This window comes from Daphnia magna, linkage group LG8 (genome assembly GCF_020631705.1).
Source record: "Daphnia magna isolate NIES linkage group LG8, ASM2063170v1.1, whole genome shotgun sequence".
In the NCBI taxonomy this organism is placed as follows: Eukaryota; Metazoa; Arthropoda; class Branchiopoda; order Diplostraca; family Daphniidae; genus Daphnia; species Daphnia magna.
Window position 1 is genome coordinate 2,938,161 of NC_059189.1, and position 261,701 is coordinate 3,199,861.

At 40.2% G+C, this 261,701-nt stretch overlaps 42 protein-coding genes, 10 long non-coding RNA genes, 2 other non-coding genes and 3 pseudogenes across 99 annotated transcripts in view; 27 read left to right on the plus strand and 30 right to left on the minus strand.

Annotated features, from left to right (window-relative positions):
- Window positions 1-3,230: 3,230 nt before the first annotated feature.
- Window positions 3,231-10,687, minus strand: LOC116928783 (PAN2-PAN3 deadenylation complex catalytic subunit PAN2). 10 transcript variants are annotated; one of them, XM_045177766.1, is made up of 23 exons: window positions 10,338-10,687; window positions 10,104-10,224; window positions 9,978-10,038; window positions 9,790-9,925; window positions 9,058-9,722; window positions 8,822-8,979; window positions 8,462-8,728; window positions 8,083-8,386; window positions 7,830-8,023; window positions 7,490-7,756; window positions 7,236-7,355; window positions 7,036-7,161; window positions 6,840-6,965; window positions 6,625-6,779; window positions 6,271-6,315; window positions 5,929-6,150; window positions 5,725-5,834; window positions 5,532-5,653; window positions 4,866-5,447; window positions 4,677-4,775; window positions 4,423-4,603; window positions 4,310-4,359; window positions 3,231-3,439 (listed from the first exon to the last, which is right to left on the minus strand). In XM_045177766.1, the coding sequence occupies exons 1-19, from the start codon at window positions 10,631-10,633 to the stop codon at window positions 5,388-5,390; spliced, it is 3,555 nt and encodes a 1,184-aa protein (XP_045033701.1). In that variant the 5' UTR covers window positions 10,634-10,687; the 3' UTR covers window positions 3,231-3,439; window positions 4,310-4,359; window positions 4,423-4,603; window positions 4,677-4,775; window positions 4,866-5,387. The 10 variants fall into 10 exon arrangements, with proteins under 10 accessions (XP_045033701.1, XP_045033693.1, XP_045033699.1 ...); XM_045177758.1 differs by having other exon boundaries at window positions 8,822-8,982; window positions 10,338-10,686; XM_045177764.1 differs by lacking the exon at window positions 4,423-4,603 and having other exon boundaries at window positions 8,822-8,982; window positions 10,338-10,686.
- Window positions 10,688-10,766: 79 nt separating this feature from the next.
- LOC116928781 (DNA-directed RNA polymerase III subunit RPC1) lies at window positions 10,767-16,339 on the plus strand. Its single transcript, XM_032935886.2, has 17 exons — window positions 10,767-10,957; window positions 11,027-11,162; window positions 11,221-12,375; window positions 12,470-12,763; window positions 12,841-12,931; window positions 12,986-13,381; window positions 13,448-13,594; window positions 13,663-14,005; window positions 14,081-14,383; window positions 14,443-14,615; window positions 14,675-14,792; window positions 14,862-14,991; window positions 15,049-15,167; window positions 15,255-15,405; window positions 15,470-15,654; window positions 15,719-15,887; window positions 15,957-16,339. Exons 1-17 carry the CDS (start codon window positions 10,914-10,916, stop codon window positions 16,164-16,166), a joined length of 4,164 nt encoding a protein of 1,387 aa, XP_032791777.2. The 5' UTR covers window positions 10,767-10,913; the 3' UTR covers window positions 16,167-16,339.
- A 1,400-nt stretch (window positions 16,340-17,739) lies between these two features.
- On the minus strand, window positions 17,740-18,837 carry LOC116928809 (elongation factor 1-beta'). The gene is made up of 4 exons (XM_032935931.2): window positions 18,667-18,837; window positions 18,319-18,544; window positions 18,069-18,258; window positions 17,740-18,009 (listed from the first exon to the last, which is right to left on the minus strand). Exons 1-4 carry the CDS (start codon window positions 18,744-18,746, stop codon window positions 17,855-17,857), a joined length of 651 nt encoding a protein of 216 aa, XP_032791822.1. The 5' UTR covers window positions 18,747-18,837; the 3' UTR covers window positions 17,740-17,854.
- Window positions 18,838-18,951: 114 nt separating this feature from the next.
- LOC116928824 lies at window positions 18,952-19,637 on the plus strand. The gene is made up of 2 exons (XR_004397386.2): window positions 18,952-19,308; window positions 19,374-19,637. It is a non-coding gene; the product is annotated as an uncharacterized LOC116928824 (long non-coding RNA).
- LOC116928797 (heat shock protein 60A) lies at window positions 19,450-22,127 on the minus strand. The gene is made up of 6 exons (XM_032935914.2): window positions 21,968-22,127; window positions 21,624-21,791; window positions 21,217-21,552; window positions 20,794-21,152; window positions 20,363-20,708; window positions 19,450-20,300 (listed from the first exon to the last, which is right to left on the minus strand). The coding sequence occupies exons 2-6, from the start codon at window positions 21,789-21,791 to the stop codon at window positions 19,779-19,781; spliced, it is 1,731 nt and encodes a 576-aa protein (XP_032791805.1). The 5' UTR covers window positions 21,968-22,127; the 3' UTR covers window positions 19,450-19,778.
- Window positions 22,128-22,434: 307 nt separating this feature from the next.
- On the plus strand, window positions 22,435-23,151 carry LOC116928813 (10 kDa heat shock protein, mitochondrial). The gene is made up of 3 exons (XM_032935937.2): window positions 22,435-22,591; window positions 22,649-22,810; window positions 22,878-23,151. The coding sequence occupies exons 1-3, from the start codon at window positions 22,589-22,591 to the stop codon at window positions 23,016-23,018; spliced, it is 306 nt and encodes a 101-aa protein (XP_032791828.1). The 5' UTR covers window positions 22,435-22,588; the 3' UTR covers window positions 23,019-23,151.
- Window positions 23,147-26,075, minus strand: LOC116928794 (protein scarlet). The gene is made up of 13 exons (XM_032935912.2): window positions 25,940-26,075; window positions 25,736-25,880; window positions 25,591-25,639; window positions 25,470-25,519; window positions 25,092-25,399; window positions 24,944-25,034; window positions 24,725-24,872; window positions 24,427-24,657; window positions 24,242-24,347; window positions 23,940-24,170; window positions 23,721-23,856; window positions 23,535-23,640; window positions 23,147-23,469 (listed from the first exon to the last, which is right to left on the minus strand). The coding sequence occupies exons 1-13, from the start codon at window positions 26,060-26,062 to the stop codon at window positions 23,202-23,204; spliced, it is 1,992 nt and encodes a 663-aa protein (XP_032791803.2). The 5' UTR covers window positions 26,063-26,075; the 3' UTR covers window positions 23,147-23,201.
- Window positions 24,495-27,045, plus strand: LOC116933352. Its single transcript, XR_006650176.1, has 3 exons — window positions 24,495-24,633; window positions 24,697-24,860; window positions 24,934-27,045. It is a non-coding gene; the product is annotated as an uncharacterized LOC116933352 (long non-coding RNA).
- On the minus strand, window positions 26,725-42,199 carry LOC116928779 (GTPase-activating protein CdGAPr). Of its 6 annotated transcripts, none has more exons than XM_032935882.2 (15): window positions 41,995-42,199; window positions 39,835-39,940; window positions 38,697-38,939; window positions 38,268-38,486; window positions 36,940-37,173; window positions 36,118-36,434; window positions 33,279-33,391; window positions 33,104-33,206; window positions 32,519-32,714; window positions 32,236-32,415; window positions 31,212-32,127; window positions 30,769-31,097; window positions 30,457-30,669; window positions 30,226-30,356; window positions 26,725-30,171 (listed from the first exon to the last, which is right to left on the minus strand). In XM_032935882.2, exons 2-15 carry the CDS (start codon window positions 39,925-39,927, stop codon window positions 27,774-27,776), a joined length of 5,685 nt encoding a protein of 1,894 aa, XP_032791773.2. In that variant the 5' UTR covers window positions 39,928-39,940; window positions 41,995-42,199; the 3' UTR covers window positions 26,725-27,773. The 6 variants fall into 6 exon arrangements, with proteins under 6 accessions (XP_032791773.2, XP_032791774.2, XP_032791771.2 ...); XM_032935883.2 differs by lacking the exon at window positions 41,995-42,199 and adding an exon at window positions 40,164-40,951; XM_032935880.2 differs by lacking the exon at window positions 41,995-42,199 and adding an exon at window positions 40,148-40,951.
- Window positions 42,200-42,508: 309 nt separating this feature from the next.
- On the plus strand, window positions 42,509-46,678 carry LOC116928785. Its single transcript, XM_032935891.2, has 11 exons — window positions 42,509-42,773; window positions 42,879-43,343; window positions 43,408-43,670; window positions 43,750-43,857; window positions 43,918-44,177; window positions 44,252-44,452; window positions 44,529-44,691; window positions 44,755-45,067; window positions 45,126-45,924; window positions 45,988-46,107; window positions 46,189-46,678. The coding sequence occupies exons 1-11, from the start codon at window positions 42,665-42,667 to the stop codon at window positions 46,475-46,477; spliced, it is 3,090 nt and encodes a 1,029-aa protein (XP_032791782.2). The 5' UTR covers window positions 42,509-42,664; the 3' UTR covers window positions 46,478-46,678.
- LOC123475265 lies at window positions 44,454-44,908 on the minus strand. The gene is made up of 2 exons (XR_006650177.1): window positions 44,774-44,908; window positions 44,454-44,665 (listed from the first exon to the last, which is right to left on the minus strand). It is a non-coding gene; the product is annotated as an uncharacterized LOC123475265 (long non-coding RNA).
- LOC116928808 (mediator of RNA polymerase II transcription subunit 27) lies at window positions 46,521-47,989 on the minus strand. Its single transcript, XM_032935929.2, has 6 exons — window positions 47,972-47,989; window positions 47,566-47,786; window positions 47,333-47,471; window positions 47,161-47,279; window positions 46,775-47,099; window positions 46,521-46,678 (listed from the first exon to the last, which is right to left on the minus strand). Exons 1-6 carry the CDS (start codon window positions 47,972-47,974, stop codon window positions 46,544-46,546), a joined length of 942 nt encoding a protein of 313 aa, XP_032791820.1. The 5' UTR covers window positions 47,975-47,989; the 3' UTR covers window positions 46,521-46,543.
- Window positions 47,990-48,404: 415 nt separating this feature from the next.
- LOC116928819 lies at window positions 48,405-57,131 on the minus strand. Of its 3 annotated transcripts, XR_006650174.1 has the most exons (8): window positions 56,687-57,131; window positions 56,458-56,619; window positions 54,969-55,081; window positions 53,500-53,687; window positions 52,878-53,077; window positions 52,589-52,783; window positions 49,247-52,506; window positions 48,405-49,173 (listed from the first exon to the last, which is right to left on the minus strand). It is a non-coding gene; the product is annotated as an uncharacterized LOC116928819 (long non-coding RNA). The 3 variants fall into 3 exon arrangements; XR_006650175.1 differs by lacking the exon at window positions 49,247-52,506; XR_006650173.1 differs by having other exon boundaries at window positions 48,405-52,506.
- On the plus strand, window positions 51,121-58,588 carry LOC116928795 (SPARC-related modular calcium-binding protein 2). 4 transcript variants are annotated; one of them, XM_045177776.1, is made up of 14 exons: window positions 51,121-51,255; window positions 54,509-54,779; window positions 54,898-55,070; window positions 55,159-55,258; window positions 55,349-55,399; window positions 55,501-55,602; window positions 55,695-55,946; window positions 56,512-56,598; window positions 56,969-57,052; window positions 57,129-57,254; window positions 57,390-57,563; window positions 57,629-57,734; window positions 57,828-58,069; window positions 58,137-58,588. In XM_045177776.1, the coding sequence occupies exons 1-14, from the start codon at window positions 51,169-51,171 to the stop codon at window positions 58,238-58,240; spliced, it is 1,959 nt and encodes a 652-aa protein (XP_045033711.1). In that variant the 5' UTR covers window positions 51,121-51,168; the 3' UTR covers window positions 58,241-58,588. The 4 variants fall into 4 exon arrangements, with proteins under 4 accessions (XP_045033711.1, XP_045033712.1, XP_032791804.2 ...); XM_045177777.1 differs by having other exon boundaries at window positions 56,545-56,598; XM_032935913.2 differs by having other exon boundaries at window positions 55,501-55,593.
- Window positions 58,589-58,590: 2 nt separating this feature from the next.
- LOC116928805 (glutaminyl-peptide cyclotransferase) lies at window positions 58,591-60,996 on the minus strand. 2 transcript variants are annotated; one of them, XM_032935926.2, is made up of 7 exons: window positions 60,457-60,621; window positions 60,282-60,370; window positions 59,799-60,218; window positions 59,655-59,723; window positions 59,500-59,595; window positions 59,044-59,434; window positions 58,591-58,914 (listed from the first exon to the last, which is right to left on the minus strand). In XM_032935926.2, exons 1-6 carry the CDS (start codon window positions 60,482-60,484, stop codon window positions 59,075-59,077), a joined length of 1,062 nt encoding a protein of 353 aa, XP_032791817.1. In that variant the 5' UTR covers window positions 60,485-60,621; the 3' UTR covers window positions 58,591-58,914; window positions 59,044-59,074. The 2 variants fall into 2 exon arrangements, with proteins under 2 accessions (XP_032791817.1, XP_045033717.1); XM_045177782.1 differs by lacking the exon at window positions 60,457-60,621 and adding an exon at window positions 60,865-60,996 and having other exon boundaries at window positions 58,591-59,434.
- A 38-nt stretch (window positions 60,997-61,034) lies between these two features.
- On the plus strand, window positions 61,035-62,407 carry LOC116928810 (prenylated Rab acceptor protein 1). 2 transcript variants are annotated; one of them, XM_032935933.2, is made up of 6 exons: window positions 61,035-61,177; window positions 61,285-61,327; window positions 61,413-61,578; window positions 61,646-61,864; window positions 61,937-62,136; window positions 62,195-62,407. In XM_032935933.2, the coding sequence occupies exons 3-6, from the start codon at window positions 61,481-61,483 to the stop codon at window positions 62,284-62,286; spliced, it is 609 nt and encodes a 202-aa protein (XP_032791824.2). In that variant the 5' UTR covers window positions 61,035-61,177; window positions 61,285-61,327; window positions 61,413-61,480; the 3' UTR covers window positions 62,287-62,407. The 2 variants fall into 2 exon arrangements, with proteins under 2 accessions (XP_032791824.2, XP_032791825.1); XM_032935934.2 differs by lacking the exons at window positions 61,035-61,177; window positions 61,285-61,327 and having other exon boundaries at window positions 61,437-61,582.
- Window positions 62,408-62,453: 46 nt separating this feature from the next.
- LOC116928801 (proteasomal ubiquitin receptor ADRM1) lies at window positions 62,454-64,316 on the minus strand. Its single transcript, XM_032935921.2, has 7 exons — window positions 63,977-64,316; window positions 63,783-63,899; window positions 63,622-63,727; window positions 63,433-63,550; window positions 63,075-63,370; window positions 62,846-63,009; window positions 62,454-62,778 (listed from the first exon to the last, which is right to left on the minus strand). Exons 1-7 carry the CDS (start codon window positions 64,166-64,168, stop codon window positions 62,590-62,592), a joined length of 1,182 nt encoding a protein of 393 aa, XP_032791812.2. The 5' UTR covers window positions 64,169-64,316; the 3' UTR covers window positions 62,454-62,589.
- Window positions 64,317-64,554: 238 nt separating this feature from the next.
- On the minus strand, window positions 64,555-70,782 carry LOC116928784 (protein masquerade). Its single transcript, XM_032935890.2, has 14 exons — window positions 69,928-70,782; window positions 68,644-68,882; window positions 68,462-68,585; window positions 67,924-68,405; window positions 67,772-67,858; window positions 67,104-67,704; window positions 66,870-67,040; window positions 66,658-66,790; window positions 66,334-66,548; window positions 66,058-66,241; window positions 65,932-65,991; window positions 65,632-65,849; window positions 65,411-65,565; window positions 64,555-65,336 (listed from the first exon to the last, which is right to left on the minus strand). The coding sequence occupies exons 1-14, from the start codon at window positions 70,223-70,225 to the stop codon at window positions 65,169-65,171; spliced, it is 3,135 nt and encodes a 1,044-aa protein (XP_032791781.2). The 5' UTR covers window positions 70,226-70,782; the 3' UTR covers window positions 64,555-65,168.
- Window positions 70,783-72,970: 2,188 nt separating this feature from the next.
- On the minus strand, window positions 72,971-77,152 carry LOC116928798 (chitin deacetylase 1). Of its 2 annotated transcripts, XR_006650172.1 has the most exons (13): window positions 76,997-77,152; window positions 76,730-76,935; window positions 76,487-76,651; window positions 76,295-76,399; window positions 76,046-76,195; window positions 75,859-75,974; window positions 75,700-75,788; window positions 75,512-75,631; window positions 75,096-75,447; window positions 74,837-75,007; window positions 74,634-74,765; window positions 73,945-74,556; window positions 72,971-73,880 (listed from the first exon to the last, which is right to left on the minus strand). XR_006650172.1 is itself a non-coding variant. In XM_032935915.2 (12 exons), the coding sequence occupies exons 2-12, from the start codon at window positions 76,785-76,787 to the stop codon at window positions 74,410-74,412; spliced, it is 1,605 nt and encodes a 534-aa protein (XP_032791806.1). In that variant the 5' UTR covers window positions 76,788-76,935; window positions 76,997-77,152; the 3' UTR covers window positions 72,971-74,409. The 2 variants fall into 2 exon arrangements, 1 of the variants encoding a protein (XP_032791806.1); XM_032935915.2 differs by having other exon boundaries at window positions 72,971-74,556.
- Window positions 77,153-78,680: 1,528 nt separating this feature from the next.
- LOC116928790 (N-alpha-acetyltransferase 35, NatC auxiliary subunit) lies at window positions 78,681-82,538 on the minus strand. Its single transcript, XM_045177772.1, has 12 exons — window positions 82,376-82,538; window positions 82,116-82,310; window positions 81,881-82,058; window positions 81,652-81,826; window positions 81,383-81,578; window positions 81,142-81,326; window positions 80,700-81,050; window positions 80,456-80,634; window positions 79,891-80,146; window positions 79,396-79,548; window positions 79,137-79,268; window positions 78,681-78,986 (listed from the first exon to the last, which is right to left on the minus strand). Exons 1-12 carry the CDS (start codon window positions 82,443-82,445, stop codon window positions 78,846-78,848), a joined length of 2,211 nt encoding a protein of 736 aa, XP_045033707.1. The 5' UTR covers window positions 82,446-82,538; the 3' UTR covers window positions 78,681-78,845.
- Window positions 82,539-82,569: 31 nt separating this feature from the next.
- LOC116928804 (phosphotriesterase-related protein) lies at window positions 82,570-84,174 on the plus strand. The gene is made up of 5 exons (XM_032935924.2): window positions 82,570-82,710; window positions 82,799-83,308; window positions 83,367-83,531; window positions 83,594-83,811; window positions 83,878-84,174. Exons 1-5 carry the CDS (start codon window positions 82,644-82,646, stop codon window positions 84,010-84,012), a joined length of 1,095 nt encoding a protein of 364 aa, XP_032791815.2. The 5' UTR covers window positions 82,570-82,643; the 3' UTR covers window positions 84,013-84,174.
- LOC116928787 (solute carrier family 15 member 1) lies at window positions 84,170-88,586 on the minus strand. The gene is made up of 16 exons (XM_032935897.2): window positions 88,526-88,586; window positions 87,638-87,808; window positions 87,359-87,402; window positions 87,206-87,284; window positions 86,994-87,135; window positions 86,839-86,922; window positions 86,496-86,770; window positions 86,338-86,420; window positions 86,097-86,264; window positions 85,787-86,032; window positions 85,348-85,724; window positions 85,074-85,247; window positions 84,898-85,006; window positions 84,708-84,836; window positions 84,533-84,640; window positions 84,170-84,465 (listed from the first exon to the last, which is right to left on the minus strand). The coding sequence occupies exons 2-16, from the start codon at window positions 87,741-87,743 to the stop codon at window positions 84,235-84,237; spliced, it is 2,355 nt and encodes a 784-aa protein (XP_032791788.2). The 5' UTR covers window positions 87,744-87,808; window positions 88,526-88,586; the 3' UTR covers window positions 84,170-84,234.
- A 722-nt stretch (window positions 88,587-89,308) lies between these two features.
- Window positions 89,309-90,032, minus strand: LOC116928816. The gene is made up of 3 exons (XR_004397378.2): window positions 89,879-90,032; window positions 89,620-89,795; window positions 89,309-89,547 (listed from the first exon to the last, which is right to left on the minus strand). It is a non-coding gene; the product is annotated as an uncharacterized LOC116928816 (long non-coding RNA).
- Window positions 90,033-90,125: 93 nt separating this feature from the next.
- On the plus strand, window positions 90,126-90,893 carry LOC123475266. The gene is made up of 2 exons (XR_006650178.1): window positions 90,126-90,726; window positions 90,790-90,893. It is a non-coding gene; the product is annotated as an uncharacterized LOC123475266 (long non-coding RNA).
- A 705-nt stretch (window positions 90,894-91,598) lies between these two features.
- LOC116928788 (solute carrier family 15 member 1) lies at window positions 91,599-96,024 on the minus strand. Of its 2 annotated transcripts, none has more exons than XM_045177770.1 (15): window positions 96,003-96,024; window positions 94,779-94,822; window positions 94,623-94,701; window positions 94,401-94,542; window positions 94,250-94,333; window positions 93,906-94,180; window positions 93,758-93,840; window positions 93,515-93,682; window positions 93,205-93,450; window positions 92,765-93,141; window positions 92,502-92,675; window positions 92,326-92,434; window positions 92,136-92,264; window positions 91,961-92,068; window positions 91,599-91,893 (listed from the first exon to the last, which is right to left on the minus strand). In XM_045177770.1, the coding sequence occupies exons 1-15, from the start codon at window positions 96,007-96,009 to the stop codon at window positions 91,663-91,665; spliced, it is 2,256 nt and encodes a 751-aa protein (XP_045033705.1). In that variant the 5' UTR covers window positions 96,010-96,024; the 3' UTR covers window positions 91,599-91,662. The 2 variants fall into 2 exon arrangements, with proteins under 2 accessions (XP_045033705.1, XP_032791789.2); XM_032935898.2 differs by lacking the exon at window positions 96,003-96,024 and adding an exon at window positions 95,097-95,267.
- Window positions 96,025-96,094: 70 nt separating this feature from the next.
- On the plus strand, window positions 96,095-96,886 carry LOC116928821. Its single transcript, XR_004397383.2, has 2 exons — window positions 96,095-96,329; window positions 96,605-96,886. It is a non-coding gene; the product is annotated as an uncharacterized LOC116928821 (long non-coding RNA).
- Window positions 96,887-97,985: 1,099 nt separating this feature from the next.
- LOC116928789 (solute carrier family 15 member 2) lies at window positions 97,986-103,144 on the minus strand. 3 transcript variants are annotated; one of them, XM_032935900.2, is made up of 16 exons: window positions 103,002-103,144; window positions 102,805-102,860; window positions 101,557-101,635; window positions 101,347-101,488; window positions 101,196-101,279; window positions 100,861-101,135; window positions 100,352-100,434; window positions 100,067-100,234; window positions 99,748-99,993; window positions 99,430-99,690; window positions 99,255-99,358; window positions 99,035-99,181; window positions 98,829-98,973; window positions 98,635-98,763; window positions 98,466-98,573; window positions 97,986-98,390 (listed from the first exon to the last, which is right to left on the minus strand). In XM_032935900.2, the coding sequence occupies exons 1-16, from the start codon at window positions 103,027-103,029 to the stop codon at window positions 98,145-98,147; spliced, it is 2,301 nt and encodes a 766-aa protein (XP_032791791.2). In that variant the 5' UTR covers window positions 103,030-103,144; the 3' UTR covers window positions 97,986-98,144. The 3 variants fall into 3 exon arrangements, with proteins under 3 accessions (XP_032791791.2, XP_032791790.2, XP_032791793.2); XM_032935899.2 differs by lacking the exon at window positions 100,352-100,434 and adding an exon at window positions 100,676-100,758; XM_032935902.2 differs by lacking the exons at window positions 102,805-102,860; window positions 103,002-103,144 and adding an exon at window positions 102,079-102,272.
- A 252-nt stretch (window positions 103,145-103,396) lies between these two features.
- On the plus strand, window positions 103,397-104,697 carry LOC116928823. Its single transcript, XR_004397385.2, has 2 exons — window positions 103,397-103,528; window positions 104,325-104,697. It is a non-coding gene; the product is annotated as an uncharacterized LOC116928823 (long non-coding RNA).
- LOC116928791 (solute carrier family 15 member 2) lies at window positions 103,536-107,666 on the minus strand. Of its 2 annotated transcripts, XM_045177774.1 has the most exons (18): window positions 107,563-107,666; window positions 107,261-107,380; window positions 106,915-107,185; window positions 106,772-106,850; window positions 106,558-106,699; window positions 106,461-106,480; window positions 106,322-106,385; window positions 105,974-106,248; window positions 105,796-105,878; window positions 105,559-105,726; window positions 105,255-105,500; window positions 104,936-105,196; window positions 104,768-104,871; window positions 104,552-104,707; window positions 104,344-104,485; window positions 104,152-104,280; window positions 103,981-104,088; window positions 103,536-103,921 (listed from the first exon to the last, which is right to left on the minus strand). In XM_045177774.1, exons 3-18 carry the CDS (start codon window positions 106,945-106,947, stop codon window positions 103,745-103,747), a joined length of 2,187 nt encoding a protein of 728 aa, XP_045033709.1. In that variant the 5' UTR covers window positions 106,948-107,185; window positions 107,261-107,380; window positions 107,563-107,666; the 3' UTR covers window positions 103,536-103,744. The 2 variants fall into 2 exon arrangements, with proteins under 2 accessions (XP_045033709.1, XP_045033708.1); XM_045177773.1 differs by having other exon boundaries at window positions 106,915-107,380.
- Window positions 107,667-108,700: 1,034 nt separating this feature from the next.
- LOC116928802 (G2/mitotic-specific cyclin-B) lies at window positions 108,701-110,697 on the plus strand. 2 transcript variants are annotated; one of them, XM_032935922.2, is made up of 8 exons: window positions 108,701-108,909; window positions 109,002-109,115; window positions 109,183-109,428; window positions 109,489-109,617; window positions 109,677-109,829; window positions 109,894-110,058; window positions 110,126-110,344; window positions 110,420-110,697. In XM_032935922.2, exons 2-8 carry the CDS (start codon window positions 109,002-109,004, stop codon window positions 110,561-110,563), a joined length of 1,170 nt encoding a protein of 389 aa, XP_032791813.1. In that variant the 5' UTR covers window positions 108,701-108,909; the 3' UTR covers window positions 110,564-110,697. The 2 variants fall into 2 exon arrangements, with proteins under 2 accessions (XP_032791813.1, XP_032791814.1); XM_032935923.2 differs by having other exon boundaries at window positions 108,701-108,900.
- Window positions 110,698-110,844: 147 nt separating this feature from the next.
- On the plus strand, window positions 110,845-113,292 carry LOC116928799. The gene is made up of 7 exons (XM_032935916.2): window positions 110,845-110,987; window positions 111,056-111,202; window positions 111,266-111,361; window positions 111,960-112,043; window positions 112,130-112,383; window positions 112,447-112,597; window positions 112,666-113,292. The coding sequence occupies exons 1-7, from the start codon at window positions 110,898-110,900 to the stop codon at window positions 113,077-113,079; spliced, it is 1,236 nt and encodes a 411-aa protein (XP_032791807.2). The 5' UTR covers window positions 110,845-110,897; the 3' UTR covers window positions 113,080-113,292.
- On the minus strand, window positions 112,583-113,847 carry LOC116928817. The gene is made up of 2 exons (XR_004397379.2): window positions 113,725-113,847; window positions 112,583-113,649 (listed from the first exon to the last, which is right to left on the minus strand). It is a non-coding gene; the product is annotated as an uncharacterized LOC116928817 (long non-coding RNA).
- LOC116928807 (bone morphogenetic protein 1 homolog) lies at window positions 113,252-115,989 on the plus strand. Of its 2 annotated transcripts, none has more exons than XM_032935928.2 (8): window positions 113,252-113,387; window positions 113,470-113,643; window positions 113,732-113,937; window positions 114,004-114,159; window positions 114,221-114,397; window positions 114,544-114,718; window positions 114,786-114,954; window positions 115,084-115,989. In XM_032935928.2, the coding sequence occupies exons 1-8, from the start codon at window positions 113,288-113,290 to the stop codon at window positions 115,115-115,117; spliced, it is 1,191 nt and encodes a 396-aa protein (XP_032791819.2). In that variant the 5' UTR covers window positions 113,252-113,287; the 3' UTR covers window positions 115,118-115,989. The 2 variants fall into 2 exon arrangements, with proteins under 2 accessions (XP_032791819.2, XP_045033716.1); XM_045177781.1 differs by having other exon boundaries at window positions 115,443-115,989.
- Window positions 115,250-118,273, minus strand: LOC116928792 (protein white). Its single transcript, XM_032935909.2, has 9 exons — window positions 118,092-118,273; window positions 117,728-117,920; window positions 117,253-117,665; window positions 117,104-117,184; window positions 116,553-117,041; window positions 116,353-116,484; window positions 116,053-116,281; window positions 115,606-115,988; window positions 115,250-115,528 (listed from the first exon to the last, which is right to left on the minus strand). Exons 1-9 carry the CDS (start codon window positions 118,170-118,172, stop codon window positions 115,430-115,432), a joined length of 2,100 nt encoding a protein of 699 aa, XP_032791800.2. The 5' UTR covers window positions 118,173-118,273; the 3' UTR covers window positions 115,250-115,429.
- Window positions 118,274-118,852: 579 nt separating this feature from the next.
- LOC116928800 (zinc finger CCCH domain-containing protein 15 homolog) lies at window positions 118,853-120,862 on the plus strand. The gene is made up of 7 exons (XM_032935919.2): window positions 118,853-119,039; window positions 119,240-119,498; window positions 119,572-119,771; window positions 119,841-119,960; window positions 120,029-120,235; window positions 120,311-120,430; window positions 120,492-120,862. Exons 1-7 carry the CDS (start codon window positions 118,968-118,970, stop codon window positions 120,735-120,737), a joined length of 1,224 nt encoding a protein of 407 aa, XP_032791810.1. The 5' UTR covers window positions 118,853-118,967; the 3' UTR covers window positions 120,738-120,862.
- LOC116928786 (breast cancer anti-estrogen resistance protein 1) lies at window positions 120,849-138,926 on the minus strand. Of its 2 annotated transcripts, none has more exons than XM_032935894.2 (8): window positions 138,675-138,926; window positions 126,129-126,272; window positions 124,315-124,644; window positions 123,723-124,006; window positions 122,309-123,470; window positions 121,878-122,108; window positions 121,558-121,815; window positions 120,849-121,470 (listed from the first exon to the last, which is right to left on the minus strand). In XM_032935894.2, exons 1-8 carry the CDS (start codon window positions 138,768-138,770, stop codon window positions 121,309-121,311), a joined length of 2,667 nt encoding a protein of 888 aa, XP_032791785.2. In that variant the 5' UTR covers window positions 138,771-138,926; the 3' UTR covers window positions 120,849-121,308. The 2 variants fall into 2 exon arrangements, with proteins under 2 accessions (XP_032791785.2, XP_032791786.2); XM_032935895.2 differs by lacking the exon at window positions 138,675-138,926 and adding an exon at window positions 131,221-131,888.
- Window positions 134,743-134,815, plus strand: Trnar-ucg. The gene has a single exon. It is a non-coding gene; the product is annotated as a tRNA-Arg (tRNA).
- Trnar-ucg lies at window positions 134,923-134,995 on the plus strand. The gene has a single exon. It is a non-coding gene; the product is annotated as a tRNA-Arg (tRNA).
- Window positions 138,927-139,109: 183 nt separating the features above from the next.
- Window positions 139,110-143,781, plus strand: LOC116928793 (mucosa-associated lymphoid tissue lymphoma translocation protein 1). 2 transcript variants are annotated; one of them, XM_032935910.2, is made up of 10 exons: window positions 139,110-140,950; window positions 141,017-141,173; window positions 141,256-141,407; window positions 141,464-141,641; window positions 141,711-141,969; window positions 142,041-142,200; window positions 142,279-142,471; window positions 142,546-142,852; window positions 142,925-143,132; window positions 143,227-143,781. In XM_032935910.2, the coding sequence occupies exons 2-10, from the start codon at window positions 141,028-141,030 to the stop codon at window positions 143,628-143,630; spliced, it is 2,007 nt and encodes a 668-aa protein (XP_032791801.1). In that variant the 5' UTR covers window positions 139,110-140,950; window positions 141,017-141,027; the 3' UTR covers window positions 143,631-143,781. The 2 variants fall into 2 exon arrangements, with proteins under 2 accessions (XP_032791801.1, XP_032791802.1); XM_032935911.2 differs by lacking the exon at window positions 139,110-140,950 and having other exon boundaries at window positions 141,030-141,171.
- A 630-nt stretch (window positions 143,782-144,411) lies between these two features.
- On the minus strand, window positions 144,412-147,015 carry LOC116928811 (calcium and integrin-binding family member 3). 2 transcript variants are annotated; one of them, XM_045177783.1, is made up of 6 exons: window positions 146,885-147,015; window positions 146,372-146,769; window positions 146,246-146,280; window positions 146,030-146,147; window positions 145,484-145,631; window positions 144,412-145,079 (listed from the first exon to the last, which is right to left on the minus strand). In XM_045177783.1, the coding sequence occupies exons 2-6, from the start codon at window positions 146,420-146,422 to the stop codon at window positions 144,856-144,858; spliced, it is 576 nt and encodes a 191-aa protein (XP_045033718.1). In that variant the 5' UTR covers window positions 146,423-146,769; window positions 146,885-147,015; the 3' UTR covers window positions 144,412-144,855. The 2 variants fall into 2 exon arrangements, with proteins under 2 accessions (XP_045033718.1, XP_032791826.1); XM_032935935.2 differs by having other exon boundaries at window positions 146,372-146,983.
- Window positions 147,016-147,096: 81 nt separating this feature from the next.
- On the plus strand, window positions 147,097-160,128 carry LOC116928814. 2 transcript variants are annotated; one of them, XM_032935938.2, is made up of 3 exons: window positions 147,097-147,272; window positions 147,856-147,957; window positions 152,595-154,113. In XM_032935938.2, exons 1-3 carry the CDS (start codon window positions 147,140-147,142, stop codon window positions 152,642-152,644), a joined length of 285 nt encoding a protein of 94 aa, XP_032791829.1. In that variant the 5' UTR covers window positions 147,097-147,139; the 3' UTR covers window positions 152,645-154,113. The 2 variants fall into 2 exon arrangements, with proteins under 2 accessions (XP_032791829.1, XP_032791830.1); XM_032935939.2 differs by lacking the exon at window positions 152,595-154,113 and adding an exon at window positions 160,049-160,128 and having other exon boundaries at window positions 147,098-147,272.
- Window positions 160,129-165,957: 5,829 nt separating this feature from the next.
- LOC123475329 lies at window positions 165,958-166,913 on the minus strand (annotated as a pseudogene).
- Window positions 166,914-167,180: 267 nt separating this feature from the next.
- Window positions 167,181-173,186, plus strand: LOC116928782 (phosphatase and actin regulator 1). 2 transcript variants are annotated; one of them, XM_045177779.1, is made up of 10 exons: window positions 167,181-167,407; window positions 167,971-168,528; window positions 168,705-168,924; window positions 169,353-169,385; window positions 170,215-170,588; window positions 170,661-170,817; window positions 170,968-171,023; window positions 171,132-171,235; window positions 171,398-171,570; window positions 171,655-173,186. In XM_045177779.1, exons 1-10 carry the CDS (start codon window positions 167,332-167,334, stop codon window positions 171,665-171,667), a joined length of 1,764 nt encoding a protein of 587 aa, XP_045033714.1. In that variant the 5' UTR covers window positions 167,181-167,331; the 3' UTR covers window positions 171,668-173,186. The 2 variants fall into 2 exon arrangements, with proteins under 2 accessions (XP_045033714.1, XP_045033715.1); XM_045177780.1 differs by lacking the exon at window positions 169,353-169,385.
- A 3,428-nt stretch (window positions 173,187-176,614) lies between these two features.
- Window positions 176,615-178,866, minus strand: LOC116928615 (annotated as a pseudogene).
- A 51-nt stretch (window positions 178,867-178,917) lies between these two features.
- LOC116928829 lies at window positions 178,918-179,471 on the minus strand. The gene is made up of 2 exons (XR_004397390.2): window positions 179,294-179,471; window positions 178,918-179,228 (listed from the first exon to the last, which is right to left on the minus strand). It is a non-coding gene; the product is annotated as an uncharacterized LOC116928829 (long non-coding RNA).
- Window positions 179,472-189,098: 9,627 nt separating this feature from the next.
- On the plus strand, window positions 189,099-190,821 carry LOC116928834. Its single transcript, XM_032935958.2, has 6 exons — window positions 189,099-189,233; window positions 189,558-189,685; window positions 189,837-189,988; window positions 190,075-190,229; window positions 190,334-190,470; window positions 190,546-190,821. Exons 1-5 carry the CDS (start codon window positions 189,143-189,145, stop codon window positions 190,441-190,443), a joined length of 636 nt encoding a protein of 211 aa, XP_032791849.2. The 5' UTR covers window positions 189,099-189,142; the 3' UTR covers window positions 190,444-190,470; window positions 190,546-190,821.
- A 344-nt stretch (window positions 190,822-191,165) lies between these two features.
- On the plus strand, window positions 191,166-194,221 carry LOC116928835. The gene is made up of 6 exons (XM_032935959.2): window positions 191,166-192,421; window positions 192,521-192,624; window positions 192,738-192,829; window positions 193,000-193,163; window positions 193,237-193,405; window positions 193,489-194,221. The coding sequence occupies exons 1-6, from the start codon at window positions 192,334-192,336 to the stop codon at window positions 193,733-193,735; spliced, it is 864 nt and encodes a 287-aa protein (XP_032791850.2). The 5' UTR covers window positions 191,166-192,333; the 3' UTR covers window positions 193,736-194,221.
- Window positions 194,222-200,104: 5,883 nt separating this feature from the next.
- Window positions 200,105-244,560, minus strand: LOC116928832 (zwei Ig domain protein zig-8). Of its 7 annotated transcripts, none has more exons than XR_006650774.1 (13): window positions 244,195-244,555; window positions 243,930-244,072; window positions 227,306-227,485; window positions 222,689-222,871; window positions 217,354-217,468; window positions 205,116-205,169; window positions 204,874-204,958; window positions 203,944-204,185; window positions 203,078-203,239; window positions 202,803-202,937; window positions 202,354-202,696; window positions 200,865-201,716; window positions 200,105-200,239 (listed from the first exon to the last, which is right to left on the minus strand). XR_006650774.1 is itself a non-coding variant. In XM_045178353.1 (12 exons), exons 6-12 carry the CDS (start codon window positions 205,122-205,124, stop codon window positions 201,514-201,516), a joined length of 1,110 nt encoding a protein of 369 aa, XP_045034288.1. In that variant the 5' UTR covers window positions 205,125-205,169; window positions 217,354-217,468; window positions 222,689-222,871; window positions 227,306-227,485; window positions 243,930-244,072; window positions 244,195-244,560; the 3' UTR covers window positions 200,105-201,513. The 7 variants fall into 7 exon arrangements, 5 of the variants coding, with proteins under 5 accessions (XP_045034288.1, XP_032791848.1, XP_032791842.1 ...); XR_006650773.1 differs by having other exon boundaries at window positions 200,525-201,716; XM_045178353.1 differs by having other exon boundaries at window positions 200,105-201,647; window positions 244,195-244,560.
- LOC116928831 (ATP-binding cassette sub-family D member 2) lies at window positions 232,058-237,311 on the plus strand. Of its 3 annotated transcripts, XM_045178352.1 has the most exons (14): window positions 232,058-232,210; window positions 233,090-233,134; window positions 233,205-234,018; window positions 234,121-234,261; window positions 234,356-234,528; window positions 234,607-234,775; window positions 234,841-234,956; window positions 235,023-235,197; window positions 235,278-235,375; window positions 235,458-235,603; window positions 235,688-235,918; window positions 235,992-236,117; window positions 236,177-236,327; window positions 236,416-237,311. In XM_045178352.1, exons 3-14 carry the CDS (start codon window positions 233,331-233,333, stop codon window positions 236,488-236,490), a joined length of 2,289 nt encoding a protein of 762 aa, XP_045034287.1. In that variant the 5' UTR covers window positions 232,058-232,210; window positions 233,090-233,134; window positions 233,205-233,330; the 3' UTR covers window positions 236,491-237,311. The 3 variants fall into 3 exon arrangements, with proteins under 3 accessions (XP_045034287.1, XP_032791837.2, XP_032791838.2); XM_032935946.2 differs by lacking the exon at window positions 232,058-232,210 and having other exon boundaries at window positions 232,763-233,134; XM_032935947.2 differs by lacking the exon at window positions 232,058-232,210 and having other exon boundaries at window positions 232,763-233,134; window positions 233,246-234,018.
- Window positions 237,521-243,630, plus strand: LOC116928830 (serine/threonine-protein kinase B-raf). The gene is given in 15 exon segments (XM_032935942.2): window positions 237,521-237,676; window positions 238,110-238,211; window positions 238,526-238,960; window positions 239,033-239,134; window positions 239,216-239,382; window positions 239,726-239,955; window positions 240,314-240,514; window positions 240,951-240,974; window positions 241,101-241,291; window positions 241,363-241,571; window positions 241,638-241,805; window positions 241,885-242,033; window positions 242,113-242,261; window positions 242,327-242,575; window positions 242,577-243,630. Coding segments are annotated over 15 exon segments (2,553 nt in total). The 5' UTR covers window positions 237,521-237,571; the 3' UTR covers window positions 242,649-243,630.
- Window positions 244,561-245,524: 964 nt separating the features above from the next.
- On the minus strand, window positions 245,525-251,473 carry LOC116928864 (annotated as a pseudogene).
- Window positions 251,474-251,612: 139 nt separating this feature from the next.
- On the minus strand, window positions 251,613-253,328 carry LOC116928853 (methionine aminopeptidase 1). Its single transcript, XM_032935994.2, has 7 exons — window positions 253,022-253,328; window positions 252,784-252,959; window positions 252,506-252,728; window positions 252,314-252,445; window positions 252,098-252,241; window positions 251,955-252,020; window positions 251,613-251,865 (listed from the first exon to the last, which is right to left on the minus strand). The coding sequence occupies exons 1-7, from the start codon at window positions 253,230-253,232 to the stop codon at window positions 251,699-251,701; spliced, it is 1,119 nt and encodes a 372-aa protein (XP_032791885.1). The 5' UTR covers window positions 253,233-253,328; the 3' UTR covers window positions 251,613-251,698.
- A 164-nt stretch (window positions 253,329-253,492) lies between these two features.
- LOC116928861 (prefoldin subunit 1) lies at window positions 253,493-254,208 on the plus strand. Its single transcript, XM_032936002.2, has 3 exons — window positions 253,493-253,631; window positions 253,690-253,941; window positions 254,011-254,208. The coding sequence occupies exons 1-3, from the start codon at window positions 253,593-253,595 to the stop codon at window positions 254,110-254,112; spliced, it is 393 nt and encodes a 130-aa protein (XP_032791893.1). The 5' UTR covers window positions 253,493-253,592; the 3' UTR covers window positions 254,113-254,208.
- A 44-nt stretch (window positions 254,209-254,252) lies between these two features.
- On the plus strand, window positions 254,253-260,231 carry LOC116928837 (probable phosphorylase b kinase regulatory subunit beta). 4 transcript variants are annotated; one of them, XM_045178354.1, is made up of 22 exons: window positions 254,285-254,412; window positions 254,630-254,722; window positions 254,928-255,139; window positions 255,199-255,334; window positions 255,393-255,609; window positions 255,683-255,879; window positions 255,942-256,101; window positions 256,159-256,356; window positions 256,420-256,488; window positions 256,573-256,899; window positions 257,222-257,230; window positions 257,527-257,587; window positions 257,653-257,780; window positions 257,840-258,185; window positions 258,244-258,525; window positions 258,604-258,726; window positions 258,792-258,880; window positions 258,936-259,069; window positions 259,152-259,322; window positions 259,379-259,583; window positions 259,651-259,794; window positions 259,856-260,231. In XM_045178354.1, exons 2-22 carry the CDS (start codon window positions 254,700-254,702, stop codon window positions 260,063-260,065), a joined length of 3,441 nt encoding a protein of 1,146 aa, XP_045034289.1. In that variant the 5' UTR covers window positions 254,285-254,412; window positions 254,630-254,699; the 3' UTR covers window positions 260,066-260,231. The 4 variants fall into 4 exon arrangements, with proteins under 4 accessions (XP_032791852.1, XP_045034289.1, XP_045034291.1 ...); XM_045178355.1 differs by having other exon boundaries at window positions 254,286-254,412; window positions 254,640-254,722; XM_032935961.2 differs by lacking the exon at window positions 254,630-254,722 and having other exon boundaries at window positions 254,253-254,412.
- On the minus strand, window positions 260,215-261,031 carry LOC116928859 (peptidyl-prolyl cis-trans isomerase H). Its single transcript, XM_032936000.2, has 4 exons — window positions 260,889-261,031; window positions 260,646-260,822; window positions 260,499-260,591; window positions 260,215-260,444 (listed from the first exon to the last, which is right to left on the minus strand). Exons 1-4 carry the CDS (start codon window positions 260,970-260,972, stop codon window positions 260,247-260,249), a joined length of 552 nt encoding a protein of 183 aa, XP_032791891.1. The 5' UTR covers window positions 260,973-261,031; the 3' UTR covers window positions 260,215-260,246.
- On the plus strand, window positions 260,990-261,534 carry LOC116928862 (U6 snRNA-associated Sm-like protein LSm5). The gene is made up of 3 exons (XM_032936004.2): window positions 260,990-261,128; window positions 261,186-261,383; window positions 261,456-261,534. Exons 1-3 carry the CDS (start codon window positions 261,096-261,098, stop codon window positions 261,492-261,494), a joined length of 270 nt encoding a protein of 89 aa, XP_032791895.1. The 5' UTR covers window positions 260,990-261,095; the 3' UTR covers window positions 261,495-261,534.
- LOC116928855 (serine/threonine-protein kinase mos) overlaps window positions 261,389-261,701 on the minus strand; it is a 1,609-nt gene continuing 1,296 nt past the window's right edge. For both annotated transcript variants that reach the window (XM_032935997.2, XM_032935996.2), the window contains exon 5: window positions 261,389-261,680. In XM_032935997.2, the coding sequence (XP_032791888.2) occupies window positions 261,522-261,680 (159 nt within the window). In that variant the 3' untranslated portion in view covers window positions 261,389-261,521. The remainder of the gene's footprint in view (window positions 261,681-261,701) is intronic.

Here is a 261,701-nt window from a genome sequence, read left to right on the forward strand (position 1 = left end):
TTTGGCTTAAAATACATGATTTAGATTCAGAATTGAATGAAAATCACGGAAATCAGGTTTATTTTTCTATTGGTCTTATAGTTTTTCATTTACATGTTAAAAACCATAAATGAAGTTGGTGCGCTAACATAACTGTTTTCGTTAATTTTTTAAACGGCTAGTCTAAAGAGAAAACCAATGACTAAATCGAAATCAGCGTTCAATTTCGATTATACCGTCTGATTTTTGGAGAATTTCAAGAGATGTCATTTTTGGCCGATTTTGACAAAAGTGGAAAGGCTATACCCTTCCCACTTTTTCATTTTTGACCAAATTTCAAATTTGGCTTAAAATACATGATTTAGATTCAGAATTAAATGAAAATCACGGAAATCAGGTTTATTTTTCTATTGGTCTTATAGTTTTTCATTTACATGTTAAAAACCATAAATGAAGTTGGTGCGCTAACAGAACTGTTTTTGTTAATTTTTTAAACGGCTAGTCTAAAGAGAAAACCAATGACTAAATTGAAATCAGCGTTCAATTTCCATTATGCCGTCTGATTTTTGGAGAATTTCAAGAGATGTCATTTTTGGCCGATTTTGACAAAAGTGGAAAGGCTATACCCTTCCCACTTTTTCATTTTTGACCAAATTTCAAATTTGGCTTAAAATACATGATTTAGATTCAGAATTGAATGAAAATCACGGAAATCAGGTTTATTTTTCTATTGGTCTTATAGTTTTTCATTTATATGTTAAAAACCATAAATAAAGTTGGTGCGCTAACATAACTGTTTTCGTTAATTTTTTAAACGGCTAGTCTAAAGAGAAAACCAATGACTAAATCGAAATCAGCGTTCAATTTCGATTATACCGTCTGATTTTTGGAGAATTTCAAGAGATGTCATTTTTGGCCGATTTTGACAAAAGTGGAAAGGCTATACCCTTCCCACTTTTTCATTTTTGACCAAATTTCAAATTTGGCTTAAAATACATGATTTAGATTCAGAATTGAATGAAAATCACGGAAATCAGGTTTATTTTTCTATTGGTCTTATAGTTTTTCATTTACATGTTAAAAACCATAAATGAAGTTGGTGCGCTAACATAACTGTTTTTGTTAATTTTTTAAACGGCTAGCCTATAGAGAAAACCAATGAATAAATTGAAATCAGCGTTAAATTTTCATTATGCCGTCTGATTTTTGGAGAATTTCAAGAGATGTCATTTTGGCCGATTTTGACAAAAGTGGAAAGGCTATACCCTTCCCACTTTTTCATTTTTGACCAAATTTAAAATTTGGCTTAAAATACATGATTTAGATTCAGAATTGAATGAAAATCACGGAAATCAGGTTTATTTTTCTATTGGTCTTATAGTTTTTCATTTACATGTTAAAAACCATAAATGAAGTTGGTGCGCTAACAGAACTGTTTTTGTTAATTTTTTAAACGGCTAGTCTAAAGAGAAAACCAATGACTAAATTGAAATCAGCGTTCAATTTCCATTATGCCGTCTGATTTTTGGAGAATTTCAAGAGATGTCATTTTTGGCCGATTTTGACAAAAGTGGAAAGGCTATACCCTTCCCACTTTTTCATTTTTGACCAAATTTCAAATTTGGCTTAAAATACATGATTTAGATTCAGAATTGAATGAAAATCACGGAAATCAGGTTTATTTTTCTATTGGTCTTATAGTTTTTCATTTACATGTTAAAAACCATAAATGAAGTTGGTGCGCTAACAGAACTGTTTTCGTTAATTTTTTAAACGGCTAGTCTAAAGAGAAAACCAATGACTAAATTGAAATCAGCGTTCAATTTCCATTATGCCGTCTGATTTTTGGAGAAGTTCAAGAGATGTCATTTTTGGCCGATTTTGACAAAAGTGGAAAGGCTATACCCTTCCCACTTTTTCATTTTTGACCAAATTTCAAATTTGGCTTAAAATACATGATTTAGATTCAGAATTGAATGAAAATCACGGAAATCAGGTTTATTTTTCTATTGGTCTTATAGTTTTTCATTTACATGTTAAAAACCATAAATGAAGTTGGTGCGGTAACAGAACTGTTTTCGTTAATTTTTTAAACGGCTAGTCTAAAGAGAAAACCAATGACTAAATTGAAATCAGCGTTCAATTTCCATTATGCCGTCTGATTTTTGGAGAATTTCAAGAGATGTCATTTTTGGCCGATTTTGACAAAAGTGGAAAGGCTATACCCTTCCCACTTTTTCATTTTTGACCAAATTTCAAATTTGGCTTAAAATACATGATTTAGATTCAGAATTGAATGAAAATCACGGAAATCAGGTTTATTTTTCTATTGGTCTTATAGTTTTTCATTTACATGTTAAAAACTATAAATGAAGTTGGTGCGCTAACAGAACTGTTTTTGTTAATTTTTTAAACGGCTAGTCTAAAGAGAAAACCAATGACTAAATTGAAATCAGCGTTCAATTTCCATTATGCCGTCTGATTTTTGGAGAATTTCAAGAGATGTCATTTTTGGCCGATTTTGAGAAAAGTGGAAAGGCTATACCCTTCCCAATTTTTCATTTTTGGCCAAATTTCATATTTCGCTTAAAATACATGATTTCGATTCAGAATTGAATGAAAATCACGGAAATCAGGTTTATTTTTCTATTGGTCTTATAGTTTTTAATTTACATGTTAAAAACCATAAATGAAGTTGGTGCGCTAACAGAACTGTTTTCGTTAGTTTTTTAAACGGCTAGTCTAAAGAGAAAACCAATGACTAAATCGAAATCAGCGTTCAATTTCGATTATACCGTCTGATTTTTGGAGAATTTCAAGAGATGTCATTTTTGGCCGATTTTGACAAAAGTGGAAAGGCTACCCTTCCCACTTTTTCATTTTTGACCAAATTTCAAATTTGGCTTAAAATACATGATTTAGATTCAGAATTGAATGAAAATCACGGAAATCAGGTTTATTTTTCTATTGGTCTTATAGTTTTTGATTTAAACGTTAAAAAGCCTAAATTAAGTTGTTGCGCTAATAGCACTGTTTTCGTTAATTTTTGAAACGGCTGGTGTAATGAGAAAACCAATCACTAAATCGAAATCAGCGTTTAATTTTGATTATGCCGTGTGATTTTTGGATAATTTCAAGAGATGTCGTTTTTGGCCGATTTTGACAAAAGTGGGAAGGCTTATACCCTTCCCACTTTTTCATTTTCGGCCAAATTTTAAAATACATGAATTCGATTCAGAATTGAATGAAAATCACGAAAATCAGGTTTATTTTTCTATTGGTCTAATAGTTTTTGTTTTAAACGTTAAAAAGCCTAAATTAAGTTGTTGCGCTAATAGCACTGTTTTCGTTAATTTTTGAAACGGCTGGTGTAATCCCTGCCAGGTACCCCACTCCAAGTGGTCATGTGGTGGTCTGGAAAACCAGACCCAGCTGCCCTGACGGATTTCCCTTGAAATACCTGTCAGATATTTGAGATAATAATTTTTTAGAAATTAGCAACATAATATAACTTGAACTATATTATATTTTCACTCTTCTGGGAATCGAACCCTGTACTACCGGCGTACCATGCCGATGCTCAACCACTGAGCTATAATTTCCGTTCTTCAATGCTCTATTTTTTCTTGTAATTTAAAGACAACCCTTTAACACTTAGAAAAATTTTTTGGTTCAAGATATTAATATATTATCACCTTGGATAATGTACACAATAAATTTAACAAATATTTTAATTTAATATATATTTACTTCCATTTCCATTATCTGAAACTTGAACACATGATTTCCAAAATCGTAAGCAGACGCTCTACCTCGTACCTATTAACCTCATACTGTATCAGGATTCTATTGTAAGTTAACCAAAATACCCAAAACAATATTATCGTATCGTGCCTTATCAATACAAGGAAAACTACTATGACTTTGATATAACTCGCGGCTCAATGGTTGAGTATCGGCAATGAATGTTAAAGGTTTCTGGATCGATACCCGAGTGAATAAATGTAAATTTAAATATGAAAAGTAACATCCAAAGAAAAACGCTGACATTCAAGTATTGAATACAAATGGAATTGATTCCTCGCTGTTACACATTTGAACGGTGCCCATCTCAACAGAGATTGGCCGTCGAAGTCCTTCTAAGTCTAATAGTAATAATATTGGCTATGTCGTGATTGTAAAAGTGATAGGTTTAAAGTAATATGTCAGTCATGCTGTCATTTGTAATTAGGCAATCTTTCACTCATCACATTGCATGCATCATGCAATGCTTTTAAAACATATATTTATTTACTATACTGGGAAAGCCAAGCAAAATCACCACACCCACCTGGTATCAACAGGGTGAAAGCAATTCTTGACACTAAAGCCCCATGGAATCTACAAGGCAATAGATTTTACCATAAATATACCAATGCATTTGAGGTTTTAAAAAATTGTTACATTAATGGCTTAATCAAATGTGATTCTTGAATGTAATGGTTCCCATTTAAACTTAATTCTGAGATTGCATGATTTTTAATTTATGGGCTATGCCATTGGTTAGTGATATTCTGGTACAGATAAAATAAGTTGCCTGGTTTAGGTGGAATGGTATTCTTTGTTTTATGTTGTAATTGTCACACTATATTATTTCAAAAAAAGTTATAAAACTAACTCAAAAGGAAGAAATTTCAGTTTACTTGGTGCTTCAATACCTAAGTTGCTAAAGACTTCCAGAATATTGTTAGAAGTAGAATAAATCTTGCAACAATGGTTGTTTTCTTCTAATTTTTCTTTATTCCTATTTTGATTCCCTTAAAGAAATCAAAAATCAACAGATCAGGGCATAGTATAATTGATTTTAAGTGTGTGAAATAAACACAAAGGTGGAATAGGTTGCTTACCATATACATGCAAAGGCAAGGGTTACAGCCGAATTCATTGCTAAGTGAATAATCCATTAGAATATCATCTCACTTCAAGGTTCACCACTTGCCGGAGCAAATGTCAAACGTTTGACGCGTACGATACAAGTGCTGGACAGTCTAAACCATTGTCCATTGACCCAAAAGCGGTGGGGCTGGCATCTGGTGGCAAAAAAGAGAAAAATTTATGTTACCAGAGCAGGGTAAAATTCAATTAAATTAAGCCCAAGAACTGAGGAACTCTGGATGCCAGAGGGACACCCCTCAGAACCCCATAAACAAAAATCAAATCAAACCTTTGCACCAATGGCCGACGCTCTACCAAAGCTAAAGATCAAATATAAATGCCAGCCAGATCAAAATAGCTTCGCGAAAAAACTGTATTGAACACATTACAGTATTTGAAAGAATGTTATAATATTACTATTGGTAGCTCTGTGATAGAGCTACCAATTGAATGAATAGCGACTGAAAAAAGGAATTAAAATGTTGAGCATTTTTCTATTCTTCATCTAAGCCAGGAACCATCCACTGTAACCGGCGCCCCACACTGTACAGTTCCTATTTAGATAATCGCGCAAAATGCCCCCGACATTTTATGATTAGACAATAAATGAATAGGTTTGCACCGTAAAATAAGTTTACCTGGAGAGATTCATTAAAAAGATCGTCACCCTTAGCTTTTAATTCTTGATAGCGGCGATAAAGACGAAGCGCTGTTCGAGCATCTTCCACAGAATCGTGGGTGATGGATTGGATTTTCAAACCTATTTCAATACAAAGCATTGCTTTACCTCAGTCGGAACTTGTACGATCGATTTTAAATAGTAGAACTTACCAAGAAAATGCCATGCCAAAAAACGAAGCGATATCATGCGTTGGTGGGGCAAATGGAATAAATGGACGGTGTCAATCACTTGACTGGAAGGTACTAGTAGGTTTATAACCCTACAGGTAGAGAGAGATTGAGAGGGATAAAAAAGAGAAGAACAAAAAATATATTGCGTTCAACCAAAATAATATTTAAAAAGATGAGTTTTACCTGAAATCATTTTTAAGTCCGTGGCCAACAAACGTTACGCCGTTATCAACCAAGAAGCGGAGTTTCATGTATGTTGACTTCAAGGTAGTTAAATGTTTTGACGATGAAGCGATATCCAGATCACCTGGTTGGATACCGGAAAACTTGGTCAAGTAGTCAACCACTTGGTCCTGTGTAGCGATGTAGTCATCGATGAAAGGTAAACCTTCCATGTTACCTTGACTTTTTACCCATAAAATAAAACGATTAATTTCTATGCCATAGAAAACATGTCCATGGGATGATGGTAAAGTTTCTTTGCAATAAAAAACTCTCTGGTTGTTTCACGAAGTAAAATCTCACCTCGAATATTCAACACTCGTCCAAGATAAACCGTTGCTGCGAAGCCTTGAAAATTGAAGCATAAAGCCAAGTCCGTAAAACAGGAAATCACAAGTATGACGAAGACAGAAATTATTGTTAAGACGATAGCAGAAAAATGGGTTATAAATATCTTGAATAGGATAGGAAACTACGGATCGTGTCGACTAAAGCCAGATTTAACGAAAGACTCAAAGGAAGCAGAAACAAGACTGAAGAGTATGCTTGAGATAGAAGTAAGAATGAAGGTACAGAGACCAATGACCAAAGATCACTAGTGTCACCAGGAACTATTCGGTTGAAGAAGTCTTCAAATATAGTGCAATGGCTTATTACCCTCTGATAACAGTCACGCGGGCAACCGACATCTGACTAGGTCTCACTGTAGTTGATTTTCCGTCACTGCGCAATTCCGCCTCTTCTTGGTTCAGAGTGACAAATTCGGCATCCATTGCCACTAAGTCTCCTTTACCAGGCATTTCATCGGTTGCCTTATATAACAATAATACAATTAATATAATGTTGGATGTTTGATAATCCTTTGATACTACCAGTGGGAGGAAAGAGATTCTTTGTAAGCCTTCCGATTTTTGGGCCAAAGATTTGTCTTCTTTGAACACATCTGCTGTGATTGGATTGCTTGGAGGGTCTTTTAAGTTAAATCCATTCGCCACGTCCTTCATACAATAGTTAATTTAATATTAATATTTAAAATATATGAAACCCAAACAACACACAAATTCTTACCGAATAAAACAGTAAACAAGGAAGCTTCCAATCAGGAAAAAAAGAAATAGCCTCATCTGATGTAATGGGATTTACAGCAAAATCATTAAAGACGAACCAATTGCTGGATTCATGCTCTTCCTTCGGCTAAAAAATTGCATCCATTTTTTTAAAAGTATAACTATTGTTTAAGTGGCCAATCTCACACATGAATCACTTACACTTATAGGAGATAAATAATCAGGAGGGATTTGTATGGTTGAAACCAAATGCCACTTCCCTTGATGTTTTGTTTCCAGTTTTGATTCGTCGATCCAACAGACAGCAGCTACCAAAGAATACTAGATTTCAGAAAGAAATAAAGAAAAGTAAAGGAAAACAAAATTATTTTTTAAAATAAAAACGTATTAAATTTCTTTTAAAGATGTTTGAACATCGGGTACCATGTTTCGACTACCCATAATTGGTAACTAACCGACAAGAATTCATCCGGGTTTTCGTTTGGTTTCATGCAGACCAGCCCTCCTTCTGGCTGAACTTTACAACGCAGTTCAGAAGGAACCAAATGATTCGAAGATATTCCCGTGAAACTTGCACTGTGCTTCATAGGTTGCCCTCCATGTCCAAACTTGCAGTTAGGTCGTGTGCATTCAAGCCCGTACTTACATGGCTTTCCTTGTCCAAGCTGCGACTGGCTTTCCGTCGAATCGCAACCATCTACTACTTCGGGATCTAATAAATACTGATGAAACCATTTCAAACATTAGCTTTCTTAGACCTACTCTGCCTTTTGAAATAAAATAAAATAAGCTCACTTGAAGCTGATCTGACCAAAACCTAAAGCCTTTATAAGTATCGTTTCCGCAAGATAAAGCAAGTACTGGTGGTAGCGCAAGGCATCGTCTCCTTTGTTGGGTGATTTGATATTTTTGACAAATATCGCACCACGCCGGTGTAATGTTCGTCACGTCAAAACTTTTTTCGAGTACATTTTCGAAGCTCTGGACACCTATTCATGAAAAGTAAGATGTGAATAAAGGTATGAAGATGATGCTCGAATGTAACGACCTTCTAAGTCTTGAAGGGTAAGCGAAGAGAGAAGGACGAGAGACGTTTTCGAACTTTCACTTCCGCATTTTGTGCAACGGCTTGTCTGCTCTTGCTCCACTCCGAACAATTTGGAGATGGGAGAAACTGGTGAGAGACCATCTTCGGACGGTGAAGGATCTCTTTCACGTTTAACCGAGTAATCCGTACCCTCTCTATTGGATTCAACTAAACCAGACACTGTTATTGCGGCTGATTCTTTAGCTATTTTGTTTTGGGGCAATGTTTCGCTGCTGAGTTGCTGAAGGATAAACCGTGCCCAGCTCTGTGGAAACATTAAGTTAGAAATTCAATAAGAAGAACTTCAGGGAGAGAAATTAGGTAAATTTTTTAAAGATACCTGAGCAAGACGCGGAAGAGTACTTTTAATTTTGATTTCTGGATGATTCTCTGCCACCAAAAGGCCCATCGCGGAAGCTTCCGGTAAAGTACGAAAAGCTCGAAGAAAATTGGACGGTTGCACTGTAACGGGTGGGCCATTCGGATCTTGATTCCTACCAACATCCAGCATGTGAAAGAGGAATGACAATTCGCAAGCAAGGCAAAACTCCCGGTTGCAGCAATGCTCCAGCAGGATGCGACGCAAGTCAGGAATGAAATATAATACCTAAATAGAATAATCGAATGTTTTCACTTACGGAAAAATTGTGCACACGTACGTTTAGAGTGTTTTGAAATATATGTCTAAACAGTTATGCACCTGCAACAACGAATTTGCATACGAATATGGAAGTGTGTTATCTAAACCACAGAGAGGAGTGGAATTGTAACGAGCCAATTCGTTTTCATCAAGCCCTCCTTTTGTGTATCGCATCTCGATGTGACGGTAACGTTTCCAAACTTGATAGCATTCAGTGTCTTCTGAAAAAATACTTATAGGCTAATAGAAACGTATCGCAAATATTTATTTATTTATTATTCTTTTTTTTTACATACCTTTTGAATGCGTCGAATCACTTCCAGAATGTTTTTGACCACGCTGTGTTCGTTTTTCAGTTGAGTACGACACTTGATTAGGTCTGTGACCAGCTGGACTTGGAGCATACCCAATGGTTCCAACCATTCGCATATTGGCTAGGATGGCGTGATCAATCGGTGGAACCTTGCGGAACTTCCTGCGTGTAAACTGTTCGGGCCAGTCTGATAACAGCGGTTCACTGTGCTTCAAAGGAAAAGGGATTGAAGTGAACGGCGTTGTTATGTCGTCCATGTTTATCGAAACCGGAAGCGATTCCACAGGGTCGGCAAATTCAGTCGGTCGAGAAAAGCTGTTGAATAAAGCAGACGCGTTCGATGCGAAAGTATGTACATATCCACCGGCATCTCCCACAGCTAAGCATTGGCAAGAGGAGGAAACTTCAAGAGCCATGCACATAGCACCTTCATTATTCACTTGGAAAAGTTGCAGAGCTGAAGCAGCAGGGGCAGCAGCATCCACAATTTGTAGCTGTCCCATGGCGGATATAACAGCCAACTGGGACGAGAAGGCTGGCAAAAATCGTAGCAAAAACGGTTCTCCTACAACAGGAACTGGGCTAAGGGCTCGTAGCATTCTCACATCATATATTTTCAGAAACCGATCCGGAACGACTCCTCCAAGCCTGTTCATACGTTTAATTTTGGCTTAGATTGGCTGACAAAAAAATACTTGATTTAACATAAAGGTACCTGGAAGAAAATCCACAGGTCACGACCAAATTATTGTGAACATCAAAATCTGATAGGCTTTCCGTATGTGCTACGAATCTATGTTCTTCTCGTAAAGTCCGAGGATCCCTTAGTGATACAGAGCCACTGGCATCACCTAAATTCATCCTTTTATAGCAAAAATTTTGGAAATAAATAACATATTATACCTGAGCAAATAAACCGTGGATGATGTCGTAGAATTGCACAGCCTTTTTCTCCTACATCAAACTTTTGCCATTAATTAACAAAAATTAAGGATAAGATATGGGGAAAAAGTATGAGATCTTCTTAACCTTTGTTGTTTCCTTTGCTGTGATTAAGTCAAATTCCACTAAAAGTGGTTGGTGACCACCAAGAAGAACTTTGGTTTGTCCCAGCTGTAGCACACACTGTAGATCTTCAAAATTATTTGAACTGTGGAAAGCAAATGAAATTATTTGTTTGTTTTCATGGTGTTCAACTCATCCCATTTTGTGTGACCATTCCCTGTGAGTACTATAAACATCACAAAGGCAATACATTCAAACCTGTAACTGAAGAGTGGAACACCTCTTCTTTGCTGGCATCTCAGAGTATTTGGAGTTACTACCAGTAAACCTGCATCCAACGAAACCATATGTCTGATTTCTTGTGACGCGTGAACTTGGAATGATGTGTATTTGTGCAGAGAGGAGCCATAGTAGCTTGTGACATGCCCTCCTTGATTTCCAACCCAAAGAAGCTCTTCCTGAAGATCCCAGTGAATCGCAGAAACACCAAATCGATCACCACCGTCAATGAGAATTGAAGATTTCTCTGTAAACACACCAGCATTGAAATCCATCTTCAACTTTTCAAGACATTTCGTTTCTAATGTCAGAGCGAGCACTACCTAACGAGAGAATATTTAACTTCAGGATGGAAACAGCCGACAACAGGACCAGTGTACAAAAAGTTAGTTTTGAAACAAAATTCATCACAGTGTGAAAGCCTATCTTGGTCGAATTGGCACCGGTTAACCACGTGTTTTTACCTCGTCATTTTATTAATTTTTTTAATTTTTAGTCTTTTATTTCTTCTTTTAATTTCTTCTTTTAAATATAACACAAAATTAAATAAACAAAATGGTTAAGGAACAATACCGAGAGACGGACGTCATTAGAAAAATGCAAGTATATTTACCTGTATTTAAAGAAGTCCCAATCTAATTCGTAAATATCCAATGATACGCATTTAGTGCCAGAGTAAGCTTTGGAATTGAGAGTCCACAACAAATACAGCAACAAGCCCATATTCAAATAGTAGCTCAGAATTTGTACAACCGTGATGCTTCTCGAACACCTATGCAGTATGGAATGCTGGACAGGAGAATGGTATTTTTCTCAAATAAGTTAAATAAGTATTTTATCATATATTTTGTTTTTGTTTTAGGGAATGAGTGTTAAAGATGCAATATGTGGGACATGTGGAAAAGGCTTGGCAGAATGTGTTGGCCATTTTGGCTACATAGATCTGGAACTCCCTGTTTTCCATGTGGGCTACTTCAAGGCTGTAATAACAATACTTCAAACAATTTGCAAAACATGCTCCCATGTTTTGCTAAATGAGAAAATGAGAAAAGTTTATCGAGCAAAGTTAAGAAACTCAAAGATTCCATATTTGACCAAGAAAGCTTTGAGGAAGCAAATTCAAGAAGTGTGTAAAAAAGTATCGTGTTGTCCCAAGTGCAACAATATCAATGGAATGGTCAAGAAATGTGGTATGCTGAAAATTTCTCATGAGAAGTTTAGAAGTCTTAAAAAGGATAGTGTCATTGTTAAGGAAGAACTAGAAGCTTATGAGAATGCCATTCATTTCAACAAAGAAGTTGAGCCAATGGTATCATCTGGATTGATCAAGATATTAAATCCTCTAGAAGTTCTTCACTTACTTGAAAGAATTCCCGATGAAGATATTCAATTTCTCGTGATGAATCCTGAACATGGACATCCGAAAGACATGATTCTCACTCGTGTACCAGTCCCTCCGGTTTGCATCCGACCTTCTGTAGTATCCGATTTGAAATCAGGAACAAATGAAGATGATTTAACAATGAAACTGACAGAAATTGTTTTCTTGAACGATGTGATAGTTAAGCATCGCCTCTCCGGTGCCAAAAGTCAAATGATTCTGGAAGACTGGGATTTTCTGCAACTACAGTGTGCCCTATACATCAACAGCGAATTATCTGGCATCCCGTTAAACATGCAGCCAAAAAAGCCATCACGGGGCTTAGTTCAACGTCTCAAAGGCAAACAAGGACGATTTCGTGGAAATCTTTCGGGAAAGCGTGTAGATTTCTCCGGCAGAACGGTTATCTCACCTGACCCAAACTTGCGGATTGATCAAGTTGGCGTTCCAGAATTAGTTGCTAAAATCCTAACATTTCCTACTCGCGTCAATGAGGCTAACATCGAGCTTATGCGAAAGTTAGTTAGGAATGGTGCAGACATTCATCCTGGCGCTAATTACCTTCAGGAAAAAGGTTCAGACCTGAAAAAGTTTCTGAAATATGGAAACCGCGAAAGTCTTGCCCGCAATCTGAAGGTAAAACATGATTAAACGTCTAATGAAATGCTTCTTTAATATTTTTCTTTCTTTATCTTCTTAATTATTTTTTATTTTTTTTTTTTTTCATTAGTTCGGTGACTTGATCGAAAGGCATATGATGGATGAAGATATAGTCTTATTCAACCGCCAGCCATCTTTGCACAAGCTATCTATTATGTGCCACCGAGCAAAGATTTTACCGCATCGTACTTTTCGCTTTAACGAGTGCGTCTGTACGCCCTACAATGCAGATTTTGACGGAGATGAGATGAATCTTCACCTTCCTCAAACAGAAGAAGCCCGAGCAGAAGCCTGGATACTCATGGGAAACAAGTATAATTTGGTCACACCGCGCAATGGCGAATTGTTGATAGCAGCTATTCAGGTGAAAACTTCGCAGCTCAGCTCTAAACTATTCGATAATAAAAATGTAACAAAATGTAAAGTAATAATGTTAAACAGGATTTCATTACTGGAGCGTACCTACTGACGTTGAAGGATGCTTTCTTTGATAGAGCCAAGACCTGCCAAATGGTTGCATCAATGCTTGCTGGTATGCCCTTGATTAAGATATCGTTTGACAAATTAATATAAACTTACCCTATAGGTGATGAAGTGAATATGACGATTAAGCTGCCGCCTCCGTGTATACAAAAACCGGTTGCTCTCTGGTCAGGGAAACAGATTTTCAGTTTGATACTCCGTCCGAACCCTGGAGATCGTATTAAAGTTAATCTTAGAACCAAGGGGAAGGAATATTCAAAAAAGAATGAGGAACTATGCGCTAACGATGGATTCCTGTTGGTCCGAAATTCTGAGTTGTTAGCCGGATGCGTAGACAAGTCTACCATTGGCTCTGGTTCTAAAATCAACATTTTTTATGTACTCTTGCGTGACTATGGAGAGGATTACGCCATCCAGGCTATGTGGAAACTCTGTCGTGTAGCTTCGTATTACATGATGAATCGAGGATTCTCAATCGGGATTGGAGATGTCACACCTGGTTATATTTTTTAAATAATAGTTTTCGTTTGGTGTGAAACAATGATTTCATTATCCTTTTTCTCAGGTAAAACTTTGTTAAAGGAGAAGCAGGCGCTTCTGGACAATGGTTACGCCAAGTGCGACGAATACATTCGTCAACTTACCTTAGGTCAACTTCCATGTCTACCCGGTTGTAACGAAGAAGAATCATTGGAGTCGAAGATCTTAAAAGGTTTTTTTTTTCTTCATTTCTTGGTAGATGTTTTAAGTCAAACAATTTTCATTACCTTTTGTATGCAGAGCTTTCTGGAATCCGTGACCAGGCCGGAGAAGTTTGCAAGAAAGAGCTACATCCTAGCAACAGTCCTTTAGTTATGTCTAAAAGTGGATCAAAAGGATCTTACATTAATATTTCTCAAATGATTGCCTGCGTCGGCCAGCAGGCCTTAAATGGCAAAAGAGTTCCGAATGGTTTTGAGGATCGCAGTTTGCCTCACTTCAAACGGCATTCGAAAATCCCGGCTGCAAAAGGTTTTGTCTCAAACAGTTTTTATTCGGGACTGACGCCCACAGAATTTTTTTTCCACACCATGGGTGGACGTGAAGGATTGGTAGATACTGCCGTGAAGACTGCCGAAACTGGGTATACTCGTAGCTTAAAATTTTAGTTGTGATGGTGCTTACAACGGTCCTTATAAATTAAAAAATTGCCCTTAAGGTACATGCAACGGCGACTTGTAAAATCATTGGAAGATCTTTGCTGCCAATATGATTCTACCGTAAGGAACTCCACTGGGGAGATCATTCAGTTTGTTTACGGAGGGGATGGACTTGATCCAACTTACATGGAAGCGAAAGATCGCCCTGTCGATTTTCAACGATCTCTTGACCACATCAAAGCCGCGTCTCCGTATGCCGATGAAGAACCCTTGGATCATGTGGAATTGCAGCAAGCTTTTAACACAATTATGGAGACGGATCCATTCAAATCACTTGGAGTCGACTTCCAACACGAACTGCGGTTAGTTATCTGTTTTCCCTGACGTTTTCAATTTCTTTAATGTTGTATGCGCTTTGCAGAATTTTCGTTGAAAACCAAGTTAAACGAATCAAAAAGGTGCGAGAGCGTTACAACATGGAAGGTCGGTCGCTCCTTACAGTTGAAAAACATCTTGAGCGTATTACCGTAGGTCAACTTGTAGAGTTCTGTGAGTTTTCGAAAGAGAAGTATCAACGGGCTAAGATTGAACCAGGTATCAAATTGTAGACTATTGTCACGCTAGATAACTCAAACCTTCGTTTATTGTCAAAGGTACCGCAGTTGGAGCCCTCTGCGCGCAAAGTATTGGAGAACCGGGCACTCAGATGACGCTGAAAACTTTTCACTTTGCTGGTGTAGCATCGATGAACATCACTCAGGGAGTTCCAAGGTACACCCCACCCCCCTCTCTTTCGTTTAAGAATTGCAGCTCAAAATTTAAGTTTCTTCAATCTTTTAGAATTAAGGAAATCATAAATGCTTCAAAAGCCATCAGTACGCCCGTTATTTCCACCAGTCTCTTAGTAGATAACGACCCTGAATACGCACGCCGTGTAAAAGGAAGAATAGAAAAGACGTTACTCGGAGAGGTAAAAACAAATAGTTTTGCGCTTTATAACTTTATATCTGATCATTACCTTTAAAAGGTGACGGAATATTTCGAAGAAGTTTATCTCCCCGATGACTGTTTCATGCTTATTAGACTGGACATGAATAGAATCCGTTTATTGAAACTTGAGGTGGATGCAAATTCTATCCAGTGGAGGTCTGAAAAAAACAAGCATTAAAAAACAATACTTTAGTCATTACTATTAATAATTTGAATTATTATTACGATTTTTCCCGATTTCAGTCTCTGCACGTGTAAGCTTAAAATTAAACCGTCGTACATTAAAGTGGTTAGTGAAACGATAGTTATTGTCAAACCTGCTCCAACTGCGAAGTCATCAATGTATCACGTGATGCAGAACCTCAAAGAACAACTGCCTAAGATCGTCATTAAGGTTGTTACCATAATTCTATATACAACGTTATGTCTTTTTAATTTATTTTCATTTCTGGATACAGGGCTTACCAACCGTCAGCCGAGCAGTTATTAATGTCGATGATAGAAAAAAGCCACCGAGATATTATCTTTTAGTTGAGGGTGACAACATGCGCGAAGTCATGGCGACTTACGGTGTAAAAGGAACTTCGACTACATCCAATAATATCCTAGAAGTTTTTAGCACTTTGGGAATCGAAGCTGCCAAGTAATTTGAAATGCCCTAAAATTCAAAGTTCAAGTTAATTAAATTTTCCTTTTCAATAATCTAGGGCCACAATTGCTAAGGAAATTCAGTATACCATGGAAAGTCATGGCATGAGTGTAGATCGTCGTCATGTCGCTTTATTGTCCGATCTAATGAGTTGCAGAGGCGAGATATTGGGAATAACAAGACACGGGCTGGCTAAGATGAAAGAGTCCGTTTTAATGTTAGCATCAGTAAGTTCGCCAAATAATTCTTACGTGATTTGAACTATAAAGGTTCTATTTTTTTTTACTCCACGCTAGTTCGAGAGAACATCCGATCATTTATTTGACGCGTCTTACTACGGCCAAGAAGATGAAATCACTGGTGTTAGTGAGTGTATCATCATGGGGATTCCAATGTCCATAGGGACAGGAGCTTTTAAACTGCTGTACAAAACGGGGAAAAAAGATCCACCAAGAACAAGGCAACTCATCTTTGATGTACCGGAGTATCATGTACCAATGGTGTAGCTCCATGCGTAAACGTGTTTGATAGTCGAAACCTAACCGACTACAATTTAATCAAACTAAGTCGAAACATTTATTTTATCTTATACTGAATGCTTATGCATGTTGTGTAAATGCGTTGAACTAAGACTAAGACAACTTTTCTAAATATTGAAAATACATTCAAATTTACGGGATTCGTTGTGCCGCATCTATTCAAAGGGATTTACTAGATGCTTTTTTAGTTGGATGGCAAACTGTATAAAAAAAAAATCAAGGAAAACCCACTCGCTTATTTGATCACTCGGTTTTAGCATAAAATATCGATACCCCGCAAAGTAGTTCGCTAATATTATAGGTCGGAAGGTAAATAAGGAAAACGATGGTATAACTTGCAGGGCAATTCCTAAGATTGGCGATCAGTCCCCAACAAAAATTAAGTTTAAAACATCTACTGCTTAAAAACAAAAATGTTTTTTTTACATTGGTTTTACATCTGCCTTATCCCTGTAACTTCTACAAATTACTTGCTAATATTGTTTTTCATATGTGATTGGTAAGGTCAAATCTCATAGAAACTTGCCAAGGAACATTTCACACACAAAAATAAATAATTCTGAAATAAAAACATAAACAACCAAAAGCTAGAAATCTTTTAGAGACAAAGAACATATAAATGAAACCTGGTTCAATTATATAGTTTGTCTCAGCAGCTGGAGCCACAGGTAGGTAACAGTTTGTCTGAAAAATTGGTTCAAAATCCCATACCTATGCTCTGAAAAGTGATTTTTGTTTAAAATCTGAACAGTACTACGAAAAGGAAACAATGGCTCTTAACACAAACTATCTAGATTAAAGGGAATGACATTGTAACAAATACAGTAACTACAATGATTTTTTCTTCAATAAGAAAGTTTAACTAACAATTTCATGAACCAATTTAAATTTGTTGGCTACGGAAATTGCGTTTCTCGTTTTCAAAAAGATAATGCAACATGAAAACCACAATTTCCCGAAATCTACAAGAAACTTTTTGTTTTGTTCTATACCACGTTATAACCTTACCAATTATGAAAAATGTTACCGTAAGTCCATAGAGAAACCTAATAACGTTCCAGCCAAAAAGAATACCAGCCAATGACGATTCCATCCTGCATTACGTTCATAGGAACACAATGGACACTGATATGAAGAGCTATTGCCTATTAACTTGTTTGCTCTGCTGTTTCAATTTCAAATGGTTTATTTAAGTTACCTTCAAAATTGTTGGTTTTTATACAGTACACCAGCGTTGCCAATTCAAGGAAAATGTATGCATTTTAAGAAAAATTTGGCAATGGTAACATGGCAAATCGGAAATAGAAAATAGGCGATCAAATAATCGAAAACCAGAATAAGAAAAGGACTAAATAAATTATATTTAAATGCCTTCCTGAAATGGGAAGCTGAATTTCCTTGTCGTATAAAAAGGTAGATGATCAGCTACGCTAATAGATAAACTATTATTATAGACTTAGAAACAAATGCGACAGCGCTGTTTACGTGTTCATTATAACTGTTATGTAGATCTTCGAGAAATCTTAAATCAAATAAAAAATTCCGATCCAGCATGTGTATTCCAACCAGCCAGTAATGGTGAAACCAGGCACTTTGCATGATTAGCTTTCAAAATATCTGATAACAGATCCAGCTGAACTCACTCAAAACATGTTTTAAATTTTATTGAAAGCGGCAATATCGATGGATTGAACCAAGTCTTCGAAGTTCTGAATCTCTTCAGTCAGCCAATCTACTGAAACTTTGTCATCTTCAATGACACATCCGATTTGGAGTTTCTTGATACCATAGGCTAATGGTACAAATTTGGCTAAACAGACAATAACATACATTAAATACTGATCAGTCTAAAAGAATATGATAACTTACATTGACCCCAAATAAGTCCTTCACATGTGATGGTTCTGACAGATTTTTCCATTTCTTCCATATTTGTCTCATCATCCCAGGGTTTAACATCTAGGACAATGGATGACTTAGGAATAAGAGCAGGTTTTTTGGATTTTTTTTCACTGTAGGCTTTAATTCTTTCCTGCTTAATCTTCTCAGCAGCCTCATCCTTACCAATAAAAATAATTATAAAGACATAAGAACATCTACAATTATGAAGCAAGACTACCTCTTCATCATCAGAACCAAACAGATCAACATCATCATCATCATCATCAGCTGGCACTGGCTTGCTATCTGCTACTGGAGCAGCAGATGAGGCACTTGGAAATTTGCTGGTTTCAGACCCAAATGAATTGATGTGATTGTACCAACGAAGAGCATGAGGGTGGCTACTGGCAGGAGCCTTTCCCAGAGCTTTGAACGTCGTCACATCAGCCTGAGACGGTTCATATCTAAAAATATGAGATAGAAATGAAAAATATCGTAGCTGTACTAAAATACCATGCGTAAAGACTAGATAAAGAATATAGGTACCCGGTAAGACATATTTTATACTAGCAAACAAAATACGTACCCTTCAATGTAGCTTCTGTCGGCAAGATAATCATTTAATGCCTTAACACCTTTTTCGGTTTTAAGATCGCCGAACGCCATAATTAATCAGGTCTGGAAGGAAAAAACCGACTGAAGTTAAAAGTGCAACACGAGACTCGGCAATGGCAGACACCAAAGGGAACGTGTAACACGTTGCCAGATAAAAGCTGAAATCGTGTCTTGAAAATTGACCTGCGGGCACCGCGGCCCCGGGCAATAGAATGGGCAAATGGCATTGACAATCGACATGGGCGTTTGGGCAATGGGAAGAGAAGTTGGTGACTTGCTCACTTGCAGTACTTGCGGATTTATATTTAATAAAGTTTAATAAATACAGGAACTGACTAAAGAGTTACTGAACATTAACTGCGATAAGAGGCATATCGAATTTCTTAAACTCAACAATGTTCCGTACGCATCCAATGCAGACGCAACCCTGGATTACAGCATGACTATTATATTCCTGTCGGAAGTTTTAAATTTAACGCTATTTTGACTTTAATCACGAAAAACATGTCATTTGAAATAGATATTTGCTATTCCAAGTTTTTAATGTTCCCTGAATCTGCAATGACAAGCATGTTCTTTGTAACCTCAAATTGGCTATAATCAAACATAGCAGGTTATATAACTTTCCTTGTTTTCAACTATACCGAACAATTTGATTAAGATTCTTTTCCATTATAGGCATTTGGTGTAACCTTTTGACAAAATCGACGCCAGATTAATTATCCAAAACTCATCATCGAAATTAATACCAAAATATACAAAACTGTTCATTTATTTTTTTTTCCTTAGAAAGTTAGGACTTTATAATGATTTACTACGAAAAAAAAAAAACGATCATTTGTGTCTCCCATCACGAGCGCTTGTCGAATACTACGCTGTATGCTGAAAATTTTCCTTCCAGATCGAAGAATGACTCAAGATTGAAGAGCAGTAACATGATTGCATAAACTGGGATGTCAAACAGGACGAGGAATGAAAGTATCCAACAATTACCGCTATACAACTTGACAACACCACAACAATCGAGAAGGGGGAAGTAAAATAAGGGGCCGGAAACAAAACAACTGACTCGGATATGAGACTTTACATCATTCCACCCATGCCTCCCATTCCACCCATACCGCCCATGCCTCCCATACCACCCATACCTGCTTCGGCCTTGTCTTCTTTGGGGATTTCGCAAACGACACATTCAGCAGTAGTAAGGAGAGAAGCAACTCCAGCGGCGTCAGTAAGAGATGTGCGAACAACTTTGGTCGGGTCAATAATACCGCGTTCAATCATATTGACGTACTCATTTCGGAGCGCATCATAACCAATAGAGGCTTCCGAATCCATAACCTTGGCGACGACGACTGAAGCATCTACCCCAGCATTTTTTGCAATAGTCATGCAAGGCATCCTTAGTGCTCGACGAATAATGTCAATGCCAACTTTTTGATCCTCATTTGCGAAGTGTAGTTTATCCAAAGCTGGAATACAGCGAAGAAGGGCAGTACCACCACCGGGAACGATGCCTTCCTCAACGGCAGCTCGGGTGGCGCAGAGGGCATCGTTGACACGATCCTTCTTCTCGTTTACTTCTACTTCGCTTGAACCTCCAATCTAGAGACAATTGATTTTAGAAACACCATTTTCTCATGTTTCGATGAAAAATAAATGTATACCTTCAAAACAGCTACTCCAGACGCGAGTTTAGCTAGTCGTTCTTGCAACTTCTCCTTCTCGTACTCAGACGTGGTTTCAGCAATTTGATCCTTAATCATGGTAACCCGTTGGGCAATGTCCTCTTTACGACCTTTGCCTCTTAACAGCAAAGTGTCATCTTTGGTAACAACAACTTCTCCAACCTGGCCAAAGTCATGCAACTGAATATCTTCAAGTTTAACAAGATTTGCCTCATCGCCGAAGACCAAGCCACCAGTAGCATTGGCCATGTCATGAAGAGTGTTTTTGCGGTTGTCCCCGAAACCAGGCGCTTTAACAGCAACAACTTGGAGTCCAATTTTCAACCTGCACAACAATATATATATTTTTTCTATTAATGCTCTTAGAGAACAATAGAAAAAAAAAAAAAAATGCAAGCTGACAAAATCACCTGTTGACAACTAGCGTGCTAAGAGCTTCGCCATCGATGTCTTCCGCAATAATGACTAGAGGTTTGCGGTGTTGGTTTGCTAGTTCCAAAGCAGGAATGATTGACTGGATTGATGAGATTTTCTTCTCACTCAACAGCACTAAAGCATCCTGATATTCGACTTTTGCACCCTTTGCTGTGTTGATGAAGTAGGGCGAAATATATCCTCGATCGAATTTCATGCCTTCTATGACTTCAAGTTCATCAATCAAGGTTTTGCCATCTTTCACAGTGATAACTCCTTCACGTCCCACTTTGTTCATTGCTTGAGAAATCAATTTCCCTACTGATTCATCACCATTAGCTGAGATAGTGGCAACCTTGAATAAAATCAAATGTTGTCTTCAGAAACATGTCTGATACAAAAATTAGAAATTAAGGTACCTGAGCAATTTCTTCTGGAGTAGTAACTTGTTTTGACATAGCACGCAAGTTACCAATTACTGAATCAACAGCAAGCATAACACCTCGGCGAACTTCAACAGGATTAGCACCCTTAGTGATCTTTTCAAAACCTTCTTTTGCGATTGAGCGGGCCAAAACTGTTGCAGCAGTTGTTCCATCACCAGCTGATTCATTTGTGTTATTTGCAACATCTTGAACTAATTTGGCACCAATGTTCTGGAACTTGTCCTTCAGTTCAATGCCCTTTGCTACAGTCACACCATCCTTGGTAATTTTTGGTGATCCCCATGATTGCTCCAGAATAACATTACGTCCCTGTTAATAAACACATAGTTAGTTAAGTTTGAAACAATCTGAGAGCAGAAAAAATACACTTTGATATTTACCTTTGGCCCCATGGTGACTGCGACAGCATCAGCTAGGACATCTACTCCTTGCAACATGGCTGCTCTTACTTCGGCTCCAAAACGCACATCTTTAGCGTAAGCTCTGTACGATTGGGGAGCAATTTGGCGAAGAGCTGCTGTTCTCAGAAGACTTGGTAGCCGATACATCTTTGAAAAGAAGAAAAAAAGTGATACCGGTTAACAAATACCACGCATGGAACAAATCAATCATTAAGGCTAACTATCTCGCCTTTTTGAAACGAAACTGATCCTCATCAATAAGGATATCAATATTTGCAGAATACTGGTAACAGAAAGATAATAAAGAACATAAAAAACCTTACTTTTCAAATGATTGGAAGTGAGTTTGTCTGAGTAGTTCCCACGTGCAACGCTTGTCGACGATAGTACAACTGAATGTGAAACAGAAGACGAGCAGTACCTTCCCTAAAATAAAAAAGGGCCTCTCGCGGAAGCTTCGAGATCACCCTCACCATAATAATGTTAGCAAATACGGTGTTAAAGTTACAAAACACAAAAATGTAACAACTATGAAATAATTGTGTTTATATTTATTTCATTTATAATTTAATCCCCTTGGCGAAAAAAATTTCTGTTTGTCAAAATATAATGTCTTTGGTAGTGGTGGCCTTAAACCGGTGTCCTTTGTTCTAGAAGGATCCTTTAATCGCGAAAAGAAGCATTTGGCTTGCAAATATAGTGTTGAATTCTTATTGAAAAATTTATTTAAGGCTTTTAACTCAAAAGTGGTGGGTAAAAAAGAAATCATTGAAACTTTGAAAATATTTATTTATTCCGGTAAGGCCAGAACGTTCTAGAACCACGTGGCTTACGTAAGTTAAACCAGTCGACCAAGCAGACGCTGTTCTTCCATTCCGCCAGAGCTAGTCTTGCCGGTTTAGAAGAAGCACGCAGTTTTTTTACTCAGTAGTTAATAAACCAAAATGGTGACAATAATCTTTCATTCTATCCATGCAGTTTATTTATAAATTTTTGATTTTCAGGCAAACGCACTCAAACGATTCATCCCCATGTTTGATCGTGTTTTGATCGAAAGGGCTGAGGCTATGACTAAAACTCGAGGTGGAATTGTTATTCCTGAGAAAGCCCAACAAAAAGTGTTGAAAGGCATGGTTGTTGCAGTTGGACCAGGATCCAGAACAGAGGTAAGTTAACCACCATGTTATGCCAAGTTTGTTAAAAAAGCAGCTAATGGTTAATTTAATTTTTCAGAAAGGTGATCTAGTTCCATTGGCGGTGAAGGTTGGTGACCAAGTTTTACTTCCTGAGTATGGTGGCACTAAAGTTGAGATTGAAGAAAAAGAGTACCACTTATTCCGTGAAAGTGACTTGTTGGCCAAGATTGAACAGTAATTCATATAAAGCATTTCCCCCTTGAAAAAGAAACAAAAACAGAGTGAATGGGAAGATTTGAATGTCAGCTTGTATGGTAGTCATTTATATCATGTGCAGTTTAGGAGATGAAATAAATCCACCTTTTGTTACATTTTTTGTTCTTTTTTTTTTGTATTTCAGTAATGATTTCCACAAATGAAGCTAGGACCGTGAACGTCTAACTAGGGCCATAAGACCAAGGAAATGGAAAATGCAGTAGATAAAAAGCATACTGGTAATATCAGCTGAAAAATGACTGAAATCGAAACTGAAATGATTCATAACTTCCTGTCCATTATGTAAGCAAGGAAAATTGAAGTTCTCACAGCGAATGGACGTAACATTTTGCCATTGCACAGCAGAAAGAGCTTCATTTGTGTACAGAAACCACGAAAGATATTTGGTCCACGAGACGTAATCTGGCAACGAGCTGTCAAAATCGTAATCGGTTTAATAGTTTTTAACTTCGTAATTAGCTAGATACTATTGTAATACCTGAGACTGATGAGCACGCCACCCGTGATGAAAAGAATGTAATCGAAAGGAATGAGGAAACTTATAGCCACTGCAATGGATTCGCAAGCAGCTGAAAAGAACGTTCCTAAATGATTCAAGAATCGTAAATACTCGAGAATCAGCAGAAGTAGACATAAATGAAAAACATGAATTCCCAACACTAACCACATGCAGCAGCAGTATTGCAAGTAACCATCAGAATCCAGCAAGAATATAGAAAAGCACCAGCTTCTGGTTTCAGCCCCATTAGCCAGTAGGCAATCGAAACGAAAACGAAAGTTTCAATAACATACCCTGGAATCTGCATCAAATAGAGAAATAAGACACATATTTGCCATTTCTTTTTTAAGCAAAAGAAAGAAAAAAATACGTCAGATGACATACCAAGGCTACTACTTTGGAAAGGTAGTAAGCAGAAGGTGAATAGAGACCGCCGCGTGCATCTCTCAAGAATAATGGCCACTCCATGGGAAAAATTCCTAAGGCACCGTAAAGGGCCGGAAAAGTGTTTTCGGTCGTTAGGATGAATAGAGCGCCCTGGATATTTTGAATAGTCTTTTGATCTCTTGTGCCCAGCACGCCGTGAAAACAAAGTCCCGCGAGAAGAGCGATAGCCTGCAAATTTCAAACGATTTCCAGCTGGATCTCTCAAATGTATGAAAGTCATTTTGTTGAAACTATCGTACGATTTTCTGGATGATACGTAGGGTGTGCACAGCTGGATTGCGATATGAATCAACAAAAGCTCTCCATAGAAGCCAGATGAACTGTACCATCCATCGAGCTTGGTGACTATGGTTAGTTTGGGTACAAAAAAACAAACAAAATAAATTAGTTTGTGTTTTCTGATCGAATCAACGACTTAACTGACAGTTCAGCAGGTTGGTGGCCTTTCTTTGTAGACAGATCCAGCATTTCCTGGCCGAGGCTGGTCTCGAACTGAATGAGAAGATCGATTTGTTTCGCTGTTGACGTCACGATGAACCGATCGCAAATAGCTCGAACTGTTGAGCGACTGGTATCTTCCAATCCAGGGATAACAGCAAGCGTTTGGACGTAGAAATCTGCAGGATTATAGGTAGCAGGACACACATAGCCCATGCTGAAAATCCAATAAAAATCCGTTAAAACTCTTTTTTAGTTTAGATTTTGTCTCAAGTTGTATCAACCTTTCGAAGAAACCAAGGGCGCCAGATGAAGAACCTTGATAAGCAATGCGACCCTCAGCCAACAGAACAAGACGATCAAACATGGCAAATGTTTCCGACGAAGGCTGATGGATAGTACAAACCACCGTTTTACCGCGTTGAGTCAAATCTGTAAAGTACACACCAAATTATGAATACATCCATTAACTGCCCGTTTTCTTTTTTTTTAGTGATGGAAACCTTTCAACATAAAAACAAGTCTCTCGGCAGAGAAAGTGTCAAGACCGGTAGTTGGTTCATCGCAGAAGAGGACAGGGGGATCAGTTAGTACCTGTATAAAAGAAGTCTAAAAAACTTGAGACGTAAAAAGGAAGAAAACAAAATTTACTTGGGAAGCAAAAGAGAGTCGTTTGCGCTCTCCTCCGGACAAGCCTTTAGTCACGCCTGGCACTCCAATCACTACATTTTGACATTTCATTAATCCCAGTTCAGTCAAAAGCTCATTGACACGCAAGTTTTGCTCGTATGGCGTCCAATTGCCATTCATTTTGAGACGGGCAGTGAAAAGGAGGTGTTCCCTGGCTGTCAACGAACCAACAAAGATGTCATCCTGATAAACGTAGCCGCTCATGTCACAAAAAGATCGATCGATCAGCCGGCCATTGACGCGGATTTCGCCATCAACCACCACTCCAGCTACAATTAAAAGTTCAAAGATGTGTTAACCCTAAAACATTAGAAGTTGCAAGAAAGGGATATATCTTACGAGGACATCTGCAAGCCAATGCATTGAGCAAAGTAGATTTCCCTGCTCCACTTTGAAAATTACAATTCACTGGGATTAGTTACTGAACTCGCACGTTCATGCTTTGCTTCATCGTTGTTACCTAGCGCCCATTAAGGCGACGAGTGAACCGGGTTGTAAAGCTCCGCGAACTGCAAAAATTGACAACCGAAACGGGAGGAAAAAAAATCAATTTGTTTTGGTTGTATGAGCAATGGAATCCGTATGATAACGTCTAGCTGCAATACCATTATTCAAGACTCGTTTGAAGGGGACCGCATTGCCTTTGGCTTTAGGTGCCGTCACGTAGACGCTCAAATCACGCCAGGTGAGAGTGGCTCCGATAGGACGATCCGTATGGCTACTAGGTCTCGTCAACGACAAGAATGCTATCTACGAGTACGGCAAGAGGTACTGTATAACGAGAAGATCCATTAATTAGTTTCTAATACCTCTTCAGCCTGTTTTTCGGCTATATTCGGCTGTTGGAATAATCTTCCGATGGGAGTGAAGTCGGAAGAGGAAAACTCAGTCGACGACGTTTCGGACGTCGTAACAGGCGTGGTGGGTTCCATGATTGACGGAACCGTCTACCTGACTGACAGGACGTCCGAACGAGCTGAATTTTTTTGAGAGTGTGCGAAAACTTTCAAGTTCCGCCCTATAAGGTCTCATCGTCTACACCAAATTTCTATGGGCTCTATGGGGCCTCTGTTCAAAGGACCTGCTGCTAAGCTGCTAAAATAAACACACATCAAATATCCGGAATTCTTTACGAAGAAAAAAAAAATCTATCCACCATTAGGCAATGAACTCGTGGTCCTTCACGGGCATTTCAATGCTTTACGCAATAACAAAAAAAACCAAAAAAAAGGTACCAAATGTTTACCAGAAGCTATAAGTGGTAGCAGTGGGGGAGAAAATGAGGGAGTCCCAAATTTCAGCTCGGCGTGTGGTATTTCCGGATGCGACGAAGCCAAGGCAGCCGTTTTCTCCTACTCTTTTCCTATACATCCCCTCGGTTCCACGTGTACGCGCATACGTGTAAACGGGCAACAGGAGAATGGAAACATTCGTTAGAAATTCTTTACTGGAACGACGAACAGACAAACGAAATAAACGACCTAGAAAAAGAAAAAAAAAAGAAAATAAATCTATTGAAACTCGACGACTTGGACTGGGCATAGTCACGGAAACTTAACGGGGATAAAATGAACAACACGTGGGCTCTCTTCCGTCTTGTTTTCCATTCGTCATGGTATTCGCTCGATCATGTTACACAACGTAACGGATACATAGTATGTATATATATAAACTGCATAGTAGCCGACATTGAGGAGGCCAACTCCGAAAGGTTCGTGTAGGCGAAAGAAGCGCATCACAAAGGATTCCTTGCGGACGTAACATGGGCAACGTGAAAGAAGGGATGAAGAAAAGGAAGGATAAACAAGAGAAAGAGAGAGAGAGATGCGGATACACTTTCAAATTCACAGCGGAAGGAAAATGTTGCAACTAAACGACGGGCTTCTGAAATTTCCTTTTTTTTTTTTAACAATTTCTCAATGGTCACAGAAAGGTGAAGAAAAACCGTCCCAACAATTTTCCGTTTTCTCATCGAATCAATTTGACCAAAGACGCCGGTAAACGCAGACAAAATAAATTATAACGGCAACGCGACAAAGGGACAGCGATAGAAAGTAAGAGACATCAAGAATGTAACTACAATATAAATCGCGCTTTTCTTTTCCTCTTTTTTTTTCTTGTTTGTTTGTTGGTATTATTGTTATTATAATTTTTTTTTTTCGTTTTGCTTGTTCGAGAAAAATGGGCGACACCAAAACATTTTGGGTTTCTCTTTTGAGAGAGAAAGAAAGCAGGAAAAAACGCAACTGATTCGAGTGTCGAGGGAGAGATTCTTTAGGAATCACAAAGGCGGAAAAATCACACGCACTCAACAAATTCACTATGTACATGGCGATAAGACATTCAAAGGAAAAGATTACGTCGCATAAACAATTACAGATCATTCAAATCTTTTCAGATTTCTAAAATAAACAAAACCAATGAGAAAAAAGCAAATAAACTGGGATTGAGTTATTGAAATTTGTTTCGTTTTTGGATGTCTACCATTAATGTTATGCTTATTATGAGTGGTTACGATGGCCGCACAAGGATCGTACCTACAATTTCATTAGGGCGTGCCCAATTTTTCTTGCAACGTCAATGGATTGGGGAAAAGTGTTTTCTTTCTAACGCAGAGCAAAGCCTATTGAAATTTACTAATATTCAGGGAGTTTCTTTTTCGAAGAGGGCGGCCATGTCGCGAATGCGCTTATGCTGCGGAGCGATGCTGACCGCTTCGGAACAACTGCGATGAGTGGGCGACACGGTTTTGATCGGTGGCGTTGCAACGGTGGTAACAGCCGCAGCGGCAGCAGTCGTGGTAGCAGCGGCGACGGCCGCTGCGGCAACCAGAGTTGCAGGGAGAGTTTGAGCCCATTGAGCCGCCCTTTCCTTGACGTTGACGTCTTCGTCAATCAGACCCGGATCCGGCGTCCGGAGGGAAGGAGGTGGCGGTGGGGAACTGACCACATTATCCACATCAACCGCCTCTTGTTGATGAGTCGGACTTCCGGCTTTTTGTTTGAGACGCACAATGACGGCGTCTTCTTTCCCGTCATTGCGGAAGCTCTCTGATTTGTACTTTTCGCGCAGGAATGAACGCCTTTCTTCCTTGTAGCGTTCGATCCTTAATCTCGTCCTCGGATCACTCATGTCGATGCCCAACGATTTCTGGCGCAGCATCTCTTTGGCATCTTGTTCCATCGTCGATTCGCCCGTTTTGCACACGTCGCTGTTGCTCTCCACCATGATCATCACGTCACACGAACTCTCCGCCGCATTGTTGTGGCTAGATAATTTCGGCGCTGGCGTCAAATGAACTTCAATGTTCTCCTTGCCTTCGTCTTTCATCTTCTTCGACTCGTCCAGGATGTGCGTAACCAGTTGTTTGTTTGACGGTGACGAAACTGGCGTAACCGGTTTGACAGGTGATGTAGGTGTGTTGACCCGTTGTTGTTGTTGTTGTTGTTGTTGTTGTTGTTGATTTGACCGGTCGCCGTTATGGTCACCACCACCCGTTTGGAACTTGTTGAGCAACTCCTTGACGCTCGTTTTACGAGCACCGGAAGACGTGAAATTTCTGCCCTCTGACGTCGGACTGACCGGCGACAATGGACTTCCGCTCGAGAGGGGCGAAGAAGCTCTTCGTTGGAGCGGAGTCGGTTCGTAATCGAATGACGTCTCCAACGTTGTCGGCCGGACGCATACCTGCTCTGGCTTTTTGACGGGCAACGGCTGGACATTCTTGGGTTCCATTTTCTTGGAATTGATTTTGATTGGCAGGGCAGGTTTGCCCATGTTTGATTTCAATGCCGAAGATTCGGAGGTGGACAGGCGTCGGATTGGAGACGTTTGTTCCGGCGACTGGAGAAGGTTGCTCTCAGAGCGACGGGAATTTTCAATCTCGTTGCGGATTCTGCGCTCGCGAAGCAGGTCGCGTCCGATTTCCGACTCGAAACGACGCTTACTCGATACCGATTCGCTTTCCGGATAGAGATCGTAGAGCGGAGTAGGAGGTAGACTCGTGTTCATACGTGAAGGCGCCGCGGTCTGCTGCTTTTGTGCCGCCATTTTGTTATTCGAATTGAGCAAACTCGGAAGCGAGACGGATAGAGGTAGGTGGTGCTGCTGATCCTTGACATTTCGGCTCTGCTCGTTTGATTCCGCTTTGCCGGAATCGTCTCCGGTCGACATCCTTTTGGGCGATAGCGAAAGACGAATACCTTTGGGTGGCGCTATTTTTGGAGCCTCTTCGACTTTGACATCTTCGATGACATTTCCTAGTTGTTCGGCATCAGGTGAAGAATCTTTGGCCACAGTCGTTTCTGTGCAAAACGTGTCAATAATTTCTTTAATATCTTTCTGCTCGACTGGTGAAACAGGTGTCGACACTGCAGACGTTTCCTTGGCGGGATGGCTGCGGATTTTGACAGGAGATGGCGCTGGGTTGCTCCTTTCCGGATATTCTCCGAGATCAGCGATGGCGGTCTGGAGAGCCGTGGGATCTTCACGCAAAAGCTCGTTTACCTCCTGGATTGATTGACGCAACACCTTCACCTGATAATAGATGACTTCTTCCGTTTCATCCGTCCTAGGAGGGGGAGGGATCACGTCTTCGTAGACATTGACAATATCTAGAGGCCTTGCGTTGCTCGATGGATCCCGAAGGACGACATTCTCGTACGTCTCCCCACCATCAACGTCGATGGATTCATTGCTGCCACTAGCAACAGCTAACCCTTCGTCAATGTTTTCATAGCTGGGCTGATGATCGAGATTCTCGTAATTTGCCTGGCTCATCTCCGTTTCAATGGCCGGCTGGTCAATGTTTTCATATTTCGCTTGCTCCACATTCTCGTAAGAAACTCCGGTTTCTGTCGTTTGATTGACCGGCTCCTGCGGCGGTTCGATCGGTTCGTATTCTTCGTCAATCATCGCTGGATCGATGACGTTCTCGTAGGTGGCATCTTGACTCGAAGAGACTCTCACCATGGCGTAGGCGTCATTGTCCGCAAAGTTCTCGTAGGCTGCCGGTACGGGAGAAGTTGACGTTCGTCGGCAACTGCAACATCAATTTGACATTAAAGTGTTCTTCCCTGGACTAACAAAAACGTACCTTTCAGCATTGGTTCTGTTGTTGGCGACGTCAACATTTTCGTAGACGTCATTAATGCCATGCAAAGTGTAACTTTCACGGTCTTCCGAACCCCCTGGTACTTCTGTCGAGCTGTAATCTTCCGTGGTGACCTGCGCCATTCAAAAGAGTAATGGCCAGCATTAAAAATTTTTAAGTGCTGAATTAAAAAATTATTTTTAAAAAAAGAAAGCGAAATAAATAAATATTTACGTTAACGAGGGAATCATTATCTCCGTCCATGGCCATTTCGCTGGGCATGTCTGGCATTTGGGCGTCGGTATTATCGGGCGAAGGTGAGCGTCCAGCAGCTTCCATTCTGTTGTGATGGTGCACTTCAGCCTGAATGCAAAACAATTCGTAGGCGGGATTGCTGGCGGCCCAATTTCCTTTTCCGTCGATCTGCTCCGCGTTCATGGGCATTCCCTGCACGAAATCAATAGGCAAAGGATCAAGGTTAGTTTTCTTTTTTTCCAGCTGGGCGAGTGGTGGCCTTAATGAATAAGCGACCAAATTCAAACTGACCCTGACCGAGTCGTCAATGACGCTATCATCCACACTTGCCGGGCGCGCCCTCCCAACGCAACTGCCACCGTCGCCACTGTGGTTGCTGTTGCCACTGCTGTCGCTCATCTGACGGCTCGAGTTGTCAGACAGCTTCTTCGATACGGCTAACATCTCCCGACTGTTCATAATACTCAATTCGCTGTCGTCCAGGTGGCTCAGATCGATCAACGACATCTTCGAACTGCCAGAATGAGGCTCTTCCACCGCCGTCAGGTTCATGTTCTTGCCAAATTCGAAACCTACTGATCCCGAAGGCGATACTCGCGTGCGTGTCTCCTCTTTCGAATCTGAAAATGTCGTGTTGTCTTTTTTATTTGATTTTTACATTTGGGGCGGAGGGGGGGGGGATATGAAAATGATCTCTCAACTATAGATGGAGTTGGAAAATTTGTTTTTCTTACGTTTCGTTCCCGATTTTGAGATCTCGGCGTAGATAACGTCGTTGGCTTGTCCTTCTTGGAAACCACTAGCTTCGGGACTTGCGTCACCCTCTTCGTCCAGCGGATCCACTTGCATTCCTGTCCGGCTGGTCATGAGCAAGCGGAAGTACGAATCGTGCGAGGCGGAACGATTATGACAGCGCGATAGCGAACCGTCTTGAATCGATTCATCATCTTCATCGCCTGCCAGTCTGGCCGCAACGTCTTCTCTGTCCTTGAGCGGCGTTGCCACGCAGTCTGACACGTCTCCCAATTTATTGCCGTCAGCCGGACTCGTCAACTGGCTGTCACCGGCCGACGAATTGCGGTTGGAAGCCACTAGAGACTCGGCACTTTTAACGGGCCTCAATCTGGGACGGACGTATGTCACAGAGCGTTGCGGAGTCATGGAAGACGATGACGCAACCTGGGCGGGCATGCTAACAGTGGAACTTGTGCTGGCCGAAGAATTCTTGCGCTGTGCCTTACTGGAAGGTGACCGGACTTTACTGGGTTTGGCGAAAAGCGACTTCCATCCGAGCGGAGATTTCTTGTGCTTGAGGCTGTGGCCACGTTTGCTGCGGCCGTCACCGTTGGGTAGCTCGATGACCGTGTGATACTTTGGCGGAAGAGAGGCCGGCCCGCCTCCCACCTCAATGTATTGCGTGTCATTCTGACTGCTAGCCAATTGAAGCGCTCTGTTGCGCGCTTCTTCCAGCGACAGTAACTTGGTAGGTGTTGAGATGGCCAGCGATTTCGGTCTCGTCCTTTTCAAAGCGCCACCACTGCTGGGCAATTCTTCATTCAACGAAGCGGGTATGGTCGGTACTTTGTCACTGAATATCAAGTCGACGTATCGCACCAGGCATTCCGTCACTACCGCTTGCACGCCCACTCCCTGTTTGTTTGTTTTTTTAGGCAAATGAAGAAGAAGGAAACACGTACGCAATAGTGTTAGATTCCCGTCGTTGCATTTTTTTTTTTTAAAGGCATTTTTGTGAAATACCTGAAGGGCAGCAACGCCACCGAATTCCAGTTCTTTGCAACGAAGTAAATTCGGCGCCCATACAATTGCAACATTCTTTGCCGTCATGCCAGTAGAGGCATTATTTTCTGCAACGCGGGCCAAATGCCGAGTCAGGTACTCGAGCGTGCGAAAATGGGGTGGTGGGAGTTGCTGGACAACCTGAATAATTTTTTTTAAATTAATAAATACAATTAAGATTTTTTTTTTTTTAGATAATAGGAAAAGAACCGATGACCTAATTCGATTTATTTTTTTTTTTTACCTCTCGCATTCGAACCACTCGAAGATTATCAGGTCCCTGGACAGCGTTAACAAACTGGTCATAGAGTTGATAGGTGCACAACGGGTTGGGCAGCTCACGGAAATACATTTTGAGGAGGGATGACACTGCGTGCATGTCTTGTCGAATGGCCTCGTCCTCCACCAGGGCGGGCACCCTGTCCTCGTCAAAAGCATTTCTGGGTGAAACGAATGAAAAAGTCAACAAATTAGTGAGGCAGAAAAATAGAAAGTTGTGTCGTCATTTCCAGTAAGTTGACTGCAAAACGGGAGCTGTCATGACAAAAATGAGAGAAATTGAAGAGAGAATTTTTTTTTTTGGCAGTACGAAAAAGGTATGCCAAGCCATGGGAACACGCTATCAGGTCATCAGCATGTCAGGGGGACGAAAAAAGAAAAACAGGTTTCTGTTTATTGAACTTGCTTTTGTTTTTCTCTCTTGATTTTCATAAACAATCCATCTAGCGACATGCAAAGGGCTTGAACCCCCTACGAAATGATGAAATAATGGGATATTCTAGGCGACCCTAGATTGATCCAGAAATAGCGACCAGAGAGACACATTTACCTGAGCTTTTGAATGTTGGAGGTGATGCCTGATAATCGATAAATACCATCGACGATGCCGTACTCTTCGATGAATTCAGCGCAGCATTTCAACACCATCGGGACTACAAGTTACACGTACATAAATAACCATGGATTAAGCAATATTTATGGGTTTTTTTTTTTTCGAGACTTACTCTCACGTCCAGAATTGAGCAAATGTTCGCCCAGATCGCAGCCAAAAACGCGCTCCTTCAAAATGCCCGATTGCTTCAGTTTACGGCGCGACGGCCTCGATAAGATGAAACTCCTGTTCATGATGAAGACGAACCAGATGAAAATTAAAATCCAAAAAAAATCACACAATTACGTTGGATTTCAAACTGCACAACACACACACAGGCACACACACCTGCCCATATTTTACTCTGTGACCGTCCTTTTACACCATTTCAACAAATTCAGTGTTTTATCACGTTCTGGAATCACTAATCTGTTTTTAGACGCGAAAATCCTTTTTCTTTCTTACGATTTCTTTTCCTTTTTAATGAAAAGAACGTTTTAGGGAACGTGTTGCGCACTTGAGAGAGTGAGAAGAGACACACACACACGCACTGAGAGACACGCGCAGTTTGTTCCAGGCTCGTTCAGCTCAGCCCCGACACTGGTTAGCACCGGGTGTCGACTGCGTGAATGCTAGCCAGACGCGCTTGACCTTATCTTTTACACACACACACACACATATACGCACTGGCATTCATCTTTTTTTTTTTTCTTCTTCTTCTTTTCTCGATTTTTTTTCTTTTTCGAAAGAAAAAAAAAAAGTGGCGCCCAACCCACAAATCGCTCCTTTCAAACAAACATGAAAAATCCAGCAGCGTCGAAAAGAAAAGAACCTTCGGGGTATCGCACGCGACGGGTTCAAAGGTGCTGAAAGACGATGATGAAGGTGCACAAAAAAAAAAGGCAAGAAGTTGGAAGGAAATTAGCAGATTAGAAGGAATTAAAGAAAAAGAGATGACAAAACCGAGCACGAGCAGATTCACTTAACGATGTAGTTAAACAAAACGCCAGACGGGAGAAGACATTAAGCCGCCACGACTGCCGTCAACTTAGTGACTGATTCAGCGTACTTTTTTTGTTTTGTTGGAATCGTCATCATCGCCATGATCATAAAAAAATAAAAATAAAAAAATCGAGTGAGAGACTTTTTACAAAAGGGCGGGGTCTTGATGGAAAGAAGAAAAAACCCACAAGGAAGGCGGTTTGTCAGAGTGCATTTCCCTCCTCTACGTGAACATATATTGTTTTATTTGATTTCCTTTCTATTTTATTTTTCCCTTTCTTTATCTACACCCAGAAAGTAAAAAAAAAAAAAAAAAAAGGGAATTTCACTATTTTCGGGCGTCATGGACCGATGGGTGCCACCTGGTGGGTTGTTTTGTTGCGTCTTTCTTTCTTTTCTTTTTTTTTTTTTGTTTTGCTGTTTGCGTACCAAGTGGCAACCGGATTGCGGTCATCAAAGAATCGTTATCGATTTGACAAGTTCTCTGACTCGAGTCGACTCTCTCTTTCTTTCTTCTCTATGAAACATGTGAACAAATTCGTTCGAAACACGACATGCTCATTCTTGACTACCGGCTACGGCTAAACTAATAGGGTGACGGGCCATGAAAAAAAAAAAAAATTATAAAATAAAAGCATATCAGCGCATCCGGTCAAAAGAAACAAGTGGTACAAGAATTTCGGTTTTTCTTTGTCTTCTTCCTTTTTAAAAAAAAAGCTTTTCTCTTTTTAATAAAGATCAATATTTGTTTTTGTTTTTTTCTCCGTTCGAATGATAAGGAACAAGTAGCTGAGATGAGTTCCGGAAACCCGAGAATCATCCAAGGTAACACGAGAGTAGGCAAAACGATGTCGTCGAAGCAAAAGAAACAGACGCAAGAGCGCAACAACAACAACAGCAGTGCAACGGTTGGTGGAGAGGGAAGCACTCGCTGGATTATAGGTGAAAAGAAATTGGCCTTGGTTTTTTTTCTCCAGAAAACGAAGGCCACTACTACCCCCGCAGACTGACGGACGGGATGGCCGGACGGACGAATAAACGGACTATGTACATGTGCGTTGTTTTCATGATCCTCTCTGTTTTTGGGGGTTTCGCCTCCAGCCCGACCCTACTTCATTAGCATCAAATCATGCGCCGATGCTCGTTTGTTTTTCCCAAGGATATTCTCTCTCTCTCACCACTGGATTCCGCGCATGCATACATACGCACACGTAACGTACACATTTCGTATGATTTTTTTTTTCTGCTTTCAGGGCGCGCATAAATCCTATCGCTTACGACCTCTTCTTCACTTCTTGCCAGCCATCACTTCCTGGACATATCCCAGACTTAAGGAATGAGTCTTCCAGCCCCCCCCCCCCTTCCCCCAATCTTGTTTATGGATTCATAAAATACACAAACATTTTTTTTTTCTTCTTCTTTCTTTCCTTCCTTCCCTTTTCCTCCTCTTCCTACTTTTTTTTTTCTCTCCCTTTCAATCATTTTATTCTTTTTCTTCTTCTTTATATCTTTCTCTCCATTTAGCGTTGTGTCTGTTTCCAGTGGCCATCACGCCACCCCCCCCTTTCCCCTCGTCTTTTACGATCCCGAAAGACCGACGTCGACATCACCCAAAACCATTTTCGCTTAGTTTATCTGACTTTACCGAAAAGCCCAGCTGTGCGAGTCGGGCATCCAGTGTCAACCCCCTATAGACGCACGCGCAGGAGATTAGACACAACACAACTAAAAAAGACCTCAACGAAAAGGACACACAACACCCGAAACGTTGAGGCCACGGCTCTTTCTTCCGCATAAGTCTGACTATCGTAAAAAAATGATCGTCATGACTTTTAAAGAGTTACGAAAAGAAAATCGAGGTCACATTATAGGTACGGACGGCCTGGCGAATGAAAGGAAAAAAGAAGAAGAAGAAGAAGAAGAAGAAAAAAAGAGAGACGAAAAAGGAAATGTTTTGTCATGTTGCCCACCTGAAAAATGAGATGAGTTTGCCGTGTTTGCGTAAAACAGGTTTGGTGGGTAAGTGTTCGGCGCTAGTGCCGCTGCCGCCACTGCATCCGGACTGGTTCAACAGGTGGTGTGTCTTGCTGCCAGCCGGATTCGAGCCACCACCGCCGACCACGACGACCGACGTAGTGTTGGGTAAAGATAAATGAGCCGGGACTTTGTCGCCGATGATTCGGACACACTCGGACGGGAAGAAACCGACATCGAAGCCGCGTTTACCTCGCCACCACATACTCTCTTCCGGCGGAGGCATATCAATCACGGATATCATGTCACCCACCTAAAAGAAGCAAAGCAGCAACAACACCAAGGCAAAACGTAAAGATATTGTCACATTTCATGAGCACAGACACCAAGATGGAAGACCGTCGCCGGCCAATTCTTCTACAAGATTGAGCAGTTGGGCATCTTTTGCTTTTCGCTTCTATGTCTTACACGCTGCACGACGGATTACTTGATTGTTGCTCCTATTTGAGAGACTCTCCACATACACATAAGAAGAGTGAAAGAGAGAGAGAGAGAGCGTCAGCGCATGCCGGCGGCTCTCTACGTCTCGACAAGGAAAGAGAAAAACCAGTCGGAAAAGGGATAATGATATGCAAAAACCGATTAAGGACTTCTAGCTTCATCCTTTTTTTTTTTTTTTTTAAAGAAACAAAACGTAACTAAAATAATAAGAAAAAAAAAAATAGACAAAATAATGGACTGCGGTATCTGTCTGTGTCTATCTAAATGAATGATGGGCAAGCCAGAGCTGACTGAACTAGTGGGTTCAAATAACGTACTTCGAAGCTGATCTCGTCTGATGCGACGGCGGCGTAGCGACGCACGGCGTAGGCAGCAGCCACGGCCGGCGTGTTGATCTCTGCATCTGCATCATCGGATGGCGGAGGCGGGTAAAGTCGCCGTCCTCGATTGTCCACTTCCAGCCAGTTGAGGACGGGAGCGCAGTTGATCAAATTGCCGGCAATGGCGCTTAGCCGATTGACGTAGCTGGACAGCAACGGTCTCAGCGCCACCTATTCGAAAATGAAAAAGAATCAACAACAAGCGACCACAAAATGGGGATGAGATAAAAAAAAAAATATATATATATGGGGAGCCCCGTTGAAAACATATACACACACGGACACACAACACATTCTCGTGTTTTCACACACAACAAACGGACCCAAGAGGTGCTAGTGGTGAAAGTGGAGGAGAGATAGACCCGTCTTAAAAATAAACCTGGCCACCATAAAATAAAGAAAGAAAAAAAAAAAAAAAGGACCATCCATCTTTGACGTCTACTGCGGAAGACCTGAGATGACACGTTTCTTTCTTAATTAACACAACTTTTGCCCTTCCTGGCTGCATCTCTCCCCTAGAGGCTTGTCAGGGCCTCAACGAAGCCTATCATTACGAGTAAATAGAAACAAATCGGCGGGAGAGGGGGACAACTAAATTACCTTTGTAACGAATAACATATGGCTTGATTCATTAGCCCAACGCAGCAGCAACAACAACAACACGAGATAGGGAAATCGTAGGAAAAACTTTGTCTTATCTTCCGATGGGCGGCAAAACGGGCCACCAGCAATAATATTTATGTATATATATATACATACCTGCTCTTTTCTGCCATTGGCACTCGAACACGGCCAACAAGAGTGACGTCTGCGATGATCGTGGAGCTGGATGCGGATTTGGACAACGTAGAGCCGATCGATCCACACACAATTCCGCTGGCCCGTCGTCACTGGAACCACCGGATCGACCGACTGTACGGCCATCATTCGCTATCGCACGCGTTCAACTGAATCTCACGAAAAGAAATTTGTTTCCTTCGACTTCTTCTTCTTCACAGACGAAGGAAGAAGAAGCTCCTAACCATCGGTCCGTCTAACTCCCTTACTATTAATAGTCCAGCTGACTTGACGAGTCTCTCCCCTCCTCCTGCCCTCCCTTCAACATAGGGGCGCGATATGTGTGTATATTTCCGTTTAGGTTGTTGCCTCTCTTTTTCTTTCTTTTCTATTTCACTCTTCGGCACTGCGAGTGTGTCTGTGTGTGTGTGTGTATATGTACGCGTTGCATGTGTGCGTGTCGGGGGCCGTGCATGCTTGTTATTTACCTCGGCTGGCTGGTTGACGTTTTCGGGCAAGAGAGGCAGTTGGCTGAACTTGCGGTCGTAGATGCAACGGTGGAGCTGCTCATCCAGCAGCCGGAAGTGCTCGTAGGAACGGCGGAGTACCCAAGATTTGCCGTAGCTCGTGATTTGCAGTGCCACGAGCGGCACTTCCGATTCGGTTAGGGAAGGAACCACCTTGCCCGTTTCTTCGTGTAGCTGGATCTGCTCCGAAGAACGAACAGAAAAAAACAAACAAAACAAACAACACATTTAAATATGGTAAACAGAAACAAACAAAAAATTTACAACTGGTTTTCTCTATTGGCCCACCAAGGGTGGTCGGATGGGAGGGGAGGGACAGTTGTCGAAGATTGACGACCGGTAAGTCTGTCGTGAATGACGCAGAACACGATATAGTTACATACAACATACCGTTAGTGGTCCGAGATCGACAACATCGTAGTGAAAATGAGCGCACTCGTCCAGTTTTGGGAAACGGGAAGTCTCCACGGCGGCTGCTGCTGACGATGGCGAACAAGAAGCGATTCCTCCGGCTCCGGCAGCACTAGCGACGCTGCCACCGGCCGACATGACGGGATGCTTGGGCGGTCTGTGCTGAATCCGCACGCTACCGCCACGAGGTGTCCCCAGTTCCGACAAGCCGCTGAGTCCACTCTGTTGTTTGTTGATCATTAAAAGAAAATGAGAGGAAAGTCCCCATAAAAAAAAAAAAAGAGGAGAAACAAAAAATGAATTAACCAAAAATGAGAGTGGAACTACGATGATAAAATGGAAAGGCGAGATATAAAAATTAACAAAAAAAAAAAGGGAAACAAGTGAGAAAAAAAAAGAAGATAGGGAGAAAGAGGAGAATTGTATAAGAAAAGGAGCGTCAGATGGTATGTGTGGATGGTGTACACATCATTACGATGGCATTAGGGAAATCGAGCGGGAGCGGCGTCGCGTGACGGAAACGGCGCGGTAACTTTGGTCCGTTCCGCGCCTGTGACGTTGTCGGGGAAAACGTTGGAAACCGTCGATGCGCTATAAGGTGAAAGCTTATAACACACGGGCACCAAAAACACAAGCAGAACGCGTACACAGAGTCGCTCGTTATCGTGTACGCTGATTCTGTTCGGTCACGCCGGTCACACCAGACCCAAAAGAGAATGAGAAGAGGCAGATGAACTCACGTGCTGCCACCGACGTCGAACACGACGTCGGCGATGAAAGATCTTTCGTTCTCTTTCTCTTTCTTTTTCGGGATGCAGACTATCCGCATCGGAATCTACACCGCTGCAGTTGCGGCAGATAATAATCAATAACAGAATAGGGTGGGCGTCATCACGTGGCTCCAAGTTCCATAGCCAGAGGAAGAAACGAACGAGAACGAAGAAGAAAAAATGATCGGGAAATCGGGGAAAAAGGGGTGACCACATTCATTAAACGTAATGACAATAAGCGCCGTGTTCCCACGACACGATTCGCGTCACGCACAAGTCAGAAAGAAAAACGAAATGAACAAAAGAGAGATTAGAATCATTGTACGGAGAGAGAAATTTTTGTTTACGTTAGAGACGAATTTCGGGTCGATATCCGCCAATCCTCTGGAACGTTTGGACGGAGCCGCCAGCAGATCGCTGGCGCTGGTCACGGCAGCCATGACGCACGTGCTCCTGTAGGTAGGTCAACATCACGAGAGAAAAATACAAGGAGAAAGAAAGCTTAAAATTCAACCATCTAAATCACACACAAATATAACAGACGTTAATTATCGTAAATGAGGGGGGCGACTATCAGCACGACAGCAACCAGTTTAAAGAACAATAGCGATTGGTATCACTATAAAAAAAATGGAAAAACACAAAACTTGTCAAGAGAACCTGAAAAAAGCCTGACCGACAGAGCCTAAGATTGCCGAGCGCTTCCGGCCGCGACGGCGGATGAACGAAAGATCAAGACTCCGCGACCGCAACATGACCTCCACTTCCCTTTGGCCTCTTCTTTTTTTTTCTCTCTCTCTCTCTCTGGCGCGACCGAATAAAAAGAGGTCTCTAGACGCAATATCTTTTTCCTTTTTTTGCAGAGAAGAATTATGAAAAATAAAGAGTTGGCAAAGAGCGGTGCACGATAGATATAGGTCTCATCACGTTGTGATGCCAACGACAATGGCCTCGATGAGATAGAAGCGCTCCACTAAATGCGACGTGGCGATGGACTATCAAGACAAACACTGAATCCATCTGACCGTGACCATCTTTTCTTCTTCTCCTTCTTCTTCTTCTCTACTTCCTCTTTTTTTCTTCTCTCCACGATGCCACCGAGGAGCGAGAGCTGCTGTTGTTGTACATGTTTGCCTCTTCTTTCTTCGTCTTCTTCTTGGCGAAGGTTTACGGACGATAAAGTCTGACCGTCGTGAAGGAGAAGCGCCGCAGGCTTGACCGCGGATAACGGTGCCCGGCTCTCATTTAATGGTCATACCGCTTTTGTAAAGTTTCGTAAAACTCGCCTGGAGAACTGTCCGGATGAAAGTGACAGACGCGCACAACCCCCCCTTGCCCACAGCGCACTAAATTAACGCACACGCACAGACGCATACATGCGATGAGTCTTCGGTGAACGTAAATTCTTTAACAGAGTTTCACTAGTAGATTATTTGGACTGCGACTGCACATGGTCGCAGCTGGGAACCGTGTGTGTTTGGAGGGTTATCCATTGTACCAAGAGGGGAAAGAAGCTATTTTTCCGAGGCAATGAATAGAAGGAGCCCTGGATTGGGGAGAGGCACATACCCTTCAGCTAGAAGAAGGACCTTTTCGGGTTCTCCTTTTTTTTTTTTTCGTTTTTCTCTTTCCCATCACCTCCTTCGAGCTGTATACACACAGTACCCTCAATAGGTTTCTATACGTTTCGAGTTACACAAAGTCTATGCGCATTCCTTCTGGCCCTAACTGCTGCTGTTGTTAGAATTCCAAACCGGCGTGAATTCAATTTAAACGTCATGAATAAAGGGAAACAATTGGCGTTGAAAGGCCAGCAGAAAATGTGAAAAAAAAAGCGGTTAACCGGTCAATAACCGCACGACTGCAATCCCTCTAGTTTTTACTGAATGGGGGACCTCATTTCAGTTATTGCACAAAGAGCAAGAGAGGAATCTAACCAGTCTAACCACAATCTTGTTTTGCAACAACCTTTTAATGAAGCCCATCAAGGTGCACACATATGCTACTGTTTGGTTATCGAGCCATGTTAAATGAAGCCTACTAGATATGCCTCTCAAACTGACACATATGTGATGCATTATTCCAGGCACGTTGAGTGCTTGAGCATGACAACACTGTTTAACTTTGCTGTTATTGAAAAGTGAACTACTTTCGCTGGGACCATGACGTCATTTGGATTGGAGGAAATTTTCACTAATGTTTTTCGTCCAGTCTTCAGTCTAATTTCAAATAAAGTGCATCAATCATCAATTAAAAAAGAAAACACAAACTTTGAAATTGTTTCAAGAAAAAACTTAAATAGTGGTAGCTCATTCTATTTTTGAAAACAAAATACTAGGTATTTAGAGGGAGGATACGAAAATCTTCCGTTTCCTGCCTATTTTCTTACGAAGAGGGAAGCTGGAGTCATTGATGCGATACACAGTTTTTTTTTTTTAAGGGATAGGGATGTGGGGGGAGACTATTCTCCACCATTTTTTTTTTTTTCAAAAGAGAAAAAATCTTACTTTATAATTTCCGATTCCAAGAAATGATCATTCTGCAACACGTTATCACGGACCAACCACACATGGTTTTTGTTCTTGATCTTGTGATGAATGAGTTATATCAGAACGGAACAAGTGGACGAGTTAACAAGCAAAATTGCGCCACCAAACTACTGGGATGTTTGACACTAGTCAAACGCGTCCATTAGGCCGATGTTTCCATAGCAGCCGCGAGTGATAATCCACGAAAGGCCAAGCCGGTTTTTAGTCGAAAAGAATTTACTCACTAGAGGCGCTACTGACAAACGCACGAAATTGAATAAACGTTGCTGCCATGTTGCGTTACCATAATTGAACAGAAACTTCGTGATAAGATTTAAACGGTAATATTTTCTGTAGATCAAAAGATTTCTCACATTCTCAGATCTAAGGGTTTTCAAAGAAATCAAAATCAAAGAAACAACTTACAGTTTTATACAGTATGCTTTTTAGCGCCACTGCTTTACAGTATCAATTTCTGTAACTGCAAAGTAACAACAGCTATTGCCTTTTGCCTTGGCTCTAGTAACAACAACTGAAGACGAGTACATAGAAAAACAGAGAGGTGGCCGTGAACGCAAATACCAGCAAACACACGTGTTTCCCGCGTTCCAAATTTCAGTCTGTTTCTATAGGGTAGCAGTGTAGTGAAATGAACACAGAAGATCCAGAGGATTCAGATTTGAACGACATTCATAAAATTGAAATTGCTCTTGCTGGCACGTCTAGCAGAGATAATGACTCTGAATACTATTTACGCTGTAAATATATTTTTACGATTCCAACCAGCCCTTCACGAACAACGATATTTGAAGTATCGTTTGACAGTCTAAAAATCTTATTAACTATTTGCATGACTTTTTCAGGTGATAGTGGTGATGGCTATTCCCCAAGTGAGGCAAGTAGTTATCAGCAGCATTTGACTCCATCCCATCCTGACAACACATTCTCAATATTTGAAGAGCTGACCTCTGAGTGTGTAGAAGAAGACAGAATAATAATATCTGAGTTGGAACCTAGTTATGAAAATGCTTTGTGTCTGAACAGAGCCTACCAATCAATGTTATTTGAGCTTTCTCAGCAATTGGAAGTTTTACGTAACGTGAATGAGCATAAACAAAAAATCTTGCTTACTGAAATAGAGATCCTTAAAGCCAAATTTACAAAGAAACCAGAAAAGAAGACAAAGAAGAAACCAATCTCATTTTCTTATTTTGGAATGCCATACTTCAAAGATGAATCATATAATACTCCACCGATGAATTCAGATGCCAAGTTAGCCTGCAATCTGGGATACAGAAATATTTCTTTGATAATGATGAATAAGCCTTGTAAGTAGAAAATTCCGAATATGCTTATTGGAAATAATGTTAGGTTACTTAATTTTATTTGCAGTATCGAAGTTCGAGATTCGGAAGCTTCGCAAAGAATTAAAAGAACAAGCGATTGTATTGGAATCTACTCGTCTAATCGCTATTAGAGATAAACTGCAAGAGCAACTAGAACAATCTTCTATTTCTAAAGAAGAAAAAAAAGCTATTCAAGATCAAATCAAGCCTTTTCAGCGTCAAATCTATGACGTCCGTTCTTTACCCGATGAAATACTTATGAATGTGTCCCCAACGTCATTCGACTGGATCAAACTATCTATTCAAAGTGTACGACCTTTAGCCTTTCGGCACTTATTTTATTCTTTTACCATTTTCATCATAATTTTTTTCAACCGTCGCATTTCAGTTTTTTCGATCACGTACTCCTGATCAGTTAAGGCTTCATTGGATGCATTATCTTCGCCCAGGGGTCAATAGTCGTCCCTGGAAACATGAAGAAAACAGGATGCTGAAGGTAAGTTTCCCGCGATCTCGCACGTTCACAAATAATAATTTTTTTAATTTTATCTTTCAGGACTTGATTAAGGCAACAGGCAATGGAATAGATTGGGATGAAGTAGCAGAGAATTTAAATAGTGGTCGTACACCCTTTGATTGCTTCCGTCACTATCAAGAAAAATTCAACATTGAACTTAGAAGGTTTGGTTGGACAAAGGAAGATAACGTCTTACTGCTCAGTCTTATCGGCAGTTTCCATGCTGAAAGCATGAGTGATATTTATTGGGAGGAAGTAAGGCGAAACTTTCCTGGGAAATCGAAAGCGCAGATTTACGCGTAAGTTCAGTGTCTCATCAAGGCACGAAATACTTTACAATTTAGTGACAACCATTAATGTCCGTTACTTACAGGCACTTCCGGTATTATATTTACTCGCTCGATCCCAGCCCGTTCGCTGCACATGAAGATATCGCTATTTTGGAAGGCATTAAAATGGGATATGATTTCTCAGACATTTCACTGGTCCTTGGGAAGCGAAGCATTGCTCAAATCCGCAATCGATACAAAATCATTCAAAAGAGAGGGATGGGATTGGAAAAGAATTGGACCGAGTAATTTTGTTTTAAATTTATTAATGATTAATATTACTACTATTACTATTTATTTATTTTTTATTGTTTTGTTTAGGAAAGAGAACAACATGCTTCTTGCCATGCCCGACGCTAGTAAGTTGCGTGCTCATATTATTCGAAGAGACTTTCCTGGTCGCAACTTTCCGCAGCTCTTCAGTAGGTTTCATTATTTACGTATGAAGTCTACATCACCTAAGGAATACATTGAGGATCTTAAGGTACGTCGTTGGCATTCCTTTCTATTTGCGGAACCTGTACAACGTATCTGTTTCTCTCTTAAGAATAAAAGGATGTACTCACAGAAAAGTTGGTTCCCGAAAGAAAACCGGAAGGTCGCTAGCAAGATTGTGAGCATGATGTCTTCCCAAGGTTATAAGCAGCATGTGGTTGGATCCATGTCGAAAACTCTCCCGATGTTGAAAAACAGTTTACTGAATTTTTCTCGAGAACGTAACTTGATTATAAGAGGTAAATTACTCCACCCCAATATTCGAGTTCGACATATCAGATGCAAACGATCAGTCAAGAGGAAAGAGAAAGAACTGAAAGCAATTCTGTGTCCAATGTTGCCTTCGAACGCGAAACGTCCAAGAAGTAAGCACATCTTTCTGTTCTTTCAATGAGAAAAATAATTATTATTTCCGTTTTACAGAATTATGTTTTCCCGGCGATGGAAGAGAACTTGGCATCACTTTCACAAGCATATACCGTTTGTTGCAATGCAATTTCACTCTTGCGCCTGAAATGGCGGAATTCACCGAAGAAAACTGCGAACGATTCGGAATAGCCTACGAGAATTATTTACCTTTCAAAGAACTTTTGAATTTAACCAAAAATCTTCCCGTACCTGAGCTTTCGGTTCGTACTGGACAGTTGCATTGGCTGCCCCCTTCACTGGGCACTTTGACTGGATATCGTGGACTCGATCTCCATCGGGCTTACTTACATGCATGTGCGAGCGCTCCTATTGTAACGGAAAGAAATACTGCTACGATTACGGAAATCCCTGATGAACCGACACCGGGGCCTAGTGGGTACCAATCCGCAGTGGTACCTCGGACGTTGGATGTGGGGAAAAAAGCGAACGCATCTGGAGGAAACGCTCAACAAGAAAACAATCCCGTTTTGGGAGCACCGGTATCTTTGACCGGAAGGTCGGAAATAGAGCAAAGCTTTAGAAATACTGCAAACCCAAGTGGAAAAACTAATCGAATTGTACCTGGAAACGATGAACGAAATTCCATTGGAGCATCCATTCAAGTTGAAAATGAGACGAGTTCGGAAACGGAAACGGATGAAGAAGAAGTTGACGAAGATGAGGTGGAAGTAGAAACTCCACAACCGCCTAATGTGCCTAATGACGTTTATTTTGGAGACCGAATCGCAGATAGTCTGCTGCTCTCACGTTTGACGACACTCTTCTTTTGGTCTGGCATCATGGGCAGCATGTAGTAAGTTGATACGTGTGCCCTTTGTGGTTACTTTTCCCCTTGATTTTCCTTTTGACTTTTCAGTGCTTCGGACGTGTCAAATCAGATCAAGGCACAGGAAAAAGCTATGAATGATCCGTCTCATACTGAGAACGGAGAGACTGCAAAGACAGTTAAGGCGAAGACCGTTAAGAAAAAGATGAGGTGAGCAGACGTTGAAAATTCCTTCGAAACTTTGACCTTCAAAATTATTGTTATTATTTTATTTTGTATTTATTTTACTAGTAAACAAGAAATGATGAGAGTGAGAAAAGAGAACATTCGCCAGGTCGTTTTAAAGCGTTACGGCAAATGTAAGGCATTGGAAAAGTCTGTAACTTCAACGACTGGGGATGGAGAGAACTCAGGAGATGCAATACCGTCAACAAGCACTGAGCCTACTGCAGAAGTAGATGTGGAGGACAACCCGCCGCCTGCGAAGAAACCGAGGAAAAAGCCAGGCCAAATACATGTTGCTAAAAGCGACCGCGTGACTCGTCATTCCAAGAAATTATGCCAAGATACTGGCAACTGATAAGAATTTTTCATGTTCATGTGTTAATCTATTTGCACCAAAGTATGTTCTCTCTTTTCCTTGTATTTAAGGTTTACAGTCTTCATGGTATGGATCCAGATTTCTCAAGTCCCTCCATGTAGGGGGTAAAAGGTTATGCAAATGATGACCACACTTTTTGCAGGGACTTGTAAACAGCGATTGATAACTGTTGAACCATGTCTGTTAAGTTAAAACGTGGCATAAATTAATTGTTCAATAATGTGAAACCATTATCAAGAAATAAATTCCAAAAGCAGTAAAAATGTCATAACTTACTAAAAATGATCTGATAGCTAGGTCCGGATATGCTGGTGAATAGAAATGGAGCATGGCCGCATTGGCGTTTTCGGTAACCTTCTTGAACACCTTGTAGCGGGATTCACCCCACATATCAATTTTCCCATCTTCAGTCATCAAATCTTCTGTAGCGCCTTTAACGACGACCCACTCGACCATCAATCTCTTGAGAACCACAATGCCTTTCATGATCTTGCCTAAGGTTATCTGCAACACTGTACTTGATCCATAAGGTCGGAAAGTTTCAATCTTCATGTTGTCACCCAATGAACGGCAGAGAGAATTAATAACATTGTCGATTTGCCTAGGGAAGAAAAGCATAATTTTGCATGGTTCGATTTCTAGTATTAACCAAATCAACATACTGTGGAGGTACATTCTGGCTACTAGGTTGGATCCTCCTTCTCTTTGCAGGGATAAGTGTAGATCGTTTTAGTGAATTTTGACTGAGAAGGGTTGTGGCATATCCAGAATATTCTGCCAGCTATTATCAATCATTAAAATTAAAACAATTTAAGATAAAACTGGAAATGTTACATTATCCGTCCATCTATATGAGGTGATGAGGGATTCATACAGATTTAGCGCATCAGGAGTGCAATCTTGGTTCAAGTAGCCACTGTTACCCAACTGAACTTGAACGGAATCAACACTTGTTATAGCTTCTTCAAATTCCCTAAAAAAAAAAAAGAATAATAAAGATTTAAATATAAAGGAAAATAAAGAATTAAAAAAAAAATATATATATATATATATGAGCTATGTTTTACTTGACACCCGTCTGCACAATGACCAACTGCTGTTGTAATTCTGCAACGAATTTTGACTCTTTACTGTCCTGCCCGGACTGAAGCCCAATACCTTCGGCGAGGCTGTGAAAGAGTGTGCCGACATTATTTCTCAGTGATCTAAGGGATTTTAAAGCAGCTGTAGCTTGGACAATATCCAGCTTGTTTGAATGGTCAGCCATCTTTTGTTGTTGTTTGAATGCCTACTGTCAAAAATCCAGCATTGCCGATGCGAGAAAACATTCAGATTTACGTCTATTCCATACAGAAGCAAACAAACAATCAATATGTCTATCCGTCAAGATTTCGGATGATGAAGCTGATTTTTAGGCCTCCTATTTCGGAATGTATAAAACCTTATATTCAAATTAGATTACACATGTGTTACCATTCTCCGATCGGTTTTCGTTGCGTGTGGCCCTCAAGCATGCGTAGCTACACAAGAAAGAAAGGAAAAGAATAAAATTAGATGAGAGAAAGAAGCAAGGAGACATTATATTTCTACTTGCCTCAGGAGATTGGAACAGGAGCAATTACAATGCGGGGAAATTTAGATGGTTCATCTACATTCCGGAGGTTCATCAGGCAACCCGCCTGGGTCGAAGTTTCGCGCCTCACAAATTTTCCGAGTCCATTACAATTAACACGCCCACCAGCAACCTTTTTTTTTTTTTTATTCTTTATTCCTCCAATCACCACCTGCTCAATATTCTTTTCGATTTCATTTCATTTTTTCTTTTTCCTTTGTGAACCTATTCCTTTGTTTCACATTCTAAAGATTTCTACAATTGAACCGAAAAAAAGAAAACAAAAACCCAAAAGATTTTTCAATTGTTGCATTTTTCTCTCAAGTCTAAATTAAAAAAAAAAAAGGCTGAAGGGAATAACAAGAATAACATCAAGACACATCAATTCCAACCTTTTCCCAGCTTAAAAAGGAAAAAAAAAAACAAAAAATGAAAATGAAAACAAAAGTCCGCCCAATGACAAACCAGGAGGGGGGTGGTGGTACAAGACAGCGTGTACCAAAAGGATTGTGCCTGGATTTTAGCGCGATAACAAGAACAACCGCTGAGGGATGATTATCGCTCCGCTGCGCAACACAAACAAGCGAAAGGGGAGGGACAAAGTAAAATAAGAAACTCGATGATACCATATAAAACGCACGACATGTTTAACCATTTGTTACGTCGATTGTTGTTTGTGTATACGTCTAGTATAGCATCCTCACATTTACACAACACACGCAAGCGCATAATATGCATCGGAATGGCGGCTGCCTTCATGCGCGCCCCTTTCGTGATCGCCAATCCATTATAGTGGACGTGCACAAGGGCGTTTTCCTCTTCTATCTCAGCTTCCACGCAACTTGATGGTGGCTCGCTATTACGTAGTCGATATGGGCAGTGACGGAGACTGTCGGGTGCTTCCGCCGGGGTGCCGTCAATCAAAACCCAATCGATCCGGATCGAATATCCTTGGCAGATCCCTACTAGGACTTGAGGCGAGGATAAATTTAAGAAGGGCGCTTTGCAAATTCGTCGATAACCGGATCTGGGACACACGCACACTCACGCGCAGTACAGAAACCTGACAACAGATAAACGAGTTAATGACCACCGGCCAAAGGAACGACGGTGAACGCAAGAGCAAAAAAGGATACCACGTATCCCACGAGTTTGTGATTTCCTTTTTGTAAACGACCAGCTGAATAGTGTCTCATTTACATCTCTTCCTCCCTCTTTTTCTGTACTTTTTTTAACTTTTAGAGAGCGAGCCAAAGAGTGAAAAGAGCGAGGGAAGGGCAGACTAATCGATCAGCTGGAAACTCATCCAGATCCACAGAACCGACCGATGTAAATGGAGCGTGCGTTAGAGGTGGAAGCCGGTCCCGTGTGGCAAGAATGGACCCCCAAAAGAAGAGAGACGAAGGGAAACGGAAGAATGTACCATGGAATTAAGAATATCGATACAAATACACAAGACCGTTCGCGACAGAGAGAAAATGGAAATGGGAGGGGCGGAAAAGAACCGAAAAAAAAATAAATAAAAGCTGAGCGAAAAAAAGAAATAAGAGGAGGCGGAACAAACTGATGAAACAAGACATGCAAGTGACTTGGCAAGTCCAACTACCAGTTGAAGAGGACCACTTGAGCTGTGTACAACGGCCGTCTATCGAATCAAAACACACACAGTCCAACAGTTCACAAACACACCATCAAGTGTGGATGACGTGTGTCACACGAAATAAAGTCTCGTCCAAGTAGATTTACTGCTTTTTTTTTTTAGTGTCTCTTCCATGTAAAGCAAATTTACACGCAACATGGCGTCTCCGTGATTTGTCAAAGAAAAAAAAAAAAAACGGGAACCATTAAAAGATTTTCTTGTTGCTCTCCAAAAAGGCAAGATAATAAAACATATTCAGGGCGGAGTTCTTCTGCTGCTTCGTGTCGTTGCTAATAAATAGCGCCATTGGAATTTATGGTTCAAGTTAGTCGTGTGTCCCCACAGTTGTGTCCCTGGCGCGTGATCAGTTTTTTTTTTTTTTTTTTTTGGCTAACTACCTAAATAATAAACTGCGCCTTAGTTTTCCCATCTTTTTGGGTATGTGACACAACAGTTAAAAAGAAGGAAAAAAAAAAAAGGAAAAAAATCTCGGAATTTAGTCCTGCAGACTGTGCGTGTGCCATCCAGTTTTCTTCTTTTTTGTCTCCTTGAATATCTGTTCCTTTTTATAACTTTTTTTTGTTTGGAAAAGAAGAAAAAGTTAACAGAAGGAAAACACACAAAAAAAAAAGAAAGACGAAGGGGAAAAAAGAAAACACATCTGAACGGGGTTATCTTAACCAGTCATCGAGTGAGTCAAGGTGAATGAGTAGTAGACGAAGCAGCACCAACAGAAGAAGAAGACGAGATCCGAGTCGAAGACAACCAGAAAAGAAGAAATAAATCTGCTGTATACGATTCTTTTTTTTTCTTCTTCTTCTTCTTCTTCTTTTGCCTCCTCCTCCTACTCCTCCTCTAGCTGCAACCCACCCCCAATCACCACCCACCTCTTTTTTTCTTTTTTTTTTCTTCTTCTTCTTCATCTATTCTCCCTCCCTCTTTCTCTGCCTGGTTTGTTGGCCACTACTACCCACCACCACTACCACCACTTGGAGCAACAGCACACTTGATCGTTCTGTCAGTGTCTCCGCAGGCTCCAGACCGGCGACACAGGTCCCCGTCGCGCCCAACTCCTAAAGCGGCCACACGAAAACACCAGTACACACAACATACAACACACACGCCGAAGACGACTATTAGATTAACCCTCTCTTTCGTCAACACATTTTTTGTGTGTGTGTGTGGAGAATCTTCCGGCTACTTGACTTTGAAATAACAGACATTTGCAACGTGTGTCATCCCCCGCACCGACTTTCACCATCAATCTAATCATCGACTCTATCGCGTTTAGAGTGCAACAACAAGATCGTGTTTCATCTTTGTGTGTGAGTGTGTGTGATTTTTTCATTCATTCAGAGAAAAAAAGAAATTTCGTTAATAGAAAAAAAAAAGGAACACAGAAATTGCGGAAACGACAAAATGTTGATCCGGAATTTGTGGTTTTTTCTGTTAACCTTCTGCTGGACGTTGAACGTTGTATCATCACACCTTCCACTAGTGCCAAAGGTAAGAGTACATCATTATCCACTTAACCATTTCACACCTACCCGTGCCAACTCTACTGACTTCGCTATCCCATTTAGCTTCGTTCCCTTCCACTTAATCCTCGGCTCATTTACCCCCAAACATTCTTAAGTCATTAATCCCGAATTTATCCCCCCCCCCCACCCCTCCAATCCTTTTAACTGCAAACTATTCGGGAAACAAGCACGATTTAGCCGTATCGTTTTTTATTTTTTAAACCCCGGGAATTCTTTGCTTGTTAGTAGGTGTGAAAATGCGCTTGTTAAAAATATTTTTTTCTTCACTTTTCGTTGGCATGGCTTTATTTTCTTTCTGATCGGGGCAAACGTCTGAGAGGGGAGGGATCAAGGGCATTGATTGTTAAAGAGCGCGGCCTCTGGGTTATATAGCGTGGTGTGTTGCAGGTGTTGCATCTGTGGAATAAATCCTCTCTAAAAAGCAAGAAACCAAAAGCGGTCTTCTTCTACTTTTTTCTTTCTTTTTGTGGGATGTATAGCAATTGCCACCTGAAGATTGAGGAAGAAGGGGAGGGGGGGGGAGTCGAATAATATACAAGTACTATCCATGTGCACATATAAAAGAAGAGGTCGATACCAAACGATCGTCTCCGGAGAGAGTGTGGGGCTCCCTGCCGTCTCAACAACCGAAAAAGAATTTTCTTGTCTTTTATTCTTTTTTTTTTTTATGACTAAGGGTCAAAAGGTCACTTGATTCTCTGTGTAGCAAACCGATGGACACCACCAGCCTAAAAACCCCCCCGTCCAAATGCGTCGTTGAGAGACTTTCTGGTGTGTCTTTTTTTTTTTTTTTACACAAAAGAATTCAAAGGGATTTTCTCGCTTTTGGGATGAAGGAAAAAAAATTAAAAAAGAAAAAGGGGGCCCGACGCCATGCTGTCTGCCGCAGTCAAGTCGTTCCCCTTCTCCGCGACCACTTTTTCCCTGTTGTGTACTATAATATTCCGGTTGATTTTTTCTTTCTTTCTCTCTCTCTCTCTCACTGCTCCGCCTCGTCCTCCTCCTCCTTATAGCCCCCTTATACCATTATAAATACGGCGGCTTGCTTGGTGCTTGGCCCTATCGGTCGCTCCCCTTTTATCTCTCTCTCGCTCTTGTGGTGGTGTGAAATGGTTATTATTACTGCCTTTGCCTATCGACTTCAGATATCTTCACACTTTTTTTCTTCTTTTATCATGGGTCCTTTTTTTTTAGATTGACACCATTTTTTTCTTTTCTTTTGGCATTATAGTTTCCGAATAAGAAAAAAACAAAAATTATATCTACCATCCACACAGAATATAAAAAAAAAATCTTACCTTGTGGCTATTAATGTTATGATTCTCGAAGACGCAATCTATTCTGGAAAAGAAGGGAAACATTCCATTCCGTCATGATATTTATTTTTTTTTTTCCCTTTCTGGAGGGGAGATTGGGTATTCCGGATGTGAAAACGTGACGCGAATGGACAAGTTTCGTCTCGTCTAGATATTCATCTTTTGTTGTTGTTGGACCTACAGTTAAAAGAAAGAACAAAGCAGAAATGTTCATCGCCGCTCAACAACAATAGATACGAATAAAATAAAGCTAATTTTTTTTAATTTTTACGTTTGTGATTTTGGGAGTGCGCGCTCGGATGCAGCGGGGACGCTTCCTTGTTCTCTTCCGCCGCAGCTAAGGGAAAACCTCCACAGGGGGGTTGCAGTTTTGGGATTCTTAATAGACAATCTAATAGCGAAGGTCACCCACCACTAGTTTTGTGATTTCCTCTTTTAGATGAAAGAAGACAAAGTTCCAACCTCGCCCCCCTGTAATAACAAAAGAAGCGAATCATTGTAATAGTATAAATTAAATGTGACAACTTATTGTCGTTTGCACGGCCAACACCCCCTCACAAAAAAAGAAACTTTTGTCCCTTTTTTTCCCTTCAAACTAAAAATATGTCTGAACTATTTCCCTTTTTTTCCCCTTGTTTCCTCCGTTCCCGCAACAGGTCCGAACAGATAGAAACAATCTTCATCTAGTCTTTCTATTCTTCTTCGTCTTCTTATCTTCTTTTCCAGTCTGAATGCCATTTCATGGCGATTGACATTCTTGACCTCTCCTCTTTTTCTTATAGTCCTCTATATATCCTACCATCCTTTATGAGTGGGCCGCCCTTTATTCCACATCTTTCTTTCTTTTCTTTTATTTTTCAGAGAAAAATAAAAATAATTCACTTCATACGTACGTGTGTGTAGTAGTAGATGTTGCCGGTGCCGGGTGCCTTGTGTGAGAAGAAGAAAAAGATTTTTTTTTTCTTCCCCTCTTCTCGAGGAGGAGGGGAAACCCAGGTGTTCTTCCTTCGGTGTTTTTCAGCTCCTATTCAACCTGCCGGACGACCATCCTCCTCTTCTTGTGTTGGATGGGGAAACGCAGCTAAACAGGACGAAAAAAAAAAGAAAAAAGAGATATATAAAGGATAGGGGGTTAGAAAAGAAAGACAAAACAAGAGGGAATTTTTTTTTTTTCCGTTTCCCTCCTCGGCCTCTTTTGGAATGAAATATATCTCGAATGGCACTTGTGGGCAAGTTTCCGTATACATCGAACACAGAATTGTCCACCTGCGCTCATTTTCTTTCTACCTACCCACCTACTCCTTGTGCTGCTCTATGGCCGCTCACGTTTTTATCAACTCGAGAGATTATACACACACACACACATTTTTCTTCGTCTTGACTTGAAAGGTGACTTGGCTTCCTTTTCTTCTTTTGGAGGACTATTATGCCGTCCGCTTTTCTTTTCCCCACTAGTCATGTCAAAATCATTCCACCACCAACACAAACTGTGTCCTTTTCCTTTTCTTCTTTTCTTTTGGAAATGTTGAACACACATTCGCCGGAACAATGCAACGTGGGAGAAGCACACAGTTTGAAGAAGACGCTGAGGTCTCAAGTGGAAAATGTGTTCGTTCGTCAGATGACGGCGAGAGATTTCCGGTAAAATGAAACTGAATTAAACAGAACTGTAAAGCAAAAGTTCAGGATGAAATCAAAAGTTAGAAAAGTCGAAATTCTATCGGTTCTCGAATCTCTCCCTACTTCGCCAAACGGAGGCGAAAGCACGAGAGTAATTCAATAGGCAATATCGGAAATCGTATTCGTAATGTGAAGAAATGGGCGTCTAGATAGGGTCGTCTATTTTGGCAAAGAAAAAAAAACGCGTGTTTCTAAATCACTTCTCGATTTTCTACTTTCTAGCCACCGTCCATGGTTTCGGCCGAATGCCAGACGCTGACGCAACAATGTGGAGAAGAGCTGGGTCTCTTCAGCTCCGGTAGCAACCAAAGCGCTGGACGGTCGCCATCAACGACGACGACGACTACTACGACCACAACGACAACAAGTTCACCGTCCGCTCTAGAACCGGTCTGCGGGTCAGACGGCCGGACTTATAGCTCCCGATGCGAGCTACAGCGTGCCAGGTGCGAAGGCCATCCTGTCCGGGTTCGTTATCGTGGATCTTGTCAAGGTAAATTTGTTTCCCATCACCAAGCGTCTCTTGTAACAACAACAACATATCCATCTTGGCATCTTTTTTTCCTTTTGGAGCTGTTTAATTTTAATTTTTGTGTGTTTCTCTTTATCAGGAGAGGAGAAACGTTGTTGGTCAGAGCGACGCTTGGCTCAGAGAACAGCCCGGCGGTTGAACGAGACTCACCAAGCAGGAACCGGTGCTAGCGGACTGGGCAAAAAGGCGGCACCTACTGGCGAGACGTTCATTCCCGAATGCAATGAGGACGGGCGGTTCGCAGAAATCCAGGTAAGCCAAGCCTGAAATTGAATTTAAAGAAGAAGAAGAAAAAAAATGAAAGCTCAGTGAATAAATTGGAAACTTTTGTCAATTCTAGTGCCATCAAGCGACAGGCTATTGTTGGTGCGTCACGCCTGACGGCAAACCCATTCCGGGTTCTTCTATTCGACATAATAAACCAAACTGCAAGCGACAAAGTAAGTTCTCCTTTCCCTCTGGAAATCAAAGAATAAAAACGTAACACAAAGGACGAATCGATAACCCCATTTTTACATCGATTTTTATAGGCAAATCGAGTCCCAGTCGTCGGTCACCACAAGGCAAGAAACCCCGGAAAGGTAAAATACAAAAAAAATAAAAATAAAAAATGAAAGAGCAAAAGAATCAGTGCATGAACTTAGATTTTTCTTTTTCTCTTTCTCCTCTAACGTATGTGCAGGTTGCACACCTGGCGACAAAGCGGCTTTCAATGGTCATCTGATCCGACTTTTTACGACTGAATTTAACCGCTTGCCCACCACTCCAATCCCAAGTAAGCCAGGTTGTAAGAGCGCAATTCAATGGATGGTGTTGTCTAGAAGGCGTTTCCAACTTTAGCGATTGCGAATGAAACTCATTTCGACTGTTTTGTAGGTACGACAGCACAAATTGATGGCGTGACTGAGACGGCTGAACGTCGAGTGATGGAGTGGAAATTTGATCAGCTGGACAAAAACAACGATGGCCAGCTGATTCGACGCGAATTCAAAGTTCTCCGACGACTCGTCCGCAAAGTGGTCCGACCCAAACGCTGTGCCAAAAACTTCCCTCGACTCTGCGATACGGATCAGGATCGTAAGATTTCGCGCTCAGAGTGGTCCGTCTGCCTCGGCATCGGTATCAATAGTAAGTAGTTCATAAAACACTCTCGTGAATGAATACGATTACTCGCGACCAACAATCTAAATGAACAGGTTGTTACAAACGGCCTGGGGTCATTTCAGATTACAGGTTACACATGTATGTATATAATGTCCAGCCCTCCTAAAAACCATTGTAGAAACTGGTTTCTAGTTTAGGGATGGGTCCTGCTACTACATATGTCAAGATGACCAGTTGCACAATGTGGACTTTCCTTCAGAGTAATAGGTGATCCATCACCAATGTAATTGCCAATTCACAAAAATCTTGTTTTCCATTCTACCAAGACTTCTAAGTTGTGGGCCTAGTTGAATGACCTGTTACCAAGTTGCAAACAGCTCTTTCATCATAAATGACTTGAAGAGACAGATAATGAACTGGATAGGGCAACTGTGTTTGGTCGAACAAAAATAGGGGGTCCACAACTTGAAATCAAAGCCTCACATCTATTGTCACAGACCCAAACCCATGAAAGTTATGAAGGTCAAATGATTACCAGATTGTGTGTATGTTGTGTAGCGACCAAGACTTGCCCGTTGATAATGTGTAGTCTCCTTCCGTTTGTTCCTCTTCCTCAACTCAGGGGACAGCGGTGAGGACTCGGCGGCCATTGAATCCAGACTGCCCATCCGACCAGGTATAGAGTTTTTGCCATCTTCTAGTTGCAAGAACCCATTATTCTTTCTATCTCTGGCTTCTATATGGGGGCTTGTGTTTCACTTTACCGATTTTCCACCTGGGAAATAGAATGATCAATCTTGAACCTTATGACGGGAGCTGATTGATGAAGTGAAGTTCAGTTCCAGGTCGTGTCAGTTTTCGTCTGCTTTGGGCTAACGTGCATCCATATTTCTGCATTGTTACGGGGGTAGCTTTCGGCTATTAAAAAATACCTCCTGTATTTTTAACACGCACAAAATTCTTTAACGTCCATGTTGTTTTCGCTTTTGAGTTATTTTGCTTTAGTCTGTATAATTAACTGGTTTTGTTTCTGTTGAACTATTCAGATATTGACAGTTTGCTGTGGACCAAGGCCAGTAGCATTTCCCTTCAGGAAGCATCGTCTGTCGAAGAGAATGAACCTGTAGAAGGTATGTTAAAACATCAATCTCACTACTAACTGAACAGTTTTCGTCATCTTGTCTATTTTGTTTATCTGAAATGAAGCAAACGACTGTTATTCTGATCGAGAAGCCGCTCAAGAGGAGGTTGACCAAGGCGCCCAAGGAATGTACGTTCCTGAATGTACGCCAGATAACAAATACCAGCGAGTCCAGTGCCACAAATCAGCCGGTAAGATTCTTTTTTTTTTCTTTAAATTTCAACTGTGGCACTTGCCTGATCATGTCTGATCATGCCTACTTCTTCGAACGCATACCTTCATTGTTACCTTTGTATTTTTCGTCCTTGGTCGCGTATTATTTCTAGGCTATTGTTGGTGTGCCAATGACGAAACGGGCAAACCCATTCCTGGAACATCAGTACAGAACAGCAAACCAACAAACTGCGACAACCTACCTGCCCACGTGTTGAATCGGCCCACTCCTCCTCCACCGAAAGAAAACCTCAAACCTGTTTACCGTCCTCTAACAGCAGAGGAAGGTAAGTGAAGATGTCAACGTGATCTCGCGCCATCTTGCGATACTTAATCAAACTATTTTCTGCAGCTTGTACGGGAAAAAGGAAATCACGTTTGCAATCCGACATGGTGGAATTTTTCAAGGAAAATCTGGCTGCTTTCCTTGTAAATAAAACTGCCAATAATCCCAACAGGTATGGAATACGATTTATTGTTAGTGAAAATTTTACTTTTTTTTTTACGCAAAAAAATTCTATGTATTTTACCTCCATATTTTATTTCCACAGTATTGCTGGTCCAGACTATAATTTGCCGCCGCGAGAAAGAGTTGCCAAATGGCAGCTGCAACAACTGGATGCCAATAAAAACAATGTCATCGATAGACAGGAAACGCGTGAATTACGCTTGCTGTTCAAACGCAGCCAAAAACTGAGACGGTGCAGTAAGAAATTGCCTGCTTTTTGTGACATGAACGCAGATAAAAGGATTACAGCTGACGAATGGCTCCAATGTCTCGGAGTTGTCAAAGGTACGTAAATCAATATCTTTGCCATTGATCGAGGCACGGACCTAAACATCCCAATTTTCCTATTTAGCTGAAGTTAGCAATATAGCTTCTCCAATCATTCCTGCCGGGGGTTCATCTAGCGGCAAACGAAGAGGACCAAATCCTTTGAGCACCTACCTCAAGGACCGATGATGTTCGTGGTTTTTTCTATTCTCTCAGAATGAGAACAAAATTTTCAAGCTATGGAAAGAAGATGAATTTAGCATTATACGAGAGAAAGATGAAGCAGTTCCTGAAAGCTTAAGAATAACTAAGAGAATAAGAGATTACGAGCGCTGCAAGTGGATTATTTCGTAAATGATCGACAATTTACTATGTAACAATACGACGAGCTAATATCTTTTTCCTTCCAAATGACATTTTTTTCTTTTCACGGCAATTTTTGTTTTCCAGTTACGAGTGATGAGCTGTGTACATATGTGATGATGGTTTTCCTCTGGATTTTGTATAAATAGTTAAATGAGTGTTCGCACAACCAAACATTCATTTGTCTCTTTTGTGTATTTATATTTATATCCCAGAAGGAAAAAAAAATGCGAAAGAGTATTCTGGATAACAAATTTCTGCATATTGTTGCACTTTGCATTTTCTTTAAGGTATCAAATTGCATAACTTGCTACCAGGAACAGAAAATTTTCACGTGCTCCTAGGTAAACACGAGTTTTAATGTTTTTTGATAAACCAAAAAACTTGAAATGATTCTTTTGGAATGGTTTGGTGGTTGATTAGTAAAAGTCAATTCCCGGAAGACCAAAGGCTAGATAAATAAAGAAGTGCTCGATCGATCAAAGACAGCAAACTGAAACCTTGATCAGCGAAATAGAAGAGGAAAGAGAAATGGAAATAGGGTTAGTGAATGTTACCACAGAGTAAATTCAAAAAAGACAAAGTCAGGATGGGTATAGATATAGACGGATAAGTTTCCTACAACTCACTATTATTGGCCTTTAGATCTTCCCCGAATTGTCAGATATTAACTTGGAGGTACTCGACGACAAACACACGAAGAATCTTGTTAAGATCATCGATAGTATTATAGTCGAGAACTGATTTGTTATCGCCATTCGTGTGCCAAACATCCGGGAAAGGAGTTGTAATCAAATGTAAGATAGGAACGTTTCTTTGCATGAAAGGGATGTGGTCATCTTCTATCCCACCAGGCGCGAAATCACTTAAGAAGATTTGATTGCTTGTTGTCAACAGATTCGCATTTCTCAATCGTGTTTCAATGTTCGCCGCATGTTTGAACCACCGATCACCAGACGTAATATAACTATAAAAATTTGGGTTGCGAGCTCCTAGTAAATCCAGTAGCACCATCAAATCCTATCGCGGGTAAGGTGCAAATCTCAGTCACGTGTACGTCAGTGTAACATAAATTATTCCCATACCATCCTGTGAAGTTCATTCGTTCCATCGCGGTTTTCCTTTGGGTAGGATGTAGCCTCCCATTTTCGGGCAAGATTACGCGCACCGTAGATCGAATCCTAAGCTCGACTTACATTATAAAAGCATTCGATAAATAGTTTATAAAAAATAAACATACCCTGGCATTCCAGTCTCTGAAAGCCTCTTCACCATCAAAAAATATAAACTGCAAAGTAACTGCCTTGCCCTGATAAATATGCAATTGGAGCATTAAATATTTATTCTTCAGTTACTACTGTGATCTTTCTATATCTTCATTTACATTTTGCTTTTGTTGATCCAATTTTGGTGCTAAATCTTTTGCCAAGGTAATCATCATGGCACACGGGGCAGCTGAATCAGTAGCACCAATAAAATTTCCATCCCTAGTATATTTGGAATCATAGTGGCAGGCAAGGACTAGGCGTCTTTGAGCACTAGGATCCAATGTTGCTATTATATTTTCAAATGTCTTTTTTCCATGTGGACGTGGTGCGTCGGCAGTGAATTTATCTGTTACAACATCCCAACCCAGAGACTGCATTTCACCCATAATGTACTGCCTGACTCGGGTATGACTGGGAGTACCAACAACACGTGGAACTAATATTGGGTCTATTGTTACATCAAACCTTTGCATATCTGACAATCCACTAATGTACTTAAGCTGCTCCAAATTTAAGACATTGGCTTGGTGGCTTGACTGAAACATAAATAACAAAAATTAGCACAAAATGTTTTTTCCTACAGATGTGGATGCTACTACCTTGGCATGAAACCATGCCTGAGCTTGACTCTGACTTAACAAACTCAAAATAAAAAATATCCCTTTTAAAGAGATCATTTTGGCGTTACCTGCATAGAAAAGGGAAATTTTCAATTATGTAATAGATTAATTTTAAAAAAGCGAATGGGTAATTTAATGGTTAATTCAGACGGACCTCTAAATAACCACGTTATTTCCCACATTAATGAAACGCAGATAAACTGCTTCAACACTTAAATCAACACAAGAACAACACAAGACGTAACACACGCCATCAATAAACTAGGCGACACCGTCAAACATCAAGGAATCATCACGGTCCCTTGATCATTCAAGAACTTTTCTATCACGTGACGAGTGACGTCGTCTGGCTATTCATTTGGAGTGAAAACATTAGCCGTAACATTGTTTGTGTGGCCTTGCTTTCTGAAGGAGATACATTATTTACAAACAAATTCCTCGTAAGGACAATACAAAACAAAGACTTTAACATTAAATTCAAGGTTTTAGTGCCAGCCACAGTGACAGGTACTAATTCCTTGATGTAAAGAAACTTCCTATATATGGCAAAAGCATAGCTTACCAAGGAAAAGAAATAGGTCCGTGAACGAGGGCGAACTAGTAACAACTAACGCAGTTGGCCAATCTGCTCTCCTTTTCAACCCGGACGCGATATTAAATAAAAACCTTTTTTTTTTCTTTCTAAGGGATATGATGGTGTTGCACCTGTTTTTCCTTCATTAGAGCGACACTGGCACTTTTTTGACCAGCTTATTGTGGTTAGATTTTTTAAGCGAATGACGTACGTCGCATATGTTAGTCTGTTATTGGTTTTCCCTTTAAAGAATCGAAATCTTTTATTTTGCCATAGCAACCATCCAAGTTCGTATAATAAGGTAAAACAACCGTAAGTCGCTGTAAGCATTAAACACTTTTCTTTAAACGCGTGCGCCAATTTTATTCCTCGACTGTTTCTATGTTCCTTGGAAACATTTTATTTCAGCATACTGTGGAAGAAAAACCAGCTCGTAAACAACAACAAAAAAGTCAGTTTTGTCAACGAAGCCTTGCATCTTGTAGTAAAAAAAGAACGTTTCAATTTATTGACATTACGCCATATGTGACTATTAGGGCCACCTAGCGGTGTATTTACCTTTTGTATATGAATCTGAAACCAGACGATCTTCCTCGCGTGTCAAATGGCTGACGTGGACAAGTTGGAACTGTTGGATAGCTATGTAACAGGAAATTTGATGGAATCCGAAGTTTTAGAAAATAAGCCTTCACGGGATTCTATGCAAGTTGCTAATTGGATATTATTTAAACGACATAATGTAATACTACTATTTATTTGAAATGTGTAGGATGTCGCTTCCTGTCAAACTCAATCTGTCCGTCCCAGCTGCACAGGAATGGGTAGGCACAAGAAGAAAACAACTTAAACCGTGGTTTCGATTTGTACAAACCTCAAAGTTTCAAAGTCCATCATCAGTGCCTGCCCTTGGTGCAAGGATTGTGAAGAATATTGATCATTTTCAAAGCAATTATTTATGCATTTTTGTCGTTCTTATTTTGTATTGTTTGTAAGTTAACTCTTCATTTTGTTTTAGTTTTGAATGATTTCCAGTATTTACTATTATTTTTGTTACATGTAGGTTAACATCACCCCTACTTTTGTTTGCTGTGGGCACATCATTAGGAGCTTGCGCTTTGATATCACGCAAAAATGTTGATCAGAAAATTTGTGTATTTGGTCAAGAAATCAGCTTAGCTCAGCAATATGGGCTTATTGCCATGGTGTCTCTTCCACTTTTCTATCTAGCAGGAGCTGGGTCTGTGGTGTTCTGGGTTTTAGGTAAGCTTTGAATTTTCTTTTCTTGAATGTAAATAATAGCATCAAAATTTCTTTGTAGGTGCTTCTATGTTTTTTATTGTTTTGCATGCATCTTTTTACAATAATGAATCCCCTGAAGAGAGTTTTGAACTCCCCATTCAACAGGTTTAGAAGTTTTTTTTCTATCATTATTTCTGTATGCTAATCTGCCTTTATTTAACTGATTATTTTAATAATTTCTATCAATGTTTTCATGTTTTGTTTGCACTAAATACATTGATTTTAGTTACCATTTGTGCTGCTATATCTGTTAATTTCTAAAACATAAACTTGAATGCTCCCCCTCATGAAATTTATTTCCAGAAACAAAAACTGGCAAAAGGGCTAAGCCAAACGCTAAATTGGAAATGGGGGAAGAGACGAGGAAGGGATAACAAAGACGTGATTTAAGACAAAATTGATAAATGGCTACAACTAATCAAGAGCCATTCCATCGTCGCCATCTTCTTTCTTCTTATCCTTATCTTGGCTTTGGAGAGCTGCAATAAAAGCTTCCATATCCCCTTTTTGAGCCGCTTCAACAGCCTCAGAGCCGAGGCCGAACTGTTGAATAAGTGGACCTAACTGGCCGGACTGAAGAGCTGCGCTAAACACGCTCAACGCCTGAAAAAAGATAGATCATGATAAACTATAGTACAGTGTAAAGCAGGATCTCATAACGCTGATATACCTGGGCAAACTGGGGTGACTGAACTGTGTCTCGAACCATGGAAGCTGTATCACCTTCACTAGCCTGGTCCGACGGTGGCAAGAAATCACGTAATTGCCGCATAAAATCAGCGTTATTCAGAATCGGATGCAGAACATCTGTACTCAACCCTTCTGACAGATCTACTACTTTCCATAACCAGAAAACAACAATGATTCAATTTCAAATGTGGTAACACGATATATTGTACCTGACGGTTTTTCCGGCTGGCCCTGAGCAGCGGCGGTACCTGAGAGTCCTAAGGCCGAATCAGGTACTTGAATTCCCGAAAGGATTTGCTGGAGATTCGTCAAATTGCCTAAAGAAGGCACTCCCGTAGACAGTGGAGTTGCTGGCAAGTTACTGCCAGCGTTTGCAGAACTGGGTGTAGTGGCTGCAGCAGTTGCAGTGGCTGGTGGGATTGCTGCAGCCGAGCGAGCTTGAGAAGCCGAGCCAGAAGTGGCACCACTTGAACGGCTTCGGGAGCTAGAACTACTACGCACAGCGCTGTGTAGGGGAAAAAAAATCTTGCTGATTAACACAACTTTTACATTTCAGGTAACAGATACCTGTCCGATGGGACTAGAAGAGAAGAAAGGCCTGACATCCCACCAACATTTCCAAACAACTGCATAAGTTGCTGCTGCGACATGGAGCTCAGCAAGCTTTGCAAATCCCTTTCACTACCTGGAAGTTGAGGACAGCATAACCATTTTAGTTTACTGCTTCCAATTTCAAGTATTAATTATCACACTTACCAAGATTGCTTCCTCCTCTTCCACCTTGTGATCCTGGAGTGGGTGGATTATTCAGATATTCATTTACTTTACGGCAGTAAGTCTCATCCTTATCAGTTTTGGGCTCCTGAATATAGGATTAAAATTTATCAAATTACTTTTCTAGAGTAAAATGTCATTACCTGCATCCAAAAGAAAGTTTTTTTATTGGATGATTTGAACTTCAGAAGAAAGACTCTTCCAGTGGTACATTGAGGTACTCGAACATATTCACAATCATCAGGGAAAATAATCCAATCCTAAATGTAGAAAGACATGGTAAGTATGAAGTAATTTTTTTTTTTTTATGAAAAAATTTTATTAAAAAGTAACTTACATCTTCAACATTCCCAGACTGACGATCTTTCCAACAAAAGTGTATCAAGGAGTCACTCGACTGATGAATATAAACAAGGCCTTTCCTCTTGTCAGGATGCACCATATTGCCCCTCATCGTCATTTTGCCGGCCCGAAATTCCACCAGATTTTTACTCTGGCTACGGGAAGAAGAATTGCTGAAAAGACTCATTTTTTCTTCTCGACTGTTTTACGTTCGTTTTACCCAACGAAGACTACTAAACCTTACTAGTATAACACAGCTGAAGTATACTAAAATACAAGTGTTCCCAAACGAGACGCAGACACAATTTCATCAAAAATGAAACTGCAAATCATGGCAGTATCACCGTATTCCAAGGAAGCCTCCTCTCTATTTGTGCCCAACCTGCCATCTGGTGATGACACAAAAGGCCATCACGTTTAAATTTTATTGAGTTTTTTGGCTAAATGCAGTCTTTCTACACTCTAATAAATAATGACGTAAAAGAAACCACGCATAGAAGAATAAATTATATGAATGATACATATTTAGTTGCTGCTTTCTTGTTGTTGGTCGGTCTTATTACTCGTAATAAATTTCATTCAACTGTTGTATTTAGACATAAACATACTTTGCAAGGAATATTTTCATAAATAAAGTGACACAAAAATTGAAGACAGCACTGGGGGAAAAAGGATAAGAAATGAAATGTGCTTCCTGCTGCAAAACTCTCCAAATTTACTATTAAAACATTATTTCTCTCGAAATCCCTCCCGATAAACAAAACACAACGTCACCGCGGTTACAGCCATCGAAAATTATGTTAAATACACATGTAAATTTAACACACACGTTTCCGAAAAAAAATAAATAGGTAAAATAAAAAAGGGAACGATCAAACGTCCTCGTCAACCAAAATAATGATGTGCATAATAAATAGATGGTGATAGTCCATAACCCATGCAAGAGCGTGATTCCCGGAAGAAAATGAATAACTAGGCGATCAAGGGAGGCGACATCAATCTTTTGATGGCGTGTTCATTCATCTGATGGTTGTGTTCATTCCTTTTCTTATTTTCTGTTTCTTCTTTTAAAAGTTTACATGAATAAACACAACTAGAGTGACGGTGTAGGCGAAAGTGAACGTGCGTTATTGGTTTTCCTTTCGTCTCGTGGAAGGAAGGAATCGTGATCAAACTGAATCTTTTAGCTACACGTTGTTGACACTAATAATTTGATTGATCCAGCTGATGAAGGACGACACCTTGACATAGACGCCGGGTACTTGAGCACGACCGCAGCCGAAACCCCAGCTGACCAGACCACTCAACTCGTAATACCCTTCATCTTCGCAGACCAGAGGACCTCCACCATCGCCCTACAAACGCGCAAAACACAGATTGTAATTATACTAACTAAAACTTCATCTTTTCTTTCAGCGTCTCTCTTTACCTGACAGGCGTCGTTACCAGCCTCTCCACCAGCACAGAAACTCGATGCTGGCATAATGAAGATCTTTTCAGTCACGGCGTTGATTTGTCGAACGCATTCTCCTTCGCTGACGATCGGAACATCAGCCTCTCTTACTCGCAATGGGATCGGTCCAGCTATGCAAAATAGTCAAATTAGTTCAGATATGTGAACAGATGCAGTATGACAAGTTGACTACTTACTTTCTCCCATGTATCCGTAACCAGTAACGGTGCATCGTCGGCCTGTTTCTGGAATGGAGCCTCGTGACGGCAAACAAATGATGCAAACACCCGGTTTGAGTTCAGCCTGGCCTTGCAGTTTCAGTAAAGCGATATCGTTATCCAAGGTTTGACTGTTGTGATTGTGATGGATGTACGTGGTAGCTACACGCAACGTTTGAGCTCCAGGACTTCCATATCTATTATAAAACAACATTGCGAACATAAGTTCATGAATTCTACCATAAATGTCAAAGCGATAAAACTGAGAGTTACACTTACCGGCTTGTAAGATCATGGTCTCCTACACGAACGTAGATGGCATCCCCAGAACGAACGATACTGTTTAACGAAAACACGTTAATTGGAATCGTCAATTATCTCAATGATTTCCGGAATGACACTCACTTTGTGACGCAATGAGCAGCTGTCAATACCCATTGTGTTCCAATCAAGGCACCACCGCACAGGTACTGGTTCAATGAATTGATCAAAGCGACTTGCCAACAGTATTCGCCAGGTAGAGCATCGTTTCCTCCAACAACACGACCTTGGCGGAAACCTCTACTGATTGTGGTCGTGGCATTATCGTCTGTGTCGGGAATAAATTAGAATTAAAATAATTAATCAACCATTATCAATTTAAATGCTTTGAGATATGCAGGCTGTGACGACAATACGTACTGTCAAGATTTCTCTCAATTGTAGACAATTGGCGGAGTTCTCGATGATTACCCTTGACTCCGCAAACAAATTTGCTGTTGGGAAGGGGTCTGGAAACGGAAGGACGAGGCCCAGTTGAGGTAGCAGTAGTTTGTTGTTGTGGCAGCTGTTGAGGAGGTGTTGCAACAGCTGTACCAGGTCGGACCATCGGCGGAGGTTTGAATCCACCTCCCGGTCTGTTTTCAATTTCCACAAAGAAAAAAAAAAAGAAAAAATAATAAGTTCGTTATTGTCAATAATGGCCTTCAAGCAGAATGAATTAAGAGCTGATTGTCTGTTGTATACCGTGAGAATTCTGATTGAGGTACTTCCACGGTTGCGGGTGACGATGGTTTCAATTCGCGAATGGCTGATTTTTGAGCGCAGCAAACTACTTTGGAACTTGGGCAGCGGAACAGGTCAGTAATTTCGGCATTGCCTGCAACCATCACGAAAATACCACGGTAAATTCAGAACGAACTGTTTGCACGTATCGAAAAATCATTGCGGAAACTTACTGAAACAAGAGAAGGACAGAATGGGTGCCATGCAAGTGCCAGGGCAATACGGTCTGGTATCGACCACCTGAGGAGCGCTGGTAGTCGTTGTCGTGGTCGTCGTGGTTGTAGGCGGTGGCCGAGTTCCGATCGACTGGGGTCTTTGCGGTGACACGTCCGACTTATCACCACCTTAAGCAAGAACACATTACAATTCACGTACTCCTTTCTGTAAAAGTTCAATCGTAATTATACTTGATGACGGTCGTTGATTCATGGCAGCACCAGCCAAACTGCTGAGGAGCGGTCCAGCCAATAAGGTGGTCAAAGGATTGCTCAACAAGTCTGACATGGCGGAAGCTGGCGCTTTGGTGGGAGGGCGAGACGGCCTGTTGTTTGTCGATCCGCTCGATCCGGAATTGGATCCTGATCCACCGGATTGAGGACTGTCACGCGTTTTAGAGTCGCAGCAAATGGATCCGCGGTCGCAGAGATTGGGTGGATTATTGACAACGACGGACGGTTTGGAACAGAAGGCAGACATCAATCCTGGCAGGCAAACACCTGGGCAACGTTTTGGTACAGAGGCGGTTGTCGTAGAAGGAGCGGAAGTAGTCGTAGCTTTTGGTTTAGCAGTAGTAGGTCGAGCAGTTGTTGACGTTACTACAGATGGTTTGGAACTGCCGGCCGACGGACGAGATCCCGAAGCCGGTGCAGTTACATTGTTCGTTTTCTGTTCACTTGCTCCTCCGCCTCCTTCACGTCGACTGATGCAGCATTTGCCACCGTTAGCACAAACTGCTTTGGCATCAATAAAATCGCAGAGGTACGAGAAGAATCCCGTCACACAAGTGCCCTACAAAAAAAAAAAAAAACGGAAATTTAACAGCAATTCAAATCAACTGATAAGTCATTTCATATACTTTGCATCTTTTGTCATCGTCAGCTGCTGGAACTGCCGTGGTGGTAGTCTTAGGCCTGGGACGCGTAGTTGTTGTTGTGGTACGAACCTTTTCGAGCAAAACATAATTTGATGCATTAAACTCATATTGGACTTGATCAGATATGTTCTTACGGTTGTGGTTGTTCGTGACGTAGTTGTAGAGGCCTCAGTGGTCGATGCCCCCGTGGAACTAGCCTCATTCAAAATGACCAATTCCGGAGGTGGTTCAGATTCACCGAAGAGGGATTTGGTAACACAACATTTCATGGCCGTCTTACAGAGTCCGTCGACATTAAGAACAGCTTCGCAATAGTCGGAAATGCGGGTTGCCACACACACTCCAGGACAGATACGTAAAGAGCCAACCTCAGAAGCCTTAAGTACTTCATCATCATCGCCACCTTCAGCATCCTCCACTTTAGAATCTACTGTGACAGCTGCTTTTGTTGTTGTTGCAACCGTTGTTGTCGTGCTGCTGGGCTTAACTGTTGTTGTAGTTGTCGTAGGAGCTTTCGTTGTAGTAGTAGGAGCTTTGGTGGTCGTCGTAGTCGGTTTAGTGGTTGTTGTTGTTGTTGTTTTCGTCGTTGTTGTGGTCGGTGCAGTTGTTGTCGTAGCTAAAATTTGGCACAAAGGAGTTAACATTTTGGTTCTACGGGTCAAAATGATTTACCTTTTGCGGTTGTCGTTGACTGGGTGGTCGGTTTTGTTGTAGTGGTGCTAGCAGTTGTGGTTGTTGGAATGGCCGTCGTTGCTTTCGTTGTCGTCGTCGTAGGAGCTGTAGTTGTTACTACCTTCTGTTAAACAAAAAATTTATGTTGAAATGGTTTTGTTATTGCATAGATGAGCGTTCACCTGAGTTGTTGTGGCTTCAGATGAAGAAGAAACCACCGACGATGTGGAAACAGCGGGCGTTTTCGTGGTGACAGAACGTGCTGGAGGTGAAGGTCGATTCTCAACACAACATCTCATGGAACCCTCGGAACACGTCACATTTTCCAGAACCTTCTCGCAGAGGAGGGCTGCCAATACATGAACACATCTGCCTGGGCAATCCTTGCTCTTGGACGTCGATGTAATGGTATCGAACAGGCCTGTAAAAATAACACAGAAAACATAGAGGTCATTGACTTTCGTCTGCATCAAAACAACACAGCCCACATTCCATGTTCAGTAATACTTTTTATGTTTTACCCCTGAAGCCATTAAAGAAAATTTCCGCTCATAGACTATTGTACGATCCAATGTGAAGCTCTTTTCTTCTGGGGCATTGAAGCATGTCTTACGATGCATTTAAACGCTCCGATCACAAGCAAAGCAATAGAACCACATATGTGAGATGCCAAGAAGAATAGCAGACCATCAGGTGGGACATATGTTTGAGGTTGCACGGACTACTGCTAAAGGCAGTCACGCAATACAAACAATTTTCGCTGAAAAGTCAAAGCAGGAAACCGAAAATTGGAACTGCAATTCACTGAAAATTGCCAACTTTCAAAAGATCTTTCTCTTAACGTGTCATTGGTCTGTACTTTTCTTATGAAATCCTGCGTCACACTTTTCGTTCTACGAAGAGCAATCTAACGGGATACACGAAAAGGAGGAGAAGTGAAGACATCCAGGACATCCGGCCCCACAGAAAGAGAAAATTGGGATTAAATTGTTTTCGAAATTCGTTAGAGATGATGACAAAAAAGGATTGACAATGGGCAACAGGACGCGGAAATGTAAACTAGAAAAGAAAATCTTTTTCGTGCGGCTTCCTTCGTGCATCATTCATCAGAAACTGTCAACCCCCTCCCACTTATTTGGGTAAACGTGCGTGTTTTTTCTTTCTTTCTTAGAAGGCTGGATAGCGGGCTTGAAACGTAATTGAATTGGCGACCGTATTCATCCAATCCCAAAAGCGATCCGCATCACATATTTGAATAGCCTTAAAGTGTTTCACGCATCAAAGATCGAGAAATTAAGTTCTCAGTCAACCAGGACGAGGAAACGATCGAACCCGCACGCGCGATTCACTTATTAATAAGCGCAAATAGAATCTCTTTCCACTTAGAGACAGAAATGCCAAATTCCATACACTTAAAATTCCGAAAACAAAAACGGCACAGCACGTCGTAAAGTGCATTGAAATACCTGAGAGTAAACTGCTGGCAAGGCTTCCGGGGGTAGGTGATGGCTGCTGGGCCTTGGCATTGTTGGTTGTTGGCATACCGGTAGTGGTGCTGGTGGTGGGGTTCGCCTTAGCGGTGGCCGTGGTGGAGGAGCCGGCGGTGTTGCTGCTCGTACCACCAACATCGGATGGACTTGGAGAGGTCAATGACTCCGCTCCGGACATAGATGGCTGCTTCTGCTGTGCAGCAGAAACCGTCATCAGCTGAGACCAAGTTAAGGTCAAGGTTATGACCGTCAAAAGCCCAATAGTCCAGCGCATGATGATGATTGTGATGAGGAATAAAATATGATTCTCTTTCTTCTTTGCTTTAAAATTTATCAGCAGCTATTCTCCTTCTTCCCAAAGGCGGAATTTCAGGGCGTCCAACTCAAGGCAACTCAATAAACTCACTGAGAAACCGAAAGGTTCACCAACGTCACGATTCACGACTTACAAAAATACGAAAGACGAAGGAATTTGGAAAATTTTGTTTTCTTGCTAGATGAAAGCAGAGAACTATTTTAGCACATTTTTCGACAAACAGCCAAACAGCAATGATCGAGTTAAGAAACAACAAGAGAACGTCACGATCGGCACGAACGAGGGAAGACGACTGGCGCAACTCGTGTGAAAGTGCGCTCGTCTTCAAGTGAATTTCAAAGTCGACTGGCCGATGGTTAGCGTTGTGTGTTGTGCTAAAAAGAAGAACAAGAAGAAAAAAAAAAAGGTTCTGTGGAACGGCGTTTCGTCGTCAGGAAATCTTTTATCCGAGAAGCCGAAGGAAGAAAAGACAGAAAGAAAACGTACAATAACGATGAAGCAGTCTGCTGAACTGAAACATGCCGGACCCGTTAGTTCACCTCATCGATTTGACTCCGCCCACTGCTGACAATCTTCTCCAGAAAGTGGGCACAAGTGCTAGCCTGATACAACACTCTTTTATTTTTCTCTTTTTCCTACTGTCTTGCACTCGTTTTCGCCTTCCTACCACCAAACACACGTAGACAGGTACACACAGGTGGGTGTTAAGTCGTCAGTATACTAGGCGCCATGACAAATCCATCGCAAATTGGCCAGCCCCCCTCTAGAGAAGAAATTAAATTTTTCGAGAAGAGAACGACATATAGAGAAATGATTCTCTGATGACCAATTAAGAGATATCCCATTCAAAATAAATTGGATTTTACCGTTGGTTTTCTTCTAACTCATCTATTTTCGGTCTAGACCTATCGTCTCTTTTGCTACTATCTCCTCATCAAGAAAACCATTGTACCGTTCTTCATTTTTTCTTTTCTTCTTGTCTTATTTCTGCGTACTTGTTTCAACAAAAAATGGCTTTCTGTTCACACCGGTGTTTTATATAATCTTCGGTTAATCGTGTGTGATATGTTCTACAGTACTTTTGACTGTTTACATCTCTCAGCAGCTGCAGAACAGGTGCGAAAAAGAAGAAGCTATTACAGATGCTTTCCCAGCATTTTTTCTTCCCGAGAAAAACAAATTGTTTGTTCTTCTTTCAAATGATAGAATCGAATCAGGAAGTCACATAGATACAATACCTTCCGGAATCTTCCGGAACTAGGTAGACCTATCTAAAAGCGAAACGAGTAAATTTTCTAATCGGAAACTACGAATAAATTTAGAACGAATGCCAATCAGCCTGATGGCAATTTACAGAAAGATGAAGAAGTGGAGATATTTTAAAATAAGGCAATCTGGTAAAGGCCAGTCAGAGAACTAACGGTGTTATGAACGGTATGATGATGCCAGATATATGCAGCATACCTTCCCACATTTTTCCTCGCCCACCTTCCCCCTCATAAGAAAAACAGAAAAAATACTTACACCATGAATTGCATTCCATCCGAAAAGATCCCTGTCTCCGATTCCTTTCCCCCACTCGCTTTTTTCAGCCATCTCCACCTCCTGCTGTCTTCAAAAAACCGTTAGGTTAAGGTTTTCATACCGATGCATCTAAAAAAGAATAGAAGAGGCTACCACCAAACGAAGAGGAAGGAAAACCCCGCTATCCTACCTCAAAATCCGTCGCACTTTCCATCTGGAATATTATAAGGTTCAAGGTCCTCTCCATCTTCTCTTTCTTCCACTGTAGGTACTTGGCACAATTGTATCACACAGTAAGCCTCTTTTATGGGTTCTTGGGAGAAATCCCATCACCTAATATTTTATATTTTGAAAGATCAGACAAACAGTGTAGAGAAAAGAATGTTACCTTACCGAGTATTGGCAGATCTTTTTCGCTTTACAATGGGAAAGTTTTATTAAAGTTGGCTATTGTGTACACAAGAACTTGCTTCCGGGATTGTTGATCTCGGTTTATGCTTCACGCACGTACCTCGAAGCACACAGACAGCCGACGCACAATAACACAAGATCGCCAGTAAAAAGACTGGCGATTAAAGTCAATCACTGGACAGTATTTTTCGGTTTGAAAGCAATGAAAATTTGCGAGACATCAAAAGTGAGTTCGTTACGAATCGTATTGTTCATTTTCCAGCATGAATACACTTTTATTGGCAAACAAATTTCAGAACACGAACAGCTTGCAAATTGTCAGAACCAAGATAATGAGTCTGATGACCCGGGTACAGGGATGCCGGATCATTACCTTAGAGTCGACACGTACACACATCCATTTTCTACGTAGTTGGAATTTTTAAGTATGTCACGTTTAGTTGTTTCTAATTGGCCTACAAGGTAACAACAAGAATACAACTGTAATTAGCGTCTTGGTTTTTATTTGTGTACTTCAAATTGAGTAATTAATATTGGACAATTCTTTTCGTTTGGGTTACAACGTTCGAGGAAGTTCGTCACGCAGTCACTCGTCGGCTTACGGTAAATTTGATATGCCCGCCGGTAGATTCACTGTAGTTCACCTGCGTCTTGACCTAGATCGCACGTTCAGGTTCAAACAAAGATTCTAGAAATGTCATGTTTTGTTTGTTCAGAAGTCAGTACAACAGTCAAGTCAATTCGTCTTTTTGTTTTGTCAAAGTTCAATTGGGTAAAGAGTATTTTGTATTTTCTGTAAGTCTGTACGAGATGTCACAGTAAATTTCGTCTGTTTTTCATTTGTTTCACAGTTTTTTTTTGTTCATTAGAAGGGCAGTCAGTCGGTTAAAACAAAAGAAGCAGACAAGCGGTGGGAGTTGTTCCGAAGGAGTCGCATCGTCGAGACGTTACAACTGGCTAGTCATCCGGTCATCAAGTAATTTTGTCGTTTTTTTTTTGTCGTTTTTTTTTTTTTTTAATCGTTATGTCGTCTGTCTTGAGTCACGAACGTAGTTCAACATAGTAGTGGTTGTCTTTCGTCAACGTAAAGCGAGAAATGAATAACTAGCAAAAGTCACACAGTTTATCCATCACCAAGTCTGTCTCGAGTATCGTCAAAGTCAAGTTAGAGTAGTCAGGAAAGTCCAAGAAAGTTCCAAGTCTTTATGGCGTCAAGTCTTTCGAGAGTCACGTAGATTTTTTTGTTTTTTTTTTTTGTTTTTTTTGTCGTCATTTTGATTGAAAATAAAGGTCAGCGAGAGTATTTTTCGTCAGGTACCAGTAAAAAGAGTGAAACGTCACAGCTAAGAATAGTAAAACACATAAAATACCTCGTGACCCGTTGGATAAGGTAGAATGAATTGCTGTTTGAAAAACGGTTGTTAGAAGTTGTCTGTGTCGAGAGCAAAAAAAAAAAATAATCTGTCGTTCTAAGAATCTGTCAAAGCGTCGATTCGTCCACGTCAAAAGTCTTTCGGTCTCAGTAGACCAGCAGTATCGGTCTCTCGCTCGAACAAAGTGAAACAAAAACATCGGTATCACTTGAATAACAGGAAGCTGCAAACCCAATCATGCTTGAAGCCATTCTCCCTTTTGAATAGTGGGGGAATTAGAACAAAAAAAAAAAAAAATGAAACGTCTGGTAAAAATGTAAGTCAGTCAGTTAAGAGAAACGGCAACTAAAAGCTCATTGAAGGAAAAACCTTTAAAAGAGTAGAATTGCCGTCAATGTCTCGTCAAGCAGTTTTGGGTTGAAGTCAAGTCGAAATAAATTAAGTCTCATTGTCATCTCGTTAAATGTCATTTGCTCCGTCAACGATCACGCACAAGTAAGTGCCAGAACGTATCAAACGTGCCATGAGAAAGGAGCGCGCTGTCAACGGAGGAGGAAAATAAACAATTTGCATAGGACTGGATCGGCGAACCAGCACCGTCCGAATAAATACTGGCGATTTCATAAAAGGAGCGATGTGATGAAATACTTTTGGGGAAAAAGAACGGAAGATTTGATGACTTGTGATACGTCAGCCATCATACACCGTTCCCATTCAAACAAATACTTGTTAGAGTTCATGAATACTTATTTTAAATGACTATGGAAGGTAAAGAATATTGCCATGATTTAGATGGAGTGAAGTTGGCTGGACAATGGAGTTGCTCGTTGTTTTTTAAATGTCCAAACCAAATTCGTTTTTGATCCATGGATACACTTGAGGACATTCCGTGCAAGTGTGAAGATAACGATCACCTCTCAGAGCGCGTGATTGCAGTTTACAGGCACGGCCGATGTTGCAAGCTTTGTCCTCGGGTGGAACCTAACCAACGTGTTTTCAAAACATTTTGGAAACTGAGCACACAGCAGAAGAAAAAACAAGAGAAGGAAATGACTCACCTGGGGTTTACATTTCCATGGATCGAATTGACTCAACGCATTGATGGGCGTTGGTTTTTGCATCCACTGGATCGCTTCCCAATTGTTGACGATCCAAACTTCTGGCATGCGTACCATATCCTCGAGAAATCGCTACAGCCACAATAGAAAGATAAATTTTCGTTTTACCTGGCATTTAACCAAATATCATTAGATGGTGCTACCTGGAAGGCACGCAAGTTAATGCGCTTCTTAAACCAAATGGTGTGGAAGTAGAGACCGAACGGTGCGCGATTCGAGTTGTAGTGTCGCCTGAAATTGTGCATCAACATCTCGTAAACTTCATCTTCGGACCCGTGAGACGGACATGAATCCACCATGGCGCAAGAGTACTCCTAAGGTATTTTGAAATAGTACGAAAATGAAGAAGAAAAAAATCTGGGTCAACGCCAGAGGGACCTGCGCGAATTCTTAAACCCAAACCTCGACTTCCAATTGGTTAAGAACCATTTCCCAGATGCCGGGAAAACTGCGGCTAGGGCATCGCTGTCCGGTGCCGACGCAAGTGTGCGGCATCTTGTAGTCCAGCGTATAAGGCCACAAAGGCGGATCGCTGAGAGGTGCGGCCATGCTGGCGTCGTAGACGAAGCCGAATTCTTTCATCATGAGAAATTGGCGGTTCCAGCCGACTCGCAAAAATGGAACGCGAATACCGCGGATGTCCTCCATATGCACTCCAGCAAACCGGTTAATAATATTGGCTTGGCCCACCATTTCATCGAACCAGTCCTCAATCGTCGCGTTAGTCGACCACCAATTTTCTGGATGTCGATGCCTTCGATTCACAAATAAAGCAGATTAATAAAAATTTAAAGAATATCAATTGCGGTTGAGCTTACGTAATGGAATGGGCCGCAATTTCGTGTCCGGCATTCCATAGCTTCTGGACATGCTGATAATTATTGTACTCGTGACTGATGTAGAACGTTGCGTGGATAGGACATCCATTGGGGTTTTTACTGTTGAAAACAAAGAAAACGGATCATGAATATTTCTCCTGCTTTAACGGTTATGTGGTAGATTTTACCGTTCCGGAATAAAAAGTTTGTTGAGGTACAAGTCCCAATTTTCGCCGTTAACGGCATCGTCAAACGTGATGGTAATCATCTGTGGCACCTGTTAAAACCAACCATCAAACTGTCAGAAAAGTTGGTCAAAAGACGCAAGACTTTATTTAAATGTGTACCTGATTAACTTCGAGATTGCCTGGAATGAGTGTTCCATCAACACTGCAGAAACAGTTGGGCAATGTACAGTTGGCGTAGTCGCAACGAGCGGCTGCATTTGGATCATTCTCCGCATCTGATGGATGTTTAGATAAGAACAAAGACATGATTAGGTATTCTAGCGATCATCGTAGCCGCTCAACTAACCGCACCATCCTTCGTCACTGCCGTCCACACAGTCGGCATGCCCGTCACAAAATAAGTCGCTGTTAAGGCACGTTCCATCAGCACAAGCGAGCTCATTAATCGGGCAGATTGGCTCCGGAGTATTGAGAAGCGGTTTGGGTAGAGCAGCCTCTAACAAATTGGAGAAAGCAAGACAAGAAAGGGCGTTACATGTTGAATTAGCAAGTTTGAATACTCATTTAATATCAAATGATTGGAAAGTTAACAAACCTGTGTTAATGTCGCAGTTGTCTACTTTCGCTTTAAAGTCGCAAATCTGCCGGACGATATCGAATAGCAAACCTGTCGAGCACTTGAATTCAAAGACTTCGTTTTCTATAGAAAATACAAATGAATAAAAATGTTAATTATGGCTAGACCAAAAAAAAAAAAAATCAAAGAAAATTATTTGCGAGCCTTTACCAATGCAAAGATAATATTTGGCGCATTCACCAGTTGACCACATCTTGGCCTTTTCTCGATCGGGATTACGATAGAATTTGCCATTGTTCATACACCGAATGCCGTTGCGTACCTGACGTTTGTTGCGCAATAACGGATGATTTTCGTCCGGCACCGGAGAGGACCCTTTTGCATTGATTAAAAACAAAAATGAAAATAAAAAAAAAAAAACTAAAAAAGAAAATACAAAATAAAAAAACTTACAGGTGAGTTGGAGAAGAATTGCAACTAGAACCACAACAGACCACGTAGTGGACACCATTTTGCAACTTCACAACTCTCGTGCCGTCGTTTATGTAAAGATGACTCAACAGTCACAGCACATTCGGATCGGGAGAGGAGCTCCGTTCAGTGTGTGCTCCGTTCAGAGCTGAGAAGACGACTGACTGCTGAGACTTGAGCTTCGTCTCCTATATGGATGAACATTGATGTGGGTTACCTACTGGCCTAGATGAAGGTTAGCAAACTTACTACCCCGTCCAGGAGGAGGAAGCGGGAGGGATGAGCGGGAGGAGTGATGTGGCGGTGGCTTTTGGTGGCAGACAGCGGTGACTAGAACACCACCAACGATGGCCCCGTGCACACGAGTCTTCCATCGGTCATGGCCCAACGATTCTCAACGCGCTGGTTCCTCATCTGATGCCAACCTACACACACACACACACACACCGGGCCCATAGAAGAACAAAAATATTTAGAAAAAAATGACACTAACAACTAACTTACACGAACGGCCCGGCTGTGGACGTGCCCGTGTAATCGGGACTGAAAAAATAACTTGCGTGACGAAAGAATGGCTCTCTGGAAAATGTGGTGATATCATTCAACCACAAATCGATTTGGCCCTGCGTTTTACATTAATAACATTCTTGGTCAGTCAAAAACAAATAAGCATAAAATCTTCTAGTCGATTTTGCCCCGACCGTGTTCGTTCCAATTTCTCTCTTCGCACCCCTCCAGTGGATTGTGTATCTGTTTACCTAAAAAAAAAAAGATAAAGCCAGATCAAACTGACAGAAACTCAAGACTTGCGCAATGTAAACAGGTAACTAAAAGAGATTTCATTTCAACGACACGTTTTTCTTTCCAGTTCTAGTGACCTACTTTAATTTGGAAAGATTTGATAAAATTAAGAAGTTTTGAGTGGCGCAAGTAATTCAAGTTCTTTGATGTGTGCTGCATCAAAAAAGGAGAAAAGAGGAAAACTTATCAGACATCACGCAACAACAAACTTCAAGGCATCGGGAAGGGAAAAAAAAATTACAACAACAAAAAATAACGCATAACGAGGAAAAAAAAAAGAGGGGCAATGTCCTCCCTCCACTACTCCTCCGGGGGTGAAGGTAAACCCATCCTGTCAGTTACGCTGTGGTTATACGGGGCCAGGTGAGAAAAATATAACAAGACAAAATAAAAGTAAAAAAAAAAAAAAATCACGAGTTAAAGAGAAGGGGGGAGAGAGAGAAGTGATGGTTATAAACAAAAGAATAAAAGCCCGTTTTTTTCCCTTCTCCTTTCCTCGGAAAAGAAAAGCAAAACGAAGAAAATGAAGATAAACGAGGAAGGAAGAGAGAAAATGCAATAACCGGGGTTTGCTGGTTCCTCACCGGTCGAACAAGGCATTCTGCGCGGTTAGGGCAGCTTCGTGACGCTCCACATCTTTCCAGCTTCGCAGGAGAAAAGGCCAATGAACCCCAAACGTTAGTAACAAGGAGGAGCCTTCACTCGTGAAAATTCCCGAACAAAGTCGAAAGACCGAATGACACATAAATGCGTTTGGTATAAAAACGGGTTGGACGATGGTAAAGTAATCTTTTAAATTGGAAAAAAAAACTTCAAATAAAAAGTAATTAAATAATAATTGGACAAGCAACATAAAAAAAAGGCCAACTCACCTGTTAGGCTATCTAGTCCTACCTTGTTATCAATTACTTGATGTTGTTAATGAACCACGTTACGCAGAGCGCTGCTGCAAAAGTTAGCCACTGTGAAGTGGAAAGCCTAAAAAGTGACATTGTCGACAGAGAAAGCTTCGTCTCGATTACAAGGAAAAATAACGTGACACTTTCGCGCAACATGTCTTGCTTTGTGTTTCTCTCACAAACATGTTTGTCTCAATTTCATCGCTTGATTGGCAGCTGGAAGGCTAGTCACATTGTTATCCAACAAAATGTATTTTGTTGTTGTTGTTGTGTTGGTTTGCTTTGTTTTAAACGGATGCAGTTTGAATTGTAACGTACCACTTCACATGAAGGCATGTCAAAACGATACATGGGACTGGGGTCGCGCTTCTTCATCTTTATTTTCATACTTTTCTCGGCTAGGTAACTTTGACAATGGGTAAGTGCGGATGAACGGTAAAGTCAAATTGCGGCGCGGATGCTCCTTCGCGGCGATGCCCACCAGCTAACAATCGCATGACGACACAGTTCGTTTTACAGACGCGGATCAACGATAACACCTGGATTAGAAACACGAAAACAAAAACACACACATATATAATGAAATAAAATAAAAGCAAATAAACAAATCGTAGAGAAAAAAAATCCGTTATTGCTTTTTAGTTTTTTCTTATGGAAAAAACAAGAAAACTGTAAAATAGCTCGTGTACGTTTTCATCATTTGACTGGCCAGTCAAAGCTGTCAAAATCGTTGCTGCATGGTGGAAATGTCTGCAAGCTGTTGCGTAGAGATTGGACGCATGTGATGCTTTATCATTCTCGTCCGTGGCGTTGAACTCCAGCTGTCAATCGATCATGTGGATATGGTGGAGAAAAACCGTTAGCAACAGTTTGAGACATATACATTTATTTTTATCATTATTATTATTATTATTTTTTTTTTTTTCAGTATCTCTCATAGCCACTTACTTTAGTCATTTCCTTGAACTGAACATACGGAACGAGTGGCGGCGTTGACACTTGGCCCAGTGCAGCAAAACGGTGCTCGTAACGGACGCGTTCATCATCAAACTCGGTCCGCGGGCGACGAATCTTCCCTTCCAAATCCATGGCTACCATCGCCTGAAAAAGCGTAACAACATTCACATAAAAAAAAAATGGAATTTCACGATTTCAGCTACCCACAAAGCACAGCTGGATTCCTTCACCTCTTAGCAAACGCAAAAATAAAACGCCCAAAGATTATAGCCAAAACAGACTGGGTCACGCACAGGGTACATGTAACTGTACACTAAACCAAGTTACATTTGTTTGCTTATTTTGTTTTTCAAATAAAAAAAAAGTGGGAACATCTGCAGCTTACGGACAAGCGCATAAGTTATGGGGCCCTTTTAAGGCAGACGGGTAGATATTAAAAGCTGGACAAATGGAAATGGGGACGGTGAGTTAGCTATATCGTTTTACCTTATAATAGCCCCCACACATCGACTGAACAGCTTGGCAATAGGCAATTTCTTTGGCGTAGGGTCGAGCGGTAGCGCTACGTTCCTTCTTCTTCTTGTTTTTGCCATTGCCACTTTGACCTCCTTTTTTGTTAGTAGCACCAGGCGCCTTGCCTTTGGTTTTCAAATATTCGGTCATCGACTGATGCTCCGTTAAAAAAGAATCGGCTCGGTTGTAAGCCGATATCAACCATCCGTAGAGAAACTCGTAAAGATACCTAAGAGAAGCAGAAAGACAAACAATCATGACTCTCAGATCAGAGGAATTCCATCCCACAAATATGACTAACACACCGCCACTAGCAATGGTATTTAACTTATTATTTAAACCATTGGTTTGTCCTTTCTACATTTATAGCTTTGCATAAGTTTTTTTTTTTTTTTTAAGAAAAGAATCTTAAGGAAACAATTATGTCGGGACGCAGAAATAAAAACTAATTCCATTTTTGGAAAATAAATCTCTAGCTCTGATATAGTCTTAAATGAGATTTTTCATTTGGGTTAATATTTTGGTGAATAGTACATACCAAAAAATGTAATGGTACTCGTAGATGCTGTACAGAGAGAGCTCGAACCCTGAGAACAAATATTGAATCATTGTCCGAAGCGTATGCAAAAGGACCCAAGTGCCGAGGCAAGCCAAATGTGAACGACCACTATCCGTCTGTAGAGAGATTGTATGCAAATATGCATCCACTTTATCGGCCTTTACATGCAAGATAATAAATGTTAATTACGTTCAATCTTCTTAATAATCAACCGCTACATTACCTCTTCCTGAAGCGCTGCTAGATCTTGCAAAATGTGCCCGAATTTATCCCTCTGGCGTGCTAAATTATGGCCAGCAATTTGTATCAAGGAGCCCATCGGTCGTACACACTGTTGGAACAGTTGGTCAACACACTCTTGAACTTGGGCGTGCTGTGGGGTGCCAGTGACAAGACCAAGACCTCCCGTCAATACGGGTGGCGCGATGAACATCCGGGCCGCTTCTTGAAGGACTTCTGTTAGAGGTTGCTGACCAAATACTCGATTACATAACGGAATATAAAGAAGCTGCAGCAAAGAGCGTGACAAAACACAAGGCGGTGGACGTTGTCGGCCGATGTTGTAGAAAAAATCCTTAAGAAAAAAAAAAAAAAAATCATACATTTTTAATATACAATGCTGCAAAATGTTAGTAAATAGAGAACATTGATGTTTCGTTAATTACCAAAGCAGCATGGAAATTTGTGTGATCTTTTATTTTACACATTGCTTTCAATCGATCCATTAACTGGATCAAATTGCTAATGGCATCAGCTCGAGAACGAAGTTGGGTATATCGCGGAAACGTTGGTGGTAAAAGTCTCTGATTAACTTGAGGCTCAAATCCCATAATTTCAATTTCCTCGGCACCTATCGAATAGAGTTAATTTTCAGAGATAGGGAAACAATTAAAAAAAAATCAATACCATATCCTGAACCAAGGGAGATCGTCTGTAAGCATGAGTTTAAGGCTTCACGACACACATGGGTAGACTTGAGAATGTCTTCGATCAACGAGTGGGCATTAACAGATACATTAGATGATTCTCGACGGTTAAATTTTAACAATAACTGGTAAAAATGCCGAAAAAAACGTAATCTTGTATGAACAGCACTTATTTCCTGTACCAAAGAAAGTGATTGTTAATAAATCTTACAATCACAAGATAGTACCACATTAAGTGTGCAAGTATACTTTCAGTTTATGGGATTCCTCAGCAGATGCTGAAGAAACAGAATTTTTCATTTCTTTCATCAGATCTTCTTCACTTTCTTTTATTAAGGCTAAAGCTTTTGCTTCAGGGATTTCAGATGCTAATCTGAATCCATATACCAAGGGTTGAAAATCTTCCTCTTCGAACACTGATGCTCTAAAACAAAAAATGATGAGATTGTTGAAAACATTGTAACTTTTCACCACTTACTGGTTAATGTAGTCTTTGATGAGATCTATTACTTTAAGAAAAATTGTGATAAAGGCTTTTAAATTGCGGTCTTCAATTCTTTGAGGCTGTTGTGCATAGAGATTAATAAACACTGTTTGGGCCAATGAATGGCCTTCCAGCCATGTGACTAGGCAGGCTATACTATTATCAACAATACCTAAAATACAAAAAAAATGTAACAGAATCACTGAAAAGTTGATAATAGTTGGTTTACCTATGAATTGATCATGATTGACTTTTTTCAATTCTAGCTTTTCAGCTCTTACAGCTTGATCGAAGTTGAGAATTTTTCTATTTCCATTTGTGTGGTGCATTCCAGCATCCATTTTGGGGTCCATCATCTCAATTGCCGACATAGCTTCAAACAAACCAAATAGATCATCATGGGCTAACTCTCCTAATTCCAAATCTAAGTAGGAACATGTAGGGGTTAAAACATGACAAATCATGGGCAAATTAATGTTTCAAATTCACCCTTAACTGAAGCTTTAAAATCACTAGTAATATCCCTCCAAGAATATACAACTTCGGGAGGACGGGCCATTTTTAATCCCGAAATACCGTGGAATAAAATAATGGAAAAAGCAAAATACTTCCTTCCCTTTTCCAAAGAACGTTCTGTAAAATTCCCCTCAGCTGATCAGCCATCTGGGGAGTGAAATCGAACTACGTCAACCATGAACTTTTCCGTATGCACTGTTTATGTTGATTTTAAACGTCAGACGGAACGAGAAACTCCAAAATGGAAATTACCGCCAAAAACACACCCAATCCTGACCATCCATCCCTTTCTGGGAAAATTCAATCAGGTAGGCGAAGTCAAAAATCACGGTTTATATTTTCTTCGGATTCAGTGATTATTAAGTTTCAAGAATGACTTTGTAAATGTTTCTACAGTCACAGGAATTCTACCTCCTTCAGTTCTTGGGAAAACCATGACCCATGAGCATTTGTCAATGAATTTTGATGTGGCTTTTGTGAAGCCTGTTGAAGCAGATCTTAAAAAATCTATAATGCCCTTCTCTATGGAAACTTTAGGGTGGATTCGATATAATCCATATAGCCATAAACCAAATCTCCAGCTAAATGATATTGAGTGTGAAAAAGCCATTATAGATGAAATGAAGCATTACCAGTCAATTGGCGGGAATTCTATTGTAGAATGCACAACCCATGGGATTTCTCGAAAGGCCCAGTTTCTGTTTGATTTGAGTATACTTACTGGTGTTAACATCATAGCTGGAACGGGATATTATGTAGCAGCAGCACAAAATTACAAGCTTTTTGAAGAGCCTGTTGAACAATTAGCTGAAGTGATGCGAACAGAACAGCTAGAAGGATGCATAGAAGCCCGGGAAATTCGATGCGGATTAATCGGAGAAATAGGCTGCTCGTACCCCCTTCATAGTATTAAACATAATTTTATTATTTAATGAACTCATCGTTCACCATACAGTTCTGTCAGGTTTTGAAAAACGTGTTTTAGAAGCAGCTGCTGTAGTACAAACCGAGCTCAAGTGCCCAGTGTCAATCCATCCTGGGAGAGATCCAGAATCACCTGGTCAGATTCTTCGTTGTTTTCTTGAAGCGGGAGGGAGAGCGGATCAAGTGTCTTTGTGCCATTTAGATAGTACAGTATATCTTGCATTACTCAATACATTTGATGTTGCAATTCAAACCAAATGTATGTAGGAACCCTTATACGAGACGACCACCTGATTGATTTTGCTGGCATGGGGTCATACTTGGAGTTTGATCTATTTGGTATCGAATGCTCACATTATCAACTGAACCGCCAATTTGACATGCCAAGTGATGCGCAGCGAATAAGTCGCCTTTATGAGTTAATTGCTGAGGGCTACGAGGATAAAATTTTGATATCTCAAGATATCCACACAAAACATCGATTGGTTTCACCTTTTTTTTTTTTATTATACAGTAATTTTTTGTAACACGTATTTGTCCTGTTTTTGCAGGCTAAATTTGGAGGCCATGGTTATAGCCATATCTTGGAAAACATTGTGCCTAAAATGCGAGAAAGAGGCATAGAAGACGGTGCATTAGACAAGATTTTAATTAAGAATCCCTCCCGGTGGCTAACTTACCTATGAAGCGCTGTTTTAATTTAACTTTCATGGGTTTATAGAAATTTATTTGTTATCATTTTTAGCCACTCAAACAATTAAACATCATTTATCTGAAACACACCAGATTCGCTATTCAACTTGTAGAAATGCCTTGCGAGAATAATAGTTTTTGCATGTGAAATGTGATCACTAGTTGTCGTCTATTTTATTTATTATAGTATTTTGGCGTACAAAAAAATTTAACTTTTATTCTGAAAATGCCTTATTCTCTTCCCCTTTTTTGGCGTAAACCTCTTCATCGGAGGAGGAAGAAGACGACGAGGAATCAGTTTTATGATCCGATAATGTGGAAAGGCGTTTCTTCTCATCCTCGTTTTCCTTTTTCTCGTCTTCGACGTATTTGTAATTCCACGACATGGCGGTGAAAATAATGACTGCTATCCCCATGATACCAGCAAATAAGAAAAACTCATCGGCCTTATTTTAAAAAAAAAGGGTTGTCACATGTTAGGCCAGGAAGTAATTTTTCTTGAAATTGGCTTACTTGACTCATGTCAGACTGGAATTGAATCACAATGATGTCAATCAAATTACCAAAAGCGACGACTAAAAGCCATATTGCCTGCATGACTGACTTCATGCTAAGGGGAGCCTATGGCATTCGATAAATTAATGACATTACAACTTTCGAAAAAAAGCTCCACTGCAGCTAGACCTACCTGAGAATATGAAAACGTAAGCCCAGTAACCGAAAACATGACTTCGCCGACTGTAACAACAAAATATTGAGGCAGTAGCCAGAGGATGTTGACGCTATTTGGGGGTGTTACTTCTACGGTCATAACATGCTAAGAATGAATGGAATTAGACAAAGATAACGAAAAGTTAATCAAGTTTGAAAATAATTACGTAAGAATCAGATTCGTTCAGCGCCTTTTGGATCACGACTCTGTACACGCCGCCTTGAATGAGATTTTCCAACTTTCCAACGGGTGTTTCATTGTAAAACAATTCATACCTATAAAAAGAAGAAGATTTTTCAATCTTTATAGTTACAAACAATTAATAAAAATGTGATAACTTACGTTCCAATTTCAGTCTTTTGGTACTCGGTTTGAACAATGTATTCTACTTCCGGTGTCGTTGCAGCTGTATCGTTTAGATCGTAAATGTATTCGTAAGTTTTCTTTTTAGTTTCCTGTCGCATCGTTATGTTCAATCCGGCATACTCTTGGAACGTATTATCATCGACGAAAAATCTAAGATATATTCAAAAGCAAGTATAATTGGTGGGTTTGGCAGGCCTATCTTCTTAACCTAGTAGACACAATCAATAGTTTTACAGGTTGTAAAACTTACGCAACAGACGGGTCTCCAGTATCAGATTTATCCAGTTGTTCCTCGTTGTTCAAGCGAGTTATTGTCAATTCATTTTCGCGTTCAGTGATTAAGATCGAGTAGCCTTTTGTTCCACCTCCTTTTCCTAGCTTCACTTCTCCTGTACTGAAACCACCATTGAATTGAAGATAACCCCCACAATCTGCATTTTCCAAGAAAGCACTGGCGAAGATATCCTGATCTGCTTCTAGGTCTTGCACAAACTCATATTTGTTTGCTTTGATAGATAGATCTCCATTTTTGTCTGTGACTCGATACGTGACGTTGACTTGGCAAGGCAAAGTGTTGATAAAGTTGAGCTGCATTCGACCATCAGCGGGTATCGTCGCGTATGTCGGCTGAATTTAGAAAACAAAGTTTAGCAGTTTGACTAGTCAAATGGGTTTGCAAAAACTTTTACCTCAAGAGCGATCTCCAGGAAACCAGAAATAACAAAAGAAAGGCCACATAACACAAGACCACAGCCAATTCGACGAAGTGGCGTCAATAGTCCGCTCTTTTTGAAACAAGGATAGATGACAGCCTCAAAAAGTGGGACCAAGAGCAAAATTAACAATGGATTAATGATTTGCATCTGATCGGGCTTAAGCACAAAGCCTCCTAGATCTCCGTTCATGCGCGTTGCTTGGAAAGTCCATCGTGAACCCTATTTGTATAATTGGATAAATGAATCAGAGACTTGATTTATGCAAGGATTAAAATTCCTTCACCTGCTGATCATAAAGTGCCCAAAAGACGGGTAACGGGATGAAAACAAATGCAACAGCCAACACCCGCTTGACGTCCTCTATAAGCTGTTTGTCAAATTTGTCTGATGCAAAATCCAACCAATGATCGTGTTTTTCTCCCTTAGACTTAAATCTACGGCTGATAGCATGCTAAATAGGGAAAAGAAAAAAATTGAACACAAATTTATTTACTCAAGAACTAAACGCTTGAGGTAATACATACGCCAATGCACTTAAAAAATTCGCCCATGATGTTGCCCTCGGGTTTCTTGATAGTATACAATGGTTTTCCGGCGATGAAGATAACTAGAAATTAAAGCAAATTTAGATTGAGCAAACAAGTCATTAGTTTGGTTTTTCTTTGAAAGCTTTGTCCCTTACTGACGGCGACTATCATTAGGATGGCAGGGACACCAAAAGCCAGAGGGTAGCACGTTTCGTCTCCGAAGCAATTGACATCTTCTCGAAGGATGGGTGTTATGAAGGTGGAAATCAATGATCCAGCATTAATAGAAAAGTAAAAGACGGAAAAGAAAGCTTCAAGTTGTCTATCCTGTTGTGGACGGACAAATTGGTCGCCACCGAAAGCTGAAACGCAAGGCTTGATCCCACCGGTACCGATTGCAATAATGAGTAAACCCGTCATGGAAAACCCACTAGAATAGTGAGCCAAACCCAAATAAAAATTAGCTGATTAAAGTTATAATCTGAAATGATTAATTACGTTTGCGGAAGAAAATTCGGAATGGCTGCAACAGCAAGCAAGATGCTACCGAAGGCGTAGATGCATGAAAGAATCGCAATAGTTCTTGGAATAGAAAAAGAAAAAACGATTTTAAATTATGAGCGAAAATTAGATTCAGTATTTTGCTTTCTTACTTGAATTTTCCGAGGTAAGTGTCAGCCAAGATGGCACCAGGAATCGGCGTGAAATAACATAACATTAGGAAAGTATGATAGAGAACGGTTGCTTTGTCTTCGGAGAAATCAAGGATTTGTTTCATGTAGAGTGTCAAGACGGCTGAATTCAGATTTTCAAACATTAGAAGATTAGAAGCTTAGAAAATGTGTTGATGAAAAAGTAAACTTACTTCTCATGCCATAGTAATTGAATCTTTCGCAGAATTCATTTATTACGATGAAGAAAACAGATTTCGGATATTTCAGTTTCTATAGGAAAGATGTTAATTAATTTTTAAGCGTATCAGAAAATTTACATGTTTTTGTCTCAATTAATCACTTACCACATTCTTATCAGGTTGTTCAACGTCCAAGGGTGGTTTATCAACTATAGAGACAAATAATTTCACGTCAGCTTAATCAACGTCGAATACATGACGTTTAACATATTATGAAGTGGGAAAAACACATGACGATAATTTTATTTTTTGTGTAATATTTAACTGGACATGTCCCCGCTTAATGGCTGCTGAGGGCAGAAAAGTTGGTTTAGCAACTATTCCTTCCCAACTGGGCCAGTTTATTAAAATAAACTAAATATGCAACAGAATAATTATAGTTACGGTCAAGTTTATCTGGTGGTGAATTAGGCTCTTCGTACGGTGGTAGGACAGGCTTGGTGGTTGACGGTACACCCTCCGTCGAGGAGGAAGATGATTTACGGCTCATTATGACAAGAGTCTGTCTCCCACTGATTTCAACACGTCTGGAGTGACCCCTCTTCAACTAGCGTACTAATCAATTGGGAAAAAAAGTTATGTTGGCCGTTTATCAAATATTTGAGACTCTAAACAATGTGATAAGGGGGAATACAGTCAATACACCCTGTCACTCACACATGCGCTTGATCGTTGGCTACCCTCTCCTTCGTAACTCGACAAGCATGATTCAACACGGACACTATAGTATAACCACTTTAATCCAACATAAGACTAGCATTCTTTTATCAATCGAATAATTCGACAAGTTACTGAGTACTTTGCAGCTTGTAAAGTAAAGAAGGCTATATATCAGAAAAAGAATGGCATTAGCTCCTATCTGAGCAAGCAACTTGAATTGCAAGTTGAAGCCAATGGTTTAAAAAGCACATCCTAGAATATTTTTAAATATTACGCAGTTAAACTCAGTTAGTGAAAGATGCGTCATTTTTTTGGCCTTTGGGGCATAAGCAAATAAACACTGAATTCTACATCGAATCTCCTGTTAGATATCAAAAGATAATGTGGACCAATACATCTGATCTTTACACAAGATCGCAAACGGACGGCGCATTAAATGAACATACATCACATTTTTAATCGAGCAGCGATAAGTTACCTTGCCACTAAAAAATGAAGTGTCTACGGTGTCGACAACAACTGGATATTGGTAGTCAAGGACGACATAAATGTCATAATTGGCAAGCGTCAAAACATTCTTTTTTCTACTGTTGTGGTAAAAAAACGACTTACCTAACATTTCAACATCGTCTTGCACCAGAACGTAATGTTGGGTTTACACCTTTGACCTATTTCAAAATAAACGTGTGGTTTATCAAAGCTACAGTGCATGTTCTTCGTTTAGAGTTTTTTTTTTTTTTAGCTCCATCATGTTGCCCTTTACCACATATGTAACTCCAGGCACGTAGGCGATGATTGTAACTCGCATGATACCGGTAAATAACAATTCTTCCGCCTAAATGTTTGATACAGTTAGTCGATTAACAAGTTGAGACACCGTTAGAATTAATAGTTTACGTAGTACCTTACCATTACAGAACGGAAATGAAAGTGAATCACGGGAGGGGGGGCAGCATCCAGGGATATTGAAACGATCGTCCGCGAAGCACCAATAAATTTTGCACAGGATTAGTGTCATCAGCAGTTATAATCTGGAACATAGCATTATCTGAAAAGTAGAAGATAAAAAAGAGAGCTTCGAACACTTTGATCGGCCCACGTCGGATGAATTGATTTCCACTAAATGCTATGATGCAAGGCGATCCCGCCAGCGCCGATTTCTGCAAGGAGTAATCCCGTTCTGTAGAATCTGCTTGAGTAATGCGGCACTTTCAAGTAATAAACATACGAAATCTGCGACCCAACTACAGTTACTTACGTTTACAGAAAGAAATTTGGTAAGGCGGCCTTGGCAAGTGTCAAATGCACAAACTTTTGTCAGTATCACAGTAGTTCCTGTAAATCATCAGTAACTGATACAGCTCTTCAGATATGTTACTCTAATAAAAATGTAAATGTGAATTTTTATAGGTAACTCAGTTATACTCTTGAAGATAAGTACTTGCCAAAACAGAACCCAGAATTGAAGAAAAAAAGCTCAACATCAAGATCTTATGATAGAGGGTGGTTGCTTTGTCTTTGAAGAATCAAAAAATTTTTCATATGATGTCTTGATGGCTGAACAGTTGATTACATGAACAATCTGACAAAATTTGGTAATGATTTGCAAAAAAAAAGATCTTAGAATTCAATTCCTGAAAAACCAAAAATCAAACAAGTGGTACTAAATGAATAAATTTATGTTGTTGTTTTTTAACTTTTATTACCACATCCTTATCATGATGCTCCAAGTTCAACGGTTTTTTTACTAGGCAAATAATCACACGTCACCTGATTGAATGGCACATGGGTCAAATCGTAAGCACCACGATAACAAGCCAAGCTATTTCAAGTACGGTTCAACAAGCTGCATGATTTTATATACGTCTAGTCTAGATATGTCCTTGACCAAAATAAAATCCATACAACCATAAGTAATAACATGAGAGCTCTAGCATTTTCGTGTAGATAAATAATTTACAATACCTTTTTCAAGAAATTTAAAACTATATCCCGGAATTCATGTTACAATGAACTTTTCAACTGCCAAAGGATTACCAGCCTCGTGGTCGTAATGACAGCATACCACATGAGATACCAGCCCCATAAATGAAAAACATAGTTTGAGAACTCCATGTAAAACCCCTGTAAATAAGCCACGCCCCAGGTAACTTTTCGCGAACTCGATTTTTAAGGCTTATTCGGGTTCGCTCCCTCCGAAAGTGCTGCACCATGCGGAGATCTCATGCACTACAATAATATCTCTCTAGATGTCCGCTTGGTGCGAGTATTCGAAAACCCTATCTTTCTTTACACCTCCGCTTAATGCAGCACTTTCAGAGGGTGCGAGATCAAAAATTGGGTTCGCGAAAAGTGACGCCGGGAGTACTGTAGTTTGACCATCTAATCTTTATCTTAGACCATGGCTTAAGCTGGGTCTACACTAGCAGTTTTTACAGACAAGTTACGGTCATACAGACATACAGACTCGATACAGGCATACGGAAAGCTTATTCCGTTCAATCTACACTAGCGATTTTCCGTAAACGTATGCCTGTAGCCTGTGTGTCTGTAAGAAAAAAAGTTTGAAATGATTCAAACTTTTCCCGTAAGTGAGAGTTTCCGTAAGATGAAAAATAAGGTTCAGCCAATGAGAATAAAGTATAGATTTTCAAATACTCTTTATTAGTGCAACCACACATGACTGCAACATTGTCTGTTGAAATTCGTCTGCCACAGTCGTCATGCGTATTAAAAAACTTGAATTTGAATAAAAAACATGGGGCCCAAACCATCTCCAAAGAAAAGAAATCCCCAAAGAAAATAACCGAAAAGTAAATACTTAAATTCTATTTGTTGCTTTTTCTCAGTTTATGTACAATTTTAATATTTTGTAGACTGAAACTAGAAACAAAAGACGTCGAGAGGTTCATTTTGTGTGTTAAAAATCATCCTGTATTGTATAATACTACATTGCACGATTACAAAGTTACAAAAGTTACAAAGTTACAAAAGTTTGCCCTGCCTTCTGCAACGCCCATTTTCCGTATGATGTCTGTAAACCTATGTGCAGTGTAGATTGCGTTACGGAAAAACTGAAATAGCGTGGCAGTAAGACTGTATGCCGGTATGCCTGTATGACCGTAACTTGTCTTTAAAAACTGCTAGTGTAGACGCACCTTTAGGTCATGACGAAATTTGGTGGTACCAGCCACATCAAGTTGACAAAACTCGGTGGTGTCACTTCAATCGGAAAAAGTAACAGTTTGATAACATTTTGATTTATCAAGATATCCACATAAAACATAAATTGGTTTCACCCTTATTTATTAGATACTAAAATTTTGGTAACACTTATTTTATTTACACTGTTTTAAATTCAAGACAATTTGCAGGTTAAACCTCCAAGTTAAGTTTAGAGGCGACGGATATAGCCATATTTGGGCGAACATTGTGCCTCAAATACGAGAATGGCTTAGAAGACGGTGCATTAGACAAGGGTTTCATCAATTTGTCCCTCCCGGTGGCTAACTTACCTGTGAAGCGCTATTTAATTTTAACTTGTATTGGTTAGTACACAAATATTTTTTACTATTATTGGCTAGTTAAACCATTTAAAAAATTATGAAAATCACATCAGATTCGCTATACTCAACCCGTAGAAATTATAGTTAACCCTTGCGAGAAAATATAGTTAGCATTTGCATGTGATCACTAGTTGTCGTCTATTTAATTTATATAGAATTTTTACGTACAAAAGAAATATACATTTACTCTGAAAAGGCCTTATTCTTTTCCCCTTTTTTGGTCTCATCCTCTTCATCGGAAGAAGAAGAAGACGACGAGGAATCAGTTTTGTGATTCGATGCTGCAGAAAGGCGTTTCTTCTCGTTGTCGTTTTCTTTTTTCTCGTCTTCGACGTATTTGTAATTCCACGACATGGCGGTGAAAACAATGACTGCTATCCCCATGATACCAGCGAATAAGAAAAACTCATCCGCCTAACACACACACACACAAATGGTACACTGTTCGAGCAGGAAGTAAATTTTCTTGACTTTGGCTTACTTGACTCATGTCAGACTGAAACTGGATCACAATGATGTCAATCAAATTACCAAAGGCATTAACTAGAAGCCAAATTGATTGCATGACTGACTTCATGCTAGTGGGTGCCTAGGAAATTCGTTGAATTAACGACATTACAACCTTTTATAAACAGCTCAACTGCAACTAGACCTACCTGAGAATATGAAAACGTAAGCCCAGCAACCGAAAACATGACTTCACCAACTGTAACAACAAAATATTGAGGCAGTAGCCAGAGGATGTTGACGCTATTTGGGGGTGTTACTTCTACGGTCATAACATGCTAAGAATGAATGGAATTAGACAGAGATAACGAAAAGTTAATCAAGTTTGGAAATAATTACGTAAAAATCAGATTCGTTCAGCGCCTTTTGGATCACGACTCTGTACACGCCGCCTTGAATGAGATTTTCCAACTTTCCAACGGGTGTTTCATTGTAAAACAACTCATACCTATAAAAAGAAGGGGATTTTTCAATCTGTATAGTTACAAACAATTAATAAAAATTTGATAACTTACGTTCCAATTTCAGTCTTTTGGTACTCGGTTTGAACAATGTATTCTACTTCCGGTGTCGTTGCAGCCGTATCGTTTAGAACGTAAATGTATTCGTAAGTCTTCTTTTTAGTTTTCTGCCGCATCGTTATGTTCAATCCGGCATACTCTTGGAACGTATTATCGTCGACGAAAAATCTAAGATATATTCAAAAGCAAGTATAATTGGTGGGTTTGGCAGGCCTATCTTCTTAACCTAGTAGACACAATCAGGTTGTAAAACTTACGCAACAGACGGATCTCCAGTATCAGATTTATCCAGTTGTTCCTCGTTGTTCAAGCGAGTTATTGTCAATTCATTTTCGCGTTCAGTGATTAAGATCGAGTAGCCTTTTGTTCCACCTCCTTTTCCTAGCTTCACTTCTCCTGTACTGAAACCACCATTGAATTGAAGATAACCCCCACAATCTGCATTTTCCAAGAAAGCGCTGGCGAAGATATCCTGATCTGCTTCTAGGTCTTGCACAAACTCATATTCGTTTGCTTTGATAGATAGATCTCCATTTTTGTCTGTGACTCGATACGTGACGTTGACTTGGCAAGGCAAAGTGTTGATAAAGTTGAGCTGCATTCGACCATCAGCGGGTATCGTCGCGTATGTCGGCTGAATTTAGAAAACAAATTTTTTCAGTTGAACTAGTACAAATGGGTTTGCAAAAACTTTTACCTCAAGAGCGATCTCCAGGAAACCAGAAATAACAAAAGAAAGACCACAGAACACAAGACCACAGCCAATTCGACGAAGTGGTGTCAATAGTCCGCTCTTTTTGAAACAAGGATAGATGACAGCCTCGAAAAGTGGGACCATCAGCAATATTAACAATGGATTAATGATTTGCATCTGATCGGGCTTAAGCACAAAGCCTCCCAGATCTCCGTTCATGCGCATAGCTTGGAATGTCCACCTTGAACCCTATTTGTATAATTAGACAAATAAATCAAAGACTTAATTTAATCAATGAATAAAATTCCTTCACCTGCTGATCGTAAAGTGCCCAAAAGACGGGTAACGGGATGAAAACAAATGCAACAGCCAACACCCGCTTGACGTCCTGTATAAGCTGTTTGTCAAACTTGTCTGATGCAAAATCCAACCAATGATCGCGTTTCTCTCCCTTAGACTTAAATCTGCGGTTGATAGCATGCTATATCCGGATTGGAAAACACTTTATCACAAATTCATTTACTTGTAAGTACTAAACGCTTTAAGCAATACATACGCCAATGCACTTGAAGAATTCACCCATGATGTTGCCCTCCGGTTTCTTTATAGTATACAATGGTTTTCCAGCGACAAAGATAACTTAACATTAAGGTAAGATTTAAAAAACGTTAAGTTTCAAGAAACAGGTTTTAAATTTCATTTACCGATGGAAACTATCATAAGGATGGCAGGGACACCAAAAGCCAGAGGATAGCACGTATCGTCCCCAAAGCAATGGACATCTTCGCGAAGGATGGGTGTTATGAAGGTGGAAATCAATGATCCTGCATTAACAGAAAAGTAGAAGACGGAAAAGAAAGCTTCAAGTTGTCTATCCTGTTGTGGACGAACAAATTGGTCGCCACCGAAAGCTGAAACACAAGGCTTGATCCCGCCGGTACCGATTGCAATAATGAGCAAGCCCGTCATGGAAAATCCTCTAGAATTGTGAGCAACACCCAAATAAAAAATTTGTTGATGAAACGTATAAACCGAAATGATTAATTACGTTTGAGGAAGGAAATTCGGTATGGCTGCTACGGCAAGCATGATGCTACCGAAGGCGTAGATGCATGACAGGATCGCAATAGTTCTTGGAATAGAAGACAATGTTTTATAATCATGAGCAAAAAATTCGATTTTGTTTTGTAGCTTCTAACTTGAATTTTCCAAGGTAAGTGTCAGCCAAGATAGCACCAGGAATCGGTGTGAAATAAGAAAACATTAGGAAAGTATGGTAGAGAACGGTTGCTTTGTCTTCGGAGAAATCAAGGATTTGTTTCATGTAGAGTGTCAAGACGGCTGAATTCAGATTTATGACAGTTAAAAGATTGTTAGATTAGATAGATAGAAAACACGTGATGACCAAAAGGTAAACTTACTTCTCATGCCATAGAAATTAAATCTTTCGCAGAACTCGTTGACTACGATGAAAAACACAGATTTCGGATATTTCAGTTTCTATAAGAAAGATGTTGATTCATTTAAAAAGTACTTATCAGAAAATTTACATGTTTTTGTGAACATTTATTACTTACCACATTCTTATCAGGTTCTTCAACGCCCAAAGGTGGTTTCTCAACTAGAGACAAAAAATTTCACGTCAGCTTAATTTACGTTTACTACTATTTCTTTTTTAATATTATGGAGAGGGAAAACCAAGTGGTGATAGCGACTACATTGGTGCGGCTACCATGTTTACAACCATGTATATATATATATTTTTTTTTTAATATTTAAATAAGCTTCTCCCTGCTTAATAATAGTTGGTTCAGCAACTATTCCTACCCGATTGTGCAATGTATAAAAATTAATCGAATTTGTAAAAAATACAATAATAGAATAACAATAGTTACGATCAAGTTTAACTGGTGGTGAATTAGGCTCTTCGTACGGTGGAAGGACAGCCTTGGTGGTTGAAGGTACACCCTCCGTCAAGGAGGTAGAGGATTTACGGCTCATTATGACAAAAGTCTGTCTCCCACTGATTCCAACACGTCTGTAGAGACCCCTCTTCAACTAGCGTACTAATCACTCATGAAAAAAATAATTATACTGGTCGTTTATCAAATATATCAAATCTTAACAACGAGATAATGGACAGTCATCGACGCAGCCAATCCATTCCCACATACTACGCTTGATAGCTGGCTGCCCTCTCCTTCATAACTCGAAAACGTTATAGTTTAGACGTTTAGACAATAGTTGTTTTTAAATGACCCAATCCTTCGGCGTAAAAGTTACTGAGTAGTTTGCAAACTATAAAGTAAAGAAGGCTCCATATCACAAAAAGAATGGAATTAGCTTCTATTTGAGCAAGCAACTTGTATTCCAAGCTGACGCGAGTAGTTCAAAAAAGCGCATCCTAGAAAATTTTTAAACATTAAATTAAAGTCGGTTCTTACAGAAGTGCTTGATACGCAATTAAACTCAGTTAGTGATGCATGCTTCATTTTTTGCATCTCCAGCGTAAGGAAATAAAAACTAAATTCTATATCGAATCTCTGGTCTTTTCAAAAGATAACGTCGACTAATAATTCTGGTCTTTGCACTAGATAGCACCAAGAGGACGCATTAAATGAGTATGCATAAAATTTCTAATCGAGCAACGATAAGTTACCTTGTCACTCAAAAATAGTGTCTACTGTTTCGTCATTTACCGTCATATACCGTCATATACCGTATCGTCGTATACTTGCAGCCAATGACGACATAATGTCACGATCTTTTTTGATTGATATTATGTGGTCTAAATGACTTACCTAACATTTCAAAGCCGTCTTGTACTGCAACACAAGTGTTAGTTTTACGCCTACGACCTATTTGAAAAGTTTTTTTTTTTTTTTAGTTTTGATAAGCATGCTAAAAATGCACAACCGTAAATAATTTTCAGGTTCTGTTCACAATACCTCAGCAAATAATTTCAGTTTTTATTGAAACTGTTATACTTATCCTACGTCATTGTCACCGTCAGAAGATGAGGCTGAAAACGATGTTCTGTATGCTCCGATGCTGCTGAGAGATGTTTTTTTTCGAGCTCCATCGTCTTGCCCTTTACCTTAAATCTATCTCCGGGACAGAACGCAGAAGTACGTAGACAATGATTGTGACTCGCCCGATACCGATGTACAAGAAAAATTCTCCCGCCTTAATGTCTGATACTGTTAGTTGACTTGAAGGACTTGAATCGTTAGAATTAGTAGCTTACCTAACATAAGCCGAACTGGATGTCAATCACGACGATGTCAATCACGTTACCATAAATCCTAATACCATTAGCCAGGTCATCATAACTGATTTATACTAGGAGGCGTCTGTATGGAACAATATCTTCTGTTAACGTTTCTTCCGGAATTTCTTTAAGGTTGCTCTACTCATTCTATTTGAAGATATGAAGAAGACATATCCAGCAAAGGAAAACATGACCTTATCCACTGTACCGACAAAACATTGGGGTGGCATCCAGGGGATACTGAGACGATCGTCCTTGAAGCACCAATAATTTTCGCGCAGGATTGGTGTCGTCAGCAGATAAAATCAGGGGCTCAACAGTATCTGAAAAGTAGAAGATTTCAGTAATTGATGAAAATCACTAATAATTGATAAAGCTCTTCAAATGTATGACTCTAATAAAAATATATATGAGTTTTCGTATATAATTCACTTAGAATTTCAAAGATAAGTGCATGTCAAAATAGAACCCTGAATTGGAGAAAAATAGCTCAACATCAAGAATTTGTGATACATATACAGGCTTTGTCTTAGTTTTTGGAGAATGAACGATTGGTTCATATAGTGCCAAGATGTCTTGAACAGTTGATTACAGGAAGAAATTTTTGGTGATATGCAAAACACTGATGGTAATGGTATATGGAGACGTAGGTGCACTGCTGCCACTGAAGAAGTGAAACACCGATCTTGGGCATCAATTTCTGAAAATCCAAACAAATGACATTAAATGAATAATAAATTTATGTTGCTGTTTTTAATTGCTTTTGTTACTACATTCTTATCATGCTGTTCCAGGTCCAACGGTTTTTCGACTAGATAAATAATCACATGTCACTTTTGATTGAACGGCACATAGGTCAAACCGTAAGAACCAGCGATAACAAGTTGAGCTATTTCAAATCCGGTTCAACAAGTTGCATGAATTTACATGTCCTTTGCGACGATAAAATCCATATAACAATACGTGATAAGTAATAACATTTAGTAAAACTCTAGATGTAGAAGATGTATTATTTACAGTACTTTTTTCGAGAAGTTTGCAACAGGCCAGAAACTAATAGAAAATTCAAATGAAATTTTCGACTGCCAAAAGAGTTAGGCCTACCCCAACGGAGTTGCCACCCTCGTGGTCGTGTGACGTGATGGCAGAGATAGGAAACCTGTTGAGATACTCGCCCCAGCGGCGTCAGATTATCATCATGGCGTTAGATACAAGATACTTTACTTTTGTGTCACATAATATTTAGCGAATCCTCCCTATGCTCATATAAAACTGGGCATATGTGAGTTGACCTTGTTAACTGCTATAATCCTATACTACACAATACTAGTAATTTTATTTTGTTGTGATGATAGATGAGTAAAAGAGGATTCCGGGTGCCGAACTAGGTCATATCTCGTATTTCGGATTGACAAATAAATAAATAAAAAAAAAAAATACGAGCAACCACTTACTGAAAACAACTTGCTTCATCAAAGCACCTTTAAGATGTGGATGGTTTAGAATAACACGATGGAGATTCGGTCGTGTAATAAAAAGTTTGAGGAAACTACAGAATCTACGCCATTACTTTGAATAACATACGTATTTTAAAAATTGGCGTAGTGATACTTCGCTACGCTCAAGGGCACAACTTTAGAGATATATCGAATTTAAAGTTATGTTGAAAGATTTACATAGGAGTGTCGTCGGAAAATCCTTTGTTTTCCGTACCGGTTGGCGTTTTGGAGTTTTCTGTGCCAAGTTTAATGGGTGACAAAGAATGATCAGGTACTTTCGTTTCTTTTCCTTCATCTCCGACCTTCTCATTGACTAAGGTCTTTTCTTCGACTTTCACGTACGTGTAATTGGCGGCCAAGTAGAAAAAGAGGAGCATGTCCAGCGCCATCAATCCAGCAAACAAAAAGAACTCCATGGACTAGTGAAAAACCGAAAGCCAATTGCGTCATAGCCATTAACAATGTGATGTAATAAGCGAGAGTGAGTTCCCCACCTGTCTAGGTATGCCCTTGGCTTCAGCGACGATGATAACAATCAGGTTACCAAACGCGATTGTCAAAAGCCAGGTAGCTTGCATAACCGATTGCATACTAGCTGGGGCCTGTATTTGACAACAACATTTTTTAGATGTATTTTGAAAATTTAAATAGTTTTTAATATACTTGAGTAAAAGAAAATTGTAATCCCGTGACTGAGAACATGACTTCAGCTACTGTCATGACGAAATATTGTGGTACCAGCCACAACATGTGGACAGAACTCGGTGGTGTCACTTCAATCGGCAAAAGTAACTGCTTGATTGAAAGAGGAATTAGCATTTCTACATGAATGTTTTTAAGTAATAAAAAAATTATACATTATTGTTGAGATTCATGAGTTGAGGATTAAAGTGAGATTGCTGTGCGACAATTGTGTACGAACCACCTTGAACAACAGTGATATTTCCAATCAAATTTTCCATTATAACATCTCCATTTCGAAGAGCCATAAACACGTCGTACCTTTATGTGGATTGTTAATGTAGTTATTAATTTAGGAAGGGAAGATGATTATGTCACTCACGTTCCAGCATCGATTTCTCGTACATCGGTCTGGATGAATAGTGATGAAGAGGCAATTAGTTTCCTAGTGAAACTAACAATTCGCTCTCCCGCTTTAAGGGTTATATTGCCTTGATTAGGAACTTGATCATCTTGCCGGAAAACAAACCTGTTTTGTTTTTACACCAACGAAAAAACCGAAGAGAAAATAATTAGAAAATGAATCGTTATCAAGTATTTACCCGACACGCGGTTGGCCCGTACTGGATTTATCCAGTGGCTCCTCGTTTTCCATTCGCATCAGATCCAGTTTACTATTATGTCCAGTAACGATAACAGAAAATGCCTATAGTTTTCGATGGGATCTGTTATTTACAAGGCCGATAATTCTTCTATCCTAGCTCGTTTGACATTCACCTTTGTGCTGGCACCTTTGATCGTACCAGTCCACGTTGGAATAGTAAAGTTCATTTGTTGACATGCAGGACTGCTGATTAGCTGTGCTGTGATATCGATCGATTGATTATTCAGGTTACGTTCGAACGAATAGCTCGTTGCGTTAATTTCAATCCATTTCACTTGGTTGTTATTGATGTAACTGATGTTCAGTGGGCATGGAAGAGTGTTGATGAAATTCAACTGCGTCATTCCAGCGTCAGGAATGCTAGGATAGGTAGGCTGGAGGTACAATTTGTAAATCAGTTCTTCTCGCTATGAATTTTTGAATTATCTTACCTCCAGGTATAGTTCGACAATGCCCGAAACGACAAAAGCGAATCCAGCAAGCAAACCGCCTGTCCCGATTCGTTGAAGTGGGGTAAGTAATCCACATTTTTTGAAACACGGGTAAATCACACTCTCAAAAACGGGTACCAACGCCAGAATCAGTAAAGGATTGACAATTTGCAACTGATCTGGTTTAATAGTAGTTACTCCAAGAGTCCCATCCATTCGAGTTGCTTGGAACGTCCACCTGGAGCCCTTCAAATGGGTGATGAAAAAACAGAATAATTCGGTTTACTCAACAGATTTAAAAATTTTAAATGACAATTACCTGTTGATCAAATAAAGCCCAGAAAACCGGAATAGGCACATAAAGGAGCAAGACCCTCAGAACCTGTTTAATGTCTTGGATGAGTTGCCTATCGAATTTGTCCCCCGCAAAATCCAGCCAATGTTCGTGTTTTTCTTCTCTGTGTTCAATCTTCCGTACGACGGCGTGCTGTAACATCATACCATTCAAATTATTTAGTATACACTTAATTTGTTACGAATGGAAGCTGAGTTTTAGTTGCAATTACAGAAGTAGAATGGAAAGAAGCATGAAAGTCATAAGTACCGCCATGCACTTGACGACCTCAACCATAACGTTACCGGCGGTTTCTCTCATTTTATAACACCCTCTGCCACCGAAAAAGACAACTGGATAGATACAAAAATAAATAAAAACAAGATAATGCATAGCCAGAAAAAAAAAAGGGGGGTGGGGAGAATGTCGACATAAACCGGCGAAGGCCACTAGAACATATCCCAACATTTCACGAATTTTGAAATCATTATCGCACTAGTGAATTAAGAGGGCGTGCCCCAACCTATAGCGTTAGATCCGTAAATGGATGTAGAAGCAATTTTCCCCGGATGGATACAAAGTCCCATAACTTACAGCTACGCATTTTGCGACATCAACCATGACATTGCCTTCGGCTGGACGCATCTTGTAATTCCATTTGCCGGAGAAGAAAATAGCTAATCAAACAATCCAAGAACATGTTTACGTATACCGGTGCTAGAATGCAAATGGCCGAATTATTGCATCCATGGTAAAACCCGAAACTAACTACGTCATACCAACAGCGATGATCATCAGGAGAGCTGGAACGCCGAAGGCTAGTGGAAAGCAGGAATTGGACCCAAAGCACTGAACATCTTCTCGAAGGATGGGCGTGACGAATGTGGAAATGAGCGATCCAGCATTGATAGCGACATAGAAGACGGAAAAGAACTGTTCCAGTTGCTTATCCTGTTGCGGTCGAATAAATTGGTCGCCACCAAATGCTGACACACAAGGCTTAATTCCACCTGTGCCCAAGGCAATGATGAACAGTCCCAAAAGTGAAAACTCTCTGCGGAATACAGGAGATTATCTGAGGTATTCAAATGCAAATTCGTAAACAAACACTTACTTTTGCGGCAACGTGTTTGGTATAGACGCCACACTCAGCAAAACGTTACCACAAGCGTAAAGGCACGAAAGATACAGAATGGTCCTGGAAACAAAAAAACCATATTAGTGTTTTTTACTGTAAGAAAAAAACTCACAAATGCAAATCTTACTTGAATTTGCCAAGATACGTATCAGCAAGGATAGCCCCAAAAACAGGGGTGAAGTAGCACAGCATGGAAAAGAGGTGGTACCATATTGTCGAATCGTTTTCATCGAACAAGAGGACATCTCGCAAATAGAGCGTGAGAACGGCTAAACAACAAAAGATAAAAGAATGTAAACTGATTGTTAAAATTTTTGGAAAACGGAAATTCAGGTACTTTTCATGCCATAGTAGCTGAACCTCTCGCAAAACTCGTTGACGACGATGAAGAAAACTGCTACCGGATACTTGTGTTTCTATAACAATGGTAAAAAAAAAATTACAATCAAAAATTGGATTGTAATCATGTTAATAAAAGCAAACTAAATTTGGAAACGTGTCGAATCGTGATACAAATAACAAAAAAGAGCCCCGAGGAAAGGAAAATAACAAAAAATCTTAAAATATGGTGTAGTCTATAACGCAACAACGCCAACAGCGATGTTGATCAACAGTAAGCTCGACTATGAGTGGTCTACGTGAACACGCGTAATAATATTTTAAACTGGCCGCTGGCATGGCTGGAGAGTCTGCCGGGCTCTGGAATCAACAAGCCGAGCGTCAAAGAATGTCGCGTCGATGGCATCCGGAATCAAATGCCAAGTTGATTGAGCGTGACAGGTCGATTGTTAAACGAAGCGAGTAAAAAACAATGGTGTTGAAAACGACTCACAGCAGCAGATGTGATTTAAACGCTTACCTGTGCGTGAGCAATTTCCGCGTCGTTGTTGGAACTCATGTTTACAATGTGTGACGCTCGGCGTCAATCACAATACACGAATACAAAAAAAATCTGCTGACTTGACACGCAGACGCCTACTTTGACACTGCGTTGGTAGTTTTAGTCTGTTTATACAACACGAATGTGAACTAGGAAACCTTGAAAATGGGTCGTGTCGGTCAAATGGGAGTCTTCTGACTGAGCGGTGGGTTCTACCTGTGGTTGGGGGTCTAGTCATCTAGTATACGGAATCCAAATAGGCTATACTGTAGCGGAATCAGAGCCCTGGGGGCAAGCTCTCAGGGAGGTAAGCACAACGAACAGGTACAAACGACAGGTGCAGGGGGAAAAAAAGGATCTCGAATGGTCAATAACAGCTATGAATTTGGCTTGCGAATAGCGCAAAATTTGCGTCTTCAAAACCATTTCACCTTTTCCGTCGTTGATTTAACCTTTGCTACATTCTTGTGTAAATTCGTCCGCAGTGGATTTTCCCATAACCTTTTGGACATTTCCTCTCACAATGATGATTGGTCAATACGTCACCTATCGTTATACCCATCCCAGATGGATTTCGCAGCTTCATTTTAATTTGCAAAGGAAAAGTGTGATTCCCCGATTCGTTAAACGTGCCTCGAATACTCGTAAGCGTGTGTCACCTGACTTTAGTAATATATAACAACACGTGAAACTGTTTGAAACTACCTTTGCATCGTTCTTCCCCTCGGTGTTATCCTTGCATTTTCCAATTAAGGCGAGAGCTATGAAAAAAATATAAATTATTAATAGTTATACTACTGGTTATGGACAACGAATCTGTGAAAAGACACCAGATCCTTCGGACACAATAACAACGCGGAATAATAGATTTTCAATATGGGAACAGGAAATGATCAACTTACTTTCCAAATTACTCGATGATAAGTCCATTCCATATGGGAAATGTCGAGATGATAAAAATCTGGTGCGTTGCTTTTACGTGAAAATAATGAAAACAAGCAATGGATTTACTATTTGCTCTGAATTTCACCGTACTTGGCCTGAAGGTACACTCAAACTGTTGAATTATTCAAAAGAGCTTTTCGGTGGCGACCATGGAGTATATCACGTATCGGTTTTGTAATATGAATATGCAACAGTTAGTTGAATTGCTGTGTCGCAGAGAGATCCTTGTTTGCTTGTTATAAAAAGGTTATCAGTGTGAGGAAAAAGAAAGAAGGGCGATTGAAATGCCAGCTGTTTCGACAAGTGTGCAACGAGCCAGACACGTGTTGCTTGGAATCAGTTTCCACGAATTACTGACGAATAGCAGACGATGTTGTCAAACATCCCTTTAGCACACGTACCGCTCGGAGTGATTGTCACAAATGGTTAGCCAGCATCCGCCGGATGTACGTACAACCATGGTACAACGATCCATTTACGACAGGTTGAAATAATTTTGATAAGCTTTAGTTGTATTTATGTATCGGATGTATGACTGTATTAACAATTCACTCGCTTTTACGAAGATTTGGGAAAACACTATTTTCACGTTCCAAAATTAATGCATTTAGTTTATATTTTAATGTTTAACTAACCACCAGAAAGCTAAAAATAAATATTGTTTACTTTGATAAAATGGTGAAAAATACCACAGTGACGTTTATATTGCAGTCTCGGAAGCAAATGCTTGGTTATCTGTTCCCTCAATTGCTGTAGAAGTGGGCAACTTTTCCTTATCCTCTTTCTCATCTTCGACGTACTTATAGCGTAATGCTAGGATCACGAATAAAATAATATCCAATGCAATTAGTCCGGAAAACAAGAAAAACTCCATGGACTTGGAAAAATCGAAACGTTAGATGAGATTATGTCGAAATGCTACATGAAATTAGGTACCTGTCTAGGAATTAATTTGGCTTTAGCTACCACCGTAACAATTAGATTTCCGAAGGCTACATTCAAAAGCCAAGCAGCTTGCATCACCGACTGCATCCGTTCTGGAGCCTGTAAAATGATAGCATGCGTAATTACGGTTAACGTGTTGATTCTACTGTTTAGTTAAAATACCTGAGTGAAGGAAAATTGTAATCCAGTAACAGAGAACATGACTTCTCCAGCAGTGATGATAAAGTACTGAGGTAGCAGCCACATCATGTGCACTGAGCTATATGGTGTCACTTCAATTTGCATTACCAGCTGTGACATTTATATTAAACAATTACTGTTGTGCATAACTGTAGGTACTAAATTGGATCTTACGCCGTCCTCGTTTTGAGCAGATAAAGGGTTCAGCGACCGTTGAACAATTACGGTATAACAACCGCCTTGTAAAACAGTGATAGTTCCAGCGGGATCGTCCGTATTTATCTTACCGTCCTTCCTCGGGATGAACACCTCATACCTAAGGCAGATTTAAATTATTATGCAACAAGTGTACGTGTGAATGGAAAACACATTTCGGACTTACGTGCCGACAACTACCTCTAAAACATCTGTGCTTACAAGACGTTCAAGCATCGAAGAGTTGTTTGAGGCGAGGAAAGGAAAATGGATAATCCTATCTTTTGATTTCAGTGTGATGTTCCCTTGATCGACCAAATCATCGTGCAGATTTAAAATAAATCTAAACGGTTACACACAAACATAAATATGCTTTAACATTTTGAGAAAAATGGGAAGGTACCCAACGCGAGGTTGTCCGGAATTTGCCTTATCCAGAGGCTCTTCTGTATTCATGCGAGCGACTTCCAGTTTGCCGTTCCGGCCAGTAATGATGACGGAGAATGCCTTTGTCGTGAAAGGGAAAAAAAAATTAGATGGAACTTGGCAATAGTCCGATAAAAAATCATACCTTAGTTCCAACTCCATCGATAGTACCAATCCATTCAGGCGTCGAGAAATTGACATTACCACAAGTAGGAGAAAGCAAATTGGCTTTCACTTGAATAGGTCCGTCACTGAGGTCTCGTTCAAAAGAAAAACTCTTGGCATTTATTTCGAACCACTTCTCCGGGCGGTTGGTGTGAACGTATGAAATATCCACCGGGCATGGTAAAGTATTTACAAAATTCAACTGAGTCAGTCCCGCAGCTGGAATACGAGGGTACGTTTTCTGTGCGATCAATCGTCATGAAGGAGTCTGATTGAAACATTAATGCGACACTATATACCTCCAGATTGAGCTCGACAATTCCGGAAATGACGAAAGAAATACCGATGAGCATACCCCCTGTGCCAATTCGCTGGAGTGGAGTCAACAATCCACATTTTTTAAAACAGGGATAAATCAAGCTGTTGAAAAGAGGCGTAATGGCTATAATCAACAACGGATTGACAATTCCAATTTGATCTGGTTTGACGGACATGAAACCCAAACTTCCGTCCATTCTGGTTGCTTGAAACAACCAACGTGAACCCTGTAACCCAAGAGGTCGGGATAGAAACAAATACGTTTAACTCATTAATTTAATGTACCTGTTGATCGTACAAAGCCCAAAAGATTGGAATGGGAAGGTAAAGCACTAAGACGTGCATAACTTGTTTGATATCTTTAATCAACTGCTTATCGAATTTATCTGAAGCAAAATCTAACCAATGGTCGTGGGTTTCCTCTTTGCTTTTGAACTTCCGTCCAATTGCATACTGTAAGTAAAAAATTTATTTTTAACCAAAACATTTAATTAAAGTAAAATTCATAGAGCTGATTATTACGGTAACACATTTTGAAACGTCGACCATGATGTTTCCTTCAGTAGGCCGCATCTTGTAGTTCCATTTGCCGAAAAAGAAAACAGCTATTGACCAAACGAGAAAACGCAAAATCATCGAGTAAAAATGTGACGTTCAAAAATTATAAAGGCGAAAACTATGTGTGAATAAATTTGAATACCGATGGCGACGATCATCAGGACAGCCGGAACGCCAAAGGCCAACGGAAAGCAAGAATTCTGGCCAAAGCACTGAACATCTTCACGAAGAATTGGCGTCAGTAAAGTCGAAAGGAGTGATCCAGCATTAATCGAAATATAAAAGTACGAAAAGAATTGTTCTAGTTGCTTGTCTTGCTGGGGACGGACGAACTGTTCGCCTCCAAAGGCCGACACGCATGGCTTGATGCCGCCCGTGCCCACTCCGATAATGAACAATCCCAAAAGAGAAAATTCTCTAATTGAAGAAAGGAAGATGTACATTTCCGTTAGAACAGTTCTGACTAAAGGCTTCATTTATATGCTTGTACTTTTGTGGCAGCGTATTCGGTATGGAGGCCACGCTTAATATAATGTTACCGCAGGCGTAGAGGACTGTTTTAAACGTTTAAAAATTCTTTTAACTGATTCAGCACCTTAAATAGATATCCATAGGGCATATACACATACTTGAAAGGTAGAGAATTGTCCTAGATTTAGAATGGAAAAAGGTATTTCACATCAGTATATGGTGTGTTAGTCTTTCAAACTTGTCTGAGTCTTTTACTTGAACTTTCCGAGGTAAGTGTCTGCCAAAATTGCTCCAAAAACAGGAGTAAAATAGCAAAGCATGGAGAACAGATGGTAGTAGACGGTGGATTCACTTTCATCGTATAGCAATATATTCCGGAAGTAAAGTCCGAGCACAGCTGCAGGAGAACATAATAGTAAAAGCATTAAATGAACCTCACAGTCATGTGATACGGATTTGGGGCACTAACTTTTCATGCCATAGTAGCTGAACCTTTCGCAAAACTCATTGATAATGATGAAAAACACGGATTTGGGATATTTGAGCTTCTGGGGGGTGAACAGATTGCTGTTAATCATCTTCCTGATGATGTATAATGGAAAATTTGCTTACCTTGAGCTGATCTTCGGGATCCCTTGAAACCATTTTTGTTGTTGGTCAACAGTAATCGTCCGTTCTGCTGGCCCACTCAACTACGACTCGCCACATAGTTTTTAGGTTTTTTTCAGCTTCGCTGCAACAAAGTAGCAACTGGATAAACGGCCGGAGGGCGCCCTCTGGAGAGAGTGTCTTGGTGTCCATGTAGGTCAACTTGGATGCCATCCTGTTTTGCCAACGGATAGCGTGGTGCGAAGTATTCAATCGGGCTAGTCTTCAATTTAATCTAAAACAAAAACTCCAGCATTTCTGTTACTGTAATTATTGTCAAAATTTGCCAACACAGGTAGAACAATATAACTTTTTTCTTTCAGCGATAAACGTTGTTGTAGAACGGTAATGATTGCGTGCGTTTCGGTCCGTTTTCTCAACCTATGACTAGGTATGCAGGCACAGGGGAAGCTGGACCAAAGTGAAATTCCTAGAAAAAACAGTTTAAGTTATCTACCGGGCAAATAAAAAAATATGCAAATGACCGACATGGCAGAAAAGTCAAGCCGGCCTGACAGGTAATTATTCGTGATGCTTTCACAATCCAAAAGCTGGTTTAAGGACTTTTGATGCTGTTTAAGCAAGTTTGCTGAACAAATTATTAACAGTTACCCTATTGTGATTGAGGTGACAAGTTGGTATGGTCTTTGTATAGTCTTGCAAAACTGTTGTCTAGCACACTGTTGGTTAATGGAAACTTATTAAATCCAAGTAGCCTATAGAAACCCAAAACAAAACAATTGTGGTCAAGGCGGTCTTTTTGGTAGGTTTCATAGAGCAAAATATTACAATTTAAAAAAAAATGTTAAATTGAAATGGCTGTTATTATACAGACTATAGTAGTTGTCAAAACAGGTGGTCATCAATTACTATGCATTCAATTACACAATAGCTGTTATCATCCATTTAATGACCAATACTGTCATTAGTCATATGCAAGGAACAATGTGCACATTACTCATGCCTTTTCTAGTAGAAAAAAACAATCGTGCGTTTTTCTGCATGCGATAAGGCTTCTTTCGAGAATCACGTTTATCCACGTCTAGTTTAGCAAGAATATATAAGAAAGACCAACAATGGAATACTGTTTTCATTTTGTCAAATATACACAAGTTTTCTAATATTTGTTTTGTTGAGTGTGAATGCTTTCGAAATCTGGTTTTCGTACATTTCAGAAAATACTTACAAGTTTTTGCCAGCTCTTACCACAAGTTTTCCCAGTTCGACAGTCGTATCTCCCGTACAGGTGTCACCTCAGAATTTGATAAAGCTAGAGTTTCCACTAATTTTCAGAGAACCTGTTCTTCTATACGAAAAATCCAGATTCTGCTACGTCAATCACCATACCAGAAAAAACTATAATAATAATATAAATAATAAAAAAAAATATATATTTGTTTATTTCGAAAGCATACAGCTGATGGGCACTTCCTAACACCACAGACTTCGTAGTCTGTGCTAACACGAAGCTTTACCTTTTCCATGCATCGACCAAAATACAAAGTACTGCCACTGCCACCTTCTTTAATAAGCAACGTTTTTAAACGTCTTTGACTGCACATGAGCACACTTTCGTGTCGGCATTTGATGCAGAGCGGATGAAATGTGAAACAATCTCAAATGGGGTTACGCAACTAATAGGTGAAAAAGGGACTAATTTACGTCCTTTATAATGCCTCAGGTCATACCCCCACCTTTAACCTCAGTCGAAAGATAACCAATGAGCAGAAAGCAGGTATAAAAGTTAGGCCATGTGCTCTAAAGTGACAGTTCGAGCAGTTCCACGAGACGCAAAGGGTCCAAGATATTATACTATAGGCCGTCCTAGGAAAAGAGAAGACAAACTGGAAACTATTGTATAACGACGTGTGCCTTCATGTTTTTTTTAATAATTTCAACCTACATTTTAACTTAATTGGCGGTTCGCTCTTCTTCAAAAATAAGAAACACGTACGTAAGGTAAGATGTCGGCTCAAGTTTTCCATTTTCGTTGCCTGGTATCATGCAACGTGTGCTTTGTGTTTCGTCTGTTTCGTTTCATACACCTGTAGATGTCTAATAGGGTGCCCCTCAAAGAAATACCAGATACACTAAGACGATCACATCGACTTAATGGCGTCTCAAAACTAAATACTACCACCAGTTCCATCTCAACGCAATCAAAGGTATACACATCACCAACAGTTAGTCACACATTGTATGTTTATTGTCTCATAACTCACCACAATTTAGGCTCCTCTAACTCAGAAGAATGTCAAAGTCATAAGCAGTAAAAAGCCTTGTCAACGTCGACGTAAAGTGACAACAAGTGCAAGTTCGTCCAACTCGGCTACGTGCAAAAAGCCGGTAGTCAGACGAACAAAGTCAGACTGTGTCGTGATCGATATCGATGATCCAGTTCCAACTTCAGGATTAGTTCCAAGTCTAGTTGGTGTTAAGCCAGAGGATGTATGGCTATGCCAACCTTCAGTGGCTCACGTAGAACATCTTGATTCAATAATTTATTTTATTTTAATTGATAATTTATTGTATCTTAAGGATATGTTTTTGTACGCCAAGACTCTAGAGAATCGACATTGTTTCTCGCCAAATTACCTATCAGTTTGTGGCTCTCGAGTTACCACCGAGATGCGAGCTACATTAGTTAATTGGATAGTCGAGATTCACGTAAGATCTTGTCAGTATGCGTCAATCAAATTTCTATCTAAACAATTTTTCCATAACAGGGTCATCTGAAACTAGAGCCGGAGACATTGCATACAGCTGTTCGGCTATTGGACGCAACCTTGCAACATTTCAAAGTTGGCGTGAACCGGTTACAGCTATGTGGCTTAGCAGTTTTCTGGCTTGCTACAAAACTTGAGTCAAGAGCCCTCAATGTCAGTCGACTGCTAGTTTCTTACTTTTTCTTATATTTACCGTTTGGATGTTTTGAATTTTAAGGCCCAGGATTTGTTATATCTGATGTGTTACAAAGGAGATGTTTCGATTCTTGTTCGAATGGAGCAGACCGTATTGAAGATGCTTAACTTCCAGCTTCAGGTGGCCGATCCTATCTTCTTTCTTAACCGATTGATGCTCTACGACGAGAACGGTCAAAGTGAAGAGGTAAATTCGCTGAAATACGGTATCCTGTCGGTCACTGTCACTGTCTATCGGTTGTACATCTGTATAGTTTTACAACACTTGTACATATTGCATGGATGCTATCCTGCATGATATCACGACAGTGGAAATCCCGGCCTCCGAGTTGGCTAATGCTGCCCTTCTAGCTGGGCGAATGATTGATGGGCATATGGGATGGCCATACCCGATTGGGTACGCTACAGAACACTGGCCATCACCCAAGAAGCTTGAGCCCTTGGCAAAGAAAATGATTCGAGCTATACTTGAGGTATTTAAGTTTGATGAAAATGTACTGGCATTTTGTAAACACTAACATTTGAATTAAATTTGTTTACGAATTTAGGCCGGCGAAGGAAAGTCGATTTATACTGGGGCTTACAAGAAGTATGCGAGCCGAAAGCGGTTTTACGGTCTGAGTGAAAGCCAAAAGTTCAGTTCTGTAAATTTAAGCAAACTGATTGAAGTGCTTCCGAGTTCTATTTGTTGATTAGCTTGATTTCTAATAGTAGTAATTGTATTTGATTCCACATTAAGAGTATCGATTTTATTTATTCACTCTAGCCTGTTATTCATTTTTTCTCCAAATTACCACAATACACGTTTTATTGTCTCACTGAAAAATGTCACATAGATTTCCAAACTTTTTCATGTTTCCCGCCAAATATCCCCCTAGCGACAGTTCGTTACAGCTGCAACAATAAAAGCATGGCTGCTTGTTACCTAAGATCGCTAAGATGTTGTTTGGTTGAATAGTAATTGTAATCTTAAACTTAGATCTTTTAACGGGAACACAATAGGACAACATAGATTTACAGAAAATTATGAGCGATTCAGCTGGTATGAATGAGCATGATTTATTTGAAGGGGGCGAGTCGAAATCATCTTCTCAAGAAAGTGGCCTTTGCAGTACTGTAGGAGCAAAACATTTCCTAGTTATGAAACAACTTATAAAATGAAGAATTAATTATTTGTTGTCTAGATGATGGCTATTGATGAAAGCATGGGAAGTCTAGAGGAAATATCTGATAACCTTCATCAACATCTAAACACACATCTCGATCATACATCCTTATTGCAGTATGAACTAGATACACTTCGTGCTCAACTAGTTGAGAAGAATAGACTTGTATGAGTATTTCACATGTAAATGTCAGGAATCCTATTTATGTTTAAAAACCACTTTTGACAGATATCAACTCAACAAGTAACTATCAAACAGCTTCAAAATGCTCTAAAGGCAAATCAAAAGGAATTAGAAGATCTAAAGAAAACATCAGAAATGGAGGTATATGTAGGCCTTTTTCATCTCTGTTATGCATGAACACATTGCTGGGCTACAAATATCTTTCTTTGAGATGAATTGGGGCAAGATAATTTTTTCCCCTTAATAACAAATTATCGGAATGGCACACATTTACAGAAGAACTTGTTTTTCAAGTTGTTTGAACCTCTGACTGTAAAAAAAGAAAAGAAAAAATAGCTTGCTAGCATGAAAAACTTGGAATTTTGTAAATGCAAATTACTAGATTGTGAATGGTGATTTTGAAATAACATTCATTCACCGTCTAACTAATGTAAGGATGTCTATGTGCGGTTAAGTCGATCACCCAGCGTAGTTGTAATATTTAAAATGTCTTTCATTTGGATGTTGGAATGCGTTGAAGGGAAACTTCATATCATTAAGCTTGCATCAACTTTTTATTCATTAACCCCTTCATTGAAATGCCAGTGCTGTTTGATGTGGCTAGTATATGGCCTAGCCTAGCTAGCTGTTGGATGGAGCATGCGCAAACAGATATATGTGCTTGTTCTTATGAGGTATGACTTTGCAAAGAAAGAATTCATATGGCAAAATCTAAAGCTATGGCTACTTGTACTCTTAGATAACCTGCAAAAATGAAACGATCGATTTACTGCAAACGGATTTGATTGATTGCCAGCAACAATACGCCAATTGCATTCAACAGGTAGGGATTTGATCGCTTTTAAAAAGAATGGTGATATGTTTTGCACTTTCTACTAATTGTGCGTTGTTTGTATTCCGCATATCCAGATCATGAATCAAAATCGCGTTCTTTCGGAAATACGGGACGACGATGCAGTCCTCGTCGAGAAGATTGCTCATTTGGAAAAGAAGTTGCGTAAAACTGGGAAGACTACGGAAACTCAAACCGATATTCCCCCGAGCTGCGGCGACAAAAATGACAGACAAACATATTGCTCTTTTAAAAGTTCTCCACCGCCATTTAGTCCCCCACCGCCTTTTCACTACCACAATCGCGCTGTAAATGCCCAACCTTCTTTCGGGTAGATTCGTACAGTGACGACCGAAATATTCTTTCATTAACGTTGATATTGATTTTAAATTAGGTCATTTCACAGTGATGCCGCAAATGGTCAAGCTGACAGCTGCTCGCCACAATTTACTCATCACAATTCTGCCCAAGGCAAATCAACATTGGCCCAGCAAGGACGATACGCCGAATCTAAATCTGATAGCCAGCAATTTCCTTGGTCTCAGGTACTAACTTGTACCGAAATTTATTTCATTGACAGCATACACATTGGCTAAATAGTGGGACACATCAGTTTCAGGATCTTCTTTCTGAAGTCCGGCAAATACAGAAGCTTTTGCAATCGACAGGTGAACGATCTGGTCGTGACACAGCTAAGGCTCCTCTCGGGAACGCTAACTCTATTCGCACAGACGATCTTACAGGATTTTGGGATACGATCGCCGAAGAGCGGCAACAAAGGCTTCAGTTAGATCATTCTCTTAGACAAATGGAACTGGATGTTCTAGAAGTAAAAACACAAGTTCAAAGCTGTAAAGCTCGCTTCCAAAATTACCAACCCTCAGCCTCCCCACATTGGAACTGCTGTCCTCCAAAATTCTGCTGCTCACCGACGCATGAAATGGTTAAGCATTGTTCTTGCGTGGACGAAATTCCTGTTCCTCATTCTAAACTCCGGTCCTCGACTTCCCTGTTTACACTTGTTTAATCTACACACATTCTTTACTGTTTCATCCTCTCCACCTGACCATGTGCCAAATCTTTATCTATTAAAAATTGTGTGCTGTTATTAATATTTTGATTAGATTATAGCTGGTTATATGTGGCTGCGTCCTCTTACCCCAAGTACCAACTATAGCAGATAAACTGATTATTGGTGGTGCAACTTGGATGCTGTCGTAATATATGCGGTAAAAATGGCCACGGAAAAGAACGTGCATGATGGTTTTTGTCATCGAAAATTGCCAAAAAATGTTGGAGTTACGCGAGACGCTGTTCTTAAATACCGAACTAAGCGTACGATTTTAGTTCCATTTTGAGCAGCCAATCAGCATGTTATTGTCATCCCTTATCTCTACGTGGCTTACTTCTTGAATAGAGACGAGTGACTGCGCAATCGAAACAGTGAAACTTAAAACGACAGTTAGCAGTACCTGTAAATTTTACATGGACGCTTTGAGAGCCGTGATCGTTGCTCTGTCACTGCTAGGAGTCGCGATAATCTACTCGGATATTGTTGAAGATGAGACCGAATTCCCAAACCAGGAGTCAGGTAGAACTTTAAAAAATCAATAAGAAATTTACAGTGCGATAGAAGTTAGTATACTCTTATTTACTCTATTTATTTACTAACCCAAAAGATTCTACCCCATCGACGGATATTAACGTGGAGGCCGTACTATCTGGCCAGCTGCTAACAGGAGAATCAGGTTCCTTTGAGTCACCAAATTATCCTACAGCTGACCACCAGTTGGACTATGTATGGCTTATCAAAGTGGGACCCACCAAGACTGTCAGACTAGTTCTAATTGATTTCGACACGGAGACAGGATTTGATTACATTATTGTAAGCTCTCTTTCGTTTCCTAATCCAAAATTTCATCAGAAAATAACTATAATTATTTTGAGACAGGTTCATGATGGTGATAGTACGGAACATCCAATACTTTTGGTCCATAGCGGAAATTCCGTACCTCCTCCCATTCGATCTACTAGCCATAAAATGCTTGTTCGTTTTATCACGAATAACAAGGGCACTAGCCGAGGATTTCATGCCAACTTCTTTGCTGTAAAATTTACTAAATTTTGGATATGGACGTTGTTTATTTTCTTATAATGTCTTTTCATAGGTTCCACCATGTTTCAATGCCATTCAGTCTTCATCAGGTGTTATTGCGTCCCCCAGTTTCCCATTCAGCTACGACAGCAATATGCGTTGCGAATGGCTCATCACCGTGGGTCATTCAGAGAGAATTTTATTGGAATTCTTCGACGTAAATACCGAGAAAGACTATGATGTCATACAGGTAGTCCATATTACATCCATGTAGTAAAATAACTTCAAAGCTAATTTTGAGAGTGTTTTCATTTTTTCTACCTCAATTTTTAAGAAATTATATCTCCCCGATGTGTCGTGTCACATATTTACTTTGTTTTTTAATCGAATTGATAGATTTACGATGGTGATAGCGATCGAGCTCCATTTCTCCAACGAATCAGTGGGGATCATCGGAACGAAGTCCTCTTTCAAGTGTCCACTTCCAACGTCGTATTGGTTAGCTTGACTACCGATGAAAGTATTTCTGAAACTGGGTTTGCCGCAAAGTTCACAGCTGGAAATCATGCTGGTAAAGTATTTATTTACTAGTATAAACAGAATGTGTTTTCGTGGTATTCATTATTCTTTGACAATAGATCTGATGCAGTATTTTATGGAGGAATATCCAGATTTTTTAAAAGACTCGGAGCTGAACAGAAAAACAGAGGAAGAACAGGATGGAAGACAGGAAATTAAAACCACGATATCCGACGCAATGATTTTTTATGAGGAAGGAGTTAAATCCAGCAACATCACTTCCTCAGAGTAACTCCTTGTTATCAGTAATCCTAGTGAAGCGCAATTTCTTGCATGTGGACCGATGAAACGTTTATTTAAACTAATTTGAACCAAATGATTAATAATAACCATAATGAATTTCCAAAAAATCGTTAGCTATGCTGATGCTGTTTCCCTTATGCAATATTGACTGCGTTATCGCTACCTAAACACGTTATGAAACCATAGATAACGAAACACGTCAAAGAAAACCAAACCGGCAATTGACACAAATTAAACTATTAAGCAACCAATTTTCTGTGGATTCCATTGTTAGGTAGTATAAAATCGACGTACTTTCTTTATTTAATATTTCCTGTTTAGGTACACACTTGAAAATAGTAAAAAGCGTTTGAGGCCGCAAGAAATTTTGCTATTACTCCTTGGGTGTCGCTTAAACAAGTGACGTGTACGATAAGCAACAAAATGCTGTTTTAAATTTTTTAATCACATTGAAATTTTATTATTTCCTGTAGGTTTTCCCCAATAGCGCGAAAAATGCAAATAGACGGAACAGAAGAATAAGTCCTCCAAGGCAGGCTATATCCCGATAGAAATATTCCTGTTTATAATGGCAGACGTGTGGGAAAAAATTAACAGGTTATCGAATTTACTATTCAAGAGTGAAATAGCACTTACGGGTTTGAAGTTGTAAATTTCTAGAATATCTTCTCCGCTGCAAGCGACGTTTTTCTCGTAAGCCGTATACAGACCAGTAAGGATTTCCACAAAATTGACAATTTCGTCAGGTGCACATTCAGGGACAAGCTCATTTATGTCAGAGACGTTATAGCCGACGTATTGACAATCTGTATTGTTGAATTCGACTTTGTACCACTGGTTAATGGATAATGCTTCGTTGCCGTACATGAACCAGGACAAGTAACGTAACCAGTCCAGATAAACGGGAACCGAGCCATTCTGCAGGAAAAAACCACCGAAAAGCAGCACTGGAATAATCATTGGTGCAGATATAGCCAGTGCAACTTGCGGTGTTGAAGCAACGCACGAAACAAAGTAGCCTGCATTCGTAAAATGAACGTGATAGCTGACCGGAGAGAATGTGACAAAGAAATTTGAATTTACCAAAAGAAGTGGCAACGTTAGTTACGAGGATAACGATTCCAGCGCCAATAAAGAATCGCTCTACCAATGGATTCAAGCCGATTATGTAATATGGGATGGCGAAAGCGACGAATGGGAAGAAAATGTAAATGGCTAGTTCGGCGAACGTTTTGGACAAAAAGTAGACATCCGTCCGGTACATGCCGTTAAAATGCTCACGTAAGAAAATCGGCAGTTCGAAAGAGAAAGTCTGCCCGTTGGAGAAGTAAATATTTGTTACCGAAATATGGACGGCTAATTGAAAGAAAAAAAGCAACTCACGTTAATGACAGCAAAGACGTTTTCGAAGGTGGCATTAGTCAAAAACAGGAAAAGAACTCCCTGGATATTCAAAGAACTGCTGGCATCCATTGATTGACCTTGGTAGATGAGCGCAATCAGAAGAGCGATAAACTGTAAATAGATCAGAAACGAACGCTATTTTGTGTTTTTTTTTTTTACAATAATCTCGATCGATTTACAATAGAGGACGACGCTTTCACCACCAGGATCTGAGGATCACGAACTACAGAGAGGAAGGAGCGCCATATAACGGCTGAAAATTGCTGGAACCAATTTGCTTTGTAAGGTGATTTTTTCATATTTTCCGAATCGTTAATATTTTGTCTTGTCGAATGATTGTTTTCTTTCTGAACGATTTCTTTGACTTGCTTTGCAGCTTCGGAAGTATCGTATGCGTCGCATAAATACTTGATTTTACTGCGCGATTCTATTTCTTTGCCAGGTACGGTAGCCAAACTGAATATGTAAAAGTCGGCTGGATTGTAATTGGCGGGGCATGGCATGCCGTGACAGGAAAAGAAACGAAGGCAATCATCGATAGGTCCCAGAAAAGCCGTCCTCCCCTCCGCCATCAACAGAATACGATCAAACATCGCAAAGACTTCAGAAGATGGTTGATGGATTGTGCAAATTACTGTTTTCCCAGCTGATGCCAGGTTTTTCAATGCCTTTAAAGATCAGTCGAAAAAGGGTAAAACATCTTTATTAAATATGCAACCAAATTAATTACCTGGACGATGTTCTGAGCCATAAACGAGTCCAGACCTGACGTAGGCTCATCACAGAACATCAACGATGGATTTGTGAGAAGCTGAATTAAAAACAGATAAATTCAATTGCAGGATATAAAATTTTAAACAGTTTTTGGAGCTAGCAGACCTCACAAGCAAATGCCAAACGTTTCCTTTCACCACCCGAGATTCCCTTAATGCCTTTCTCGGGATTGCCGACGAGCGTGTTGCGACACTTGGTAAGTCCTAGTTCCAGAATGACTTCTTCAACTCGTTCCATTCTTTCCTCATAACTAAAATGTTTATCCATTCGCAGTAGAGCCTGGAAACGCAAGATTTCCCCAACTTTCAGGGTACCAATGAAGAGGTCATCCTGTTGGACGTATCCGGAAATACGGGCCAAAGCATCCGTGTTGACTGGAGCGCCGTTCAGGAATCTCGTTCCAGTGATCTTCAATTTACCTGTATTGCGGAACGTTAAGCAATTAAGAAGTGTGGTTTTTCCCGCTCCACTTGCTCCCATGATGGCCAGAAACTCGCCCGGCTGAACAGCGCCAGTCACTTGAGGAAAACCGGCTAAAGGTCAGTTACGTAAAGGGATCGCATAATTTATACCGTTCTACCGTAATCGAGGATGCGCTTGTGGGTAGTTTGCTTCTTACGACAACGCCCTTCTACAATATCAATTTCAGCTTCGATGTTTTCCCAAGTGTAAGTCACTGGCTGAGTTGTCAAAACGCCTTTTACATGTTGTGACGAAAATTCTAGGGCTGTTTCTTTATTAGCCATCCCGTGCTTGCCATTTTTTACTTCATCCTATTTGAAAGAGAGGTCTGATATTTTAACAAATATTCAAATATTCTGAAAGCAAGCACTGTGTGGCATAGTACTTAAAGGAGGAAAAATGCAAGTCATAAGTTACATAATTTAATGAGTAGATAAAGTTATTGTGACCCTTAAAAAGTTAGACAAAATAATTTTACGTACCTTTTCATCATCATAAGCCAAATTATCGTGGGGGATTTTTAAATTCGTTTCGTCGGATGTAATTTTGTATTTCTCCGACATTTCTGTCCGTGGAAAGTTTGACAGACTTTTCTATTGGAAGGTTCGCTGAACAATAGGCTTCGCAGTCTGAAAGGACCAGCAACTCGTTTGTCAATGATGAAGTCACGTTGACTAACACGCAACCCGTGCCGCTTATCTTCCTATCCACCGCTCTGTATATCTGTTTATTGACTGATGGATGCTGATAAAACTGTTATACAACCCAAGGTTGCTTTGATTTAACAGCTTTAAAAAGTAATTATTGGTTCATCACTTTTAACCGTGTTATTGTTTTGTATTTTAAACACAGTAAGTATAAGCCCGCTTCTTAGCCATGATCTAACAATATATGTATGGCATTAAAAATGGCTATAACGATTTTTCTGGTAAAAACGCCTGCATTTACATGTTACGTAAGGACGTAGATAAATTAAGAAAAAGGCTGGTAAAGCAATATCGTTCGGCATTGACTTACCTTAATTATGTAACGTAAAACGACGTTATGTTCGATTTCTTCGGGCGTTGAGAGTACTATTCTCGTTTCAATTTATTAGTAACGCCTTCAGTGATTTTTAATACCGTAAAATGAAAATACCGACGTCATAGTTATTCTTTTTAAATAAAAAAAAAAAACTAATTTTCGTTTAAAGGTGTTTAAAATCACGCCCGCAAGATGGCATCTGGTTCTCTTTTTCTCCTGTGATTCTTTCCGACATTTGTCTGCTTTTGCTAACCGTGTGGTTGATTTCTCGTGGAAATCCCGTTTACTGCACTATTTATTGGATTTCGAAGTAGTGCCACTCATTTTGATTTGCAATGGGGCCAAAAACGAATTCTGGCGCTAGCAAAGCGAAAGTTGAAAACAAGAAAAAAGAAAAAATCATCGAGGTAAAACATAAGTAAAAGGTTTCATTCGTAACAACATGGTTAATATGTGCCGACATGGTTTTCATTTGCTCCATTGTCAGTTTTGATATTTCAGCCTACTAACATGTATAAACTCTTTGGTTCTCTAGATACTAACTTGTATTCATAAATTTGGCAGGACAAGGTTGTTAAAATTGGTTGTCAACTATTTATTTTTGCAGGATAAAACATTTGGCTTGAAAAACAAGAAGGGAGGAAAAAATCAAAAGTTCATTGCCCAAGTGCAACAGCAGGTGAAACATGGAGGAAGTGCTGCAGCAAAAAAACTTGAAGATGAAAAGAGATTGCAGAAGGAAAAGAAAGAGGCTGAATTGAAAGCACAAAAGGAAATGCAAGATCTCTTCAAGCCCGTGCAACCTGTACAAAAAGTGGAAAAAGGAGCTGACCCGAAATCCATTCTGTGTGCATTTTTCAAGCAAGGTAGGAGCTTTGTAACTTTCTACAAACTTTCCTTGTGACTTTGTTTTTAATGGTGTTTTAATCTTGTTATCAGGAACTTGTGGGAAAGGAGATCGCTGCAAGTTTTCTCATGATTTGGAAATTGAACGCAAAGCTGAAAAGAGGAGTTTGTATTGCGATGTCAGAGATGAAGAAAAGGAAGGTACAAATGAAGATTGGGATGAAGAGAAACTTAAAGATGTTATCGAAAAGAAGCACGCCGAAGCTGACAAGAAAAAAACGAAAACAGATATTGTAATGTATTAATTTATAATGTTGAGAGCATATCTAACTCTGAAACGGTATCACATTGGTTTAATGCAGATCTGCAAACACTTCTTAGACGCCGTAGAGAAGAATAAATACGGCTGGTTCTGGCAGTGCCCTTCAGGCGAATCCTGCATTTACCGTCACGCGCTTCCTCCGGGATTCGTTTTGAAGAAGGTTAACACTATCGTTTAAAAAATTTTAATTCATCATTAATTAATTTGCATTTGTCGTTCAATAAACAGGACAAGAAAAAAGAAGATAAGAAAGAAGAAATCTCCTTAGAAGATTTAGTTGAAAAGGAACGTGCTGCTTTGGGACCTAAACAAACGAAAGTGACGCTCGAGACTTTCCTTGCTTGGAAGAAACGAAAATTACGCGAACGAGAAGAATCCAGCAACAAGGAAAACACTCGCAAGCAAGCAGCTTTCAAAGCCGGAAGATCTGTTGGTGTACGTAGCTTATTTCTTTGTTTAAAATTGTTCTAGAACATTTTTAGCTGACGTGTCCATGTTTATCATTCATAGATTTCCGGTCGCGAAATGTTTACCTTCAATCCCGACTTGGCTCGGGATGACGATATGGAGGATGGTGATGAAGCCTTCGATACGGCTAATCTTCCCAACGAGGAGGAAGAAGGCGAAGTGGTAACTAGTTTAATTTGTTTTGAAAGGAAGCAGGTGTGTTAATTGTCCTCTCATCTAACAGCAATATCGTGAGTTGGATCTGAACGCTCTTGCCTGCGTAGGCACTGACGTTGATGGTTCAGGCACAGTGGCCCCTGTCGCTCGAGAGTATCAACTAGTGGACGTTGAAGAGTCGACTAAAAATGGCAATGCTGAAAGCCTCGATGAAGCAGCGGCAAGTGTACCCATCGACGAAAACCTGTTTGCCGATGAAGATGATCTTGACGACCTTGAAGATGAATTGGACGAATTGGACGTCAACGACTAAATATACAACAAATTCTTGATTTTCCTTCATGCAACAGGAATGAAAACTAATTTTACAATCGGGAATTGGGAAGTAAAAAATTTTGTTTTCTTTTTTCTTTTCCAATACATGTGAAGACAAGCTCACCATTTATTATCTCGTTCAAGATTAAAACACAAAATATTGGTAGGTAAAATATTTCACTTTCCTTTTTCACATGAAACTGATTTAAAAAAAAAAAGACAATTAAAGAAAAAACTTAATTTGAAGGAGTCGCATTTCAATCGCGGTATATAGCAGCATGGATCGACCACCCAACAGGTAACAGACTAGAAAGATATTATCAACTGTGTCAAAACTATATGATACAATAATGAAAAATACTCGGAGTCACTGCGTACATAATAATTGAGCTGCCTGGCGAGCACAAAGAAAGGGGGAAAAAAAATGATTATAAACAGACTGTTTGCATCAGTCACTTGAATAACTTGATACGTTGTGCTATGTGTGTGGTCTGGTCCAACGTTGTGGAAGCCCTGTTCTCTTTACCTTTCCAACAAGTTTTTTTTGTGTGTTTAGATTTACATTTTGTTCACTTTGAACCATTTAGAATGGTCGGTTGAACTAAACAAGTTTTAAGATTTTGCGCCAATTTGGAGACGGTCAAGATGGAGTCAAGCATTCCTTGAACGGCAGCAACACTTGGGAACTCCCTGCCAGCCTTTTTTGTGCTTTGAACGCACGTTTGTAATCCCTGCCAATCGAGGAGGAGAAGAAGAAGGAAAAAAAACGACAAGTTAAATTTAGCGCCAACACTTGAGAAAGTTGTTTGAACACAAACTTGGCAGAGCTGGTTGGATCGTTCCAGAACGCTGACTTTCAGCTTGGCGTTGACCACGTTTCTGTGAACGGTGTCTCCGATGCAGAGCAGCTTATGGGCATTAAGGATGACAAATTTGGAGTAGGCCACAAACACTTTTGGAGGCTGATTACGCTCGATTGTCACGATAAAGGCATCGATGGCATTACTCAGATAAACAGCATACGTCTCGGCCTGACTTCCATAGAATTCCATCACGTTCCGGTCATTATCGCTGACCTAGAAAAAAAGAAACTTATTGTTATTATTTTTTTCACGGCTTTTTAGGTAAATTTTAATACTTTGTCGTTTGTCGCAGATGGCAACACAGGTAAATCTTCGGACTGGGCAACCAAGACATCGAAAACCCTTTTCATTTCGTGTGGTAAGGTACGTTTAACCTCTTCGTTTTCCTGATCGATTTTTGCTTTCGATTCAAGATTGACGTAATCATAGTCATCATTTAAAATTTCAGTCTGTCCTTTATTTTTATCAAATAGAAGATGACCATTGCTTTGAATGAACATAACGACCTAGGGAAACAAAAACAAAAAAAAGTTATTATTCCGTTACTCCAAACAGGAAATGTCGGTTCTGCTTCTCTGAACGCAACCGAGTTCCATTTCCCCTAGTGGGGCTGACTCTTTCAAAACCAACATATACGATTGTGAAACAATGGCCGTTTCTGGTTAAGAACTCAGTCACGCTCGAGTTGATGGGTAGTGATCATTACCTGTCGCATATCATCTCCCAAATTTCGACAGCAAGCCAACAGCTGGTCAAGTTCTGCTTCGTTTTCGTTATTGGTTGCCAGCCGGTTGGTAAAGAGATCCGTCCAACTCTGTGAGGTTTTCTGGACGATGGTATTGGCGTCTTGAAGCGGCCGTAGGAGTCGTATCAATCGGATAGTGACACCTTCATCGCCAAGTCCGTTTTTGATTCGTTGCGATGCATTTCCGATGGCCCCACGTGCAAAATCGCACAATTCCTGGAGGGAGGCACGCAGCCGGAGCACACGCAGCTGTAGCTCAGCCCAGTCACCACCAGAGGCCGCTCGACAAAAGCTCTGCAAGTTGGTGATGGCACTGGATACTTCCGTGTCTAACCTACCCAAAGTATCTAGCGCAGCGTCTAATGGCAGCGGCAGGGTAGCGTTGGACACCTTATCCGTCCAGTCAACTGATAACGGTTTCGGGCTATCATAAGTATCACCTCCTTGTTCAGAAGGAGTCGGGTGACTTATTGTCCGGTTGTTTTCTTGGGTTGCAGCCACCGTACGAGCTGGTGGAACATCGTAGACGAGCCCGCTGTTGTCTTCCGTGATGGACGTGGCTGTTGGTGGTGGAACGTCGTAAAGCGTGTCGTCTGGCACGACGGCTGCCGCTGGTTTCGGCACGTCGTAAACCTCTTCCTGGATGGCTTGACTGGCTGGAAGTACTTCTTTGACTACCTGTTGGTTGGAAATTGGGACGTCATAGAGTTCAAATGATTGTGGCTGTTGATCAATGATGCTGGAACGGCTAGACCGGCCAGAAATGCGGCCCACTGCGCTGGACAACGATAGCGACTCGGAGCTGACGGATCGGTTTGCACTGGAAATGGCGGAAGAGCCGTCGGAACCGCTGCCAGACGAGAAGAGCGATACGCCGCTGGACCTGTCTGACAGATTGTTGTTGCCACTGCGATTTTGAAAACGGGTGGCTACGGCTGCTGATCCAGCTGCGATGGGAACGTCGTATTCATCTCCCAGTGTTGTTGTAGTATTACCCGATGATAACGGCAAAAGTGGGGGACTGATGGATGACGACCCTCCACGCGAGCCATTGTTGCTGATTGCCACCAATCGCGGCGTATCGTAAGTCTCCATAGCCGGACGAGGGACATCGTATTCGCAGCTGATTGAATTAAAAAGAAACAAACAACAAGAATGAATAACTTCTAACTCTACACAACTTGTAAGTATCTTAAAAGAAAAGCCATTTGGTACTTTGATCGTAAAAACTTGACGTTAAGACATTTTAATAGCATCATCGATTAACTATTCATGCAAAACAATGGATCGTAATGGGGAACGAAGGACGTCCATTCAAATGCTTTTGGTCACGAACGGTATAATCCGAGATAGAGAAAGGCGGGGGAAAACAAACCTGCTATCAACTGATGGCGTCCTAAGCGGCTCCATTCGACTGATGGGGTTGTGTGGTCGTGGAACGTCGTAATCAGCAAACATGGCTGCATCTGGTAATGACGATTGTGTAGACAACAACGGGCGATGTGAACGTGGCGCTTGGTAGTTGGACGATTCTTGCCGGACCAATGTTTGATGTAGAGATCTGGGCATATCGTAGCAATCCTCTGAAGCATCTGGATGCTGAACTGGCGTTGGATAGACAAAGACATTGCCTGGACGTGTACCGAAGGAGCTCACCGACTTGAAAAACAAAACTACAATTAGCATCATTTTTTTTTTTAAACAACAGTATCCAGTGAAAATTATCCCAGCTGGCCTGAAATGGGACGCAGCTGTTCAAATTCCCATCGCTTCGTCGGGGCAGTATTGATTCCCCTTCTTTTTTTTTTTTTTTGTTTAGCTGTTTAAAGCATTTGCATGCGTCTGTCCACAACGATAAAGAAGGAGTCTGGAACGAATCGATCCAGTAAAAAAAAAAAAGGCCTCTTTCAAAAACTGCCACCATAAAAAACAGTTAATGCCAAAGAGAAAATTAAAAAGAAAATCACCTTCGGAGCGCGGAATCCATCGACTGCGTCCAGTTGCTTTTGTTTTTGGGCTCGGACTGCAGCGCTGAGCATTCCGGTTTTGGCTTGTTGTGGCGGAATCCTTCCACCGCCGACACTAGACGAGCTACTGCAGCTGCTGGAACTTGATGAGCTGCTACTGCTGGAACTAGAGCTACTACTCGAACTACTTCCACCACTACTGTTCAGCCCAGGTGATGATGCGGGCGGATAAGAAACATTGCTGAAATCCCCAATGACTCCTCCGGATCCTCCGCCGCCAGTGTCGTACACTCTGGCTATTAGACGCAGCCGGTTGGCAGGGCAAATTCCCTATCGTACAAATAAATTTTCAAGACGAACAAATTAAATTAAAAATTATAAGATTTCTGTTGTTTTTAGCACTGTAAATTATTATTATATTCGGCTGGAACGGATGCGAGTTGTAATGGAAGCTTTGACGTTTGTCTATATTTCTCCCCCTTCGAATTCAATGCGGATGACGATGTGTTCGCCCGTTTAAGTGTAGGGCGAGCCCATTAATTCTAATCTACCACACTATTGGGGGCGGACTTGATGGCTAACGGAAGCGGCTTGTCATATTGTTCCCGAACGGTCATTGAATGTTTCGTTTTTTTTTTCTCTCGGTCCCTTTCTCTGCCTAGTATCGGTATAGAGTAGAACAACAACTCTATACAACGCCTTTCCTATTTTTATGGTAGCTGCCTCTCTTAATTGAGCGGCAGGGGTCGACACAAGAAGAGAGACATTTCACCATAAGTTATTCCCTAACGGTACAAGTATATAGTACGTAGAAATTCTATAACAAACACATGCTAACATAAAGACCAAAAAACAAAGAGTTGGAAAACGTTAACAACCTGAAAGTTGACTTTTTTGAGTTTTGATTTCCCCTTATTCTGTGTGGGTTTTTTTTTTTTTTAAAGAAGCCCCGACAGTTCAGGCAGTTCCCGTTTTAGCTTGACAATTCTGCTCGTTTACAAGCTCATCTGTGAGGGAAGAAACTTGACTGCGAACGTGCCTGTTTCTCGAATTTTTCGGGGAAAAGTATTTCGAATTCTTTTGTCACTGTATATTTGTCTGGGACACAATGCAAGGGGCATCTGACATGCCAAAAGAAGAGCAGGAGGGTGATGGAGCAAGAAAGATTTTCTTTTTTGTGTTTTGTTTTCTGGGATCGCATCAGATTCTCCAGTCGAAATGAATCATGTTCAAGAATGACCTGCGATCCAGCTGCCGTTTAATTGGAACTCTGAGAGGGAAAAACAAAAGAAGGACGGAGACCCCAAAAGAGACAAAGAGTGACTGAGTGAATGACATCACCTTTGGCTTCTTCTTATGGACCTAAAAAAAACAAACAAAAAAAACAAGCAGAGGAAGGAGATCTCTGGCCCCTTTTTTGTTTTTTCCTTTTTCACATATGTAGCGTGTGGTGATTAATCAGTTGGCGACTGTCGGTCGGACACGAAAGACTTTTACAGACAGGTTTCGTTTTTGTGTTTCACTGCGTCTGGTAATCTTTGTTTCTTTTTCGACGCAATAGATTTCCCTCATCTGATAGTTTTCCTATCCTATTTGGTGCCGTTCGGCAGAACAACGAAACGAAAAACGCAAGGACTTAACAAAACATGACCTTAATGAAACAAATGCGACACCATATTAGACCGCCAACCATTAGATTGTCATCTCGAAATTGATTCATGTTGTTATTGTTTCTGCATCTCCAAACTTATATGCTAAACAGTGAGTCACCGAGCTATGATAATTACAATAACTGAGATAATTCTGTTTTTTACCTGGCGTCCTCTGAGCATGCAAAGCCACCATCCTTCCAATCCACTGGTATTCTGTTCCAATACGGTCAAGACGTCTCCTTTGCGAAAGGCCAGCTCGTCGGGCGTCTCGGCGATGTTGTCGTACAAGGCTTTGGCTACGCAATTCTATTTCAAAACATTCCACAACAAAAGAAAATAATCAATATTTTTATTATTATTATTTGTGTTCAAGGAAATCATCGTCTTTCAAGGAAATTCCAAATAAAAGTCAAAAACTTTAAAGACGAACAGACAACTCTGATGGCGCTCTCGTCGTAAAGATGCCAATCGGACACAACTCGTCGATCACATGTTTTTCTATGTCTGTGTTGCTACGCCACATGTTTTTCTCAGTGTGCTCTATCGTATAAGGTGATGATGTTGCAGCATCCCCATCACGAGGTAATATTTGTAAAACAAACTAACAAAAATTCAGAGAGAAAAAGACGAGACCCAGTAGAAAAAAACAAGACCGCATAATCCAAAACCCAGGGGTGGCTTTGTTTTCCCTCCATTTTAACCCCACAACAAAGGGACCCCTGTCGGGAGCCATTTTTCCCCCCCATTTGACGAGAAGGGTTGAGAAAATCCACGAGACTGTTAAAACGATTCACGTTTTTTTTTAGACCGAACCAAATAAGGTGTAGGCGCCAGCAAACAACCCCCTGTCTACCTTTCTTTTTACCTTAATTAGACTTTGATGAGGCAGCCATGTTGGCATTTCAGTTGAGTGAATGCTGACCTATTGATAGCACGTGCATTATCTCATTCTTTTTGACTGGGAATTTCCGACTTCATGGCCATTTTTTGTTTACACGTCTGTTTTACATAACTTTCGATCGAAAACCCAAAAATCTATTTAAAACAAATGGATACCATGTTATTGAAAAAGAAAACAGAAAAATCATCATATCGTATACGGGTGGGATGATTGGATTACACGATCACGATTATGTGTAGAGGATTCACGGCGTGAGCGAAGAGTTTGTATGGAACGATGTTTCTTTTTTGTACGGGGAAAAGAGATCAAATCGCCGTTTTCGATTTCACAGTCACCCTGGGTGATTTATGTTAGTGCTGTTCAACTACCCTGGCGATTTCAATCTTCCACATTTTTTGTGTGTGTCTTTCAAAGAGACAAGGAAACCCTGGACGTTTCTTTCCCTGTTATTAAGCGAGGGCTTTTGTTTTCCTTCTTGTGTGTCGCAATGAATATTCAAGAAACAACTCTTAATCTTGATGGCGGTTACCTTTTTGATTTCCGATAGCTCTTTTGTTTTGTTAAAATCCCCCCACCAATTCTTTTGCCTGCCCCCTTCTAAAATGTTTGTCATTTCTATTTAGAATTCGAGACTGGTCTCTTGACAACCAATCAATTCGTGTGAAGCGGCCACAATTTGTACACGGTTGTATAATAGTGTGAACTTTTAAAAAGGGTTCCCTCCAATAATTTCATGTATTTTTATCCCCCCTGGACAATTTTTATTTATGGCTACACCAAAAAGCAATTCAGTGTGGGTGGAATAATAAAAAAAAAAAGGAACAGGGAGAAGAAAAAAACCGACTTTGTGCAAGAGGACACCGATGGAATAAGAAAAGGCTCATCTTTCTTGATGGGGGGTCAAACACGCTGGACTGCCGTTCGCTTTAGCCCTTACTGTATAAAACATTTCTTTCGGGGCTAAGAAAAAATTCGGTGGGTGTTTGCTGGGAATGTTTTTACAAACAAAGTCCCATGAGCATCGTATTCTTTCACATGAATTTGATTTTTTTTTTCTCGCCTTCCCCCCAATTTAAGAATTGAAATTTTCCGCATAGAAACAGAGTGCTGCGTTGCATCTTTGAGCAAATAGTCGTGACAGATAGCATGAAATCATCGTTGTATCGGACGACATGAGTGAACAAATGGCCAGTTTGTAGTGTCGAAATTCTCACGTGAAGGTGATAAAAGAAAGAAAGAAAAAAACAAACTCGTCCTGTGCACTTAAACCCGCCCTGCTGGACTCGATTGATCTTATCTTTTATTCGTATAGATAAGCCAAAGTCCTTGTGCACCTATGATAGTCAACGACTTTGTTTGTCCATTTCGCCTCCCTCCCAAAAAAAAAAAAAACCCTGGTGACCAGTAAAAACAGAAAAGTGTTTCAAAGATAAGTAGAATCTGGAGGAAAACATTTTATAGAAACGTAGGCAAAAATGGGCAGTTTCCATAGTAGAAGACGAGGTCAACACTTTGGCGGTGAACGAAGAAGGCAAAAAAAAAAAAAAATCGAACAGGTCATTCATCTCAGTCAGCTCTTTTCTTCTTCCGACTTTTAAAGATAAAAACGAGACACGACACACTCCCCCCTCTATTTTCAAAAGTCGATTTTTCTTTTTTCTTTCTTTTTGTGACGTCATTTTGTCTCGGCTATGGATCGAAGCCAAAAGGAAAGACAATTTTTCAAACGGGAAAAAGAAAAATTCAATCATTTGAAATGATGAGACAAGGACAAAAATCCTTTAAAGGGTTTCGTTCCAGTAGAGAAAAGGTAGTGCGTTCAAACTCTGATTAAACTAAAGACTTTGACAAATATGTCCCGATACAACTGAAACGACCCTCCCAGTTTTGCTTCCCATTTCGTTTGTTGTCCGCATTCCGGAATCTAAACATGGGGCGGTCTCGTTCGAAATTTGTATATACACACAGCATCCAAAAAAAGATTTACCACCGAAAGGTAAGCGAGAGGGCGGCATGTTGCTCCCACGAGAAAGAAAGAAAGAAAAAGAAATCCTAGTCGTCGGCATTTCGTTTTCTTTGACCAACACATTTACAACTGAGGGAGGAGGATGTTTTGTTGTTAATCAGAAAGGTTTGGGGTGACCCCCTCCGTCATCTGTTTTGACGATCCCAGCTGGAACAATTCACATTCGAAGAATCTAATAAATTACCCATGGGGTCAATTTAACCGACATGTCTAACATAGAAAAAAGGTCAACAGTTAGTCTTCCCATTTTATTTTTTTTTTAACTCCCCCCTTCTCCTTAAAGAATAAAACATGCACCTTGTGTGTGCTGTATGGATTCGTTTAAAGAAAACTCCAGCGGAATGGGTACCCCCTTTGTCATCCGAAACCCCATCCCTTAAATGTTCGTGTCCTTCTGGAGGACAAGAAGAATCTTGTTTTTCTTACAGAAATTTGATGACTTGACATACCACCTCTTGACTGGTCGACAATAACATCATCATTGCCGTGATTTTGCTGGGACAAGGACTTTTCATATGGGAAGGGTTTTATTTTTTAAAGAACGAATTCGTGTTGGTTGCGCTGTGCCAAGTGAATGTTAGGAGCCCCATCATTATTTAAAGTAGGATAACAAACAGTCGAGACCTAGCTGACGGCAAGGTCTTTGCCAAAATTAAAGGTGTTGTTTGACCGACTTTTTTTCACATGGCTTCCCAGATTTTTCGTGCGTCCCGAACCTGACTGTAATCGAGTCAATCTTTTTTACGTGTCTCTCTACAATCCTATTAAAAGAATTTGTTTTTATTCCCCGAGAAAAATGTTCGTTTTTATTTGATTTTATTTTTTAATGATTGTTCGGTGGACGTGTTCCACTTATTCACGGTCACCATTTCACTTGTAACGACGCAGCACTTTTCAATTTGTTTTTTTTTTTTATTATTTTTTTATTTCCACGTTTTCTTTTTGACGTAATCCTCTGCGACTTTGCTCCGAAATGTGTCGGAAGGTAGAATGCAACTGGTAAACTGTATTCCAATTTCTTTTGAATACCATCACGCTCCAGGCGAACATTTATTAAAAGAGGGATAGTTTTTCTTTTTATAGCTTTTCAATGGGACCGGCTGTGGTCCAAACATCTTCACACATGTCCACGAGCTCCCATTAAAAAAACAAGAAAAAAAAAAACGGAATTCTTTTTCTTTAAGAAAAGAAGAAAAAAAAAGGTTGGTCCCTCCCCTTCCATATTGTTGAGCGATCAGGTGGCGTGGAATAAAATAAGGTACAGGTATTTATCAGGTCGTTTCACCCTGTGGCCGTTACGTGTCTGTCGCAACACCGTAAAAAAATAGACATGGTCCATAAGCACAATGGCTGTTAAATAAAGAAGAAGAAGAAGAAGAAGAAAGAAAAAAGAAGTCGTGAAAATTTTTTTAAAAGGAATGAACTGCTACAATAGCGGATTCCCTGTAGGAAAACACGGGTTTGTTTTTACCTCTTTCATCCCCCATCCTAAAAAAGAAAAGAACTAGTTTTCGGGACCAATGGTATCTCATTGTTATTCAGGAGATGTCTCGTCTAGAATTAAAATTAGAAATGTTTTTTTTTTGTTTAAAAAAAAAAAAGGAGAATGATGATCTAAAGATTAAATTTTTTTTTTTTATTTGGCAGGATTTCAGAGAACCAGCCCAACAACAATCGGTGGGCGGAATCAGCAAACGGAAGTGACGTCACAATTTTTTTTTTTCCAAGAGAAAAAAAAAAGGGGGGGGGGAGGAGGGAGAAAGTTTTCAGCGTTTATCGTCCTACCCTGTTGCCGTGCACCGGAACTAGCCGAGTCACTAGGATTTACTTTGCATGTGTCACAACGACCTGCTAAAAAGTTAGTAAAAATTCCTTTTCTTTGTGTGTGTGTGTCTGTGTGTGTGTGTATGTTTCCCCTGCACCTCTTTTGTTTTTTCAAGAGGATGATATTTCTCAATGCTGTTCGAAAAAAATCAACAAGAAAAGAATTCTGAAGAAAAATCGCATGACGGAATCCCATTTGCCGGGCAAAGTCCCCCGCTGGCGTTAGTTGTGTGTTAAGTGGGTGTAACGCTACACGACAAAAGAGGGGGGGTTAAGCGACAAAGAAAAGCGCATTTTCTCCACCGAGTTTTTAGTTTTATCTTTAAATCTAAAGGAGATTCCAAGAATGGAACAATGTTCAGTGGGCAAACCAGAACTAGGGAAAAAAATGGCGTGAGCCAGATGTGTGTGACCCAATGTCCAGATCTATATAAATACAGCGTAGAAAACGGACTGTTTGTGTGTATATATATACAGCGAAAAGGAATTTTATTTATACTTACGCCTGCAAATTGCTCCTGTCTATGGGTAAACATCATGGTGCTCTGGTTCCTCTTTCTACTTCTTTCATAAACAAGGAAACTCTCCCCCTTTTTAACGTGCCGAAAGATGTCAAACGGATCTTCTCGGAACTCTCGCCAAGTTTTATTTTGTTTTTTCACAATTCCGGTACGTGTTCTGTTTGCGTGCGCGCGCACACGCCACAAACTCACTCACTGGATAGTATAGGCTACGTAGCGAGGGAAGGAAGGAACACAAAAATCGATATGGAAGAGAATTTTTTTTTTTTTTTTTCTTTACTCTTCCGGAACATTTGCGTTTTCCATTTTTGTTTGATTCTTTCAACTCTTGAAGCAACACTTCACTGTTTAGAAATATCCACTTTGCGAAAACTAAAATTAGCACAGATCTCTCTTATTGTTTTCAACTGAAGAGTTTTCTCGTTTTTTTAAATTTTTTAATGGTTAAAAATTAAAATCCATTAAAAGGTAATTGTAGACACTTGAGAGAAAAGCCAAGATACACACACACACAATGGTGTTTTGTTGAGTTTTCTTTTAGTTTCGAAAAAAAAAAAAAGGAAAACGAGGGACGTTAAAAGGAGCCCGTGTGAACGGCACGGCTTCAGCGACTCGACTGAGTTTCCAGTTATAAAAAGGCCGGCAAGGAACTGGTATTCTTCTATTTCATGTATGTGACCAACCCATGTTATATATCTATCCCCCCACCCCCCTCTTTGGATACTAGTAGTCGAGCGCAAATCGGAGCGGCTAAACTGCATGTCAAATGTGTTTTGGATGAATTTTGGGTGTACAAAACAAACGGAAATTCGGTTGATTTAATTACGAAGGCGTCAAGCTTCAAAAGAATGGCTTTGGGGGAGAGCGTTTTTTTCGTCGCAGTTCCAGTGCTGACCACTTGAATGCATGTCTGATGAGAAAGGAGTCCTCTGTCGGTGCCAGTTGTCTGTAATAACATTTTTTTTTTTTTTTAACCCGCTCTCTTAACTCGCAGTCATAGGATTGCGTGAGAGACGGTCACTTGGCGTCCGACCCGTCAAGTTTTTTTATTTCATTTCCTTTTTTTTTTTTAGAGAAGAGAAAATTAAAAGAGAATCTTCCACACCCAACTTAGATGTAAACACGTTTTATTTTTCGATCAGAAATTGTTTTTCTCTGGAAAAAAAAAATAAAGAAATACCCTAAAGACGCGATAACATATCCGGTGCCTGGATTTGTTGTCCCCTTTCGTCTAGTTGACCTTTGGTGACTTTTGCTGAACTCCCTGGGTGCCTCCGTACTAAACCAGAAAATGTGGGAGGAGTTTCTTTTTAAGAAAAAAAAAAAAAATAGGAGCCTCTTTATAAAGACAAATGACACCATTCAAAGTTCGTTGTCTTTTCAATTTTATTTTTTAATTTTTTTTTTTACTGGATCCGATTTCTTCAAATTGCATTTTGCTTTGTTGCTTCTCTCTGGTAATGAACGAGATGGTCCTTTTGGTCGGGTGTCATCCGTTATGATTTGTTCTTGCAAAAAAGAAAAAAAAATTCAAGTTCTGGACGGGAGAAAGCTTCTGGACGTGGGAAGAGCCACTTAAGACAAGAGAAATGCGCCAAATTGAAATGCCATCGCTGTCAGGCTCGAAAAAAATCAAACGGAACACAACGTCGAGAGTCAAGTGTTTGTTTCGCTAAGAAGAGAGTGTCCCCACTCGGAAAAATCGTCTCGTATTTCAGCACGTCAGTCCCAATCTTTTGCATTTTTGTCCTCCCCCCCGTCCTCTGTTGTTCAGGAGTGTCCCTTTCTTTCGCCTGGAAAATACCTTTTAGAAAAAAAAAAAAAGAAAACATTCCGTGCTCTCTATGGTGAAAACGGCGCTAGATAAGTTTCTCACGCGAAGAAACTATCGGGACCTGCCCAAACGCTCCTTTTTAAAACTTTTTCCCCAAATTTTTCAAATTTAAAAAAGAAAAATCCGATTTTATTGCAGCAGTTGTTTATTTTCTTTGCCGTAGCTGATTTGCATGTGTGAGGAGGAAATGTATATCTACATGCATATTCTATCAGTGGTCAGGACGAAGGCCCTTTTATGAAAAATAATGCACGACATGTGGAGGTCCATTGCTGGTCCCGTTCTTTTTTCTTTTTTTTTTTCCTCCATCTTCTTTTTTTTTAATCTTTTTTCCTCGTCTTTTTTTTTTTTGTTTTTCTTTGTTTGTACATCATCTTGTTGGCTTGTGTTTTTATTTGAATTGCCCATAGGTGGGCATGGCTTGCGTGGTCAAACGGCCTCGAGAGAAAGGCAATGAAGGCCAGGTATTCTTTACAATGTATAATACGAACATAGACACAACACACACGAATAGGTAATTATCCAGACTTGACCCAGCTGCAAATTGCTGGACACAAACGCATAAGAAATTTTTTTTTTCTTTTCGTTTTCTTAGAGGCGAAAAAAAAAATGTAGCGATGAAGCGATCAAAAAGGAGCCGTCATCACTTTCAATTAAGGTCGATCAAATTGAAAAAAGAGAAGCGCGCCTATTGTGTGCAAAGCTAATTGGGAAATGGCGTTCGATAAACTGAAACTTTCATTGCTCTATTAAAAAAAACAAACAAAAAAAGTGTTACGTATCGTTTCTTGAATGTTCTTTTGTTTTTTGTTTTGTTCACTTGGCCTCGTTGAACACAAAAATTGACGCCATGTGACCGCCCGTCGCCATTCCCAATTGGTTCCGAACGTGACTCTGTTTAGGGCAACTCATTTCACGGTTTTTAAAAAATTGTTTCAGAAGGTAAATCACGGGTCCGTTCTGTTGATTGACACGAAAATCCCGGGTCCTTTTTAGATTTTTTTTTTGTTTTTTTTTTTCTCTTTTGAAAATAAAAATCACTCCATCATCAAGTCATTGAAAACGCGTATAAAGGAAGTTCTTTGGGTAAAAGGAAAAGTCCCTTTTTGGAGAGAGATAATAGTGTCGGCTGTCGGGATTCCTCCCGTCCTCGTTCGTGAGTTATGTCGAGAATTGCGTTGTGTGACTGGGGGATGCGCATTTTCAATGTTAAAACGTATCTAACAGCAGTACAAGGGCAACAGTGTATCAGTGGGGGGAAAAAAATGGGCATTAAAAAAAAATGGTTTTTGATGAAAGTGTACAGACGTTTCTTTTTCTAGTGGCGTCTCAACGGCGACTGAATTGCCAAGGTGAATGCAGTAGAAGCCTATCTCGTGATTTTCAGGCACCGTGACTCGTTGAATTTCTTTATACTTGATTCTCAATCGCTCTCACTCTTTTTGGATCGTTCTGTTTAATGTTAAAAGGTCTTGGAAAAGATGTCGGCGGAATCTCCGTTTTTCCATTTCGTTTCTTTATTAAACAAACAACACAAAAATGGATGAAAATACTTGACCGTATTTCCTTTTGTACGCATTTTGCGCTGTACAATTGAAATAAAGGTTAACAAAAAAAAATTAAAACATTCATCTCTTGAGTATCAAAATAATGTAGCAAAAATATTGTATGACCGTGTGGCCTAATGGATAAGGCACCAGACTTCGGATCTGGGGATTGCAGGTTCGAGTCCTGCCACGGTCGCTAGTCAGATTTCCTTTTTAGTGGCCCCCTTCTCTACCATTGTTTAGCTTTGAGCAAACATGTTTAGCAGACTCGAATTCCCTGTCTTAGTTGGAGGTTTCATGTATGACCGTGTGGCCTAATGGATAAGGCACCAGACTTCGGATCTGGGGATTGCAGGTTCGAGTCCTGCCACGGTCGAGTTGTGAGTCTTTCTTTTTACATCTCGGTTTGAACATAACATGCAACATTTTAAATTTTAGATATATTTCTTGAGTTCTTTAATTACTCTTAGTTTTTTTTAAACAATTTTTTAATGAAATGTTTTTTAATATTTTGTATTTGTGCCCAACAACCTCAACTAGTTAACAGTTGAGAGGGTCGTCGGTTCGAATACCAACATGGTCTATTTTTCTGAAGCAGCTTTTTTATTTAACATTCTTAAATGTTTTGTTTGCATATTTATAAAAGCGGGAATCCGAAAGATTCTTTCACAAGCTATAAATTTTTCTTTCAAAATTGCCGTCATTAGGATAATTTTCGTGTTTGGAGTGTGTTGCAGGTGTATCCACTTGCGTTCAAAAAATCCAAAGTAGATTTTTTCTTCTTCGTGCCTTATCTCGACGTTAATGTGTACGCTGCATACGTCAATTTCACATCACAATATTAATCTAATTGGTTCTCGTTTCCCACTTTATTCAAATAAAGATAATTTAAGAAAAATAAAGTTCAGGTTTAAAAAAAAAAAGAAAGAAAAGAAATTGCCTTTAGTCTATATATTTTAGTAGTCTACGTTGAGACAGCGGATCAACCGCCACTTCAGCTGTTACTTTTGTTGTTATGTACAAAATCTGGTCAAACTTGTTTGACCGCGATTTGTTATCAAACCAGGTGTTCCCGTCTGGTAGCCAATTGATTTTGTCTTAGTTGCTGTGATTCTCATTTTTTTTTTTTTTTTAAGTGAGTGTGTGTGTCGTCGTCAATTCTTTTATTTTTAGTTTTGTCACTCTTTGGTTATTGTCTTGCGTGTCTAACCAGTTGTAATCGATGGAGCCGTCGTCCTACGGACATCTCTCGGACGTCGCCCACCCTCTCGCTCCGTCTGTTTCAATCTGCGATTAAAGCACGTGAATGCTGAATATCCCAGGGTAGCGTGAAAACAAAGCTCGACTTTTTTCTCTCTCTCTCTTTCTTTCTCTCTGTAGAAAATACCGATGCCGAAAGAGGTCCGGAAAACACACAACCCCGTAAAAACAAAACAAAAAAATCGAGTTAATATTTGTTTTCCTTTTTTTCTCTCTTAAAGAATTTTATTATAAGAAACAACAACAACAACAACAACAAAAAAAAACGACACAGATTTGTTTTTTGTTGCCTTGGTCAGAGGAATGCGTCATGGCGCCGCTGTCCAGTTCCTAAAAGTTGCGTGATCAATGTTGCTGTCCATTATTTCATGCGGAATAGGTTATAGCATACCACTGCTGTGTATAGCTACAATTTCTCTAATAGCTCCGCCTCTTCACGTTTTTTTTCTTTTCCTCCTCTAAATCCACTACAATATTTCGCACCCATCGTAGTTCGTCACCAGTAGTTTAAACTCAAACATACAACAAAAGGTCTATACCATTCTTTCCATTCATAATAATAAGCTTGTCACTATTTTTTGTGTGTGTGTGTGCGCGCGCTTGTCACCAATCATAAATCTATACAAATCAAGTTTCGCCATCCGTTTTGGCCGTCTCTTGGCTTTGTGTGCGCGTAATAATCCGGCGTGAGCACGCTTGTATAGTATAGTCGTAGTACATAATGCGCATACAACCTCACACCTTATAGAGAGAAACTAGGAAAGAGTCAACCAGAGTCCGTGTCAGTTCCGGGTACAAGACGGTTCAAGTGTCGCCATACCATAATAAAGAAAGGAAGCCAGGTTGACAAAGTAAAGAGTATTGTGTGTGTGTCTCTCATGCCGTTCGTGCGGGGAAGGCTGTCACCTTGTCCTTTTTCGCATTCATCAACGACTGTGCCTGCCGTTTGTTTTCACGGCTTGATCGATGCAAGTCCGTTTTTTTTTAAAACGCACGTCTATTCATAAAAAGTCTTTTTGCCAAAGAGACTGAACGACCCGCTCTCAATCATTTCCTTGTTCAGCAAAACTTATAGGCACCACAAAAAAAAAGAGAGAGAAGGTAAAATATTTTAATCCTTTCGGATCTCGACACAGAAAAAATTGAAATGAATACGAGAACAAAAGAGAAATTATTATCATCCCCAGCCTTTCGGTTTAAATTGCTGCGCTCGACGTTACTTATATCAGACTCGAAATGAAACGATATACCAGACTCGAAATGAAACGATTTACCGCTTTGCGGATTTGCATGCGGATCTACTTTTATGGTCAAAAAGCTTATCATACGCATAATTGCCTTTACTTTTTTTTTTTTCGAGTCGGTTGCCACACAACTAGATAACATTATCATTTAAAAAAGGAACGTTTAGATGTACGCGTCACTGCGCGACACATTTTTGTAATGCGCACAGTACATTATCATTATGTACGACGCAATACAGGTATAAACGCAAGAGTCGGGCGGAAACGAGACAGGTTTAACAGAGCTTGGTTAATCCGTTGCCAAGGTAATAATTTCACGAGGAAAGAATTGTGTTAAGTTTGACACGCTGCGTAATAAAGAAACGAGGGCAAGATTTCATCCTCGGGTTATTCTGGGTTCGTTACGTTCTTGACTGATGATCGTAGGTGTAATAACCATTTTAAGTCTGATCCAGCTGTTCTATACTAAACGTGTCGAACATTGAACTTTTCTTTTCTCAATTCATGATGAGCTGCTGCTTTTTTTTTTTTTTTTTACCTGCTGAGAAATTCGGAATTTGTTTCATCATTAAATTGATGTACGAGACATTTGGATAATAACCGCTCGTATCGCAAATCACGATGTTTCCCCATTTTAAAATCCTCTTTTCTATCCTACCGGTGAAACGTTTCTCATCATCTATACCTTTATTGCCTATCGAAAACTATTTAAATTACAACAAGATGATGAGTTAGCGAGAGCAGAAGGCGCCGTCTGGGGTCTCGTGTTCGAAACTTGACTCGTATAGAAATCTTTTTTTTTTTTTTCCTCTCCCCGCTAGCGGGTTCCACCTGAAAGCTTATCATTGCATCTTTTCCATTTTGTTCTTGTCTTTTAAATCTTGTTTATTTTTCTCTCTTCGTTTTTCCTTTCCTTATTACGTAAGAACACGAGCTTTCGGCCGGTATGTCAGCAGTGTCAGGCATCATCATCGTAAGGCATTGTATCAAAAAGTTGCGTGCGTGTGCGTATGTTTTCGCTTTGTACAACTGCGTATAGTAGCCTAAACGATCGAGTGTCAAATTTGCCTCACAAACACACACACACACACACACAAAAATGGGCTACACAGAAAATTATGAAACTGTTGATTTTTAAAAGATTATAAGCAGCACAGCCGTGCATAATCGATAGGTTTGGTTCCACGGTCCCAAAGTAATTCAAACTGGCTCGTGAATCATATACAACAACGACGGGAAAAAAAACAACACTTACGACAGAGCGGAGAATAGAAACAAAACAAGTAAAGTTAAGTGATACGATAGACCTTGAGACTTGAAGAGCTTCTCATTTTACTCCGCATAGCGCGCCCCCTCTACCGATGGCCCGGATCTTTTGGATTATTCAACAAAATAGGCGTTTCTTTTGCCAAGACCGTAGATAGGAAATGCATCGTATTTGAATATTATGTATAGGTAGTACATGTTTAACAATTCCCAATCTTTTCACTCTTTTGAAATTTTCTTTTTAAAAAAACACTGTGAAAGAATGGAAAAAAAAGTGAAGTTTACCAATCCTTTCCAGTCAGCTGGTTGCTCCTGTATGCTGGAGACGCTCAGTTCGCCTCTGGCTATAGCAGTCTGGACACTTCCGTCGATAAAAGACATAATTTTTCGTTTCGCTTTCTACACTCGATGTGAAGTGGTTCAACTTTTTCCCGACCAGCTTTTCTGAAACGAGACGATGTTTTCTTCTTTTTTTTTTTAATTTTTTTTTTTCAACTCTGTATAGAAAATTGCCCAGTGTCTAGCACTTTATTTGTACACGATCACGTACGCGGAAAAAAAAAACGTGCTGTGTTATCACTGCCGGATGGACTGCTCTCAAAAGAGTGAAGCAGCTATGGGTAGGGGAGTTGGCTTTTGAACAAAACGGCTCTCTTATTTATTCGTTTATTTTTTCTTTTCTTTCCCTCTTTTGGTTCCATTTTTCGCTATAGTAGAAGCCATGCGGAACAGAAGAGACCGGCTTCTGCCGCATTTGAATTTAGTTGGAAATTTTTGTTTTTGATTGCGAATCAAATCAGATAAGCACAACCATTTTTTCTTCTTTTTTTTGTTTTTCTATTAAAAATTAAGTATGGGCAACGTCGCGCGGTCCTTATTGAGACCTCCAGCATGGCAAAAAGAGAAATAGAAAGAAAAAGATGGTAGAACGCGCAAGGTTCTTGTGTTCGCTAATTAAGGTGCTTTCCTTTATCGGCAACAACTGCGATTGTTTTGTGTTTCTCTTTTGGTATCAAGCAAGAAAAAAAAAAAAAATGAAAAGTCAAAAACAAAAGGAGGAATAATTTTCTGTTCCTATAGAATGGAATTTTGTCTGACGATTCATCGCAGGCAAAAGCTTTTGTTTGCTACTATACTGTTACTTTTCTTTAGTGTTGTGCATGTATATGTCTACAGTTCACAAGGTCGGGATAGCATTACGGTTTCTTTTCACGTTCACCCAGCTCTAGACTAAGCTCGTTTATTCTGTGGGGCCCGGATAGCCTTTTGCAAACAACTTGTGGATCCTTGTGACACGTAAGAATGTCGTTTGTTGGTAACTCCAATTTAGGCGGAAAAAAAACGAACACAACTAGGAAGAAGGACACACACACACACACACACACACACACACAAAGGGGGATTATAAACATGCGCGCAGATGCCACCAACATCGACGGAGTGCGCAGGAGGACCGACATGTCCACCGAGTCCGTTTTGGCTGACGTTAGTCCATGACCGAGAGATGATGAATTGGCCAGCTTAGATGGAAGACATTCCCGGCACTTTCCAAATGGCGCCAAAACCGCTTACAAGCTTTCATCACCATGTGGTAACTGGAAAGGAACGAAAATATAAACAAAACGAAAAAGAAAATAGGCGTTATGAATTCCAGGCGATTGGACAAACGTCAGATCGCAGAGTCCCGAAAATTTATTTTCTTTTTCGACATACATTTGCTAGCTTAATTTTAAATGAATGCGTCGAAAATAAAAAAAGGTTTGGGAATACTTGGCGAAATGGTCAAAAGCTCTAAATCAATCAGCTTCCTTCCCTCCAAAAAGTTGAGTTGAATTCGAGGAAACGAGCTTTGCTGGCTATTTCTATCTCGAAATATATAGTGAAAGCTTTCGTCCCACTCGTCTTGGTAATCTGCCACGCTTCAGCGATTATACGACCGACAGTTTTTTTTTTTAGCTGCCAATTTTTGTTTTCTGCTTTTACCCATAGAATGAGAGCGACCAAGCGACGCCATGCTGAATCTTATTTGGGTAATATCATATTTTTTTTTTTCTTCTTCCATTTTTTGTTTAAAGAAAATTTGTGAATAAATAATGCTGTCGATGAGAACAGCAGCTGTCGCCGACAGTCAAGGAGGCTGTAATCTATGGACAGAATGCATTCGTTGCATAGTCATCATATAAAATCTGTTTGTCCTCTTAACCCTGCGACTGATTTAGTTGCTGACCCAACATCCTGTTTTGAAAAGTCAGAATGTTATTACAAGAAATTCGTATATTTTACTATCAAATTACGAATTTTGGTCTCAAACTTAATCGCCAGATGTCATTGCTGATCAAAGGGTTTTTTTATAGTTTGTTATTTATCGCCAAAATAGAACTCGAAAGGCAATTTACGGATTATTTGACCCTAAACTTAAAAAGGAATTTAAAAAAAGGAGATCCCATATCAGATATTCCTTCAATTTTAATGCCTCCACAAGTATTATCCACCCCTATCTATTTGGTCAGGTGTAACTGATTACCTGAGTTAAAGAAAACAAGGCAACAGGTGACAATAAGGTATTTTGTACTAGTAAAAATGAAATTAGTTATTTGATTACAGTATTTTGTTTAAAACACTTCTAGAGACTTGGAAAATGCTACGGTTCCCTCTACCTCCTGTACCATCAGATGCTTCACTACCAATTGAAAGATTGAATCCAGGAATTCATCAGCAGCTCTGTTCATGGTTGGATCGGGAAGGAAGGTCCTGGGAATTGCTGGATTTCGCCATGGCAAAAGTGTCTGTTCAAGACAAACAGCTTTTAATATGTTATCAAAAACCGATCAAAACTGAATTCTTGCTTCAATCGTAATGTCCTCAGGAATCCAGGTGGTTTTATTACCCATCAACGTGACTGCACCAGTGCACAATTATTTTCTAAATTCAGCAGATTAAACTGTACAATTGGAATTCTTGCCTACTTTCTGGAAAGTTGTCACATGTATGAACCACTTTACCTGCTCAAAGATCGAGGTACATTTTGTTATCAATTTTACTCATGAAAAGTTTAAATGATTTCTTAAATTTAGTCCCAGTTGAGATAGTTAATCAGTTGCCACAGGAGAGTTTGGTGAAAATCAACACCACAGTTAAACTTGGTTGTGAAGTTACTGGATTCCCCAAACCTACATTTCAATGGTTCTTGAATGATACCCCAATGTCATCAGATGGTGCAACACTAAACCCATTAGTAATCCCCAATTTCAGGTTTTATTTTTGTTTCTGAAAGTTATTTTAACTTTTCAAATATTCTCTCTAAAAAAAACCCAATTACAGTTATTCCGATGTCGGACTCTATAAATGTGAAATTACCCAACGGTGCAGAGATGGTTCTTTTCAAACAATATCTACCATTCCTTCGAGGGTGATTTTAGAAAACTGTGCACCTTTTGTCGTGACGGAGCCTCAGAATTGTCGGATAGAAGCAGGAGAATCCCTCGAACTCAAATGCAGAATCGAAGGAAACCCAATTCCTGATTTTCAATGGTACAAGGACGACTTTCCACTTTATAAAGAAGTTTCATGTAGTTTACAGGTAATAAAAATTATGGCGTATTGTTTGCCTAATTCAATTTTTTTCGAGGCTTATCACTATTATGTTAATAGATAAGTTCCACAATGCTCCATCATTCCGGATTATATAGGTGCCTGGCGAGAAATTCGGAAGGGAAAACGCTGACAAGAGAAGCATTTGTCGAAGTCAAACCACCTCAAACAACCCTGTACCATCCGGGAGTATTTACGGATTATTCCCCACGACATAGTGGTATGACAAAATAATGCATTTTTTTTTTTTTTATTGAAAAAACTTTGTTAAATGATTTTTTTTCTTTGTACCGTGTAGCCTCTATGAAACAAGCGCTTCTCATTGGTAACTGGACATATGATAGCCAGAGTCTTCGGAAAGTAAGGGCTGACGTGAAAACCTTACATGACATTTTATACAAAATGGATTTTGAGGTTATCTCGCTATGTAATCTTGGCAAGGTTGAAATTCTTAATGCTGCCGACCGTCTGTGCGAACTACTTTTACCCGGGTAAATTTTTTATCGTGACCCCAACTTTCTGTATCTGAGCTAGACTTTGATAAAATTGAATTCTTCTTCCATAGTGCTTATGTTGTCGTGTATTTCGCCGGTCATGGAATCCATTACTTTTTCGATTATCTGATGCCTGTTGACGTAAAAATGGACTCGGACTATTCCGTAAGAGATTTGGTTGACGGGAACGAGATAATCTCCCGAATCCAACAAAAGAATCCCAAATTGTTGGTTGTTCTTCTGGACATGTGTCGCACAATTCCTCAACAACGCGTAAATCCACGCATCACAGCCGAGTTACCACATCAAGTACCAAGAGATTCGCGTACTAATTTGGTGATGGCTTGGGCAACAGCAGAAAACAGCAATGCGTTTGAGGTATCACGTTCTTTTGCTCTAACTTTATTTTTAATAATCCTACTTTCACATTGTCTACAATTCTTTGGACAGATGGGCTACGAGCAAAATGGAATATTTATGACATATTTGAAGAAAGAGATGGAACAAAGAAATATATTGGTAACTGATATGCTCGAACGTCTTAAACGACATTCCAAACTAGAGATACCGATTGAAGCCAGAGACCAAATGCCTGTAACTTTCTCAAGTTTAGCCGAACCATTGTCGCTTGACGATCCGATTGATGACAGCCTTGTAGGTGAGTTGTCTTAATTCAAATGTTTTTACAATTGAATTTCTTCTAACCCCGAAATGATTGATTGGTTAACTTGTATCTTTTGTATTCTAATAAGGGGGTAGCCTTTGGAATGACTGCCAGATGCTGGCTAAAAGTTGGTTAGAGCTTCCAAAAAAACAAATAGCAACCGTCCACATCAACTGCAACACAGTCTTTATCTACGTTAATTTCGGCTTGATGGACGATTGCTTCAGCAATGGTCTGAAAATTGAACTGACAGTAGAAGGCTACGAAATGATCACCTTTAAACCATTTATTTATCCATCAACGCTTGAAATACTGGAAGTGAAGCACGAACTGGATCTAAGGAAGTGCACAATTACGATACACAAGTTGCAAACGGTAAAGGAAGATGCCAGTATTTTCCTGCAGGTTGTTGAATGTCCCAATGAACAAATCGTTGTCCATCTGGGGCAGCCTCTCATTGCCAAAGCACGTCTTTCGACCAACAGTTTATAATTTTTCATAGCAATTCCTTAAACGCTTATTGTTATTTCAGGAAAAATGCTATTTTTGATATTCAGGTTACGAATTTAATTTCCTTTGTATTGTTATTATATTCAGATCCAATATGTATCTCGTGCAAGGATATACAAGACCCTTTCAAGTCTTTACTGTCAATCTTAACGACGACCGTGCCACGTTGTCGCGCCTTGCAGTCCGTAATTTGTGCGCGTTGGCGTAAAATGATGTTTTCTTTTCCAGCCGGTCATTGGATGAGGAATGGGCGGTGGGGGCTGTATTTTTTTTTGTTTTTTCTTTTTGCGTGATAATTCACCATTAGTCAGTCCGACACCCGATGTTGTTGTTGGACGCGTAGTGTCGTCTACGCCTCTGCAACCCACACATTTTCCGGTAGATTTCATGGCGCGGAACAAGGGGTGTGCGTGTGCCACGGCTTTATTTACACGCGCCAGGTCTAGTAATTCGAGGAAGTCGCGGCTATGACTTCAAATCCATCGGCTAGGCTGTGATTTGATAGAATCTCGTCAAAAAAGGAACCGCAACTGATGCCGCCCTACGCTTATTTTTTTGTTTTGTTATCCTTCTTGTGCCGTCGGTATCTATAAGTTGTTATTGCGTCGTAGCTGACTGCGCTTTATGGCCGCTCCGTGTAGGGCGCACGATAATTACGCATCAAAACTTTATTTTTGAACTCTCGCCGATCCGATAAAGCCAATCGGGAAAGGCCCTCTTTGGGAAATAACGTACGTTGCTAGCTCGTTTAATTTCAAAACACGACAGGAAAAGAAAAGTGTATTTCAAATTTGCGGTAAGAGAAAAGAAAGAGAGATGGAAATACTGCACGACGTCATTCTCGAGAATGAGAAAAAAAAAAAAGAAACGGACGAATCTAACAATAAAAATTTCTGGGTCTATTTTCCATAAAATGTGATGATAATGTCTTCGTCAATTTCGGTGCCTGGTTTCACAAGACCATTTCAAAAAGAATGTAGCTAAAATAACGTTTGGAATTTTTGGAAACAAGAAACGGTGCATAAATTTCGAGAAATTTTACAAAAGATTTTGCAGCCGAAGCTGAAACATTAAAAAAACAAGAAACATGGCAAACTTGAACTGGGAGAAAAAAAAAATTTGCGACAGTAAAAAAAAAAATACGAGATCCGGATTCATTTGCAAATGGAATCCGAGATGGACCGCTGAGTGATGATGACGCAATAAATTATATACGAATGTGGAATGTTTGGACGAAGTCAGGCGCCCGCGCCACCACGTGACTGAATTCCATAGCAGTTAGGTGGCCATCGCAGTCAACATCCGCTTCATCCAGAATTTGCTCGACGACGGCATCTATTTCGGCGGGTGTCAGACCGCGTTCGTGCTGGCACAGCCGACCAATCACCGCCTTCAGATCACTCGGCCCGATCACCCCATCGCCATCCATATCTGTCGTGCAACAAAATTTGCCGCCAACGAATTTCATTCGTCATTAATTTTCAGATTGGGAAAATAACTTATTAGAATATGTGGATTTTCCACTTTTTTTAAAAACAGGTTCTCATTCATTCACGCGTATTGCGTACTAAACATTTCAACTGTTTTTTGTAGTTTTTTTTCCGTGTTCCAGTAGGTAAATTGCTGCGCGTGTAATTCAAGTAGACACGCTACAATCTCGTTTTTAATTTTTTTTTTTTTTTTTTGCTATTCGGCGCCGCTTGTTGCGGTGCATGCGCACTTGAATCGGATAAAGATGGCCGACATGTTCGATGTCTGTCTCATTACTCAATTGAAAGCCTCTTTAGAAGTCCAATAAGCCTACGAGTAAACCAAAGTCGAGAGTAGAGACGTACCGTAAATCCGGAAGGCATAATGGAGTTTGAGCTCTCTGGGTGCGTGTTCGCTGAAGACGGAAAGCAAGTCGAGAAAATCATCGAATGACAAGTCGCCCGATCCGTTGCTCGAGAATACTTTCAGGATCCTATCCCGAAATGGATTTTCCTGTCGTGGAACAACAGCAAACGATAATGAAAAGGAACGAGCTTCATTCAGGTTAGCAGGCTTGAAGAAAACACGCCAGTAACACCAGTGAATGACCCTTGCATCGCTAAAATGAAGACAGAAAGGGCCGCCGTTGACGTGACATCGACTAACAAACCAGAAAAATAACCTAGCCTCGAGTTGTAGTCACAAACAATATACAGAGTAATGAGAAATCTGATTTCCCCGACGGTTAGGACCGCACCCAACATGGGACTTATCTTAAAATCGATACTTGGTGCACACTTTATTTGTACTTTATCCAGTTGCAAGCCGGGAAGCAAAGCTTGTTGGATTATTGATGGCTATCGTAGTAGAAAAATAAATATATTGAAAAAAAAAAAAAATGGTTTTGGAACCTTTAACTCGGGTAATGTGTTGATCAAACTCTTTGGCAATCGCAGATCCCGGGTGGCTTCCATCGACATGGTTCGCGGCACCAATTCCGGCTGCAACTCCCGGAAGCGGCGGTGCACTCTGTCCGAACAAAGAAAAAAACAGAAGCCCACCCCATGTGGTCAGTGAGGACATAAACAAATAAATGAGGTCGCAAACTTTTAAGCCAAAAAGCTCACCTCAAAATCTCCTTTCGGCTAAAAAAGGTCGTATCCTTTTGGTTCCAACAAAATGCCAGGGTATACACATGAAAATGCAAAACACGTGCTATGAATATGTTATTTCAAGAAAAACAAAGAAATTACCTGATAATCCTCGAGTTGTTGCTCGGAGAACGTGGCCACCTTGTTACCCATGACCAGTCCTGATACGTGGAGTATGTGGACACGACGTCGACGAGAACTTGAGACCAGCAGAACAGCTCGCTTGGATGCAACTTGTGAACGAAACTAGAAAAAGTGGGACTGAAATCGGCGAGCCCCAATCCTGAATGGGTGTGTCCCCAACGTCATTTCGCCATTTATTGACAAAAAAACTTACTACCACGCCTGTGAAGCCAAACGACACAAAAGGCACCACTGACAGATACCTCGCACTTTCTGCTACCAGCAACGACGTCGATAAACTCTTCGACTGCTTGTTTCTCACAAACATCGACGTATAGAACGCTGTGAACTTGTTCGAAACAGAATTTTTATCCCAGCTAGTGGATAATAGAATTCGACGTATTAATGCAGATGAACCAGCAGAATTTCTTTTGCTTTTCACTTCTGAATCACGTGCTATTTACTATCGTAATATTTCTATAGAAAACTTACGGATCAATACATTGCAGACGGCTTCCATCGTGCTGCACGATTTCGAAGATCGAGAGAACATCTGGCAAGGCATTCCGTGTCATCGTCAGTGACGTACCAAAAGGCATTACTATTACACGAGCTTCTATTTTTGTGACTGGTATCGATATTTCTTTTTTATCTAGAGGCTATTTGGTGTTTTATTTAAAAAAGCGAAAATAGCAACAATGGATTGGCTTGGATTCTCAAACGATATGGCAACGCAGCAGGTTCAAAATGGCCGAGAGTGAGAAGGTGGAGAACGCTTTTTCGTGTGTGTCTCCTGGCGTCAATTCTAACGCACACAACAGTGAAACCGATTCGTTGGACGACGAGAATATGACTTTTCAAGCTTCCAACGAAAGTTTGGGTAAATAATTTCTGTTGATTTTGTTTTGGTCGTGTCCGTTTTGGCGATGGGATGGATGAGTAAGCGCCGCCGTGACGTTCCCTATTGTCATCCAACAGTGTTTCCAAATCAAGTGGGTGGCAACTCGTTGAATGTGGAGGGTGGTGGGAGTTCGTAGCTCGGCTGATAGAAAATATTTCATGTCGGCGAAAAGATTAAGATCAGCTTCTTCCATCTTGTGACTTGACTCGTGTGCCTTCAACTAGTCTTTGTGTTGTAGTGAATGTTGGGCTTGTGTTGTCAGTCCCTAGAGACAGCAGTTGTGTGTTTCTGCCTAGCATTAACCAACAAAAAATGTTGTAGATGGTCTTTAGAGTGTCAGATGTCGATTTGAGTCAGGCCGTTCATTTGGTGTTGGTACAATTGTAATTCAAAACGAGTAAATCAAGTTGTGTGTTGATGAAAATATTATGGCAGGTTAGCTTTGTTGTCACTATCTTTGTTTAGCAAAGCCCTCGCTAGATGTCAGCCTGTGAATGGCGAGATGTTCTCCGACTTTCTTTTAAAACGTTGTTTTTGTTTTTTGCAATCCTTGTGCTTGCAGATTCCGTTGGAAATGCCCAATTAGACACACTGTCAGCACCTGGAGGGAGAGAAGTGACCAAAGGAAAGAAAATGGGCAGGCGTTCCAATCAGAAGAAAACAGGTCAGTCAGTCATCATTTTTTATATCCATCCTTGAACAAATTTGTTGTGTTTTTTTTTGAAGCTTTCTGTCTTCTTAAATTACTCTGGGGGGGGGTGGCCCATTGAGACAGAGCTTATCAGTCCTTCAGTGTGCCGAATTATCTAATTATGGGAGCCAAGGTAACTGCTCGGATTTTGCTTTTGGCTTATCACTACCTTAGCCACCCAGCCCAACCGTTTACGACATCAGACAGCCACTAGAGTACCAGTTGATATCACTCTTGCCAAACCCACGCAGCTCTCCCCCCCACTCTGAATAATGAAAATATCAGCCACCCTTTTACCCTTGGCAGCCAAAGTTAGACTTTGAGTGGGGTCCCGCTTTTTGTTTGACATTGACGTTACGGAATGCGGCCGCTTGCTCGTCCATGTGGAAAAAATCAGTTAAAAAAAAAAAGGCTCTATTTATTTTACTTACCGGTACCATGTGATGAGAGATACTGAATTACATTTAGTAGTTCAAAAAAAAAAAAACAAGAACGGAGAGAGCTGTCAGAAACATGGAAGAATTTTTTTTTGTGTGGGGCGTAGGAGGAGCCACAAGCCATTTGTTAATGAAATGCAACCGTGATGAGCTTAAACGGACCACATTTTGATATCGACCTGTGCCTTGTTGTCGCTGTGTTTTCGACAACAACCTTTCTTTTTCTGTCTGTCTGGGCTGTAACGGTATCACTTGTATGAACGGCGATGGGTTACGACGATGTGTATGCCACCGAGAACCAAAGAATTGCACTTCCGCTGGTCCGCTGCTGGCCAGTTAATCACAGGACCGTGTGAAATTTTTTGTTGGGGCCATCCTTTAAGAAAGTCTTATAGCTTCAGTTTTCCTTCCTCTGTGTTTAGAGGATTTGCTTTTTTCTTTTTTTTTTCACACCGTAAGTGTCCCGTTGTGCGATACTGTCGAACATTTTCCTTCTCTGCATTTCCGCCTGAAGGGGTTCACCTTTTTTTTTTTTTTTTTCCGTTCCACTACAAATTTCCAAAGTAACTCGATAACGATAACGTAACCTGGTTATTTCTTTCTGTACGCGTCGTTTGATTTTTGTTTCTTTTTGAACGAAAAACTACGTGATAGCCGCCGTCGCCCTATTTTCTTTTCAATTGCTACGACAGCCATAAATACTTGCAAACGAGTTTCTCTTTGTTATTCGACTTCCGTTACCGATTGAAACGGAATCCCCCTCCTAGGCAGAATAACTGACCTTATTTTCTTTTTTAAACTTTTGGGTTTCACTCTATTAGTCCACACGGCGGAATCAATCGCTAAAAAAGAACTGCAATATTTGCTGCTCGGCTGGACTTGTGTCTGCCTCGTTCATCTTTGTCCCAATCGCTCAAAAAGGAAAAGCTATCTGATACATGCATGCGCCAGCACGCACTTACCATATTAAAATGGATGGGGGGGGGGGGTGGTGGTAAAACAAAAAAAAGAGAACGGATATATCGCCTCATCTCTCTTGCTCTCTCCCACCCTTCGAGAACTAGAAATTAATTTCGATAACAGTCGGACCCCCTTCGGAAGGACAGGTCAGTACTTCTAACCTTGTACCTGGAGTTGTTTCTTTTTTTTTTTTTTTTTTGTTTGACCACCATCAAGTTTGTTTTCTTTTTGGAGATGGCACTTGATTATGCAGATGCAAATTTCCATCCACCCCGACCGATCACTTTTGCTACCACCTCGTACCGTATCAGGTGGAATAAACAATGAGCCTCGATGGCTTTGCGATGGCCCGGAGCTTCTTCTTTTTTTTGCATTTGCTATTTTGCATTAAAAAAAAAAAGAAAAAGACATCCGTGTATTCGGTTCGATTGACGTCAACAAACTTGTTTCTTCTTATGTGTTTTTGAGGGTTTTTTTTTTACTCTTTTTTTGTTTTTTTTACCTGTTTATCTCTTCTTTTTTTTTTCACCTTTCACGCTTCCTTAATGGGCGTGTACACGAGTCTAGTCATCCTCCTGATCCAATATTCCGAGTTTTTGTCCCTGAGGCCGAACCAGTGAGCAAACGGTCGCATTCTTTTATTCAATCAAATTCTTTGTGTTTTTATTTTTTTGCAAAAAGATCAAAGTGTGACGCAGATTTTGTGGGACACGAGGGGCATGTGTTCATCATTTGAAAAAAGAAATTCTTCCTCGTTAATCCGGTTGTCGTTTGTCCAGCGCTGCAGTCAAAAGCGGTCGAATAGTACGTACGTATTGTGTGTCTCCCGCTGGCGAGAATGTCGTGTCATGTTTTCGGGATGGGGAAGTAGAAGAAGAAGAAGAAGAAAACAAAAATTGATTTTTTTCCGATTCGTTACTCTTTGGTTAAGGAAGAAAGAAGAAGAAAAAACAAACAAAATTGAATTCTTTTTCGGACAACAAAATGACTATGTTGTGTAGCAGTTTTCGCTCTCACAGTGTTGTTTCGTTCAGAAAAAATGAAAGGGGGGAATGGAGGGGGGTCGGGCGGATGGAATGAGCTGAAGTCGGAGCACGTCACTGGATATCAGCATTCCAACTTCTCGCGGGTGTGTACGATGTTTAATTTTTTGTTTTCTTTAAAGAAAAGAAAAACAAGAGAGAGAGAGAGAGGGAGAGAGAGAGGTTTGTTATTTCACGTGGCATTCTCTCACGGCGCTCACTTGACCGAGAGGTGGGAACTGAATGAGAGAACGAAATGCCCCCCCTATCTTATGTTGGATTTTAATTTAAAAAACAAAATTTTTTTGTTTGAACAACAACAAAAAATAGACACACACGAGATAGAGAGAGAAAGTTTGAGTCGTAACAATTTTCTCTGACATATTTCAAAGAAATGGAATCTTTTCAATTTTAAAAGTGCCATTTAAAAAAAATAAATAAAACACATTTTCTTGGTGGTCGTTCCCCCCTTGGTCCTTTTTTCTCTCCAAGACTTGTTAGCTATTGTTATTACACAGAAAGAGCTCCTCTGAATTTGTGTGTATCTATACCAAGAGGTTATTGTTAGATTTTTTTTTTTTGGGAAGGGGTTTAAAGAGGTGCGCATAACGTTGCCATAGCGCTTTGATGATGTCGAGCTACCGTATCGCATGCAATCAACTTGTGTTAGGTTGCCGCTATCCGTCCAAAGTATTTTTTATTATTATTTGGCTTTCTTTCTTGTCTGTGCAGTTTGTATTTTATTTTTTTCTCCGTTCGTGTGCGCCACCGACTGCCGAATTTGTTATTCAAAAAGGGGAATGGGGCCTCCTCCCCCCCCCAAAAAAAAAGAGGGAAGAAGAAATCGATTCGTTATGGCGTGCGCGTGATTTACGAAAGGAACGAAAATACAATAGTGTACGCAATATCTACGACGACGTTGGCTGCCCCCCCTTTTTTTTCTTTTGTAAAATCCTATCTCTTTTTTTCCCAACAACCGATTTGCACATTTTTGCTCGCTGAACAAATCGGGCTGTACTTTGATGGCTTGTTTTTCCATCTTCCCTTTGGTTCGTACCGCGGGAGTGCTATGACGTGTATGGCCAAGAATAGAAAGAAAAAAGAAATTGAAACATCACCGTCTACGGGGTTGTTTCCTTTCCGAACATGCTCGGTGTCTTTACCTTTCGTATTGGTGAACTCACTTTCGTGCGTTACGTCAAATTGACATTTCGAATGGCTGAAAACTCCAGTTGGCGAGATGCCGGACTTTGCAGGAATAGGCGCTTTTTCTTCTCCTTCTTCCTCCTAATTCGTGCTGTTGGCTAGTCGTGCGGGCCCTCCTACGGATTCTTAGTGATCTGAAGCCTCTGCATTGATGAGACACATTCACCTACCAGGTATATCTATCTACGCGTAGTAGCCGTAGTAGCAAAAAGAGCCTCCAGGGTGGCCGCCGCCGCCTCCTCCTGTCTCGTTCTCTCTACATTTTCGTCTTTGCCGGCCACCTGCCAAATATTTCGGATCCCCCCTTCTTTTTTCCTTTTTTTTATTCTATTTTATTTTATTTTTTTCTTCCAAAAATTTAACTGTTGAGAAATGCCAGAAGCGTAAAAGATATTTAAAAACAAAAAGAAGGAGAAAAAAATGATGGTGATTTTCTTTGATTATTAAAGAGAGAGAGAGAGAGAGAAAAAACAAAAAAAAAAAACGTTGCCCTCTGGCCGGCGTTGTCCGTCGTGGCCGTCATTACCCTTTTTGAGTGGCTGTGTTTGTTATTATTCGTAAAAGAGAATGCTGATTGCGTATTGTCTTGGCATAGGGCGAGCCACTTTTTCGGTTACGTAGCAGGTGACTGTGTCGAAACACATAACGAATGCATTTTCTCGTTCGCTTTTTGCGTCATTGATTCTCTTTCATTCACTCGATTCATTCAATCGCCCCTTGCTAACCTTCTTTTTTTCTTTCTTTATCTTCTTCTTTTTCAAATGGAACGTTGTGCCCGTCTTTCTGGACACGTGCGTCGTAAATAACTATTTTGCATTCTTCTTGTTTTGTTTTTGGTAAACGTACGTTTACGTCTCGAGTCGAAAAAAAAAAATTCTGGAACTCTTTTTTTTGGGGGGGATCGCATGTTTGTTTTTATGTTTTTCTAGTGGAAAAAAAAAATCTGATGTTCAATCTGACATGTTTTGTTGTTTTTTTTTGAAAGGGGGGGTTACCTACCTGGCGCCATTTGTCCGTGGAAGGCCGGACGAGTGATTTCCCGTGTCCATTTATATCTGTTGTTTCGATCCGTAGTTGCGTCGTCTTGTTAAATACGAAAGAAGCAGAAGGTTATCGTCTCCATGTTTTCTGCAAGCGCTGGGGTCACTTGCGGCCGACATTTTATTTGTTTTTATTTAATTTTTTATTTTTTGGGTCCCGCGTTTCTTCTTTCTTTTTTAACGGCATAATCAAATCGACGAGTTTGAAATAGAAGAATTTCCGTCCCAAATGAAACGCGAAGCTGCAAAGATAATGGCGTTCGTAGTCCGCTCTTCTCATTTTTGTTCAGAGCCTTTGGGCTTTTGGCCTTAAATTTTCGAGCGGAGGAGGAACACAAAAAAAATTTACAAGTTAAAGCGTTCAATTTTGTTTTTTCTTTTTCTTTTTCTTGGTTGTTTTTGTTTTTGTTTTTTTTCCCCCCACATTTCGAATGATGATGGGGGTAGTAGAGCAGCAGAAGCCATAACGGAGAGCGGTCAGACACAGCGCAATAGGCGCAAGGAAATCAAGTCCAGTTCTTCTTCTTCTCTTTTTTGTGTGTTTTGTTTGATGGCCTTTTGGGGCGTTGGTAGTGGTGGGTTTGTGTGTCTTGTCAATGAAAGTATAGCTATTTTCTCTTCTCTTTCAGTCTCGCTAAAGGCGAAGTGTTTAGACGAAAATGAAGTCAGGAGAAAGAAAGAAAAAAATGAAATTTTTGTTGGGGGTCTATCTCTTTTTTCTTTATTTTTTTTTTTTTCCTTTTTGAAAAGAAGAAATCTTATGATGGTTTAAAAAAAATAATAATGTTTCAATGTTTAAGAGATTAGGGCATACCACCACGTCAGCTAAATAAGAAGAGGTTTGTTGTTGTTGTTGTGAGCGGTAGTAGTAGTGGCGGAGGAGGATGCGCAAGTTGTCTCCTGGTGCAAGGCTAAAGCAACAGGTGAGCGTATACGTATACCTGGAGGCTTCAGCCGCTGGCCTCCTCCTCCCCCCCCCCTTCCCCCCATTTCTTGGATGGAATAGGAACAGAAAAGCTGGCGGGAAATAACGCATTCTTCCATCTCTTTTTCTTTCTGCGTTCCTCTTCTTCGTTCTTCTCATTTTCTCTTTCGTTCTCTTATTTTCGGAAGAAGAAAGAAAGAAAGAAAGAAAAGTTCGAAATTCCACACTCGTATGTTTTCTTTTGCGTCTTGCTACGCGCGTGCATGTGTCTAGTAGGAGGAGGAGGAGTTGGGCAGTCGCCGCCCCGTAATACATGGAAGTCGTGTGTGTGTGTGTGTGTAGTGCTAACTTAAGCTCTGGCATCAAAATGCCTCCGAGTAGGGCCGTCGCTCCTCAGTTGACCGTCAAGAGAGCGGCCAAACAGACGGGCTCAATTTTCGTTTCAAGCCAAGTGGGTGAATCTCTTTGACGGACGGACGGACGGACGGGTGGCGGTCCGCAATAATTTTTTGAGCGATTGTGTGAAAGAATCCCCCCCTTAAAAAAAAAAAGGAACGATGAAAGCAGGAAGTTGATTTGACACTGGAATAACGGACGAGTGAATGTTTAAATTGTGCGACTGCGCTGCCCAGCGATAGCCATTTTCTTTTTTCTTTTTGTCTTAATTGAATAGAAGTGAATTTCGTTTGGGACAGTCTGCGTTATTTTTGTGTTCTGTTGCGGTTTGTGTGCGCAGGAGCCCACCGTCTGTTTTCGCATCTTCTTCCCTCGCTTTGTTTGGCCAATTGGAATCGGCCGGTCAGGCCGTCTCACGTTCACGCTCTTAAATTTTCAACCGCATTCAGCGGCAAGAAAAGAAGAGGAGAGAACACTTTTTTTTTTTTTTCTTTTGGATTGGGAATTTGAGTGGAGCATTGCCCTCTCCCTTTTTTTTTTCTTCTTCTTTTCGTCTCGTCTATTGCGTTGTGTCCCTTTGATTTGGTGCGCCTCTTCTTTATTTTTTGGGTTTTGGGAACGTGTGTGCGGATGGGATGTCGCTGAAGGTGACGGGCGTTTACTTTTCGGCTTCGTCTGCCGGACCGGGTCCAGGCAAAATGAAAGCCACCATTCGTGCAGCCCGTCATCATCCACCGCCACCGTCGTCTTTGGCTCCTCAACCCATCCACTATGTCCATCATCAACAGCAGCAGCAGTTGCCCAGCGCGGGCGGACGCAACGCCAGCAACGGCAACAACATGTCCGGCAGTCCGGCCGGCAACGACCAACAGCCGCCCGTCAAATCGAACAAGAGCGGCAACAGGATCATTTCGAACAATCACCACTATTCGAATCACCATCACTCCCACCTGCACTCGCAATCCCTCGACTATTTGCACCTGAATTTCGAGGAGAAGCGCCAGATCATCGCCTCTTCGTTGTCTCTAGTCGACTTCCTACATCACCCGCCCGCCAAAATTAAAGGTATACACATGGAATAGGAGAACCGAGGGGGTTCCAAAGGTGGGGGGTGGGGGTGGGAGGAATAAAATAGGAGATTCCAGCGTTTGAAAAAGAAAAAAAAAGGAACACAAACTTCGAGAAGACGGACCTTTTTTTTTTTTTTTTTAATGATCGTCGTGTCTAGCGCTAGTTGAAGCCCCCAGACCCCCTTCACTACTTTATATAGGGGCCGGTCTCGATGTCAGTAAATCACAGTGGAAATTTCGGTTGGTCCACCACCCTCCCCCTCCCGTCAAACTGTGGACTTTGGACGGTTCCGCCCTTTAAGAAAAGACCAAACACGTCGGATGGCGGAGGGGTAGTTTTTCTCTTTTTTTTGGGGGTGGGGGAGGGAGAAAAATCACTGTGATTTGTACCTGCGTTCAGAGGTAAAAGAAAAAAAACATGGACCTTAAAATATCGAAGGCTTTTTTTATTTTATTTTATTTTTAACTTGGAAATAAGAAAAGGAAACTTTCAAAGTCTTTTCATTTTGGTTTTTAAAGCTGTTATCGTGTAAAAAGTTTTTTTTTAAGAAAGAAAGAAAAGGGGAGTGCTGTTGTAATCGGTCGATAACTTTACCATTGGCAATGGCTCCGTATTTTCTTTTATTTGTGACTGAACAAGTAAACGCTATCGTTACGAACGATTCGTTTCTTTCCTTTTCTTCTTTAGTCTCTCTTGTCTTTATCTCAATCTTTCTCTCATGCCTTTTCTCTTTTTCTTTCTTTTCGATTTAAATGAGGCTATTGGAATGGATTCCTCAAGTTTATGTTGGCCGTCTCTCGTGACCCAATCAGCCGAGTTCCCCCCCCCCCTTTTTTTTCTTGGTTTTGAATTTTAAAGAATAAAAAATGGAAAAACTTTCTTCGACGTTTAATAACCGCCTAGGTCGATCTTCGCAATTCTTGCTCTTCAAAGTTCACTTTCAATTTCGAAGTTTCTCTCCGATTAAACGAGTCTCACTGTCGCTGAAATTAAAACCGTAGTTCTCGCCGTTGTCATCGTTTTATGTCTCTGTGTGTGTGTGTGTGTGTACTTTCTCGTGGTAATTCAGGTGTGTGTGTGTGTGCGTGGAGGTCCTCCAACTCTCCAGTCACGGATCGTTCATTTTCCTTTGCCTCTTTCTCTCTCTCTCTCTCTCAGACTCTTTGGTGGTTAGCCTTTAATGTGTTTTTAGTCAATTAGAATGTCGATGGAGGAAAGGAGGGAGGGGGGGGTAAAAAAAAATCTAACCATTTGAGGCTTGAGACATTATTTCATTGCCTGGCGGGAGATATCCAAGTAGCAACTGGCCATTCGAACAAGAACTCAAATGGTAGTTGGGTGGGAAGGGTGGGTTAATAGGCAAGCGCACGAATTGTAAAGAACGATACGTAGCAAAATAGTTGGCTTCAAAACGGTGTTGGATATTATTATTGGTCAAGACTTGTTTTTTTTTTTATGTATATACTTTGGTGGTAGTGGTATTCGTTTATACCACCCGTGTGTATAAATGGCGATTTTTTCTTTCTTTCTTGGGATCTTTTTCTTTAAAAAAAAAACAACAAAACAAAGAAATTGAGGTTGACTGGATTATACGGGTTCGTTCAACTTCTAGTTTCGAATGGCCAACGACACGATGTTGATTGCGACGACATTGGGAAATTAGTAAAGAAATTAAAAATGAATGTAAATTCTGTAAATGGTTAAAAGCCATTCAAAGTGTTGGGGAAATCTTATCGCTTTTCTTTTCAACGTAAGTTCTTGAAGGTTATGAGCTCAAACTTGTGGTCAGTTCATTTTTTTTTCTTTCCTTTTGCACGTTTCAAGTCAAAGACAAAAAAAAAGTAGTCCTTTCATTTTGGAATCGAATTATGGTAATCATAATAATTAATGAAAACACACACAAAAAAGCCATACGACTTTTTAATGGACTCGTAGACCCTGGGACAAGGAGTGGCTCATGGCAGTACCTCCTACAACTAGACATTGTGCATAGCTAGAGCTTCTCTTTTTTTGTATTTACATTTTTATTTCGTTTCTTTTTAAAAAAACCTTTCCCTTTTGTCCCGTTGCTTTGAATTTTCGGTGTGTAGCGTCGCATTTATTTTTGTTTTTCATGCGCCAGCCCCTTAATGAAACTCGTCCAATTCAATTCTCGATTCACTCTTGTTTTGTTTCTCGTGGCCTGCTTCCCTTTTCCCCCCCTTTAAATTTATCCTAGAAAATGACGTTGTTATTGAGCGCACAGCTGCCCACTTATCGATTCGGGTTATCGTCAATGCCGCCTTCACAGTTATTTCGCCTTTTGCTTGTTCCCCCCGCTTGTCCAGTGTTTGTCAAACTCTTCGAGAGAGAGAGAAAGCCCCGACAAATAATAGTCCTCGGTAGCGCTTGTCAACAAATCAATCGGGATTTTGTTTGCGTGCAAAGGCGGTCCCTCGTAACCTTTGCGGATGTAATTTTGCCTTCTTCTTCTTGTTCTTGTTCTCCGTTTGATTTCTGTTTCCTGGTGATTTCATCGTGTTCACTTGAGAAAAAGAAATGGATGGCGAGCCAAGGCAAAAAGACATGTCACGTTGTTTGGTTGTTTTGTTTTTGGTTTTTTCGCTGTCGCTTTCTTTCGATTACGCATGCGAAACAAGCCCTTAAAACACAACCCACTTTCGTTCTTTTTGTTTTTGCGGCATCGACCTCTGGCAAACCGATTGCCGGTTTCTCGCCTATCCTCTTTGTTTTTCTTGTTTTGTTTTTTTGTGTGTGTGGCCTTGTTATCGTTCGATTAGAGAACACACGACGCTCGTTATACGGGATGGACGGCAATTGATTCATTGTGTAATCTGGCGAATCGGAATTTCAAGGAGAAGGTTTTTTATCTTTCTTTTGTCTCCTAAATAACTGGTTGCTGAAAATTGTCTTGTCTCGTCTGTTTGACAGTTCGTCGTTTTTATGTGGGCCTTATTGGATTCCTGACGTTTTTTTTTGCATGGCAAGTTATAATAGGGGAGGAATGATGCAAAACACACGTTTGGAGGACGCTTTTCGTGAATTTTTTGTGTGTGTGTATAAGACGAAGATCTAATCCCCCCCTTCAAAATTAATGCAAATGATTGCACGAGAGAGATGAGGATGGGGGGGGGGATCTATCCAACCATGAAATGCTGTCAACATTTGATGGTTTACATGATTTTCTACCGAGAGTAAATGAGCTTTTCACGGTTGTGTTTTTGAACGGACCCGCTTTCGCATTGGATGTAACTCACGAATTTGACTAGTTGTGCGTGTGCGTCGTCGACGACGTCCTTTCTTCTTTTGCTTCATCGTAGACATATCGACCTCCGTGGCTATCTGTTTCAGGAAGAAGCGATTGCATCACCCCAGGGGCTGTTTATTTTTCCTTTCTTCCTTCCTCGTCTTGCGACTTTGAGATGAAAAACCCCCCTCACTCTTCTCAGCTGCTGCGTATCTGAATTTTTTTTTCTTCCTTGTGTTGTTAGTTGTGAAGGTATTTCGTGTGTGTGACGTGATGTGTGAGTGGGCTCGGTGAGTAGGAGGAGGCCAGGGTCACGGGACGCACCTTTCTCACCTCCTCTCTTTTCGTGTTTTTGCTGGGTTTTTGTACCTTGATCTCTCTCTCTCTCTCTCTGAAAGAGAGTTGATTTCTTCTTTTTATTTTCGTTCATCGCGTTCCTCTCTTTTGCCAATTCATTCCATCTCGTTAAAAAAAAAGAAATGCATTTTTTGTTGTTGTTGTGTGTAATGTTTCGTGCGTGTTGCCTTTCTTCGTTTTGGTTTGGCTGATTCCAAGGTTGTCTTGTTTGGTGTTGGTCTGCGCATTTCCCGTGTTTGTTTTATTTTGGCTTTCGACTCGATCAATCGATTTTTGATTTTTTTTTGGCCGTCCTCTTCCCTTGTTTCCGATTGGATGTCGCCCTCGTCGGAGAATTGCTTCGCCGAAAATGTAATTGAATATTAATGAGCCGTTGGATGGATGAGAATTTTGAGAATTACCGGGTCAACGCAACTCGAGATTTTAGAATGGGATAATTGGAGCAGAAGCGAACTCGATTGTTCTTTTCCCCACTGGCATCAAACAATGGCCGAATATCGCTTCCTTCTTTTGTTTTTTTTTTCTCTCAAGATTTGTATCATTTTATTTTTTAGTGTGTGTGTGTGTGTGTGTGTGTGGAGGGGAGGGGGCGGTGGAATTTCTATTAAAAATCATTTTCCCACCTTGAATCGGAGCCGGTTTTCTTATCAAAGAGTTTGAATTTGCATTCCAACTCGTTATTGTGCGCTTCCATGTTTTTCAAGGAACACGAAACAAGAAGATGTCGTAAAGTGTGTGATTTTTTTTTTATTATTTTATTTTATTTTAAAGAGCAGATGACAAAGAGCTCGTTGAATTCGACCCATTTTTACACGACACCGACCGAAATAAGTTCGACCAACCAGTTTTGTTCATTTTTTTTAAAAGGTAGTCTGATGATACAGACATGTTTGGAAGGGGGCGATTGGCATCGCTTGGCTTTTTGTTCCAGAAAAAAAAATAAAATCGAATATGTCGTCTTCCGTGCGAAAGGTGACCCAAGTTTGGCTCGCTTTACGTCAGTTGTTGTTTCGTGTTACACCGTTTCGCACGAAAACCGAAATTGAACGATGCCCTCGTTTGATTGGAAGTCTGTTTATTTGTTTCAAAAGGATCAAACAGAAGATCCTATTGCCATGTGACGCTCTAAGCGTGGCATTCGTTTGTCTGTTGCTCTTTTTCTTGTGTGTTTTGGGTGGGGCTGCGTTTGCCACCCCTTGCCTTCCCCTGCTGGTTATACGTAATAAGCGTGAGTTGAGCTCCATAAATAAAGGTTAAATAGACACACATTTCTTTTCCTTTTTTCCCTTTTTTTGTTAAGGGTGTTGCTGACATGGGAAAGCTCTGTTTGATAGATTTGCCTCATCGGCGTATTCGTATTTGTCGTGCGTGAATATATTCTCCCGTATTTGTTTTGTTAGTAGATTTACAAACGGCTGGCTCTGACTCGGGTTTCATTCAATGATGGAAACCTAATACTTTCGAAAAGAAGAGAAGAAAAAGGGAAAAAAAAAAAGGAACAAGAAATGCCAATAGTTCGCCGATAGAAGTTTCGATTTGTAAACAGAGATGAAATTTGTTTTTTCTTTTCTTCCTTTTCTTGTTTGCGGCATTTTTCTCTCCCTTTCTAACCCGATCGTTTTTGTCTGCATTCTTTTGTTTTTGGTTTTATTTGTTATTTTATATTTTGCGTGAAAGTTAAATAGCGACATAAGAACCTTTCCCATGTTTCGGAGGGTAGGGGGGACTACACGGGGCTAGGCTTTCGTGGTGAATCCTCTTGATCGTCTTTGTTTGTTTTTTTCTGTCCGGCTTCAGCGCCCAAATAAAAATGTTTTTTTTTTTTTATTTATTTTATTTAATGGCTACCAAAGAGACGAGAATTCAACCAATGGAGGTAAGAAGAAGAAAGCCACAGGCCATTTTCACACGACTGTGTCCAGTTATTGCTCTTTTTGGCCACACTTGTATAACAAAAGGAAAGAAAGAAATGACTAGACACCCCCCCCCACACACACACACAGACACACAGACACACGAGAGTACAGAGAGAAAATAGGAAGACAGAGAAAATAATATACAGTAGATGCACCGTTATCGGCGGTTGTTGTCCTCCAATTTTTGTTGGTTCCATGGTCGGCAATTGCAACCCGCCCCGCCGCAACTGGCCCATTCTTTTCACAAGTCGATGATATAAATTATATGGTAATGTTAGAAAGAGAGAAACAACGGCTGGTCCGTGACCGGAATGTCTGCCGCAATGTGTTTACCATCTTGTGTGTTTGTGTGTTGTATTGTTGTTGCTTTAAAAAAACAAAACAAAAATGATTCAATTCTAATTTTTTATCTTTTTTTTTTTCTATTTCCTTCCGTTGGGTTTCCGTTGGATTTTGGACGATAGGTCGCCATTCTCACAGCAACGGGACACACGTCGGCGGCGGCGTCGGTGGGGTGACGGGCATTGGCAGCGGTCAGACACTACCGGCGCCCATCACCAGCTGGAACAATTTGCCGCTGGAAAGGAGTAAATCCAAGTTCGCCTCACTCTCGCGCCTATTCAAACCGTGGAAATGGCGCGTTCGGCGAAAATCAGACAAGTTGGAAAGCGTCTCGCAGAGTATGTTTGTTTTATTTTGTTTTAATAGCCCCCCTCCTCCATCACATCCATTGCTCTTTGTGATTGGTTTTCACTTTTGGGGCCCAATCAAAGGGAAAACGCCTGCAAGCCAACAGGTTTTTTTCATTTTCTTGGATTAAACTTGAATTCAAATTTGGTTTTGTTTTCGCAGCTCTCGAGAGGAAAATGTCGATGAGAGCTCATCGCGACGAACTGATACAGAAAGGCATTTTATTGCCGGATTTGGCTAATGCGACATCTCCGACGAACGCATCCAACACCCTCTCTACAATTGCCGGTAAGAAATTGAAACGTTTCACTTCTATTCTTTTGTGTGTCTCTGTGTCTTTCATGGACCTCCGGATATCCTCGGGACGTTTTCCGTTTTGGGGCGTGCCTGTCTGTGTCACGGAAGATGTCTCTCTCTCTCTCTCCTTTCTTTCCCTACCTCTTACGATAACAATCTCTATGTCGCGCAAAATCCTGCTCTTGTGCTCTTCACAGAAAGAAAAAGACGAGCGAAAGCTTTTAGAATCATTCTCGAATTCAGTTGGACTTTTCTTTTAAAAAAATAGTCTCGTCATATCGAAATGCATCGGGGGAAATCAGGTGGGATGCCCCCCTTCTTCTCTCTCTGTCTCTGTTCTCCTTAGCAGCTGTGTAGCGGCGTTGGCGAATTAGAAGTCAAGTTATTGATCGGCCCTGTTGGGGTCGCTATCAAACAAGAACGTTTGCCAATTTGCTAAAGGCAGGCAAAGAATCTCTGCAATTGCGTCAGTTGGGGGGGGTTACATCCCCTCATTTCACGAAAGAGGAAGGGAGGGGAATCTGACCCAATAGTTGCGAATGTCGTAACGCATGGCCAACTAGAAAACAAGATGACGAAGGAAGACGCCCTCTTTTTGGTTTTGTTTAGTTTGTTTTGTTTTGTTTTGTTTTGTTTTTTCCCCTGTCTTTTCACAAACCCTTTAAACGAGCTCGAAGTATAGACGAACGGTCCCAGTTATTTGGGCATTGTTAGCGTTTAAAGAAAAAGAAGAATTAAATGCTAACTGGAACGGTTTTGGAACGAAGATGGGTTTCGCTTGAACGCCGCCCTCTGACTGATAGAATGGGTTCATTTTGGTAGGGCAATTAGGTTTTTTTGTTTTTTTTAAGGGGGCGGTTGTTCTTATTTTGGCTCATTGGTTGTGTCGATCAAACGGCGATCGAAATTGACTTAAAGAGAGAGACAGTATGAGAAAAAAAAAAAGTGCCGAGGGGAGGGGGAGCTGGGTAGTTGCCTCTTTTTTTCTTTTTCTTTAACTGAAATAAAAGAGAGGATATGCTCGTGATTGATCGCCTTGGTTTAGAGGAGAGTGCGCCCGTTGCCATCCATTCGGATTGGGCGGTGGGGGGAGGCAATCTGCTGCGCTTGCGCCAGTTCTCCATTTTTTTTTTTACTCTTTGGAGGAGAGAGAGAGAGAGACGAACGGATGGAAGAGAGAAAGACGGGCAGAGGGTAAAAAGAAGAGTAATGAATAAAAAGTTGGGAGCAGAAGGGAAACGCAGGATACATCCAGTTGAGAGTCTGTTCTTTGCTCGGACGTGACTTGCTACTGCAGTGCTGCCTTTTGCATCTGAATTTTTGCATCGTAGCGGGGGCACACCGGTGTCTTGGCTCCGTCCGATTTTCTTCTTTTGTTTTGTTTTGTTTTGTTGTTGTTTTTTTTTCTCTCTCTTCCGTTTCAAAGAAAGAAATTGAAAGAAAAAAAAATCTTGGATCTGTGTTTGACCCAGTTTACTATCGGAACAGTTTCAACAACAACAACACAACATTTTATTCGTGGATCTAATTTCTTTTGTGCTCGGAAACGACACGCCTGTCAAATCAGTCGGCTATTTTGTGCTTGGTTTCTTCGGCGAAGTGACGACGCCCCAAGAAAATTCCCCCCCTCTCCCACAGCATACACACACACACACACACAAAAAAAAGAATCACCCGAACAAGTTCTTTAGCCAAAGTGGGCGGTTGTCCTGGACAATTTGAAAGAGAGCGTGATTATATGTTCACCATCTTCTCATAGTTGCCATTCCAACTGAAAAAAAAAAAAAAGTGTCGCGAATACTTGGACGGAGGGGGAGGGGGGGTGTAGTTGGTGTAGTACTTCTCTTTTGCCAAGAGATTTCTTTATCAGCTGGAACACTGACGACAAAAACAAAACAAAAACTGGCCCTGTCGTAATTCTTAGTGTGTAGTGTCGGGGGGAGGGGTAGGTTGGTGTTTGAGGGCAGGGCGAGAGAGATCCTTTGCGTCGTCATCGTCCAGCAATGCGCATTGTTTCGCACAGTTTTGCGCGGATGTCATCGTCGTGCTGGAAGCTGCTGGATGCTATTGCAGCCGAGAAATTGTAGTTTTTATTTTAGCCCTTTGTTTCTGTGTGTCATCATCATCATCATCATTCCCTGCCCTGCCCTGTTGCGATGAAGTGGTGGCATTTGTCTAGCCGTGAAAACGAATTTGAACGGCCAGCTGTCGCTAGTGTTCTACCGGCTGGCCGGCAAACTCCAGCCCAGACGACTGCGCCGCCATCAGCGCTGCCACGTCGTCCCAAATGCTGTACTTGCTGTCTTCCTTTAGTGGCCGTTTTAAAACGTAAAAACAAAACAAAAAAAAACGATCGTGACAGATTATTATTGTTTAATTTTCTTTCCTGATCGTAGAATTTTAATGCTGAGAAATTGCATTGTCTTTTATGCAACGCTTCATTAACCTAGCGTGAATTGGTGTTGTGATTTTCCGTTTCAACTCGTCCATTTTACGAGGGAAATCAAAAAGAAAATCTATGGTCCGTGTACGATTGTCGTCCATGTTTTTCGTGTCTTGTTGAATTTGGCAGGAGGGCATTGACAGTTGGGACGACATGACGCGATGCGAAAGGAACGTGACAAGGAACACGATACTCTTTCATGCATCGATCGATTTGAGCTTACGTTAATAGTTGGAAGTTCTGTTTGAAATTAAGTAGTAAAGGAAAAAGGGGGCAGGGTAATTGAAAGTTGTGCTGCTTCAAAAGTTTTTCTATTTTTTTTTAATTTTTTCCTGGACAACTTTTGAAATGGAAATAGTGAGAAATTCCTTTTTATTTTAATATTTCTGATGTCTTATTGTAGAGAGAAATGTGAAGGATTTTTGGAATTGTATAAGTTTCCAGGAAAGAAAGAAAGAAAGAAAAAAAATGCGCATGTATCCAGTGCAACTGGAATTCTCCAGCGGGCTCTGGTGAGTCCAGCCGGGTCCTATTTTTACTGGAAAGGGGATGGGGATGTCGACGTGGGTGGACTGATGTCGGTTATAGCTGATGTAAGGCCTAAATGCCAGGAGCTCGTTTGAAAGAAAAAAAAGCAAAAAATTGGCTCCAGTCCGATGCACATCAAGATGAACGATGTTTTCTTTTTGTTTCTCTCGTGTCCGTCCCTCGCGTCTTTTTTCAGATGGAAACATTTAACGACGGGTGCGGGCGGCCAGTCCGCACGCTCAATTCGTTCCAAATGACTGGAGCTAGCGAAAACAACACGAGCAGCAGGCGTCGAGCTAAAAAGCCCAGCCTTCGTTTTGTTTGTTTTTGCTTCCTATGCGAAGAATTTCGATCTTTATTTGAATATGAAGAGAACGCGTTCGTGTGGCCCAATGGCTGCCGCCATTCCCCCCCTACTAATTCGATATCGATTTGCGACGGCTAGACCCTATCTCGTGCACGTCTTTTCCAGACGCCATATTCCACTCCGTTTTGTCCTTACGCATTTTTTGTTTTGTTTTATGAAGGGCCACGATCATCGATCACTCTGGAACGGGTTATTATTATTATTATAACTGTTAAGTATTTTAGCTTCTTTGGGGGGTTTTTTTTTTCTTCTTTATTATTTTTATTTGACGCTTGTTTTGTTTTCGTTTCTTGAAAAAAGTCGAGTGGTTTTTTGAATATTGTACTTGACGTTGGGTTTTTTCTTTCACATGTTACATAGAAAAGGATTTTGAAAGTCAATTGTTCTTTTTCTCTATCTTTTGTTTTTCTTTTTTTTTTGGCCATCACGTTTAAGTTTTGTCTAGGCATGTGCCAGTGCTTGGTTTGCGTGTGGTTTTTAAAAAAATTCAAAATTCAAAAAAAAAAATAATTTTTCGTAGAAACCGTGTTCCCGTTGTTTCCCTCGGGAATCGTATGCTCGGGCACGATCCGGTAAGACTGTATAGCGTCAGCAGCGTGTAAGAATATCTAACTTGCAAACAATCGATGACGATGTGCGAGCAACCAACTGCCCTGGGCGCATTTTTTTTGCTTGTTGTTGTTGTTGTTGTGACCAGCGCACGAAACGGTGTTCCTTATCTCCTATTTATTTGATGTATCCCGTGAATAACAGAGAACACGATTGAATGGCTGCGTAGAACTTTGCTTTTCATTGGCAGCATTTTTATTTGAAACAAATGGAAATGCCAAAAAGTGCGATGCGCGAGGGAATCGTTCAAAGTTTGGACGTAAAACTGAATGGCTTGTGTCTCGGGTTATCTGAAAATAACTAGACGCAAACTGTCGTGTGATATCGGTTCCGTGTTGAAGGCCGGAAGGAGCCTTGAAGTAGGGGAAAACGAATATTAAAAAATGAATGGTTTTCCTTGTTTTGTTTGTTTTCTTCCTTATATCGAATTGGCCATCAATGTTTGAAAAGATGATAATAAAACAAAAAAGAATGGAGGTTGGCGCAGAGATTTGTCTGTTGTTGTACTCAGCAAAAAGATTGAATTTTTTCCAATTGAAATGATTGATATTGATTAACGATTGACGTCGTGAGATTTGCATTCCAATTTGGCCTTTGATTTGGATTGATTCTGATTTGAATTTTGTTTAGAATCGAAACGAGACAAGGATCGAACGAAGGAGGAGAACCACTCGTCGTCGAGCGATAGCGGCTATCAGCCTTACTCGGGGGCTGGATCGACGATCACGACGGCGTCCAGCAACGAAGCGGCCAGTAGTAGGTGTTCCCAATCCTCTAGCGCACTTGAGCAATGCCAGCCATCGGATCAATCGCTGCCTGCCAATGCTATTGCATCCATGTCTTGCGTCCCTAGCGCTACATCCACCACGTCCAGCACGTCGTCGTCGTCTGAACAACGGCCCCTATCGTTGCATGTCACTTCGTCCGTTTCCAATGCACTGCCCTCAGCATCCAATTCCTCGCCCAAAACCACTTCCTCTTCTTCATACGCTTGGAACAAACGGACAGGTGGGACGGGTCTGGTCGGGGCGGCCAAAGCTCGCGGCTGGTTGCGTTCCTACCACCACCCGTCGCCTTCGAGCGCGGCCAGTGCCGACGCGGTCGATAGCAACGCAAGCAGCAGCGCTCCGCCCAGCCCGTCTCACGTGTCCGCCGATCAAGCCGTTTGCTCGGCCGCTAGCGCTTTGTCCGGCAGCACGACGGGTAACCATAGTAACAGTGGTAGTCATAGTAGCAATAGCCAGACGATGACGACGTCCACGACCAGCACGAGTGGCGTCGTCAGCGGTAGCACATCGGGCCACGGCGCACCTTCTTCGTCCAGTGCCTCGTCTGCATGCATTACGCAATCGTTCGCCGCCAGCCTGAACGCCGCGCTGGCGTCAGGACCTCTGGTGCCCGGCACCCATGGCCATCATTCTCATTCTCAATCATACGATTCATCGTCTTCTTCTTCTCCTCCTCCCCTACCTTCTTCTTCTTCTACCTCTACCTCCACCTCCACCACCACCACCAATACCCTCCCACTTGCAGCAGCAACAGCAGCCGGATCCGGAAGCAACCGCCCCAATAGCTTTCCGGCTGGAATGGCGCCTGGACACGGCCTGCTTTCGGCCCTGGTGGGACATTCTTCGTCGGCCGGCACGCCGCCGACGCAGCTCCGCCAAACGACGACGCAGATCATGTTCGGCAACTCCTCGTCGGCTTCGTCGGCTTCAGCGACAGCTTCCGCAGTGACGGCGACAGCAGCGACGACAACAACAACGTCGTCGTCCAGTTCTTCGGCATCTTTCCCCACGTCGGTCGGCGGCCCATCGACGAACCTCGGCTGCCACCATGTCCATGTCTTCCGCTTACTCGCAAGTCGTCAGTTCAATAGCTCAACGCAACAGTCAAGCCCAACACCAACAAGGTGAGTAACCCCCTGTTGATTATCTCTACGCGTTTCTGTTATTCGTGGGCTGGATGGGGGGAAGCAAACAAAAATGAGGCGTTTGCGGAGGCGCATTCCATTGTGGTTGGCTATGATTGTGAGAGAGTCAATTAACTAACGTTGAATGTTGACATCGCTTCATTTAAAAAAAAAAATGTAATTCGAAGAGGAATGCAATCAGACTATCCTGAAGAAATTAGCTTAAACGTTTTTTTTTGTTTTTATTTTATTTTTAAATTTCTTCTTACATTTAGAAATGTGTTTTTATTATTTATGAGCTGCATTTCTTTTTTTTTTTTGAACGTTTGAATGGCTTGTCTTGTGTGATATCCAATTAGCCGACAGATGAGGCGAACCGTTTTTACTACCTGGTTATTAAATGCGTGTGTCTTGTGTGTCTCGTCACTCGAAATTCCCATTGTCCTTTTTTCGAGTGTGTGTGTTTCTCATTCTTTTGTGCATTGTTCTTTTTCTTTTTTTTCTTTCTCATCTTTTAAATTTTCTTATTCTTAAAAAAAAAAACAAAAAAAAATCAATTACAGGTTCCGGTTCGCCATCTGTCATGTCGAAGTTGCCTGGGAGGGCGGCAACGTTGGCCGTTAACTCCGTGGCAACTGCGTCGCCAACGACGACGACGACGTCCGCCAACGCGGCGTCGGCTGTCACGACGGTGACCACTTCGACGACCATCACTGTCGGATCGCATCCGGCCAATCGATCTCCGGTCAACGCCATGGCCGTTCAGCCGGCGGCCACGTCGTCCGCCGAATCGTCGCAGTCGGCCGGCCATCACGGAGTGCAAGCCACGATGACGGACCTGCTGGAACCGCCGATCGGCGTGACGGAAATCGGTCCCATTCCTCCGCCGCCCATGTTCTCTTCGCCCAGTCCCATGCTACCTCCTCGCGGGGCCCATCATCCGGCGCCTCCGCCCACCCACGGCATCCACTTGACCCATCTGGCGCCACCTGCCGTGGCCGCTTCTTCGCCCAACATGTTGACCGGCGTCAGCCACGATCTTTCCGATCTTCAGGACGACGACGTTCCGGAAGAGAGCGTCGACGATAGCGACAGCGAACGAGGGATACCTCCAGCAGCAAGTAAGCCAACGGGCCAGATTGGCATTTGCAGATTGAGGGAGCTCCTCTTATCCAACGGTCGCCGCAATTCGAAACTGGACAATCGAAATTTCATCGGCCTTTGAGACGTTATGAACCGGGAACGTGCAGTGTCTCTATATTGACTCTGTTTTTCTTCTTTTCTTTTCATCAATTAGATTGGGTGAGAGCACAAGGACCTAAAGAGCCGTCGCTACACGCCAAGCCACTCAAATCGGCACTGAAGAAGCCATCGGCTTCCGGATCGTCGGTCAGTAATTCACCGACGACGCCGTCAACGCCGACAGGGGGCACTCCGACTCAAGACACGTCTCCGCACGGAGGTCGAGGTGTTGCCTGGCAACAAGATCAACCTCCGCCACCTCCTCCGCCAGCCAGGTAAAAGCCAACACACACATTTTCTCTCAGCAGCTTAGACGACCATCATCGATCATAAGGGGGAAAGAACAATTGTTTCTTTTTCTGCAGTAATTAAAAAACAAATAGATGTTTAGAAATGTTGATCGTCGCTTAATTATATACGTCTTTGAAGACTTTGTTTTGTTTTTTGTTTGTATTTACGTTGATGTTGGAAGTCGAATCAAAACAATGTCTTACTTGTTTTGATGGTGGTGGTGGTGGTGGTGTGTATCGTCGGTTGTCGTTCGTGCTTCCGATTTCTCGTCTTTAACTGGATATGGAAAAACTAATGCCCGTCGTTTTCTTTCTCTCCTTTTTTTTTCCGCATTGCCCTCACTCCTCTACCGTTAAACAAACAAACAAACAAACACACAATTCTGTTAATAACCAAACAAAACGGTATATAGGCGGCTCTCACTAAGGCAGAGGATACGGTTCAGGTATTTAACCCTGCACGTGACTAGCATCTACTTATCTTTTGCTCATTTTCTTTATTTCTTTCTTTTTTGTTTGTTTTATTTTTATGCCATTCTTATTCTTTCCCGTATCTATTTCGACCTTATTCGTTTCTCCTTCTCTTTCAGTATTTTTATTTTATTTTATTTTATTTTTTTATCCCCGTTCAGTTACCGAGTGTTTTGGCTTAGATTGTAATTATTCCAAACTCCCGTCATGCCAACTCACGGCCTCTCTTGTCTTATTTCATTTTTTTGTTTTTTTTTTGTTTCTGGAAGAAGGGGAGGGGGGTTCGCATTGTTAGTCGAGGATTGCCCGTTTTTTTTGGCTACTCCAACTTCATGACCGTCTGCTGGACTTGGCCACCTGCACGTTTTATTTTTTTCGTTCTCCCTCCTTGCCTTTCTTTCCGTTGGGTACCATCTGACGATGGTTTTATTTTTATTATTATTTTCGTTTTGGCCGAGCTCCCATTATCTTTTCTTTTTTGTTTTTTTGCCCACGGTTCTTCAACTTGTTGCAGAATTTCATGTTTCGATTTTGTCTGTTGTGTGCACCATTTTTTGTAGATTGCCCACCATTTTTTTTTAAACATTTATTTTAATTTAATTTTTTGTTTTTTTTCTTTGCTGGTCTCTTTAACGGCCATTTGTTTTGCGGGAAGGATTTTGCTATTTACGCCCTTTTTTTCCTTTTGCTGTGTGTTGGGTGTCCTACCTAAAAATGATAACTTATGTGCTAATGATGATATTTTGTGTCTTTCTTTTTCTTTCCATTTTCTTTGATTGGTGGGCGGATTTGGTGGACAAGTAGCACGCGACCGCTAAGATTCGGCATCAGCCTGGGTGGTGGCAGCAGCAACAGCAACGGCAACAGCACGTCAAACAACGGCGCGGTGAATGGCGGTACGGCGCACGACCACAATCACAACATGCAGCTCAAGGCGGACAACAACAACCGCGACCCGTCGGCTGCTGGTGGCCACGCAGTCGGCCATCACCATCATAATCCTGCAGCGTCGCACCACCATCACCATCCTCCACCTCCGCCGCCGCCGGCCAAAGGCCAGAGGCCGACCTACCTGCCCGTGCCGGTGACGGCGCCCGTTCAGTGCGACTACGATTCGGACGAGTCGGACGGACCGATCCTTTACCGCGACGACGACGAGGAGAACATGTCGGAAGAAGGTAAAAAACCAGATTCAACAAGTTGTTTTGGAAAAACGCAACACTATGACATGACACGGAAAACGATCACAGCGAAATTGAACGCGCGGATAGCCCGCAAGGACAGTCTGGCGCTGAAATTGGCCATGCGACCCGATCGCCAGGAGTTGATCGAGAGAGGCATCTTGCACGCACAAACCGAGAGGGAGCGACACATGCAGCGCGAGACTATCGGCGCCCGTCTGACTAGGTACCGTACGAGTCTTATTTAGGATTTTATCTTGGATTTTTTTTTTTTGTTTGTTTTGATTTTGTTTAAGTTTTGGTTTTGTTTATTTTATTTTATTTTATTTTATTTTATTTTATTTTATTTTATTTTATTTTTTTGTGTTTGAAACAGGCGGCTGAGTCTTCGACCCACGCAAGAGGAACTGGAAGAACGCAACATCCTTAAAAGCAAGTGTCTTGTTTCAAGAGATTTGAACGAAACATTATCTAATGGATGCACACGCTGTTTTGTTTTTTGTTTCTTCCTTTTTCTTCCTTTTTTCGGGAATTAAATAGGAACCAGTCCGGCGGAGGAGAAAAAGGAACGCGAAGAGAAGAAAATGACTCTCTTCCGCAAACTCAGTTTCAGGCCAACTGTTGAAGAACTCAAAGCCAGAAAGGTATTTATATTTTATTTTGTTTTTTTTTAGTGAAATCACTTGTTATTGCACACGTCCGTGCTGTTGATACTGTGGGATGGCAGTGTCCTTTGTGTTTTGTTAGTGGAAGAAAAAAAAAAAAAAATTAAACAAACAAAACTTTAATGCGACTTGTCTCAATAGATCATACGGTTCAACGACTACGTCGAAGTGGCCGACGCTCAGGATTACGACCGAAGAGCCGACCGACCGTGGACGCGGCTCACGCCTCAGGAGAAAGCAGCCATTCGTAAGGAGCTCAACGATTTCAAGAGCACCGAAATGATGGTTCATGTTGATAGTCTTTACATGATAAGGTCAGTCTTTCAATTTGAATCCTTTGCAATGCCAACTTTGAAATCATCTAAATGTTTCCTTTTTCTAATTGTCGGTTTGCGCAGATTCCACAAATGAGTTGTCCGATCCTCTTGACTGACGAACTCTGTGATACTTGCAAATAAGGCTGGACGAAATTAGAGAATATAATGCTGTTTTTTTGTGCGTCTGTCTGTGTGTGTGTGTGTGTGTGTGACTGAAAGTGCGTGCGCTTATATCTAGAGCGTGGGGAGTATTTCGATTGTTTGTTTGGGTTTTTTTTTTGCCTATTTTTTCTTTCTTTTCTAGCAACAAAATGACCGTCATGTTTTGAGCACGCGGAAGATGCTCCTTTTTTTGTTGACCTACAGAATATGTATTGGTGGAATTTTGCTCGTGCACGGCTACTACAAAAATGACATGATATCGAAGTGCCTGGGATTCTTTAAAAAACAAAAAAAAACAAAAAAACGGATGCATATTTACTTGCTTATCGTATGAGGAAATTGAGAAAACATAACGGGGGTGTAACCGCTTCTGATGATCCTCTTTGATTATTTTGTCTTTTTGCAAATTTTTTTTTTCCATTTCTTCATTTTTCTTTGATTTTCTTTTTTTCTTTTTTTTTTTTCGTTTTTCTTGAAAGGGAGCTGTTATCTCGTGGCTTCAATTTCGCCCGTCTTCCCATGGAAAACGGGGTGACGTAATGTTAAAAGCACGAGAAAACACACGCCATTTTCCATTCCATTATGAGATATTTTTCGTTTTCTTTCCTTTTTTGTTGTTGCTGCTGCTGCTGTTGCCGCCGCCGCCACACCCTTTTGCTATTACTTTACACTTTCCCCTGTATTTCTGTCTGTCTCTTAGCGTTGGAACAAACAAAAACAAATGAGAACAAAAAATTACAAACTCGGGTTTTGCGATCAACGAGTGTTCCCTGCCCCTTGTCCCATCCTCCTGATCTATATTAAAGAGATATATATTTGCGATTGTATTGGGGAAATGCAGGAAAAAAAAACCTGAATTAGTTGTCGATTTTGATTACATTTCCTTTTTCTTTTCTTTTTTCTGATAATTTTTTTTTCTTTTACAAATGATTGTACAGACGTTTGTTTCGCACCGAATGACCGCAATCATTGTGTACAAAGTCGTAGTCTATTTGCTCCCCGTTCCCTTTTTGATCCCCATCCCTGTCCATCCTACTAAATTTCTTTGCAGTCGTGAACGAATGAACCCATCCATCCCAACTTTGAAAACAAAATGGATGAACCGATTAAACCCGCAAAGTATTATGTTTAGCCTGTTCCTTTTGATCGAGTTGCCGCCCCCAGTCCCACGATTTAATTTTTGTTGTGGCCCGCCACTATTCTGGATTCCCTTTCTATAAACAAATAATAATGCTCTTGCTGGCTTTGTTGTTCCGCGCGTGTAGATGTGTTCAAGTGACTCACCCAAGTTTTCTCCTACATGTCGGTCGCTAGCCCAAATCAACAGTTCCCCGATCCCCATCACGCCCGTTCACGGCGCGAAATTGAATCGTGTTCTTTTTTAATTATTATTATTATTTTTTTTTTAATACGAAAGAAGAAAAAATTGAAATACAATAATTATCGATTGAGTTCTTTAATCGTCAACAAGGGATTGATAGTCCAACAAGGTCTGGTCAGGGGTGCTGTCTTGTAAGTTTTTTCAGAATCATAGAGGGGATGGTTCGTTCATTGCGTCCCTATCGGATTTGAACTGAACTGCGTGTCAATCTTAGGCTAGCTTGTACCAAGATATTTAAAACCGGTGAAAACGTAAGATATTCTTAAAATTTTGCAACAGTTTTTGTATAGTAACCCTCTTCCGGGGATTACTATACAAAAAAAACGGGGGTTTTGGGTCGGGGCGGTCGGGGCGAAAGAGTAATTTTCCGCCCGGTGAGAGCGCCTCTTGCGGGTGTGTTGTTTCACTCCACTCAGAAAACAAACAAAAACTCATTTGTCAACAGATGGCAGTCCCACCGGGTGGACCATGCCCCGACCCAAAAACCTTCATTTTTTTGTATAGTAATCCCCGCAAGTAAACCCCTGTTCTGAGAGGAAAAATAGCCATAGTGGAGCAACCAGGGGTCTATGACTCTGCTTTTAGCCTTTTACGTAATTTTCATCATTCACAATCACAATAGTGCTAATAATTTCCGTACCAATTTTAAGTAGGAAATAATTGCGTAGATTCAACGTTATATTTTTATCTCTCCATTTTTACCCAAATGTGCAATTTTTTGTCACCACCAGGGGATTTATCGTTGGAGCGAGGTTATTCAAGATTAATACATGTAAACGCACTGCATACGTTAAAGTAATAAATAAGTGAATTTATTTATTTATTTGTTTTGTTTTATTGCTAACTAGAACTCCAAAAATAACATAACAGTTTAATGTTTCAATAACCACCACCCGGTAGCAGCACATATCAAAAGGTCTTCTGTCTTTAGACTTGAAGAAGTTGACTGGCGATTATCCCGCCACCTTTAAAATATCGTTTCGACTTTAAAAGTCATGGTGTTCAGTGCCTCATGGATGGCGAGCTTTCGAAATTAGTTTACTAATACATTTTTTAAAATTTCTTCTCAATAAATATAGGGAAACGAAAAAGTTTTAAGTTTTTGACATATAATTCTATAGCACTGTTGCACGCAACAATTTGCAATGCTGCTTGCGTTTTCAAACAAAAGAATTACGACATACGACTTCGAATTCGCACATTTTGCTAAAGAACGTCATACCTCATGGATACAAAATTAAACGAAGTTATTAGAGTAATGCTTGGCTGTTTAGTTGTAACTTTTTATACTTGTTATTTCCTCATATCAATCATCTCATATAATCATGACAAAGGAGAATATTGTCTCATCGTATGTAGATAGTTATTTTTGCTTATAATGCTTATTTCCTTCTAGAATCAGTAAACCGGCCAGACAATGACAGTCAAATGATGGATCTTCATTAAACTACACCAGTAATAAGGTACAAACAAAACTAGGTAAAACAATATTGCAGTATTTCAGTGGCATGGATCAGGTGGATTTTTTTGCCTCGTCCTTCTTTCAACGGTTTTATTTCCTCTGACCACTGTTTTACTGGTTTTATGTTAAATGCCGAGTGAAGTGCCAACCCCTTTCAAACTTTCATTTTACATTTAAACATAGTGTTTTAGATTCATTTCATCTTTTTTGACACATACAGTAATCTAATGTAACTATTTAGCCATCTTACTGACGTACGAATTGTAAACCAACGCGTTAATGTCTTTGTTGCCGCATTGGAGAATATTTATCGAAAGTTATTTATTGCTCCTTTGCTTTGGTGAGTTTCGTCTTTGTCTGCATATGCGGATACCGTAAGTATAAATCCTGAATTCTGCCGATGTGTAAACTATTATTAAATGTTTCGGATGTTTTAATTGTTTTGCTACAACGAACATTTAGTAATAGTTTATACATTTATCAGTAGAATTCAAGTTTTATACTTGAGTTTCATTCTTTGGTTACAAATTCATTGAAAAGTAATAATTTTTTTTATTGAGCGTTCACGTACATTCTTAGTATGGCATGGGAATATAAAATATTGACAATGTTTTGACTTAGGCTTTTTTTTTCCGTGGCCGTAACCCCCGTAACTGTACCCTTCAAACCCCTTGGGGGGGGGCCCGGGGGGGCCCCCCCCAAGGAAAAAAAAAAAAAAAAAAAAAAAAAATAATTAATAAAAAAAATAAAAAAAAAAAAAAAAAAAAAATTTAAATAAAAAAAAAAAAAAAAACCCCCTTTTTTTAATTTTTTTTAAAAAATTTAATTTATAAAAAAAAAAAAAATAAAAAAAAAAAAAAAAACCAAAAAGATGAAGGAAAAAAAAGAAAAAACCTCCCCCCCCCCCCCCCCCCAAGGGAGAAAAAAAAACCCCCCCACCTCAAAAAAAAAAAAAAAAAAAAAAAAAAACCAAAAAAAAAAAAAAAAAAAAAAAAAAAAAAAAAAAAAAAAAAAAATAAAAAAATAAAAAAAAAAAAAAAAAAAAAAAAAAAAAAAAAAAATTAGTCAAGCTAGAAATGGATAGACGTTTGTTGGCAAGAGAGCCAGTGTTTACTGATGATTTGAACACTCAACTGCGCGGGCTTATATACCAAGTTTCTTTCGCCGTTCGTTTCACTTTCATTGCCAGTAGGTTGCTCCGCGTGCAGCATCTGTCGGTTAGGAAATTTCTTTTCCATCACGGAAATCCTCGTAAACAATCAGGCCAAGGTTGTAGAGGTATCTGCTTCTTTGAGAGACTATATCTTTTTAGTTCTGTGCATATAGTACATTTATCTGTCGCTACATCCATCACAAAAACGTGTATCATAATGTATGTTCGACAAGGTTTTCTCATTATCGAAATGAAACCCTATTTCCCGTTTAGCAAGTGTTTAATCAGCTTCCTCGTTTGGGTGTAATTTTTCGAACCAAGAACTCACCTTATTTATGACTGCTATAGCCTTCTATCACTTTTCTTTTCAAGGTTTAGTAGATGTAGAGGCAAAGAAAATGTAATGTAAGTTGTTCTTACGTCAACTTCATTTTAGCTTCGTTGGAGCGTTACCATTAGCTTCTGCCTTGTTTTAATGGAGCTGGCCTTCGGAAAATGCAGAACACGTTTTTGGGTCCGTTGTCTAGAAATAAGGAACGATGACGAGGTAACGTAATTTCGTGACAATTGAACGTGACAATTAAATAATAATGGTCATCTGTTGTGTTGTTCACCTTGTTATGACAGGATTGGATTTCCCGCATTTTGTGATTCCCTGAATTTTATTTTATTGAAATTCTAGTGTGTGATCTTGAACATGTGGAATTTCGTTGAACTGGGCAATTCGCAACACTTGAACCGGATTTGAACGTGTTTCATCACGTTAGCTTTCGGTAACAAGTGTCCTTGCCCTCTTTGTGTCATTTGTTTTTATCCTTATTTGTTGTTTTCATGAGCTGCTGGACACATTTAAGAATTGATAACCAGTTGCCCATTTTCGGGACACAGACATTTATTCTAAGAGAAGAGACATGTCCAAAACTTACATCACCATAGACAACAATTGCCTGGAGCGCAAAATGGCTTCTTTTCTCAATACATCCTAAACGGATCGTCTTAACAGCATTAAGGCAAGGACGCTTTCTCTCTCGAAGGACCTATGTTGAAGAAAATTCTTGTTGTAACGATCGTATCTTAAGGTAACATTATACATGGCGCCATCATTTGACTTGGATTTATTGAATTGTTGGTTTTTTAGCCTAGTCAAGAAGAAGAAGCTCTAACTATGTTTTGGGCGTTGCATAACACTTCATACAACCAACGCCAACGAAGTTTTTGCTGATGGACCTTGGAAATCCTTAGAATTGGTTGGCGGCAAGCCATAGCCGATTTTTCCTTGATTCAATGAATCCCACTTGATGTTCGTTTCGACTATTTCAATGCCTTGCTAGACGCTGTTGGAATTACCTAAAATGATGAAATGATCGTCCCTTAGTTGAATCAGCTAAAACAGGTGCATGATCTTATTAGTCAAAAATTTTCGTTTAAAAAAAATGCTAAATTTTTTCTCTTTACTTTGTCAAGTCCAGCTTGTGTGTTTTGGCGAGTACAGACGTAGCGGTACCAAGCGGGAAAGTAAGTCACCCCTAACCTGTTTTTAGCATATTTTTTTTTATCAATTGGCGGAGCATCATGTAGAATAACTTGCGCATTTGGAATGTCGTCCTAGCGGTTGATCAGAAAATCCAGTGCAATTTCGTTGCCGATAGGATTATTTTCAATGTTGTTAAAGACTGTGTTGACGTCCTATGATCGGATGCTGGAATTGGGATCCAGCAACATTTCCAATAATCTAAGCCCACTGTGATTATTATGTCAATGGAGACAATTATCCTGATAATACGGTGGCTTGTTTACTGACACACATTGCCACAAGGAAACCAGTGTCACCAGTGTTCTTGTATTGCTGGAAAGCAAAATCGTATTCGACCTGACCTTCGTGTTCGATGGCCGTGCGCAGCACCGTCGATTTTTCATTTGGCAAAATTATCCTTAATTTTGAACAGTTCGGGCTCTTATTATTCTCGTCTATTAAATTCTTAATGTTAAGTTACTGGGCAATGTTGTCGGGTTGAGCCATTAGAGTAGCGTAGGCGGCAAGCGAATTTTGGACACAATCCGTCACGCCCAATCTGCGATTGACAGCATCGATGCGACCCAGTTTGTCAAAGTGGGGGGGTTAGCTTGGAAGCCAATGAAGGTGTAATAAGACTTGACAAGGCCAGTCACGTAACTCTGACATGCAAAATATCCATTTCGTTAGGTGAAAAACGAAAATTATCATTTTAATGTTATACCTTCCAACTGGGAAATTCGGCGAAATTGTAGAGCATAGTATCCACATAGTTGAACTCGGAGAGAACTGCTTGCCATGGCACGTACGCATTCTCGTTTTAAAGATACAACGTAAGATCAAAATCCTGGCGTAGGGAAGCAATTCGATCAATCCTAAATTAAACGCGTCATCGAGAAGTTAAGCCCTGTTATCAGCAAAACCGTTGATGGTCTGCGATGAGTTGGTCGCGGATCAAACCGTAGTTGACAGCGTCGTAGTAATAATCTAAAAAGTAAAGAATGATGAAAAGTTGCAAACATAGACAGTTCTTTACACTCACTTCGTTGTTCAACGTTGAAAATGACCCATTGATGGGCGGCGATTCCTAGATTAGTTAACGGTTTGCTGATTTGACCCACTGTGAGCCAATCTCTTTTTGCTGCTTGAGTGAAATCACTGGTATAGGTTAAGGGCACCCACCATGGATAGATGATAGAGTCTGTAGAATCGTTTCTTTTTCGCAGTAAAAATCTCTCCTGTTTGAGATGAGGTGTAAAAGAGTTAATCCCAAACAGGTTAAACTTCTTAAAATTTATTTTCGTGCTGTCTAACCTGTTAAACGTTAGCACCGTCTGTTTGGTAATCGCTTGTTACTCTAATAAAGGGGAAGTCCATTTTATAGGTCCAAGTGTCCATGATTTCTTTGATGGTTGCTGGAAGGTTAACGTTCTCCAAGTCAACCTGAGTCTGCAAAGCTGACCACAAGTCGTCTTGATTTGCATTTCCATAGATACTACAAAGAAAGGTTAGTTTTGGAAATTAATAGAACTTAAACAAAATTGATATTATTTTTACTGATCATTGAGGTAACGAGTGAGACCACGCTGAAACACTTCGAAACCGATAAAGTCTGCGCACATGCGGATCACACAAGATCTTTTATAAGAGTAAAATATTTTGCGCAATAAGAATGTTTTGTTCTTTTTTGTTTTTATTTTTTTCTGTAGCTTCAGTAGCAATCAACAAACCTTTTTCGTATAAAATAGAATCAAATATTGAGTTTATTTTGGCAGGAGTGTGTGCATCAACACCGAATACGTACTGTAGATTTTCAAGGATAATCTGGTCCGTAGTTCTAAAACCCGGCCCAACCTTAACGACTATATTTCCAGTATAAAAGAAGATTGTATATTGAAATTTGAGACTTCTATTACTTACTGCATCAGTGCCGATATACTCCATGTAACTAGCAAACCCTCAATTTAACCAAAACGCGTTTCACCTTAAAAAGAAAACGAGAAGAACGTGTGAAGATGTCGTCCCATGCGTAAGTAATAAATTACTTACCAGTCCATCGTAACTAAATTTCCAAATCATTGATGGGATAATTCGTGGGCGATAATAATAGCAGCATATTGGAAAGAGCGTGCACTGGCGGTATTTGGATCTGTGAGCAGGTATTGCTCCATTCAAATGACATACATTTAAAAAATTGTTTTCATTTGTAATCCCGAAAGCTTAATATTTTACCTATAGGTGATCAAACCTCAGTTTTCTATGGCTCCTATTCGAGAAGAAAAGAAAAATGAGAAAAACGAAAAACAGATAAATGTGTTCTTAATTACCAGTGGCGAAATTCGGAATAGCATCCGTATCTTGCTTGGGCAGTGGATAGTCGATATTGTAACGTTATGTGAGCGTCTTCGACCTTTGGTCGACTTTCCCTCTTCGTCGACGTGACGACTTCCTACTCCCTTTGTTCTTCCCCATCTTCTCCTTTGTAATTGGGGCAGTCTTACCCTCGGTGTGAAACCAGCCGGACTCAACAGTCTCTGGTGACATGTCTTGGGGTGGTAGTATTTGTGTCTACTTTGCTGGTGCTGGAATGCCAATAGCATGGCCAGGTGTGATCGATTGTGTCGTGTTGTGTAATTGCTGGTGCTGGAATGCCAACAAGCATGGCAGGTCCGACGGTCGTGGTAATATGACCGTTCTGGTGCGCTGCGGTAATGCGGCACCGGTGTGTTCGTGGTGCGCTGCGGTAATGCGGTCCGGTTTAAACGCGGTAATGCGTGATTCGACTGTGTGTGTTCTCTAAGTCGGAAATGACCGAGCGGTTCTCAAAGACACCCATCTAGCTATTTCTTACCCTCAATTTCTTAACAATATTGTAGAATTTAGGTATCTAACACTCTGTTTTCGACTGACGCCCTCAGAATTCTTTTTCCATACAATTAATGGACGTGGATACTTAAGGATTTGGTGAATACTGCTGTAAGGACTGCCGAGAGTGGGTACATTTTGACTTAACGTTTAATGACGTTAAACCATTATCTTTACAATATATTTTAAAAGACAAATGCAACGAAGAATTGTGAAACTCTTAGATGATCTAAATTTCCTGTACGATTCGACTATAAGAAATTTTATTTTGGTCACTATCAGCAGCTTTACACACAGTTTGCATCGTGAATACACCAATCCCAGAGAAAACATTCCAATGGAAAATATTGAGAATTTCTGCCCTTCTATCCTGAACTACACAATGCTGGTATAAATAACCCAGCCTAGCAGCCATTTTTTTAACACCTCTCTCGCGCTCCTGGCGGATTGGATAATTTCAAGAGATGTCGTTTTTGGCCGATTTTGACAAAAGTGGGAAGGCTATACCCTTCCCACTTTTTCATTTTTGGACAAATTTCAAATTTTGCTTAAAATACATGCGTTCGATTCAGAATTGAATGAAAATCACGAAAATCAGGTTTATTTTTCTATAAGTCTTATAGTTTTTGATTTAAACGTTAAAAAGCCTAAATTAAGTTGTTGCGCTAATAGCACTGTTTTCGTTAATTTTTGAAACGGCTGGTGCAATGAGAAAACCAATCACTAAATCGAAATCAGCGTTTAATTTCGATTATGCTGTATGATTTTTGGATAATTTCAAGAGATGTCGTTTTTGGCCGATTTTGACAAAAGTGGGAAGGCTATACCCTTCCCACTTTTTCATTTTTGGCCAAAATTCAAATTTTGCTTAAAATACATGAATTCGATTCAGAATTGAATGAAAATCACGAAAATCAGGTTTATTTTTCTATAAGTCTTATAGTTTTTGATTTAAACGTTAAAAAGCCTAAATTAAGTTGTTGCGCTAATAGCACTGTTTTCGTTAATTTTTGAAACGGCTGATGTAATGAGAAAACCAATCACTAAATCGAAATCAGCGTTTAATTTCGATTATGCCGTATGATTTTTGGATAATTTCAAGAGATGTCGTTTTTGGCCGATTTTGACAAAAGTGGGAAGGCTATACCCTTCCCACTTTTTCATTTTTGGCCAAATTTCAAATTTTGCTTAAAATACATGAATTCGATTCAGAATTGAATGAAAATCACGAAAATCAGGTTTATTTTTCTATATGGTCTTATAGTTTTTGATTTAAACGTTAAAAAGCCTAAATTTAAGTTGTTGCGCTAATTTTTAGCACTGTTTTCGTTAATTTTTAAACGGCTGGTGTAATGAGAAAACCAATCACTAAATCGAAATCAGCGTTTAATTTCGATTATGCCGTGTGATGATTTTGGATAATTTCAAGAGATGTCGTTTTTGGCCGATTTTGACAAAAGTGGGAAGGCTATACCCTTCCCACTTTTTCATTTTTGGCCAAATTTCAAATTTTGCTTAAAATACATGAATTCGATTCAGAATTGAATGAAAATCACGAAAATCAGGTTTATTTTTCTATTGGTCTAATAGTTTTTGATTTAAACGTTAAAAAGCCTAAATTAAGTTGTTGCGCTAATAGCACTGTTTTCGTTAATTTTTGAAACGGCTGGTGTAATGAGAAAACCAATCACTAAATCGAAATCAGCGTTTAATTTCGATTATGCCGTATGATTTTTGGATAATTTCAAGAGATGTCGTTTTTGGCCGATTTTGACAAAAGTGGGAAGGCTATACCCTTCCCACTTTTTCATTTTTGGCCAAATTTCAAATTTTGCTTAAAATACATGAATTCGATTCAGAATTGAATGAAAATCACGAAAATCAGGTTTATTTTTCTATATGGTCTTATAGTTTTTGATTTAAACGTTATAAAGCCTAAATTAAGTTGTTGCGCTAATAGCACTGTTTTCGTTAATTTTTGAAACGGCTGGTGTAATGAGAAAACCAATCACTAAATCGAAATCAGCGTTTAATTTCGATTATGCCGTATGATTTTTGGATAATTTCAAGAGATGTCGTTTTTGGCCGATTTTGACAAAAGTGGGAAGGCTATACCCTTCCCACTTTTTCATTTTTGGCCAAATTTCAAATTTTGCTTAAAATACATGAATTCGATTCAGAATTGAATGAAAATCACGAAAATCAGGTTTATTTTTCTATATGGTCTTATAGTTTTTGATTTAAACGTTATAAAGCCTAAATTAAGTTGTTGCGCTAATAGCACTGTTTTCGTTAATTTTTGAAACGGCTGGTGTAATGAGAAAACCAATCACTAAATCGAAATCAGCGTTTAATTTCGATTATGCCGTATGATTTTTGGATAATTTCAAGAGATGTCGTTTTTGGCCGATTTTGACAAAAGTGGGAAGGCTATACCCTTCCCACTTTTTCATTTTTGCCCAAATTTCAAATTTTGCTTAAAATACATGAATTCGATTCAGAATTGAATGAAAATCACGAAAATCAGGTTTATTTTTCTATAAGTCTTATAGTTTTTGATTTAAATGTTAAAAAGCCTAAATTAAGTTGTTGCGCTAATAGCACTGTTTTCGTTAATTTTTGAAACGGCTGATGTAATGAGAAAACCAATCACTAAATCGAAATCAGCGTTTAATTTCGATTATGCGGTATGATTTTTGGATAATTTCAAGAGATGTCGTTTTTGGCCGATTTTGACAAAAGTGGGAAGGCTATACCCTTCCCACTTTTTCATTTTTGGCCAAATTTCAAATTTTGCTTAAAATACATGAATTCGATTCAGAATTGAATGAAAATCACGAAAATCAGGTTTATTTTTCTATTGGTCTTATAGTTTTTGATTTAAACGTTAAAAAGCCTAAATTAAGTTGTTGCGCTAATAGCACTGTTTTCGTTAATTTTTGAAACGGCTGGTGTAATGAGAAAACCAATCACTAAATCGAAATCAGCGTTTAATTTCGATTATGCCGTATGATTTTTGGATAATTTCAAGAGATGTCGTTTTTGGCCGATTTTGACAAAAGTGGGAAGGCTATACCCTTCCCACTTTTTCATTTTTGGCCAAATTTCAAATTTTGCTTAAAATACATGAATTCGATTCAGAATTGAATGAAAATCACGAAAATCAGGTTTATTTTTCTATAAGTCTTATAGTTTTTGATTTAAACGTTAAAAAGCCTAAATTAAGTTGTTGCGCTAATAGCACTGTTTTCGTTAATTTTTGAAACGGCTGGTGTAATGAGAAAACCAATCACTAAATCGAAATCAGCGTTTAATTTCGATTATGCCGTATGATTTTTGGATAATTTCAAGAGATGTCGTTTTTGGCCGATTTTGACAAAAGTGGGAAGGCTATACCCTTCCCACTTTTTCATTTTTGGCCAAATTTCAAATTTTGCTTAAAATACATGAATTCGATTCAGAATTGAATGAAAATCACGAAAATCAGGTTTATTTTTCTATTGGTCTAATAGTTTTTGATTTAAATGTTATAAAGCCTAAATTAAGTTGTTGCGCTAATAGCACTGTTTTCGTTAATTTTTGAAACGGCTGATGTAATGAGAAAACCAATCACTAAATCGAAATCAGCGTTTAATTTCGATTATGCCGTATGATTTTTGGATAATTTCAAGAGATGTCGTTTTTGGCCGATTTTGACAAAAGTGGGAAGGCTATACCCTTCCCACTTTTTCATTTTTGGCCAAATTTCAAATTTTGCTTAAAATACATGAATTCGATTCAGAATTGAATGAAAATCACGAAAATCAGGTTTATTTTTCTATTGGTCTAATAGTTTTTGATTTAAATGTTAAAAAGCCTAAATTAAGTTGTTGCGCTAATAGCACTGTTTTCGTTAATTTTTGAAACGGCTGATGTAATGAGAAAACCAATCACTAAATCGAAATCAGCGTTTAATTTCGATTATGCCGTATGATTTTTGGATAATTTCAAGAGATGTCGTTTTTGGCCGATTTTGACAAAAGTGGGAAGGCTATACCCTTCCCACTTTTTCATTTTTGGCCAAATTTCAAATTTTGCTTAAAATACATGAATTCGATTCAGAATTGAATGAAAATCACGAAAATCAGGTTTATTTTTCTATTGGTCTAATAGTTTTTGATTTAAACGTTAAAAAGCCTAAATTAAGTTGTTGCGCTAATAGCACTGTTTTCGTTAATTTTTGAAACGGCTGGTGTAATGAGAAAACCAATCACTAAATCGAAATCAGCGTTTAATTTCGATTATGCCGTATGATTTTTGGATAATTTCAAGAGATGTCGTTTTTGGCCGATTTTGACAAAAGTGGGAAGGCTATACCCTTCCCACTTTTTCATTTTTGGCCAAATTTCAAATTTTGCTTAAAATACATGAATTCGATTCAGAATTGAATGAAAATCACGAAAATCAGGTTTATTTTTCTATTGGTCTAATAGTTTTTGATTTAAACGTTAAAAAGCCTAAATTAAGTTGTTGCGCTAATAGCACTGTTTTCGTTAATTTTTGAAACGGCTGGTGTAATGAGAAAACCAATCACTAAATCGAAATCAGCGTTTAATTTCGATTATGCGGTATGATTTTGGATAATTTCAAGAGATGTCGTTTTTGGCCGATTTTGACAAAAGTGGGAAGGCTATACCCTTCCCACTTTTTCATTTTTGGCCAAATTTCAAATTTTGCTTAAAATACATGAATTCGATTCAGAATTGAATGAAAATCACGAAAATCAGGTTTATTTTTCTATTGGTCTAATAGTTTTTGATTTAAATGTTAAAAAGCCTAAATTAAGTTGTTGCGCTAATAGCACTGTTTTCGTTAATTTTTGAAACGGCTGGTGTAATGAGAAAACCAATCACTAAATCGAAATCAGCGTTTAATTTCGATTATGCGGTATGATTTTTGGATAATTTCAAGAGATGTCGTTTTTGGCCGATTTTGACAAAAGTGGGAAGGCTATACCCTTCCCACTTTTTCATTTTTGGCCAAATTTCAAATTTTGCTTAAAATACATGAATTCGATTCAGAATTGAATGAAAATCACGAAAATCAGGTTTATATTTCTATTGGTCTAATAGTTTTTGATTTAAATGTTAAAAAGCCTAAATTAAGTTGTTGCGCTAATAGCACTGTTTTCGTTAATTTTTGAAACGGCTGGTGTAATGAGAAAACCAATCACTAAATCGAAATCAGCGTTTAATTTCGATTATGCCGTATGATTTTTGGATAATTTCAAGAGATGTCGTTTTTGGCCGATTTTGACAAAAGTGGGAAGGCTATACCCTTCCCACTTTTTCATTTTTGGCCAAATTTCAAATTTTGCTTAAAATACATGAATTCGATTCAGAATTGAATGAAAATCACGAAAATCAGGTTTATTTTTCTATTGGTCTAATAGTTTTTGATTTAAACGTTAAAAAGCCTAAATTAAGTTGTTGCGCTAATAGCACTGTTTTCGTTAATTTTTGAAACGGCTGGTGTAATGAGAAAACCAATCACTAAATCGAAATCAGCGTTTAATTTCGATTATGCCGTATGATTTTTGGATAATTTCAAGAGATGTCGTTTTTGGCCGATTTTGACAAAAGTGGGAAGGCTATAGACCAAGATCGGATGCTGAGTTGCCAAGGCTGAATTCCGACCTGCGGTATTTGTCCTCTCGGGCCCTAGGGAAATGAAAAATAATATATTTAATTAAGTTGTAGTTAGTTTTATTACAAAATCTTTTGGAATCGTGTACTATACCTCTGTGCTGATATAATACAAAAAATTTGATCTCCAAAAAAGCTGTTATTTTTCCAGGAAACTTTTTGAAAGGTACTTGTTTACCTTTCCACAACACCCCCCCCCCCTCCCCGTATTACAACTGTAGAACAAGAAGCAGACGTTTTTCTAAGTAAATTTCTGTTTCCTTATGAATAAGTCCTTTAGCATAATCAGATAACTTAAAAAGACTAATTGTGTCAAATAACTCATTACCGACATCACAAACTACACTACTCATGACATAAAAAACGAAAACAGTTTGACACTACAGTCACTAGTCACAGTCAATCACTTAACGTCTGCTACGGTACATTGTAAAAATGTAAACAAGTACCTTTCAAAAAGTTTCCTGGAAAAATAACAGCTTTTTTTGGAGATAAAATTTTTTGTATTATATCAGCACAGAGGTATAGTACACGATTCCAAAAGATTTTGTAATAAAACTAACTACAACTTAATTAAATATATTATTTTTAATTTCCCTCCTATAGGGCCCGAGAGGACAAATACCGCAGGTCGGAATTCAGCCTTGGCAACTCAGCATCCGATCTTGGTCTATACCCTTCCCACTTTTTCATTTTTGGCCAAATTTCAAATTTTGCTTAAAATACATGAATTCGATTCAGAATTGAATGAAAATCACGAAAATCAGGTTTATATTTCTATTGGTCTAATAGTTTTTGATTTAAACGTTAAAAAGCCTAAATTAAGTTGTTGCGCTAATAGCACTGTTTTCGTTAATTTTTGAAACGGCTGGTGTAATGAGAAAACCAATCACTAAATCGAAATCAGCGTTTAATTTCGATTATGCCGTATGATTTTTGGATAATTTCAAGAGATGTCGTTTTTGGCCGATTTTGACAAAAGTGGGAAGGCTATACCCTTCCCACTTTTTCATTTTTGGCCAAATTTCAAATTTTGCTTAAAATACATGAATTCGATTCAGAATTGAATGAAAATCATGAAAATCAGGTTTATTTTTCTATTGGTCTAATAGTTTTTGATTTAAACGTTAAAAAGCCTAAATTATGTTGTTGCGCTAATAGCACTGTTTTCGTTAATTTTTGAAACGGCTGGTGTAATGAGAAAACCAATCACTAAATCGAAATCAGCGTTTAATTTCGATTATGCCGTGTGATTTTTGGATAATTTCAAGAGATGTCGTTTTTGGCCAATTTTGACAAAAATGGGAAGGCGGGGTGAAGCGGGGATGATTACTTCACACTTCGTCTTCATCCTACATGGATACGTTGTCAGTTTTGCCGTAAGGACAAACGGTTTCCGAGATTGTATGGCGAATTGGCGACCAGCCCGGCCCCTATCGGCCCAAAAGGGGGGGGGGCCCCTTTTTTTTTTTTTAAAAAAAAAAAATATTTTTTTAAATTAAAGCACTTACTTACTTGGTATTTAGTGAAAACCTGCAACCGAAATAAGTGCAGTACTTGTCAAAACAATGTTTTGGGTTCTACTAGTATCTGGCTGGATGCAGCTAGACTGCGCAAGGCCCTTTCAATTGTTCGTCTGCTCACGAACTGCCCCGTATGCGTGAATGAAAATGCCATGAGGAATTACAGTTGTATACTTGTATTATCCTCCACTTATCCATGTATTGGTATTCTTCATGGATTAATCAACAAGTATCATCAATCAATCCTCCTGAAAAGTGAAGAACACCTCTGGGTTTTAAGAATAAAGATTGGGTGCCACTGCTTAACGCCATCTGCCAGTTCGATGAACAAACCTTCGGCGTCACCTGTCGACGCTCACCACGATTCATACATGAGCACATTCATTACTTCCTCGTGACTTAAAGACAACCTTTTCACACTTGTAATAATATTGAAGTATGGTCGAAGGTAGATCAAATTTCACTGTGTAAACCAGACAGTTGTAAAGTATGATTACTATATCAAGTCCAAAACTGTATGTATTCAGTGAATTACTCAGTTCTTTGCTATCCGAGACAAACCTTTCATCGAAGACAGGTGTCAAGTTTGGCTGAAACCGTTTGATATCAATTCTTCTAGCAGGGAAAAATTACCTTCGTCCGAAATAATATGGATTATGTGAGAAAGGCAATACAAAAAAAAAAAAAAATGTTGAGCATTTGGATTCTGGCGAGAAAAACAACAAAACAAACAAAAGTAGACTAAGAAGAAAAACCAAAACAGCAAGGTGAAATTGATATCTTCACAAATGAGGCCACTAGTTACGTCGAGACGTTTCTCGAGACGAGATTTTCCGCATCGTAAGAAATAATCCGAAAAGGACTGGACATGTCACTTGCAGCTGGGACTTTGGAACACTAGAAAGTATTTAAAAAAAAATAAAAATAAAATAAATAAAACTTTGCCTCGATGCATACTCTTATTCATCAGACCGACCATCTAACGTACATGGAAATCTTCAGACTGGCGTCTGCGCTTAGCTTCATCAATCAGCGGGACTCTGTTCGTCTTGATCTCCAGCAATACGAGGATCCTCAAGATATTTAAGACGAAGATCACTGCCGCTCAAACCCAATGATCGGAAAGCCTATTTTGGTGAAGGACTTTGGTGTAGATAAAGGCCATGGTTGCGCAAGACTAAAACTTAAAATGGAAAACTAAAAAAAAAAACTTAAAAAATTTTAAAGTTAATAAAATTAAAGAATGCATTGCAAAGACATTGTATTTACTATTACTATATTGAAGGTGCAAGGGACTCCTTAATAGGGAACTTGCTGGGAACCCAAGAATCGTGTGAGCTGGGATTCAATACAGTTGCAAAACAAAACATTTAAATATATTGCCATGCAGGCGCTTATTAATGCTAAAAGTTTCAAGGAAAACCAGGCTTTCATTTTGTCCTTCTCTTTCACCCCATCTATTAAGCAATAATTCCCCAAAAAACTCAACCGGAAGAGGTGCATCCGTAACTCCTGGTTTTACCGATCCACGATCAAGAAGCAAGTACTAACGCCGCATTGCTTATTTTTCGAAACTATAGCATGCAGACCTGATATAGTTCGTAGAACTATCCTCCATATCCTCTTTGTCAAAACGTTGGAGCAGCTCTGACGTTACAAAGTTCGTTTTCCGGTAGGAAGTGGCCACCACCGCACCAAGGTACGGAACAACAAATCCGCATTAGTCCCATCGCAGCACAATTCAATTGACGTCAATACGCAATTACTAGTCGGGAACGGAGTGCCAACCCAGTCAGTTAGTCGACTGTTTTCGCTGTCTGATCGTCATGGGACGCATCTCTTGCTCATTAGTTATGTGCGTGCCATTAGTGTTAAACTTTCTACTTTTCAACAGTTTCGCTTGGGCTTCAAATCACGGTCAGAACATTTTTTTGTTACTGTTGTTGCTTTTTACTTTAGATGAGAAATGGATAATTAAATCAATTATAAAGTTATAGAAGTTAACTGCAATCAACTGAACCAACTTTTGGGTTCGAGCAAAACAATTGACTTATGGGTTGATGGTAGTTGCATCGCTAGAGGCCAGCACGTATTCAGTGGTGTGGTTTCCTCCTTTAAATAATGGGCAACCCTATTTAATTATGAAAAAAAAAAGTTTCAGTTTAAAACATTCAATGGGGATGGAGAAAAAAAAAAGATTGTCGATTTCACGGATTAAACTTTTCTTACTGTTAACATTAGGCGTAGGTGATACGTTGGATAATAACTTGGTGGCTTCCGTGCAACCGCTGGGAAGTTATTCTGACGTTGATGCGTTCCTACGCGGTTGCATGCAAAACTACGGATCGAAGGCAGTGCGCCGCGTCAAGGTACTATACTATTCGATTATGGCTCCTTTCCTGCCGGTACAATCCTTGACCACAGAGTAGGAAAACAAAAAAACTTATGCATACAGTATATCAATAAATAAAAGAAAAAACAAATCATAATAATACAGTCACTGTGTCGTCGTCTTCACAGGATCAATGGGCACAGACGGGCGTCTGTTTGGAGAGGATTTTCTTCACCGATCACATTGCGAAGCAGAGCGATGGCCTGCTGATTCGCATTCCGTCGGACAACAGGACGACAACGAGCATGAATGATGCGCCCATTACGAGCCTATGCAATAAGTATTCAGATCACATATACAGTTAGATACAGGCTCCATAAAGTACATCGAACTGGTCGAATAAATGTGTCCCCACTAAATATACAGTCACATACCGGACATTGAGCAATGCATTCAGTCGTTCATTGTGGCACTCAAAGGCTGCACGGCCGTCCAGGGCGATCACGATTTACAATCGCTTGGATACGCGTTGTCGGGCGCGCTGAACTACGCCTGCCAACACGAAGGAGAACGCATCGTTAGTAAGTACATTTTGGCTCTCCTTTTGCACGTAGAAAATGTTTAAAACAGAATCTTTTTTCGTCTTCTCCTCTTATTGAAAGCTCTTACCCATTTGTATCACTAGGGTTCGTTGCTGGGGGCGGCACCGAGTGTCTGAAAGAACCACATGACGCGGACATCCTTGACTGCTTTCCACTGCGACATTCTTTTCCTCACTCGACTGCAAGGAAATGACTCTATTTTTCAGAAGGAGAATTGCAGGTACAAATTAGTGTTCAAAAACCTAATCAATATTACGTTTACCTTATTTCTTTGTTGGGGGTTGCTGTTCGCAAGGATTCATCAAGAGAGTAACGAGTGTATCGTCCGAGTGTTTGAGCAGTGCACCAATCCTTCGAGCAACGTCAAAGATATCATTCGAGGATTATTAAATACCATCATGAGTGAAACCAAATGTGGCAGTTACATCCACACCGTTAACGAGAGCGGCCCTTCGGCAAGCTACAACAATAGCTTCGCAGTACTGCTACTTTGCATACTAGTTTGCATGTATCATTTGTTCGTGTAGTTCGGGTTCTGCAAATGTTAACATTAAACTTATTTTTATTTATTGTTCAGTATACACAAAAGGCTTTTGGAATTACCTACGCGATGTGACTCATCTTGGTCGTTTTTCAGTCATCGGGCGATGACGATATCTCCATCTTCGACGGCCATTACTGTGCAGAAATCGAATCTATATACCTCGTTCTTTACGTGTGGAACAACTTCATCTGCTTTCCAGATTTCCCCAGCGCTCGCGTGCTGAATGAAACATACCACCCACACAGTGCGTGCTGTCTAATTCGACGATAGTATAGCCATCATCACACCAGGTCCGTGTGTGTGTACGCAGACTTATGGGATGGGCGATGAACAAGTCGGGCGACAGTTTAATAAAACAGGGATAGTCGAACAGACTGTCGGGGGACGAGATGTATACAAAATGAAGCTTGCGCTAAAATTAAACTACAATCGAATGTACATGTACATCATCCTGACTCTATGGTGCATATGAACCCATCGTTCCCCCCGCTTCAATTTTTATACTTAAATCGTTGCCAGGGCACTCGAGTCGAGTGTTGAGAACGATAAAAACGGGCCTTTTGAACATTTTTGGGACGGTGTCCAAAAAGGTTTGGTTTGGATGGAGCAAGAAAAGCAGGTCAGAAACAGGAGGTCGTTGCATATTACTATGTTGCCCGTGTCGCACGACAAACAACGGATCGCCCTTCTCTTCCGTGCAATAAAGCCATCAATATCACACTCCAAAGGGGACACACACACACACACACACACACAAAAAAAATGGGGAAGTTTCCAGCCTTTATTTTGACTGCAGCGCCCATAGAACAACGTTGAAACGAGCGAAACAGCAGAGATCTCTTGCCAAAACGCATCTCCAACACGCTATGGTATCGCCATTAACGGTGCGACTACAAGTCTGCATTTACATTTGACTCTCCTCTTCGTATCCAAAGCAAAACGAACAATTCCCGTTTGCAAATGCGAGGAAAAAGGATCGGTTGTCACTAAAGAAGCGACAGCAAATGATTAGAACATGTAAATACGTGTCTTTAGATAGACGTTTTAGGAGAAATCTCTCGAGATGCATCGCGTATATCCGTGGGATGGCCGAAATCAAATTATTTTTTTTTTTTTACGAAATGACATTGAAGCGCCCAACAAACGGCCGTGATGAAGCATTCGTCACAATTGGCTACAAAAAGATGAAAAAAACGTCATCGGGAAACTGTGGCTTTATGATGGCGTCCTGCTCAGATAGCAAACGAAACGATAAGCAACGCAAAGGTGTGGTTTAAAAAATACAAAAAAACAAACACAAAAAGCAATTTTTTAAAGGAACAAACAAGAAGGCGGAGGGGCGGAGATTAAGGAATCAGAGACGAAAGAAAAAATGTCGGGCCGAACCCGACCCAAGTAGAAACCGAACCACTCATCAGAGTGAAACCGCCGTTCAGCTTCGATGCACGCCAGTAAAAATTAAATACAAAAAAAAAAGGGAGTTGGATTGTTCAGTTACGTTAGTGGTTCCAACATTATTGCGCATACCGTGGTCGCAACATGAAGTGCGGATTAGATTTTTTCCACGCCCTGCTCGTGCTAATCGCCTTGCTGACACCTGGATTGAATTCAACTAAACTCTATCTCGGTAAATCATTTTTGCGTCATCGATTCTGACACGATCTTGGCATTGATTACTATCGACTTGACGTGAATTGATTATGACATTTGATCTTGGCCGATATAGATGAAGTGTTGGCAGACGCCATCGAGAAGTTGTTTGGTGCTGTTGTCCAGGACGAATTTACCGAACTGATCGACAATTGCCCCGATGCCTCTACATCGCTCAAGGTCAGCTTTATCTGTACACAGTAGATGACACTTGCATGAATCATAACCTGATACTGTTGCTTGCTATTGACTGGAAATCGAACGCGTGTTGCCCTTTTCCACCATCCGTGCAGAGGACTGGCGACTGTATCAACGATCGAAATTTATCTTACGAACGCTTCAGCTCTGCTTCTCCGGATACCGTCTACGTCAAACAGATATGCGAGTACGTATTTTTACTTGACGACCAACCGATAAATCCAATAAGAAAACAAATGCCCTTGCTTCGATGATAAGCCTCGGTGCCGGTCCTGTACCCATAATTTAAGAGAATTTTTGAAACATATCGCCAGTTTCGATGACAATCAATAACTTTAGTTAATACTGGATGTACAGTGACCTCTCGGCTGTTGGCAAATGCTTTGAATCAGTAATCGAAGCCTTGGAATCGTGCAGCGGAGACAGTCGAGAAATTCCAAAGAAAAATATTAATGCAGTCGGTGCGGCATTGAACGCCGCACTCGACTATTTTTGTAAAGACGGCGGCTCCAAATTGAACGGTGAGTCAAACACGTACACATTCACGACACGATAAATAATTTCATTTCTCTTTCTACCGTTTCGATTGTCAAGAATTTTTCAAACAAGGATTTCCTCAATGTTTTGTCAGACGACCCGGGAGGCATTTGGCACGATGTTTTCCTGGAAGAACTGCTGGACAGGCGGCTGACAGTCATCGAAATATTAATTACTGGGGAACCATCGCAGAGGAAAATGATTTCTTTAATGCGCACAATTGCATGTTAGTCATCAACCTCTTTATCAATCGATCGGGAGAGAAAGAAATTAACGCCCCCCACACACATTTTCTTTGTTTGTTTAAAGGTTACTGAGGAATCACACAAATTGCGCTGTTGGGACTCTTCAAAAATGCTCAAAGAATGGCGTCGACGTCTTCCAGGGCGCTATCGATACCGTCATGGACCACTTAATGTGCGTCGACGGGAAACCGGAAACACAAGAAAACAGTGAAATGGACGGAGTCGGAGCGATTCATCCCGTTTTTTTATCGATAATGTCGGCATTAGTCTGCGTCGAGATCCGTCGTTGGCTATCGGCCAAGTCGTTCTGAGCTGCGCCACGTAAATACTTGTATGCAAATATGACAAGCCCCATTTTTACAGCCGTTTAAAAAGGGGGATTGGCATGGAGAAAGATTATGTCACTGCGACGACGAGAAAACAAAATGGATTGAACAAACTGCCGAGTGAGAGGATGGACTGACAAGTTCTTCCCCCTTTTTTTTTTTATCTCTATCTTTTTTTTTAAATTGCCAAGTGAAGCGATTCTAAAGACGCAACTGCCTATAACAACGTGCCTTATATTCGCCTATTTCTTGTGTTTGTATGATTTACTTTTCATGTCAAACTCAATGATCCATGTTGTGATTATTGTAGATCATCGCTCTCTATCTCTCTAATCGAGCGTCCACTCAACGGTAAAAGCGTAGAGGGGAAAAACAGAGTCGAATAGCCGTAAAAATGGCTCTTAACATAATTTGCTAGCCGTGAAATCTAAAAACATTTTCATTGAAAAATACAATGCCTCAATCCACACACACACACACACACAAAAACGCTACGTGTCGATTTCGTTTGCCTAGTTCACTAGAGTTCGAGTGACAAATGCATAAGCGAAATAAGCAAGACAGTAACGACATTCTAGGGGAGGCACGACATGGCGTCATCGCCATGTCGCGACGAAAGATCAAAACGTGAAACACACACTCGATTTATCCGTCACGACAACCGCTGCTCATATTTCGATGGCTCGCATTTTTATTTTCTTTTAATGGTAATAAGATATGGAAGGAAGTCTCAGTGTGACCTCTGTTCGAAACCGCTGAACATTCGCTCTACGATCACGTCACGGCTCGGAAATGGCGCAGTTGAATATTCGAGAAGAAAAAAATCAAATGGGATAAAGTAAAACCCAATCGCATACACTATGCAAAAAGACTGCGCGCGCTAATACAAGCCGAATAATTCATCCACAAAAATTCTCGTTTCTTTCTTTTTCCGCTTTTCAAATATTTAAACTTCAGCCTGCAGAATAATTTCGCATAATGACAAAATCTCCTCTAGCGTTTTTCCATGGAAAATTACCTTCCCTTTTGGGGCTTTCATTTTATTCCTTTTTTCTTTCTTTTGCGGGGGAACACAAGGCTACCTTATGTACTCTGTCCGGTCTGCGTGTTGTTTCTTTCCGTTAAAATCGACGGTGACGGATGTTCTTTTTCTACCATCCCATCTATTTGTTTCTTTTTTCTTTCTTTGCCTTTATGCCCTTTAACTAAGCTGACGACTGCTGCTTCCATCATCATGACTAGCCTATCATTCACTTAAACAAACTGTCCAAACAACAGGGGACTACCTGCTGATCCGTGCGAAAACGAGCAGACGGCACGGGGACTGCTCAATTCGTGAGCGCCATCATCAAAATGTTGAGGAACACGGAAAGGCTTACAGAGGCAAACAATGACTCGATGTCGTCAGTTGTTTTTGAAAGAAGGAAATGCAAGAAAATGCAACTGATTCGATTTCTCGGTTCCGATGACATCGGAACAGCTGCGCTTCTCACGCTCTCTCAGCTCCTTTCAATTTAATCGTTGCGTACGCCACGATAACACGCACGTTATTCAATCGCACGCACAGAGCCATCACTAGCGACTGTTGTGCAATCTATTGGAGCCAAAAAATCTCTGAAAGTAAGAAATAGGCTTAGTAAAAAATACAAAAAAAAACGACTCAACAGCACAATGGATGCCATTACTGTCCGTGTGTCTTGTTCCCTTTCTTGTTTGTTGTGCATCGTGCAAGTTACACCCCTCGTGAAATGCAGTAGCCCCGGAAAAGGCGTGGGAAATTCAATATGTGCGGTTGAATTTGAACGAATAAGGCCGTTGTGTTTACATATTGACATTTTCCTGCACCTTTCCTAACCGAGGCGATGAAATTCTTATTATTCCACGCTTACTTGTACACATTAATGCGATTTGCGTTTTCCATTTTAATAGGGACCATTACAACCAGACTTTCAGAGTTTAGACCCAGCCCTAAAAGTCAATGCTGCTGATGGGCTGACCAGCAACGGCCCATCAAGATGACTGGGCGGGATAAAGATCGATCGACTGCAAGTCAAAAACATGCGGAAAATTTCCCCCAAAAAAGGATAATTTCTTTTTTAAACAAAAGGTAATGAACCACTGCATCTGTACTTTGTAATGCAAATCAATAAGGGCCGTAGTTATGAAGTGTTTTCGCTTGTAGACTCAATAAAGATGCACTTGGAATGAAGCTAATAAACGTAATAGATCGCTGACCTACATAATATAAAAGACGGACAAGTTATTTTTTTTCCCCCGTCCCCCTATTACTTTGTGACGGCAGAAAACATCAGTCAAAAATAATTGGGGCTCTGATGAAAGGCGCTAGAGCAATTAATGTGCGCAATTCCAAGTCTACTGCGCATGCGTCGCTTCAAACATTTTTTTTCAAATTTTGATTGCTGTAATTGCTGTGACGTGTGTGTTTCAATATGAGTTCGCAAGAATTGAGTATGTTAAAAAAAAAAAAAAAGGAACAATTTCTTAGGGCCCAATAAAGTTTCAATTTAAAACAATCCAAAAAAACTATTGATGACGTTACGTGTAAGCACGAACTGCGTCTACACAGGCAGTGGCGTACAAAAAGTTTTTTGATTGTTCCCAAACTTTGGCTCTTTGCTGACGACATGCAACTTGGTGATTCTACTAAAACGTCATTCCACCTTTTTTTATATCGATTGTCTATGTATGGTGTCTCTGACGGCACAAGGGCATAAAACATGAAATAGTTTAAAGAAAAAAAAAAACTCGCATATTTTACGAACAACAAGGATGGTCTGACGTGCCTCCGGCAAATACCTACGTTAGATACTACATGGCAAGGAATTTAATTGATGCTGGAAGACGTTGCATCCTATGCGTCCACTTGCAATCGATTTGGAATGTTTGGTATGATCGGCCTCTCACGGCCACGCCCAAATTCAGTCCGCATCGATTACGTGTCCGGACTAATGAACTAGCTTTAGGTATACAAAGGGACAATGTTTCGTCAGATTATTAACTGCATAATTGGCTTGAAATCACGATGGGATAACGACAAGTGGACACATAACTATCTAATTGACTCTTCCCGCCATTGACCCTCCGTATAGCGTAACCCCTGTTTTCTTCAGTTAAGAATAACGAAAGTTTGGAGAATAGAGAAGTTGTTGAACCATCGGGAGGACCGAGTTCGTACCGACGCGTGCGTTACATTTGAATTTTTCATTGAAATCTGGGTGCCCCCCAAAAAAGTTTGTTTGATCCCCAAAACTAAACACAACAAGTTGCATCTACTTTAGTTGGATGGAATAGCTTCAAAGACATACACAAGCGTAGCTTTTCGTTGATTATCAAAACATTTTTCGTTTGAATAATTTCAACGGACATTTCGCTTACAATTTTGCGCGTTGAATAGAAATCTACTCGGCATGTGTACGTGGCATTCGGAAAATTCGAGAGCCGCTTTAATGGAAGTACATTAAACAGAAGTAAAAGAATTTTGGGGGACCCATGTTCTGATTGGCGTGGGTTTTTCTCACGTTCGGGTCACGGTGTCTGCAACACGCCAAACGCTATCGTATAGAGACGGCTATTAAGTCAAGTCACCCTTTTGATCTCGCTGGCCCAGATGAGGCTACTAGCTTTCTGTCGACTCCAATCGAAAGTTAATTGGTGAAAAGGGAGTTTTGTTTTTTTTTTTTCGTTCAAAGTAGGGCACGTGCATTCAACGCATCCAAAAATCAAGTCGTAAAAAAAAAGAGAAAAAAGGAAGACACGGTGACCCCGCGCTTCTCCTTCTAATGACAATTAGTTGAAATAAACCCAGAAAGAAAAACTCAAAATGCGGTTGACATTAGGCCACAATCGTGTTTTCCTTTTTAATTTTCAAACGCATTTTGATTTTATTGCCAAAAAAAAAGGAGCTTTAAAATTGTTTTTCTTGCACGGCAATTAATTTCATACTTTCATATGAATGGTGAACTAAAAAAAGAAGAAAAAGTGAAAGCTCCGTTTTCACTGATTGCGTTATGAGTGCTCCGCAATAGAGTTTTGATCAGTAGCTCCATAATACAAAGGCATTGTAGTGGGCCTACGCCGAGCCTAATGTAATACGGAGCACGACATCAAGAATAGTGGAGACAGACCTGCTAGATGTCTAATAGAATCGGGGGCCAGGAGTACGTACCATGTACGTCCACACACAGAGAGATAGGATCTGAAAAGCCCGAATCGATCCATTCAGTTAATAAGCTCAAATATAAAGATCTGATTTTTTTTTTCCCCTTCTTTTTCACTCAACGGCGGTGACACAACTTATTCTGCTTCTGTTGGCTCTTCCGTACCAACTCTGTGCACCGGAGAACTAGAAAGGGGGTGGGTCGGATATGGAAGACTTTTGTGACTATATATCCAGCCTTTATATATCAATGCTCCTCTGTCTGTATATATATAGCGTCTTTGATCTCTACGGATGCGAGAGCGAACAACGGATCTGCTTCTTTCTACCTCGGCCTCCTTACATATTATAGCCCTGGCCAATAGTTTCAATCCGGTCGGAGAGAGGTGAAAGAATAGAGAGAGAGAGAGCTATAGCGTTCAAAAGTACCGCTTCGTCACGGCGGGTTGCGTGAAGAACAGAACGCAGAGACTCTGTTCACAGAAAAAAAAAAAATTTTTTTGAAGGGAAAGTGGTTCCTCCATTTCGGAGCTATTCCTCCACCCTGCTGCCTGACTTTATTGTTGACGCTGTAATACAAATCTGGGGCGTCCATATTGGTGAATCACACCGCGGCAACTACTAGGCAATCCAATCCCATCCGCGCTCAATCGAGCAGTTTGCGTTGAATATTAGATGACGAATTCCTGATTTTTTTTTTTTTATGCCAACCTCACTCCTTTCTTCTTTTCTTACGTCATCCGGTTCGATCGCCCTCAAAAACATCCGCATGAAAATATTCGCCCCCCCCCTTCTTTTTTTCTCTTTTGCCTAGCGCTAAAAATACAAACTCCGCAAGCAATGTGTAAATCAATGTCTAGAGCGAAAAAGGTTCGTTTGGCTGGAAAGTTAATCCTTCTCGTTCTCTCATTGACTTGCCTTTGCCTCGCCATTATTCCGCGCTATTGCGGATTACATATCGATCCCGACAAGTTCTTGTTCTCTGTTTTCAATTTCAAGAAAAGCAACAGCACTATTGCTATATCCATTTGCGCAACGTCGAGGAAACAAAGAGAAAAAGACAGTGAAGAAGGGAGGAAACCTAAAAATTTGGTTTGCCACTTTCAACATCTGCTAGTGCGCTATCGATCGAAAGACATATAACAAAATGAGATAACCGCCACACCCTCTTCCGAGAAATCAAATCCACGCAAGATGGAATGAAAGCAACGGAATAAAAATCATCTTCTATTTTCGGTATCACCTAGCGATGAAAATGGCTGGGTCATTCAACGATGCAAAATATTCATTTCTCAATGCGACTCAATAAATTTCTCAGATTTAAATGCTGCATTTCCTGCGCGATATTTTCTCAAGTGTTAAAAATCTCAAACAGCATCAATGAAGAGGGCACGGTAACCTTTCTCTGATGAATTATTATCGCTATAGCGCGCTATAGCTATCTGACGATTGGACGAGAGAAAGGTCTTTGGCCAAGTACGCGCGCCCCTCATATCCTTTTGCCCTTTCTGGGAGTAAAAGCCTGTCATGCCTTGTTACCAGTTTTTTCTTCTCCGCAAGTATCTCAGCATTCTTCAGTAACGATGGGAACTTTGAATACTAGATGCTTTACCGGAATATCGATCAAATAGCAAAATAGAAGACTCGGTTCGTTCCCTTTGGACTCAAACTTCAATCTTTTTTTTTTTTTTTCAATGGAAAAAAATAAAATAAAATAAAGAAGCGCCTGAATAACTTAAAAATGCGTGCACGAAAGAAGAGAGAAAAAAAAAAGGGGGGGGGGCAAACAAAAAGCAAAACAGCTGGACATGAAAACCCCTTTCCGGCATTGGTTTAGCACGCAGATATCGATCCAACGCAAACCTTTGCCGGACCAAGAAAAACAAATAAAAACACGGCCAGAATGAATTCGACATATCCCACGGCAAAAGAGGCAAACAGGTTCGTTGCCCATCAGCTGTTGTTTCACCGAGTGAAAAAAAAAGAAGAAAGAAAACAAAAAAAAGATCGAAGACTTACCCCATTTCCTATCGAATTCGCCGTCTCCTATTGTCCGAATTTCCGTGGGGCAATTTAAACTAAACGCTAGATGACGTGTCCTCCGAAAAATAAAACCAAAGGCCTTTTTTAGTTTTTCTTTTTGCATCTTCAACAGGTTTTTTTTTTGTTGTTTGTTCTCCTTTTTGAATGTCAGAATGTATTGGCTGTTGCTCCGCACTTGACAACCATCACGCAGCAGATACACAGATAATGAAGATTATGCGCGCTGTTGAGACGTGTGATCAGGGCTTCACATTTTTTTTTAGGGCAAACTTAAAAAAGAAACAAAAGAAAAATTAAAGTAAATAAATGATATAAAATGAACGTAAATGCATGAATGAAAATATGAACACGTGATTAAAAAACGAGAAAAAAAAAGTCGAAATTACAAATGTCTCGGAAACAGCAGGGAAGGGGTAGTGAACTGTTTACATGGAAATCAAAGATTTGAAAAAGCAAAATATATATGTTTATAATCCTTATAGTTTTGTATGTTAAATCAGCACATGTCAATCAGTGAATATTGAAAAACTGAAACAAATTGAATATATAGTCACCTTGGATGTAGTTAAAAAGACGACGGTCCATTCTTTACAATGAACGACGTCATGAAAACAAAGTATTTGTCAATTTACAATATGCCAGTGTTTCGGCCATCTTTGAACACTGGTTATTAATTTTTAGCAGTTGCCTCAGGTACTAAAGTAGTTAGTTGCAGACTATTTGAGCTACCCATCGTTAAGGATGGATAAGCAAAATGACATGCATTTACTACAATAGATCTGGGCTCGAGTAATACATTTTTTGTTTCTTTTCATTTTTCTTTTGTGAAAACAAAACAAAACAAAAAAGAAAAACCACAACGATATAAAACAAAATAAAATAAAATAAAGTTACCTGATTCATGAAACAATGCACACATCCCCCAATCAGTCAACCAACATTTTTTGTGGATCTATCTTTTGAAAAAGATGAAGACATACAAATATCATAAATGGAATCCCAATTAGTGGAGGACAACAAAAAGAGATTCACAATTGATGAAAAATCAGAACGAAAGGGGATAGCAGTGTGTTTTTGTTTTGACATGCAACTGAATTGAAATGTTGGGTCAATCAACACCAGATTGTACATGTGTCAGCAGAGGAATCGCAACCCCATGCTACTTGTCATTATCATTAATAATTATGTATATACTTGTTTATAAATATATCTTTGAAATCAATTAGAGGAGGAGATTGGCATTCAAAACAGCTCGAGAATGCGATTCGAATGGACGATCAAAATCCACACAACACACACCCACACACACAATAGAATCACTTGATTGTAATTGTATGTTTCTCCGGTAGGTTATTTATTTTTTTTTTTTATGTTCTTTCCCATCACCCGGGAAAACAACCCCGCGAGGGAATTTAAAAAAAAAATTTCAATCTGTTTCTTGAATATTTTTCTTCTCATTTGTTTTTGTTTTTGTGTGTGACTTTTTGGTACGGTATTATTTTCCATCGTTTCCATCGTTCCGGAAGTAAAGAAGGAAAGGGAATCATCTTCGGCCGATGTGACAATTGGCCAGCGTCAGGCAGCAAAAAACGAGAACGGCAAGCGACGACGTGACGGACGACGTGGCGGCAGACGCCGTGGAAATGGGCGACGAAGCCGCTGAAACGGCTGAATTAGCTGGAACAACATCGCTGACGTTAGTCGTTTCTCCGACACTCACTTGAATAGCGGCAGCAGCATCATCTCCTGCGCGTTTTCCGACAAAAGCACAACCAAAACAAATCAACAACAACGGCGAGTGAGAGACACAATCGACCGTGACTGTTTTACATCATGCATGGATAAAACTCTCCCCCCCCCCGTCCGCTATGTTTGTTTTTTTTTGTTTTTTTCACGCCCGTTTCCAACCCCTTCTGTCTAGCATCAAACTTGAAAATAGCTCGCACAGTTTTCGACTAAGCCTTGCAAAACGAGGCTGACAAAACTCGTCCATTAGAATATTTCTGGCGTTGTGTTGATTCTCAGTACGCCTACTAGTTCATTCTCGGGCTTAATTGTTGATGCGCTTCAAAAGAGCTGGGAGGCTAACTTGTAAATGTACATGGTGGACGCGCAACTCTACTTACATCTCTTCGATATGCAACGCAGTCCTCCAAAAATAGATTCCAATCCTAAAACAAAAAAAAAGCCCGGCTTTGTGTTTTCAACAGTTTCCCACCTCCATTTTCCGATGGTTACAATTGCGACTATTTCTTGCGTTCGATAGACATTTCAAAGTCAACACTGTCTGTTCATACACAATAATTTAAAATAGCGCCGCTTTTGTCGATAGAAGAAAATGAAAACATCAATCACTTCGAAAAAAAAAAAAAAATAAAATTACCTTCAGAGACGTAGACCATGGTGCTGGCCGGTTCGGCGTTGGATGGAGCGCAGGTATAGTTGCCAGAATCCACGTCAGTTACGTGACGTATCGTCAACTGGCTAGTGACACTTCGATCTGCTGCACCTTCACGTTGCTCGCCGTCGTTCGTCATTGAATTGCTTTCTATTTCAGTGACGACCTCGACTCGAGGACGAGCCCTGGCTTTTGTCCGGCTGCTGGACGGTGAACTGCTACTCGCATCGTCCATCGCTGTTTTGGAACCGCTGCTGTCAGTAATCGAGTCGTAATTGATCATCCGGTCATTATGATACCAAAAGACAAACTGTGGCTCCTGAGGAATCTAAACGATTGTTGAAAACAAAAGACGAAAAGAATCGGGGCAAATGAACAAAGATGTCACGGCCATTTATCTTTAGGGTTTTTTTGTTTTTTGTTTTTTTCTTTACATTTCTGATGATGCAAGTCAACTGGATAGCGCTGCCCATGTCGACGTGATATTCACTGCCACCGATGATTGACGTGTCCGGCACGATGACACTGACGTTGTAGTAATAAATCATGATGCCCGTTTCGGTCGATACCTAGTCGTTCATCATTTGATTGTTGACATTTAAATTCCTCTCGACAATATTTGGAAATTCAGACAAATTTGAACGCCACATAATCAATGTTTGAGTGAAACCGTTGATTATCGGTTGGTATTTACGTGCCGAAAACGTACCTGGCATTCATAAAGGCCTTGATCGACCAATGCAGCGTATTTGATCTGTAACGTCCATTCGTCGGTGCCTTCGACATGCAAAACTCGGAACCGCTCGTCCTTGTTGTAAATATTCCGTCCGGAGGCAACGATTCGCCAGTCGGGTAGCCGCACCCAAGAAACCTAAAGACAAAATGGAACCAACAGTGAAACGTTTTCTCCATCAAACGTGAGGCAAGGAGACACACGAAGCAACACAATTGAAATCGAACCGTTTGTTGTAGCGCCATTCCATTTTTAATTCGCTTAAAATCGAATACGCGCTCCTTCTGCAAGCGCAGAACGCATGCAAATATCGCATCGCAATCAGCATGGATGCATAACCCAAAATAGATACAACGTAATGTTACGTGACGTTAACTATTGCACCAGTTTTAGTTTTTGATCTTCGCAGGGGGGAAAACAAAAACGATGAAATTTCCACCACTTGACACCGTGACAGTCCTCACGAGACACGTGATGGCGAATTCGATCACGGTTGTATTATTTTACAAGGCCTGTATTGCCTATAATTGTATCCCAACAGCTGGTCCCTCGTCGCTCTCTTCCAAAAAAATAAAATGAAAAGGCCAAGGATCTAATGTTTCTTTTATACTTCGTATCTTTGTAAACTTGCACTTTTGCCTTTCGAATTGCATTTACAGATGCGACTGACGTTAACAAGCAACGCGCACACAAGACACGACCAAAGGTAGAACGCAATCCAATTACTTTGTCGGCCAACAAACGATAGAATGCCCCCCTCCCCCCTTCCCAAAAGCTTTTTCGATTCGTAAAGGTATACGTTTACAACTTGCCAAAATGGAAAAAAAAAAAAAGATACCAACCTGGAAGTCCTCGGTCATGTCCACTGGGCAATGCATAAAGATGTTGCCGTTGAGCGACGTCTGAACGGAGATGATCGTCTTTGGCGGTGCGTTGTCGCTGGCGAGGTACGGCGACGAGTCGGGGACCGGTGACGTGACTTGCACGGCCGCTCGTTTCCCGCCAGCATTTCTCGACGTAGAATTGCCGTTCCGTCTGTGGTGATGATTATTGCGAACGAACTGCTGATGCGTGCCGCTTCGCTCTATTTGAAACAACACGAAATCAGATGAGTAAACTCTTACATACAAAAAATTGTCCCTCTGCAATCAAGGATAAAGTCAAGATAAATTGACATGTAGGTTGGCTAAAAGAACAAAAAGAAAAAGGTGCAAAAACAGGATTACAACTAACAAAGAGATAAAAATGGGACACCGGACCAAGGCCAAACTCTTGTATTCCCGTTGCTACGCAAAAAAAAAATAAAGAACATAATCCGGCCTCTCTTTAGGTGATCAAAAGAACTCTGCGTCTATTTTCCTCAGGTCGTTGTGAAAGTCCACCGTGGAGCAGCAACATGTCACGAATGAGCATTTTTTCTTTTTCCAACACGTAACAAGCTGACAGGAAATCTTTTCTGCTCATCTGAACATAGTGTCCCCACCACCCCCCAAAAAAAAAGCCCTTGTCCACTGGTGAACCATAAAGTCACCGAGGCCGGACCTTTCATGTCATCAGTCGTAGATTTGGGGTTTTCTTTTTTCTCTCTTAGCTTCCATGACATCACGTCCTATAGGTCTAGCCGGAAAAAACTTTCCAGGGAAGCCGTACAAGTCGTTAAGGCAGCTGTTTATGACACAGTCGAGGTATACACACAACATGCGGCCTTTAAAGGAAACATAACTAGCGCCTAATCACGTAGTTAGTTACTGTAAATAATAGGCCGTACTCACCGCGATTGGATGCGGTAGCCACTAGAAGAAAAGCGAGAGCCATCAGGAGCCACTGCATCGTAAACAACCGTCTGATCTGGAACCGCTGCAATGGGAAATTGAACAATAAGGACTTTTTGACTGATTGAATTCACTAATGTTTGAACGTTTTCAAAGTCTATGGCTATATACAACAAAAATATGTCGTTTTTTTTTGGAGATAATTAAGATAATGTATAAGAGAAGAGCATTGGATACGTTACCTGGTTCATTGTGGTTGTTGGTTGGCGGCCGCGTCACAATCCATCCAAGACCGTCTGCGTAAAAACGAAAATTTAGATTTCAAAAAATCAATGCAAAATGCTTTTGGCAAACGCATTGAAATTTCAGAGACATTTTTTTTTGTTGTGTGTGCCTCTTCACTTTTGTGCGTACAAAAATACACTCTGAGAGATTGGCGACGGTTAAGCGCAATCCCAATCACGGGGATCAAATCGTAAGAGTAATAAAACGAATGTAAATATAAATGGTGAATAGGACATTTCCCCCCCTTAGTTATTAACATAATGATGGCCTAACTTTTTACTATCGTTTCCATCAAATCTAAAAATTCGGTTGAATGCCAGGAATGAAATAAAAATTCAAAAACCAACATTTTGTGTTCGAATCATCATCCAAGTTTGATCGCCACTTCTGTTCATCCGTCCGAAAGCAAAACAATTTCAAACAAACCCCACAAAACATAAATAAATAAATAATAAATTCTCTGAAAAAAACAAAAAAAAACAAGAAAAACAAAAAAAAAACGTTCAAGAATTGACGATTTTCTGTGGGGCGTATTTCAATTTCGTTCACCTGCCTTCTGTTTACAATCCTATCCCCCCTGTCATTTCATTCGTCCCCTTCCCCCGCTTCCCAATCCTTATTACCTAATAGATAAGACTACAATATTAGGCCAAAACAAAGGGGGGGGGGGGCTGTATCTAAGCGAAACAAAAGGGATCACGAAATAGAAGCGAGCCCCACCACTAATGCAGCGTGAATGCGGTCAAAAGAGGGGAACGATGTTGCTGCGTATCGCCAACCCCTCGCCGCTGGATAACACAAAAAGATTTGATACAATGCGGTAGAGTAGAGCAACAGGATTATATACGAGAAAGAAGATTTCTCTTCATGTTTAGCTGTTGCTGTTGTTTATACCCAGCACACCATTTATATGTAGGCAGTCTAAAAGCTTATCTCGTCACAAATGGAATGGGGGAGAAAAGGAAAAAAAAAGCGACCCATCCCTTAACCTACCACACCGAAACAAAAGAAGAACAAAGTCAGTTTACACTCAGTAACCATGGTATCGGACCGAAAAAAGCTTCAATGTACCTGCTGTCCCAGAGGCAGAGGACGCGTGCAACAACGCCCCATTTTCCCCTTCCCCCTCAATCTCCACCCACATGTTAGCGAGACCATTGGTTGAAATCCAATTTTTCACGTTCAAAAAGCCACACAAAATAATAGAAAAAAAAGTAAACATAAACAATTCTCTCCCCCCCCCCTGATTTTTATATAGGATCTGTCGTCGTCGTTTGACTAGAACCTTCCTCCTTTTGAAATCCTGTACACACACACGCACACACACACATACCAAAAGGAAACCACACATCAAACGAAAAAAAAAAAAAAAGAAAGGGACCGGAAATTTGAATGGTGACTGTTGAATGTCGATTCGTACGCGTCGTAGAATTCTGGTGCGCACACACGACAAAAATTGAATATTTAAAACTATACATACGAACGATATATACGAAATAAGTGCCAGCAAAATTGCTGTATGGTAAACGTGAACGCACGATACGAAAATGTTGTGATCGAGAAAAATAAAAAATAATAGTTTATTATTACCCCGATCTCAAAATAGAAACAAAATCCATCGCGGGCCGGGTCTTTTAAACACATTTTCGCAATTGTCAAGGAGAAGGGCACACGGACATTGCACATCGATAGTTCTTACAAAGTTGAACCATCAATGCCACGGGAGCCGTGCACAAGAATAGAAAAAAAAATAAAATGTTGGGACGAGATTGTTTCATTAGTATTAACGTCACTAATTCAATACCCACCCAAGAGCAGAGTACAGTATCCTTTGTGTCCCCTATTTTCAATTCCTCCGACTTGTTTCATTAAAGCCTTGAATTGCAATTCTGTTTCTATAATCGGATCCCTAAAAATAGCCAACATGTCGGCACAGTGAAATCTATCGCATGTGCTACGTACTTTTTTTTTGCTCTGTCTTGTTTTTCCCATATTATGCAACATCGCATTCAAATTGAATGCGGACCGTTCCATCACATTTGAATTTCATGCGCACGTAGACACCACTGCGAAACAAATGCCACGTACGCACTACCAGAGTTTGAAATGATTTTTGGATATTTAACTATAGTCCGTAACGGCCCCGTGAAATTGTTATATCATTAAAAATATATATATTCCTTTACCCCCGCATGAGCTTCCTGTCGTTGTATTGAAAACGTTCGCTATGATACGACGTTGGTTGTATAGCTGCAAATCTATTGAAAATCTAATGTTAAAAGACTATAGAAGCAAAATACATACGGTGCAAATAAAACAGCGTTCGTTCTCAACGTCTTCGCGGATTCGTACTACATAAATGTAATCAAGACTACATATCAAGTAGGCAGACAGCAAATAGGGAAGGGAAAATGATGAAAAGAAGGAAAACTATATACTCTATACTCCCCTTTTTTTTTTTTTTTTTTTTTTTTTTTTTTTTTTGGGGGGGGGGGAAAATTGTCCGGGGTTTATTTTCCGTAGTCAACAACTAGAATACATGCGAAAGTGACATACACGAGTGGATCCAGATATATATATATGTACATGGGGGAAACTGGGCCTATCTGCACCACACTGAGAGGGCGGAACGTACACGATCTCTGTTTGGCTTGTGGGCTTTTTGTCCTTGAGGTTTTCCTCCAGCCTTATTTGAATGTCAGACGTACAGTCCATTGTTGTTCACGGGAGCCTATAGAATACAGCACGCCTCTTATTGCAGGTCATTATTCGCAGACCGGGGTTGTATAGAAGAGAAAGCAAAGAACTCGGAAAATCTCCATTCTGTTTATCAATAATAGACTACATCCAGCAGACAATTATTTGCCTAAAATAACACAGCGTTTAAATCATTATTTGGATTTTCTTTTCTTTTCTTCTTTCAAAACGAGTAGTCTAAATCAAATTACCATAAAGCGTTAGAGTGAACGGGAAAAAAAAAACAAACTGGCAGCTGATTGCCCTATGGCCCTTGGCAGCTCTTCCTTTTTTTTATATTTTTTCGCCAGAGAAAATAAACCAATTATCGAAATGTTGCCCCTTCTCTTTCCCGTGTCTCTTTTGATACGCATATGACCTGCTTGCGTGTCGTTGAAGTGTATCCAGGTAGAAAAATGAGGGCAATATAACAACCAGGCCGAACAAGGACGGGGGGAACAAAAAAGGGAACAATATTCAAGAAAATGGCTTCGTTGCGAGCAAAGTTGAAAGTTGTTGTTCGAAACTTCTGCATCTCAACTGTATACAAAATCAAACGATTGATTTCTCGTAAATGCCTCCCCCTATGCTCTATATATACATAAATAACTATAAATCCCCTACCTTCTTATCCGAGTCTTTTCACGTAGGCCACGACCTAGAAAATTGATTAAGCTTTGGCATAAGTTTCATAATCAACTGAATCAATAAAACAACTTTTTTGATGCAATCCCCCGAAAAATCAAGCAAGATCTCTGATTAAAAATAAAAATGGTCGATCTGGCGGCACAAATGTTAAGAGAATTCGCATTGAATAATGTAAGGCAAAACGCGGAGTCGATAAAACGAAAAGTTGGGTATAAAACAGACTGCCCCATGTTGCATGATGGACGAGATGTGTTTGACGACATAGATTTGTTAAAGAGCTAATCCAGCACCATATACGGATTGAAACTTATAAGTGCGTACAGCACACGTGGCTGTCGAGACAAATCATTTAGCGACTTGAGAATTGCATTGCACGTGCCATTTAAAAATCGGGGTTTGGTGTACGTGCGCGATAAATAGCGAATTTCGATCTGTTTAAAGTTCACAATGCACACTAGCGAATGTGTATGCGCTCTGGTGGTTGCATCCATCACATCTGCATAATTTTTTTTTTTTTTTCTATTTTGGCGTTGTGTACTATTTCCACAGAGAAAATCGACTGAACTTTTTAGCCAATTATATGCACACACACACACAAAAAAAGGGTTTTTGAATACGCCGATTTCGTGTAACCTTTAACCACCCGAAAGGAAAGATCGAACGCCTAGGAGTGAGAATCAATGTGAAACAAGAAAACAAAAAAATAAGTAGGATGCATTAATAGGCGTGCATCTATAAAAGAATACCGAAAAGAAGATGGAGTTATATATAAAGCAAAAGAAAGGGCAGATGTTTCTTTTAGTGTTCAATCTCAAATTGTGTTGCGAACGAGAGCAAAACTCCCGGTGTATCTACGTAAAGGGTAAATCCATGAACGACATAACTTTTAAAATCCAATAAAAAAAAAAAGTAAATCAAATGATTTAATCTTCTTTTTTGAAAATAAATATTCATTTAACATTAACCGGTGAAGAAGCAGAGCCGGAATCGATAGGCTTTTTTTTGTTGTATCTAGCAGATCAGACGATCGGCCCGATCCAATCAAGCGGATCCGCTTCCTCATGCCTTGGGTGTTCTACGATTCGATTCCGGCCGACTTTCCCCTTCCCCCCTGCAGGCCTCTATAGTCCCATTCAACAAAAAAAAGAATCCAAACGTCTTACATCAAGATGCTCATCGTGACGATGCCACACCCTGTCTCTATGAGGCTGTTGGGATATCGGCGTTTCTGTACCTACTCGAGGGACGTTAGAGCCATGCCGTGATGAATAGTTTCCGTTCTTTCCCTCTCATTCCCTCCTCCAGTTTCATCGATGTGTATCCATCCGCTTTGGCACCCTTCCGGGGGACCCTTGTCTCAATGATTTTCGTTTCATCGGCTCACACTCTTCGCCAATCTCAAAACAAACGTACGGCGCTATAGGCACACAAGAATAACGTGGACGTGTACAACAACCTTCGGGTCGTTTCCCCTTTGATCCATTTGTTTCCAATAACAAAATAGTATGCGACCGTAACGACAGAGAAAAAAAGGTGTATAAAATCCAAGTTTGTTCAAATAAAAGTGGAGAAGAAAGAAAAAACAGACGTAAAGTTTCTAGAAGATCGTCTTATGGGACTGTCAAACGAAACAATAGGATGAGCCCATACAACGACGATTTAGATGTTGACGCTCTTATCGTAACGTTAAATCGAACAAACGATGAAAAGAAAGAGAGCCATTTTTCAACGCATTTCTTTTTCGCAATGAATCAATTGATTAGAGAGATAACAGCCACAAAGGACACGAATCTCGTGGCCGTCTGTAAAAAAAAAAAAAAAAATTGCATTCACAGGGATCGTCTACGTTGCGAAATGTATCAGCACTCATCCGTTTGCATCAAAGGTATGGCGTCCGTATCGGCGTATAAATGGCAGTTTCCTTCTGAAATGCCGAGAAAAAAAGCGGCCAAACAGAGGGCCCCCCCGAAAAATTGCGTGTGTTGCTCTTAAATCATCGGAATGGATGTCATTACCCAATGGAGAAAATTGGTCTCTGTCTTCGAAAAATGCTTTTTTTCCCTTTTTCTTCTGCCCGTCATCGTCATTCCTTACGTAGACGATTGCCCTGGAACGCCCAAGCTCTGTAATGGCCTCGTAAAAAAACGAATCTTTCATTGCCCCCCTCGCTTTTTCTATTTTATTGCAGAGCCATGTGCGTATATTTTTGAGAGACGTATAGGGATGAGAAAGAAGAAAACGAAGCGAGAAACAAATCAATAGCAAAGAAAATAATACTTTACTAAAACTATCAATCTGAGGCCCAAATCAATTCACAAAACGTTCGTCAACGCCACATAAACGCCCCCGTTTCATCTAAATCATGTCCCCTTCTTAAATCATAAAAAACAAATGGGGGGGGTGATGGGGACGAATGAAACAAATAAAAACCAAAAAAGGGGTCTGGCTACATTTCAAAATGAAAACTATGCTTGATTGAAAATGGCAGCTCCCAAATTGAGCACTAAATAAATTCGTGCAGGAATGCTTATAGCTGCACACACACACTCTTTGTGCTCACTGCTCTCTCTTCGGTTCACGCATCTGTCAGATCTCGTTGGAACGTCGACTGCTTCATCCCCTACTTCGTTATGCATTTCGCCCTATACCGTCCGCTTACCAGAAATAGACGAAACCGATGCTGCATCGGTGTGTGTGTGTTCCTATTAAACAGCGCGTGTCTCGTGCGTGACGCGAGGCAGGCTCTATTTACCGCCTAGCGGGAATTGATGCATTTTATACAACCCCTCCTTCTCTATTGCAACTGATATTACCCCAACGCTCACGTCTCTCGTCATGAAGAAGAAGAAAAAAAAAAAAAATACGGAAAGGCATTAAAATGTCGCTTTTGATACACCCACAATCTTTATGCTATTCTGACGCTATTTTGCGCCCGTCTCGCCCGTTTCAATCGATTCAACTTCGTTTCGACTAAATGTGCTCGTCTTTGACAATGGGATTCGGTAAAGCTTGAAAGTATCCACGTTATTGCGACAGTGACAGACAGACACATACACACACAAAAAGGCAAAGAATTTCATTTTTTTGTGTGTGTAGAAGTTGTTACATGAATCGCATAACATGCTTCCGGATGAATCTGTCGCGCACTGCGATTGGCAGCTGAAAGAAGACCAATGGCATTGGCTTATTCTGTGAAATTCCCGACATTTCACTTGAAAAAAAAAAAACTGAACGATAACAAGAAAAAGAAAGAGAGAGATAACGAATCGAATGAAATCGAAAATATGCCGATAACAGAAACTGTTAGTCAATCTGTCTTTGTCTCTCATCCAAATGCAATATAATAATAACCTTTACACGTGCCCAGAAAATGCGTTTCCCTTTTTTTCCAACTAAAAAAAAACTGTTCAACAAATGCCATTCATCTTTCCACGCCTCGCACAGCGCGCACAAGACGCAGAAAAATAACATCTTTATACAATCGTGCACGATTCGGCAAGACCGTCTGTAGCGGAACAGAAAAAAGAAAAAAAAGAACTTTGGGGCGTGTGATGAACGTCGATGATAACATCAGCCAATGTCTAGATGTAGGTGCTAGCTGTGTATATCTTTATATTTACTGAATACAACATAAAAGGAGAGCGAGAAAAGTTTCCCTTGCGGCTATAGATTGGCCCGTTACGTCTCGATAGCATCTCGTCAGACGATTCGGAATGCGGCTGTTGGCCCCACCGTGTCCATCGGTCTCTAAAAGTGGCGGGCTACTTTGAATTCAAGACGCGCATCGTCGGTCGTACAGCGACCTCACTCTAAAGAATATATGTCGAACAAACTGACATACCGTACATTCAATCAAACTTCAATCGAACTCGGTCGACGTACAAGTGGAGGCTGCAGGGCTTTGCCTCCGACTTCCCTATTTCTGAAAAGCTATTTTCAATTGATGTTATTCCCTTTAAAAAAAAGGGGGGGTGTATGGACAATGTAAAAAAATAAAATAAAAGAGAGATGGCCGTCGCAATGCAGTTCCCCAATAGACTCACGCTCGGCGGACAGCGCCGTCCACCATGTCGCCTGTCACGGTCGTTACCCCCCCTTTTTTTTCTTTAACGTGCATAAATTCAAAGGATAAAACGTCGAGCTCTTTTGTCGTCTAGTGCATCCAGTTTGGGAAGGCAGTTCTAAAAAGCCAATCGTCTACTCAATGGCCGATGAATTCTGACGGTTATTAGACGCGCCTGTTTTCGACATCATCCCGTCCACCCAGCGAAATTTTGTTTCGACCCCACTTTAATAAACTGACGTCAAGATGAAACCGAAACAAATAAACAAAATAGAAAACAAACAAGACGATGTGTTTTTTCTATGCAAATAAATCGAATAAGAAAATTCAGAGAAATTCTTTCGCATATCCGACGCCGAGGATAAAGTATTGAATATTTTGTTATTTATAAGATGCAATGCAAAAAGAGGCATGTAGGGAGGGGTGGATCGATAAAGTAGGGATGACACCTCGAGCAAGAACATGTACAAATGTACGGAGGGGACGGCCAAAACAGTGGCAGCTTTACGAATTAGGATTATATAGAATAGAAACAAACGGATACGCGAGGGGCATGTAATGACACTGTGCATAATGGTCAATAATACCTAATGCCTGCAGCTAATTCAATTGTCTCTCTTTCTCTCTCTCTCTTTGTGTTTCTATATACGCTGCAACATTTTCTATGCACATCTCTTCCTGCTCCAGGTAAAAAAAGAAAAAAAGGGAGAGGTTTGGGGCTATGAAGGAAAGCTTTGATTCGAGTCGGATTATTATACGCATCCGTGCCATTGAAGAAAAGAAAACAAGCATAACAAAAGATTGCCGTGTGTAATCAATTATACACGAAGCGGCAGAGGGGCAACGTCAAAAAGTACGCGAGGTTATGGTGCGTACCTTTTCAGGTGCATGTCGGTACAGCTAATGTGATGCAATGTTGTTTAGACGTCGTTTTTTTTTTAATGCGCGTACAATGTGCGTTACGAGCTTTTGAATAGCTGTGCGCATTATCTCTCTTTCTTTTTTGTAGCTAACAACAAAAGAAGCACGGCGCTAGACGGGCGCACCCCATTTTTATAATTGTTCACCATTAATGGTTCGCCTTTTTTTCTTTTTTACTCGCCCCAGGTAGCTAATGGTGGATGTTCGAGAGTATTTTAGCCTCAGGTAAATCGAGAATCAAGATGAAAATATTCAATTAGCCACTAATGAGCTTCTTCTTTTTCCGAATAAAGGCAAAGAAAAGATGCGTTAGTAGTATTTGACGTGCCACTAGTGGAACACATGGAACTACAAGTCGATTCGTTTAGAATCTCTGCAATCCAATAGAATTTTTTAAATGATCTAGTCGTCCTTCAGCCTCAGAGAAAGGCCATTCGCACAAAGTTGGACGTAGTAAACATTCGCTTTGTACACACATCACGTACTAGATACACACGCAGCCTAGAGTGTGTGTGTGTTTTCAGAAGTCACGTTCTCCTTGCCTTCATTCCACTGTGGTAGGCATCAAAAATCTTGAAAAAAAAAAAAGAAGAAATCCTTTCTAGGAGAGAAGGAACACAAAAATGTATACCCCCCTCCACTTTGTTCTTCATTCGTTTCGTAATCGTTCTCTTTTTTTTTTTTTCCCTGGGAAGTGGAGCTCAAAACTAATTCAAAGGGTCACATGATACGCATTAGACATTTTACGACTGTGCTCTGCCTTCGTTGCCGTTGGAAATCTAAAGCGACTTTGATGAACAAAGTTCAAGCGTAGAATTCCAGCTAACGAAAAGAGAGAATCTAAACACACTAGACAAGATGAATTAATGGAAACAACAGCAGCGAACAGTCCAACTTTTTAAAGACAAAAAAAAAAAAATAAGAATAAGAAAAAGAAACCCCTAAAAGGCCATACTTGTGTGTAATGTAATGAGGCCACCGCGTTTGAATGCGGAACGACGTGTTGTGCGTGATAGTTGGCCGCTTGGCCATTTGAAAAAAGGCGACCTGGGTGCCTCTTTACGGCCGAACTTATGGAACAACATCAAGCTAATGCACTATAGATGTGAACAAAAAGGAAAAGGACAGCCTTCTTTCTACAGCTCTTTTCATCAAATCGCAAGACTTTGAATTGTAAAAGACTTTACAAAGACATCACAGAGTTAAGCAAGTCGAAAGATTTTCCTTTTCAAAGAGAGAGAGGGGGTCATCATCATCCTGCTGTGCCGATGGCTTTCTGACGTGTCTCTGTTGTTGCCTCGTGCCGAGCTTCGCTTCTCTCCCTCATTTTCCCAAAGTTCATATAGACCGACGATGCACGACGGTTTCTCATTCGTCCCGAAAAAAGAGGCACAAGAAGAGACTATAATCACGCAACGGTGTCGCGTGTGTCTCATTTTAATGCCGTCAAGGGAGAGCTCAAAAGACAGGTTGGTTTATTCCCAGTCGGGCTATGGATATCCCCATCACGCGGCAGTATTTGAAACCCCAGTTTGTATATACCTAACGAAATGGTGTAACTGGCAGTAGTTAACACGAATTAACGTGAAACTCGACGTATATGCTTGGACACTTTTAGGACACAAATTACATTTACATTCAGACCCGACAGTCACATATTTGGGTCAAATAACGACGATGAGCAAAGAGATAAATGGTGCGGTTTTTTTGTTGTTGAAATAAAATTGAAAACGAGTGGCAAATATTGGAAAGAAAAAGTTGGCGGGTAAATACTTGACTTTTGAATCGATCTTGGTGTAGTAGAAGATGGAAGGGAATCTTTTGGCAGCCGACTCTCTCTCCCCATTTCCGCACCAATTAAGATCTATTGTCGCTAAGCAAATAGACATGGGGAAGTGAGGGGTTGCTGCAATCATCAACGCCATCATTGAAGACACGATGAAGCAACAAAAAAAGATGAAGGCGTCACATAAGAGGCGAGACACGAAATAAAGGAAATGCCGAGCTCTGCACGTTTTCCTGTTTTTTTCTCTCGACATTTTAAACGCGTTTGCATTTTAAACAAATTAATAAACCCGCCCAAATAATTTGAATTCAAAAAATGTGCAAAACTTTGCCTATTACATTATGAAGCAATTACGGAGAAAAAGAGAGGCCTTTCGCCACCAAACTGAATCCGATAACACGTGCAAAGGGTTGCCATTGACAAAAATAAATAAATGGACTCGGCTCACGCAGGCGAAACCAAAAGTCCCGCAGTTCGCGTGACTAGCTTCATTTTATTTTAAATCCAACCCAACCCTGGGTAATGCAGATGGGCTGGAAGCGAGAATGTTACCAGTTCTATATTCATCTCCGTCGTGCTGCTCTTTAATAATAATAATAACAACAACAAGACGACTGTACAGTACATATGAGATAATCCACTCTATACATTTACGAATGTGCGTAGAGCCCAGGCGCCGAGCTGCGGAAAGGTCTGACACTAATGGAGTTTCAATGCGCCACAACTGCTGCCATTTCGAGGACGGCCGTAAACTTGCGTTTGATTCGAAATGAAGACAGACGGCAAAAAGGGGGAAGGCTCTTACTTAGGGCGCTGGATATCCCAAAACCTTTCCCATTTGCAGACGCACGTGTGCATTCTTTTTGAACGTCAAATTGAAACGAAAATAGCCCACAAAATCTTTGGCGATTAACGAAACCATTTCCAAGGGTAAAACCCAAGAATATGGAAAACCAAATGAAGAACCCCAACAACAACAACAACAAAAAAATGCTCATCATTTCTCGCCGGAGAAGTTAAGAGAAAAACAAATGATGACTATGTCTCGTCTCTGAAGATGCACCTCCCCCTCCACCGGAAAAAAAATAATAAAAATGTGGCGCTAGAATCTGACGACCAGGCCGAGCGGAATAAATAGAAGAGCAAATAGTACCAAGACACATCATCAAAAGACTAATTGGGATTCTTCCTCTTATTCCCCCCCCTCCCTACTACTCCTGTTCCGTCTTGCTCGTCCACGTACATCGCGCCCTCTGTGTGTGTGTGTGTGTGTGCCTCTCAAGTGTATTGATTGATTGTCGGCCTATATGATGATGTTGGGAAGCAACCGACGTACCCGCCAATAATGGGGCCGAAGATTTCTCGACCCCCTCTGGAGATGTCTGTTTTATAATAGGCGAAAAGACTTCAAGGCTGCCCCCACCCCCCAAAAAAAAAAAAAAGAAAAGAAAATGAAGAGACTTAACAAAAGAGAAAAAAAATAAAAATAAAATAAAATGAAACGCGAGTAAGCTGTAACCTCCATCAGGTAATAGGATTAAAAACCCCGACAAAGATATAAATGTAATGCATGTACCGAGTATGAATAGGAGTATATATATACTGTATATATATCGAAAGGATTAGAAATGTTCAACAAGGAATCGGTCGTCGGGTAAATGCAACGCCGGTATGAAAATTGGAGGCCAATCTCATTTTCGTGGTTGTACTGGAAACCCTATTTTAATAAGCTCGAATGATAATGGAAGATATATGAGTATTAAAAAAAAAAAAGAGGAACTGACCGTTCGTCAGACGTCACAACTCATCAGAATAATTCCCAAATTAGAATTGAAAAAAAAAAAAAAACCCGAATGCGCACGGTTCATTGTCCCGACTTCGGACGATTAAACAAAAATGAGCGGCAACGTTGCTCTCATCAAACTGATCGTACGATGATTAGAACCGTTTGTTTTCGATTGCAAAAATTCGAAGAAAAAGCAAATGACCGCAACGTGAATGAACCCAGATGAAATATTGATTGTCAACAATTGTCACTTACTTGGTCCCGATAATCAGCCAGAAGCGGACGCATCCGCTAGGCGGAGAAGCTCCCGATTCGTCGAAACGTCTTGATGAACAGCCGCTGTTTCTTTGGAACGGTTCACTGATCCAGCCTAAACCAATCATAAACAAACAGCCAATTAGAATAAATAAAAAAATCATGGATCGTGCTGGCTATTCATTGAGCAACGACATGCGAGCATTGAATCCTTGATGATTGTTGAGGCCCAACCGCTACTAATCCACATTTATCTCAACACACTATACATACTGGGCAAGAAACGCACTATAGCCTCAACTTGACAAAAGATTCCTAGATTACATGTATACATCAGATAAATAGGAGTCAATCTAAAAGCATCCGAATGGCGTGTCTAGAAAAATCGGCCAACTGTCCCCCCCTGCAATCAAATAGAGTGTGGTGTGTGTGTGTGTGTACGAGCCGCCATAGCTTCGTCATCAGATGTCGCTACCAGAAAGAGATGAAAAGCAGCAAAAGAACTAACAACAAATAATAATAATAATAAAAAAAGAAACATCAATAAAATCACGATGGCGTGACTAAACAGGTCATCCTAGCCCCCCTTTTATTCTCGCTTCATTCTACATGTGCGGAAAAGGGCCTTGCAAACGAAGCCCCCTAAATATTTTAAAAGGCGAAACGCGCGGCATGGCGATCGAAAGTAAGAGGCTGAAATTTTCATCATCAAGTGCCAATTGTTATTCATTTAATTTTATTTTATTTTTTTATTTTTAAAGAGATGACCAAATCCAAAGGCCATCGGTTCGAATGCGATACATAATACAAGATTCGCTGGAGCGTTCGATTCAGCGTGATGCAGCACGACAAGAGTCAAACTTATTGACAGCGCACATATCAGCTATAAAGCCACTGCACAAGTGGCAAAATATAGATATAAATACAAGACGAGTTGTACTAAATCAAGTCGGTGACTGTAAACCCCCTAAAAAAAATATGCGCCTTCTTTCTGGCTGCAACTTTTTGCGCAGAAAAGTTGACAGTTGGTGCGTGATTGATGTCTACCAGCAGTGACGCTGATAGCGAGCCTATATACCTCTTCCTAACAGCAACCCAGTTCCAGGTATACGCATCGCGTTACCATATACTATGCAGTCTCTAAACCAGCAAGGTTTGAAAGAATGATAAATAAAAGGAAGCCTTGTTCTAAATCCGACAGCGTCTCTACCAAAAGGATTTATCAAACCCCATATACGTTATGTATATACGTATACGTACTACGTGTGTGTCTCTCTCTACGCGATCAAATCCACATCAACGCACGGCAGCGGCGAATGTCACTCGAAAAATGGATACAATATGGAACACGTGTGGAATAGTGATAGATAGCGCGGGGATTTCAAATAAACTTTAAAATTACAACAACAACAACAAAAAAAAAATAAGAATTCACATGCCAGCTATACACATCCAGTGCATTTGACTTGATAAATAAATCCGAATCAGAAAAGTGGGACGAAAAATCTGTTCAAAATATAGTAGATCGAATAAAGCATTGACAAGTGTCAATAAAAGCTGTCTGGAATGTCGCCCCCCTTTGTGTGTGTATAGCCTATATACATAAACTGTTTGATTGCGCGCAATTTTCTTAATGTCACACGAATAAAATGTCCGCAATAGAAAAAATGTGGGTATAGTATTTCAATTAAAATATTTTTTTTATGCCCCCTACCCCTTCTTTGGATTTATAAAGCGTGCTCGATTTTCAATAGAACAAACGGAGCCACCGAAAATCGACTTGCTTTATTAAAATATTAATGAAGCCTCGGCTGGTATGCTGATCTCATGAATATAAGAGAAGTTTCGAGAAACTGAGCCCGATCCCAAATTCATCATCAATTCCACGGATAACCCAACAATGCAATCAGACAATATACTATACAATTAAAAATTCAATTCATCTTATAGTAGGCCAACACATTTGCCTATTCAATAGAAGAATTCAATCAAAAAATGACTCCTGGGCAATACGGAAAAAAAAAAAAAAGAAAAGCGAAAGACCATATAACAACAAGAACCAATTATCGTTCAAATAACTCGATAATCGGCTTTTGCATAGCAAAAACTTGGCTATTCGTGACCAGAGAATTGGTTGAACTTCGTAATCATCAACAAATCAAATCGACCAAAGAGAAAACAAACAAAAAGGCAGCGTTGCATTTCTTTGACCGGCATAACAAAACAAAATCACGTCACGCACATCCAATTCGTTGTTGTTTTTTTTTTTGTTCTTTCTAACACCACCTTACGTGTTTTATATAGGTGTGGTTGTGGAAACAAAAGCCGCACGCAAGACCCCCTTTTTTTTACTTCACCCACGCCCCTATACATATGTACACAAAACAGAGAATCCCGCGTGAGGGTAAAAAAAAAGCTTTCCATTTCTCTGCTGTCACCCAAGTCAATTGAAAATAACTCCCCCCTATTTCTCACGTTATGAAAAGAGAGTGACATATGTGGTTCACGCCGACTAAAAACTTGAAGAAAAAAATAAAATTTGACCCCGATTTTTGTGCGTGAATCCGGTAGACATCCGCCCATGCGCGCCATTTGATTAAAGACCGCACCTCTATTTGTCTGGTCAACTTGCACGAAGGGCGGGAAAAAGTTTGAAAAAAAAAAATCTATAGAGTATATCCCATCCAGGAGAGTTGAACCGTGAGCCATATTGATCCAGGTGACTATATATACTAACAATGTCTCTCGTGTCTAAACTTGGGAAATAACCAAGAAGATCCAAGAGAATTTGAGGAGGTAAAACAAAGAAACGGGATGACGATCCATTGCCATTAGCGCGACTGAAAGATGGTGCTAAGTGGCCTGTGTGATTTTGCACGATCAAGCGACGTATAGCCATTGAAATCAGAGGTAAGACGACACAAACAGAAGAGGCTGACTCGGATCGAATTGCACGAATTCATTTCACAAAACTTGCCCCCCAAAAAAATAAAAAAACTGAAAAATTAAAATTGTTGTATACATAAAATTTTGTTTTATTCTGTTTGGTTTTTTTTTTCTGGAGTGAGGGGGGGGGCGGATTAATCCGTTTCGTTGCGCAATGGAATAAGAATTTACAAAATATCTTGTACGTGTACTAAGTATTTAGCGCGGCTTTGTTTTCCAACAGCTGAGCGCATAATATCCGCAACGTCTAAACAGACACCAAACAAATCCCAGCGCATTCCAAACAACAAAGCAATGAGCGAGGACTTCATTTGGACGAGCACTTGAAGGGTCTCCGGAACAGAAAAAAAAAAAGTATAAACATAGACCATGTCCAGGTAGCTATAAATGTCAAAAACACAAAATAGAAATGCGCTAAATGCGAAAGATATACGCATTGCGCGGTTTCTTCCTACTACATTCCACATTTTTAGCTGTAAAAAAAAATCTCCCGTAAAAAGTTACGAAACAAAATCCAATTTAATAGAATCCCCCCGTTCCTCTTATTCAATAATAAATAAATCAAATACAATTGGAGCGTCTGAAACACGACCTCTAGTACTTTTATAACAAGCAACTATTCTTCTTCTTCGGGGAGTACTTGTAACTCATTTCTTTCTTTTCCCTTCCATTCTTACAGCTAATGAGGTAAGAGCGTTACGTTAGTCGCGGTAAGGCATACGAATGCGGATGAACCTCCAATCCCCCCACATTATTCGCATAATGCGCGAACGTGTAACTCCCTTCGAGGCATGAAAGCATTTTTGAAATATAAAAAAAAATAAAAAAAATACGAAATCCAACCCGATGGCGAGAAAAATGAACACGTCCGTGCTGGATGTCGGAAGTATTTGGTTGGCATCCACAGGCAGATGGAGGTTGTGTGTATGCTTTTTTTTTTTACAACATAGCTGATGTCATGTTCACTGTCGTGCGGGAAACCGATTTACGTCTGCATGTTTCCAAAGCTCGTTATGATAAAGGGCAAAATAAACATGGTGGGGGAATCAAATGATTGGATTAGTGAAGTTTCAACACCTCGCCGAAAACCTCCCCCGATTTTTTTTTTGTGACGTAAATCCTTCGGTGGACAATGCGAAATTCAAACCATTAAAAAAAGATGGCGATTTTCGAAGGGACAAAATGAACTGCAAATCATTGAAGCGTTCAACAAGTCGAGGGAGAAAAAAAAAGTTACTTGAAAGATTCAATTAAAAAAAAAAAAAAAAAAAAAAGAGAATAGCGTCCGTTGAGTGGAAGAAAAATATTAAACGATTGATTTACGGCTCAAGCTCATTATAAGGGGGTAACAAGCGTGTTAACACGTTGCCAAAGTTACACATCACGCCGTTATAATAAGCCAAGAAACGACAGATATCTTTAAAAAAAAAAAAAGAAAACTAAACATCGTCCCTAATAAAGAAAATGACAACTATGGCACAATTAAGAAAACCTCCTTTAAACTAGGTAGGAAAAACGTACAACTCGAGTTTTCCTTCGAAAATCAAAAGTCGAGTTGTCATCAAGAGCCAATAGACTTACTCCTCCCCCAAACTTTTCAAATGGAAATTGCTTTGTAATTTATCTCTGTGACGTCTCAACGTGTCGACAACTTTCCTGTTCTCCCTTATTTTCAAAATATAAAAAGTTCTCTGACCTGTTAAGGAAATAACAATCCGGAAAGCAAAATCAAAAAACCAAAAATGTCGTTGACAAGGTACTGCTGTCAAATGATCAGCACTTTACGACCAACTCATCCGAAAGTTCCGGCGATCAATTTTCTTTGAGTTCTCCAAACTCAGCCACAATGAGCACGAGCGCGCACACACACTCACAAAACACGCACATTAAATTTCAATATCAGCCGAAAGAGCGCTCGAAAGATGCGGGTATTTTAAACTGATTGAAACAAAATCAAGTTGGACATCCGGCGCAAAACGTCGCTTTTCATTCAATAGGGAATTTTAAGAAACAAAACAAAAACAAAAACAAAAAACTTGAAACCTTTTTCGGGACGTTGTTTCTGGCACGAGAGTCACGAAGCGACTGGTGATCCCTCCGACTGCATCGTAGTACATCGTTTTCTCACCCCACCCCTTACTACAAGTCCCAAAGTCGGATACATCCCTCCCCAACGTGTGTGTGTGTGTGTGTGTGTCTGAACGAGAGATAGGGGGGGGAAAAAAAAGAAGGTGGAGAGGAAGGACGAAGAATTAGAGAAGGGGGCAGGGCACACGGTGGATGATCAACATCGTCCCGGCCAACATATTCGTGGCCTTGTGTGTATCTTCACGAAAGTTACGTACAGATAGGAAGCAAAAAAAAATTGCGCGTTTGTGCGCAGGCTCACCTTGCTCTTGTTTTGGATGAACCCCACGCCGCATGTGGGATTTCACGTTGGAACATTTGGAATGGGATGCTGTTTATTTAGGCATATCTTGATTTTTTTTGTGGTGTAATCCCATCGTTTGTATTTCTTCTTTGATTGCCGTGTCTCTCGTTTCAATATTTGACCAGCAAATTAACTTCGGTCCTAGAAAAATATAGAGAAACAAATTATTTAGAAAGATCCGTCCAAAAAACTTGTAAAATTATTCAATAACATAAACGATTTGTGAAAGCCAACATTTAAGTTTAGAAAAGGGAATTTTGAATCGAAAAAAAAAAAATTATTGGCGATGTCGAGATTAGCAAAGTGAGTCCGGCACACTCAACGCCTTCGACTAGTTTACAGAGGAAATCCAGCGTTTCTCGAGAGCAACAACAAGAGCCCAATGCTAAACAGTTTCTAAAGCCAATGTCAATATTGACGCGTGGCAATGTCGCTCCTCAAGAAGAACTGGTGGTGAGTCGTCCGACTCACTAAATCGAACCAACACGAAAACTTTTGCCTTCAGCCAACAATAGAAAATACAATCATCTTAAATTGCATTTTTTTTCAATTACTTATTTCATGTGTGGGAATAACTTGGCAAGATAATGTCGCATTGAAAATCGATTTGTCTCATGAAAAGTTCAAGTCGTGTGTCCACCAAGTCATTTGATGGTGTTCTCCAATTCAAGTAAAACCTGCCACCAACGGACTTTGTGACCGAGTTTCTTCTTAACGTGCAACTAACCCGGGAGGCGCAAGATCGACCGCAGCAACATAAAGCGCTGCCCGAAATTGTTGTGGCTTTGCGACACGGTAGCCCCCTCCCCAAAACAGTTTGACGTCAACCGGTTCCGCAATACGACGCATCGCGAAAAACACAAACGCGGTGTATTTATTATTATTTTTTCTTTGGTGTGCATATATACGTCTAAATAGCAATACTATTTATATGCACTATAGACACAAAACACGGACGTTGAATAGAAACGATCCGACCCGCATAAAAGAGAGAATGTCCAGACGCCCGACATTCATGTACAGCACGTTTGATTGATCGTATAGATGTAAAACCAACGTGAACCCCTGTGCATGCAATATCCAGGTATGATGCTACGTTATTACAGCGCATCATTGCACACAAACAACTTTTGGGGAGAAAAAAAAATCCAAAATGAGGAAGATTGATGGTGCAAGCGCATTAATGGGACTCTCTGTTGATTGAACTAGAACTCAATCTAGTCTTCTTTTTACTAATATTTAAAAAAAGCTTTGAAAAAGAATCAAATCCTATTCGAGAAAATGAGCGACATGTTTCAAGGGCTTCATTGTCATTGATGAGACATTTCTGTAAAAATGATAAAAATTGCGAGAATTTCGCTTATAGGATCCATTGTTGTTGTTTCCCTGAAAAGGATTTTCTTGTTACTCGTTTAAAATCATCAACAATGTAGGTGCACGAATACGAAAAAGGACAGCTGCTTGTAAAAAAAAAACACACAAGGAAGAATACAATACGCTAAATGTAGACGCATTATGCACGTAGCCAATTATGTATAGCAAACGCGCGAAAAGTAATGAACAACAAGGTAAGCATAATAACGTCCGAACGGCAAATAGACGAACATGGCATATAGTTCAAACGCCGGGCGAATTGGAATATGCCTCCAGCCAACTCCAGTCAGACTGTTTATACACGGCGAAAACGAAATTACAACTACTCGCAACAGAACACACACACACACACACTAGATTTGCCGTTTCATACAATTTAATGCAGTTACACCTCGTTCGTGAGCGGGAATCGTTTAAACGTATCCTAGTCCCGAGGAACGGAAAAGAATGTGTTCCTTTTTACATGGCCAATTACGTATGCATAAAAACGGTGCGAAAAAACACACGAGCCAGATCGTCAAAACTATATTGGCTTACAAATGCAATTTCAGCTCGCGCTTTATTACTTTGGGATTTGAAAAAAACAAACGAATTACATAAAAAAGAAAGCAACGATTTGCAAAGAAATTACGGAGCTATTACACCTGACGTGATCCCGTTTATTTACATTTGAAATCAGATATTTTAGCTTCAACACGGCCATCATTGGATGACCTACGAGCAAACGGGTCAAACTCGTAAAAATAGGATCCCTTTAAGTTATATCACGGCCTAAACCCGAAATCGATACATTTTGGCAATTACACGACATCCAATAATTACGTAAGTTTTGACCAACACGAGTTATCTCTTGCACTGCCCGAGCCAAAAGTTGCACCAGATAAGTATAGCTGTTTTAGACGATATGCCCATCAATCTTTAAAAAGGCTAATCGGTTCGATTACGACTCTGATTGTTCTTATTAACTAGCGCAAAACGCGGGCCGTGATTCAATCAATGTAACTTTAAATACGAACGGACACGCAACTCAAATCCATCGTCTCCTTCTAATTACGTATGGACGTTAGATGACGGATCCGCTGAAGGTTAATCGCATCTTTTTTTCAATTGTGAATGAAGCATCGATGCTCACGTCCCCCTATCTGTCAAGTTTTATTTGGCAGACGGTTGGCGCTCATCAAATCTCAAAAGTTTGCAAACAAATCTTCGAAGCGCACAAACTTACAGACACGTCGATGTGTACTTTATAGCCGTCATATTTTTTTTTATTCAAATTTATGCAGAAAAATATTTTCTATCGAGACCCTTCAGTATCTTTTTTTTTTTTTTCGCAGAATACTTTGAAATGGATGTTTATAAAAGGCTTTCTCAATGGAAGGAGGGGGGGATGACAATTTGAATAAAAGGCCATGGAATCAACAAGAGCGTGCCATCCGGAATGATTCGGATGTCGTAGAGGACAAGTCAAAGAAACAAAAGAGATGATTGTACACTGTGTTTGGGCCATAGGATATGGCACAAACTACTTCCTTCTTCTTCCTACACATACAAAACTAGCGCATTTTTTTTTTTTACTGCATCCTGAAGGGCTGAATCTCCAGTTTCCGGATACCGGAAGAAACACAAAAAAAGTTGAAAAGATAACATACAACAGGATAGATATAAGAAGTCGGACTAGGTCCATCAAATAGCAATCATCATCGTCCAAAAACTGAGGGAAAAAAAGAAAAGAAAACTAAACAAAGTTATATGGTACCAGCAGCTATTTCGATCCCCCCCCACCCACAACATCAACGACTTCTCCCAAGTCCCGATGGAGGTCAGCCTATAGCAAATATCCCAAAAGGACGACCCTTTTATTTATTTTTTGCTAGTCGTCGTCTATCGTTTTGTACAAAAGAGGATTACATTCTACATGTTACTCTAACCACCATCCAATTAACTGGATATATATGGGCGAAAGGTACTATATACAAACACGTACATTTGCAACCAGACAACAACCAAAAAGCAAAAAAAAAAAAATGTCCCAAACATATAGACTGTCCAAAACTCTGTGCTTTTCCCTTGTGTCTACATGTTGGGGGGGAATGAAAAGCGAATGGATGATGGCTATGACCCCCTCTCTTCTTCTGGAGATTATAATTACAACAACTCATGGAGGCCGTCAGCGTGATTTCTGTTCGCGGCAGACGGTCAAGAGAGCCCATTGGACAGTTTGACACACAACTGGGAGACCATTCTTTTCAAATAATTAATCAACAGAGCCTTTACGATGTCCTATAGCCTATAAATTAAAAAGTATAGACTCGGAAAGCACTCAGCTTCTATCGGGACTAAATGATTCACGTCGTCCTTTAGACGTTTGTTGTACAGATCTTTAAATAGCCCAACGAATCGAAATCATTGACAAAATCGCAACATCAAAATGATGCAACTTTTTCAATTGATTATCGAATTGTTTTTATTTGTAAAAATAAAAAAATGTCGTGACGAAGACATTTTTTTTTAGTTGTATAAATGATGGTCGGCCATTGTTGATGTGTGTTTCGACACAACCGACAATCATCGCCGTTCTCAGTTGGATGCAATAAACACAGTCACGACTACATTTTTTCCCTTTGGGATGTCCAGACACAACCGCCAAGAAACAAATCGATAACTCCCAACCCACCCCAAAAGTCTGATGCTCCCGATATATACGTGACACGCTGCGGGATCGAGACAAGCGCAAAACTGCCAACAATATCGACATGATTTATCTCGGCTCTCTGCTTTTTTTCTTTTTTTTTCGTAAGATCTCAGCCAATTTTTTTTCCCTTCCCTACCCCGCTGAGATTTGTAACGGCTTTCAGCAAACAGGAGGTGGCATTCAGTAAGAACATTCTTACGAAATACAAGTATTTACGTATATCAGGCACGCATTTGTTGTCTTTAACGCGCGTCTTGTCGGACATCCGGTAGCATCCGGAAGCCGGGTAATACGTTAGGCAGACAACACTTGACTATAAACATATTGGGGGGGGAAGCTCCATCTTCTTGTATGTTTCAACAATTGCATTCCCTCTTTTTTCGTTTGTTTTGTTTTTTTTTTAAAATGCGATGAATAAATCAGAGCAAAAATCGGATAACAACAAATCAAAGCCAGAGGCCCATCTACACGTGGTTTGCCACTCTAGATAAGAAAAAAAAGAGACTTACTTGATGTATCTGCATAGTCCATTCTTCCGTTCTTGAAATCCGGCTCCAAAAAAATTTGAATTTTTTTCTACGTGAACGTGCCCGAAATCGCGTGACAGATGACTTGTCTCGTTGGTGGTGAAAGATTTTGTCGGCGTCGAATACGGAAGTGCCCGCCCATCTCTTGAAGAGAAAAGGAATCTATAAAAGAAATAAAAAAATATATAAGTTATCTTCCACTTGGCTTTTTTTTTCTATGTGTGTTCTTTTTGGCTGCTGAACGACTCGCCTCAGTGAGCATGAGATGGTGTCGTGCATCACGCTCAACTTGAGTGTCATTGCAACCCTCTATTTTTCTATTTAGATGTTACGTCTACATTACAGGGGTTGGATTCGTCTTCTCATTTTTGTTGAAATTTCGCTATTTATTAGGCTACGCGTACATCGATGGGACTTTGAAATTTAGAAAGCATTACTAAACATTTTTTTTAAGGGATAAACAGAAGCCATAAAAAGGGTCTTAATGGCAAAAATATAAAGACAAATTTGACGCAATGGCTCTTGAACTTTAGATTAGAGCGACGACATTTACCCGCCATTTTCGCAAACAACTTTTTGCACTTATATAGACAATCCTCGCGGGTTGTGTGGAGGTTAACCATTATTAAGATACTAATTGTTGGTTCAGCCACAAGGGTCTAGAAATAAATGAAGAGACCAAAAGACAAATACATGAAGAAAAATGGCTCCATAACCGAAACTAAGTGTGGCACTCGTAAATGCATTATTGCGAAAAGCCGTGCACACCGCAAAACGAAAATCATTGAAGATTCTTTTGACGTAATAAATGATCAAAAAAAAAAAAAAAAAGGGAAAAAAAAACAAAAAAACAAAAAAACGCAAGGATATTATCAAGCAAATTCACTTGCTTTTTTCTCATCGTAAGAGGAGTGGATAATTGAATTAATTTCTACTCACTATGGCTCTCGCTTTCCCATCTTCCTGCTTTTATATTTTCTTGCCTTTATCTTTTTCTATCTTTCACTCTCCATCCATCTTCCATATATATATTTCCTGTTTGGGCACAGGAAACCCATCGGGCGGTGGTGCCATGTTTCTTTGATTCTGTGTGAACATGCCATCCGCGTGTGTACATGTACACATCCAATAAATATCGAAAGAATATATAAGACCAGCAAGACGAGGCAACCTCAAAAGATTTACTAAAGTGAGTAGCCCATTTGCTGGCACAGTGCCTAGCAGCAGATAAATAAAAAAGATAGAAATACAAACCAAACATCTTTCCTTCAATCCCATACATCCGCCAACGCGCAGATAGATAACAAGCAACTATACAAAAAAGAGAAGGGGAAAAAAAGAAGCACGCACACAGCCTACACATTTAATTATCTCTCTCTCTCTCTCTCTACGAAAAAAGATCCTTAAATTGGCCATATAACCCTTCAGTCTAATGTCGTCCGACAAGCAAAACAAAGCGGACAAGAAGGCTAACATGTAAAAGCTTTAATAGGAAGACAATCTAACAGGGCCCTTTATGTTTGTAGTAATGCAATATTTTCGAAAAGGGAGGGGGAAAACTAAAAACTAAAATAATAATTCTACGTCGAAAGTGGTTCCCAGCACCTTGTTACCAAGAGAAGACCGGCTGCTCGATGGATAAACATCCAGCTAAAGGCAAAGCTGGTAACTCGATACCGCCCGGGTAGTGTTCAAACACAGCACGAAAGCTCCCCGGGATAGATCCAAATACGACAACAAACTTATCTGGTGTATACACTTTAGTACGTAAGCTTTAAATGAAAAAAATTAATAATAAAAAGAGTCCAAAATTGAAATCATTGACGCTCTATATACAACGTAAACGATAGAGTCCTCATCAATTGGAAAAGATGTAAAAACAGGTCACGTATACAAACAAATACGTTGCTTGTCTATTCTTGGAAATGCGTCACATTGACACTATCTCTTTAAGAATAGGTGCAATGGTGCATTGGATCCGTTAAGATTCACACAAAGAATCGTCTCTTGCGACACGGTTGCACTAGAACGCTCATCGATTTTCAAATCCTCGAATAAGAATCGGAGAATAACAAATAAAAAAATAAAAAATCTTTAGGGGGTAGATTTTCATCTCGACTATGGACGGAGACAATCACAATAGAGTTTTGTTTTCAAGCTGCAATGATTTTTCTGATATGATGAACAAACACGACCTTTCCTTTTAAAAGCAATATCAGCTACCCCTACACCGATATACGTTGACGTCAGCGGCCTTATTTCATTTGTTTTGTTTTTTTGTTGTTCAGTTCGGATTGAAATCGATTCCAGATCGTTTAGCAATAAGACAGAAATCGTCTCGTTTTCCGTCCATGTGTACACCTTGTTCGAGAACAACGAGACCCATCTGTTAGATCCGTACGTTCCAACCCTCGAACAACTTTGGATATTAATAAATCTATTGTCTTCCGAGTTGCTTATTTTAAGCATAAGCGTCGGTTATTGGGTGACATTTTCTAATAAATGAAAACAAAATGTTGGGCAAGGTGAAAATCGAAGTAAGCGCAAATTACACCACGATTTTAAAAAAAGTATGTTGATTGATTTTGAAACAAGGTCGAGTTGGAGTTACGCACAGATTTCAAGTTGGTAAAAAAATAATAATGTGAAAAATGGAACCGAAAATTTTTCAACAAGTTGGAAACGATGAACTTTGTTTTGCAACAACGTAGGTAGAAAAGTTACAAGCCGAATAACAAAAAACTGACTTTCCTAATTTATTCAGCATCAAGAAACGTCAAATTCAACATCGTCATCTATCCTTTTTTTTCTTGTTTCATTTTTGTTGTTGATCAATATTATGACTAGCTCTATTAATTTCTCGTATTAACCTTACGCATACGATGAAACTCACAGAGTGCACGGAGAAAAGTAACTCCAAATGTACTGCAAAGCTGAAGAGTTACTGGACTGTAAGTGAACAGGTTTTTCCTGACGAAAAAGGTCAAAAACTTTGAACTCAACAGCAGAGTCCATGTTTTTGCATGCCCTAAACCAAAGGATAATTGCGTCTAGATGAAAACAATAGGTCCGCTAAACAAAGAATACGGACAATCGTGTCCCTCTAGGATAAAAAGGGTTAATGAACCGTACTACTCTATAAATAATAAAATGAGAAACAAAACAAACAAAAAATCTCAATTGAAATTTTCCCCTTCTTCTTTAGCAATATTAAATTCGCAATTGGATGTGATGGTGCTATAAGCAAATCTTGTTACTTATATCCTCGCGTTTTTGGACTTATAAAAATGAAGGGGAGGGGATAAAACTACACGAGGATTCGTCTGGCCATGTACGCGCTCCAGCCAAAAATGATTACGTTTTTTTTTGTTTTGTTGTTGTTTTTGTATTATAAGTGAATAATACTTTGCCTTTCGGACAAAATTGGCACGACAACGGAAACCTTATTTATTACATCACAATATCCGGGTGGGTTTAGGGATTGCAAGAGGGTTAAAAGAATGCCCAAAAGGCGGCACGACCACTAAATCTTTTTGTCCATTTTTCTCTTGTGTATGCTAAAACCAAACAAGATTTCCCTGTAGCCTGGCCAATCCTTTTTCGCCATATCAAATCAAAACAAATAAGGAATAGAACAAAAAACAAAAAATATTAGCAAGGATTACTCGTTTTTTTTTGTGTTTTTAGATCAAAAGTGTTGTAGAAATACTAATGTACACATCTCCACTTAATCCTCTTCTCAGACGTAAATAATAAAAGACCGGAAGTCTATGACAAAAAAATTAAATAAAATAAAATAAAGATGGGGAGTTGTCTACAAGGTGAAGCGGATAAACACCCCCCGCGTCTAGACTTGAAGTTGTTTTCGGCGAATGCGTTTCTGATTTGGCTTTGATTAAATCATGACTTTTGGAGCTGGCCAAGTTTAAACATGTGCAGAGGACGTTGAACTCGAAAATCTCATAACAAAAAGGTTTTCCTTCTCGAAAGGATTATGAAACTGGATTTTAATGGATAATTCAATTTTTCCGAAAGGTAGTTGACACTTTCGAAAAAAAAAGGAGCTTTCCGATGACGCCATTAAGAAAGTTTGGCGACTGGTTTATTCCACTTTCCACATGTCAATTTCGGATTAAGAAAAAAAGAATCAAAACTAGTATTTCTTGGTGAAAGCGATGTCGTTAAACAATCAACGCATGGCAACAAACCTCATGTTTCCAAGAACTTTTAAAAACAAAAGAACCAAACACGAAAAAACTTCGTTCACGTAACAACCAATTGATATGTGGAAAGCGGATGGAGTTAAGTCGAACAACAAACATGTATGTTGAGACACAGTTCAACAACCTTTAGATCTAAAGTGCAAATAAAAACGTGTGAGGTATCATTTTTCCTTGATACAAATAACATTTTTCTCCGACCCCCGCAAGTTTAGCAAAAATAAAAACCATCTCCCGTGTACAAGAGGAAAGAATCCGGCATACGTGAACATCTCGCGGGATTGCACAACGTACGTGACGAGAGAGACAGAAAGCCAGTAGTGAGACGATGACCGATTCCATCAAGCTTTTACGTATTTCTTTCTAGTGCAGCCATTTGTTCTGTTTTATTTTTAGTCATTTTTCTTCCCCCCCCCTCCCTTCGCACACGAGCTTTTATTCTCATTTACCACACAAACGCAGTTTGTTTCCTCCATTATAAGTGGCTACATTTCGCGTTTGTTTTCGTCATCTTTCTACAATGCGGTACAACGCGAAGAAAAGAACAAAAAGAAAAGGTGGAAAGAGAACGTCATTGTTTCTTTACACGCGTCTTTGAGTTTTGAAGATCTTTTGGCACCGCGAATTGTATCGATGTTATTAGGCAGAAGAGCACATCAAAGAAGCGGTAATGGAAAACGAGAAAAATTCTTCATTGTGTTCATTAAACAAAAACAACAGAAATGGACGCGTATTATTGATTTTAGTGCTCGCAAGGCGAAGACAGAAGAAAGCTCGTTAAATCTGATTAGCACTTTCCTCCTTTCTTGTGTCTGTGTGTGCGAATGTGGAAGAGACACCAGCCAATTTTTTTTTGTCTCCCAAATTCCTCTCTTTTTTTTTTGCAACACGAAACAAAAAAGTGGGAAAGAAGAAGAGAATGCCACACAATAAGCTCTTTTAAGTGCTTCCTTTTTTTTAGCTTCTCTTCCCGTGCGCTTGCGTTCAAAATTAGTCCGTTAGGTAAATTAGGTAGTTAGATTTTTTTTTTACTCGCTCTCTCTCTCTTTATATTGCCTAACTGAAATGGATGCACTACTGTGTTGGCTCTGAAGTCGGATTGCATTTTCACGGTCTATTAGTGGCGCAAAGGACAAAGCTTATTATTTGTTACACTCAAAGTCGTACGATAGATGTCACTAGCACCGCTAAGGAAACCGAAAGTTAAAGAAAAAAATATTTTGATTTTTCACTTTTAGTTTCCTTCTGCTAGTACTGCTGTGTAATGTAATCTCTTTATTGATCCTTTGATCTCTTTCACTTTTCTAGTCGTCAAGTTTACGAATTCTTCACAGTGACGCATTAATTGGTCTCCATTGCGCACCTCGACTGACAAACGGGGTGCTGTTGTTTTTTTGGTTTTTTTTTGTACTTATTATGCGTAGATTCGTACTTGAAAAGATAACTCTATTTGCTACTATCATGCGAGATTGATTGTCGATATTTACATGTCGAAGGTTACGACTGATTAGATCATAGACTGCTTTTTTCATCACTGTCTTTTTAGACCACATTCTGATAACTTCAACTCTAAACCAGTTACTGCCTTTTGGTAAGTACACAAGGCAAAGGAAAGTCAAGTAAAAAAAAGTGGGAGGGATAACCCAATTTGATTTTTCAAGGTTGCCTGACTGGTTTCGTTGCTTTTGAATTCCTTGATCAGACTACCCAACAGCCTTTCCCTTCATTTGTGCCAGTCTGCTGTAGAAGACAAAGTGTACTACACCAGGACGTGACCATTAGCCAAAATGCCTGGTGTGATTTCAAAGCACCTAACACAGCTGTCTTCTGCAACGGGAATACCTGAAACATCTCTGCATCGTGCCATTTGTGTTGCTGTTGTCGCTTTATACTATGGAAAGATCATCCACCCAAAGCTCGTCAGCCTTATGGCTCAAAACTCAACCCTCAATCCAAAGAGAGCGGCAAGGAAAGATCTAAACGACAACAAGCAGGATGTGTTAGCGGAACAAGACTCAACAGAGGCTGCAATCAAGAACATTGAAAAATTGGGATTGCAAAAAGAAAACCAAAAGAAAAATCCAACAGTCAACAAGGCCTTTCTATTCCAACTACAAAAACTGTTGAAGATTATGGTACCTAGTGTATGGTCGCGTGAGTCAGGAATTCTCACCTCGCACACGCTGACCTTGATAGTGCGCACCTTTCTGTCTATATACGTGGCCATGCTGGAGGGTCGCATGGTCAAGTATATCGTTCGCCGAGATGTGAAAAATTTTTCGTTTATGCTACTACGATGGCTCCTCGTTGCTCTACCCGCTACTTTCATCAACTCCATGATTCGCTTCCTCGAGTCTCACCTGGCCATGAGGTTCCGCACGAGGCTAGTGAGATACGCTTATAAGCTTTATTTCGACCATCAAACCTACTATCGCGTGAGCAACCTGGACGGTAGATTGGAAAACGCCGATCACTGTAATTGAAACTATATTTTTTGAAATTTCATTTTTTAAATGTTTCAAATAATATGGTTTTTATAATTCTTTATTTTTTGCCCTTCCCGCGTCGGATGCAAAGGTTTAACTGATGATATCACGGCCTTCACGTCTTCCGTTGCCCACCTGTACTCCCACCTCACGAAACCTATTCTAGATCTGGTCCTTATCACCGTCTCACTCTACAACATAGGAAAAGGGATGGGAGGCTCAGGGGTACCGGGTATGAAATCGACATTCATTTGTTCTAGCTACTATTTGAAGAGCTATCAAATGATAACATTTCTTGTTTTCTTTTTTTTTTTTTACATGAAAAGGACCTCTCTTGGCAGCAACTGTTATCTTCCTGACGGGCCAAATATTGAAGGCCGTTTCGCCTAAATTTGGAAAACTTGTAGCCGACGAAGCAAATCTTAAAGGATACTTGCGCTACATTCATTCACGAATCATCGCCAATGCCGAAGAAATTGCATTCTATAATGGCCACAAGGTATCGTCAACCTGATGTCCCTCCAATGATAAATCGTTCGTTTTCTTTTTTCTAAACATTACCCTTTGAGGCCCTTAGGTTGAATTGAATCATTTGAATCGAGCCTACAAAGCCGTCTGCGACCAAATGATATCAATTTTCTCCCAAAGACTGTGGTACATTATGCTGGAACAATTTCTAATGAAATACGTTTGGTCGGGAACAGGAATGATCATGGTCTCCATTCCTATCATTCTCGGCAACAAAGGTACGACAAGGTCAATGCGTACGACCAACATTTCAGTTGATTTACTTACGATTCATTTAACCCAGATCCGGAAAATAGCAAAGACGGAGGTGTCAGTGCTCGAACGCAATATTTCACAACAGCCAAAAACATGTTGGCCTCTGGCGCTGACGCCGTAGAACGTTTGATGACATCCTACAAAGTACGTCAACGCCCCACCCCCCAAAGCACATAGTTCTAATAAAGTTGCCTTCTAATTGGAAACTAGGAAGTTGTGGAGCTGGCAGGCTACACGTCGCGCGTTGGAAACATGCTTGATGTCTTCAAAGAAGTCGGACAGGGTCAATATGAAAAACCATCCATCAAGGGCAATTCGAAATCGGGTCAGAGACAGTGGGAAACCCTTCGATTGACAGTGAAACACGGAGTTCCCGTAGCCACCGGTAAACGATAGTTACAGGAAGTTGAAATTGAAACCCATAAATGTCTTAAAAAACAAACAATAAAAATCCATTTATGACAGGTGAGTTAACTGAATATTCCGACGGAGTCATATCACTGGATGATGTTCCCATCGTAACACCCAATTACGACGTCGTCGTGCCGTCCTTATCCTTGAAGGTATACACAACCCCAATCGAATAACAACGCGCAATTTATGGCGTAAATCTTTTTTTTTTTTACTTTCACTTGATGACGCTAGGTCGTCAAGGGTATGCATCTCCTGATAACAGGACCGAATGGTTGCGGTAAAAGTTCCCTGCTGCGTATTCTTAGCGGTTTGTGGCCGGTGTATAGAGGCAAGTTGCACAAACCCCCGGCGGAGGACATGTTCTACATCCCACAACGGTAGGCCCCTTCATTTTTTTAAAATCAAATGCGCTCTGCGAATGAAACATTTTGATCGCCCATTTTGTACTTAACGTGCCATAGGCCCTACATGTCCATCGGCAGTTTGCGGGACCAGATTATTTACCCCGACACTTTGGAAGAAATGAAAAACAAGAAAATGACCGACAAAAACTTAGACATGATTTTACAACAAGTGCACCTTGCCCACATCGTTCGTCGCGAAGGCGGCTGGGATGCTGCCGCTGATTGGAAGGATGTCCTCTCAGGCGGCGAAAAGCAACGCATGGGGATGGCTAGGCTATTTTATCACAAGTAATTATTTTTATAACTTGATTCGTCTCCCCTCTTTAAAAAAAAAACAGCAACCTGATACGTTTCTTAATAGGCCACAATTTGCCTTACTCGACGAATGCACTAGCGCAGTCAGCATCGATGTCGAAAGTCAGATTTATCAAGCCGCCAAAGATGCTGACATTACACTCCTAACCATAACGCATCGTCCATCTTTATGGTGGGTCAAAACGGCAACAAGTCAACCGAAAATTCTCGTTTACTTGGAATTGTTTACAGGAAATTCCACACGCATCTGCTTCAGTTCGACGGAGAAGGCAACTGGACATTAGAGCCATTAAACACTGAAACAAGATTGACGCTTAAAGAAGAGAAACAACGCCTGGAGGCACAATTGTCTGGCATTCCTCGTATGCAGGATCGTTTGCAGGTACAGTTATTACCTTGGTTTAAATTGAGACGCAGTTTTTCTAATAACTGATTTTTTGAACAAAAAAACAAAACAAAAAAATCAAAAGGAATTGTGCGTTCTTTTGGGAGAAGATTCTACGACACCCGATTCTCAAGAAGCCGAGACGAGTTCTTCCGATTGATTTCATCCCACCTAATTTAGTTCAATCCTTTATATATAGCTATTGAAAATATTTCAGCGACCTTGCCCTCTTAGTCAGTTTTGATGCATGATGGTACAATCGATGTGGTGTGATAGCGCATTTTATAGTCCTCCAGTCGTTCAGAAATCGCATTTTTGGGTTCTAGATTTAGACAGAATTACCCTTTACTTCAAATTGAATGTCCCTTAGTACTTTTTCTTTTCCAGTTGAAAACCTAGAATCAGTTTATATTCCTTCTCTCCCAAATGTTGTACTAGTCCATTTCGACGGACGTTTTCCCCCCGCCGTATTACGGTGTGTTGCGTAAAGTCTGTCGTTATTTTAAAATATAATTTAGTAATTGTTCCTGTTGCTGCAAATGACGCAAATTGACGTTTGCCAGGATTGTTTTCAATAGAAGTTCTCTACATTTTCGCAATTCAAAATTGATCCCATTATTAAGATTAAAACCAATTCCCCATTTCGGCTAGAGGATTACAAGATAAACGAGGCGGCTACTAGAAAAGGTTTAAAGGAAAACACGAGAGGAAAAGAAAAGAAAAACGAAAACATTCCGCGCCAGAATCTAATTGAGACATAATATTGCAGCACGTAAACATATTAGCCCCAATTACGAAGCCAGAAAACATCGTGCCATCGTTTCAACTTGAGGAACTCGCATGGATCGCCTGTTTCTTTAAAAACGAATTAGCGTGAACATTTTACTATGTCGGTCACTTTCCCCATGGGCATCGCTTGATCTTTGTACAACTCGCATTCTACTTGCCTAGTGTTGGTAAAATATACAAATTATGCTGTGACAGAAATGGTGTAATCTTTAACGATACTCTTTGTTCTTTTAACTTTGATTTTATTGTAATAAAAATGTGTTGGCACATGCGCGCAAATGTCGCGATGTGATTTGTGTGATTCTTCCCCAGTCGATCACGGAGGAAGCATCTACAAACAAGATACAAGTGCTGCCATCTAACGCTCGATTTTGATAAAGCTTGGGCGACGATAGCGAATGAAAGGGAAAATAATAAATGGGAGAAGAAGGGGAGAGAAAAAGTCGTCCAAGATGGCCGTGAACGAGACTCTTCTCGGCAGTACAATGACGAATTTCACTCTTCCCAGTCCAAAAAGACACCGAAAATATGAAGAAACGGGAACGATTCACGATGAGGTGATTATCCATTACAGTGTTGTTTACCTCGCTCAAAGAATGACATTCGGAAAAAGAAGCCCGAGCAATGTCATTTTGCTTCACTTTCCACCGGGATGTTTGGCTTTATTCTTTTTAACGACTGTCAAAAATTCGTTTACGAAGTGGTTCAATTAAAAACTACGGTTCCCAGAAGATTGTCTACTCTAATGAAGAAGCGAAAAATGGGTTCAAATTGCAAGTGGTGAAGTTTTTTAGAATCACTTAGCTCCGAATGAATTGTTTTGATTCAGTGACAGCTCACAAACAGACATTTTTTTGTCATATCAATTGAGGCACATCTTCGAGCAATAACATCAATATGTTTAGGGGACAATGCCTTTTATCAATCTTTAAATTTTTATGTTTGGGTTGTAACTGTGACATTTTACTCATAACATTTTTCTCTTTATAGTTACGGAACATTCAGAGTGTTATTCGCCTAACCAAAGAGAATATTGATGCACTCAATGCACAGTTTGCTGGATTCCAGCACCCGCCATTGATGTACATAGCTGTGAGTATTAAAAAAATATATAAATAAAAATAAATTACGCCTTTTTCTTTGAATATGATTCCAGTTAAACATGTTCCACAGGAATGCTTTTTGTGCTTGAACTGAACAATAGCTATCTGTTAAAAATTTAATGTACCAATATGAAAATGTATTTGTATTGAGCAAATAAGATTCAGAGGCAAAAGCATTCTTGAAAGCTCATGTCTGCCATGGAATAGCCATGCATCATTGTCAAATCAAAAGTCCCAATACTATTCACTCATTCAATTTCCATCGCAAGGAGACCCTTATAAATTCATTGTTGTTTTCTACAGGAATATAATGAGCTGACAAGCAAGTTGCACGAATTTAAAGCCAGGGAGCAAGAACTCATCGAAAGGGTAAGCGCAGTTACTGCGTCTAATGGGCGACAGAGCCCTGGTGGTCACCGTATAGAAGACTGTTCCGATGCCGACCTGCCGCCACACCTGAAAACTGGATTTGTTTCGGATAGCGGTGGAGGAGGGCATCGGCACGGTCAACAACATCATTCTCATCATCATCAAGCGCCTGCCCAGCCTTTAGTCGCAATCCCGCCACCCCCTCGATCACCGCTAAAGTCAGTCGTACGCGCCTACCTGCCCAACGAGCAGCGGACCATCGTACAAGTCAAACCAGGACAAACTGTGCGTGAAGCGCTTTCCAAAGCCATGAAACTGCGCAAACTGGACCCTTCTATATGTGCCGTCTATCGTTGTACACAGCCAGAGGTAGCAAAAAAACAATTCACAGAGAGTATTCAAATGAAAAGAAAATATAAGTTTTTCCCTTTCGTTCAACAGTCAAAAGTACAGTGGGATGCAGACATAGCATCAGTCGAAGGTGGAGAAATTCGCGTCAAATTAGAGAGTTTCTCAGCCACAACCAGCATATCTCATAACTTTGTAAGTCGTCCGTTGTAGAGACCTGACCAGACATTTTCTTTTTAACCTTTGTTTTTTTGTTCCTCCTAACTTTCTTTATAGGTTCGTAAAACATTTTTTTCCTTGGCTTATTGCGAGTCCTGCCGCCGTCTGCTCTTTCAAGGCTTCTATTGTCGGACATGCGGATATCGTTTTCATCAACGCTGCGCTGCCGCCGTCCCACCCTTGTGCAATCCGGCACACGTGGCCGAAAACACACTTCTACAGATGTGAGTAATCGTACTTAAGCAAGGAAGCGGATCGGCAACAAGAAAGTTTCGAATTTGTTCTACTACGCAACGCATCAAGTAATAGCAGAGCAAGATCGACAAGTTTACTGCAAATTAATAAATAGAAGACCTTGACCGTGTTCTTGGGGTCAAAGAACTTGGGTGAAGGGCTTCTAAGTATCGTCAGAGATAATTGTAAATTCATGGAATTCAATCAACCTAATGTCGCTGTAAAATTTTCGACTCCCAACTCGGCTGCCCGTTTACTTGTCTATATTCAATCCTTATTTTATTTCGCCCAACAATTTTACCGACTGTGATTCCGCTTTGTTACGAATTACAGGTTAATATCGTGTCCAGAAGGTCCTGAAATCTTCTCAGGGGGCCTTCCTTATCCGACTTCATTCCAGCCAATACAGATCCCTCGACGCCACCCACCACCCTTAGCACAGCGAGAACGCTCCACATCGGCTCCCAACGTTTGTTACAACATGGTCGGCAATCAGAGTGGCGTGGACTCCACTTTAGAGGACTGGACGTACCGCATCAAAATGCAAAACATGGCCGCAACAGGTAAGCTTCCCTTCCACCCATTTTGTTGTTGTTGCATGAAATCGATTAGACGTTGGCTTTGTAAGATGAAATGGCTGTCAAATACCATGTCTAAAAATCCCTAACTTTTCAATGACACATTTTTTAAGTTTTTATTATTCAAATTAAGTGCACGATTTTCTTTTTTTTTTCCCGCAATGTGTTGATTTTTTTTTCTTTTCTTTCTGTTTGCCTGTTGCAAAATTTTATGTTGAACCAAAACAAACCTAAACCCCACACCAAACCTGCTGTGTATGGGAAAATCCTGCGGGTACACAAAAATCCATGGAAACCCAACCCTAAAACCCTCAAACAAACAAAACAAAATTCCACGCAACAGAACCCGGCCTGATCAATTTAACACGTTTTATACAAAACGGCGGAAGCCGGAGCAACAGCAACAAAGGCTTGAATGGCATCCGGGAAGAGCAGCATGAGAACCAGCCCCCCGAGCCTCAGCAGCAACATCAACAGGCGCATGTTGGCGGGAGGTGGGCTCTCCCGTTCTCCAACCTGGCTATCGGACTGACGTTGCCAACCTGTGCGTAACCCAAACCCCAATCATTTTTTTTTCTTTTTCGTTTAAAAATCCTATCTTATTTTAAATTTTTCTTGCTACAATTTCTGTCCCTTTTGATCAATTCACTCGTCGATTTACAAATCAAATCAACCCTCAAGTCATCATAAAATTACTAAACAAAATAGAACAAAGCAAATTTCGCTCTCGGTAAGACGAGAAACAAAACCTGAATGGCTTTGCTGTTGATTTGGGATCGACAAAGGGGAACGCGTTCAATTTTGCTTGCTTAATATTTTACCATTGCTTCAACATTCCCGCACTTGTTCAGTATTCGCTTTACATTTTTCCGTTCAACATTCGTTTTTACGTTTTGTTTTCCTTGTTTTCTACCGCCAATTTGACGCAATTCACTGCCACGTTTTTGCATGCTTCGCGCGTTTTGTTAAACCACCACCAGCCAATGGCAGCTACTTACACCGAGGTAAATTTCCTAGGGAAACAAGTCGCAATCTCGAAAACAAAAATTTAAAGAATTTTTACTGAATTTACAAATCTAGTCACGTTGAATTAACTGTCGTTTAATAATCTTTCGCCTGCAATAAAACAGTAACCAACTTCATGGGAGGTGGCGGTGGCAACGGAGGAGTCCCACCCACTCTGAGTGGTCTGGGCGGTGCTTCCAGCCCAGGTAGCAGTCCGACAAAACCATCGCATAGTCACAGTGCTCAGGCTAGCCCAACAAACACACTGAGGCCATGGAGGCCACGAGCGAGAAGCGCAGACGAAAGTAGCAAAAAGGTACGAGTTGCGATCAAGACGACAAAATGCGAACGAATCAAAGATAATTTTTAAACGATTAAAATCTCCAGGTACGAGCGTCGCGCGAATCGATCGAGGACTGGGAAATTCCAGCGGACGAAATCCTCATTGGCCCACGCATCGGATCAGGTTCTTTCGGGACAGTGTATCGCGGTCACTGGCACGGCCCAGTCGCTGTCAAAACCCTCAATGTCAAGGATCCTACCCCTGCTCAGTTACAGGCATTCAAAAACGAAGTGGCCGTTTTACGGAAAACTAGGCAAGCGTTCAAAATCACTACATAACGATAAGTGGCCTGTTAATTTGTATGTCCCCACACGTTTAGACATGTCAACATTTTACTCTTCATGGGATGTGTGAGTAAGCCGCAGCTTGCCATCGTGACGCAGTGGTGTGAGGGCTCATCCCTTTACAAGCATCTACACGTTCTTGAGACGAAGTTTGAACTTTTAACACTCATCGAGACGGCACGTCAAACGGCCCAGGGCATGGAGTAAGTTACGATTTTCAGATGGAAACAACAAAACAAAAACACGTAAACACGTTTTTTTTTTTCGCTTGTAAATTTCTAGTTATCTTCACGCCAAAAATATTATTCACCGTGATCTTAAGAGCAACAACATTTTCTTGCACGACGACCTGACTGTCAAAATTGGTGATTTCGGACTTGCAACGGTCAAAACGCGCTGGTCGGGATCTCATCAGTTCCAACAACCTTCCGGTACATTGCCCCTTCCAACCCCCAAAATTTAAAAAAAAAAAAAAAATTATAATAATAATCTCAATTGGCCTGTCTTTAGGATCAATACTTTGGATGGCACCTGAAGTGATACGCATGAAGGACGAAAACCCTTACAGTTTCCAATCAGATGTGTACGCTTTCGGAGTCGTCCTTTATGAGCTATTCAGTGGCCAACTACCCTATTCACACATCAGTAACAAGGATCAGGTATTCAAGTGGCAAAATTTTAATCTTAAAAAAATCAATTTTCAAAAAATGGTTGATCATCGCAGATACTGTTTATGGTGGGAAGAGGATTCCTTCGCCCAGATTTAAGTCATGTCCGATCGGATACCCCGAAAGCCCTTCGCCGGCTGTTGGAATCGTCAATTAAGTTCACGCAAGAAGAACGACCGCTCTTTCGTCAGATACTCGTCTCTCTCGAAAGCCTATCACGATCCTTACCCAAAATTCATCGCTCCGCATCGGAACCTACGCTGAGTGGAAGTCATTTTCAATCGGAGGATATTTACTTCGCCTATCGCCCTGCCCAAGACTCCTATGAACGCCCAATTCGGTGCATTTCCTCTCTTCAACACGGGAGGTGTCATTTAAACATTGAGGAGAGGAAACAACAACAACAAAAAAAAAAAATGAGGGAAATCGAAATTTTAACAGAAAAAAAATTGCTTTTGAAATTTTGCCATTGCGGCGCCGCCCCTGCCCTCCCTTGATAATTTTTCTAAACGCAAGTTCAAAATATTGTTTCAATTTTTAAGCTTTAAATGAAAAAAAAAAAAAAATAAGCCAACAGACAGACAATAGTTGACGATCCTTTTTTTTTGTTTTTTTAAATCATTTTTATTTACTTGTAGAGGAGTTGGTCACGTTACCTTCATGCAACTCCCGACCTAGCATAGGGATGTATTGTACACAATATTATTGGCACCATTGGTTGTGTTGTGTAGACAACAATTTGACTGTCCCCTCGTAAACCAGATATCTATTGTACCTTCTGTCGTCCGTTCGCCCTCCCGTTTCCCAATCGACAACAAAGTCTTGAAATTTTCTCGCACACGTTTCATGACTACCTTTTTTTTTCTGTGTTCGTCCGCTCGGCGCTGTTTGTTATCCCAATTACTATTCCCTCCACCCGATATGCTCCTTTTTTTTCTCTTCAAGTTTTTGGGTTTCGTGCATGTGAATGTTCCATGTTTTTGTTTCTTTCCCCCCTCTTCACCTTAAATATAAACTTTTCAAGTCTAGATGACCACGTGTGGTCTTCCCTCGATACGGGGGGTGGGAAAAAACTGAAAAACAAAAGAAAAAAAATACCACAAAACAAAATTGTATCCCTCCATATTGACATTACGTATAGGTAAAGTTAAAAAAAAAATAATAATAAATAAAAAATGGTGATTCAAGAAAAAAGAAAAGGTACCAACGGAGAAACAAAAGTAAAACAAACATTGAAATAACTGTCCTAGCTGTGGTTTTCCTGTCCACGTATGTAATGCTTTCATCTTCTCTGCTGTACATAAACCTCCCGACCGTTGCGATAAACCATTCAAATAAACATGAAATGCCTCAAATCGAACTCAGCCTTCTGTCCTACTTATTCCCTCCCTGAAAAGAAATACCCTACGTGACCCGAAGATGAGCCACAGTTTTGAAAAGAATCAAATGTTTTATCTTCCACACCAACCGGAAGAAGATATAGAGATGCAAATGATTGAAAAGATCGTCAAAACACCCATAGAAAAGATATCAATAGTTTCAAAGTCCAAAAGATATCACAAATAAAACTGGGAGAGGTTCCTTCACATCAACTCGGGGTCGATGATTCAAAGCCCTCGCAACTACCAAAGTCCAGAATGAAAAGAAAGATTTTCCTACCTTGGCCAAGTGGTTCTTCCTGAAAGGTAACGCTGCAGCGCCGTGCAATCTCGTGGAAATGTTGAAAACGTGGCTCATGGTGGACATTTGATCCACAGCCACCTTGGATCCAGAATAGTTACAGCATGGTGAACAAAGCAGACCTATCCAATCATAAGATCACATAATATTGAATAAATTGTGAGAAATGACAATGAGATGATACAAATGGTGCAGATCAATACTTTGCCACTATACTGGTTAAGAATAGAAAGTAAAATTTTACCTGATGCACAAACTGCATGGGCCCAAACAAATAATCTCACTTATTTTCATGTGGTAGGCCAAGCCACAGAGATGGAGAGCACTGCTGAAAGTTAATGTGTTCAAATGTTCCCTACGAGCCACGCTCGAGGTTTCTTGCACGTGTTTCTCATCTCAAACTGAATATCACTCTTCCTTCGAGAATTTTGCCATGCATAGCAAGAAGGCAAGGTCACAAAAAAATAAAAGTTTTTGGGCAAGGGCACGTGGTTTAATGAAAATTTTCACTATTCTCAGAGAGTTTTTAGAAGTACGTGAAGCTTCTCCAACGCGCGAACCCAGACTGTTCGTCATCTCTCATTTGAATATGATCAACAACGTGCACTTTGGGCGCCTAAACTAAAAACGACTGTGCTGCTGCTGCAGGCCCAAGGTTATGTTACCCATACTCCCGGTTTTCGTTGCTGCTCTGCCAGTTTTATTAAATATGATACAACTTTTAAAGCGGGAAAACAGAAAAACAAAAGTACATCGTTTCCGTTTAACCGCGTTGCAATTTTTTCAGAGACATTATTTTGAAGCTTTAACAAAAACTTAAAACAAAAATAAACAAGAACAAATTTGTAACTTGGTTTTCAACGTCAAATATAACTGTGGAGCAAAACATTAATAAAAAAAGTTATTTTGTTCATACTAGAAAAATTTCGAACTCTTGTATGATGATTTAAATTCACAATTCAAAAAAATTTATCTCTCAAAGAAGATGGATTCGTCGATTTCGAAGTGAATGCTGTATTAGGGAGAAGTTAAGTTTTTGACATTACTTATAATTACATTTCGAAATCTTTACTAATTTAAATTTTTTAACTGTTTTCAGAGTTTTCAGATACGCTAATGGACACCAGTCGGTCCAGTATCTCCTACACTACGTAGGATACGAAGTGCCAGAATGGACCGACTGGTCAAATTCAAATTGTAGTAACTGTAGAAGTTTGATTAACAGATACTTAAAGTAAATTTAGTTTATTTATTGGTTATTTTTGTTTTTTAATTATAATTAATATATTGTTAATAGATTATTATTAACATCTTTGAACTGGTAGACCACAATTTCTGGTGTGTCACCAGAGTCATGGAAACCAGAGTGATCACACCAGAGTCATGGGTTTCATGACTCTGGTGTCACCTACATGCCCTTTGATAAATGAATGTAAGCTTTCTGATAGCTTTCATCTTACATTGCAATTTAAATGAAGTTGAAAATAATGAGAATTTTTTTTTTTTTTTTTTTTGCTTTTGGTTTAAAGTTACAAAAAGGGGAACTAACGATATAACTCCACAACAAATAATTGTCGTTGCCATGAGATTTATTTGGTCTGACAAGTCACACGAATGAAGTTGCTAATGGCGACTAATACTTTTTGAACATAATTGTTGACATTGTCCATCCGACTATACTGTTGATTTCAGTTCTTCGGGAAACATACTTCACTCAGGAACATCAAAGTTGAAACAGAAATGCCTAGTAAAAACAGGATAAACACGCCCCCTAGGTTGGAAAATGCCTAGAGGATGTTTCTTCTCCGAGTTAGAATGATCAAAGATCTCGATTCCATGACTGCATTGGTTTGTTTGGTTGACATAAACTTTAATCCAATGATCGATGAGTTCCAACTGCTTGATCTCCATGATCCTGCAATTGATGACATGACAATTTCAATCTTTACATAGTATAATCTTAAAAAGAATAGAGTTAGCTACTCTGGCAATGCAATTAAAAATAGAATTCGATAAAACTACAATTCAAAACAGATTTTCAGGGAAGATCCGTAACCGATGTTTCTTTTGTAAATAATTGAAATACCCTAAATTAATAAGATGAGTGTATGCATCCTTTTGGCAGTGCCAAAACTGTTGGGGCAGTAACGTTAGATCGCATCGTCTGGTTTGTCTGTAGTTTAACTCAATTAGCATTTCCAATTGTAACCGTCCCTGTACAGATTTGTCTGTTGATTGGATTTTTGTTAATTGTAGAAGTTATTACACACTGCATACCGTTATGAGTGCAAGTCGACCAAACACTTTATTCAACAATTTGGTTTGATCGTAATATTGACCACTAAAGCTATTTCCAGGATTTTTTCGTAAGCTGTCTCCTAGAAGTTTGAATGGGCCGTAACCTAATTGCTGCAATAGAAAATAGTTTCGTTGGTTGCTGCTGATTACTTGATATAAAATAGAAATTTAATATGGAAATCGATTTCCTCACCAATAAAGTTGTTTCAAAGATGGAGTTTTTGAGAGTGGTCACTTGAAGTACTTTACTGTTTGCCAATTCCTCAACTGAGTTGACCAGAAGATACGATCTAGGAATTGTCAAATAGGAGATGATGCAACAGGAATAAGCGTAGACTAGGGCAGCTGACATCAGACACCAAGAAGAAATTGCGATTTTATTCGAGTGTGGAACTCTGGTCGCAGTATTTTTGGCTGCGTACGGTACACAAAGTTTTCGGTAGTATACACGCAGAATTTAGATATTAATAAAAATAGATTAATGGAACACATAAATATTACCCTTGGCCGCAAAATAAAGCAAAAGCTTAAAAAAACGTTTTGATCGAATGGCAATTCGAAGCGAAGACTAGCTCGAGAGTCAAGATCTATCATAACGCCATTTCCAGTAAAGATTCATCGTCATCCAGCTAGCTTCGGCAACGCTAACAAGAGAGACTATTGCCATCAATCAAACATAAGCAGGAGAGAGTTTCGTAAGACTTATTGAAAACTGAAAAATGTACGAGTCATCCATTCAAATGAATGTTTAAAATAAAACACTAGAAATACGTACGTCGTAATGAAAAGGCTTGAAAATTGCAAGCCAATTGTTTTGGTCCAAAGTAGGAGCGGGAATGATGGATGGCAGCTGGTTCATCTAAATAGTTTATGCTGAAATCTATCACTTTAGCTCGCGCTTCCAACGGGACAATCGGTCCCGCCACGAAATCCACATCCTGCAGATTGTCATCGATAAACGGTCACTTACTCCGACGATTAAACCTCAACCATTTGGGAAATATCGGAGATGAACAAACAGTATATACCCTGTTGATGGCCATCCGAATCATCCCGTTCCAAGTATTGTTAATTGCAGCTTCAACAGTTCCATCAGCTGATTCCACAAGAGTAAATAACCTATTAGAGATACAGGCAAGTTTGCAATAAAATTATTTGTTTATTTCTTACGTAATATTAAATCGTTTTGATAGCCAAAGGACCATCTGGTAAACGAAGCCACCCGCCTACAGATTAACGCAGAAAGTTTTACAACGTTTTACAATGTTTTTCAAAAAAGAAAAAATGGTCCAACCTTTGATATTTGTCCCTTCATATCATGCTCAATATGCATGTAAGGTCTTATCTGAAAAATAATAATAATAATAGAAGGTTATTAATAAAGTCATCTTGAATGATAAATAACCACTTCTTACGTCCAACGAAGCGATCCTTAAATGCTGTCCATTTAAAGCAGTTACTTCCTTCCTAAAGAGCGAATACTTTTGCATTCCGACAACTATAGGCTTTGAAAAAACTGTAAAAAACAGTTGTCAACCAAGACCAGAGCAACCGGGAATGATGTAGAACACTGCATTGCAGCAAGCTTGGGCAGCAATTCGATGCAATTATGCAACCAACCTGCGTCCTACCTTCAATAAAACTTGAGAAAATGTTCAGATTTAGTGTGCTTTAATATATGGGCAACAAACCAACAACCCGTCTGTTTTTCCAAAGAAAAAATAACCCCAGAAGACTGGTTGTTTTTACTGGCAACCTATCTGTGTGCTTCTCGTGACAAGCGTCAGCCCTTCATCACGAGTCATCTTTCGATGGGGTACAATGAAATTTGGATACTGATAATTCTACAAGAAAATTGACGGCTAGAAAAATGACAAGAGATTGAAAGCCTGTGTGGCTTGCTGCAACCGCACCTGCAATATTTTCATTAAATTATTTGTGATATACAGCGGTATGTCTAAACAATCGACTAGAAGTCACGTTCTCAAATTAATTTGCCAGGGTGTGGGGTGACCAGAATAGCGTAAAAGTCAAAAGCAAACTGAATTGACATGCGAGTTGTAACCACATAGTTCTCGTCTTATGACTATATGAATAATTACAGCTATTCTACACAAACAAAAGTTTCGTTATCTAGTCTACGGTATCCGAAAACTATTTCCTAAAATCTAACGGCATGATATGTTTCATGTTTAGGGATGAGAAATCATCCGACAAATGGAGGCTATCAATATTTCAACGAGAAAAGAGAGTAGAGCGGTTAAAATGCCCACAGAAAGAAGAACGAACGCTCCAATCAAATTGGTCAGTGAAAGCGGCTTTTTCTTTTCTTTGGACATGGCCATTTTTCTGTTATTTGCATCACAGTGATTTGCGAAGGAGCCGGGAGAATGATTCTTCCAATAATCAATCAACCCCACGTCGTACATTGCGATGATACTTCGTTTATATCAGGAAATTTCCAATAAGGGAGATCAACATTATTACGGTTACCATTGTGAATAAGATGAATTAGTCTGTACATACCCTTTATCGATCACGTTGGTATAAAGAGATGTTTTTGGGAGAGCGAAGCAGAATCTAGTCCTTAAAATTTCTTCTCGCATGATGCTTAAGCAACATTGCTTCATATTTTTTGCGTTCCAATCTAATTTTAACAAGGTTTCCGCTTGGGCCTTGCTCTGAAAAGACATAACAAAAGAGGTTATACGCTTAAATAGAAACAAACAATATTTCCTTCGTCACCATCATGATTCCGAATCGTCCGAGCAGAGCTTTTTGCAACAACAGCTCCAAATTGTAATACTCGCCAGATAAACTGTTTTCGGGGTGTTGGCGAAGCTGATTTCCCAACGTTTTTAATGGCCCTGTCGTGCTTTGCTAATTCAGTAAAAAGCAAAAGAAATCAATTTTAGATAAACAAAACTGTTGGATGAAAAAAGCTCTGAGCTTACCAATAAAGTAGATTCGAAAATCGAATTCTTAATGGCAACTACTTGAAGTCTCGTGGATTCGGCCAGTTCTTCAACCGTTTCAACAATCGGTCGCATCTTGGGTATAGTCAAATACGAGATGAGGACACCTGTGTACAGGTAGACGAGCACGACGCAAGCCAAACACCATACCGACAAAACAATGGGACTCGAGTTGGGAGAGTGAGTCGACATATCTTTGGCTATTCCATATTCATAAAAGAAAACCATGTCAGATATGGAACTATTGCAAAACCTAAATTTTAAGACTTACGTTGAAGGCAGATAATTGCAAAGATTGCATACAAATGTTCGGTTAAAGACATTTCTTTGAATCCACGACGACGACGCTTATCGGAGATCCTGTTTAAACTTTGACGAATCGGGCCAAACTCGGATGTAAGCCAAGCGGCGACAGCAACACAAAGCATCGAAAATATGATTAAAAGCCACACCTGTAAAACAAAATAAAGATTATGTTCAACCTAAAATATCAATGTGGCAAAACACATTAGGAGAAATAACCTACATAAGTATTGTATGGTTTCGCAATCCCCGACAAGGAGTTGAGGTCAGCTTCTGGCGCTGGGATAAGGCAGCACATTGGTTCTTCGGAGAACGTCGTTGTAAAGTCGAGCACTCGAGCGCGATCAAGCGAAGGCACAACCGGAGCTGCAATCAATTCTACTTGCTATTTAACGGTGGGGAGGAAAAAGCAGGTTTTCAATTCAGAAAATGTTTCACAAATCATAGCAAGTCTACTAGCAAATGTGATTTACCTTGTTGATGGCCATACCAATCATGCCGTTCCAGCTGCCATTCACCAATGCTCCAAACGTTCCATCACGCGGTAAAACCAGGGAAAATCTATTTAACCAACCAAAAAATGTTGTTATTGTTAAATAAACGCTAAAGCAATAACAGCGAACGTGAAAGTTACGTGAAATTGTAGCGTATGGAAAGCCAGACGATGATTTGGTAAACGATACCATCCGCTCGGCTTTGGTTTCCACTTCGATCAATAAACATGTAAGGTCTCACCTGTATGTACAATTGAAGACAGTTAATCACCGAGTTTACAGAAATATTCATATTCACCTTACGTCTAGTGACGCTATTCGAAAGTGTTGGCCATTCAAGATGCTACTGCTATCACTGGATCGAGTATCATTAGGAAAGCATGCGATGACGATTATGGCCGCAATCAACGAATGCTTGCCAAAATGCGATACAGAAGACGCCATTATCTTCTTAAAAGACGACGAACGACTGTGTCCCAACATGCCGACGAGTGTTTTTTTATAGTAAAGTTTTCCCTTGCCATAAAATGAACTAGGACTACATTGTTGGGATAACAAAACATATGGTCGCTCTGCAAGATTGACATCAACCAAGCCACGTTGATGAAAGTATACCATATTGGTTTCATTGCTCCCTGCCAAATTTACATTATTCATACTATAGGTGAAATACGGTCAGAATCTTTAACATCAACGTCGACAAAACATTTGTGAAAGGAGATCGCCCAGGCAAATGGAACAAAACAATGACAAGACACTTTTCAAACTAAGGCATGCCGAAATTAGATATCTTGCAAAGAATAGTCTAAATTCGGGAAATGTCATAGTTTAAATAGGCATCGTGGTTAACTTTCAAGCACGATTTTCGTCATTTCTTAAATTCCGCCATTTTGAGTAGCGTGAAACGAACCTATCTATGAATTCAATAAGCCTGAATTGAAACGCGGGAAAAAAATATTCAAAGACAAAAATGAATTAGACTTCAACCAAGGTGAAAAGAATGAAACTGTATGGAGGAAATATGAAGAAATAATAAATAAACGGACTTTTTTATTTTTACTTCATTCACCACGAAGAGGTTTTGACCTTCACAGGGTACTGGTATGAAGCGAGAGTTACTCGTCGCCATCTTAACCGTCAGTAGAATGACGTACATTTTTTTTACCTGTCCAGTGTCTCGTACAAACCGTGGAAGTCAAATAACTAAAATATCGTCGAACCGATATCAATGTTTGACAATGATTTGACGTCTACATTGGTAAATCGATTTGGAGACGGAATAGCTAACGAAGACGTCCGAAAGGCAATGTGAAGCAAGTACGATCGGTTCGTTTCTAACATTTTGAATACACGATTCATCGACGATTGATCAGTTTGATTTGTCCGATTTCTTTGTGTATGCGATTCGACAGGAATGTTTGACAGTCATCCCTATGCAGAATGTTACGACTACCAACGTTTTCTAGGAGGAAATCTCTACAAAAATATCTTCTCTTCCAAAACATGCCAAGATGCAAGACACACATGTCGTGGCTGCAAGAGATCGACGGTGGCCTGAGTACCATCTTTTCTTTTTTTTTTTTTTTACTTCGTTTGTTTTTTATTTGTTTCTTTTTTAAATACCGCATGTATTTCACTCCCGTCATGCTCAAGCATGGACGTGATCGGTCATTATACCTTACTGACTGGTCATGAAATAAGGCAATCCATCCTTTACCAAGCGTCGGGTTAGGACATCGACACCGGTTTCAGTCACAAGCATCGTGTGCTCGAATTGGGCAGAAAGTTTCCCGTCTTGGGTAACGGCGGTCCAATTATCCGGCCACTGTTCATCCTTCCATACCCCTATGTAGCATTAAATGAAATTGGGTTGTTTAAATGCCTGGTCGCCGGTTGAAAAACAATCCGTAAGAAAACTGGAACTCAACAGTTACCTTCTGATATCATTGGCTCAATTGTAAAACAGTGGCCGGGTTTCATAACGCCAACGGCTTTATTTTCTGCGAAAACGAAAATAAATTAGTGATTTTTTTAGCAAATGCGGCTTCAGCAAAGCTAGGTATCGAAGAGAACGTACTTGCGTAATGTGGAATATTTGGTGCTGTGTGAAAAAGCTGGTGAATACCATGGCCGCAATAACTCCGGACGACGGAAAAACCGTGACTTTGAGCATGCTTCTGAATAACAGCCCCCACATCACGGTACTTGACCCCTGGTTTAACTGCAGAAAAGCGTAATTAGATTACTTTAAGGCCTATGAAAGTTGCAGTAGAAGTTTTATGACGCAACACACCGATTTCCATGGCTTTCTCGAGACATTCCCAAGTGACTTGTACAAGTTTTTTGGCAGATTCGCTAACTTGGCCGACGAACAAGGTTTCATTTAGGTCTCCATGGAATCCCCGGTGGTACGCCGTGACATCAACTAGTAAAAATGTTTAAATGAACATAATTCTTTCAAAATCAAAATCAAAATTAGCATTACTGTTGCAAATATCTCCATTTTGCATAGGTCTCATATCAGGAATACCATGACAGATCACCTCATTGATAGAGGTGCAACAAGACTTGGGAAACTCATAATAATTTAGGGGTGACGGGTAGCACTCTCGCTCTATACAGGCTTCATGAACAATTCTGTCAATTTCATCTGTGGTAACTCCTACAGCCACTGCATTAGCTGCTTCTTCCAGAATTTCCCTTCCAAGCTTGAACCAAACTAATTAATAATTAATTTAAGATAAAAGAGAAAAAACTGCTTACTTTGCAAACAACTTTCATTCCTTCTTTCTCTTCATCACTTAATGCCTTAATATATGAACTGCCTCTAGCAGATTGTTCCCCAAGAGGATGTCCTTCTGGATGATCAGCATAATCTGGCCTTTTAATATGTGGAGGAATAACACGTTTTGGTGTCTGAGGAAATGGACGCAGAGTGCCTAAGACCAAATAGGTTAGAAGAAGACCATTAGAAGGAAGATTTGATATGCATACTGTGTACCAGTAAATGGATAACCAGGCCAAGGGTTATATGTGACAGGCTCTGCCACTGTTTCTTTTTTGTGGACACTCTTGTGTACATTCCAGATTTTCTTGAAACATTCTTGGGTGCAGAAAAAAGAACCTTTAATTCCTAGCTTTAGGCAAGTAGGGCATTGAAGCCGAGCTTCTAGATTACAACCCGGAGTTTCACAAAGAGCCCCTGTCGACATTGTTTTCAAACAAATTTTTACTTTATATGATATGGGATATGGCTCATTCTCAGTCTCAGTCGTGCACGTTGCAATACAAGCGTCTGCAATTTTTGACTGTACTAAACAACGGAAGCTATGACGCCACCACGTCGATTTTACTCAAAATAATTTTTCAAAAATCGGTAATTAGAGCTATAAAAATATTTTTATTTAAAAAAAAAAAAACAGGATGGGGAGAGGGAATAAACAAATGACGCTTTTATTTTTTGTTTGTTAAGCTTTGATGTACGGTTCATTCTTCTCTCCAAATTTGTCTTCTGCTCTTGTCAGTTGTCACTTCCACTCTGACCGGCCATAATTCTTTTAAATTCAAGAAAAATGACTAAACAGGGACAAATGGATCTAGAACTTAAAAAAGTAGTTTTAGTCATAAAATTTCTATGACTTTATAGCATGCATTTTTCATTTTCTATAGGCATTTGCTGAACTACAACAGAAAATGGTTGAGACATCTCAGAAGCTTAAATTAGCTGACCTGCAGATTGAAACACTTAAAAGAAGTATGACACATGCCCAACTTACTGACAAGGAAATTAGTCAGCTCCCCACTGATACAAAAACATATGAAAGTGTAGGCCGTATGTTTGTGTTAAAGGAGGTGACTGAAGCACGCTTGAACCTTGATAACAAAATCAAAGGCTGTGAAGAAAAAGTAAAAACTCTTGAGGTTAGAATCTCTATTAATTAAAAAAATTTACATCAATTTAATAACCTTTACAATACCCATCTAAAAAAGGGAACAAAGGCATACCTGGAGCGCAGCCTAAAGGAAAGTGAGAACAACATAAGAGAAATGATCCAACAAAGAAAAGATGCCAATGTGGGAGATCAACATTAATATGTAATGATTTTGTCAAGTTGGAAATTTTGTCCTGCTTTTTATTTGTTTGTTTCCATTGATTGAAAAAGAAATAATAAACTGCTTAATGCTTCACCAAGTTGGATTTTCATTTAACAGATGGCCGAAACATCGTCTGCTAACCTTGGAGTTAATACCTTAAAAACAGAAAAAGACCCAAGTGAGAGTTATATAGATAGAAATTTTAAAAAAAAAAACTCGAGTATAGAAGACCTTTTGACTTTCACATTTTGGCTCAAAGTGATCCTAGCTTTAAGGAATGCTGTCTGGCATTAAAAGGTATGAGTAAATCAGGTATCTCTTTATCATTTTCGACAATATCCACCGTTGATGACTTAGTTTAAATAAAGAGTTTTCATAACGTTTAAATTCAAATAGATAAAAATAGTTTAAAACTAAACAGTGCAGTTATAACTTGTGTTATATTTCAAGCAACAGGAGAGTGGGACTTATTTCTGCTCATAGTATAAAATATAAGCTTTAAGTGATTGCTTAGTTGAGAACAGGTAAAATAAAAAAAGAAGAACTGCTTTTGGAAAAGTTAGGAAAGAAGTGCAGCTTTCAAAATGGAAAAGATGCTTCTCAAAAGGTATTGGACTGCTTGGATAGGCTGTCCCCAAGAACCAATTAAACTGCCTGCCACACTTTCTTCATTTGCAATCACATCCTAAAACTAGGCTGCCTTCGGTTCTTTAGTTGCACACATCCTTTGCTTGTTCTCTGTTCATAATTAATCATCCCATTTGATTCTTGTATTTGAGAAAAAATTATGCATATAAATATTTTGACTAAAGGCAGGCATACCTGGCTAGTCATGCAGGCCATGGGTCACCCATCCAAGGAAACACCACTGCAGCTGCTACAGAAAAAATCCATTTTGGGGGAGTTCTTGGACCTTACCAGGACCATCAAAGCAACACCTCTGGTGACATGGATGTTGACACTTGCTTAAAAATTAACAATTATGAAGATACAGTGCGTCAACTTGACATGTACTACGGCCTTGGTAAACAAATAATAATAATAAAAACAGATACGTGATGTTTTGTAACCCAATTTGATTAGTCAAAAGACAGCTGTTGCATCACCAGAGCCCGACCACCGGACTGTTTCCTGCCCAAACCATAGAAAAAGAAGTTGGTAGTGTGCGAGATTCTATTTACTGCGCTTCAGCTATTTGGAGCTTATACCAAGCCTACAGGTGAGACAAAAAAAAATTCATGTCTGAAATCGGAGATGATGAAAGGTAACTTTCACAGGCGCATCGACGACGATCGTGGTAAATCATACGAGCTCGGACAGTCAGCCGTCAAATGTTTTCGTGGAATATTACGTTGCTGGTTACAAGTCGCTTACAAAGTAGAGGCGTTTAAAAAGAACCAAGTGGCACAGAATGCCTTGTACACCCGGTATCATCTACACACCGGTCAGGTTCTGACGAAAGATCAAGATTCATGCATGGATAACCACTTGCAGGTACATTCTATTTCTCCCTCTGCTCTAATGTTCCTGGAAAAATTAACGGACGAATTATTTATGTTGTTTGTAGCTGGACGTTGTTTCTCTCTATTTGCTCTTCCTTGTGCAAATGATTCAGTCAGGTCTTCAAGTGATTTACACGATGGATGAAGTTGTTTTTGTACAAAACCTTGTATATTATGTTGAACGAGCGTATCGCACCCCGGATTTTGGGCTGTGGCAAAGGGGTTCCAAATATAATGACGGTACTCCTGAAATCCATGCCAGGTTTCTTCAAAAAGGTGATTGGTTAAAATAGTATGCTTATCGTGCCATTGTCTTTCTTCTAGTTCAATTGGAATGGCCAAAGCTGCCCTAGAAGCCATAAATGGCTGTAATCTTTTCGGAGAAAAGGGATCGTCAGTTTCCGTTATTTACGTTGATATTGATGCCCATAACCGCAATCGATCTATTTTTGAGACTCTTCTTCCGAGAGAATCAAGTTCCAAGGTAAAACCATATTGAGGCCCTTAACCATTTCAGTTAGAAACTGACACTTGTTTGCAGAACACAGATGCATCGCTCCTACCAACCATCTCTTGGCCATGTTTCGCTACACACGATGATGTCCTTTACAACCGAACCAAATCGAAGATTACTCGACGACTTAGAGGCAATTACGGGTTCAAACGCTTTCTTCGAGATGGTTATGGAACAGGCCTGGAAGATCCAGATCGCCGCTTCTACAATGAAGGCGAAACCCGAGTTTGTTACAAATCTTTGTCTATGTTACTTCGAAAATTTGGTTTTACCTTTATTTGATTGCAGGAATTTGAGAATGTAGAAGCAGAATGGCCAATCTTCTATCTTTACATGATGTTGGATGGTTTTTTCAAAGTAACTGTTTCTATAGCATATGGTTACATGGTTACATTTTCTATCAGACAATAACTATCTTCCGATCCCTTTTCCCTTCGAAAGGGCATGCCGGAACAAGTCGAAGAATATAAAAGATTACTCAAGACAAGAGTGAGGCATGATCATAGAGGTGATCCCGTCATCCCGAAATATTTTTACGTTCCCCGGGAATCCGTGGATTACGAAAAACTAGAACCAGGAACTCAGATTCGACAGGCCTCGGAAGAGGGAGCGTCAGACAATCTCTTTCTGTGGGGCCAATCCCTTTATATTATTGCTTCCTTACTGGCCGAAGGATTGGTCCATGTCAATGAGCTAGACCTCATCCGCCGATATCTGCCATCGTATAACCGCCCTAGAAAAATGGGTGGCAGATATTCAGCATTTCAGGTAATTTCTTACCATTTATTCCTAGCGATAAATCTTTTAGACTGTGATTTTACTAAGTGAAAACGAAACTGAATTCATGCACTTCCTGTGCACCGGATTGTATCCACTTGAGAAATGACTTCGTTTAACAAGCTTTTACCAAATAGTCCGCGCATCTATTTCTCATGAAATCAGCTAATGCGACAGGCTTTATTGTCTACTTGGCCAGTTTTTTTATTTTCGGTCTTTTATTGAGCGATCGTTTTAGTCGATAGTCGGATTGATTTTAAATTAATATTTATATGCGTCTACCTTGGAACTTCGCGGCCCGGATGAAACCCAGAGTAAACACGTAAGTGCAAGATTTGTGATTGTATGCCATACAGAAACTGCTTTGAACTCAAATTGTCATTACATGGCATGCTCATCACTCAGTGCGTTCCGCCAACATCCTTGCTGACCCCCCGCCCCCTCCCCTTTTGATTTTTTTGATTTTTCAATTTTTTAAACAATTTTATTGCACTTTTGAAACCAAATCTAATGGGCGTTGGTTTAACCACGGTATATCGGCAAAGCAATGATTAATTTTATACATGTAAATTTTCGCCTACAACTACAGAACATGACTCAATCGCTTTTCTAAAACAGGGTACGGCCAGCGACTTAGTGGTGCAAATAGTCTTGATAGCAGAATCAATGCGGCTTCAAGGTAGGAAAACTTAAAAAAAAAATTTTTTCACGCAAACTAACGCGTCTTTAAAAAAATTTTTGTAGCAATGATGGGTACTTACGGCATTCAAACACAAACGCCACATGAAGTTGAGCCAGTTCAAATATGGCCACCTAAAGAGCTGGTCAAAGTCTATGAACATCTTGGCTTGTCGAAGCGACTAGGGCTGGAGGTATTAGTTTTGCCAAGTTACAAAATTCTCTCAAGCTGCTAACGTTTAATTGTAAATAGGGTCGACCGACGCGTCCAGTTGGAGCTTTGGGAACTAGCAAAATCTATCGAATCTCCGGACAAACAGTGCTTTGTTACCCCATCATCTTCGAAGTCTCGGATTTTTATCTATCTCACGATATGTCTCTGCTGATTGACGATATTAAAACGGAACTACACTTTGTTGGGCGTTACTGGCGGCTTTCAGGGCGCCCAACTGTTTGTATTCTAATCCGAGAAGAACACATGAGAGATCCACAATTTAAGGAAATGCTAGAGCTCCTAGCTATGTTGAAAAAAGGTCACTGCGACGGGCTCAAGGTCCGCACAGGAAGACTTCAGAATTTGATTTCATCCTCATGCATAGGTAAGTTTGTTTAAAGTATTTTTAAAAACAAAGTTTCACGCTTTGAATTTCGTTACAGAGCATTTGGATTTCATGAATCACGTCGACTTAAAAGAGCTTAACATACAGCCCTTTGGCCAGGTTCATCATGACTACATTGGTTACCAAAGTCTTACGGATGTTCCAAAAGCAATTGCCTATTCGGAGGCAGACTATGATTTTACGCAATTTAGTACGGGAAAATCGACCGCAGATCTTATCGAAGCACTACGTTGTGTCGAAGGTCATTATGTTCAAGCTTACATTTTAGGGATTATCCAGCAAAGAGAGCACCCAGAGTTCCTTATTGATAATTTAACAGGTACGTCGAATTAACATTCACTCTTCCTACTTACATTCATGTTTAAAACAGTTTTCTCTTCTAATGAACGATAAATAGTCCGTGAACGCCTCATTCACGTGAAACGCCTAGCAGGCTCACTACGTCACTGGTCGGCTGTGCGTCTGTGTTCTGCGCTACTCTACCAACTTGTTGATTCTATTTCGCCGCTCATTACGACAGGTATTAAGGGATACGCGGTTCTTTTTACAGTTTCGTTACTTTTTTGCATGGATTGAACTATTTAGTACTTGTCAACGGAAAGCAACTCACCGTTGGGGTTGTTGGTGGTGTCGAAGTTGTCCTGGATAAACCCATGACGCCTAGCGAAATTCACGTACGGAAAATGTTTAAATTTGTTTCATCGAAAATTTAACTGAATTTTTTTTTAGGAAGCTATTTATCGGCATTGCCCTGTCGATGATCCTGTCCAATCTGTTTTACAACAAGAAGTTTTACTTTACTGCGGACGGTTGATTGCCACCCATCCCAACTTGTTTTCGGGGATCCTCAAAATTCGTGTTGGGTGAGGCGAATTGTTTTCTTTACTAAGTCTCAAAAATCATAACATCGTTTTTTTGTTTTTTTCTATTTCGTGATTGTCATAGCTGGATATTAAATGCTATTCGCTTGTATCTGGCTGTTCCGAACGAAAACACGGACGAGGACTGCGGCCCGGAGTCATTAGAAAGTCGGAGTCCTAGTGAGATTCGTCGCTTGCTTCTTCGAGTATTACATCTTAAAAACTGGGCGACAGATGATAAATTTTCGGGTTTACAGTACGTATGTTACAGATTTTAGATGAAATTTTCCTAACTGTTCCTATTGTTTAAAGACTCACGCCCTACAAGCGTCGTCAGATAGAAGGTTGCCTTGCCCGAGTGCCAGAAGGATTCTATCAGAAAGTGTGGAATGTTTTAAAGAAAACCCCGGGTGGAATTCTCGTACAAGGACATTTGATAGCACAGGAACCCACGTTATCACACATGACGATGTCTGAGCTTAATTTCTCTCTACTGGTTGAAGACATGTTATTCAAAGTAACGATTTGCACCTAACCACATTTTATTCTAAGAAGCAGGCTAATTTGAAATGTTTGGGTTCTAGATTACTCGTCCCGAATATCGTCAGTTAGTCGTTGAATTACTTTGTATCGTCAATACCATTCTCTTGCGCAATCCTGAGCTACGCTTTAAAATGCAACTTGATTTAGACTTTGTCATCGCCGAAGCTCTAGCCATGTTCATGAAGGTAATGACGGAAACAAAATAGTTTTCATTTTTCCAACTACTTACTGCCCTCTAACTCATAGGACTTCGAAACCGAGAAAACAGTCAAACTTCCTAACAACGATGGTACTCAGAAAAAAGACAGTATTGATCCTGGACTTACCCAGTTTTACAATGCGACTGCGGCTACGACGAACGGTTACCTGGCCCGTGCTGTGGTGAACACAATTCTTCGCGGGGATTTGGAAACTGAAAGTGTGGATGATTGTGACGAATCTTGTCGCGTTTCATAAGAACTTTGGTTGAACTAAAAATTTCTGCTACTGTTTTCCTTTGCACACTTTTGTGTTGTTGTTGTGATGTGCTTAAGTTTTTCTCGTACCTGTAGCAGATGCATATAGGAATGTTTGCTGTGAAAGTATCTTTGGTTGCTGTCACTATAAATGGTAGAAACAATTATGTATTAGTTTTTAATCACATTTCACCACATTGGGATACAGAAACTGGAATCTTGGGTTTATTGTTTGGTCCAGTTGGGACGTTCTCTATCTTCCTCACCACAAGCAAGCCGTCAAGAACCCTGCCAAACACAACATGTTTCCCATCTAAGAAATCACACTTGGCACATGTAATAAAGAACTGAGAGCCATTTGTATCACGGCCACTGTTTGCCTATTTTAAGCCATAATTAGATTACATACAAAATTCAAGAATTCTAGTAAATACCATCGATAAGAGTCCAGGTGAATCATGTTTCAAGTTGAAATTTTCATCATTGAAATTATCCCCATAAATGCTTAAACATCCAGTTCCATCACCCTAAAAAAAAAGATTACTTCTGTAACGTAAACTTATACCATAATTTAAACTTACATTAAGAAAGTCACCCCCCTGAATCATGAAATCTTTAATAACTCGATGAAACGAGGTTCCTTTATATCCCGTGGGTAACCCATCACGTTTGAATTCTCCTGTGCAGAATTGCCGAAAGTTCTCAGCGGTCTTCGGTACAACGTCGGCAAACAGCTCTATGATGATCCGTCCTATATCCTGTCATCGTATTATAAGGGTATGTTTAAAATTTACCAGAAATTTACATTCGCAATTATATCTTACTGTTGATCCCACGGTTACATCCAAAAACACCACAGGATTATTGGGATGCCTCAACTGGCCTTGTATCTGATTCCATGTTGGCATTTTCTTCAGCCCTCGTTAGCTTAGCAAGCAGACTAAGCGTCGTAGGTAACCTTTAGCAACGAAGGAAGCAGAAGTATTTTCGCCTGCTATTAAAAGCAAAGAAGTGGTAATTTCAAGTTGAAAATGGCTGCACCGGTACCCACGCTTTTACCTCTGGTAATAGAAAAAATAGTTTAGTTTTTTTTTCATTTACAGAAATATCTATTATTCCAGGAATTGGTGGATAAATGCATCGGTTCGAGAATCCACATTATCATGAAGAATGACAAGGAGATTGTAGGAACTTTACTTGGATTCGACGATTTTGTCAACATGGTATTGGAGGATGTATCAGAATTTGAATCTACGCCGGAAGGAAGACGTGTGACAAAATTGGACCAAATCCTACTAAATGGTAACAATATCACTATGGTAAGCACAGTTTAGGCATTTTATTTGTCTTTTTTCCTTTTTGAACTAACATCTGTATCATTTGACATTTAGTTGGTTCCGGGTGGAGAAGGACCAGAAACCCATTCATAATTTTTTTAAACTCCAAAAGAAAATACATCATTCACCCATATTTTTCAGAAGATTTACTATTTCTAACATTGAAGGGCGATTCTCTGGTTTTGGCTGCCAACAATTTTGGTAGAGCTTAACAAATATTTGTTCATCTTCATCAATTGCAGTAACAGTGAGGCTAGGTCTTTCATCCTTTGCAACAACCTAAGTTAAGCACAATCACTT

Bases quoted from the DNA above. Each gene is read 5' to 3' on its own strand.
- LOC116928783 (XM_045177762.1), bottom strand. From the start codon at position 10,633: ATGGATTTCAATGCTGGTGTGTTTACAGAGAAATCTTCAATTCTCATT. The intron at 6,780-6,839 runs GTAGTATCAAAG...TTGTTATATAAG, and splicing joins GAATCTCTTTCCTCCCACTG to GCAACCGATGAAATGCCTGG. The intron at 6,316-6,624 runs GTAATAAGCCAT...TCAATTTTCAAG, and splicing joins CGCGTGACTGTTATCAGAGG to GCTTCGCAGCAACGGTTTAT.
- LOC116928781 (XM_032935886.2), top strand. From the start codon at position 10,914: ATGGTTAAGGAACAATACCGAGAGACGGACGTCATTAGAAAAAT. The intron at 14,793-14,861 runs GTACACCCCACC...TCAATCTTTTAG, and splicing joins ATCACTCAGGGAGTTCCAAG to AATTAAGGAAATCATAAATG. The intron at 14,992-15,048 runs GTAAAAACAAAT...TACCTTTAAAAG, and splicing joins AAAAGACGTTACTCGGAGAG to GTGACGGAATATTTCGAAGA.
- LOC116928809 (XM_032935931.2), bottom strand. From the start codon at position 18,746: ATGGCGTTCGGCGATCTTAAAACCGAAAAAGGTGTTAAGGCATTAAAT. The intron at 18,545-18,666 runs GTACGTATTTTG...TCATATTTTTAG, and splicing joins GACAGAAGCTACATTGAAGG to ATATGAACCGTCTCAGGCTG. The intron at 18,010-18,068 runs GTAAGTTATCAT...TTGTCTGTTTAG, and splicing joins AGGACTTATTTGGGGTCAAT to CCAAATTTGTACCATTAGCC.
- LOC116928797 (XM_032935914.2), bottom strand. From the start codon at position 21,791: ATGTATCGGCTACCAAGTCTTCTGAGAACAGCAGCTCTTCGCCAAATT. The intron at 21,153-21,216 runs GTACCTTAATTT...ATTTTATTCAAG, and splicing joins CTCCAGAAGAAATTGCTCAG to GTTGCCACTATCTCAGCTAA. The intron at 20,301-20,362 runs GTATACATTTAT...AATTGTCTCTAG, and splicing joins CTGGAGTAGCTGTTTTGAAG to ATTGGAGGTTCAAGCGAAGT.
- LOC116928813 (XM_032935937.2), top strand. The intron at 22,811-22,877 runs GTAAGTTAACCA...TTAATTTTTCAG, and splicing joins GACCAGGATCCAGAACAGAG to AAAGGTGATCTAGTTCCATT.
- LOC116928794 (XM_032935912.2), bottom strand. From the start codon at position 26,062: ATGGAACCCACCACGCCTGTTACGACGTCCGAAACGTCGTCGACTGAG. The intron at 25,881-25,939 runs GTATTAGAAACT...CCGTACTCGTAG, and splicing joins CCGAAAAACAGGCTGAAGAG to ATAGCATTCTTGTCGTTGAC. The intron at 25,035-25,091 runs GTAAATTTTGTT...TCTTTTATACAG, and splicing joins GACTCTCTTTTGCTTCCCAA to GTACTAACTGATCCCCCTGT.
- LOC116928779 (XM_032935884.2), bottom strand. From the start codon at position 39,703: ATGTGGTCACCCCTTTTTCCCCGATTTCCCGATCATTTTTTCTTCTTC. The intron at 38,487-38,696 runs GTATGTTGTATG...TCTTCGGAGCAG, and splicing joins TCGATCTCGGACCACTAACG to ATCCAGCTACACGAAGAAAC. The intron at 36,435-36,939 runs GTACGTTATTTG...TGCTTCTTTTAG, and splicing joins CAGACGAGATCAGCTTCGAA to GTGGGTGACATGATATCCGT.
- LOC116928785 (XM_032935891.2), top strand. From the start codon at position 42,665: ATGAACACAGAAGATCCAGAGGATTCAGATTTGAACGACATTCATAAA. The intron at 43,858-43,917 runs GTAAGTTTCCCG...TTTATCTTTCAG, and splicing joins AAGAAAACAGGATGCTGAAG to GACTTGATTAAGGCAACAGG. The intron at 45,068-45,125 runs GTAAGCACATCT...TCCGTTTTACAG, and splicing joins GAACGCGAAACGTCCAAGAA to AATTATGTTTTCCCGGCGAT.
- LOC116928808 (XM_032935929.2), bottom strand. The intron at 47,280-47,332 runs GTAACATTTCCA...GATTGATAATAG, and splicing joins CATATAGATGGACGGATAAT to CTGGCAGAATATTCTGGATA. The intron at 47,100-47,160 runs GTATGTTGATTT...TTTCTTCCCTAG, and splicing joins AGCCAGAATGTACCTCCACA to GCAAATCGACAATGTTATTA.
- LOC116928795 (XM_045177776.1), top strand. From the start codon at position 51,169: ATGTTGATCCGGAATTTGTGGTTTTTTCTGTTAACCTTCTGCTGGACG. The intron at 51,256-54,508 runs GTAAGAGTACAT...TCTACTTTCTAG, and splicing joins ACCTTCCACTAGTGCCAAAG to CCACCGTCCATGGTTTCGGC. The intron at 57,564-57,628 runs GTAAGTGAAGAT...TATTTTCTGCAG, and splicing joins TCCTCTAACAGCAGAGGAAG to CTTGTACGGGAAAAAGGAAA.
- LOC116928805 (XM_032935926.2), bottom strand. From the start codon at position 60,484: ATGTGGGAAATAACGTGGTTATTTAGAG. The intron at 60,219-60,281 runs GTAGTAGCATCC...TTTATGTTTCAG, and splicing joins AGGCATGGTTTCATGCCAAG to TCAAGCCACCAAGCCAATGT. The intron at 59,724-59,798 runs GTAAATGAAGAT...CATATTTATCAG, and splicing joins TGGATCAACAAAAGCAAAAT to GGCAAGGCAGTTACTTTGCA.
- LOC116928810 (XM_032935933.2), top strand. From the start codon at position 61,481: ATGGCTGACGTGGACAAGTTGGAACTGTTGGATAGCTATGTAACAGGA. The intron at 61,579-61,645 runs GCAAGTTGCTAA...TGAAATGTGTAG, and splicing joins AAGCCTTCACGGGATTCTAT to GATGTCGCTTCCTGTCAAAC. The intron at 62,137-62,194 runs GTAAGCTTTGAA...ATTTCTTTGTAG, and splicing joins TGTGGTGTTCTGGGTTTTAG to GTGCTTCTATGTTTTTTATT.
- LOC116928801 (XM_032935921.2), bottom strand. From the start codon at position 64,168: ATGAGTCTTTTCAGCAATTCTTCTTCCCGTAGCCAGAGTAAAAATCTG. The intron at 63,728-63,782 runs GTAATGACATTT...TCCTATATTCAG, and splicing joins AAACTTTCTTTTGGATGCAG to GAGCCCAAAACTGATAAGGA. The intron at 63,551-63,621 runs GTAAGTGTGATA...CTCAACTTCCAG, and splicing joins AAGAGGAGGAAGCAATCTTG to GTAGTGAAAGGGATTTGCAA.
- LOC116928784 (XM_032935890.2), bottom strand. From the start codon at position 70,225: ATGCGCTGGACTATTGGGCTTTTGACGGTCATAACCTTGACCTTAACT. The intron at 67,859-67,923 runs GTAAGAACATAT...TTGCTCGAAAAG, and splicing joins CGTCACGAACAACCACAACC to GTTCGTACCACAACAACAAC. The intron at 67,705-67,771 runs GTATATGAAATG...TTTTTTTTGTAG, and splicing joins ACGATGACAAAAGATGCAAA to GGCACTTGTGTGACGGGATT.
- LOC116928798 (XM_032935915.2), bottom strand. From the start codon at position 76,787: ATGGTGTCCACTACGTGGTCTGTTGTGGTTCTAGTTGCAATTCTTCTC. The intron at 74,766-74,836 runs GTAGCACCATCT...TTGTGGCTGTAG, and splicing joins TTAACTTGCGTGCCTTCCAG to CGATTTCTCGAGGATATGGT. The intron at 74,557-74,633 runs GTGAGTCATTTC...CACGTTGGTTAG, and splicing joins CATGGAAATGTAAACCCCAG to GTTCCACCCGAGGACAAAGC.
- LOC116928790 (XM_045177772.1), bottom strand. From the start codon at position 82,445: ATGGCCCGTCCTCCCGAAGTTGTATATTCTTGGAGGGATATTACTAGT. The intron at 82,311-82,375 runs GTGAATTTGAAA...GTTCCTACTTAG, and splicing joins TTTTAAAGCTTCAGTTAAGG to ATTTGGAATTAGGAGAGTTA. The intron at 81,327-81,382 runs GTATTGATTTTT...TCTATTCGATAG, and splicing joins CTCCCTTGGTTCAGGATATG to GTGCCGAGGAAATTGAAATT.
- LOC116928804 (XM_032935924.2), top strand. From the start codon at position 82,644: ATGGAAATTACCGCCAAAAACACACCCAATCCTGACCATCCATCCCTT. The intron at 83,309-83,366 runs GTATTAAACATA...CAGTTCTGTCAG, and splicing joins CTGCTCGTACCCCCTTCATA to GTTTTGAAAAACGTGTTTTA. The intron at 83,532-83,593 runs GTACAGTATATC...AAATGTATGTAG, and splicing joins GTCTTTGTGCCATTTAGATA to GAACCCTTATACGAGACGAC.
- LOC116928787 (XM_032935897.2), bottom strand. From the start codon at position 87,743: ATGAGCCGTAAATCATCTTCCTCCTCGACGGAGGGTGTACCGTCAACC. The intron at 86,771-86,838 runs GTAATTAATCAT...TCACTATTCTAG, and splicing joins CCGAATTTTCTTCCGCAAAC to TGGGTTTTCCATGACGGGTT. The intron at 85,007-85,073 runs GTAAGTTATCAC...TTCTTTTTATAG, and splicing joins CAAAAGACTGAAATTGGAAC to GTATGAATTGTTTTACAATG.
- LOC116928788 (XM_032935898.2), bottom strand. From the start codon at position 95,202: ATGAGCCGTAAATCCTCTACCTCCTTGACGGAGGGTGTACCTTCAACC. The intron at 92,265-92,325 runs GTAATTATTTCC...ATTCATTCTTAG, and splicing joins TGAACGAATCTGATTTTTAC to CATGTTATGACCGTAGAAGT. The intron at 91,894-91,960 runs GTAAGCCAAAGT...TGTGTGTGTTAG, and splicing joins TTCAGTCTGACATGAGTCAA to GCGGATGAGTTTTTCTTATT.
- LOC116928789 (XM_032935900.2), bottom strand. From the start codon at position 103,029: ATGGACTTATCATCGAGTAATTTGGAAA. The intron at 100,235-100,351 runs GTACTTATGACT...ATGATGTTACAG, and splicing joins AGGTCGTCAAGTGCATGGCG to CACGCCGTCGTACGGAAGAT. The intron at 98,391-98,465 runs GTGGGGAACTCA...GTTTTTCACTAG, and splicing joins CCAAGGGCATACCTAGACAG to TCCATGGAGTTCTTTTTGTT.
- LOC116928791 (XM_045177774.1), bottom strand. From the start codon at position 106,947: ATGGTTTCAAGGGATCCCGAAGATCAGCTCAAG. The intron at 106,851-106,914 runs GTAAGCAAATTT...TTCACCCCCCAG, and splicing joins ATCCCGAAGATCAGCTCAAG to AAGCTCAAATATCCCAAATC. The intron at 106,700-106,771 runs GTTAGTGCCCCA...GTTCTCCTGCAG, and splicing joins CAGCTACTATGGCATGAAAA to CTGTGCTCGGACTTTACTTC.
- LOC116928802 (XM_032935922.2), top strand. From the start codon at position 109,002: ATGTCTAATAGGGTGCCCCTCAAAGAAATACCAGATACACTAAGACGA. The intron at 110,059-110,125 runs GTAAATTCGCTG...ACATCTGTATAG, and splicing joins AGAACGGTCAAAGTGAAGAG to TTTTACAACACTTGTACATA. The intron at 110,345-110,419 runs GTATTTAAGTTT...TTACGAATTTAG, and splicing joins TGATTCGAGCTATACTTGAG to GCCGGCGAAGGAAAGTCGAT.
- LOC116928799 (XM_032935916.2), top strand. From the start codon at position 110,898: ATGAGCGATTCAGCTGGTATGAATGAGCATGATTTATTTGAAGGGGGC. The intron at 111,203-111,265 runs GTATGAGTATTT...CACTTTTGACAG, and splicing joins TAGTTGAGAAGAATAGACTT to ATATCAACTCAACAAGTAAC. The intron at 112,384-112,446 runs GTAGATTCGTAC...ATTTTAAATTAG, and splicing joins AATGCCCAACCTTCTTTCGG to GTCATTTCACAGTGATGCCG.
- LOC116928807 (XM_045177781.1), top strand. From the start codon at position 113,288: ATGGCCACGGAAAAGAACGTGCATGATGGTTTTTGTCATCGAAAATTG. The intron at 113,388-113,469 runs GTACGATTTTAG...CTTCTTGAATAG, and splicing joins TCTTAAATACCGAACTAAGC to AGACGAGTGACTGCGCAATC. The intron at 113,644-113,731 runs GTAGAACTTTAA...CTAACCCAAAAG, and splicing joins ATTCCCAAACCAGGAGTCAG to ATTCTACCCCATCGACGGAT.
- LOC116928792 (XM_032935909.2), bottom strand. From the start codon at position 118,172: ATGTCGGAGAAATACAAAATTACATCCGACGAAACGAATTTAAAAATC. The intron at 116,282-116,352 runs GTGAGTTGCTTT...TCCAACGGGCAG, and splicing joins ACGTCTTTGCTGTCATTAAC to ACTTTCTCTTTCGAACTGCC. The intron at 115,989-116,052 runs GTAAATTCAAAT...TTACGAATGCAG, and splicing joins TAACGTTGCCACTTCTTTTG to GCTACTTTGTTTCGTGCGTT.
- LOC116928800 (XM_032935919.2), top strand. From the start codon at position 118,968: ATGGGGCCAAAAACGAATTCTGGCGCTAGCAAAGCGAAAGTTGAAAAC. The intron at 120,236-120,310 runs GTACGTAGCTTA...TATCATTCATAG, and splicing joins AAGCCGGAAGATCTGTTGGT to ATTTCCGGTCGCGAAATGTT. The intron at 120,431-120,491 runs GTAACTAGTTTA...CTCATCTAACAG, and splicing joins AGGAGGAAGAAGGCGAAGTG to CAATATCGTGAGTTGGATCT.
- LOC116928786 (XM_032935894.2), bottom strand. From the start codon at position 138,770: ATGTCTTTTATCGACGGAAGTGTCCAGACTGCTATAGCCAGAGGCGAA. The intron at 124,645-126,128 runs GTAAAAAACAGA...TTTGTACGATAG, and splicing joins GCATGCTCAGAGGACGCCAG to GGAATTTGCCCTGCCAACCG. The intron at 123,471-123,722 runs GTTTGTTTTCCC...TAATTCAATCAG, and splicing joins ACGCCATCAGTTGATAGCAG to CTGCGAATACGATGTCCCTC.
- LOC116928793 (XM_032935910.2), top strand. From the start codon at position 141,028: ATGCTACGGTTCCCTCTACCTCCTGTACCATCAGATGCTTCACTACCA. The intron at 141,642-141,710 runs GTTTTATTTTTG...ACCCAATTACAG, and splicing joins TTAGTAATCCCCAATTTCAG to TTATTCCGATGTCGGACTCT. The intron at 141,970-142,040 runs GTAATAAAAATT...TTATGTTAATAG, and splicing joins AAGTTTCATGTAGTTTACAG to ATAAGTTCCACAATGCTCCA.
- LOC116928811 (XM_045177783.1), bottom strand. From the start codon at position 146,422: ATGGGTAACAAGGTGGCCACGTTCTCCGAGCAACAACTCGAGGATTAT. The intron at 146,281-146,371 runs GTAATTTCTTTG...TGGAACCAAAAG, and splicing joins AACAACTCGAGGATTATCAG to GATACGACCTTTTTTAGCCG. The intron at 145,632-146,029 runs GTTCCAAAACCA...GTTCCACGACAG, and splicing joins ACACATTACCCGAGTTAAAG to GAAAATCCATTTCGGGATAG.
- LOC116928814 (XM_032935938.2), top strand. From the start codon at position 147,140: ATGGCCGAGAGTGAGAAGGTGGAGAACGCTTTTTCGTGTGTGTCTCCT. The intron at 147,273-147,855 runs GTAAATAATTTC...TTGTGCTTGCAG, and splicing joins AGCTTCCAACGAAAGTTTGG to ATTCCGTTGGAAATGCCCAA. The intron at 147,958-152,594 runs GTCAGTCAGTCA...TTTTTTTGAAAG, and splicing joins TTCCAATCAGAAGAAAACAG to GGGGGGTTACCTACCTGGCG.
- LOC116928782 (XM_045177779.1), top strand. From the start codon at position 167,332: ATGTCCATGTCTTCCGCTTACTCGCAAGTCGTCAGTTCAATAGCTCAA. The intron at 170,589-170,660 runs GTAAAAAACCAG...AAACGATCACAG, and splicing joins GGAGAACATGTCGGAAGAAG to CGAAATTGAACGCGCGGATA. The intron at 171,236-171,397 runs GTATTTATATTT...TTGTCTCAATAG, and splicing joins AAGAACTCAAAGCCAGAAAG to ATCATACGGTTCAACGACTA.
- LOC116928834 (XM_032935958.2), top strand. From the start codon at position 189,143: ATGGGACGCATCTCTTGCTCATTAGTTATGTGCGTGCCATTAGTGTTA. The intron at 189,686-189,836 runs GTACTATACTAT...TCGTCTTCACAG, and splicing joins AGGCAGTGCGCCGCGTCAAG to GATCAATGGGCACAGACGGG. The intron at 189,989-190,074 runs GTATTCAGATCA...CTAAATATACAG, and splicing joins ATTACGAGCCTATGCAATAA to TCACATACCGGACATTGAGC.
- LOC116928835 (XM_032935959.2), top strand. From the start codon at position 192,334: ATGAAGTGCGGATTAGATTTTTTCCACGCCCTGCTCGTGCTAATCGCC. The intron at 192,422-192,520 runs GTAAATCATTTT...TGGCCGATATAG, and splicing joins TTCAACTAAACTCTATCTCG to ATGAAGTGTTGGCAGACGCC. The intron at 193,406-193,488 runs GTTAGTCATCAA...GTTTGTTTAAAG, and splicing joins TTTAATGCGCACAATTGCAT to GTTACTGAGGAATCACACAA.
- LOC116928832 (XM_032935957.2), bottom strand. The intron at 203,240-203,943 runs GTTGGTATCTTT...TTTTGTCTTTAG, and splicing joins ACATGACCGAGGACTTCCAG to GTTTCTTGGGTGCGGCTACC. The intron at 202,938-203,077 runs GTACGTTTTCGG...ATGAACGACTAG, and splicing joins AAGGCCTTTATGAATGCCAG to GTATCGACCGAAACGGGCAT.
- LOC116928831 (XM_045178352.1), top strand. From the start codon at position 233,331: ATGCCTGGTGTGATTTCAAAGCACCTAACACAGCTGTCTTCTGCAACG. The intron at 234,529-234,606 runs GTATCGTCAACC...TGAGGCCCTTAG, and splicing joins CATTCTATAATGGCCACAAG to GTTGAATTGAATCATTTGAA. The intron at 234,957-235,022 runs GTACGTCAACGC...ATTGGAAACTAG, and splicing joins GTTTGATGACATCCTACAAA to GAAGTTGTGGAGCTGGCAGG.
- LOC116928853 (XM_032935994.2), bottom strand. From the start codon at position 253,232: ATGTCGACAGGGGCTCTTTGTGAAACTCCGGGTTGTAATCTAGAAGCT. The intron at 252,242-252,313 runs GTGTGTTGCGTC...GCTTTTCTGCAG, and splicing joins CGAGAAAGCCATGGAAATCG to TTAAACCAGGGGTCAAGTAC. The intron at 251,866-251,954 runs GTAACTGTTGAG...AATGCTACATAG, and splicing joins TGAGCCAATGATATCAGAAG to GGGTATGGAAGGATGAACAG.
- LOC116928861 (XM_032936002.2), top strand. From the start codon at position 253,593: ATGACTAAACAGGGACAAATGGATCTAGAACTTAAAAAA. The intron at 253,632-253,689 runs GTAGTTTTAGTC...CATTTTCTATAG, and splicing joins TGGATCTAGAACTTAAAAAA to GCATTTGCTGAACTACAACA. The intron at 253,942-254,010 runs GTTAGAATCTCT...CATCTAAAAAAG, and splicing joins AAAAAGTAAAAACTCTTGAG to GGAACAAAGGCATACCTGGA.
- LOC116928837 (XM_045178354.1), top strand. From the start codon at position 254,700: ATGGAAAAGATGCTTCTCAAAAG. The intron at 259,323-259,378 runs GTACGTATGTTA...TATTGTTTAAAG, and splicing joins GATAAATTTTCGGGTTTACA to ACTCACGCCCTACAAGCGTC. The intron at 259,584-259,650 runs GTAACGATTTGC...TTTGGGTTCTAG, and splicing joins TTGAAGACATGTTATTCAAA to ATTACTCGTCCCGAATATCG.
- LOC116928859 (XM_032936000.2), bottom strand. From the start codon at position 260,972: ATGCCAACATGGAATCAGATACAAGGCCAGTTGAGGCATCCCAATAAT. The intron at 260,823-260,888 runs GTAAGATATAAT...ATACGATGACAG, and splicing joins ATGTAACCGTGGGATCAACA to GATATAGGACGGATCATCAT. The intron at 260,445-260,498 runs GTATTTACTAGA...GGCTTAAAATAG, and splicing joins CACCTGGACTCTTATCGATG to GCAAACAGTGGCCGTGATAC.
- LOC116928862 (XM_032936004.2), top strand. From the start codon at position 261,096: ATGGCTGCACCGGTACCCACGCTTTTACCTCTG. The intron at 261,129-261,185 runs GTAATAGAAAAA...CTATTATTCCAG, and splicing joins TACCCACGCTTTTACCTCTG to GAATTGGTGGATAAATGCAT. The intron at 261,384-261,455 runs GTAAGCACAGTT...TTTGACATTTAG, and splicing joins ATGGTAACAATATCACTATG to TTGGTTCCGGGTGGAGAAGG.